Genomic DNA, 288,358 nt, shown 5'->3' with positions numbered 1-288,358 from the left:
CTCGGCTGACCCTTATGATCATTTGAAGGGAGCTCCCAAAAATGAGAAGGTATTTCACAGTGTCAAGCCTATTTAAAAATGAGCAAAACAAGGGTAAACAGATACGTATATTGCTATAATAACCTTGTTAGCATCTATCTATCACTTATCCATCATGTATTATCTTTGTCTACCAAGAGAGAAGGAGGGTGGGAGGGAGGGAGAGATCACTAGCAATTGATTAATTTTTGTCTTTTTCCTAGAAAAGCAGGTTTCTAAAACCTGAACAAAGAGAACTTTCTGCCCCGAGGAATAACCATTACCGCACTGGGTAAGGGACACCCGGGGACATAGTTTTCTTTGCCTTTGGCTACCTTTCCAGCCCCCTTGCCTCAGGCGCCTGTTTTGGGTTCTCTGTCTTAGAAGCCTGCTGATGCTCACTGAGGCCCACCCAGCTCCGGAGTGCTGTTTGCTGTCAAGGAGTCTCATTGACTCAATGAGCAGGGGTGACCATGGCCCCGGAGTCGGAACTCAGACTTTTATCAATGCTTCAGGACAGGTGGCTGCTTACACAGTTGTAGTCCAGGGCTGTCCAGAGGGGTGTAATCAAAGTCCCTCAATATGAGGCTGAAAACATCTGTAATGATAACAAATCTTAATAAGGGCATTACTTCAGGTTATCGAAAACATTCAGCATTCTAACGGCAGTTTAGGCCGTAACAGCGGGGTTGGAGATTTTAGAATCTATCGGAAATCGTTCTCCTCTGACAGGGCTCCCGTTATCTGTTACAGACAATCAGGAGCAGTAGTAGGGTTGGAACAGTTGACTTTTGGTGTATACATTTTGCATCAACCTTACCTCTGACAGTGGCCATGTTAAGAGTAAGGACTTTACTGTCTCATTAAAATAGTGCCATCTAGTGGTGAATATTTCAAACTGTAGCTAGGTGCCCAGAGCATGGTCACACACCCTCAAGGGGCCTGTGCCTAAAGACTAACATTTGCATATATAGATTTATGGCATTTATCACACACACATTTACTTATTCATCTATTCTTTCACCTAACTTATTTGCCAGTTACTCAAGGATGTGCCTCTTGAGGGGGGTTCTATTTAAGGAGTGAAGAAGGCGCTGCTCTGACCTCCAGGGACTTACAGCCCAGGTTTCCGTAATCTAGGGTAATGACTAGGACACAAGAACACAGGGGCCCAGGAGACTCCAGTGTTACAAGAGCTTTAGTGATGTCCTTAGAAGTCCTGCCCTGTACAGAGATGTGCCTTGTTTAGGGGTATGGAGGTCAGGAAGAGAGCATGGGTAGAGATGTCAAATACTCGGCCAGGCGGTGGTGGCACACGCCTTTAATCCCAGCACTCGGGTGGCAGAGGCAGAGGCAGGAGGATCTCTGTAAGTTCAAGGATCTCTGTGAGTTCGAGGCCAGCCTGGTCTACAGAGCAAGATCCAGGACAGGCACCAAAACTACACAGAGAAACCCTGTCTCGAAAAACCAAACAACAACAACAAAAAACAAACCACAAACAAACAAAAAAAGAGATGTCATATACTCAATATACTCAAGCTAGTGTAGGATTCCAGGATCTCCAAGATCTCTCTTGGTTCTTCTTATGTCTCTGTCCCTATGTCTAAATCAAGACCAGAACGAGCTGGAGATTTGCTGTGGATTTCTCTTTCTTTCATGGACTTGCCTCCTGGCCCTTCCAGGCTGCAGCTTGCTAGACGTGGTGATGCATCGAAAGCCTTCAATGTTTTTCAGGGAGACAGCAATGCATTTTATGTTCTTTATCTGCCTCTTGCTCACTTACGTTTTCCATTTCTGCCCTGGGGATTTTCTCAGGCGTCTTCCTCTCCTCTCCATACCTGTCTTTGTGCAGTCCAACCACACAGTTCTTTTCTGAAGACGTTCACACCGTGCAAGCCTGCTGAGGCCCCTCATCTTTCTTGCTCCAAGGGCTGTTTCCACCTAAAAACCAGGCCAATAATATTGACCTACCTACCTTAATTAGCGTTGGTAAAGTGTTTTAATTATGATTTCGTATGCTGTACCGTCTAAACACAAGCTTGTTATACCTTCTTTTCACTTGTTTTAAGTTACACTTTTGGGTAGAGTTTAACACTTACAAGATTTCCACTTCATTTGCTTTTTAACACCAAACTCCTAGAATAAGTCTTTTCACTTTCCTTCTAATTGGTCCTTATTAGTTTTCCCCTCTCCCCCTGTTTTCGCCATGGAGAGCTTTTCCACCCCCCACCCCCCCACCCCCGTGATGTAGTGTCTCCCCACTGTCCCGCTCTTGCCTTCCTTCATTCCCACGTGCTTATCCAGCGTCCGTTCTGCCCTTGACGCCTGTCACCGGAACACTCCTCTCACACGTCCCACGTGCCTGCTCCACTCTCTTCATCTGTTGGACTCTGTTTCTCAAATTGCCAGGGACCACTGCAAACGGTGTTTATCTTGTCCCAGCAGCCCCCGCCCCAACCCAGGGAAATGCTATTCTGTTGCAGAGAGAGAGGTAAAATACATGTCAGGAAGGAACAACGAATTATCCATCCATCCATCCATCCATCCTTCCATCCATCCAGCCATCCATCCATCCAGTATGCATGGGACACCTGTGTGGTACCAAGCGCTGTGCCAAGGGGCAGATGGGCACAGAGACTGAGAAGGAAGAGTTGTCTCTCGCTTATTAGGAGCTCAGAAACAGATCAGCAAGTTGCTATGATACAGTCATGATCTGGGCTGCACAGAGACAGGCAGAGGGAAACCTCGAACAATGAACTGGCCCTGGAAGACGCGGGCAACACTCACAACGAGAGTCCCTGGAGTAGGGCCTGCACAACTGGAGACCATACTTGGAAGTGGTTTGGACCACAGAAGGGCATTTTGGGTAACTGACAAAAGAATGAAGCTGTTGGTGAATGTGGTGGTCCAGACAACAGGGGATGCAGGCTGACGAGACGGAGGCGTGTGCTGTGTGCAGGGTAAGGAGACAAAGAAGAACGGTGGATCTGAGGGATATTCCAGCAATCAAATGGGCAGAAGTGGCGAGCGGCTGGATGTGGAGGGTGGAAGAGCAGTCGCTAGATTCCATTTGCTGTCACTGGTGCCCTGCCAAGAACGTCACATTCCCATGAACCGCTTTCCCTTTCTAGACTGCGGACTTTTTTTGGGTAAGGTCTTTTCATAAGAAATCTAATATTGCAAGTTTCTATGCAGCTACTTGGAGACAATGTCCTAAATTTGAACAATAATATTGTATTTTCTTACTTTGGCTGGGTTTGGTTATTTACTGTTGGGCTCTGGTGATTCTGATGTGAATCAATAGTTCCACTGCTCTGCTTCTGAGCGAGATGGATGATGGGTGTAGGGTGCTAACATGTCCACACTTGTGCTTGTGCGGTGGGATGTAGTAGTGTAGATAGAGGAATAAAGAGAATTCCAACTGCTGAGCTTACAGCCCAGGTACCCTGTTGTTGTTTGTAAGATGGAGTAAGTAACATTTCCAAATGGTGCATGAAATAAAGAGAATTTTTGTTATCCTTCTAGGGATCTTCAAGGGGAGACTGGAGGTCAGCAACTATTTTCTTGTTACACAAATATTCAAATTATTTTATATTTCCCCAACTCAAAACTAGGGTAAGGGCAGGATTCTCCACTGTGATTATGACCAAGTCATGATTCTCCTGTCTTAGAATTCACTAAAGGGTCACTATACTGACTTGCTGTAGGGTGTAACATCTTGGCTTGGGAAATGAGGCACATCACATGTGGATTCAGCAGCCCTTCACATTTCCCTCACTAGCCACCTCTAGTCTGCCAGCTTCAGTTGAAGATTTTCTGCTTCTGTTCTTTCAGGGAAGGGACATTGCATGCTTATTAACTCCCTGTGTCCTCCATTCTCTCTGCACATCTCTAACATCCTGGGTGTGTAGCACATGACAAAACCACACACAAGGTTTTGTCTCTGATACCTGGCCCTGAGTAGCTTCATGCTAGACTGATTGCAATAACTGTCTCAGTTCTATGTCTTTCCTGAATCCATGTGCTGATGATGTATTCCTTTGCAATTTTTCATCCTTTCACTCTGAGGTTAGATATTCTGACTTTGGACAGTGGAATTGGTATCAAAGAGCCTGACTGCAGTTTTGATGTTAGACCATTGATAAAATTTAGAGTTCTAAGCTTTCTTCCTGTGGTGTTTGAATGATAATGGCCCTCATAGACTCATACACTTGAATGTTTGATTCCCAGTTGGTGGATTGTTTAGGAAGGACTAGGGGGTGTGGCCTTAGAGGAGACATGCCACTGGTGTGGGCTGTGAGGTTTCAAAAGCCCTCACTGGGCCCGGGCTCTCTCTCTTTCTGCCGCGTGGTTGTAAATAAGATAAACTCTCAGCTACTGCCCCAGGGCCATGCCTACTTGCCTGCTGCCATGATTCCAGCCATGATGACCATGGAATAACCCTAGGAAACTGTAAACAAGCCCCCAGTTAAATGCTTTCTTTTATAATCTGCCTTGGCTGGGTGTCTGTTCACAGCAATGGAACAGTAACCAAGATATTTCCCTACCCCACATAATAAGCCCCTACCTACCCCTATCACTAGACAGGCTCAATCTATTTTTTTTTCTGTCTTGTCATTCCAGATTATCCTGATCCCTACTGTGTGTGCAATAAGCTTTGTGTATACAATATCGCCAGCCTTGATGTCTAGCCTATGAATTAGGGGCTGAGTGGGGCCTCACCATTACAGGATGACTAAACAAAAGCTGATGTATGCGATGCTTGGAAATAGTTGGAAAAATGCTCTCTAGGCCAGCTAGGCAGAGCACAGGGAATAGTGTCTATTGCCCAGTCCCTCCATCCACCCATCATGGACCCCAGATACGTGAGCAAGCTCAGCTCATATGGACAGTTTCCCAGTCAAGCCATAGCTAACCTCAGCAGCCTCAGTGAGACCAGGCAAGATTAGTCAGGCTGGCTAGAGATCAGCCAAATCCCCAAACTTGTGAGCTGAATGGTTATGGTCTATATTTTCGTGGTTCTGCGGTCTGATGAAGCACTGTAGCAGCAATGGGTAAGCGATAAACCAAGTGTGCAGACTTCTAGAGTGACCTTAGGGGAGACAGCACAGTCTTCAAACATTAGCAAGTCCTACGGTAGCCAGCAGGTTCGAAAGGGAAGCAAAGGGTTATAGCAAAACTCACGTTTAGTTCTTACCCCTCTATTTTTAAGAGTTTATTTTGTTTAATTTTTTTTTGTGTGCTAGGACTCTTAATAAGCAATTAAAAAAAAGCCTTAAGTAAGATTAGCAATTTGCACCTTTTTAAAAATTAACAGCACTCTGTTGTTTTGATATTGAGCTCCATTATCAATTTGCATCTTTAAAGAGGTGTAACCTTTCTCAGATATTTTGCTCTGTGTTCTTGTATTTAACTAGCAAGGCTCGATTTTTGCGTCGCTTATGTTGCATTTACTTCTGCACAATTAAAGCAAGGGAGGGAGGAAGCCAACCCCAGGCTCAGGAGTCAGGAACTCGGTGCGGCTTTCGGTAAAGTGGGCCATTCAAGACAGCTGCTCGAGCCCACCAAGAAAAGGCCCTGTGTGTCCACAAGAAAAGAATGGTCTAGAGTGTTAGGAGACATACTGTATGAGTTACTTTATTGTTGCTGTGATAAGACACTGCAGCAGGAATCTTAAAAGTCCTTATTAATAAAATCAAACCTGTGAGCCAGGTATTGGGGTGAATGCTGGAAGATCAGAGAGACAGAACAGGCCACAGCTTCCTCACCTGGCCAGTTCCTCAGCTGATCCTGTTTCCTCAGACTGAATGCCTCTCAGCTGAACTGTGCTGCTCAAAGTCTAAAAGCTTAACCAGCCAAATGCTTCTAGTTTCTGGTCTTCACGCCCTATATATCTTTCCTTTCTACCACCACTCCCTGGGATTAAAGGCTCGCTTTCTGGGATTAAAGGCATGAGTCACCATGCTTGGCTGTATCCTTGAACACATGGATTTCTGCCTCTGGAATGCTAGGATTAAAGGCGTGTGCTACCACTGCCTATCCTCTATGTTTAATATTGTGGCTGCTCTGTCTCTGATCCCAGATAAGCTCATTAGGGTGCACAATATTTTGGGGAACACAAGATACCATGAACTCTGTAAAAGCAACACAGAGGAGAAAAGGATTCTTTTTGGCTTAGGGTCAGAGTCTATCATGGCGGGGAGGGCATGGCCACAGGCAGCGAAAGCCTTTACCACACCTTCTGCATAATCCAGAACAGAGGGAAGTTCTGTTAGGATTATTCCTAACACAAACATTGTTTCTAGGAATGCCCTGTTTACAGTCCTTTTTTTAGGTGACCTTGTTTACTGCAATTAAAACATTTGACATTACTATTTTTCTGCAAACCTCTGGAAATCACCTCTCCTATCCAAGCATCATCATGGTCATGAGATTTAATATTTATTGTATCTCAGACCATTCCTCCAAGGGTGCTTATCTTGCCTTTAATGGTCTAATTACCTTTTGCATTGTGCATTAACATTTTCAAAAGCCAGAGATTCAATTATTATCTGCCTAGCTTCTGAATTTGGTATCATTGTATTTACTGCTTAAGTCAGTCTTTGTAAGAAATCGGTGGTTTCTTTTGAGCCCTGTATAACTTTTGTAAATGACTCAGTTTTCTTTCCTACTTTTTTAATTCTGTCCCAAGCATTCAAGGCTACCATTTAGCATAAACTTAGGGAGTGGTCATCATATAAAGATTGTCTTTGTATATCAGCATAATTGCCTTCTACAAGAAGTTGATCTTGGCAAATTTCAATACCTCTAGGCCTATTTCATTGTTCAATGGTCTTAGCCTCATCTTTCCACCAGGTCCTCCACTGTAATTGGGGACCAGCCTCTAAGATTGGCTGTTACCAAATCTCTCCAGTCTTGAGGGATAATTCTATTACAAGTTGACCACGAGTTTAACATTTGGTTCATGAAAGATGAGTGGATGCCATATGAGACTATTGCTTCTTGAATCTCCTCAGATCTAGCATTTGCACAGGAATCCAATCAGCTCTTACACAGCCTTGAGGATATTGTATATCACTGGATAGTTCCTGGTTACTGGATAAATTACTTGTAGTAAGGTTACTGGATAAATTAAAGTTGGATGTTTGGAAGCTGTAGGCTGTTTCTCTATAACTTTATAATGCAATGTTGAGATTGGTTCTTTAAATTCTGTCTGGGTCTGAATATCTCTATGATCTGTTTTAACAAGTTTTTCTAAAACTTTTATCTTGGCACTCATATTAACCAACTTTTTAAAGGATAAAAATTGTCTCAAACCCACGACCTGGAACAGAGCCAGACCATCAAAATTTCTTGATATTCTGTGCAGATGAATCCTTGTGACCTTAAAAGGGTGCAGGGGTTCTTGGTACTTTTTTATAATTCTGTATGAAACCCAAAAGCTTGCTTTTATCTTTAACTAATGTCATTTACCTCAAATTAATTGTTCTTTGGTACAGTAAGTAGAAGGATGATGTCAGTGATCAGGGAGGGGGAAAGGGGAAGCATTCCGGCGGGCTCTGCCTCGCCGCTGCGGTGCCGTCCAATCCATCCTTTGGTCTAGCGTTTGGTTGCTTGTGGAGGTGTGCTGTCCCCTGTGGCAATGTTTGTAGCTATTTGTCTGGAGTCTTCTTCGGAGAACCTCATTCTGGAAATGCCATGGGATATTTTAGTTTATCGTTATAGCACAGTGAAGTGGACCTTGGACTTTTAGTACTCTGTAATCCAAATAGGTCAAAGTGTGAAACATGAAAAAACAGCTTGTGTATGTTGATGAGGCAGATATGATTGACTTAACAAGAGTAATTTTTGTGGTGAGATTAGTTAATTTATTTTTCCAAAGATAATGCAGACATATATGAAGAATTCTTTTAAAATACTTAAATTATTATTATTATCTCTGTGTGTGCATGTGCACATGGTGTGTGTGTGTGTGTGTGTGTGTGTGTGTGTGTGTATGGGTGTGTATGTGTATATGTGTGCATGCGTGCTATGCCAGGCACCTGGAGGCCAGAGGACAGCTTTGTGGAGTGAATTCTCTGCATCTGTCTTTTCATACATTACTCAGGTCACCAGGCTTGTATAGAAAGTGCCTTTACCCACTGAACTATTTAACTGGCCCAAGGCGAAGAATTTGGAATGTTTAAGATGATAAAGATGTGTAGAAATTGTTACATAAAATGTACTGTATTTGAAAACTTAGGAAGAAAGAAAGCCTATGCCATCCATGAACAGCTCAGGCTACAGAATGTCCCCAGATAGCAGCCTTCGGGCTCAGCGTCTGGCTTACCTGCCAGCCACAGGCCCTGGAGGGGAGGGATGCACAGTGTCTCTGGTGAGCTGCTCTCTACAACAGCAGGACTGGGCTCCTAGCACCCACTGCTTAGGTTCTTGTTTTTTTTTTTTTTTTTTCTTTGCTGTTTTGTAAATCACGCAGTAATTCACAGTGGTTGTGAAACAAGATAAAGGCTGGGTGGGAACCCTGTCCTGCTCAGGCTCTGGAGGACTCCCGGTCAGCTGCTTGCCCACTCAGGCTCCATCCACACTTTCCATCCTTCTACATTCACTAAAAGTTATACTGTCATGCATAATTTAAAAATAGGTATCAAAATTGGACCAGGCTGTGCAAGTTAATTTTTACTTTGCATTTTACATTTGAGAGCGAGCATACCTTGTCAAATCCTGAAAGCAGACCCAGATCTAGCATCACCACTCTTCATTACTATTATTGTTTTTTGAGACAGAGCCTCACTCTGTAGCCAGGCTAGCTTAGACCAGAGAGCGCTCCTACCTCTGCCCGCCAGCTGCTGGGATTGAAGGTGTGGTTCCACACCCGGCCCTGTGTTCATTTCTGTGCAGAGTGGACACCCATGTGTCAGTGATACAAACTGTTCCCACACTTTTCTTGGTTTGCCGTCTTCTCTTCCCTTTCCTTCCCTTGTTCCTTTCTTTACTTTCCAAATATTGTGATCCATATTTACAGTTTGGTGCATATTGTCCACTTTTCTCTATTCTCGTGTAAGTCTTACTCATAGGAAGACACATGCAGGTACATTTCAGTTTATATTATGAACATACAAAATGCTCAGTTTAAATTGAGCTTGGGAAAAACCCCTCCCCTCCCCTCCCCTCTCCTCCCCTCCCTTCCCCCTTCCTCCTTCCCTCCCTTCCCCTCTTCTCTCTCTCTCTCTCTCTCTCTCTCTCTCTCTCTCTCTCTCTCTCTCTCTCTCTCTCTCTCTCTCTCTCCTTCTTTCCTTCTTTTTGAGACAAGGTCTCCCCATGTAGTCAAGGCTAGCTTGGAATTCACTGTGCAGCTGAGGCTGGCCTGAAGTTCTACACTATTAGCTTCCCATGTGCTGGGATTACAGGCACGTACTGCCATGTCCAGTGATCTTTCCTGAAGTCTTTTTTTATTTTGGGGGTTGACCTTTCTTTGATTTCATCCTAGAAATGTCTCAGATCCAGCCACTACTCTTGTCTTTCTACAGAATCCACTTAGGCAGTCTCACACAATCATTCCAGTGAGCGTGCTTTTGTTGTTGATATCAAAAGGTATATTCCCAGGTTAGACCTCTTTTGGCCCCCAACCTTCAGTTTGTGCTGGATATTTCCATCTAAGCTTTCCATAGGTATCTCAACTTTAATGTGCCCTAAGCCTCCTTTCCTGCATCCCTTTTCTCCCCTAGCATTTATTGAAAAATTGCAATAACCATTCTGATTCAATGCTAGAAGCCAACCACTTTAGTTAATCACATACGTCTGCCTCACTTAACTTCCCATTTAAACAGCCATGAATAGATGTGTCTTTTGTTTTTTTCACTAGTGTGCCAGTTGTTAAGGCTTATATGAATTACTGTAAGGTTTTCTATTTTTTCCCATTCAGTTCCATGGTATGTCAACCCTAAGAATGTGTACCTTTCAACCTACCAAAGAAAATGCTTTATTATTTGGAGCAAGGTTGGAAGTATGGTAGACTTATTTATATGAAGTTTCTATTTGTTCTTTTAGGGTGGAAAGTGCCAACTATACATTAAAATATAAAATAAAAACAAAGGAAAGCAATGAGTAGAAAGAGAAGTGGACAGAACTGACGTCAGAGCATGAGGTCACGTGTGTTGGTGCCCAGCAGCATGGGCACCTCCCCCTTCCCTTCCAAGCCCTGCCCTCGTCCACGCTGGGGCTGCCACCTTGGACTGTTTTGGGGTCATTCCCCTGCTAACTGCTTTTGAAGTATCCTCGTGGGGCCAGAGTGAGCTATGCAAACACAGAATAGGTCCCGTGTGACTTTACGGCATTAGAAGCATGGTGATGCTTGGATAAATGTGCATGGCTTTAAGGACTAGGTTTGGCTCCAATTTTACCAGACAGAAGGACAATAGAAGGACAGTCTTGAGCGATGGAAAAGCGTCCACAGAAAGATCGCCAGCACATCTGTGGGGGATGAAGAATAAGATGAGCAGACTGCAGCTTTCGTGAGGTGTCACACCCAAGAATACTCCATCTGCATCCTCCTTTAGCAACTAAAAGCTGGACCACACACGTGCATATCTCCCTGTGACTTTATTGTAGGTGAGAAGCTGTGATGGAATGGAGACACACATTTGAAAGAAGGTATGGATGGCAGCGATGTAGTAAAACTGGGCACTACAAGGAAGAAGAATGAAAACTTCTGACGCTGGGCACCATTTCACCAAAAAGCCTGATTTTGTCATTTTTTGAACTTGTTCGGGGCTCTGAAAATGTTTTGGAACTAGGAGGGAAACCGAGCTATAACTCTCATTTGTCTGGACACTCAGTTTCCTTAAAGACTGCTGGGTAGTCTGGGCAGCCTCTAGGTGAATCTTGCATCAGTAGGATCTTCCTGTTGGCATGTAGCAACTTGGCTAGGAGCACTGCAGGATTAGTGGGTACTGAAGTTTTTTTTGGGTTCCTCAGACAGCTCCTAGGTTGTTGTCATGCCTAATCAGTACAAATATGGCTTTCCATATTTGTGGTTTTCCAGCTTTACAATGATATAAAAGTGATAGCCATTTGTAGGAACTGCTTTCAATTCTGAATTTGGGCTTTTCCTCACAGTTGTGATACATTACATGATACTCTGGCAGTCCTGGGCGGCCACCGTGATCCCCACCTCCAGCCTGCCTGTGGTCATGAAGGGTGTGACTGTTACTCTACAGTGGACCCAAGACACAAGTATTTGGTTCTCAGTGTTTCCAAGGAGGGCCTGGCACCAAGAATGTCCCAGCATCCCTAAGAGAAGGCTATTGATTCGGAGTACCAGTAGGGTGCAGGTGACTTGGAAGTGAGAAAGCACACGGCATTAAATACTAGTCTTTTTGCAAAAGGAGAACCTAGGTTAATCTATACCTCGGGACCACAATGTCATTAGCCTCGGCAACAAGGATGGATGTGGAAGTCACGGCTCATGTCCGGAAGAATGCGCACTGTTGAGGGCCCCGGGAGGAGTGGGAGCCGTGAGGGTAGGACTGGTCTTCTGTCTTTGCAGGACTAGTGCACAGCACAGCGGCTGCAGGAGCCTGAGAGCATTGGGCTGGCCTCACGCTTCAAAGGTGATGGCCATGAACGACCAGGGGTTGTTACTCGAGGGACAAAGGCTGGGTGGGGGTTGATGTGGGTCCCACAGCAAAGTCCTCACTATTTTTGCTTCCTTGTCAGGGAGCAGCCGGCAGGAGGAGATCCACTTTGGAAGCCGGCCCAATTTAGTCTATGCTAGCGCATCCGAGAGAGGCGTGTGTTTGCTGTTGAATCCAGACAGGAGAGAAGAAAAAGCGAGGAATGGCTTAGACTCCAGAAGCCCCAGGACGGCCATCTCTGAGAACAGAGTGGGAAACAGTGGCCGAGATTCACAGAGCGCAGGTCTCCCACAGTTTCAACAGCATTATCAGCTGCGTACTGAACTTCAGGAGAATGGAGCGATTCGGCCGCTTTTCTTGGGGTGGACTCGGTGTTGCTTTCAGGAGGTTCTTCTGGAGGGCTCAGAATAAGTGTATTATTCTATGCTGATCTGCCAATGGCTTCAGAGCTTTTTAAATTTTATTTTATTTATTGGGGGCATGTGGGTGGGAAGACAAGGTAAGGTGAAGTAAGCTACATATATCCATATCAAGATCTTTTGGGAGAAACAATGGTCTCCATCATTTGAACCAATGTTTTCTGCAAGGATACCATGACTGAGGGGATTTTCTCTCAACTCCCCTTCCTCGAAGCCCCCTTGGGGCTCTTCTTGTTCAGGTATTCCATACTCCAGAGTGGCACCTGAGAGACAGTGCTACATACAGGACTCTGGAGATGAACCTCAAGTGTTGAGTCTTCTAGTGAATTTGAAATGTAGCCAAGCATCTTCTCCCATTCGTACTTTTTATTCCTTATAATTTCCCGAGAAACTTTCCTACCAGGAGATGTCTCAGACAGTGACAAACTGAATCCTCATTAAAACAAAGAAAGGTTAAGGGGAAAAAATAACCTATTTAAAACGAGGTGCCTCCCCAGTCTTTCAGCTATAAATTGACAATAGGATTTATAGAAATCCATAATTGTATCTTTTACCTGCAGTTAGACCAGTTAATGATGGAAAAAGCATACAGCTGATCGTGGGGCTTTAATGAGGATTCTTTTTTACAGAGATAAAAAAAAAAATCCACCAAATTAAATTCTGCCAATTTACTCCATTGCAAATTGAGTACCACCCTGTGAGCCAAAAGGAAAAAAAAAAGGTAGAAAGAAAAAAAAAAGAGAGGGGAAACGGGAAAAAAGTCATCAAGTAGCTTAAATCAGTCGCAGCTAAGAGTGTAAGTCAGCATGTGCTTTAGCCTTTGGTCGTGAAGAATATATTAGATTTTAAAAATAAATGGCTTTCTGCTGCGTCTTCATTGCGATGGCTTTCTGACTTTTAATTAAATTTTCAGTACTCATGGTTGCTTCCCGTGTTCCTCCGGCCACAGAGCTTGCGTCGCCTCCATCATTAAGTGGAGTGGAAAACCAAATTGGAGATTATTAAGCTTGTTCACTTCTTCGTCGCCAGTGGCTGGCGACTCTCCTCCCTTCACTCGTTAAGGAAGGAGGGGGCTTCTAGCAGGCGACTTCCCCAGAATGAGATAAGCTCTCACAAACAGAGCACGATTAGGCGAACGCAAGAGCTTGTTAAATGGTCCTCATTATACATTTCTGGTCTGTTTCATCAGTGTTAAATGAACTTAATGTAAATTAATAAAAACAGGTTTGCATTATTTGTAACAGCAGCGAGAGCAAGGAGGAAAGCTGCAAGCGACACCGCGCGCAGCGACTCGCCTCGGAGTTGGCGCTGCTCTGCGGCCGCCCTCCCGGTTCCGTGGAGCTGAAGGCAGGGCCGGGCGGGCGGGCCGGGCGGCTAATCTTCCAGAGCCAACACAGCAGTCCAGTCTTCCGTGCAGACTCTAATTGCTAATTTGGTACGGCTCTACAGAATTTTGTCTTTGCTCCCTTTGAACTTCCGAGAAACAAAGAGATTTATGAAAATCACATATTCTTGCACAGAACCATCTTCAACAAAGAAATTTGAATTTTCATGCCAACAGGGTCAAGAACAACATCATCCTGGCTATAGAACCTAATGGGTGTTTTTAAATTCATATTTGTTTTGATTTTATAAAAATAAGTTCATTGCAGATGCTTCAAGGCAAATGTGTTAGGTAAAATTCACATTGTTTTAAACAGTGGCAGTCTTAAAGCACAGGGCTGCTTCTCCTAATTAAAGAGAAACCAAACTGAAAAGACACTTGAACACGCACCGCGGGTCAAAAAGCTAAGGGCCACTAATCTGAATGATAAAACGGTTTAGCTTGGAGATGTGGAATTAGATGCCCATGAGCAAATACGAATAATTAGGATCCCAGGAATTAAAATTTCAGAACCTTCTTTAACTAAAATAGAATAGGCCTAAGTGATAAGCTCCTTCTGAATGTGTTATTAAAGATAAGGGGCTTCAGTGACTTGGACCTCGTGGGTGCTGGTGGACGTGGTGAGACGTCTATGGTCAGGTCATCCCCAAATCTACCTCTCTATCCTCTCTCTATGTTCACCTGTGCTTTTATCTGTGCATGTGCACATGTGTGCATGTGGGGGTCAGAGGTCAAATTTGCATGCTCTTTTCCAAGTTGCCCCCCACCTTCAGCTTCTGAGGCAGGAGCTCTCCCTGTTGACTGGGTGGCTGGGTGGACTCCAGGGACTCTCTGTCTCCTTCAGCAGCCCTGGGATTATAAGCACCAAGCATGTTTCACCATGTTTAAAAATACAAAACAAAAACATGGGTATTAAACTGGGGTTTGTCTCTTCACATGCTCACAAGGTGACTATTTTACTGACTGAGAAATCACCCCAGCCATCAATTATAGTTATTTTGGATAACTTATGTGTAGTCAAGTCAGGTAGTTCTCACTTAGTTTTATTTTATTACATGGTGCTGGGGATTGAACTTGTGTCTTCATGCTTTACCAGCAGAGCCGTTACCCCACTCTTTGTAAACATCTTAACACTCATGAAGGTCAAGGTAATGTGCAAAATCAAGAAAAAGTCCTTAGAAGGAGAAAACATTTACCATGTCACAGTGAATGCAGCCTGGTCTTCAGTAGGGTCTTCTGGAATTTCACTTTTTATTGTAAAATGTGTAGTTCCTCAGATTCTGCATGGAAGTGTAATTTGTTTAGCAGTAGTTGTAGCTTGGAAAGTAAAACCTTGATTTTTAGCTGGAATTCTTTAAAAATTTCTTGCTTTATTTTCATTTAATGTGTATTGGTGTTGCCTGCATGCATGTCTATGCACCACCTGTGTGCAGTGCCTGCCTGTGGAGGCCAGAAGAGGCATTGGATCCCACGGGACTGGTACTACAGATCCTTGCCAGGCCTCATGCCAACATTAGGAATCCAGCCCTGGTCCTCTAGAAGAGCAGCTAATGCTCTTAGCTGCTGAGCCATCTCTCCAGCCCCTTAATTAGAATTCTTAAAGAATGTCATGCTCATAGTTCAGGCTGGTGAAAACCTGGCTTGTATTCCACAAACACCAACCATGGCAGTATGCCTGGCTGCTCAGAGCATGAGTTCCCGCTGAACCCCACTGACTTCCTCCACACATGCGTACAGAGAGCTCAGCTCCTACCAACGGGCTGCCGTTGCTAAGAGGGTTGGAGCCTTTCCCTGCCATTCCTGTTGCCATTAGTGACGTTTTCGAATATTTTTCTTTTAGTCTAGTTAGGAAACCTTTCTGTTTTCAGCTCTTCTAGCCAAACCCTTCCTGTCTTTGCTGAGTCTAGTGAACACATTTTAATGTTTATGTCGTAATTCATTTCAGTCTTCATTTCCTGAAGATCTTGTTGTAATTCAGCATTATCACCACTATAAAATGAACTTTATTTTCGTAATGAACCGAAATTGGTGAGAAAAAAATTATGCCACCGAGGAGAAAGCTCCAGAACCAAGGAGAAGCTCCAGAACCGAGGAGAAGCTCCAGAACCGAGGAGAAGCTCCAGAACCGAGGAGAAGCTCCAGGACCGAGGAGAAGCTCCAGGACCGAGGAGAAGCTCCAGGACCGAGGAGAAGCTCCAGAACCGAGGAGAAGCTCCAGAACCGAGGAGAAGCTCCAGAACCGAGGAGAAGCTCCAGAACAGAGGAGAAGCTCCAGGACCGAGGAGAAGCTCCAGGACCGAGGAGATGCTCCAGGACCGAGGAGAAGCTCCAGGACCGAGGAGAAGCTCCAGGACCGAGGAGAAGCTCCAGGACCGAGGAGAAGCTCCAGGACCGAGGAGAAGCTCCAGGACCGAGGAGAAGCTCCAGGACCGAGGAGAAGCTCCAGAACAGAGGAGAAGCTCCAGAACAGAGGAGAAGCTCCAGGACCGAGGAGAAGCTCCAGGACCGAGGAGAAGCTCCAGAACCGAGGAGAAGCTCCAGAATCCAGCCCTGCCTCCTCCCATTTCCCTTTCTGTGTAACAGATCTTCAATCTTAGGGAGTCGGTTAAGAAAACAACAACAACGTAAGTTTTCCAAACCGCGGCTCAGCGGAAACACGGGCACAGGCTGTGACTGATCTTCAGCCTCGTTCTGCTTTGCAGCTCACTGGTTATCTTCCACGCCAGTTCAGCTTTGATCTTCTCCTCTGCTGTGCTCACACCCCCCTCTCCTTCCTGAGTAGTTTCTGTCCTGGGCCCTTGTACTGGCTTACAAAACACACAGCTCTCCCCTTCTGTTACTCCCCAAGTAAAACATTAAGATTAGGTTCTGTTTAACGGGCAACTTTTATTGACAGAGATCTGTTTGGCAGAATTTACTAATTGTATTAGCTACACAATCCAGCAAAAGGGACTCCATCCCTGTGGTGGATAGGCCTCCACTTATTCTTTGTGTGTGAATGTAAAGGTCCTAGGGGGAAATGGGGCATTTCAGGATAACACCAGACAAAATAATCATTACCTCAATACAAAAAAGGAAACGGAAGGATTTGATATGTGGTCTACTTAGGGGCAAATGTTATAACAACAAACAGCTCTAGGTTATCACAAAATAAGTTTAGTTGAAAATAGCCTTGAAAACGAAGAAGGAACGACCTATAAAATAATTAGAAGGGTTGAAAACACTGATGGACTACTTCCTGTGCTCTAAGTGTGTTCCAAGCGTTTGTGTCCATGATCTGTTTCCTGTAACACTCCAGCTGCTATGATTGTCCTCACTTGTGATCCAGACAGTCGGTTGTAAGGATGTGAAGTGTCGTTCAAATAACTGGTCGGTGTCAGAGCTGGACCTGACCCAGGGAGGCTGGCTGCAGAGTTGGTTTGCTCATAGTTTCTAAAGTGGAGTGCTTTGTTTTCCTCAGAGCATTCTTGAGTGGACTCTAAGAACGAAGTGATATCAGCATGGTCACTCGCCCACGTGATGCTAGAAGGTTACAAGAGAGGCTGTGGAGACTGACGATCACCTCAAGGTCTTTACATCCCTATTTCTAGGAAATCGGAAGGAAGCAGGGACCAGAAACCAATGAGCAAATCTCAGACCTTGGATAAAACCAGGTCCAAGAGCAGGATTTCCTTCGTACTAACTTTTCTTATTTCTTTTGTGATTGAGTTTTGAGGGAAGAAACGGAATCATTGGCTAGTTAATGCCAGATCGCTTGAAAATGCTGACAGACGTGAAAGTGGGCGAAGCTTGGCGTCCGCACAGATGAAGCCGAGGCTGGCACAAGACAAGGTGTAGCGCTAGCTCCCCTCATCCAGCCGAATGTGGGCAAGCATTGCAGGATGAAGGAGGTGAAGCTAGAAACCGCACCTCGCCATCTCAGGAAGCTGTCTGGAGGGAGTGGGGACGCTGTTGTCACGGGCAGAGACAGCCGTCGCTATGCCCTGACTCTCTGGCAAAGTGGATACTGGTGTGCTCTGAAATAACTCATTCTCAAGGGCGTTCATTGTGAGTTGGGTTGGCCTCTCAAAAGTTACATTCTACGACAAGAAAATCCAATATGCGCGAAGTCTGGTCAGGATTACAAGACAAAATGTTTATCACTCTAGTTGGTAGTGGAACCTGGGAGGATGAAGCCTAAAAATGAGGCAGACTAAGGTCTCAAGCTGAAGCCAGTTTTATTCAGAACATCAGACAATATACTTTGAGGATTAAGACAGGTCACACGAGTGAAGTTCTCATGAGTTCAAGCTGTATACAATCACAAGCCCAAGCTGCATGTGGCAAAAGCCTGTGTCTTTCAAAGAGGCATATAAACAAACCACAATAGCCAGTCGTAGTGAATAATCGAAAGTAAACTCACTCCTGTCTATCTGCTGCAGCCGGCAGGGGCACAAAAGCACACCCAAGAACAGTTCTGTGTGTGTGAGGAAGCTGAGGTCACAAGACTCTTGTCTTGGTTTCTTAGGGTTTTCTCACAGTCACTCACAATTCCCCTCCCATGACTCCATTCTTGGGCCATGTTCCCACACTGTTCTAGATGTTGGCTTTTTTTAATTTATGGAAAATTGTGTTTTCTTTTGACCCCACTCATCCATCTTTGTGTTAAAATTGTTGATGTAGTGGAGCTTCCTAGAGACCTGTCATGAGCCATCCATGTGATTATGGATGTTAACATTAACACTCTTTCTGTCACCTCCTAGGCTGGCACTGACAGGCTACTCGGTGCCACTTTGCAGTTAGAAGGCAATCCACAGATCACCTTCTGCCTGCTGTAGTAATTGTAGACATTAGGTTGGACCCTATCCGTAAGTAGGACATAAAAACTTGGGAAAGGTGGTGAATAAAATGAGAATTAGTAATGAGTAATGCTAACCTCAAAAGTAACTTCCCAGCTTGTTTTAGGAATAGATTTTAGCCATCGAATGTCCTGGAAATCTTAATGGGTGTTCGGGTTTCTGGTAGATGCTGTGTGACGCCACCACCTGAAAATGAACCCTGTGTTTGGCAGAAACATGGGTTGCTGTTGAGTCTTCTCCACCGGGCTTCCCTCAGACATTTTTAGAATAAGTTTGAGTGGTTTTCATTCATGTTTTCCAACTTCATAGATTTTTTTTTTCAAAATGAAATTCAAAAGGCCGAAGGAAACACCATGTCCATTTAAAAATGATATGCATTATTTTTTTTTAAAAAAAATTACTTATTTTTAAAAATGTCCATTAAAAAAAACATGTTTTCTTCACCGGGTTTCCAGAGAGGGTTCCTCGGATCACTGGGTTTGCGTCACTCATGTAAGGCCAGAGGCCCCAAGCACAACGGTGCGAGTCTCCACCCGGCCATTCTCTCCTTACCCCTGCAAGGCAGTCCAGGAGAGAGCCAGCCAGCAGAAACAGGGAGCTGCGTGATGATGTCACGACAGCTCCCCCTCATCGGGGGGTGCTCCGTGAGTGGAATGCCACTGGATGCCCCCAGTTTCTCAAGACTTCTCCACTGGAAGAGACGGACGAGACTCAGAAAAGCCATCCCCACACCATCTTGCATTTAGTCAGAGGTGGAGCCACAGTTTGCACTAATGTATGCCCGACGTAGTTTCAACACCACACCCCCTTATTTCCTAATACTATCTCCGTTAGAAAGTCCCACATCACCTAACTCATGGCTGAAACAAAAGGAAAAACACTGCCATTTTATAAATACTGCGGGAGCTCATCAACCCATCCAGCTATTTCTGATCACTGATAACTAATGCTTTGGACTCAAGCTTTCAAAAGAAGGCTTTCAGCCAGGCAGGTGTGTGTCTAGACGGGATGAGGATGCAGGGACTCCGCTGCACAAGGTGCTCCTTCCTGTCAGAACATATTTCCGCAGAGCCCTGCCGTCTGCAAGCTGGTGACACCTCCTGCTTCTGCCTCCTAGTGGGCTGTCTGAGGAGGCTATACATATGCATTAAGTTATTAAGCGGTGGTATGGGTTCTCACAAGTTCAAACACAAAGCATGCTGTGTCTCTGCTCCAGTATCTCCAGGAGGGCCTGGATTAATAGGAATGCAAATGGAGCATCTGCACAAGGCCATATGATTAGAGCCCCCCCTCACACCTCAGAGTCAGGAGCAGAGAAACGCCGCGTGCCAAACACAACAAAAAACGGTGATATGATATGCAAAGTCTGTTCCCCATCGCAACAGCAGTCAGCAAAACATTTCTACTCACACTGCTCAGAACAATTCTGCCCCGATTCTATTATGTAAGCTCCTGTTTCTCATCTCAGATAAAAGGGCTGTTGGGTGTTGGAGTCCCTGCTCATGCTTTGCTGCTCAGAACCCTCTGCTTACCACTGAAGAGTCCATTCCAGAAACATCCCGTCACATGGAAGAGTTGGGCTTTGATATGTTACCTCCGCTCCTTCTTTCTGGGGTAGAAATCTAAGCGTCCCCTGGGCTAGCCTCCCAGCCTCAGCCCCGCATCACCAGGCTGGTTTGGGCAACAATGCAAGTCACGGGCATCGCCTTTTGACGCAGACGGTCTTCTGTACATCAGCATGTAATGCTTTGACTTCTCAGGCCAGATCCCAGTGCCTCGCCACAGTAGTGTTCTGGATGTGATTTGGGGACGAGCAGATGAAAGAATAAGTTAAAAGAAAAATCCACTTGTCTCCCAGTGCGTGCTACAGGCAGGGGGTGGGCAGTGTGAGGGGCTGTGCAGGATTTAAAGTAGCTAGCCGTGCCCACTGCAAAGGAAGTCACGCACAACTACACCTTTTCCCGCTGCTTTGTCTCTCACGGAACTGCTGGTGTCTCCCGCCCGGACACAGCCCCTTCTTTACCGTAGATGGCTGACTTGGCTTATGTACATCTAAACGACTCTCAGAAAATAATCTTTTCCTAATGATGACCTTGTGAGGTTATCTAGCCAGGTGAGAGAAGCGGGTATTCTGTTGTCCCAGAGAATGACGGGCACCTTTGTGTGAGTCTGAATCGTGTCTAGGGAGGGACTCTGAAGTGGCTCTGACGTGTGTGTGTGTGTGTGTGTGTGTGTGTGTGTGTGTGTGTGTGTGTGTCTGTCTGTCTGTCTGTCTGTCTGTCCCAGGGTCTCCAGGTGAATGTGAGTAGGTAGAGACCAGGGGACAAACTCAGTTGTCATTCCTCAGGCACAAACTACAGTTGGCTTTTGAGACAAAGCCTGTCATTGGCATAGACTTTTCCAAGTAGGATAGATGGGCTGGCTGGCCAGGAAGCCCCAAGGGACTGTGTAGCTAGAGTTTTCCTGCCTTGCCCACAGTCAGGACAAATCTCTGTCACCCGCTGGTCCCACAGCCGCTCAGATCCAACCAAGTAAACACAGAGACTTATATTGCTTACAAACTGTATGGCCGTGGCAGGCTTCTTACTAACTGTTCTTATAGCTTAAATTAATCCATTTCCATAAATCTATATCTTGCCATGTGGCTCGGGGCTTATGGGGGTCTTCACGTGCTGCTTGTCCTGGCGGCAGCTGGCAGTGACTCCTTCTGCCTTCCTGTTCTTTCTTTTCTCCTCTCTGTTAGTCCTGCCTATACTTCCTGCCTAGCCACTGGCCAATCAGTGTTTTATTTATTGACCAATCAGAGCAACACATTTGCCATACAGAACACTCCACGGCAGGACTGCTTGTCTCTTCCTCCCTGAGCTGGGATTATAAGCTCACACCGTCTCAGGTGGGACTTGAACTCAGGTTCCCATGCTTGCAAGGTAAGCACTTCTCCACCAGCCGTCTCTTTGACAAAGGTTTGGTGTTTTCCATATTTATGTCGCTTCATGTTTTGAATGATAGCTGAGCTGACAGAGATGTAATGTACTCGCTAGGCTTACATCCACGGTGGACGGCGTTTCTAGGGAACACCATTTGCCGAGGGCTGTTGTTACAGTAGATTGTCTTGCTTTATTTGTGTAAAGAATCCCATCCTGACTCCCTCCCCCCAGCAGACTGTCACTGTCCCGCACACCCTTTCTCTCTCTTGGACTTCAGCTGTGTTCTTCTGGCTGGCTGCTGGGCATGTCCCCAGAATTTAATTATATGGGTGTGTACTCTTTGTACACCCGTCATTCCACAGTTGAGTTCTGCCTTTGTAACGCCTTAGCTTAACTCTTTCAGCAATTTTCCTTTCCCTAAGAAACAAAACACAAGCCTCTCTGGGCAGAGAGGTTCATGCCCATGTTACCAGCACTTGGGAGGTTCAGGGAGGAGGACTTCAGGGAGTGTGAAGCCAATCTGGGCTACACAGTGAGTTCCGGGTTAGCCTGGGCTACAGAGTGAGACTATACAGTGAGTTCCAGGTTATCCTGGGCTACAGAGTGAGACTATACAGTGAGTTCCAGGTTAGCCTGGGCTAGAGTGAGACTATACAGTGAGTTCCAGGTTAGCCTGGGCTACAGAGTGAGACTATACAGTGAGTCCCAGGTTAGCCTGGGCTACAGAGTGAGACTATACAGTGAGTTCCAGGTTAGCCTGGGCTACAGAGTGAGACTATACAGTGAGTCCAGGTTAGCCTGGGCTACAGAGTGAGACTATACAGTGAGTTCCAGGTTAACCTGGGCTACAGAGTGAGACTATACAGTGAGTCCCAGGTTAGTTGGGCTACAGAGTGAGACTATACAGTGAGTCCCAGGTTAGTTGGGCTACAAGAGTGAGACTTTATCTCAAAAAAAAAAAAAAAAAAAAAAAAAGGAAATAAACAAAACTCCAAGCTTCTTACCCTGACACTGAAAGGTCTCTCATCTCTATTTGTACCTTGCAACATTTCAAAATATATGCACTCAATTTATATGATGAGATTGTGTCTTTTCTTTTTAAACCGCAAACACTGTTCATTTCAGTGGATGTGAAGCTCCTCTTCTAACGCATTGCACTTGGGAAAGTATCGAACTGTCGTCCCTCAGGCCTCTCTGTACCTGCCCCCAGCGTTTGCCCTTTCTCTGGTTGACACCCCACTTTCCCTTAGATTCCAGGTCATGAGTGTCACTCACATGGTGTCCCACTCACATCACTTAACAGGGGTGTGTCGAGGCCAGTTTCAGTCGACAAATGGGGGAATGTTGAAGGAGTGTACATCTCCGGCTCACCTCTCCCCACGGAGTTCAGGCGGACCCTGAAGGGCTCCAAGGACCATGAGGAGCCTGGGCCTCTGGGTCAGAGACCTGTACTGGGATCTCTTGTGGCCCGCTGGTCTCTACAAGACCTTGGGACAAGCTACCTGCCTTCTGTATGTCTAGTCTTAATCAGTGTTTACAGAATGCAGGAATTTTCAGTGAGGGTTTGGTTGTTCTTACGCTCATCCCTTCATCCCTAGAAATGCTGAACAGGGAGGAATTGCTGTTTTACAGATAGGGATTGGTGTCTTCACATAAATCTTGGTACGAACTGACATTGTACACACCACAGACCTGGTGAGATTTCAGCTGAAAAATAATGAGTCAGGTGGGCATTCCGCGATCTCGCCGGCATCGACCCCTGTGGCAGCTGAGAACAATGGGAACCGGCTGATGACTCTTAAATGGTGCCCGTCCTGATAGCTTAACTAATCTGGAGGCCCAGCAAGAGAAGCCGCCCTGCTGCTGATCTGAGGGTCGACCACGAGGAGTTTCTCGGGATAAGAAACAATAGGAGAGAGAATTCTACGGTGATTTCTTCCATCTGCAATCCTAAATCTGATTTAGTATTAGTGTTGCTGACAGGAGAAGGAAATTCAGGGTAGTTACTCACACTTTTGAAGGTTTTATTTGGTTTAACCTCAGAAATAACTGCAGTGATGGAACCTAGTGCTCACTGATGTGGGTTTCCTTTCTGAAATAAAGGACCAGAGTCTCTCCCCATGTTGAAATGGGCTCTGAGATGCTGGGGGGCGGGGGGGAGGGCTTCCCAAAGATACCTTTAACTACTTGTTATGTTAAAACACCCCCCTCCCCCGCCCACTTAGTGGTTTTTCTTGAACTCAGACTGAGAAACCTCATTGGCCATGCAATGGATTTGAATGTGATGGACAATGTGACTCGAGGCTGACACATGTCCCCCTCCCAGGGTACACTCGCTGTCATCCAGGGCTGCACTTTGTGCCCTGGCCACTGAGTTATGGTGAGCGACCACCCGCTTTCCAGGCTCTCCCGGAATCGCTTCCGCGTTATTTACAGCACCACCTTGTTCTTCCTGGCATTTGTCCTTTTCTTTTGAAGTTTCCCCCTGGCCTCCTGTCAACTCCAGCAGCAGGCATAAAACAGGAGGCACACTCGGTTTTCTCTTGGGGATGAGATAAATAACCAAACAAGAAACCGTCAATCTTAGAGCAAACACTACAGGTGAAATACCCCGCTGTGCCGCAGCCCTGGTCAAAGAAACGACTGGTTTTAGTGTGGGTGCGCTTGAGTCGGAGGCTACGTGGCTGTGGTTTGTTTGTGTCCCTGCCTTGTCTGATACAATCAATCCTCTGAAGAAAGGAACCACCGGCCCTTGCACGTTTCCTGATATTTACAAAGTGCTTCTCACAAAGTTTTAATATCGAAGCAAGCACCCGTATTATTTTTATTTCCTAATGGTAAGAATGAAGCCAGGCTTTACTAGTTACGTCACAGACCCCCCTGGAGACACTCCATGCTGTCCACAGTCCTGCTAACAGTGGTCCTTGGAAATTCGAAGGTGGGGAGCTCCATCCTGAGACAGATGAGAACCCAAGAGTTTGGACACGGATGAAAAGCCCTGCTCAAGTTCAGGGAAGCTCATTCTGGGAAAACTGGATGAAGAGGAATACCCAGGAAGGAGTGGGTAGGTTAATCCTGTGCCTCAATACCAATGCTGCAATTCAGGGGTTCAAATAAAGGGGAAGAGTTGGGACACGGGGGACTCTCCAAGTCTCCGGGGAAGAGCTCCGGGACAGGGGCACTGTGCAGAATGAATATCTGTGGCTGTCATTTGGGCCAGAATGAGCAGGCTCAGATATTGGATTGCAAATTTGGAAATGCTGAGCCTTTGGGCTGACAATACCCAGGAGACACAGAAAATGAAATCAAGAAGTGTTTGAACAACAAGGGTAGAAAGTAAGACTACGGTTACTCTAGGAATTCCCTGCTCATTTCTTTCTTTCGTCTGTGAGGGTTGATGCTGGTTAGCTTGACAGGCTCTAACGTGATCAAAGAGACAAATCTGTGGGCATGTATTTTTAAAGATTTATTTTTAATTTTAGTTTTGTGTCTCTGGAGTGTGTGTGGGTATGAGCACACGTGATACAGGTGTTTGTGGAGTTCAGAGGAGGCCACTAGGTCCCCAATGGAGTAACAGCCAACTGGCTAAGGCACTGGGGACCAAGCTTGGGTCCTCTGCAAGGGTACTATTCATTTTTAACCTCTGAGCCATCTCTCCAGGCTTTGGGTGATATATTTTTACTACATTTTTTATGTTATTTCTTCCTGTGTGTATGGTATACATATGTGTTGGTGTGAGTGTGTGCATGTGTGCATGGAGGGGTATGAATGTGTGTGTATGTATGTGTGACTGTGTATTAGATGTATTATTTGATCTCTCCACCTTTTTTGGTGGCGGGGTGGGGTGTGGGGTGGGGACAAAGTCTTTCACTGTACCTGGAGCTTATCAATTCAGTTAAACTAACAGGCCAATGAGCTCCATGGAGGCATTTGTTCCTGTCCCCACCAACTCTGGGGTAACAGATCTGAAGTCAGATCCTCACGTTTTCTTGTTAGGCACTGTACTGGCTGAGCCAACCTCCCAGCCCCTTAGTCAATATTCTTAATCAATAAATGCTTCCTTTTAAAACTGCTTTACTGTGTGAAAACCTTCAGTGTTCGGGAAGACGGTAGAGGAATAGGGTGAGTAAAAGCTTAGCCCAGAGCACCTACTGCACTTGTTCCTTGCTTTGCAAAGGGTCCATGGTATTAACCATCAAAGGGAAAAAACAAGCCAAACTGAGAGCAGGTCAAGAAGTGTCACTGTTGTCACGGCTACTAAGCCTCACTCTCATCAGCAAGTCCGTGTCCAGCTCTTAAACACTGGCTAGATTCACACTGTGTCTGTGAACTTGTCATCAAGGCCCAAGTGCAGTTTATAGACCTGGAAAATACTAGTTAACATCCTAATTATGTATATCTAACTCAGTGGAACTCAGGAATTTGAAAAGCCCTTGTGCACTGTGTTTCCAAATGATGGCTCACGTTATACAGGCACAAAGTGATAGGATTTATAAAACGAGAACTTAGATTTGGGGTGAAGATCACATTTCATGCTAATCACTTACCTTAGGAGTCTGTTACAGGAAAACTGTCTAGAAGTAGATTTTCAATAGGTGTCTACCCGGCTTTGGGCTTGGCTGATTCTGCCACAAGAAGTGGAGAACAGTGGGGAATCCCAGAAGATCCTCATGCCACTGATATGGGGAAACAGTAATTCCTACACTTACTTGGGGTTCTCCATGGGAGGATTCATTGTTATTGTCCATTTGTTTTGAGACAGGGTCTCATGTAGCCCAAGCTGGACTCAAACTCCTTATCCACCTGCCTTGGTGTCCTGAGTGTTAGGACTTCGGGCATGTTCCACAGCTCTGGCTTATGAAAAGAGAAAGTGTCAACTAAGGGATATTTTCCCATCTTACAGGCAGGTCCTTGATAGTTACATGCTCTAAGTCACAGATTGGCACCTAAAATATAACCTCATTCGGACTTTATCCTAAGATGTAATTCATGTACTTATGTAATATATGTACTTATTATGGAAGCCACAAAATTGCTCAAGATAAAAGTGAAGACTAGCAGTAGTATGAAATGTACATTTGAAGAACCTCTTGATTTCCAAGAAAACATCTGGATAATAATTCCATCTTGACATTTTCTGTGGAGACACTTATTTCAGCTTGACCTGGGGAAAGGTTGTGGAGGAAACAGAAACTCAGGTATAAGAAGATGGACTGATGCTTTTAGGAACCGACAACAGCCAGTAAGGAGGTGAGACAGGAAAGCAGTGTCTTGAGGTACAGAATGACCATGATAGGTTACATGTGGGCTGAGGAAGCCCAAGGTTGCTTCTGGCAGAGAGTAGAGCCAGTTACCAGAGTAGGAACATGAAGACTCACAAGAGAGCTACTTAAAAGGGTTGCATTGTAGCTGAAAGTTTTCCTGTGTCCTGCCTGGCCCGAGGTCAGGACGTCTCTCACCCACTGGTCCGCAGCTGCTCAGACCCAAATAAACACACAGAGGCTTATATTAATTATAACTGCTTGACCATTTGCTCAGACTTATTACCGACTAGCTCTTACACTTAAATTAACCCGTAATTCTTATCTATGTGTTATTAAAACATTTTAAATGCCATATTCTGTAGATCTCTGAAGAGTTTGAAGATGACCTATCAAAATATATCTCTGCTTGACCTTGAAAACATACCTAATATAACTACAAGTTTGATTGTAATGTCTAATTACTAACTTTCATTTCTTTATATCCTAATAGTTGGTTGTGGTGGTATTGTGTTCCCCAAAATATTGTGTACTCTAATAAATTTATCTGGGGTCAGAGAACAGACAGCCACTAGATACAAAGGCTAGAAAATGGTGGCACTCACACCTTTAATCCTAGCATTCTAGAGATAGAAATCCCTCTGGATCTCTGTGAGTTCAAGGCCACATTGGAAACAGCCAAGCATGGTGACACATGCCTTTAATCCTAGAGAGTGGTGGTAGAAAGCAGAAAGATATATAAGGTGTGAGGACAAGAAACTAGAGGCATTTGGCTGGTTAAGCATTTGGCTGGTTAAGTTTTTGGCTGGTTAAGCATTTGGCCTGGTTAAGCTTCAGGCTTCTGAGCAGTAATTCAGCTGAGACCCATTCCGGATGAGGACTCAGAGGCCTCCAGTCTGAGGAAACAAGACCAGCTGAGGATCCGGCAAGGTGAGATAGCTGTGGCTTGTTCTGTCTCTCTGATCTACCAGCATTAACCCCAATACCTGGCTCCAGGTTTGATTTTATTAATAAGAACTTTTAAGATTCCTGCTACAGTTGGTAATAATAACATTCAAGGATTAGCACATTTTTAAAAACTTAGACTTTCTGGACAATGAGAAGCATCTGCTCCTGGCAGCACCAATTACTTCAAGGAAGATGATGGGCATTGAAGACACTCCATGTGGAGTTTACCTTCTTCTTGGCAAAATAGCCATTTGGACAAGAAACTGTTCTTGTCTGGACTGCTTGACAAAATATTATATTGACTAGACATGCAGGACCCATAGGAAGGTGACCACTGAACTTTGCAAGATGAGATGGTCCTTCAGGTTCCTGATTCACAGAGAAGACTGCCAGATATTCTACAAGATACACAGGGAAGTGATTAAAAAACTTAAGGCCTGTTGGCTGAAGATGGATGCCCCAATGTTGCAGAGGAACTTTGGATGACTGTCCAGGCAGCCAGCTGTCTCTGTCATTCTAGATTTTTGGAAGTTGCTTACAATGCATTTCCTGTTTACTCAGGTAATATTATATCCTTCTAGGATCTTTGATGTAATTGAAGACTAGACAGTTATAATTTTCCTTGGTTATGATAAAAGATAATTAGATATGAAACTTTAGACTCACAAATATAGGATGGATAGAATATTTTCTTTAATTTTGACAAATACAAATAGACTAGATATTAGAACTGTAGTTCTTGCTTGATAACTGTTCTATTATATGTAATTTTACTATGTTAAAGTTAAAACCTTCCTTTTTGTTTAGACAGAAAATGGGAGATGCTGTGGGATAATGCTTTTGTACACTGGTTTAATCAGATGCTGATTGTATATTTGCACTTGTGTACATATGTATGCAGAGACCAGAGGTCAATGTCAAGGTTCATTTCTTGGTCACTCCACTTTCCACCTTAGTTTTCTGTTTTGATGAGGTCTTTCTCTGAACCTGGTATTCACTGGTGAGGCTGACTGGCCAGCAAGCTCCAGAGAGTCGTTGACCACCCCCAAACCCCATCATTGGGATTTTATTATAGCGTATGTTGCCACACTCAGTGCTGTGGACCCAGGCTTAGGTCTTCATGCTCTTGTGGTGAGCACGTTACTGATCCAGCCAGCTTCTCAGTCACCTTGTTCTTGTAATGCTTTGAACTTACTGTCTTAGTCATCATTCCAGTATATCTACCCATTAAAACACCTGCCATTCCTTAATATTTTCTTGAGCCAGACTGAGGTTCTTTGCAATCCAATTAATCAAATACTAACCCTTCCACAAAGATAACCAACACTCCTTTTCTCAAGGGAGCAGCCAGCGACATTGGACACCTGTCCCAGAGCATGGGCTTGTCCTTAGAGGCGGGGAAGACATGGATGATTGGCAGAGCCACCTTATCTATCACTCTATTGACTTGTTGCTCAGCAGTGCCTTTTGGTAACTGGTATAGGTTAGTGCACCGGAACTCAGTCCTTCCCTGGCTTTTATTCCACTGAGAAATGAACATTAGCATGTGCCAAGCAAGAGTCTTGGTGATTTCTCATATTTCTGCACAGAAGTGGGAGAACTTCACTGTCTATCCACTGGGACCCACAGGAGGTCATAAAATCAGAATAAAGGAATGAGGAAGGAAAAGAGGGAGGACCACAGAGGATAATGGTACTGAACTTTAAAACACTGAGTAAAGTTCTTTGTTAGTCAATTGTCTTGGCTACTAGGCAGACTGAGCCAGGATCTCCAGCAGCCTTGCACAATGCCAGGGCATTGAAAACATCTGTTGCTTCCCATAGTCCTGTCAGCTCTTGTAAGAGCTCTCCAAAGTGATAGGAAAGAGAAGGGTCTGGAGCCGCTCGATTTCTAGAGAAAGTTGCAGGCTTGCTGTTAGGAGGAGGGGTTAAGGTGCCATGGGGCAGGGGCACAGGACATTCCAGGTAAGCAGATTGGGAAAAGAACACGTTTTCCACCATGAGTGTGCACACAGTGTACTCTCCTGCTGGGTCCCTGAAATCAGCGTCTGGTACGTGTGCTCTCATTGCTGGATGATGAATCCTGGGCATTTCAGGTAACAAGCTACCTGCTGTCTGAGTGGAAGTATTTAAATGCCTGCTGTTTCCCATCATTCAAGTTGGTTCCCTCTACGCTTCTTCTGCTAGCAAGCAGGGCTGCCATATGTACAGGGCCACCTGGCTGGGGAAAAAAAAAAAAAAAAAAAAAAAAAAAAAAAAAAAAAAAAAAAAAAAAAAAAAAAACACCAAACCCAAAACAAAACAAAAAACCAAAAAACAAACCAAACAAACCAGGAGGAGCATGCTTGGTGTTGGAATTATGAATGGCTGTGATATCCCAGGCTTTGAGGACATGCTTGCTTTGGCAGTTCTGGGAGAGGCATTATCATTGAGCCCTAGCTTATGGAACAGCCACCGGGTTCTGGTCTCAGCTGGAAGTCAGGGGTCTTAACAAACCCTTGGGATGTTAGCTTCAAAGCTCACACCTGTAGTTTCAGCCAAGCGCTCGGGTTCTGGAGCCTCAGGTTTAGAATCAAGCACTGATTAAGCAAATGATCTAACTTTTCTGAGTCTTAGTTTCTCTATTTATAAAACGAGGCTAAAACAGTATCTCTCTCACAAGGTTAACTGAGGATAAACGAGGCAGCATGCGCGAACCCCCTGGCCCTGTGTTAGCATTCGATAAATACTTACGCGCGTAGCTTGTGCCAGACGGGAGCGACTGGCCGCTTCTTCCCCTCCCCCCAGCTCCTTCACCTAGATTGCAATGTTCAAAGTGTTAGCTTGTAGGAAAGATGTAAGATTATTTTATACTTCTCTCCTTAAATATTTTAGGAAACCAGGCTTTGTAAGATTCATGCCAAATGCAAAACAGTTCAAAGGAGTGTAAATGCTGGTCTTCATTGGTGGCCCTGCTTTTCCTAGGACGCGGAAGCAGTGTGAGAGGTGAAGGTACCGTGATCCTAATTCCCCATGTCCTGAGCAGCTCATTTGCAGTTGTTTTTGGTTTTCTATTGGTGCTTTTCACTTTAACAAATTTATTTCATCTCCTTCTTTCTATTCCCGCTAGCCACAGCCCTGGTGCAAGGCATAGGTAGGTGTGCAAACAGAATCACAGGATCCTTTGTTGAAAGGAGCTTGAAAGGTCCATTTTTGTTGCATAGGTGACTCGCCCTGTCACATTGCAGATGGTAAGTGCTCATTGTCCACTGGAGTGGACTTAGTTATGTACCTCTGCGTATGTCTGCGGGGACCTTTCCCAAGAGGCTTAGCTGTGCAGGGAAGCCCAACCCTGGATAAGGGTGCCATCACCCTATGGCCTGGGGTGCACCCTGAATAAGAACGGGGAAGGGGGAATGTGGGTAACACTAACATTCTATCCCCTGATCTATCCCCTGAGTGTGGTTGGCAGTGGCTACAGGGTGATCAGTCACCCTGAATTCCTTCGCCGGCAGTTGGGGCTGTTTTTGCAGCCACGCCTTCTCTGACATGGTGGACTGAACCCTCACCTTGGACTTGTTTTTGCCATGTAAGTTTATCACAGCAAGGAGGTGAGCAGTGCGTCCTCCTGCTTCCAGAGAGCTCAGGTGGGAGAAATGTAAAGAAGGCACCAGGGAAGAGCAGAAGGTGGGTATGGATGTAACGGCTATGGACAGTCTTTGGACGCTGTTAGGAGTGAGATGAAGGGGAAGAGGGAAGGCATGGTAATGTGTTTGAGAGAAGTGAGGTTTATGGTTAAATAAGATCACCTCAGAAGTTTGCTGAGGATAGAGATATCACCTACATGTTATCTATATATCTATATATTAGGGATAGGGATATTATCCTATTACCAAGTTTCATGGAGCAGGTAGAGGAGAGCTGGGGCATCCTTTGCTTTTCAGAAGGCCCCCAGAGAAGCTGTGTGGTGTTTCTCTTCTAAGATGCATTTAAGGCTGTGGATGTGTTAGCCTTGAGCTATGCTTTGCAGACACTGGTGACCTTTAATCCCTGATCCTTCTGCCTTCACATCCCAAACATGGAGATGAAAGGTGGATGCCACCATAGCCAATCAGCTCTCTATTTTTGTCTTATTATTTTTCTAAGTAGGGAATTTGTCCACAGGTTATGAAAGTCATGGCATCAGTAACCATGCGACCACCAAGATACTGTTTTTCTGTGAAAAATCACAACAACGATTTGAAAGGAACCAGAAAAGAGAAAGGGGGAAAGGATGTTCAGGCTTGTTCTTTCAGAGCTGGACAGCTGAGAAGTTGGGTTATTCACGGTAAGGTCCTGGGGAAATGGGAAATGATGGTGAGTTTCTGTTAGTCTCCACAGTCGGCCATAACCGGAAGAAATACCGAATTAACAGACCACACAGGCAGCCATAAACAAGCTAATTATTTTATTTATTAGAGCCATAAAGCATGCATAAAACATTGGCCTTGTTATGTACAGAGGATCACATGGTGATAGCAAGATTGAGACTCTACTAGCGGAGGACATTTACATGACAGGAAAGCTATATGTGTAGAAGGAAGGCATTTCACCGCTAGAAAATTAAACGTTACCACCGAGAAAGCTGCTGGTCTGAGTCCATGGAGGTACTCTCCATGAAGTAATTACTGTAGATGCAGCAGGTAGCCTTACAACCAACCTAACTGTTCCACCCAGAAAACTTCCTAATTATAATTGTTTGGCGTAGTAGTTTATCAGAACACCCAAGGAAGAGAATGAAGCCATAACCAAGAGATCTTGACGGGAAAACTCCGTAAGAGGAGCCATTTGACAGTGAGAGCAGGTCACTGGCGGTGATAAGTTTTCACAAGTGCATATATTTTCAAACAAGGAGGAGGGTACAAATATGGGCATGTGTGTTAGTAACAGCCATATAACTAATTTAATTCTAAATGCCTCTTTAAAAGGCAGGTGAGCATTCAGGATTTAAATCACCTCAAGGGGAATATCGGTCTGAATTGCTACTATAAAGTGATGCTTCAGTGAGTCTTACATGGTGCAGGCATTAAGAGAATCCATGGCAAAGACTAGTCCTTGAGGAGAGTGAAGGAATGGATTGGGGAGGCAAACACACTCACTTCTTGGTCCCCTAGCCTTCCACTTAGGTATGGTAGCCACTTGGCTTTAGAAGTGCCTTAGAGCGGAGGTGATTCGCTGGACAGAGATATGGCAAAACAATAAGATTCAACCAAAAGACCCCCCAAAAACGTAAATGCAAATTGATGAAATCTTTCTGTTGGTATCCAGAGGCCCAAAGAGCTTCAACTTCTGGAAGTATGAGTACCGATCAGGGAGCATGGCTAACGGTGTATTCCAGGTTCTTCTGACCCCGAAAAAATGGCGAGAATTCCCGTTTCCAGCCACCAGCAGAGGCCAGATTTCTGTTTTAAATGTTGAGGTGCTGTTCCCCTTCTCATACAGAAGACACTGGGTTTTTTGGACCACAGGCAACTCAATTCTGTGACTGACCTCTCTCAGCTGGTTTATGAACTCTCTGTCTCTTCCTCTCTTGTAGATGAGGAAGCTAACTGAAGTTGCACACACTCAGTGGAAGCCTCAGCTCCGTTTGGAACCTGGATATTTTGGTCCTAAACCTGATAGTGTTACCTGTTCCATGAAGATGCTGCTGTCTCAGCCCTGTACAATGACCTTTTAAGGACATTTGCATTTTATGCTATAGGACGTAAGGTATGAATCGTAGTAAAAGAATGTCTTAGCATCATAGGGCAGATGAGCAGATGTATTTTGGGGTGCTAGATCCCCCAAGCTTTCCTAAAATTATGCACCTCATTCCCTGTGTAATTGATCATTCTTATTCCTCCCCCCAATTCTGAGCCTAGGGTCATGGTGTCCTTGCCAATTTGTGTGTGTATGTGTAGATGTAACATGCTCATTCATGGGTGTGTGGGGGTACATACATGCATGCCATGCATGGTGTACATGTGGAGGTCAGAAGGACAGCCTTGGGTATCAGTCCTCAGATGTTTTTCAGTGTCCTAGAGCTTCATTATGTAGGCCAGGCTAACCTGCCCCAAAGCTTCCTGGGATCTCCCTGTCTGACAACCCAGCGGCCGGGATTACAGGTATCTGCCACCTGCCTGGCTTTCTATATGGGCCATGGGGATCCAAACTCAGGTCCTCATGCTTACAAGGCTAGCGCCTTTGGAATGAGCCATGCCTCCAGCCTCTGTACGTATTTTTTTTTTTAAATGCAAGCAGATGAGGGGTAATAAAGGAATGAAAAGAACTAATTTCTTAGAAGAAGACACTAGAAATTGGGGAAATAACACTGAGAGCGTGGGCTGTATAAAGAGTAAACGTACAGGTTCAAGGTGTTGGCTTTACCAGCTGTGGTCTTTTCGTGGGACCCTGCAGCCACCATACACTATACATAAAACCAGAAAACTTCAACCACTTGTGTAGAAATCCTCATGCTCAGCCCAGCTCGCTGTGTGCTTAACAAGGAAAATTCCCCTAAAATGGCTTTTTCCCTTAGTGTTGCTGGCATCAAGTATGGTTATTTATATGTTTTCCATTTGCTGCTTGATTTATTTTAGAGACTGACACTTTTACAAGCTGACATCTCAGCATACAGACACTTTTTTTGCTTTGCTGAATGCGGCCGATGCTACTTACTTGACGCCATGCCGAGCAAAACCTAGTTAAAGGTTTCTCTTGGTGGCACAATCCATCACTCCTTTTACAGTTCTTCGTCTGGAAGAGTGTAAACTGCCTCCTAATTCTGGCATCTGTTACCTGCCTCCTGACTGCTCCCTGTTGCTTCCCGAGATGGCTCTGTCAGGTAGACACTTGAGGATTTCACTACCACCCACGAGTGTAGCAAATTCAAAATTATTTAATAGGATTTTTAAAGCTCCTATTGAGATAGTTATAATGGGCGAGTGACTAATAGCAGGCCAGATATTAAAATAGAAACCCAATCATTATTTCAAGTCGGCTACTCACTGGTTTGTTCCTTAGGACGTGTATATGGTATGTTTATGACACACCACCAGATTCAAAGCAAAATAAAATGTTCCCATCGAGAAGTTAAGCACTGTGAGCACCCATCCAGTAGTCTGTTCAGCTCGACGTGGATTCAGCTTCCCACCCTGGCCTGTCCTTTCTCTGCTCCTCCGTGTTTCTTTGAGAGGACAGCTCCACACATACACCAAGTCCCCCTGTTCCCGCATTTCTGTCTTCCTTCCTAGTACCCAGCATGCCTCTGCTGTACACCTCTTTCCTGCGTGGATAGCCAGATAACCCAGTGAGTAGAGACAGGAGTTGCTCTTTGTACTTGGAGACAGATGCTACTTTCAGGCTTAGAGTTTTTTAAAGGGCCATGGACTTCTTTCAGGGTATTTATTAGGTCGGGCTGCTCCCTCAGACACTGAAGCTTCAAATCAGGAAAAAAAATTATAAAATGACTCCTGTCTTGCTGGAAGTCTGAGCCGGCTGCTGCTCCAGGGATGTGGAGAAGCCTTGTGCCAGGAGGCAGTCCCCACGCATGGCTGCTTCCTCGAAGTCTTGCCACTGTTCTTTAGGGCATTGACCTAGCTCATCCCTGTGGAAGACCCACTGTCACGCTCTCCTCCCACAGACTGTGAGGACGATGGGAGGGTAAATCAGCAGCCTCCTTCAAGAGTACAGCCTGGCCGGGCGGCGGTGGCACGCGCCTTTAATCCCAGCACTCGGGAGGCAGAGCCAGGCGGATCTCACCAACCGTTTTCTCTTAAACGTTATTGGTCAGAATTATTTTAATGGAAGGCTGGGGAATGCAGTCCCTAACCCAACAATTAGACACCTATTTCTGGCTCTAGAGGAGATTTTTATTAATGAAAACACAGGAAATGGGGATATTTGGGGAAATTTGCTGCCCTGCATCATTTTCTGTCTAGAGTCTTTCATAAGGGAGGGGGCATATAGACCACGTCATCTTAGAGGTGATAAAAACAGAGAGGAACAACCTCCTTGTATGCAGTCTGTCACTGTCCGAGTAAGTGCTGGACACTGATATGCTTCAGTGGACTTTGGGCACATTCCTCGATTCCCATCCCTGATGTTTTCTGAGGAATATGTGAACTCTAAAGGTATCTACTCCAGCTGAAATCAGCACATTAACTCTTTAAGGACTTGGCTGCTGGTTTGTAAGGTACACCTAAAATTCCCTACTGCTCCCTCCACAGCTCTTGAGTTTATCTGTCTATGCCCAGCTGGCCACTTCTGGCCAGCTGATGGGAGCCACTTTCATTTCTAATAATAATTCCTTATGACCCTAGTATGGGTCCCATTTGGAACTTAGGTCTCTCTGGTCCAATTTGTCCAAAGTCCTTTCTGCAACTGTATCATGGGTGTCTACCATGAGTGGTACCAGGTGCTGATGCTGTGAAGGCAAGAAAAGGGAAAGGAAAAAAAAAAGATAAGTCTCTCTTTCCTAGTGTCTCACAAGGTAGGAGGTGAGATTGACAAATACATAAAAAGGTTTGGTGTTAAGTTCTGTGCTAGAACTATGAAATGCACCAGAAGCCTGGGCCAGAAGGCACTTCTGAACATGAGGGTTTGCACAATCTTCATAGGGGTGTTGGTTTTTACCTAGAAAATGGATAATTCCTCGTCTCTTTCATTTGGCATGTATGGAGCACGTGTCTTCCTGGCCGGCTTGAGGATTTGAATAGATACCAGATGCTGCTGGGCTTGGTGGGCAAATCTAGGTGAGGGAGGTTGAATGAGACAAGACCGGAAGTTCTCATGTTTGGAGTCAGATCCTCAAAGTCTTTGCAAACCAAAGAAAGAAGCTAAGAAAATTCAGAGGGAGGTCTGTGGTCTGTCCTGGACTTCTGTGTGACAGTGAAGGTGTGTGGAGTGGTATCCAGGGTGTGTGTGTGTGTGTGTGTGGGCGTGTGCATGTGTGTAATGTGTGTGTAATGTGTGTGTGTAGTGTGTGTGTATGTGTGTGTGTGTGCATGTGTATGTAGTGTGTGTATGTGTGTGTAGTGTATGTGTGTGTGTAGTGTGTGTAGTGTGTGTGTGTGTGTGTGTGTGTGTGTGTGTGTGCATGTGTGTGGCAGGATTGGGAAGGGAGAAGAATTAAGTGTGAGCTGGGGCTAGGCTACAGTTGTGGGGTAGAACCAAGACTGTAAAGGTTAGGTTGGTTGTGGTGGCTCACACTTGAGAGGCCCGGGCAAGAGAACTGTTCCAACTTTGAGGCCAGTTTGGGCTTCAGTTAAAGATCCTGAGTCAAAAATGAAAGATCATGAAGATTTGATAATAATTAACTTCTAGGGCAGGTGGAGAGATTGGCGGGGGTGGGGTGGGGGGGGGGCGGGGGAGAAGAAGAGGCAGAGGAAGGGAGGGGAGAGAGAAGACATTCTCAACTACTGAGAAACACAAGTTGGTGTGTGAATATAACTGGAGGTATTAAAACCTGCCCCATTCCAGCTCTACTGTGCAAAAGATTTTAAAGGGCCTTGGACAACCAAGTGCTAGATGAATTTCAAGGTGACGTTTTCATGTATTTTAGTGGGCTGTTTGGAATGTTATCCTCTACAGGGAATGTGGCTGTTTTATTTCCTACCTGTACTCTGTGTTTGACAGAACAATAAATATTAACCCAAAGTCTCCAAAACATCTTCAGTAAAGAAACATGCTATGCTCTGTTTAGCCCTGCCATTTCCCTGGGCTTTGACCCATTTTCATGAAGCTGTTTTGTGAAGGTCTCACAGAGTGGCTTTTACAATAGACTGAGAAACATTGCCTTGGGGTAGTATATGATTAAGGGTTAAAATGATAAAAGTGCTAAAGAAAGAAGGGCACCAGGGTGGCTGTCTGTCTGTCTGTCGTCTCTCTGTCTATAATAAACTAAAGTCTTTGGGAGGACTATCCCTAGGCAAAGACTGCCGTGAGGAGGAAAGCTTGGCTGACCTCTTCCCCCATACCTGATCACAGGTCTTAAAAGGCTCACCATCAATTTAAAAATGTGTGTTTAAAGCTGTAAATATGGCCCCAGGACTTCACTCTTTAGACTCTAGTTCAAGGTGATGGTCACAAGTATGTCCTGGAGGCATTCTCAGACCTTAAAAGCTTCATTTAGTTTTCAAATGTTTACCAGTGCTCCAGGCCCTGAAAGGCTACCAGACACTTTTAGAATTCAGAAATATAAGAAAGGCATAAGTTCCAGGATTGAATTATCATGATTTCTTTTTAGGACACTGCTTCTATTATAGGGAGAAATCACAACACACACATAGATGCACACCGCAGAAGTTATAGTTTATCCTATAAAAACTCTTTGAAGGATGGGTAACAGAGAACATTAATGTAATAAATATGTGTGATTTTTTCCCTCTGTATACAGCCATATTAAAAATTATTACATTAATATTTTAAAAGGCCCTACACAGGCATTAACAAACTTTCTGCATCACACACACACACACACACACACACACACACACACACACACCCCAGTTGTTATTCTAGTCCCTATATCCCATAGGCACTGTATTATCGTCGAGCTTGGGGTTGAAGCCTAACATGGTTCACAGTTATACTAAAACTCATGTTCTATTTCTACTCATTGGAGGAGCAGCAGCCATGCCTGCCTCTTGTCAAAAAGGACTGCTCTTTCACAAATGGTTAAAGTGCCAGAAACTGGAGATTTACAACTCTCTTGCTCACAATGCTCATATGGCTCTTGTCTGTTGAAAGGTGCCCATCGCCAGACAGATCTCATTTACAGTGTAATTCTTGGGTTACCAAGGTAACATTAGGTTAATCATCTGTACCACGCTTTGCCTAATTGAGGGAGAGCACTCAGGTTCCACTTCAGTCCCTGAAAGATAAAAACCTTTGCTTCCCTCCTCCCCCCGCCTGACGCGGACAGGTTGTTTCGGATGCACTTGACTCCAGAGGTATTTCCCTCACTAGTGCTGACACATGGCTGTCCGCCGAGGTATTACCCGTGCTTGAGCGACTGGGACTTTAGAAAGGCCGCCCTCTATTTGCTATGTGTAAATAGACTCACCATTATGTGGCATTCTTTGGAATTTTACTGAGATAGCTGAACTTATAATTTTGTCTGCTAACATCAGCATAATGTGTTTCCAAATTTACTATTCTTGATTTTTTGAGTGGATATAAATGAGGAATTTTATTTAAGCAAAAGGCTGTGGAGACTTGACTGAACTTCCTAAAATTTTATGTGCCACACTTTAAGCAAAATTTCCTAGTGCCACCTTAAGTTTTCCTTTGTTTTTCTCTCTTCTCCCTCTGCAGAAGAGCAAACCTGTCCCCCAGGAGTCACACCCCAGCCAGCGTTAACCAGAGTGAGCAGTGGAGAAAGGGTAAGTGGTCTGGCACCGTTGGAAAAAAGATAGAAAAGTCATGAGTGGTGGAGCATGTCTGCAATCCCAGTACTGGAAACTCCATCAGGCGAGGCGTGGCCACCCATCTCAATGTGTTAACTAAACAGACTAGGGATGGTGCAAAGCAGAGGAAGGAGGTTTGGGAAGAGGAGACAATACCCGAGGGCTCTGGCTTCTGTTTGTGTTTTCAGTGTCAGAGGACACCAAGATAGGTCCTAGAGCAGTAGTTCCCGACCTTCTTAATGCTGCGGCCCTTTAATACAGTCCCTCATGTTGGTGGTGACCCTCAACCATAAAATTATTTTTGTTGCAACTTCAAAACTGTAATTTTGCTACTGCTCTGAATCATAATGTAAATATCTGTGTTTTCCGATGGTCTTAGGTGACCTCTGTGAAAGAGTCATTTGACCCCCTCCAAAGGGGGGTTGAGAATCTCTAGAGAGACAATTGAGTGATGACATGTCTCCAGCGGAGGTAAGCGAGTGCTCCAAAGCAAGAGACAGATGGAGAAGGGAGCCAGAGATGGCAGTCTTTCTGTCCATTTTTAGCAATCTCAAAGACCCAAGGGAAAGCCAGTGCAAAGCAAAAATAAAGAGAACAAACATATAGGCTATTTAGCATTCAGTCTTGCTGGCCATCATCTTAGAGAGTCAACCTACAAGATCATGTAAAGCCAAGCCTTTAAAAATCTTCTCTGGGCCGGGCGGCGGCGGCGGCGGCGGCGGCAGCGCACGCCTTTAATCTCAGCACTCAAGAGGCAGAGCCAGGCAGATTTCTGTGAGTTCGAGGCCAGCCTGGGCTACAGAGTGAGATCCAGGAAAGGCACAAAGCTACACAGAGAAAGCCTGTCTCGAAAAACCAAAAAAAAAAACCAAAAAAAAAAAAAAAAAAAAAAAAAAAAAACTACCCCGGTTGTACATATCTGTAATCCCAGTACTTGAGAGTCAAAGGCAGGAGAATCCAGAGTTCAAAGCCAGCCTCAGCTACATATCAAGTGTGAGACTTCATGAGACTGTTACAAACAAACAACAACAATAGCAACAACAAAAGTACTCGATACCTTCCCAAGGTGTTGATATTTGATTAGGTGATTTGGGCCTTGACTAAACAGAAATACTTAGCAAAATTTGAACAGAAAAATCCTTAACTTAGCTTCGAATCTCTGAGCAGCAGGACTGTCTGTACAAAAGCCATACTCCAGGAGTAATTTGTTCCCTCTCCTACTCTTTATTTCAGACTTTGGAAACCAATGGTAGACAGTCTCCTAAAGTGTGAGTGTTTGGCAATAACAGACACGTAGAACAGGACCTTTGTTACTTTGCATAGGCCGCAGAAGTAAGCCAAGGATCTGTTTGGAATTGCCATCTGGAGCCATGTCAGCAAGCTACTGAGAAACTTGCAAATCCGAGCATGTCATGTGGACTCCACATTATCAGGATGTGTGTTATCAGTGTTGGCACCTTCTGGATACCTATACTGCATACAGTGGGTGAGTTTGAGCTGAAGGTAAATTACACCAGAACACAAATTCTCCTGTCGGTGTCCAAGAGGTTTCTCTTCTTGCTTGACTTCTATATCCTCAACTGAAAAATACTCTGGGGACATCTTCTGGATTCTCCTAAGCTGGTTATGCTAAGATCCCTGCCTCATCGTGTTCTAAAGAAAGTTCTTTCCTATGGATAAGCAGATTAGCCATTTTAATACGACACGTGCTGAAAATCTTCCTATTTTTTGTTGTCGTGTGTCTGTGTGTGTGTGTGTGTGTGTGTGTGTGTGTGTGTGTGTGTGGTGACTTCCTGTGTGTGCAGGTACATGTTGATGACCAGAGTTAGCCTCAGGTGTCTTCCTCAGGCCCTTACTTTGCTTGTTTTGGTGGGGTGAGCAGGGTGTCTTGCTGACCTGGAGCCCACCAGGTAGGCCCAAGGAGCCCCTGGTGTCTGCCTGCCTCCAGCTCCCCAGCTGGGATTGCAACCAGATTCCACTCCGCTCTTTTGTTTGTTTGTCTTTACACATGGCTTCTAGGGATGGAACTCAGGTTCCCATGTTTGCAAGGGAGGTATCTCCAGAGCCCTAAATTTTAATTCTTCTGAAAAACTTACATGTAGTGATTTCATTCACTGTTTTAAGCAGTGTGTGTGTGTGTGTGTGTGTGTGTGTGTGTGTGTGTTTATTAAACAACTCTGGTATTTCCTACTGTCTTCCTGCATTTGCTTTTGGAAACAACTGGCCCCCGTTTTCTTTGCCCAGGTGTTTGTGTTCTGGCATATGATGGCTGAAGTGGCTTCTTTTCCCAGTGGGCAGGGGCGCTGTGGGCTGCTTCAGTTCCCCTCCTCACTGGCTTCCTTTTCATCGTGTGTCATGTCTTTATGCACCATCTAGTCTGTTCATTTTGATGTATCAGTCCGTTCCTGTACCTTATGCCTATTCTAGGTTGTACTAGTAATCGGTATGAAGTGAATATTCAGTAAAGCCAGTATGCCAGGAAGGAGATGAGAATTCCTTTGTGCAGTAGCTAGGAGATATAACTTGTCATAACTTTGTTAATGGTGTCATGGGTTCATCTTGATTTAAGAACATCTGTAGACGTAAGAAGTGGTATAAAAATGTACCCATCATTTTAGACTAAGTTGCTTGCATATTTAAAGAACCCTTTCTGTTTGTTTGTTTGTTTTTCTGTTCATTTGTTTCAAAACTTCTCAAAAGGACAGTTGGTACATATTATCTCTGCGCCCTGAAACCCAATTTCAGAGAATTGAGTCTGCTCTAAAAGCAATCTGCCATTAAACATAGGCACAGAACACCCCTGAGAAAAGAAAAGATGAACAGGCTGCCCCCTCTACCCAAGTGTTAGGAACACACTTGGCAATAACTAGGCAATAACACTGTGCCTCTTTCTTGCCTTCTCCTCCTTGGTCCTCATTTCCTTAAAGATACATTTCCATTTAGTTAAGAATAAGATGGCTTGTTTGGTATAATCCTTTTCAGGCACTGAAGGGTTAAATTATGTATCTTCCTAGTTGTCGACACAATTCTAGCAATTATTATGAGTTCAAAATTATTAATCCCTTACTTGTCCACAGATCTGCATCCACATTTGAACTTATTACTGCCTTGTATATTTATTATGCTACAACCATGCAGAAGATTTACACTATCATCCCAAAGAATATGGTGCACTCTGGACTGATTCCTCTATTTCCCACAGTTTTGTTATTCCCCAATAAGACATTTCAGCCAGTCGTCATCTGTGCGTTTTTCACGTTCTGATAATCAGTATTAATCTCTGGTTAGCTGAAATTTAGTCGGCGACATGGAGGCCTCTGCATCGCAACACTGGGATTTCTCTGTGGGACACAGTTCCCTTCAATCAACTTAATATCCCACCCTAGTCTCTAAGGGATAATAATCGAGTTTAGGCTAGTTTTAAATAACGATAAGGACTGGGGACACAGATGGGTGTTTCACTGATTAACGCTCACCCTGGCCCGGGGCCCTGGTGTCACGCATTAGATTAGGCCATTATGAAGAGAACGACAGAGTTTTGGTACTTTATTCCTCTCAAAAACATTCTTTCACATATTAAGTTTATCCCCCCCCTAGGTAGCTACTTTATCATGCAGAAGGCCCTAATCCACGGATGGGACGGGACGATCCGGCTCACTTTGATGCCTTCTCTGTTTACCAGAGTAACGTGGCCCTTGTAAAAGGAGGTTGCTCAGGACAAGGACAACTGAACGCGGCTTTTCGATGGACAGTGATCCGCCCGAAAAACAAAAGCTAACCCGGAGTGCATACACACACACAGACACGCACACACACACACACACCCAGACACAAATCCACAGACATACATGCACACACAGACACCAGCAAAATGAGGCTGCTTTGAAATGAAGTTATGAGGCTTGTGTCCTGAAGAAGCAGACATCAGGATTTCATCAAGAAGGCCCCATGTTTCTGATCTCCTTGTTTGGCACTTTATCTTTTCTTCACCTTTGACCTTCCTTTCAGGCTCTCTTCAAGGCACAGTGAGCGTAAGCTCTTGTGGTGTTCTTTCAGAAGTAGGATTGCTGCCATCCCCTCGGGTGAGTTCAAACGGCTGCTGGAATCAGTGACAAGGTTGGGGACAGATTTGGTATCCTGGCTGGGAAAGAGATTATGGGTCAGTCCCCAGTGCTGGGGGACAATAGATTCAAGCAGTTCAGGATTTTTTGGATATCCGAAAAAGATTTCATGAAATTTGTAAAGATCTAACAATGTATTGCAGATTTCACGTGGTCTAAACAGCTTATACTAAATAGAACTTCGTTCGCGCAGCTCAGCAATTCCTCCAAGAAAGGCTTCTTCTAGGATAGTTTAATTCTGCCGTTTTGTGTTGCCTCATGAAGCAGGTGGTCGCTTGTATTTAGATGTGTATCTTTGAAGGGTATCCTAATTTTAGAAGGTGCCCTATCCTTCCCTATGAAGATTCATATGTTCACTCCAGTAAGTACAGATGACCACGAAATGCCTTTTCTAGCTTCCAGAGTCTGGAAGTCATATTGATTTATAGCTGAATACTATAAATGATATATACTACACTCTACTATACTATAAAAATATACTATAAACACACGATGCATATGATATTTTTTAACAAGTTACAAGGTTAGCTATTGTAGACTCTAGTCTGATATGTGTATATGTATAATAATATCATTTTCCCATAAGAGGAAAACTATACAAGGTCAGCTATTGTAGACTAGTCTGATATGTATACATGTATAATAATATCATTTTCCCATAAGAGGAAAACTATACAAGGTCAGCTATTGTAGACTAGTCTGATATGTATACATGTATAATAATAACATTTTCCTGTAAGAGGGAAACTATACAAGGTCAGCTATTGTAGACTAGTCTGATATGTATACATGTATAATAATAACATTTTCCCATAAGAGGAAAACTATACAAGGTCAGCTATTGTAGACTAGTCTGATATGTATACATGTATAATAATAACATTTTCCTGTAAGAGGGAAACTATACAAGGTCAGCTATTGTAGACTAGTCTGATATGTATATATGTATAATAATAACATTTTCCCGTAAGAGGGAAACTATACAAGGTCAGCTATTGTAGACTAGTCTGATATGTATACATGTATAATAATAACATTTTCCCGTAAGAGGGAAACTATACAAGGTCAGCTATTGTAGACTAGTCTGATATGTATACATGTATAATAATAACATTTTCCCGTAAGAGGGAAACTATACAAGGTCAGCTATTGTAGACTAGTCTGATATGTATACATGTAGAATAATAACATTTCCCCATAACCTTTGACCATTTCATCCCTATCTCAAAAGCAAATCTTCTTTGGGATTTATCTAGACTTGAGAATATTTTTAAAATGATAATATTCTTGTTTTTATTGCACTTGCAAAGAAAGGTATGATTGCAGGTCAAATCTGTAAACTTCTGAAATTCAAAACAGTTGCCAAAAATCTTCAGATTTTCCAAGGCTAAGGATCTGGCACAGTCCTCAGAGCCTTTGCCATTTTCCTCTGTCACCTACTTTTCCTCCAGTACCTTCAAGTCGGAATTTGCCGGAAAAGTGTATAGTGATTCCTGCTTGTACACAGGCAGGACCCAAAAGCAAGACTCACTCCTAAAAGACAGAGCATTTGCCATGCTCAGTGTGTGTCCTGCCCCAGACTGCCGGGGCGGGCAAAGAGCAGAGCCGGCAGCCTGGACTTAGAGCATTGCTTCAGAAGAGGCCCATGCTTTCACACAGGTCCATAGCTACTTCACTGCTGACTCAGGGGGGCTCATCAGTGACACTTCCTTCCGGAGAGAGGCATTTCTTAGCTCTTCGGAGGTGGTGGCATGTTTGAAGGCATACAGTAATGGTTCATGCTCCTCCTTCCAGAGTTAACCAGAGCCCTGCTAACTCATTTTGAATTAATTCACACAATTTTATTGAAAGCATTTCCAAACAGTACACGACGCTAACCACATACATCTCACCAAATCCTGGCTTCCTACCAAGACTCCCTTCTATCCAGGAGGGACAGAGGTCACACAGAACAGCTTGGAGGTCGAACAGACTTCACGGCTCCCAAACAGACATTGCTGACGGCCTTTTGTGTCCTTTTGTATCTGTGGGTCCTACCCTTCAAGAGATTTTGTCTAAGGGTTTGGCTTCCATTAGGTTAACAGTGGAAGAATGTGGTTCAGGAAAGGGCAGGCTGGGTGAGATCCCTAGACAATTCTGCCGCCTCAGTCTTGTAACCTTGGTCCATCAATACCTCAGCATGTCTGATCATTTCCTCCCAGGGCCATCCAGTCAGTTTGAATAGATTAGAAACCAGGGTTGGAGCCAAAACGAATTGTATTAAGTCTAGTCAAAATTTCCCAGAGAGCGAGCGGGAAGAGAGGTGGTTGGTGATGGCTCTTCGTCAGTGGGGTCCACCTGAAGTAAAGTGCGTTTTTACGTGTAACTGACCTTTTCTCTTACGTGTGGGGAAACACCTAATGATTAAATTCTCACACTAACAATTATGACCAAGAAAAGCATTTTGGGCGACTGCCTCTCCCTGACAGCGTTACAAGGCCTCTATCATTGTAAAGATTGCTTCTATGATATTCACAGGGGTTTTCACCTGTACCAACAAAAGCCAGAGACTTCGATTAGAGAATAAAATTCAGCCCTATGCCTAAGGTCTCCAAGTCTTCCTTATAGCTTCTGGGCAGCTAGGAACTTGGAGACAGAACATCTGTGATCCAACTCTTAAACAATACAGGTGGATGTTGAAGTTCGATTTAAAAAAATCCCTTTGGTGGCTTACACCAAATTACCACTCCGTTAGTGTGTTTATGCCTGTTATGCCTTGAATGGAAATTAATTAAAATGAGATAAAAATCTATGTGAAAAATGAAGCAGTTGAATTACTAGCAGAAAGGGTTTTTTTGGTTTGTTTTTGTTGTTTGTTTTGTTTTTTCGGTAAGGCAATAATTTGCTTATCTCGCTCTGGTGGGTTTGGTCTCTTGCATTCTCGGACAGTCAAAGTTTAGATCAAGTTTCACTCCCTCTGCCATTAACAGATGGCATGCAGCTCTAAGCATAAGCTGGGGCTCCCGGGCCACAGGCAAAGGGTGAGGGCCGCTCCCCTGTGGACACCCTCAGAAGGGCCTAAGCTTGAGCAGTACAAATGAAAAGGTCTAGTGCTGGTGTTAATTACACAGAAAGCACACAGAAAGTGCTGCCTGTTACTGAGTTGAGAGGTTGGGCATCTCTTCTTCCCCAGATAAAAGGCTTGATATGGGAACACTTTGCTGAGGACAATGCAGCAGTGATTAGCATAATCTCTGCCATATCCTCAGAAAGCCATCCAGGAGCTGCTGGCGACTCCTCTCGTTCCTTTGCCTCTAATATCTGGATTTAAGGAATGGTATTGTAAAGAGCGGGCTTTGTCCTCGGAGCCCGACAGTTGTGTTTTTCCCGCCTTCATCTGATCATCCTGCTGCTGGTCTCCTGCTCTCTGGTTAGGCCGACAATGGAAGGAAAAATGAAGTGTCAGGTCGTTGACAAAACCCCTCCGGGCTGTGTTATTCTTAATCCAGACTCTGGACTTTTTCATTTTCTTAGAAGACATCCTCTCATCTACACCCCCTGTTTGAATACAGGAAAGTCCCTTTAATATTATTCTAAGAAAATGTAGAGCAAGGGGTGCTAAACTTTGGCGGTTTTATGTGGCTTTAAATACACAAATTTTTAAAAAATACAAATAAACAGTGTTCAAATTGTTCTGTTTCTTCCATACTTTAACCAGACATTAAAGTACTGTTCTTATATTTTATATCAAAATGTGGGCCGTTGCTAACGTTGTGGTTATTCAGACATCTGTACCTAAAGCCTTTCGTGTTGAGGGTTTTTTTTTTTTTTTTCATGAAAAGAATTTAGCCACTTGCACAATGCAGCTTAATGCAGTCCTCTTGGGGGCTGGTCCCGTGGCTAATGCACGGGTTTGTTGGCCACTTTGATCCTCGATGCCCTGTTTTAAGTCTTGCTAGGACTGGTTAAGCTGGTGCTGTTACCCCGGGGATAACTGGAGGGTTCTGAAAGTCATGAGGCACGGTCCCCAAGATCAAAATATAAAAATAGGTCTGGGGTCAGGGAACTCAACAGGCCCCCGGAAGCTCATCCCTTTTACAGCTGGAGATGGTCTCTTATGTATTTAGAATTCGCCATTAGGATTCCGACAAAGACGAGCAGTATGGGACTGCTGCAGGGCAGGCTCTTTGAATCTTATTCCTGATTTAGAAAAAAAAATACACACAAAACAACCCAACTTCTGGCTGCTGACAGGAGACAGTAAAAGGAAGGCATTCGAGAGCAGCTTTGTGCATCGATGGCCGAAGAAGGGCAGGGGTGGCTGAGTCTGGAGTTTGGGTGAAAACCCAAGAGCTTCCTCTTTATACCCAATGAACGTTTAGAGTCACGGGTGGTTTCTAAAGGAGAAACTGCTGGTGTGGATGGAGACCTTGAAGGCCAGCATCTGTTTGCTGCCCTTCCCAAGGTTCCACCCTGGCCGACTGGAGCTGGATTTGGTTCTGGATCTAGACAAGCTGCTTGTACCCAGATTACATTAAAAAAAAAAAAAAAAAAAAAAAAGTTGGCATTCTGCCTCATCAGATTCCCTTAAGATTTTCCTTTCTGAGATGAATGGCTTGGATGTATTCTCCTTCACAAGTAGCTCACTCTGCTTCAGTCCACAACCTGAACCAACGTTAAGCATCAGAGGCACCATGAGCACCTGGGCTTACATGCATCTGAATCAAGTTGACCCCACAGTGTATCCAAGATGATTGAAGAGACTTTTCCAAGTCACCCGGGGATTATATTGTGATGCCACACTGCTAATTGGAGCCGCAGGCTGGGCCAAGCCACTTTGTCATGAGATGTGGTGTGCTGTGTGGCAGAGGGAAAGGGACACTTCATGTGGAACCCGACCCCCTCAACCAGTCCTGAATCTCCTTCAGGAGCTTGGTGGCTGACCTCTGACACTGTCCTGTCATCTGGGCAGTGGTCTTAGTGGTGACTCCATAGTTCTGTAAGAGGGTTAAGCCTTTTCTTTTAAGTTTAGGTCTGAAATTTTTTTTTCCTTTTTTTTTTCCCCGAGACAGGGTTTCTCTGTGTAGCTTTGCGCCTTTCCTGGAACTCACTTGGTAGCCCAGGCTGGCCTCGAACTCACAGAGATCCTCCTGGCTCTGCCTCCCGAGTGCTGGGATTAAAGGCGTGCGCCGCTGCTGCCGCCGCCGCCGCCGCCGCCGCCGCCGCCGCCGCCACCACCACTGCCCAGCTTTTTTTGTTTGTTTGTTTGTTTGTTTTTAGGTCTGAAAATTTAATGGCAAGGCATCATTGTGCTCCTTCTGGGAATATGCCAGTGAACATTTACACACTCGGGAGATACCTACTGAGCAATGATTTACAGACCAGATTGTCTGGACCAGTACTTAGGTCAGAGTTACAAGAATCTGCAAGATAGTTCTGATCCTCAAGGAGATCCATAGCAAGAAGGAAGGACAAAAAGCCCCCAGCAGAAACTGCTACAAAATCAAGGCACCAGAGACTGGGTAAAGGGCGTGCTTAATGTGCACAAACCCCTGGGTTCAGTTCCCAGTCACGTGTACACCAGGCATAGTGGCCCAGATCTGTAATCTTAGCACTCAGGAAGAGAAGGATCAGCAGCTCATGGGCATTCTTGGCTACACAGAAAGTTTGAGGCTAGGCTGGGATACAGGAGGCCTTGACTGAAAGCCAAAACAAACAAACAAACAAACAAACAAATTAAAGAACTCTAGCTCTCCTGGTAAGCATTGTTTGAAGACCTGCTACGTACACTGCACTCTATGGAGTATTTTGGCAGTGCTGGTGAATCACTGACTAGGACAATATATTTGGAAAGATGAGACATGTATGATGAACTCTTCTATGTAGTAATGCAAGACAGTAAAAACATAAATGCCAAGTGGCCAGGGTGCATGGCACTAGCCACCATTTAAAGATGAGATTGGGATGGTCTAAGTCTGAACACCCTTTGAAGTTTGAAAGCATCTCATTTTGTTTCCCTATGCTACCTAACTTTATCTAAAATTAATAGTGATAAATATCATCACTATGTGACTAATGCTGGTTCTTATTAATTTTATCATGAAGTAGAGAGTCAAATATTTGCTTGTAAGTTAGGAGCTGACTAGTGTGCTAGCAAGAGTGTTGGAGCTCTTCCATTCGTGTGCCTCAGATCACACCGGCTCCCTTCCGCCTCTCTCCACGGGCATGGTGGCTTTGAATTAACGCGCAGGTGTGTTTGAATGAGCACATCCGGTGCGTCTTTCTCTTCCCAGCCTGGTCAAATAATGCCTCACCCACATCAGCTTAAGCATCTTTTGGAATCCTACATCCTTGGTGAAGCACTTGTCTTGGGTTAGGACATGGCTTGTACTCCTCTTGCGCCCATCTTGGTCCCCACAGACAGCTCAAGGTCCATGTGTGTATCTCATACTGGTGCTTGTTCCGTGTTCCAGTTCTCACATTCTTCTAGGTTTAGTAGCTCTGACCTCACCTTTAAGAGTCCAGTTTCCTAGTGTCAGCTGCAAAGTTCTTTTCTAAAAATCCTTGAACTAACTGGGTGTTTCTGCAGCAGGCTAGTGTGTCCACTCCTGTCTCTGCAGAGTGCTGGCCTTGCTTGCGATCACTCGCATGCTTTCTGCGGCTGGGAGCTTAATAAACGTTGTTTTTTTAAAATGAAGTTGGTTCTGTCTTTCTTCTTGTAGGTGGGTCCTGAGGATCAAACTCAGGTTGCCTGACAGGCTTGCTCAGGAAGTGCCGGTGTGTACTGAGCCAGCTTGCTGGTCTAATCAATAATTTTTCAAATAATAAAATGAATAAATTCTTCCTGAGCATCTATAAAAGTATTAAACCAATGGCAGATGTTTCTGTAGCCTGAAGATGTTGATGTGTTGGTCTGGAGCCCTTCTTGCTTGAAACAGAGCATTTGTAGTCTGGACACTTGATAATACTGAAATTTCTCCCTAAATGCCTCATGTATGAGTGGAAATGAAACGCTTCTGGGTTACACAACGTATGGACAAAGTAGTATATTCAGCATTATGTTGGCATGTGATGGTTTGTTGTTCTTTTACTTCGTCCTTCAGGATGTTCACCATGACTAAGCTAAGACACAGCAGTACTCAGGGGAGTGGGCTTAGGGTGCGTCCGGCCTCAGGCTCTGCTTGTTCATTGTGATGTGGCAGAATCGTAACAGACTTGTCTGTCCACCATGATCTGCTACTTCAGATCCAGTTTGTGTTGAACGTGGTAATTTTGGCGTTGGGGCTGCAGTGGAGGTGGAGTCAGACCCGTCAAATTGGAATGTTGTTCTTAGTGATTACACGGCTTCAGGTGTTGGCAAAAGATCATGGGGGGGGGGTCTGTTGTAACAACTATTACAGTGTTTCCAGAGCGACCCAGCAGGAGGGGAAACATTCAGAAGAGAGATTGTAATGCAGAGACAGATAGCTGGACCCACCTGTGGGAAGTAGTAGACAGGAGCTGAATGCACCAATGGTGTGAGGGCCTGGGGCCCCTACGGAACTGTGGGTCTTAACATTGATGAGTCATCAGAATCGCACGGTCCGCGGGCCTGTGCCAGCAGCCAGCAGTGGCGGAGACAGGCTGAGCCTGACACAGAGGTGCTCCAGGCAGCGTCTTCTCTGCACCCATAAGAACTGTGAAAGTTCCCAAAGGTTGCTCCCAACTTCCACTACTACTGAAGACAGTAAAATGAAAAGCAGCCACTTCCTCTGTCCTGGATGACTTATGGTGGAACAGCGGAGTCACCTGAGTGTGTATTTATTAGGCATCTCTGCATCTGTGTGCTACACAGCACTGGGATGTCTCTCTACTCCGAAATTCAGGTGGTGTGACATCAAGGAAAGCAAGGGGCCAGGGGCCTGTGGAGTCCCAGCTCTCCGATCTCTAGCCTCAACTTCGTCATCTGTGAAATCAAGACATGTTGTATCTGCAGTGATGGACCACTACGGAGATAAAATGAGGTAGTGTATTAGAAAGTACTGACATGCCATGTAATTATAATGTTTATATTTGGAAGGCTGATGTACATGACACAAAATAAATACTTTTCTCACAAACACGGATAATTAAGTATTTAATCCAGCTGGGGACTATTATCAGTGCAGCGAATGTTCTGGGAGAAGGTGTGGATTGCCGTGGTCACAGGAATGTTTGCCTTATTGCAACATGCGATTCGTTCCCCGTCTTCCTGAATGTCTTCATACCCTTGAACAAAGCAGTCGGAGTTGGTTCTGGCTGCCTTTGTTCACTGACAGCACTTAAAGCTTCAATTAGGCTGGTTCCCATTGAAAGCTGACATACCCATTTCTTTTCCGTATTTGTACAGACACCGAAGCAAGTCTGTATTTGGGTTGTGTTTTGGCAGGGTTTGAAGTCATGTTCAAAGATCTAAAAAAACCCTGAATGACTGAGGACACAGACTAGAATTCTAACCTTCAGTTTATGTGTGAAATCAAAAACATGCAAAGTTTGTGGGAGCTGAGCTCCATCTGATCATTGCCACATGAAAGCATAAAAGGAAGGCCCAGAAACGGGAGTCTTGTCAGTTTGAATGTTAGTTAAATAAGTACATAAGATAAACAGTTCGCAGAAGGTTATGCAGCTGAATTCTCAATCAGCACGCATACAGGACTCGCCTGGCAGTCAGAGACTGCTGGATTTCTTACTCATCCTGCTTATGGAGACAAGGTGGTTTTTGCATGTGTGTATGTGTGTGTGTGTGTGTGTGTGGTGTGCGTGCATATGCATGTATGTTTGCATGTCTGGAGGTGCATGTGTGTGCGACATGTGTTGATGTTGGTATCTTCCTTAATCATCCTCTACCCTCTGTATGGAGCCATGGTCTCTCACTTGAATCCAGATTTCCCATTGGCTAGTTTAGCTCTCTGCCTTGCTCCAGGGACTCCCTGGCTCTGCCCCACAAGTGCTAGGATTACAAGAGGGCCGCTATGGCCGACCCAGCACTTACATGACTACAGGGGTCCAAATTCCACTCCTCTTTCTAGCTTGGCAAATGTTTTACAGGCTGAATCATCTCCCTGGCTCCAAGTTACTTTTAATGCTGCAGCTTGATTCTGCCCACATCCCTTTGCCTCTGAAATATTAAGTCTACCAATTCAAACCCCCTGTGCTCCCAACTTGCCGTTGCTTAAGGAGGAGTTGGCGGCACCACAGCCAGCGCTGTTTGGTCCCCGTGGCAAGGTCACTGCAGTGGCTTTTCCTCTTTGAAGGCTGGACTTCAGTGGACTTCTCATGAGAGAGAAGAGTTTTTAAGCATAAAATGGGGTTCTTAGTCACCATGGAGTAGGAAGGGGGGCTGGACCCTGGGGTGCCATGAAAGGAGGGTACGCTCGGAATTGCCCCGGATAGTTCTTGCTCCTTTCTCTCCATGATGAAAACAGGAATCAGCTCTCACCGTGTCCTTTAGTTCACTGATTTTTAGACAGCAGTTCATCTGCTAACATCTGTGCAGTTGGACAATATGTGCAGGAGGGGAAAGCGAGGGCCTGCGAGTCAGACCGTCTTCGACTTGAACCCTGCCTCCACCATTTGCTTTCTGCTCCCCTCTCTGAGTCAGTCATTTTCTTTCTGTGGAGGAAAAACCAGCTTAAGACCTAGGACTCAGGGCCACATGAGAGTTAAAGGCTAGGGCACAGAAGCACTCCAAAGCCAGGCTGCTTCTCAGAATAGGCACACAGTGACCGCCTTTACCGCCACAGGGTAGACGGAGGACCCTAGACTATCGAGACTCTCAACCTTGTTTGAGTTCCTTTCATCTACGCAGCCTAGGAACTTTGTTTACCCTGTGAGCTCCATTCCCTGAACCTCTGTTTGCTTATCCAATCCTTTTTTGATATCTTCTTGGTGGATATCTACCTAAGAGAGTTGTTGCGGACTATGGAAGATTTATGTTTAACCTGAGGACAGCTGTGCCAAGTCTTTTCCAGAATGGCCTGCTCTCTAATGCTTTGTAACATTTGGAAGTGGGTACTTCACGACAAGAGCCCCCCCCCCTTTTTTTTCCTGAGACAGGTTTCTCTGTGTAGCCCTGGCTGTCCTAGAACTCATTCTGTAGACCAGGGTGGCCTCAAACTCAGAAATCCACCTGCCTCTGCCTCTGTTGGGATTAAGGCATATACCACACTCCCAGTGTGACTACAGCCATTTCAAAGAATGTATAACGACAGCCGGGGGATAGCAAAGTTCCTAGGCTCACCAAATGTAAATCATTTTAGTTCGTCGTCGTCTGATGACTAATGATGTCGTACTCCAGGATCTTTTCATGTGAACATTGCATCCATGTATCTTCTTTGGTAAATTGTTCATTCGACTCTTTTATCCACTAAAACTTTTTGTCTTCTTATTGACTCATTAAAGTTCTTTATATATTCTGTGTGAAAGTCTTTTATGGTCAGTCTGTGGCTTGGCTTCTCATTTTATTATTAGCATTTTGGAGAACAAAAGATTTCAATTTTTTCTCCCTGAATGGATTTTCTTTTGATGTTATATTTATGAAAGCTTCGCCTGCTGCATGGTTTTGGAAGATTTACTCCTCTCTGTTCCTTATGAAGTTTTAATTTCAAATCCAATACTTAGATCTGCAATCCATTTTAAATTAGGGCTGTGTATATGTGTGTGTGTGTGTGTGTGTGTGTGAAAAATCTAGGTTTCTATTGCTGTTTCTACTTCTTTTTTTAACCTCCACCCCCCTCAAAAAAAGATCAGAGGTGGAGCTGGAAAGATGGCTCAGCAGTTAAGAGCACTGACTGCTTTTCCAGAGGACCTGGGTTTAATTCTCAGCACCCACATTACAGTTCACAACCATTGGTAATGGCCCCCCAGGAGATCCAACATTTTTTTGGCCTCCATAGACAGCAGACAAGAATGTGGTGCACAAATGTATATATTTATATATATGAAAAAATACTCGCTGCATAAAAATAAAATGAATACAATTTAAAAAAAAAGATAAAAGATTTTAAAAATCATATGACTGCTAATTGTTTCAGCCCTATTGGTTGGGAAACCTGTCCTTGACTTATTGAATGGAAGTTTATTTCTAGACTCTAGTCTATGTTAGCAGTTTGTCTTTCTGTCCTAATGCAATACCACCAGTATCTGCCCAGTGACCACAACTTTACATTGTTTTGAAATCAGGTAGTGTAACTTGTTTGGCAGACTTCTAGTCTTGGTTCTCTGTGTTTCTGTCTAAACTAAGATAAACCATTTTTACCAAGTTCTTAATGGAGTTTTGATTGTGCTTATGTTGATTTATAGATTAATTTGGAAAGAAGAATTGCCATCTTAGAAATATCAAACTTTATGATGTATAGAAAAAAAGCCTCTAAATAATAACAAATTCTAAATGATTTCTGAATTATACTGAAATCTTAAAATGTTTGAAGATTTTAGAAGCTCCACTCCTTTTTGCTATTTATGTTCCTCAATGGCTTTTCCCTTTCTTTCCTCCTCCTCCTTTCTTCCCCTCCTCTCCTCTTCTCTTTTCTTCCCCCTCCCCTCTCCTCCTCCCCCTCCCCTATCCTCCTTCCCCTTCTCCTCCTTCTTCCCTCTCCTCCTCCTCCCCCTTCTCTCCTCCTTCCCTCTCCTCCTCCTCCTCCTTCTCTCCTCTTTCCCTCTCCTCCTCCCCCCTTCTCCTCCTTCTTCCGTTTCCTCTTCCCCACCCCCTCTCTACTTCCCAAGTGCTGGGATTATAGGCATACTTTGCCACACTCAACTTGGACTTATCTTCTTAAGTTTATTTTTAAATTGCTAATTGCTATTAGATATTTTTGTATATTATTCATGTATCCTGTAGCCTTGTAAGACTCACTTGTTAGTTCCAGTCGGCTTTAAAAAAGATACTTTAGAAGATTAAGAAAACAGTAACATTGAACCATCTATGAAAAAGGACAATTTTAATTCTTCCATTTCAATGAGATCTTTGATTTCTTTTTCTTGCCCAATTGTACTGGCTTCAACCTCCAGTAATGATGTAAGAAAGAAACAGTGCACATAGACATTATTACTTAGTTCTTAATGGTAACAGCCAGCTTTTTGTTAACTTGTGTCTTTAGCATTATTTTCATGAATAATCTATACATGAAGGTTTATTAATTTTCTTGATTTTTTTCAAATAAACAAATACTGGTTTCATTAATTATCTCTTCTCTTTCACTTTTTATTTAATTTTTTGTGTGGTTTCACTTGCTGTTTAGTGGTATTCCTTTTCAGTGTTAAAATCTTTTTAGCATTTTTGCTGAGGTGTGTTGGCAATGAATCCTCTCAGTATGTGTTCACCTGGGAATATGTTTAACTTGCCACTGTTCTGAAGGGCAGTTTTGTTGACTACAGAATGCTAGATTGAAATATTTTCTCTTTCGGGGATTTGAGTATGTTTTCTAATCCTTCTTGGTCTACATTGTTTTGTTAATGAGAAGTTGGATATTCTGATGCTTTGTATACACTATTTCTCCCCAGTATTTCTAAGGTTTTCTCACTGTCTGTGACCCTCAGGAGATTGAATATGTTGTCTCTAAGTCTGTATCTCTGAGCTTTTTCCCCTTAGGAACTTGTTGAGATTCTTAAATATGTTAATTCATGTTTTCCTCAAATTTGGGGATTTTTCAATTATGATGTCTTCAGTTACACAGTCCTTCACTTTTTTTCTTTCTCTGGACTCCATTCCATATCGGCCAGTAAGGCTGACACTGTGACAGAGATCTGTGGACATCTGCTCATTTCCCCGAGTCTTCTCAGCAGGACAGAGTTCTGTGGATTAGATAATTTCTATTGTTCTGTCTTTGTTTCCTTTCCTTCTGTCATTTCAGATCTGCTGCTGAACTCATGCAATGAATTCTTTTTTTCAGCTATATTTTTCAAACTTGAAAATTTCTATGTGATACCTGTATATGAATAATATATGTATAATAAACATATATCAATATGTTCAGTGAGTACAGATTGAATTAAAATGTTAAATGCCTAAATAAAAAGAAGCTTGAAAAATACATAAAAAGTATATATATGTATATATGTGTGTGTGTATATGTATATATATATATATGTATATATACTTCTATTAGGATTCTCTGTTTGTTGAGTCATTACTATGCTTCGTTAAATTCTTTGGATATAGTTTCTTCTACTTCTTTGATTATATTTATTACTTATGTTTTCAAGTCTTTATAGTTAAAGACTTTATTTTCTATTTGCTATTCACTAATAATTAACTGTAGCCTCTTGCTCCTCTGTCCTAAATATAAATTAAAAGACTATTTTGCTAACATTATCATTTTCAAGATTCTTTTTATTTATTTATTTATTCTTTTTATTTATTTCTTTTTATAAATAAAAAGTGTGTGTGTTGGGGACCCAACACAGGGCCTTGCACATGCCGGGCAAGCAGGTGCTCAGCCGCTGAGTTAAATCCCCAGCCAGGTAGATCTAGCCTCACATTCAGCTCCATGTGACCTTTGCCCTTATCTTTAATGAAGCCGATTCACTGCTGTGAGCTGCATGTAGCTATGGTCTGTACCTACAAGGACTCCTCATGTTGCAAGGGACGTGCACCCCAACTTTTCATATCTTAATTCAGTTTAATTGGGTTAATTCCCATTTCTGGCTCAATCTGTGTTGTCGGGGAACTGGGAAATGGCCAGTGTAGCAGGTAGGAGCCCGAATTCGCTGACCTGTGACTAAGGGAAGGGATGGACTCCACAATTTGAAACAAGGATATTTTTGGTCTGAGAAAGACAGAGTGGAAGCCAAGAAGAAGCCTGTAAACCTCCTCTCATTCCCCCAGAGATGAGGGGCTCACTTTGGTGGTCTTATATTTTCTTGTTTATAGTCTCCAAGTTAATTCTTCTTGACACTATAAGATGGAATCATGTTGGTTTCTTCTAGGACTTACATCTTTCAAAGTATGGAGTATGTTTGTGGTTTTGTCAAATCTTTCTTCTTCTTTTTTCTTCCTGTCATGAACTATGGTTAGTTTATCACCCAGTTCTGGGGATTATGGTTCCACTTAGGTGAATTACTTAGCTTGTTGCCACGCTGTGTCTCAGGTGAGCACAGAAGTCCACAGAATCATTATCCAGCTGAGAGAACTCCGATGAGACTCCTTAGAGGTGTCATTGCTTTTCTCACCTCTTCATTTGGCGATCCTCCACAGAACAACTCCCCCATCTCCTCTGTATTGCATGTAGCTCACTGTGCTTCTCAAGCTAAGATCACTATTAAACACACTCTTCGCAGATGGTCAAGAGCAAGGCCATGTTCACAGACACTGGCACACGTGTGGACAGGACAGTGTGTGTGCATAGACCTCTACAAAGCTGGAGTGAGTGGTGGAGGCAGGGAGTTGGCTTTGCCCTGTCCATCCAAAGGAGAAGCACTTGGAGATGAGATGCCTACTGGTTACCTTGGATGTAGTGGTTAGAATAGGAACAGAGACACTGGCTGAACAGCAGAAATGGAGATGTATCAACGGTTACAAAAGGCACAAAAATAGGACACAGGATATGAATAGATGGCTGACAGTTAAGCTCAGAAATTAGCTACAGGACCTTGCCATTTATTGCAGACTATTGGAGCAGCAAGTGTTTATTAAGAATTTAATAATAGCTACTGTTGATTGAATTCTTACTTTGTGCCCTGTACTCTGTGGAACACTTTATTTAATCCCCTCAATAACTTGATTACCTCTATTATCATATGAGAAAATGAAAGCTTAGAGATCTTAGAGAAAATAAGTCTTCAAATTTCACAGCTTGTGGCCTAGATCAAGCGCATGCTGATTTCAGCACACATGGCCCTAGTCACTGCCTTACGTCACATCTCAGGCTGCGGGCTGTGGTGCTGAACATGGCAGACACAGCCTCCATCGCAGAGAGACTGCATACGTCCCCTAGGTCCTCGGTTTCTTTTTGTTATTAACTTTTACATTTTCTTGTTAATATGTGCAAGTAATGGACACGGTAATTGTATGAATTTACAGGCTACAGCATAATGATTTGTTAGGGAAAACTCGAATATCTATGTAATTTCCTTGTGTGAGGAACATGGAAGACCACGCCTGCTGCTTGGGCATCTGAGGTAGCTGTTGGCCACAGTTGTCCACCGTGCGAGAGGACTCGAGGAGTTTTTCCTTCCGCCACACTGTGCCCTTGCATCTATGAGACACTTTCCATTCCTTCTCTCTCTCTGTCTTCCTAGGCCAGGGCAACCACTGCTTTCCTTCCTATGTCCCTGAGATCAACTTAGGTCCACACATAAGTGTACTCCTGCTGTTCTTAGAGGCAGCCTGGTGCTGTTGCTGGGCTAGGAACAGCCCTTTCAGAGGAGCACCCCCCCCCCACCTCTCTGCCTCATTTCAAATGCCCACTGAAAATTCCCAGTGTTGATGTGAGTGTGGCAAAGCATACCTGTAGTCCTAGCACCTGGAGAGTAAGGCAGGAGAATCAGGAGTTCAAGGCCAGCCTGAGCTACAAGAGAAGCTGTACCAAACATGCAATTACCATATGATTCAGTTCAGTGGGTTTAGCATGAAGCATGGAGAAGTTTATCGGGTGCGTAAGAGGCAGGGTCTAGGTGCATCCTTTGAGTTAAAGTAACTTCGGAAGCGAACCTCTTCAGAATTCAGACTGAACAACGAAAAGACAATGGTAAGGGCCATAACTGAAAGCACTTGGCCATGCCTGAAGTTGGTGGGGGGAGGGGGGGTACATTTCCAATATTCCATTTGCTAGTCAAGCCACAGGTAAACAAAGTCATGTGCACTTTCAACTCGAATGCCTTTGAAAAGAGAATTATAAACACACCTTTCACTAGAGTAATTTTGATTTATGGCAAAAATACATTTTGTGAATTTTTTTTAGACTGTTAAACTAACAAAAATCATGTTATTGGTTTTTCTTTCCTCCTGTAACCTTAGTTAGTATAACCGACAACAGGGAAGGAAGCGGTGGGTCTTTGGAAGGATCCTTGTTGCTGGACTGTGTCGTGAGGCCTGGAGTGGAGCTGTGATGAGAAGGGTAGGGTAGAACAGGACACATTTGAGCTCCGCAGAGGACTCTTTCCTGGTTTGCCTCTGCAGACCCTGCAGTGCCGGAGTACTGCCTGACCTGTGGTTGATCCAGTGGTTTTCAGCCAACAGTCAGCCCAGGCACACGCCCGTGAAAATACGGAACAGAGAACAGCGGCCAAAGGGGTTTGAGCCCGGGTCCATCTTTGCCTCTCACAAACATGCTGCACTGGACATTCCAACGGGGACCCATCTGCTTGCTGCCCACATAGTTTTACAGGCATCAGACATTAGTTTTTCCTAGTGATGTTGCAGCAGTACCCAGCTGGGCTCACGTATCTTACTTGCGTTCCACTGACCTTTGAAGAGGAAAACATGGCTGTCCTCCTTCCACTGCCCACAGCAGAACACATTCAGCTATGTGAAAACCATGAAGGAAAGAAACCGTATTCCAAGACTTGTTTCCTGGGATTTGAAATTATCCTTTCTTCCATAGAGACTGCAAGTACTCACAGTGTCCCAGAGGGGGCTGTTTTCTGAGCTCCCTTCCTCTGAGTGTCCTGAGGACAGTGGGTGGTCCTGGCGCACTCATGAAAGGATGGGAGTTCCCATCAGATGTAACAAGTGGGTAGTGTGACCCCAGGGGGTGAGGTAGGATGACTTGCCTTTTAGGCTGGAGTGGGTAGTTGACAAACACTTCTTGTACAGCTACAGGGTAAGGGAGACCAAGGGGAAAGAGGAGGAGGGGGAGGGGAGAAGAGGGAGAAGGGAAGGGGTAAGAGGAGGAGGAAGAGAAGGAGGAGGAAGAGGAGGAGGAGAGGGGTTCCTGGATGTCTTGGTATTGGCTCTAGCTTGCTCTCAGTCCGTTCTATCCTTATGTTTCTTCCTGTTATTCTGTCTGCTTGGAAATCTCTTTCATCTCAGCTAACGACATTTGAATAGGTACCGTCTATTCCGAGGAAATTGCTGAGGTTGTGGTTGTGTGGGGACCAGTTACATTGTGTGAGGTGGCACCATGACCTGGGGGTTGTTTTCACTTGGAAATTCAACATAGCAAAAGGAGATGTGGTTGGGTGTCAGCTCACAGGGTGGACTCGTGATGGCTCACCCTGGTTATCAACTTGACTGGATCTGCAGTTAACTAAAAGGCACGTTTCTGGTTACTCCACAGAGGTATTTTCTTGACCAGTTCATTGGATGTGGGAAGACTCAGTCTGAAAGTGGACAGCACCTTTCCCTGGTCTGGGGCTCCAGACCATAGAGTAGACAAAGCTGAGTACTAAGCATGAATACTTTCATTTCTCTCTGCCTTGACTGTGGATGTGATATAACTGGCTGTTGAACTCTTGCTGCATTGACTTCCCTGCTGCAACGGATTGTAACTTGGAATTGTAAGCCAAGTAATTCGTTTTCCTCTATGTTGCTTTTTGTCAAGTTTTTTTTTTTTTTTTTTTAAATCACAGCAATAGAAATGAAACCAAAATGTTGTGGGTTTTTATTTTTCTAAGTTTTACTCTAAGAAGTATGTATGATCTAGGTGCTTGACTCCTTTCATAGTGTTAATTTCATATTTGAATAATTATCTATGTAATATCCTACAATGCCTTACTTTACTATCCGGATTACATTTTTCCTGAGGCTGCCAACATTTAACTATTCCAGCAGCTTGTGGCTGCTCACACCTCATGGGAACGAGGGCTGTTTCAGTCTGTTCAGGAGTGTGAGCATGCTGAGGACAGGGCTCATGCATGATTTGTGGTTTTACAGTGTTTGCAGCACAGTGTGGGACTCACAATAGATATTTAATAAACACTTCACAAATGACTGACTCACCTGTTTAATTATGTAAATGTCTTAGCTGAATGCATCAAGATTTTAAAGAACAAAGCATGCATAAACATAATCGAAGTCCAGATGTCACACTTTCTGAAGATTGTCATCTTGATTTCTAGCTTCTTAGGTATCTCGGATAATTGTAATATCCAAAACCTGCCCTCAAACATATTACAGGCAATGTAAATATAAATAAAGAACGTTCCTTTCCTGCAGTATGGCTTTTTGTCAGAGACAAGCCACATCCTTGTGAAGGTGCTACATGACAAAACAGAGTGAGCCTTACTGCACATTGAAGGAGGTCTAGAGAGAAAGTCTAGTGTGAGTGGCTTTTTAGCAATAAATTTTGCAAGTTTGACTCTAAGAAGTGTTTACAGTTTAATTACTTGTCCTTTCATGATGTTTAAAAGTCAGTTTCATATTTGAATTGGCGTGATAAATTCATATTCAAATAGGCAGGATTTTATGATAGTTCTCTAAACTAAACTTGGCTTTGAGTGCTAAAGTAGAAAGGTCCTAAGGTGAGGGGGTGTGTGAACACGTATGCACAGCTAGGAAGAAGAATAGGGGCTGTGCAGTTTTATCCTCAGAGAAATAGAATCACCATAGTGAGAACTGAGCATGAGACCTGAAAGGTGGCGTGGTTCTCTCGGGTGTATGCGTGGGGAGAGTGGATCTAGCATAAGAAAACAAAAGTGTGTTCTTTCATGACTCACAGCACATGGACAACCATCATGTCAACTCCTGGGTACTTTTAAAGGAGGCATCAATGAAGAGTCTCATAGACAGGATATTCAACTCAATAACTGGGCTTCAAGTTAATGGAAGCTTTCTTAATGAACATTATGAAACTCACTTTTTTTTTTTTTGCAATTATAACATATAGTTAAATCTCAGACACTCCATCTCTCAGTCTAGGAACCAAAAGTACTTGCATTAGGGCAAATGTGGTCAGCAAACACAATCATCTTCAACTTGTATGCTGTTCAGGAAGCATTCACAAAAACCAACTCCTGAAAGTTGATTTTTGGATCTTAATGGGAGACTAGTGCTATAAACATGTCCTCCTCAGTTTCTCCAAAGTTCATTAACCATTCCCCCATTTTATCCAGGGACTCCACCCCCAATTCTTGTTAGCTCTTGAGTCACTTAAGGCAGAAGTGTGCCAAGTGTTCTTCTGTGTTTTCCATACCATGTAGCTGCTTGGTAAACATGCTTTCTGAGGGATTACCACAGAGCCTGACCTCTTCCTCCCTTTCTCAGAGAGCTCCCAGCTTCAGACAGACACTTCCTGCTGTCTCCTGCTTTCAATTGGGAGGATGGAAAATGTTCCTGAAACTGTAAGTTGTATGGGCTCTGCTTTGTGTATGATGTATTAATACTTGAAATAAATAGCCACCGTACCTTTAAGAAGTATGTCAAGCTTTTAAATACAGAACGACTCAATGTATGTAAACTCAAATGAAGTTAATGCTGGCAGCGTGCTTGCTGGCATGACTTTACTAGGCCAGGCAGATGCACAGGCTCTAGTTTCTTACCACACAGTAAGACATCCCAAATCTCACTTCTCAAACGATCCGTGTAACTAAACAGAAATATGGATTACTATACAACTAGTCTGCTGTGCATTTGGGTCTTGAGACAGCTAGAGGGGATGAGCCGGAAGCAGCAGGAATTTTCCTGTCAGTATTTCCCTCTGACTCTGGTCATCCGCCCTGAGAAGATGGAGACTGGTCTGAGGGTGGCACTAGCAGCGTCTTTTGCTCACGGGAATTTTGTTTTTTCCTGACCCCTTCTAGACATGATTCTTCATTGTCTCTTAGTTAACCAGAACCATAAAAACGAGCTTGGCATTCTTTAGGTACAGCATGTTGTTAACTTGAAATACTCCAAAGGAAGATGTTGAATAATGCTTAAAATTAGGTTGGTTGCTCTAGCAACAAAGCCAAGCATCTGCAGATGGTTTGAATGACTGCAGCTTGGGCAGATTCCCGAACTTTGCCCAAGAACTTGGCTTTGAATAATGGCACCAGCAACATGCAGCAATCTTTAAAGACATTACCATAAAGCTTGGAAATTGATCATTTTAATTTCTGTATTCATAGACAAGACATTTTCTTCATACAATTCCTTTTAATAGGGAAAATTTTCATTGGTATTCAGCCCAAAAGCAAAAGTAACTGTGAATACTTGCTTACTGGGCGCCAAGTGAAATGGGCGTGAGGCTGGGTGGGTATGGGTTTGGGTATAGGAAATAATTATGTCCAGAATTAGAATTCTTATTTATGCCTGCTAGCAATTTGCTTATGTCCCTTTGAACAAAGAACAACTGATAATTACTGAGCTGAAAACAATGGTGACTTTGATCAACACACTCAAAATCTTGCAATAATGGGTGATATGAGAAGTGCTGGCTAGTATAAAATAAAGGAAGAAGATATTCTTGCAAATATATATTCATTGAAAACATTTTTTTCATACAGTACATTCTGATGACAGCTTTCTTTCCTCCCACTCCTCTCAGATCCTCCCCACCCCAAATTCTAATTAAAACACTTGCAAACCAAATGCAGGAACACATCAAAAAGATCATCCACCATGATCAAGTAGGTTGCATCCCAAAGATGCAGGGATGGTCCAACATGTGTAAATCAATACAGTAATCCCCCATATAAACAGACTGAAAGTCAGAAACCACATGATGATCTCATCAGGTGCAGAAAAAGACTTTGACAAAACCCAACACCCCTTCATTATGAAAGTCTTGGAGATTAGGAATACAAAGAACATACCTCAACATAATAATTTACAGCAAGCCCACAGCCAACATCAATCTAAACTCACAAAGAGCTCTCGAAATGTCTCAGAATCCTGGGAATATCCCGAGCCCTGACTAGGTCTGAAATGACATAGAATAGAGTTTGTATAGGAAGGCAGTGCTCAGGGAAAGTGACCCACCGATATGTGAGTTAATATCCAAAAGCAGAGCAGAAACAGGGAAACTAGACAGGCAGGGTGGGTACCAGATTCTAGGAAGAAAGAGCAAAGTGTAAAAGGCATCCAAGAGTGGGGATGGCGTCACAGGTCGGCGCGTGACAGAGGGCACACCTGGAGAATTGCAGCTGGGCAGAAGGAGTGTGAGTCAAGGCTGGGGAAGAAGTGGGAGGAAGATCAAGCAAGATTTTGTCAAGGGTTGTGGTATTTCAGAGCAGTGAGGGCGGCGCTTTGAAGAACTTCAGGCACAGACAAACGGGCATCTGTATTTTAGGATAGTGTGTTTCACCACACTGTTGGGAATGCCTGGCACTGCAGCACGAATCTGAAAAGTTCTTATTAGCAAAATCAAACCTTAGGTCAGGTATTGGGGTGAACGCTGAAAGATCAGAGAGACAGAACAAACCACAGATAACCTCTCCTCGCCAGTTCCTCAGCTGATCCTGTTTCCTCAGACTGGAAGCCTCTGAGTCCTCATCCAAATGGCTCTCAGATGAACTCTGCTGCTCAAAAGCCTAAAAGCTTAACCAGGCAAATGCTTCTAGTTTCTGGTCCTCATGCCTTATATACCTTTCTGCTTTCTGCCATCACTCCCTGGGATTAAAGGCTCACTTTCTGGGACTAAAGGTGTGAGTCACCATGCTTGGCTGTATCCTTGAACACATAGAGGTCCAGGTGGATCTCTGCCTCTGGAATGCTAGGATTAAAGGCATGTGCTACCACTGCCTATCCTCTATGTTTAATATTGTGGCTGTTCTGTTCTCTGACCCCAGATCAGTTTATTAGTATGCACAATATTTCGGGGAACACAATACCACCACATGGCACTGGGGAGAAAATGGGCAAGTCAGTTGTGATGCTGCTTCAGACACCCACTGAGAGACAGGCCTTAGGGGCAGAAGCCGCAGAAACAGTCAGGAGAGGGTTGTGACGAGAGCAAAAACCACAGGAGTGTGAGATAGACTGGGGAAGACTGCGGTGTCAAAGCCACCGGCTCGAGTCTTCCGGCTGTCCGCGTGGAAGGGTGGCAGTGGTGGTCCTGGGATAGGGAGCTGGGAGAGGGTCCTAGATGTCATAGATGGGGAGAGGTGTTTGTGTATCACTGTCAAAGGTGAAAGGAGCGATCTGCACTCCACGGATACACACTCAGGACTCAGGCGCTGAAACTGGAACTTGGTAAGGTTAGTGAGCAAAACAGACCAGAGGCGTTCAGGACTAACTCTTGGAGAGCCCCAGCATGTCACGGGTTTTAAATGAGGACAGCCTGGAGAGAGAGAAGGGCGAGGAAGGGAGAGTTCTAGAAGGAGGGGCGGCTTCTCTGAATCTGTGAAAGGAGGTAGAGTACGCAGTATTGTTCTCAAGTGCATACATACAAACGGAGCCACTGCTGTTGTGAATGCGAGGCCAACACAATGCCAAGGCCATCTCCCTGTCCATTTTCCTACACAAATTCAGTCTGTAATCCTATGTAGCAATGACCAATATTTATCTGAAGAAAAATTTCTGTACTTCTTTTACATTAATAGTGTCATTGTAGTAACAAGGAAAATCTATTTGTTAATATATTTTTGAGAAATATGTGTGGTTGGGGAGGATATTAAAATTGAGTTATTTTGTTATTAAAGAAAAAGTATAAGTTGGAAAATTTCCATTATTTCTATAGCTTGTAAATGAATATGAACAGTGGCTTTTATATAAAGAATTCAATTGCTCAGTAAGGTATTTTAGAGTACAAACATGTATATTACAATCAATGCTGTAAAAAAAAAAAAACTATGTTAAAGCTATGTCCCAGAGAGACAGAAGAGGTCTCTGGGAGATTTTGTGATATGTTTTCTTGGCCCACTGGATAGCTGCATGACATCTGGGTGTGCAAAGCATGTTTTCCATTTCCTTTGTCATTTAAAACTTTTGTCTTTTCTTACAGAAACATACGTGGAGTGATCATTGCTCCTGTCTATCCGCCTCAGTATGTAATTTTTACAGCTGTTTCTCAGCTGTTAATATATTTCTGTGGAATATGTGTAAATAGACACCAGCAAACTGTCTAAAAGTTATTCAGCTAGCCAGTGAACCATGTAATCTGTTGGTTCTGAGACAGCAGATAATAGAGTGAGATATTTGCTTTGCCCATCTCTACACTCCAAGTAGCATCTAGACTCCAAAAGCCAGTTTGTGTTCTGTTGGGGCATGTCTTATCTCACTATATTATCACATCCGGGAGACAGAATTTTGATAATGACTGTCTGATTTAGAAAAATAGACAGTATTTAGCGAACCGAATATTGGCAAGGTGGGAATTTTGAACTGGAATTGGTTTCTGCCCTTGGTTAATTTCATACTCTATATTTCATGGCTGTTTCCTCTCTTTTAACAACGTAAGTTAGAAATAACCTTGTTAATTAGCATCTATTTTTAGGTTGATGACACGACACGGCCAAGACGGAGTGAGAACATTCCAGAGCCACCAGCACGCGGGCAATGACTCTCTCCTCTGCAGGGAAGGCGGGCGAAGGCAAGGACGTTTAAAGGCAGCACTTTGTAGGTGTGCTGGGAGCACACGCCTACTCTGAGTAGTCCAATTAAGGAAGGCGCCAGCTTGCAGACACTCTTCTTAGGTCTTATTTGCCGTAAACAGCCAGGGTACCTCTCTGAGAGGCTTCCACCGGGTGACTGTTACCCTGGCCATGAGTTAGTTCCCTCGACACCACGACTCACTTTGTGCTCTTCTACCATACTCAGACACGCTGACTCTTCCACGTGTGTATGCACACGCTCTCAGCTCTTCTCTGAGACTCTGTCTCCCCTCGTTCTCAAGTCCCATCCCTATCTACTCTGGCAGTCCAGCTCTCATTCTTTCCTGCTGACCTCTCCTGGCTAGAAGTGATGGGAGGTACTCCATCCGCATCTCTTAAGGCAGTTAGCACCTTCTTCTGATAATTTGCACGCGCGTTTTACTTCCCTTCTAGTCTGAAAACTCCCATTTACGGAATTGATGGGCAGGTTAGCCCCGTCAGTGAAAACAAGAACAGGAATAAATCCTGGAATAAAATGGAGGGGGTCCAAGTCCACACATAATGACCTGAGGCTTACCCACTCTTCTTCCAGGCATGTCCCCTAAGTTTAGTAGCCTCAAAGTGGAACTTGAGTAGGACCTGTTAGACTGGGTGAGGTGGCATGGAGGAAGGCTGGAGTTGAGAGAATATTCCTCCTGGTCATCTCCTCTCTAAATTTGTTTCCGTTACATCAACAAGAGACAAGTTAGCACTTACATGGCTTAGGTACAATAGCTTTGTCTTCCTGTTGAACATTTCCAGGAAGCACAAGTATCTTTTTGTACATGTGTGTATGTATGCATAAATGTCTGTTACATGCGTATGTATGCATGTATCTGTAGTACACATATATGTATACACATGTTTGTATTAAGAGAAGGCCTACCATAGTTTTTGGCACATATGAACACTCAAAAACCAGTTGAGGGACTGGAGAAATGGCTCAGTGGTTAAGACAACCTGCTGCTCTTTCAGAGGACCCACATGACATTTCACAACCATCTGTAACTCCAGTTCTAGGGGGTCTGGTGCCCTCTTCCAGCCTCTACAGAAATGAGGCATGCACATGGTGCACAGGCATACAAGCCGGCAAAACGCCCATCTACATAAAAAGTAATGATTAAAAAAAACAGTTGGTTTATGGTTTACCCATTGACTTATTATTTGGTGGATCACTTACATTAAGTCCAGCAGTTGTTTATTGAGTGCCTCCGACATTGCAGACATTGCGTCACCCACCCCCAGCAAATACAGAGATGGCTCAGTGGTGGATTGCAGCTCTACAAATGCATAAGAATGTTCTAGAATGAGCTGTGCAAGAAAATGTCTGCGTGGATGGAGGGTGATGAAGAGGTGATTCAGTGGGTAAGAGCACTTGCTTTGTGAGCCTTAGGACATGGGTTTGGATGTTAGCATCATGGACCCCATTAGCTCCAGACTAAAGAGGAAAAACAGGAGCCTCTCTGGGAACTGCTGGCTACCAGCCTAGCCCCAGGTTCAGAGAGAGACTCTGTCTCTGCTGGGGATGTCTTTCTGTATGCTGTGAATGTGTGTTGCTCTGATTTGATTGATAAATAAAACACTGATTGGCCAGTAGCCAGACAGGAAGTATAGGTGGGATAAGCAGAGAGGAGAATTCTGGGAAGTGGAAGGCTGAATCAGGAGATGCCAGCCTGCCATCCAGGGAGCAGCATGTAATGGCACACAGGTAAAGCCATGGAATATGTGGCAACATATAGATTAACAGAAATGGGCTGAGTTTGAATGTAAGAGCTAGTCACTGGTAAACCTGAGCTAATGGCGGAGCAGTTTTAATTAATATAAGCTTCTGAGTGATTATTTTAAAAGTGGCTGTGGGTCTGTGGGGCTGGGCAGGACCAGAGAAAACTTCAGCTACATATCTCAGATAAATAAGATGGGAAGTAATAGACAGGATTCTGGCCTCCATAAACACATGATACATGCTTGCATCCACATGCACTACACTCAGAACATACACACAGGCACATAAACACACAGGAGAAAAAGCTGGGATATGGCTCATGAAACTGTAATTTACTTCAAACAGTCAGGATCTTGAGGACTTCTTCATGGGAGGGATGGGTGAGACTTGAATTAAAATGTGAAAACATTGCTGGGACTTAAATCAAGAGGAGAACTCGGGAGGGAGGTGAGCAAGAAGACAGACTTTATTCTTCATGAGCATGGCTTAATTATGAGGCACTGAGAAACATTCTTGTGAGAGTGAAACCTGATGGTCTCTTATTATTTTTCCAAACTGGGGATTAATAAACAACAAACTTTACCACTCTTGTTCAAACACCTACTTAACTGAAATAGATTACTCAGTGATTCCTAAAGAGAGGGGAGGGGTGGGGGAAGGTAAATATTCTGTCATCAAGACCTGCTTTCAAGTCTCATGACTACAAAATTTTCAGTGCCAAAGGTTACTGACCTCTGGACATCCCTACCTTATAATCTATCTTTATTTTCCCTTGGGCCATCACAGGACCGGCTTTTCTCTGGGCTGTCCACGGGTTGAGCCTCACATTAACCAATGGCTTCTCAAATGCTTTGCAGCCCTTGCTCATTCAACCTCTCAGCTCCAGAGGTGGTGGGGGGGCAGGTAGCTTTGTCTTGGTGGAATGAATAGGAAGCACAAGGGTGGAGAGGTTAAGTGAGCTGTATGGGATCGCATGAGGGGTCAGGGGCTGAGTGTGAATAGGACTTCCAAGCTCTTACTCTGAGACTGTCTGCTTCTTCTGCTTTGCAGGGCTGGCAACCCTGAATGTCAGAGGGAAAGGGAAGCCACGCCTCAGCATTCTGATGGGTAAATTAAACAGAGAGATGATGGATGGAAAAGTTCATTCCCACTAAATGTTGCAGGACAGCTTCCCTTCTGTTATTGCTTTTTTATATATATATAAAATGAGATATCTATATGATGCCTTTTATTTTTTATAGAATGAGATATTCAAGTTCCCCACATGCGAAGTGATGTGGGGAGTGGGGCGTTTGGATGTTTGAAAGGCTCCCCTTTGCCACCCTACTTCTCTAGGACCCTAGATGTCCCCAGGGCCACGCACCTTAGAAGCTGTGTCCTCTCCCCATAGTCCTGGTACCTTTGCTCCTTTTAGTATGTTGATACTTCGTGACGCGCTGGCAATTTTCTGAGCGCCACAAACTACAGAAACTACCAAGTTTCAAGTCTGGCCCCAGGCGGGCTGTTGCTCAGTTTTCCTTGGTGCCGGATGCAGTCGGTGCCGCCTCGGTCCCGCTTCTTCCGTCCACCCGGACTCCCGCAGCCTGTACAGCCAAAACCTCCGCCCACAAGTCAGTCTTAGAATCCCATCTTGGCTTCAAGTTTCCCCGGCACAGTAAGTTTCCCAGGAAGTCGCACAAGCCTGAAAGGCAGTTTCAAAAGAACAGCGCGTGATCCGTGGCAATTATTCTGGAGTTGTACCACTCTACAGTTGGGTTCCCGCGTTTCTGTCCTGACCCCGAATTTTCTTCAAATCTTGACCCTACAGGGGAGTTCTAATGAAACAGTAGCTTGCTTTCTGCCCCACTAGAGAGAGACAATTGAATATAAGGTCCATTAAATTCAGAGAACCAAAGACCTATCCTGTGCGGGTTTCTAGATAAATCTGCCTCTCCCATATACATTTTTTAATGACAATGTGGTCTCAAACACAGTGTTATTCAATGCTAAATCAAAGCTGACTCATGGAGAACTACTGTTTGATTCTATTTAGTCCGCATTTCCCTCCCCACTTTAGGGTGTCTGCCTGTGCACACAGGGGTTGTATAATGCGGTCTGAATACATTCTTATAAGTATTGAAACACAGAGCCCTCCGTGACCCCCGGAGCCCTCCGCTGATCACTGGTGTCTGTTGTAGGAGGAAGGCAAACACCAGCATAGAAGTCTGATTGAACAGCGGCTTCAAAATGTCCCCGGGCTTTTGTTCCTGGACGGAACAGCAGCAGGGGCTCCTGTCCTCAGAAAGCATACTTATGCAAGTGTTAAGAACTGGCTGGGATGAGAAGCTTAGGAGACCTTCATCATTAGCTGCTAGTGGTGGAGATTAGTGATCTACTGCAGGATTACAGAGGGAAAGGGTGCCAGTGTTGGCTAATTGTTCATTAATGCTTGTAAAATACGCCAGCTGGAGGAACGCAGACCATTGTCCCTTCTCTCCAAGCGAAACTAAATTGGACGGCCCCTCAAATGGCAGTATTGATGCCAGGAGAGAAAATACACATGTACACCGCCTCCCCGAGACTTACTCTCAACTTAAAATATTTAATTAAAAACTGTCATCCTAATGAGCAATGCTTAAGATGTCATTGCATCTTCTGCCTGGGGTTGACCTTGGTCTCAAAGATACCTTCCTTTACACGTGTTAGCCTTTTCAAATTTACAACTGACTTTAAAAAAAAAAAAAAAAAAAAAAAAAAAAAAAAAAAAAAAAAAGCTCTACATGCCTCAGAGTTGGTATTTTGAGGTATAATAGGCATATTATTTGCAAACTCCGAAGAGTTTGGGCCCATCTTTCTTCGCTGGCTATCACATGTGTCCTGTATGGTGATATGTCCCCTCCACCCCTGGGTACAAACAGATAATAATGGTAAACAATGTGCCTAAAGTCACTGCTACCCCGGTGAGGAAGAGAGCTCGCCTCATTTACCTTATTCTAGAAAATAACATCAAAACACCAACGTTGAGGCCCGAGAATGTGCACGGCTCCGGAACGCAAAGCCGGCAAAGCTGAAGCGTCCTTCCTCTGGCCCTCCGAGGTTGGAGTTACTTATCCAGGAAACCGTTACGTTTCTGCTGTGTGCAGAGGTGACGGACCAACAGAAGGTGGAGGGTTCGTGCCCTCTGTACACGTTACTGTTGGGGCAAATGCAAGCTGGGACGAGGAAGGAAAGCTGCGGCATCGGGAGCGGTGGCGCAGGGAGCGGCGCAGGAGGGCGAGGTCTAGGTTGGGGGTTAAGGCCCAGGGGTGAGGAGTGAGATTGGCCAGCATGCTGGCCGTAAAGCACTGCAGCCAGAGGCAGGTCCAGGCAGGGGAAGGAGCTTGCACAGAGCTCCGGAGTGCAGAGGCATCTCAGCGCGCTCAAGTCACTCTACAGAGGAGAGAGCTCCGTGTAGCCATGTGCGGAGGTGGCCTCCTGAGGAGACGATAAATGACGGTTCGGAATTTTTATACTGCGCCTGGGTTAGAGACTGTCAGATGAGCTGTGCTGCCCCACGGCAGGTGAGCGAGGCACGTGGCTGATGAGCTTGGGAGGGCAGTGTAAGGAGAAACACTGTCTAGCCCCTGCTTCCCTCGCCTCCCTTCCCTCCTCCCCGTCTGTTACTAGGCTGAAGTCACACCGGTCTCACGGTGTTTCTCTAACACCCCCTTCATTGTCACTGCATTTATCAGCTCCTCGTCTCTGCTGTGCGTGCGTGCATGCATGCGCGTGCACGTGTGTCTGTCTGTCTGTCTGCATGCGCAGGCCAGGGCTTTTGATTGTCTGCCTTCCCTAATAGTTCCCACCTAATTTCTTTGAGGCAGGGTCTCTCACCAAAGCTGGAGCTCACCAGTTCAGCTAGTCAGTCTGGACAGTGAACCCTGGGGATCCTCCTGTCTTGGCCTTTTTAGCACTGGGATTACAGGTGCACGCACTGTACGGAATTTCGTGTTTAAACTGTGGGTTCTGGGGGTCAAACCGAGGTTTGTACAGCAAGTGCTTTATCCATGGCACACCCCCAGACACTCTCACGCACAGTCTGATATCTGTGGATGCTTCTCTCTGATCTTTTATCTACTCATTTAACAACTGCACATTCAGTGTTTAGCAGTCACCAGTTCAAGGCACCACTGGAGTAGTGGCAAAGACAGTGAGAGCTTCCACCGTCCCTTGTCAGTCCTAAGGTCCTCCCTTCAGACTGGATCTGCTTCCTACCGTGGTTCACAGCAAGCGTCTGTCACCGACAAAGGCTGTTATGTGCTTCCCCCAAACACAGGCGTCTGAGGAGGACTGAGCTCCTCTCATTCATTCATTCCTCACCACCAGGAGAACAGCACCCTGCACACAGTAGCAGGCACTTTGATAACACCAGAAGACCAATATGTAGAAAAAAAGAAAGCCAGACCCGATTAACGATCAGACAGCGGTGGACAGAAAGTGCAGGGAGGGAGCTGGTTTTAGCCAACGGCGCCAACTGTTCATTAGGGCTCGTTCCCTGGATGTCAGGGAGACATAATAACATCGCCAGGCTCTGCAGCCACACTGTGGTGCTGGCTTTCAAAGCTCTGCTTTCATTTTGCTTAGAGGGTCAGTACATTAAAGTGACTGATTTTGTTGAATCCTTTGTGCATCACTTTATAAAAATTCACTTAGGTGACCAATAGTCAAGATATTGTCAGACCCCTCAATATCCTTTAGTCCCCCAATAAAGAGCTATCCTGCAGAACTGAAGGTCATAGCCACAGGAAATGCCGTGGGTTTCCGGTTGCTGTTTTATCTAAGGCTAGAGTGAGAAGAGCGGAGTCGGCTCTGAGCACCACGTAAGATTCTAATCTAGTCGTCTTCATAACACACTGCTCAGGGAGCAGAGTAGGATTCTTATAATGACTCACTGTCTAAATTAATTGGGAAATTGTGAGAGAGATGACCAATGGCCCATCCCTGCCAGGCTGTTTCAGAAGAGACTGACTGTGACCCGTCCAGGTTCTGCGTCAAGCCTGAGTTCGGGTTGTTACATGAGCTGTGCTCTCCCTCAGAGGCTGTACGCAGCTGTTGGTCCTGGTTATCAAGCAAGAGGCTTGGACCAAGCTAAAGTAGAAGGGTTCATCCTGGTGTGTAGGACGCTGTTGTCCCGTGGCTCTTCTGGCCTCAGTTGTGATCCCTGCTAATTCCTGACTCTTTTTTGCCTGGATTCTTTCTTGAAACCAGGCAGATGCCTGATGAGAAATAAAGCAAGAGACAAAAAACCAGGAACAGCTCTCACTCTGGCCTCTTAGGTCGCCCTGCTTCTCATGGGATGTAGATAAAACATTACAAGTAATAGGACAAGCTGCAGCCCCTGCAAACAGCTGACTCTGTTTCGAATCACAGGGACCACCGCTGTAGTTGAACATCCAAGGGCGGCTGTGAAAGCAGCGTGGTCTCCAGAGATGCTGTGCCTGCACCACCACAGTTGGTGACTTCTGAAATGTGCCATTTAGAACAATTACATTTTAGTTTATATGTCGTTCAGAAAGACTCTCTTTTTTGGCGTTGGTATTGCAATATGAAAAGAGGAGATTCTTCAGTTTGACCAAAAGAGAATAGTGGAAAAAAAATAAAAGAAGACAGAAGGGGGAAAGGAGACTGGGAGGAAAGAGAAGGGAGGAAGTGGGAGAGAGAAAAGGATGTGGGAGGAGAACAGAATGGGAGGGGAGGGGGGCACCAGGAGCCGGCCCTAATCAATCAGACCTACATGGCTGTTGATTGGTTTGGAGAGAGAGGCTTAGGAATGATGGTCCTCAAAGGCTTGTGAAGAGCTGGTCAACAGGTTGGAAGAAACTTTCTTAGTCCTGACCCAGCTCTAGAGCCAGGGAGAGTCTGGTTGCATAAGAGTTGGACGGATTGAAAGTGGCAGTGTGTATTGTTAGAATCAGCCTTAGCAAGTTATAGGGATGATCTTGACTTCCTACACCTCGCATCTCAAAAACAGTTTTTAAAAAAGCCTTTCCTCACCTCTCTGTAGCAGTGATGAGCAAAGTTCAGCTTGTGACCATCTAAATATATCAGATTCCCGATTGCATTGTCTGAGCCTTATTTTTACATCTTCATAATACAGATGAACAGGATGGGTCCATCTGCTGTTATCTGCATTACCCTCCTGCGCATGGGAGGCCCCCACAGTGGGGCCCAGGGGCCCTGGCACAAAGGCAGGAGCTCTGTAGGTAATCTGTGGATTCACCTGGTTTTTGACGATGAGTGTCAGCTAAACCCTTCTCTCCAGAGACACTTTCAAGTACAAAGTACTTCCAGGATGCACATGCCAATGATTAGAAGAGACACTAATGTCTGAAAGGCAGGATTTCCACATCTTAAAACAGATATGCTCATGAGCCCATTAGAGGTCAATAGGCAGGTTTAATGTGGATTCTTTTTCTTGGTATTTGTGATGGTTTAATGAAGACTATTCACCCTACTCTGCTTTGGGGATTAGTCTGAAGGGAGAAAGATATAGACTATTTACAAAGTCACCCCACTTTCACCATGCGGAGACATGCCATGACACCAAGAGAGCACCAGTAGAAGGAGTTGGCATTATTTCATGTACATTCACAGTCAAGAGGGTGGCTCTTTAGAGCACAGTCCATAGGATTTTCTTCCCTCAGAAACCATCTCTTGACCACCCATCAAAAGCAGAAACAGACAAACACAAAACCCTACTGATCACTGATAGGCTCCGTTGCCGATTAAATGGACTTAAACCCCTGGGAACAGCTTTTTCCCTCCTGCCATTGACGCCATCCTTGATGTTCTGGGCAAAGCCAATTGTCATCCACTGCTTGGGGGCATTAGAGACACCTCTCTGTTAGTACAATAGTGTAAGTCCAATATAAATGAAGACTTCTTTTAATTCAGAGCAGCTCTCCTCTGGTTAGCTGAGGACTGGGACCATAATGGAGAGGAGAAAGGGCCACAGTCTTTTATTGCCTTTGGTCCAAAATATTATCTTTCCATTTTGGATATCTCAAGTTTCAGATAGAGAGAAAAGGAGAAAGGAGAGAGGGAAGAGAAGAGAGGGAGGGAGAGAAGGAGGGAGAGGGAGATTGTGGCTCTTTAGAAACTGTGTTCCTCTGTCACGTAAACATTCCATGCCTACTCCATCTTTACAGATACAATTATTACCTATCTGGGAGATAACCCTTCTGCCTTGCATGTTCCATGAATTAGGAGAGGGTACTTATCTGTCACTGTGTTCTCATGACAGATCTCTATTTCATCTGGGCTCTTCTCTCCCTAGAAGGGAGTCCTTGTTGAACAGAGTCCATAGGAGATAACCAGAGTCAGGCTACATTATTTGCCATCTCCATAGTCTATGGGAAACTTATCCATCTTGTCCTATCACTGGGATTATGCTAGGTTGGCCATCTGCTGCTCTTAATTATCTATCTAGGCCAGCAACAGTGGTGAACTCCTATGCACTCTGAATACAATTTTACAGGAATATATAGCACTCCATTTTAAAGTGAGGCACATTTATAACCTATAATTGTTAGAATTTTACCTGAAAGCTGGGGATGATAGAAAAACTTCCATCTTACTTTCAACCCACTGGCATTTACAACCCTTAGCATTTGTGTCTCCCCATCTTTCTCATGTTGCATCTGAACTCACCTCTCCTGCAATCCTGGTATGATTTACTAGGACATTGTCCTCTTCATGTTTCTCTCCCTCTCCCAAATGCAAATCCTGTACATACGTACATATATGTGCACACATATACACCTATATGTACATGTTTCCAGTTTCAATACCTGTGTACTATTTTTGCTTGTTGAACACTTGCTCATCCTTACAGGTATTGCTTGATTGTCAATTGTAGCTAGAGTTTTCTCTCCAGGTCCCACCAAGCCCCGGCAGTCCGACAGCCCACTTATAAAATAAACACACAGATACTTATATTATTTACACTGTTTGGCCCAATGACTCAGGCTTCTTGCTAGCTGTTCTTATATCTTAAATTAACCTATTTCTATTAGTCTATAAGTACTCGTGGCTTACCGGTACCTTACATCTCGCTTGTCATGGCAGTGGCCGGCAGCGTCTCTCTGCCTCAGCATTCTTGTTCCCAGAATTCTCTTCTCTCCTTGTCCCACCTATACTTCCTGCCGGGCTACTGGCTAATCAGTATTTTATTTATTAGCCAGTCAGAGTAACACATTTAACATACAGAACATCTCACAGCAGTCAATTTCTCCATGGAAACTTCTCAGGTCTGTCTCATCCAACTAAACCTCCTTAGACCAGGGCTCACCCACTCAAGGTTTTTGTTTCTGTTAGAGAGTGCAGTGGGGTTCTTTCTTAACCCAGTAGAGACATTGGGATATCTTCTTCATAATTTGTTGTCTGCCTATCATACACAACCATGAGTTTCACTTCTTTCATCCACTCACCCAAAGCTGTTCACTAATCTCCTCAGTGTTGGAAGAGGAAGTTAAATACGTCACAATCCCTGACAAGAGAGGTATTCTGGGAGGGCAGATAGAGTATGGATGTGTGACTTTTAATGTTAGTTCAGAGAAACACACACTGAGAGTTAGCTGAAAGATAAAAGCAGCAGGATCCTTCCCTTGTCTGGGTAGACTCCGTCTCATGAAAGAAGGCAACAGTCAACACAGAAAACACTCTTTTCTTCATTTCACCAACATTCATTACATGTCTTCTCTCGATCAGCTCAAGATGAAGGAGACTAAGGCAGCCAAGCAAATCTGCACTCACGGAGAGGTGAGTGGTGGGTTTAGTGAAGTGGAGAGGAGGCTGTAACAAACGCCCCAATCTACTTCAGGGAGTGGGGGAACACCTGGAAATGCTGTTCAGCTCCTATTTATTCACTGTCAGAATTCTAGGACACAGAGGTTGGAGAGAGGGCCCAGATGCAGATGGAGAGCTTCTCTCCAGCTCCCGCCAAGCCCGGCAGTCCCGCAGCCCGTTTATAACATAAACACACAGACTCTTATATTATTTAAACTGTTTGGCCTAGTGGCTTAAGCTTCTTGCTATCTAGTTCTTACATCTTAAATTAACCCATTTCTATAAATCTGTACCTTGCCACATGGCTCGTGGCTTACCAGTATCTTACATGTTGGTACACATGGCGGTGGCTGGCAGCGTCTCCTGACTCAGACTTCCTGTTCCCAAAATTCTCTTCTCTGCTTGTCCCGCCTATACTTCCTGCCTGGCTAATGGCCAATCAGCATTTTATTTATACAGAGCAATATCCACAGCACTCAGAAATTAAGAGCAGAGGATCTGGGTTCATTTCCCAGCATCCACATGGTAGCTCACAACTGTCTGTAGCTCCAGTTCCAGGGAAACTGACACCCTCTTCCAACTGCTGTGGACACATGGCACACACACGGGGCACAGCACATACGTACATGCAGGCAAATAATCATATATATCAAATTAAAAAATATTTAAAAGATAATTCTAGAAAATAGTTGCAGAATTAGATAACTGTGTAACACAGAGCAGTTAGTGTACATGCACACGCACTTCCTAACCCACAATTTTGAGTGTAACACAGAGCAGTTGATACACATGCACACTCACCTCCTAACCCACAAGCTTGAGTGTAACACAGAGCAGTTAATGCACATGCACACTTACCTCCTAACCCACAAGCTTGAGTGTAACACAGAGCAGTTGATACACATGCACACTTACCTCCTAACCCATAAGCTTGAGTGTAACACAGAGCAGTTAATGCACATGCACACTCACCTCCTAACCCACAAGCTTGAGTGTAACACAGAGCAGTTAATGCACATGCCCACACTCACCTCCTAACCCACAAGCTTGAGTGTAACACAGAGCAGTTAATGCACATGCACACTCTCCTCCTAACCCACAAGCTTGAGTGTAACACAGAGCAGTTAATGCACATGCCCACACTCACCTCCTAACCCACAAGCTTGAGTGTAACACAGAGCAGTTAATGCACATGCACACTCACCTCCTAACCCACAAGCTTGAGTGTAACACAGAGCAGTTAATGCACATGCCCACATTCACCTCCTAACCCACAAGCTTGAGTGTAACACAGAGCAGTTAATGCACATGCACACACTCACCTCCTAACCCACAGGTTTGCCTGATGGCCCTGAGAGTCTCCCCCATTCCGCTCCTTCTGAAGCAGGACTTGTAACTAGTGCTCATGAAGCTGTGATGCAGCTGTCTTTAGCTTAGACAGGGACTGCTGATTAGCACAGCTATCACCCAGTCACCACACTTAACAGCCAGTCAAAGCCAGTGCACACTAACTAGACAGAATGCCGCCAGGCTCAACACATCATTTTCCACCTGTGGAAGAATACACTTCATGACCAGAGACCTTTCAGTTATCTTTATAAATATTTAAAATTTCAAAATATAAAATTGTGTCCACAAATAGGAGAACTTTATGGATATATATGCACATACACACATTCTCCAAATTAAATTTCATTTTGTTACTTTTGTTTGTTAAATTTCAAATCTGTGTTCTTTGAATTATTTTGAATAATTTTAATATAAAAATTATAGGGTAATTATACAGCAGCAACTACAATACTTAATCATGTTGAAATGCCCCTCTTCACTGATAGTATGAATATAATGGCTTTGACACACAATTCTCTGATTTGATTAAGAACTAAGGAGTCTCAGCCAAGTACTGTGGCACATGCCTGTAATACCAGCACTTAGAAGACAGAGGCAGGGGGATCACTTCAAGTTTGGGGCTAGCTAGGGATAGATAGTGAGTTCCAGACTAACCAAGAGTACATAGTAAAACCATATCTCAAATAAAAGTCTCTATAGAATAATTAAGCCAAAGTAGTACCTAATTCTCAAGGATATTGATTATATACAAATATATTAATATGTATTGTTAGAGCCCACTAGGTTTCCTAGTGGCTGTACCCAGCAGGACTGAATAAGAGGTTAATTGGACCACGGGCCTGGGTACCAGGTGTTTGTAAGGTCTACACTTGACTGTAACTAGCAAGGGGGAGGTCTTTCACTCCACCCCTTGGCATTGTTATAAACAGACCTTTGCAATAAAGTTCTGGGCTAGTGGATAAGGATCCAGGCCTACCCGAGTCTGTCCTGTGTTTTCTCTCTGTTTCTCTCCCCTCTTTATTTCTAACTAAGTCTCTTATCCCTCATTCCTCAAGAGTCCCTGGGATAAATGATTGTGGGGGCTGGTCCCTCGCAATATACGTAATTGGGTTATGTTATATATAATATATAATTCTGAAAGATTGTCTTAGTTAGGGTTTCTATTGCTGTGAAGAGACACCATGATCGTGGCAACTCTAATAAGGAAAACATTTAATTTGGGTGGCTCCCTTACAGTTTCAGAGGTTCAATCCATTATCATCATGGTGGGGAGTATGGTGGCATGCAGGCAGACCATCTCCCAGGCAAGAGGGAATGGTCTGTGACACTGGATGGTATCTTGAGCCTAGGAGAACTCAAAGCCCGTCCCCACAGTGACACACTTCCTCCAACAAGGCCACACCTCCCAACAGTGCCGCTCCCTTTGGGAGCCATTTTCTTTCCAACCACCAGATTTCACTCCTTGGCTTCCAAAGGCTTGTAGCCATAACATAATGCAAAAATGCATTCAGTCCAACTTCAAAAGTCCCTATAGTCTATCACAGTCTCAAACTTGTTTCAAAGTCTAAAGTCCGAAGTCTGTTCTGAGATGCAAGGCAATCTCTTAACTGAAATCCCCTGTAAAATTAAAATAAAAAAATCAGATAACATACTTCGAACATATAGTGACACAGGATATATGTTATCATTCCAAAATATAGGGAAGGGAGCATAGTGAAGAAACACTGGATCAAAGCAAGACTGAAAACCAGCTGGGCAAACTCCAAACTCTGCATCTTCATGTCTGATGTCAAAATGCTCTTTGGATCTCCAACTCCTTTCAGCTTTGTTGACTGCAACACACTTCTTTCTCTTTGACTGGTTCCACTACCTGTTAGCAGCTCTCCTAGGTGGGTATCCCACGGCTCTGACATCTTGGGGTCTCCAAGGTAATTCAGGCTTCAACTTCACAGCTTCACACATGACCTCTCTAGGCCTCCATTCAGGGACACCCTGGCACATGCCTGGCTTCAGTGGGGGCAAATTCCATAACTCCTTTCTTCTGTCCTTAACTCTAAAGCCAGAACCACGCAGCTGAAGCTGCCAAGTTCTGTTGCTTACTGGGGCCCCTTGTTCAATCACATCTTCACTAGCTTTCTGTTTTTCATAGTTTTCTTCATTGCCTAACCTTGGCTGTCCTTGAACTGGCTCTGTAGATCAGGCTGGCCTCAAACTCAGAGATCCACCAGCCTCTGCCTTCTGAGTGCTGGGGTTAAAGCTGGTTAAAGCCACCATGCCTGGCTCTAAACTTTTCTTTAGCTCCTTTTCACAAGTGGAAGCTTAGCTGGGCATGATCTTGCCCTGAGGTTACCACTTATCTCCTTGAACACAGGATTTAGCTCCTGTAAGGAACACATGTAAGGCCTAGGGTGAACAACCCTGGTCAGGAGTGATAAGCAGTAGAATGATGTAAGTAAACCACAAATGGAGTAGTGATAAGCTATAAGCTATGTGTGGAAGTAGGGATAAGACTAGAAATCCAGCCAGGAAAGAATATAAAAGATGAAGCCTCAGACCTGACCAACAGAGCTCGTCAGGTCCTCGCACGAGATGACTCTCCTCTGCCAGAGACGTGAGATCCTGTCCCCAGTGCAGATGTGGCTGACCTGAGGAAGGCTGACCCAAGATCCAGAGGAACAGACGTGGCAAGTCCGGACCTGTACACCTGGAGAGGTACTCCTGCTTCCATTTGGAAGACAGGATGAATATTGCTTGCAATCTTACTGTGTGAATAAATGAGTGTTATACCAAGTCTGAATCAAGAGTGATTATTCCTCCCCTGTAACCAGGGTATGTGCTCACTACAGCTCCATTCCACTTCCTGGTGCTTTTTCTTCTCAAAATGTACATTTTGTAATTTACCCTGCTGAGCTTGTTCCTTTTCATTATAAATCTTCATTAGAGTTACCACGAATATCCACACGACAGATCCTATACCAGGCTGCTTTGAGATTTTCTCTGCCAACAGGATTAATCCAAAACTCTTTAGCCTCAGGCAGACTCTTTGGACAAGGGCAAGAGGCAGCCACTTTCTTTACCAAAATATCACAAGAACAATCTCTAGGCAACACATTACAATTCTTCTTCCCTGAAACCTATTGAGTGAGCACCCCACAGCTCATCAAATCACACCCAGCACCACTACTGTCTTCCATGCTCCTACTAGTATGGCCCATTAAGCCCCACTTAAAATGTTCATGTTAAAAGGTCCATGTTACTGTAAACAAAAACATGGTCAGGACTATCACAGCAATACCCCACTCCTGGTTTTTTGAGAGCTGAGGTTACATTTTAAGTTTTTATTACTATGCCTAAGAGATCTATGAAACAAAAATGCCTCTGATCTGCAAGCATCTTGCTCAAGAACAGAGACAGTTCCTGAAATGCTGGAGGCTACTGTTTATGGGAGATAACAAGCCACACATTTTTTTCACTCCCCTAAACAAGTTTGTTTGACCTATCTGCACCCATTTGACTCATCTGCACCGTATGTGGTTGATCACATGTGGGTGGGAGGTTCGCAGGCTGGAGGTTTGTCAGGATGTATGCTTGCCCCTGATTGGACCGGATAAGAAATGCAATGAATTATGGGGTTTCCTTCTTAAGCCCCTACAAACTGTGATTCTGGGCCATTTCCCAGGAACCTGGGTATGGACCCGGCCAGAGCCCATCCATTTGGCCAGTATTTAATTAAAGCTTGCTTCAAATTTGATTTTAAACTGTGGCAGTGGTTTTATTCTTGATCAGTGGGATTAACATTTTCATTACATTAACATTAGGGTTTCTTTTGCTGTGAAGAGACACTGTGACCATGGCAACTCTTATAAAAGAAAACATTTAATTTGGGTGACTTCTTTACAGTTTCAGAGGTTCAGTCCTTTATCATCATGACGGGGAGCATGGCAGTGTGTAGGCAGATGTGGTGCTAACTACAACTCGCAGGCAACAGGATATGGACTGTGACACTAGGTGGTATCTTGAGCAGAGGAGAACACAAAGCCCACCCCAACAGTGACACACTTCCTCCAACAAGGCCACACCTCCTAACAGTGCCACTCCCTTTGGGGGCCGTTTTCTTTCAAACCACCACAAGGATGTTAATCATATGCTACATTTGGCTTCATATGGTTACACAGCACATTGCTATATGTGTTACTGGCAAACAAAATGAAATACTCTGTTCTCCTTGTGATGTCATACAGAATCTTGTCAATAGTAGGTCATCTGTAAATGTGTTAATGGTAACTTATTCTTGGTTCTAGTATCTCCGTGTGTTACAAAATGGAAAACTTCTCTCTTTCATGGAAAAGGCTCTACTACAGAGAGCACTGTATACCAAGGATAGTTTCAGCAGAAGATGCTCACTTGAAATAAAAGCAGCAACAATGTGGTCGGAAATGTCAAGTTCAACGCTCACAGGTGTGTGTTTTAATGCTGAGAGTTATCATCTCATTAACATAAGCATGTATTTGCATATGTTCCTATTCATCCTTCAGGGTCCCCAGGCAGAATACGTCACACAGAACATGGTTTTATGAAGATTCCAGACAACTTTGGTGGGGGCATGCCTGCAACAACAGTGCTCTCACCACTGGAATGTTTTGGGATGTCTTATGAATAGTAAGTGTTGTGCTTGGTAAGAACACAGTTATTTGGAGGGCTGGAGAGGGCGCAGTTGGTAAATGCCATGCAACATGAAGGTCTGAGTTCAGATCTCCTGCACTCCTGCGATCATAGTCATAACCGCAGTCATAAGAAGCCGAGGTCAGTGGGGTAGTCTGGCATCTCAGTGCTGGGGAGCTGAAGGCAGGTGGGCCTCTGGGACTCACTGGCCAGCTCGCCACAGTGGATTTGTGAGATCCAGGGTAAGAGAAAGCCTGTGTCTCAGGATGTGACAGGGAAAGTGATACATGATACCCACCACTGGCTTTCACATACATGCATGCATGCATGTGTGTGCACACCCAAACACCACATGCATGTACAAGAATGTGGACATACAATACCCGTTTACACACAACCACAAGCATACACACATACACAAGAATACAGTTATTTTCCAGTTAGGGATGTAAGTTAATTATATAGTACTTTCCTAGTTTGTGTGATACTCCTGGCTCAATCTCCACTACTGGGGGGAAAAAAAAGGATTATAGTCTCTTCCACGGTCTTTACTCAATGTTTCCTTTTCTGAGTTTGAACTTGTTATCTTTAGAGTAACTTATTTTTGTATGCCCATAACCAAATCTATAAGTCTGTTTCAGAAACAATCTTCATGAAAAATAATCAGTGAAATGAATAACAGGACTCAAACGGTCTTTCCCAAAGGATCTACTGACTTTCCAGCAAGCAGAGGAATGGCTGTATTGGGTGACTGACAGATAACCCAGGGTCTCTCACAATGCTCTCTGAGACCGCTGTCCAGGGGCAAGCAATGCCCTTCCATGCCCACAATAAGGATTCACTGGCCAAATTAATTTAGAAACACTAATTAGCGTTTCTAAATTAAAGTAAAACAAATTAATGCACTAGTTGACTTCCCAGAATATTTTAAATCCAGTCACTTTGTGGAGCTCTCTGTGTGTGTTTACCTGGGATGAGGCTTTTCTAAACACACAGGGACATGGCATCCCTGTGATCATATCCGTGAATACATGTTCTGTAGAGCATGCTTTGGAAAAGGTGAATGTCTTCTTTCCCATCAGGCCTTTCTCCATGCCTTGTATGGAGGACAACTTCTCATTCATCTAAATTTCTCTAGTTGGGAATTGAAAGGACATGCTACCAAAATTCAGGGAGGCCAGACACCAGTTCTTATCATACTTAGGATATGCAGTTGCTGTGGATGTTCCTCCAGTTCCCTGGCGGGGTACAAACTGTGGGTGTTTTTCCAGTTCCTGGGGGTTGGGGGGACAAACTGTGGGTGTTCCTCCAGTTCACTGGGGGGTGGGACAAACTGTGGGTGTTCCTCCAGTTCACTGGGGGGTGGGACAAACTGTGGGTGTTCCTCCAGTTCACTGGGGGGTGGGGGGACAAACTGTGGGTGTTCCTCCAGTTCACTGGGGGTTGGGGGGACAAACTGTGGGTGTTCCTCCAGTTCACTGGGGGGTGGGGGGAGACAAACTGTGGGTGTTCCTCCAGTTCACTGGGGGGTGAGGGGCAAACAAGATGCTTTCTCAGAAGCAGAGACAGTGGTCTACTTGGGAGGGAGATGCATAACCTGATCGTTTCAATATAACAGTGACTGCCAGGCAAGAGGCAGAGAGAATGGACAGAAGCTGAGAGAAGGACCACGGCCACAGGCAGACACTCTTAAGGAAGGGGTTGGGATTAAGTGCTTGGGATGTGGGAAAGAAGTGGCTTCCAGGCAGAGTGTTAGGACCCCAAAGCTCAGGTAAGTTTGGCGAGGGAACTACCTGCATTTGACTTTTGATGTTATCAAGGGAACTGTGAAAGGTGCTTCCTTGGAGGCTGTGATGTTTGGAAAGGGAAGTCTGTTAAAAACCTCAGAACCACCCCTGCACTTCACCCACACCCACGGATGGCTTTTAAACACTGACCACCCCCCCCCTCAGATGACTTAATGTGGGTCTGTGGCAAAGGGAAAAGGACAGCTAAGCAGTCCAAGAGCAAGGAGGGGCTTCCTGGGGCCCCACACAATCCACCCTCTGCTTTGTGCCTTAGCTGGCAGCCTGTTTCTCTGGGAGGTGGCTCATTAGCCAAAGGAGAACTCTGACATTAGTTAAAATGTTCGTAGCTGTGACAGGTGATGTAAAGACATACGGTGTTGTCAAATTGGCGTGGGAGCCCTGCAGCCCGTGTCTGGATTTGTAGCCTTTAAAATTTTTTTTTTTTTTTAAATGCAGCATATTTCAAATTGCTAAAAAGAGACTCTGTTGAGTAAAACACACTGGGAAAGAACAGCTAACGCTCTGAGGTCTGAGCCAGGCTGTGACGTGCTTCACGGAGCATTTCCTTACACTTAGAGTTTATGCATACCCAAATCTAGTGTTTGCCTTCTTCGCAGGCCTTCCTGATTCTGTGTGGCTGTGTTACTTATGTTCAAATTCTCTATTGAATCTGTTTCCTCTGCCTAAAAGTGTGCTGAAGGCCCCTCTGTGGGAAAAGCGGGACAAAAGGAGAACAGAACAGAAGCAACAGGGAAATCTTTCCTCCATCCCGGAGCCCTCTGGGGCACTCCCGGAAGCTCCTCCTCTTCACAGCACCACCTGGCTGGTTCTAAAATGCTTTCTTGGGGCCTGGGAGATGGCTCAGAGGCTAAGCGTGCTTGCCTGTGAGACTGAGGGCCTGAGTTTGAATCCCTGACAACCATTTAAAAGCCGGACATGGCAGAGTGCAGGGGTGGGGATAGATCCTGGGGCTCATGGACCAGCCAGTCTAGTGAAGGAGGAAGCTGCAGGCTCAGAGAGGCCCTGCCTCAAAGGAATAAAGTGTCTGCACACACACCACACACACACACACACACACACACACACACACACACACACACGCACGCGCGCGCGCTCTAACTTACAAATGTTTGCTGGGTTGTGAAGACTAGAATTATTTAAAATATACCTCATAGACCCCTACTCCTTTAAAACTGATTGCTGCTGTGATCTGAGGTTGGATGAAGAATTGGGTCCACGTTGAACTCAGCGCCGTCACCAGCATGCTGCGCCGCACAGCGGACAATGTTTTGGGAGCGAAACTTTCTCCAGTTCATGGAATTGCATTATGGCACAGGCTCCCCAATTGCTTTAGAAAACTACTAGTCTATATTAGTTGTACAAAAGAATGTGTATATGTGGCATTTTCACACACGGATATAACGTCTTTTGATCATGTTCACCCCTCTATGACCCCCCCCTTACCACCCTCCCCTTCCCTAACCAGGCCCCTCCAGCTTCATGTCTTCACTTCCCCTACATTTTCTGTTAGAGAAACACACGGTGCTTGTCTTTCCGAGTCTGAGGGCCTCTTGTCTTATTGCATACTAGCATTTAAAGGAGCACTGTAAAAGAAATCTGTCGTTATCTAGAACTTCTGACCAAAGTTAGACAATGAGTAGGAAATGGTATTGAAGAACCTACATTAGCTATATTAACTTACTTTGGACTCCGCACAATACCATGTGTATTTTTTTAAAAAACTTTTTTTTTTTGAGACAGGGTTTCTCTATACAGTGTGGGCAGGCCTTAATCTTGGTATGTAGTCCAGGCTGACCCCAAACTCACAGAGATCCACCTGTCTCTGCCTCCTGAGTGCTGGAATGAAAGGTGTGTGCCGCCATGGCCAGCCACAGCATAGTGGATTTTGTTTGTTTGTTTGTTTTGGTTGTTGCCACTTTTGTTTTCAAGACTCACAGAGAATGAGATAAAAAGCCAGCAGAGTGTTGGAGAGGTGGGCCGGCCGTGAAGAGCACTCGCTGTCCTCGCAGAGGACCGGGGTTCAGTCCCCAGCTCTCAGAACCCACGTGGCAGCTCACAACCGTCTGACTCCAGTTTCCAAGGATCCAATGCCTTCCTCTAGGCTTTATGGGCAAAATCATCATACACATAAAAACATCTTTTCAAAAAGCCAAAGGAACTTCTGTGTATTGAGTTCAAGATCACTTGTTGAGGCCGGTGATTATATATTAATTAAAATGAACCATTATTTTTTTATAGACCCTACAAAACATTGCCAGCTGTCATGAGGTAGATCCTCATCAGGAGGTAGTGGAATAAAACCTGTTGTTTTTTAAACTGAATCTTTCTGTGTCTTTTAAAAAGAAATGTAAACGATTACAGTTTTTGCTCCAAGAATGCCAATGGGCATGTAGAGACTGGAATCCCTGTGTGTACCCTTGTACCCAATGGTCAGGAGGCCTTACAGGAGGCCTTGTGCCCTTTGAGGGAGGCATCCTGGGTCCTCTCACTCTCTCTCTTATCATCCTTCTGTGAATAGAGGAGTTTTCTTACAGAAAACTTGTCTGTTTTCTTTTTCTAACATTCAACCTTCAGCAGGAATCACAGGTCCTCTTTGCCTCGTGTTTTACATGTGGCATAGTGATTTTTAAAACTTAAAGTCAACATGCTTGAGATTCTGAAAGTTCTGTTAAAAATATACCTCTTAGTCAAATAAAAAGGGAAAGGATGGAGAAAGTAGAATTATCAATTACAAGTTAGCAAACCTCTATAGATTATTAATTCAACTGTATAAACTGCAGTTAAATAACTTTTATCAGGCAGACTAGGTTAGGGGATGGAAAGCAAGAAAAAAAGTACTAAAAACATACAGTGGGTAGCAGTTTATGTGTCAAGAAAAACTGAGAGAATTTTTGAATCTCTGATGTCTAGCAGATAACACTTAAATCATTTTTCTCCAAACTTCAGTCATAAAACTTCAAAGAACTATAGCCATAATACAAATTTTTAGACTAAGAAGTGGCGTTTGAAGTTATTTTATGGGATTTTGCTGTAAGGGCTCCAATTGATTTGTAGGAAGATAAAAGAAGGAAACTTATTTTCGAGGCTTTGTGGGAGAAGCAGCTCCCCTTCCATTGGTCGCTGTGCCGACGCCTGCAGGGCAGGGTGCTGGAGATGCTGGTATCGTGTGCCTATATGAACTGAGCCACTCGCCGCCGCCTGCTGTTTGTGTTGTGGTTAAAATCTGTCATACACTGGTGGTGATTTATTAAATGTTTAATGAGGGAAGACAAAAACTTCAATAACTACAAACAGAAAAGTAGACCATCGCATTAAAATATAATAACACATATTACATTTCTATTTTTCTTCCCGGTTTTCCTTTTCTGAAAATGATGAGGGCACACTGGAAACTCAGACAGCACAAAAGGAACACGGACGACTTGTCTTAACAGAGGCTGTGTTTCCCTTCATGCTTGGCTCCTTTTACCAAAGGGGGAAAATAATCTCTGTCCTGGAAAAACAGTCAATAAGCAAGCTTTGCTTATGAGCAGCCTACACAGCCGTCTGTTAGTAGTCCAAATCCCCCACCAACCACACAGAGGTGGATGACAGCTTTGAAGTGATGTACCTACTGTGTGCTATTCTACACAGCCATCTGTTAGTAGTCCAAATCCCCCACCAACCATGCAGGGGTGGATGACAGCTTTGAAGTGATGTACCTACTGTGTGCTATTCTACACAGCCATCTGTTAGTAGTCCAAATCCCCCACCAACCATGCAGGGGTGGATGACAGCTTTGAAGTGATGTACCTACTGTGTGTTATTCAGTGTGCTATTCTACACAGCCATCTGTTAGTAGTCCAAATCGCCCGCCAACCATGCAGGGGTGGATGACAGCTTTGAAGTGATGTACCTACTGTGTGCTATTCTGTTTAAACAATGTTCTGATGACCTTCCCTCCATCCATAAACGTGAAATAATAAGATAATAAGTGGCCACAGTCATGTCTGAAATACTGTTTTAAAAATAAATCTACCCTTCTATTTGAATCTAAGAGGCCATTTTACTTTACACGTAAAATGGGGGTTTCATGTTCATGTCACTCACCTAGCTTCCTTGTGTCCCAAGCTAAGGTCTTTCTGTGTGGGGGAGGGAGGAGAGGTTGGATTATAGTTTCTATTTTCACTGCATGGTTGTGTGTAGAAGACTGCATGCTAACACATTATTTCTCTCTCCTCAAATCTATCTGACAACTTTGTGGTATCAACTTGCAGTCTTCACAACTGCTCATGTTTATCAATTGTTTTCTATTTAATCCCTATAATGAGGGTTTGGATATTAATTAATATGGAATTTTGAAGATACAGAAGTATTGATTTTGTCACATGCATAAAATTCTAATATGACTATGTGACCATCTGGCTTGTATTAAAATTGTATTAAAAGGCCTTTCCAGTTACAGTCACAGAAATAGCGACACAGTTGTTATGTAATCGGATTATTAGCTTCCTCCATAGATTTGATGGGCATAGGCTCAAGATCATAATTCAGTAACATGAAGTGACTTATCTGGGAGATAGATGGCACACCAATGGACTGATGGGCTCGCTCAGTGTTCACTCTTTAACTGCTGTCTTTCACACTTAGCAGACAGAGATCACACAATGCATCTAAGTGGAAGTTTAAGCTTCTGAACTTTTGGTTCGTTAATTCACACATTCATTCATTCCCTCGTTATTTCAACACAGGATACTTATTGGATACTAACTGTGCACGTCCTTTGGAACATACTCAGAAATAACTATGAGGACACAGTAAGGTCTCTTCCGTCTAGGGTTTTATAGACTAAGTCCAGAGCTAGCCAAAGATAAAGTCTATATGAGGTGAGACATTCTGCAGAAGAAAAGGAAGTGCTGTTGTAATAGAGCTGAATTGTTCCGGACCAGTCAAGACCAGGCTCCCCTATATGGCAAGGGCTGCAGGAATTTGCCTTATCATAGTTTTATTTGACCAAATAATTCAATTGTAAGTGTGATCACTTCCCTCATATTAGCATATTAAATAAAATTAATCATAAAGCAATGTCACCCATTCATCAGTTACTGATCTAAGAACTAACAGCTTGTTAAAAACATTTAAGTCAAGTTTTATGACTGTTTTTTGCTTGAATCAATATTTCTTGATGTATTTTTTGCTTCAGCACCTAAAGAACAATTTCCTTTTAAATAAAGTTATTTTTCCTTAGACATTAGAACTTGGACTACTTGTGATTTGACAATGAAACTTAACTAATGTAATAAAGGACTACCTCGTTTGCGTGAGTTTGTTCTCTGTTACTATAACACAATGCCCGAGGCTGGGTACTTCTTGAATGAAAGAACTTTAATTAGTCACAGTTCTGAGGCACAGTACAGCATCAGGTTGTCTCTGGAAGCTTCATGGCAGACGGCATCACAACAGTAACATACGTAGAAGGGACAGAGATCACACAGAAAGACAAGGAGCCAGAAAATGACCCAGGCGTCAGACTCAAGCTCCTATAACAAGTCCACTGAGAGCTAACTTAGGGATCCGAGGGCTGCCCTTCCTGTGGCCCACAGGCCTTCCATTGTTCCCAATACACAAACCTCATCTGAATTGTAGAAACATTTAATCTGTCAATACTGTCCCCAGGTAGAGTTGCTGACATCGACTGCACAGGTTGTTCAGACTTAATCTGAGCATTTAAAGACTGATTTAAACCAAGTGCCTCCATCATGACACCACTGGAGAGATGGAGTGACAGAGTGGACCCAGGGCATGACAGGGAGTCACACTGGCCTTGCTACAAACATATGTGGAATCATTAAGAACCGTAAATTCATTCAGCTTGACAAATACTCAGCCTCAACTGGACGTTTCTTGGTAGAAGCCATTTGAATCTTCGTGAAAAGGGTCCCGTCCTGAAGGACACTGTCTTATATTGACGAGGGAAAACAATTCCATTAGAACTATGCAACAGGATAGAACTAGTTTTGAGGAAACAGCTAAGAACTGGCATTGTTGTTCAAATGACATATTAAAAAACATAAAGATTGGGGCTGGAGAGACGGATCAGCAAGCGAGGGCCTTTGTGCTCAGCCAAGGGGACCAAGGTTTGACCTCAGCACCCACACCAGGGGGCTTAGAACTGCCTGTAACCCCAGCTCCATGGGATACTCTTCTGACCTTTGAGACAGTTGTACTCACGTGCGCGCACACGCACACACACACACACACACACATGCATGCATGCACACATGCACTCGCGTGCAACAGCAAAGTAAAATCTTTAAAGTGAATAAATAAACAAATGGAAAATAAAACCAGAAAGCATTAAAACTGAGTAAATCTAAAAGAGCTCTGTGCAAGAGCTTTGGAGCAAAATAGCCCTAGAAAGTCAGTGGGGTTTCGGTGTGCAAAGACGGATACACATTCCCGCGAACAAGCTCACTATAAAAGTGTGGGTGAACTTTAGTGTCTCAGACCTGAACTCGTAACAGAACATGTCCTACCAGCTGCTCTGAAAGACCTGAACAGTGACACCAGCTGACATGCCAACATGGACAGGGGAACTCTCACAGGGCTCCATCTCTAGACGAAGAGCTGTCGGCAATTCATCACTGCTGAGACGGAGAATCCGTCTTCCCTAGGGTGAGCACCTAACAGTTTTCCAATACCAAGTTGTCAACCCTGAAAACATGTCCATATGAGCAACACTAAATGGACTCAGCAGGTCATGTTATATGTTTATCGGGATATATACATGTAACAATGATTAAAGCAAGCAAAGAGGAGATTTTTCCCCCTAACCTTTCTTCTCCCACGGTCAACATCCCACCTTCTTCCTTGTACCATCACATCAAAGCTGCTCTTTGATTTCTTCCCTGACGAGTTTCCTGCAGCAGTGTCGGAACAGAAAAATGGAAACAGCTTTCAGACAATGCCAATATTTAGATCCTCAGACATTTGTCCCACTAGTGAATAAATGAATGAATCCATGTCCCAACCTCCTTTCCCTTCCAACCTCTTTCTTTGGCTATGAGAAGATAGTAACCTGGGTCTCCGAATCTAGAGAGTGATTCAGAAGTCAGTTAAAAGCATGGCCTCTCAGATCCTGGTCCCCAGGAAAGGGCCCAGTTTGTCTTTTCTTGGGTTCTGGTAAGAGAGGATTACCCTTGCGTTCCTGAGATACTTTGCTTTGAAGATGAAGAAGTTGGGGGTTCATCACACTTCCTTTTCTTGTCACTGCCTGTGGCTGTAAGTTAAGGGTGAGATAGCTGGAGCAAGCCAAAGGGAAGACAAAGAAGTTGTCCTAGGAAAGTTCCACTCACTCAGTTGATAGGAAGCAGACTTCTTGTTTCCTGGGACTGCAGGGGTTTGTCTCGCCTGGAAGGTCATTCGGCTTGGTATTATGTCCTCCATGGTTTGACAAAATAAACCTGTCACACTGTCCTAGCAGAGCAGACACATGTGCCAGGCAAGGGAGCCTACGCTGGGTGTGTGTGCGCATGTGAACATGGGTGTGTGTGTGTGTGTGTGTGTGTGTGTGCGCATGTGTGAACATGGGTGTGTGTGTGCGTGTGTGTGTGTGTGTGCGCGTGTGTGTGTGTGTGTGTGTGTGTGTGCATGTGTGAACATGGGTGTGTGTGTGGGTGTGTGTGTGCATGTGTGAACATGGGTGTGTGTGTGTGGGTGTGTGTGTGCATGTGTGAACAGTGTGAACATGGGTGTGTGTGTGCATGTGTGAACATGGGTGTGTGTGTGTGTGTGCATGTGTGAACAGTGTGAACATGGGTGTGTGTGTGTGCATGTGTGAACAGTGTGAACATGGGTGTGTGTGTGTGCATGTGTGAACATGGATGTGTGTGGGGGGGTGTGAGCTTGACAGGAGCCGCAGTCATCTGGGAAGAGGGAGCCTCAGTTGAGGAACTGCCTCTGTCAGGCTGGCCTGTGGGTGTGTCTGTGTGTCTTCTTGACTGATTATTGATGGGGGAGTGTTGTATTTCATTTTGTACTCTTTTTTTTGGGGGGGGGCGCCACCCAGCTCCCAAATAAATCACACACGGAGTCTTATTATTACTCATGAATGCCCGGCCTTAGCATGGCCTAGTTTCTAGCCAGCTTTCCTTATCTTAACTTATCCCTCTAGCGTTTGCCTCTGGGGTTTCCTGTTCTCTTACTTCCGTAACTCTTACTCCATGGCTTACTGGTTGTGTGGCTGGGTGGCTGGGTGGTTGGCCCCTGGAGTCCTCCTTCTTCTTCTTTGGCTCCTTCTCTTTTCATTCTTCCATCTCTTTCTCTCTCTCCTCCCAGATTTCTCCCTCTATATATTCTCTCTGTCTGCCAGTCACATCTATGCTTTCTCCTGCCTTGCTATTGGCCAGTTCTTTATTAGACCAGCAGGTGTTTTACACAGGCACACTAACACAGCTTCACAGAGTTAAACAAATGCAACAGAAACAAAAGTTACACACCTTAAAACAACAATCGACTTCAGGGGAGGACCCCCTCCCTGCGGGCACCCCTGTGCACCTGATCTCGGGTTCCCTAAGAAGGAAAACTGAGCAGAGCATGGACAGCAAGCTAATAAGCATTGTTCCTCCGTGCTCGGCATCAATTCCTGCCTCTAGGTTCCTGCCTTGGGTTCCTGCTCCCTCACTCCCCTCAGTGATGGACTGTGACATGGAAGTGAAGCCAAACAAACCTTTTCCTCCTCAGGTCGCTTTTGCTCACAGTGTTTGCCACAGCAATCGAAAGCAAACTAAGGCAGAGCCCAGAGGCACTTATAAGCTATTGTTTAGTTAGATAGCGGAGGCAATATTTTTACACTTAATTTTTCCATTTGTTTTTATTTCTCCACTACGATGTTGCTGTTGTCTTAACCACATCCAATCAGATCCCGCGCAGAATGAGTCTGGGGAATGTAAACCTTGGTGAGGGATGTCCCTAGCCTTACACTTAGGTTACAGTCCCTATTCTGCCTATGTGGTGCCCAAGGCTCGCAATGTGCCAGGGAAGGCATTTGTGTTTGCCCCCCCTGCCTGAGGGGTTCTTATTATGCACCAGCAGGGCTGGCTCTTTCCAGCATCCCCTTTGCTGACTACTCTGGGGAATCCAAGCGGATGCTGCATAAGATTTCCCTGGTTTGAGGGCCATTCTGGAACAATTGGAGCAAAAGACACCCTCACACATTATCCCTTGGCACACATTGTTGGTATCTGAGGGACTTTTACGCCTTGTTAGGAGGCGGAATTTCAGAAGGGCACCACAGCGCTCTAAGTCATCATAATAATCACCCAAACTGACAAGACAGTCAAGTTTCAGCTTCAATTTGGTTAGCAGTCAAAGGAAATAACATGGTGTGAACGACTCCTCTGAATAAAGCTGTAATTGTTTTGTTATAGCCACACATTACCCTTCTTGCTAAGAAAGTAATCTATAACAAGACAGCCTGTTGAGCTTGCTCATCGAGAAAACAAAGCTTCATTAAAAGAACCATCTTCGCAAGAAGGAAATTACGTGTGTGTGTAAGTGTGTGTGTGTGTGTGTGTGTGTGTGTGTGTGTGTGTAGGGGGTATGTTTGTGGTGTGTGTGTGGTGTGGTGTGGTGTGTGTGTGGTGAGTGTGTGTGTGAGTGTGTGTGTGTGTGTGGTGTGTGTGTGTGTGTGTGTGTGTGTGTGTGTGTTCTTTCCTCACTCTAATGGTTCTGGGATAAATGCTTCAAGCATATTTTTGTAATTATTTACAAACCTCAAAACAAGCATGCTGAGCTTCCTTACCCATCCCACATCACTGCATTTAACTGCTTATATCAGTAGGAAACACAGCAGAAAATGGTCGAACAGATATTTTGGAAACCTAGAGCCTAAAATCAGAACCATTGCCAGGGAAAGAATGCAAATCCATGCCCCAGATTTCCTCCTGTTTAGTCTACAGGACATCTAGTGGTGAGCGGAGCACTAGCAGCAGCCAGCTCTCTCATGTGAGCCCTTCTATCCCCAGTTCCTTCAATGCCAATTTTTTTTTTTTAATTGCATGCTGGGAAAACAGAAAACTGACCATCTGTTCCAACTGCAAAATGTTTTGGGAAAAACAAACATAAGCTGATATTTGGATGTAAGCACTGAAAAGGCGTGGCCATAAACTAAGTGGAGAGATTTCAAAAGACATGTGAGCATAAACTATACATTATCAGAAACTCAACAAGGGTTGAGGTTCAGCGACTCTGTGTCCCTCAGAGATAGACGATCTTCCCTGGACATGTTGAAGGTTCACATGTCATTCTCTTCTAAAAGTCGTTCTCTTGCCGGGCGGTGGTGGCGCATGCCTTTAATCCCAGCACTCGGGAGGCAGAGCCAGGCAGATCTCTGTGAGTTCGAGGCCAGCCTGGTCTACAGAGTGAGTTCCAGGAAAGGCGCAAAGCTACACAGAGAAACCCTGTCTCGGAAAAAAAAAAAAAAAAAAAAAAAAAAAAAACAAACAAAAAAAAAAGTCGTTCTCTGAGTTCTGTTTGCAAAACTTCCTATTTCTACCTGGACAGGATTATTAGTATAAACTGATAAATGTACTTTATGTAACAATTATCAGTTATTTAAACTTTGCCCTCAATTATCCATGGGTAGGCACTTCCAATTTGAAATAGGTAGACAAGTGTAGAAATTCCACAAAATAGGTAACATGCTGCTCCCACAATATCTGAAGGGTAGAAATATTCCTCTACATAAGTTTTAAGAGTTTGAGTTCCCAAATCAATTTCAAAGATCAATATGATTGTATACTTTTAAATAGCTTTTCAAACTTATATTTAAAATAATTATGAACACAAACTCATTTGATGTGGCTATTAGTAGTTTAATTAGGTAATAATGAGCCAAATGCCATGGGTTAGCATGGAGCCAGCACAACAGGACGTGCTTCAGCATGAAGCACCGTTGAGTGTTAAAAATTTCATCTTTATGTGCGAATATGCGCGGGCATACTGTGTTAATTATTGTGGAAGGATTCTTTCTACTTTGGAACACTAACAAGTGGGTGATTCTGAAATAGACGATGTTTTTGCAGCTGTCTGTGGACTACTTTGATGACTCCTATAAACCATGAAAATTACACAGTACTGTTAGTATGTGTATTTACTACATACAGAAAATGCATTGTTAGATGCCATAATGTGGGACATGCATGTCTCAAATAAGCAAGGTGGAGAGAATTTTTTGGTCACTCAATTTCAGTTTAAGGCAAAAATCTCACATCTCTGTGTTAAAGTATCTACCCGTTAGTTACCAGTGTTGGCTTTTCGATTTCTATTTCTTCACCGTTGGAGAAGAGAGACACTTGCTTTGGTTTCAGCCCTTATGGTTAAATCATGACACTGGGTGACAACAGGAGGGTCAGTTTGTGAGCTGCTGATTTAGAATGCGAAGACAATCGGTTGCAGGTGAGCAGATGTGAAGTGCAGAGATGGGCCGGCCCGGCTTCTCTCACTCAGCTGCTCTCAGAGTCCGGCCAGCCTTCTTCCTCCAGGGCGGGGGCTATTCCGTGAGTTACCCTGCCCTGACTCCACTGGGTTGGGTGCTTTCCTGTAGCTGTGCTAAAACACCAAGGCAACTGACAGAAAGGCTTTTATTTGGCTCATGGTTCCAGAGGGACCAGAGTTCCTCATGATGGGAGGTATGGCAGCAGGCAGCCTGGCAACAGAACCGGGAAGCTGAGAGCTCATGCCTTCCGTGGCAAGCAGGAACCAGAGAGACCTGACTCCCACTGATGTGCCTCCTCCAGCAAGGCCGCACTGCCTGAACCTCCCCAAACATGGCTGCCAACTGGGGACCAAGTGCTCCAATCCCAAGATCAGGGGGACATTTCTCATTCAAACTAGTACACCTACCTTCCAGATTCACATGATGATACTTTAAGCCCCAAATGAGACCATATTTGGAGATAGGCCTTAAAAGAGCTTAACTAAGGTTAAATGAGACCTTAAAGATGAGGCCCTGATCCTACAAGATTGGTGTTCTTGTAAAGAGAGAAAGAAAGCAGAGGTGCTTATACATAGAAGGATGGCCACAGGAGACACAGGAGAAGGCTGATGTCTGCAAGACAAGGGGAAAGGCCTCAGGAGAAGCTCTCGGCTGGAACCTCCATCTTCCAATTGCAGACTCCAGAACTCTAAGAAAAATGCACCTGTTTTGCTGTTGAAGGCACTGTTAGTCACCTGTGGAATTCTGTGATGACAGCAGTCTGCTGAAGAGCTGACTACCACCAGCCTGAAATACAGTGCTGACCCAGAAGAAAACCAGAGGGTGAGTGGACACAGTCTCATCCCTAACCAGGACGCCATTTGCAATTGACAGCTGTGGGGAGGGGCAATCAGTGTTTTCAGTGGAGTGACATTGGGTGTACCAGCCTCGCCCCAGGCAGGCAAGATGCTCTGGAGTAGTTGGCTAGCACAAAACAGACTCCATGTTTTCTTTTAATGTGGTTTTGTTTTGTTTTTTAAGAGAAAGAACATGATGTTGGGTGGGTAGGGATGGAAGGATCTGAGAGGAGTTGGGGAAGGGAAAGAATATTATCAACATATGTTGTATGAAAAATGTAAAATCCAAGATTTCTATTTTTTTTCATTCAAGAAAAGGAAGAAAAAGAAAACCCAGAGAGCAAACACATTTCATAAATAAATGGGCAATATCCCTCCTCACAACTTCTCATTTTTTCTCCATGTTCGATTGTGATTTTGGAGCATTTTTATCCACAAAAGCACAATGAAGTCAATAAACTTGACATCTCATAGTCCAACTTGTCCTACTTCATTGGCCTTGAATTTTATTTTCTTCCTTAATACACGTGCCCTCCTCTCGTTCCAGGCATATGGAACTTAACATTCCAGATTCCCCACACTTTCGTGCCTCTGGACCTACTGTCTCTATGTAACCTAGAATGCCTCTCTTTCAAGTGCTCATAAATGATTAATTTCCACCTCATTTTTTTCCTCAAGGCACTTTCCCTTAGCCCACAGAGTCATGTCAGTGAAGTTTATTTCCTTTTGTAGATGTTCTGGAAGCAGTGGAATTGAATATAGCTATCATTAAGTGTTATATTATCCAGCATATGACTGAGTCTCATTGCATATTGAGAACTCCAAAAATCGATGGCTTCTCTCATTTTTTCTTTTTCTTTACTTTTTTTAAAGGAAATTTTAATTCCTTTGATATTTTTTATCAGGAGTGACTGAAATAAAAATGTAATTGAGTCCCATTGTGGTCATTATCATGGAAATGGGTTTAGTAGAAAACTGCTCGGATAACTACTATTACCTCCTGCTTTCCAACAGGGAGCAGTTCCCATTAATAAGACAAGCCCAGAGAATATCTTCAGAATGTTCAAAATATGCTATGTAACACAACATGCCCATGCACAGGGTTCTGGGACACTGAGGCAATACTACGTGAACCTCTTGATTTCATCATACAAGATAGGCATGAAGTCCCACCCACACCCATGAGAGCACTGGACCATTCGCCCTGGAGACACCATCCGTGAGCAGTCTTCCTCCAGAAGTCAAGCGCACCTGTATGCATATCAAGTGACGGTGAACTTTGTCAAATGGGAAGTCATGACAGCAGTATCAGGGACAGACTGTGCAGTCATCCAACTGATGAAGATATTTTGGAATCTGGAAACATTCCCTCTGTGGTATCATAGATACCAAAGTAGGCAGCTCTGAGGATGATAATTCCCTGCTCAGACACTTTAAAGCCACGTAGAGGCCTTGATCCCATCCGATTTGTAGACCTCAGTCAGGCAGTCAATGGGGCCTTTGAATTCCCTTTCAGCTTCAACATTGCCCACATCAGCTGTTAGGCACATATGGGCAAAGCACAGGGATGTGGCCCCATCCTGATGCGAGGTCCCCTGCCAAGTAGTGCCCAAACTGGGTCCTGTGCTCCACACCACCCAGGAAGATCTGCTTGCGTTTATCTCTGAAGGCTAAGTTGATAGCATGGGTGTGGAAGTATCTAGTGACATTGGCCTCGTGACCACACCAGGACAGGGCTGCCCGTAGTCTGTGGACCACAGTCTAAAAGGCCCTTGTGTTGGCTGCCTACTGTGATGTGTTTGCTAGCATGCTGCACGTGCAGCAGCAGCGTGACCTGCTGGACGGGGCCACTACAGCTTTGAAGATGGCTGCAGCCTCTCCACTTGGCATCGAGTCCTTGGGAATGACACAACATCTGTCACTGAAAGAAAAGAAAAGGGAGAGAGTATGGGGCAGGGTAATGCTGACTGCTGGCTCTGGGCTGATTGTTTTCCCTTTGAAATGATTCAGGATCAGAGCAGATATATTACTGTATTTAATACTTCAACCTGAGCATAGGGAGAAGCAGGCTGATAAATACATGCACTTTACTTTGTAAAATAACTGTGTCTTGAAAATGTTCTGTAACTACAAACTTAAACATTCTTGAGTGTAAAGGAGCATTATTCTGTTTAGTAAAACAAAGATTTTCCCTTTTTCAAACACCCATCAATAGAGGTGAGCTTACCGCATGAGAATTAATGCCCGGGGTTCTTATAATGAGCTCTCCCAAACTGAAAATACTCTTTGAAATATTTCTAGAAGTAAAAACTTATAATGTAGAATAAGCCTCATGAGACTGATCAATAGGATTTTAAAAACACTGGGATAATTGTGAAAGTTAAATTTTAAACAATCTTTAATTAGAGACAATTTAAGATTTAATATGCATCCTTGGATACTGGAGACCCACACACAGTTTCTACTTCAGGAAAATATTTCACTCTTGATTAGTTGATGTGTTTATCAAAAGTAATCATCTTGGAGCTGGGGGGATGGCTCAGTGGGCAAAGTGTTTGTCTTGCAAGTGTGAAGACCTGAGTCTGGATCTGGATCTCCAGAATGCAGGCGAAAAAGCCCGGCATAGATGCACACACCCATTACCTCAGCATTGGGAGGCAGAGACAGGCGGATCCCTGTGGCTCACTGGCCAGCTAGTCTAGTTAAATCAGTGAGTTCCAGGCTCAGTGAAGGATCCAGTCTCAGAAAGTGAAGTGGAGAGCGACTGAGGAAGAGATCTGATGTTGACGTCTTGCTTATACACACACACACACACACACACACACACACACACACACACAAACACAAACACACACTCATATCCCCCACAATAACACATATATTCTCACAAAAATTAATAACATTTGTTTCCTAGTTTTAATAAAGAAATAAAAGTATGGCACAAGATTTTGTCAGCCTTGCACACAGCACATAAATACAATATGAAGATATCTGAAATATTTCCTATCAGTTACCCAACATTTACTTCATATACTATTACTCTTTTATTGCCATGTGCTACTGAAATTATATAATTTTTTTTCAAATGAGTAAGTCTTATTGGTTAGCTTATGGAAAACATTGAACTATGTAAAACTTACAGGGAAACATCATGGCCATATTTAAAAACAGCTATATGGATCAAAATAGAGCACAGAATCGTCCTGCACAAAGTCAGAGGGCCCACTAGGTGTCACAGGGTACACTAGGTGGGTGCCTGTTGTCAGTGTCTGTCACAGGGTAGGCTACAGAAGTACATGTCATCAGTGTCACAGGGTGCGCTAGAGAGATGCATGTTGTCGGTCTCACTGGAACGCACCGGGTCAGTTCTTAAGTGTTGATTTATGGCTCATGTTGTGTAAGCTGGCAGATCTCCTCACTCTGCAAAGCACAGGGAACTTCTGACTCAGTCTTGCATCTCAGAATTGAGAACTCTTGGGTCATGGTGCATCAATAATTCTGAATTGTCTAAAGATTTTTTTGGTGATGAGCTTGTGTTTGGTTATAAGGTTTCATTACAGAGGTGTTACCTCAGTGACAGGACCTTACTCACTTAAGCTTGGGAAACTTTTCTTTGCAGTTTGGTTGAAAAAACAACTAAACTATCCTCTTTAATGTCGTGCACAGATTTGTTTCCACAACCAGGGAACTCTGACAGCTCCTCTCTAATATCTTGACACAGATGCAGTTTTGAACCTAATGGATGCAAATGGTGGGTTCATACGTGAGGAAAGCAATCTCTTTAGTCTGCCTTGTTGTAGAACAGTAAGTTTGCACTGTTCGTGTTGAAGTCACAGTCCATGCTTACTACTACATTGGGCTGGTGATGTATTTTAAATCAGTAATTCACAAATGATTCTTTCCTGAAGATGGGACTTCTGAATTCTTTTCCAGGGCACCTTGGAGTGAATATTACAGCAATGAATGCCAAACAAGAACTATAAGAACCAAGGAAGAGATAAACAGAAGCACAGGGACACACTATGTATTTAGATACTTCACAAGGCATATGTTTCATTCCTGTATATATACATCTTCATTAATGTACTCATTCACAAAATGTGTGTGTGTGTGTGTGTGTGTGTGTGTGTGTGTGTGTGTACATATGTGCATGTAAGTGAGGTCAACTAGCCTAGAATCTTGGAAGTGATGAGTTGACACTACATACTTGAGTTCCAGTATCCCATTTTCCATTTATAAACTAGGTCACTCTATGTAAATGACCTCAAGTTCTGAACTCCAGTTTAGTGCTTTGTGAACAAGACACATTTACATAAGCTTTCCCATTCAAGCAGTGGGTTAGTTGCCTTAGGGAGAGCATTTTCTGGAGTGAAGTAGAAAATGAAACAGCAGTGTGCTGAATGTAAATTCAAACGATGGTACCGGACCATAGCTTTGGTTTTATGCATTTAGCTGGGAAGAAGAAAGGGAGATTTGTGGTGACTGTGGATCTCTTGAGGGCTATACTTTTCCCAAGAGGTAAAAACTTTAAACTTGTTTGGGGATTAAAACTTAAGGCACACCGTAGGATAAAATGAGGAATGCCAACAATTACGAGATTAATAGGAAGTGTTAGCAAAACGAAAGCCCACAAATGACACTGAATTTGGAGTAAGAAGAGAGGCACATCTCTGGAGCCCAGAAAGAAGAAAACAAGGACACATGCATCATTATTGTATGTAAACTTGTACTTAGGTGCTCTGAAAGCTGACCAAAGATCCAAATTCAGTAATGAAAATGGGGTTTGACTGTCTAAGCATGTGAGAATGATGGAAGTCATATCAAGAGGAATAATAATTATTTCTAGGAATAGAAGCCTAGAAGGTGAATATAAGTATATTGTTAAATTTATTGTTGCTACAACAAAATGCCTAAGGATGCTTTGATTCTTAGTAAAGAAAAGACGGTCATGATTCTTGTGGCAGAAGGATCCAAACAACATTCACTGGCCCTTGGATTGGCTGGGGTACAACTTGTCATAAAATCAGAAGGGGAAACAGCCATATGCAGAAAGGGCCGGGTACATGGGGTGCTCTTGCTTTATAGCAACTTCCTCGCAGGAGAACAGCATTAATTCCTTCTGAGAATAATGCCCCATGACAGTCACCTTGCATTTGGCCCTTTCTCTTGAGCATTCCAGTGCCTCCCCATGCTACCATTATAAGGATCAAGCCTCCAGCATGTGAACTTTGAGTGACAGATTATTTGGAAATTCTAGCAAACATTGGTATGTGTTGGGCTTTTCGATATGGATGTGATTGCATGTACTGGAGCAGGAAAGCGGCCCAAGGTGATCATGTTCATGAAACAGTTCCTTAGATGGCTAACCATGGGATTCCGGGGGTGGGACAAATAACACAGTCCACTTTGATTATGTATTTATTGGAAGTAGGAACCTGGAGAATTTGCTAAAGATATTAATATGGGACAAGCTGTTTAACATGGGGACTGGCACCTAGAAGATACTCAATGAATGTTTTTTTCTTCTCCTTTTGGAAGTAGAAGGTAGAGAGGCCAATGCTAACCTTATACAAGCAAGGTCTTAGTCCCTCTATCTGTAAAATGGGCACAGCAACAGCCCTAATCTCGAGATGTAATGGTACATTGTTGTACAACGGACACTATGAAATTTAAGGCACGGTTGCAATACGTATTAAAAGGCAGCCATGCGAATTTCATGCTCTTAACTATAAGACAGCTTAGTAAGATTTCATAGTGACAGCATAGTGATCCAGCCAGTGTTTGTTTACTGAGTGTGTAGGTAGGTGATTGTGCAGGTGGAGGTCTAAAGTTGAGACCAATCACATTTGCACCTTATTCACTCAGGCAGGGTCTCTTGATCCGCCTCAGAGCTCAGCTACATGGCAGCTTGCTCGGAGATCTACCTTCCAAGGCTGGAGGCACAGGTGGGCCACCATGCCCACGCAGCATTTGTGGGCGTTTCTGGGATCCGAATGCTGGTCCTTCAGATTGCACAGCAAAGGCTTAAATGCTGAGCCATCTCCTCAACTCGCCCATGACACTCCTGAAACCGAGAGATGATCTCAGGATGGAGATGACAGAAGTAATGCGTCTACTCTGACTGTTCAAGGTTCAGCCAATTGTTTACTGTCTGGGACCCCTCACCAACTTAGAGCTACATGCAGGAGTCAAGGACAGAGCCTGGGCCACTGAGCCAGCTCCCACAGTCAGTATGTGCTAGGCCAGCCAGCCTCCCTGGCAGCTCAAGAACAAAGCCTGGGACTTGTCCAGGCCTGCCCAAAAATGGATAACTGTGACCCCCTGTAGATGTAACCAACCGTCTTATTAAATAAGAAACACAGAAACAATGTAAAAGAGAAAGTCGAGAGGTCAGAGCTCAGAGCTAAATCTCACCCTTCCTTCTGCTGTCCCAGCTTCGCGAAAAGAGACCTACTTCCTGTCGGTTTGTTTTTTTTATAGTATGTCGTTCTGCCTTCTCATTGGTTGTAAACCCAAACACATGACTGCCTCGTCACTGTCTGAATGTACAGCCCCCTAGGTCTTAAAGGTATATGTCTCCAATGCTGACTGTATCCCTGAACACACAGAGATCTTATGGGATTAAAGGCGTGTGCCACCACCGCCACACTCTTGCTATGGCTCTAATAGCTCTGACCCTGAACACACAGAGATCTTATGGGATTAAAGGCGTGTGCCACCACCGCCACACTCTTGCTATGGCTCTAATAGCTCTGACCCCCAGACAACTTTATTTATTAACATACAATCAAAATAATATTTCAGTACAATTAGATTACCACCACATTTCCCCTTTTCTATTTTAATAAAAAGAAAAAAAAGCAAAAGGTTATAACTAACAAAAGAAAAACTATATACAAAAGTACAATAACTATATACAATATATACAAGTAATAAATACCTAAACAGGTATTTGACAAATCAGAGAAAATAATTCCATTATCTATCCTATTTTGGTAAATCCAAGATGTATCTAATGCACTTTCTATCCTAATTAATTTTCAACTATAACTAACTAATCTTCAACCATAACTAACTAATCTTCAACTCCCTCAGAGACCCAAGAAGGGAATAATATTAGCTAACAAAAATAAAAACAGGAAGTGCATGCAAGCAACTTCCAAAAAATTTTGTGAGTTGACAGAAACAGCCAGCTGCCTGGGCAGTCACCTGAGGTTTCTCCGCAGTGTTGGGGCATCATCTTCAGCCTATAGGCTTAGTGTATCTGACAGACTCATTTGTGAAGTAGGATGTACACAAGGTCAACAGTTCAACCTCACATTGGGTGAGAGCAGTCCACGTACCAGAAACACCTGAATTCCACTAGTGTCCTGTCATGATTCAGGATTTTAAATTCTGGAAATTGTTGACAGTTTTTTAATTCAGCTGTCCATTCTTCTTGGCTGTGTATATATGGCTTCATCTCAGCATCCCCTTCTTCTCCACATCCCTCTATTAAATGCCAGTCTACTTTCGAGAGGCATGAGCTTTCAGCTGCTGTTCCATTGTACAACAGAATCCATTGGCCCTCTGCCTGTTAAGCTGCTTTGAAGAAAAGGGCACCGTACCTTTTCCGGATGCGAAGGCCATTTCAGGGATGGGGCCGTATTGTCCTGGCCTCAGAAGATGCCTTTTGATAAAGCCATAACCACACTTGTTTTGGCAAGAATCAGTAGTCCCTTATTTCGTGTTCTGTCTGTCCATTTTGTCCTGTTGATTCGAGGATACTTTGTTGTCCAGTGGCTAACTTTTGCCACAAGGAAAGTTGACTCCTTATGCAGTTTCTTCAATGCCCATATTTTCTCTGAAGTAGATTAGTACTGCCAGGAGCTGACATGTCTCAAAAAAGAAAAATTTTCTAAGTTATTAAAACATTTTAAATGCCATATTCTGTAGATCTCTGAAGGGTTTGAAGATGACCTGTCTAAAACATCTCTGCTTAATTTTTTAAAACATATCTAATCTGACTACAAGTTCTATGATAATGTCTAACTACTAGCTTTCATTTCTTTATATCCTAATAGTTGATAATAATAACATTCAAGGATCAGAAATTTGCATTACATTGTTAAATGGATGGAATAAATACAATTAGAAATATACATATAGCATTTTCTAACAATATCAATTTCAAATTTGTATACAATATAAAACAATCCAATCCAATGTAAAGTATTTAAAATTAGTAATTGTCTTTTTCTTTTCTTTCTTTTTCTTTCTTTCTTTTTTTTTTTTTTTTTTTTTTTAAACAAGAACCTTAAATCTAATCTCCTTTGCTTAGCCTTTTTCCTAACCCTTGACAATAACTTGTAACCAACCCCCCTAAATACTGAAAATTATCCCAGACCCAAAACCCATTAAAAAGACCAAAAAAACCACCCGCCCCACACCACCTCTTTGGGAATGTGGGCGTCGTATTCTTAAAATTGCTTCCTGCTGGGTATGGGCGAAGTTTTCTTTATCCTGAAAGAAAGATTTTAGGTTAATTGTCAAATTCTAGGAGAGGTAACTATATCCTTCATTATCCAGTCTGTGTATAATGCCAAAGTTCAGGGTTTATCTCAAGTCCTTATTCAAGTAGTCTTTGAGACTGGATCATCTCAGCTAGTCATCTCAAATTTGCTCTGAGCACCTTGTAGTTCAAAGCTGATCTGTGGATGATGTTTGTCAGCTTAATGATATTATTATTGTCCACGTGGAATTGTTGTTGTTGTGGGGCCCCATCTTCTTTCTGGAGACTTCAGTTGATGTTAGGCCTGGCCGTGATTTCCTGCAGAAAACTGATAAGAGACTCGAACACAAAAACATATATATGCAGCTAGCCTTTTTTCTAGAATTAGTTAGTACTCTATGTGACCATTCATATCTTAACAAGTTTAAAATGTATATATATATTAATCTTGTAAATTTTGATATAAAATTTATACTTTGAGAAAAGTTTAAAGAATCAGAATAGAATCAAAGAGTTGAGATTAGTAATAGAATAGTCCCTTAATTAATTTTGCTTTTGTCCTGTACCATAGCAGAAGATGGCTCTTATTCTGGCATGATACAGGGAGTTTGCATTTACCTTTTAACAACATGCTTGATTTTAAAGAAGGAGAGAGCCATTCTCCAACTCCAAAGTCAGCTTTAAATTTTAATTGAACTGGGACTGTTAGAAGACCAATAGTGTTAAATCTTTAGAGAAAAGCAGAAACAAACATTTAGGAAGACATAAAATTTTTTTAGATAATATATACCCATACACCGTTTCATTCTGTTTCTTGGGATAGATGATTTGTCACTTTTCTTCAGTTGTCTCATTTGTCCAGTGTTCTTCAGATTCCTTAACCTTCATTTTCCTAAAAGACAAAAACAAAAACCTTTCCCCAAGACTAATTTTGGGGATGTTCCTTTTTGGCAAGTTATTATCTGATTAAATGAAAAGGCATGTTTTATTGATACAAGTTAGTTTAAATTGGATGTTCATGCTGGTTGATGAACTATCACCTCCTCTAATTAAGAGGTCTCTCTTGTTCAAATCGAACCTTTATCAATTTTGATGGTACCCACAGCTTATCTTCTCCTGTAGAAACAAAAGCAAAACCACGTCCCCAATGTAATACATACCCTGGTTTCCATTCTGAGGTCAGCACATCCTTAAAGTATATAGGCTGATTTAATTCTGTAGTTTTTTCTATTATCCAATGTCTCTCTGCAGCTGTTGTTCCTTTCTCATTGGCATTCAGAAAATTCAAAGTTAGAAGAGCATTATGCAGTCTATTTCTGGGGGTTTTTGTTACCCATTTCTGTTTATTTAGCATATCCTTTAGAGTTCTGTTTGATCTTTCTATAACTGCTTGACCTGTAGGATTATGTGGTATGCCTGTAATATGCTTTATATTGTAATAAGCAAAAAACTGTTTCATTTTAACAGAGACATATGATGGAGCATTGTCAGTTTTGATTTGTGCAGGTATACCCATGATGGCCATAACTTCTAGCAAATGAGTGATTGCAGAATCAGCTTTTTCAGAACTCAAAGCAGTTGCCCATTGAAATCCTGAATAAGTATCGATAGTGTGGTGTACATATTTCAATTTTCCAAATTCTGCAAAGTGAAACACGTCCATCTGCCAGATTTCATTTCTCTGAGTACCCTTTGGGTTACATCCTGCTGGTAATGGCGTTTGATTGTAGACAGAACAAGTAGGACATTTCTTTACTATTTCTTTGGCTTGTTGCCAGGTTATGGAAAAATCCTTTTTTAAACCTTTACTATTGACGTGATGTTTTTTATGAAATTCTGAGGCTTCCAGCACATTTCCTATCAATAATTTATCAATCTCATCATTGCCTTGTGCTAGAGGGCCTGGCAGACCAGTATGGGATCGAATGTGAGTTATATATAAAGGATGATCCCTTTTCCTGATTGTATCTTGTAATTGAATAAATAGTGAAGTTAATTCTGAAGCATCAGGGATAAATTCTGCAGTCTCAATATGTAACACCACTCTTTCAGCATACTGAGAGTCAGTTACTATGTTGAGAGGTTCTGAAAAATCCATTAATACCAACAGAATAGCATACAATTCTGATTTTTGAACTGAATTATACGGACTTTGAACCACTTTACTTAAATTTTCTGATTTGTAACCAGCCTTTCCTTCTTTGTTGGCATCTGTATAAAATGTACGAACTCCAGATATGGGTTTTTGCCGTACAATTTGAGGCAAGATCCATTCAGCTCTCTTTATAAGATCAATTCTATTGCTTTTGGGATATTTGCTGTTAATTTCTCCCAAAAAATTACTGCAAGCTCTTTGCCAAGGTTCACTTTCTGTCCATAATTTTTCAATGTCCTCCTTAGTTAATGGTACGACAATTTCTGCTGGGTCTATGCCTGCTAATTGACGAAGTCTCAATTTTCCTTTGTAAATCAAGTCAGAGATTTTTTCCACGTAAGTTTTTAATTTTTTATTTGGTTTATTTGGTAAAAATATCCATTCCAATATAATATCTTCCCTCTGCATTAATATTCCAGTAGGAGAACGCCTAGAAGGTAAAATAACCAAAATGCAATCCAGCTTTGGATCAATACGATCCACGTGTCCTTCATGCACTTTCTTTTCTACCAAGGCCAATTCTTTCTCAGCTTCAGGTGATAATTCTCTTGGACTATTTAAGTCCTTGTCACCTTCTAAGGTTCTGAACAAATTAGTCAGTTCATCATTTTTTACCCCAACAATAGTTCGTAGATGAGAAATGTCTCCAAATAATCTTTGAAAGTCATTAAGAGTCTGTAGTCTATCTCTCCGAATTTGCACCTTTTGGGGTCTAATTTTTTGTAGCTCTATTTTATATCCTAAATAATTAATAGAATCTCCTCTTTGTATCTTTTCAGGAGCAATTTGTAATCCCCAGCAAGGCAAAATTTTCTTTACTTCTTCAAATATTATTTCTAAAGTATCTGCATTTGAGTCAGCTAGTAAAATATCGTCCATATAATGATAAATTATAGATTTAGAAAATTTTTTACGTATCACTTCCAATGGCTGTTGCACAAAATATTGGCACAGAGTTGGGCTATTCAACATTCCCTGTGGGAGGACCCTCCATTGAAATCTTTTAACCGGTTGAGAATTATTATAAGTAGGCACTGTAAAAGCAAATCTTTCTTTGTCTTTTTCTTGTAAGGGTATTGAAAAGAAACAGTCTTTTAAATCAATAACTATGAGAGGCCATCCTTTTGGTAACAGAGTAGGCAAAGGCATCCCAGATTGTAGAGAGCCCATTGGCTGAATTACTTTGTTAATTGCTCTAAGGTCTGTTACCATTCTCCATTTACCAGATTTCTTTTTAATAACAAATACAGGAGAATTCCAAGGGCTGGTTGATTCTTCAATATGCTGAGCATTTAACTGTTCTTCTACCAGCTCTTCTAAAGCCTGGAGTTTCTCTGTTGTTAAAGGCCATTGCTGGACCCATACAGGCTTGTCTGTTAACCATTTTAAAGGTAGAGCTGTTGGTGTCTTTGGAAGATCATCAGTTATTGTGCCCTGTTCTTGTATAATATGGATGGCTGGTGACCACTCATTAGAACAATATCTTCTAATATTTCTCTCAGTAACATGTGCTAATTTATGATTTGTTTCTGAGATTGGAGGGATGTTAATCTGAGTATTCCATTGTTGCAACAAGTCTCGACCCCACAGGTTCATAGTTATGTTAGCCACATATGGTTTTAATTTTCCTCTCTGTCCTTCTGGACCTATACATTCGAGCCATCTTGCACTCTGTTTCACCTGAGATAATGTCCCAATTCCTAACAGTTGAACGTTTACCTCCTGAAGAGGCCAAGTTGGATGCCAAAATTCTGGTGCAATTATGGTAACGTCCGCACCTGTGTCTACCAGACCAGACAACAAAACACCATTTATTTTTATTGTTAATTTTGGTCTTTGTTCATTAATAGAAGTTTGCCAAAAAATTTTCTTTATGTTTTCTCCTGAATTTTCTATTCTCTCTGTTTCATCATCCTGACCAGCATGATTTATTCCAATAGGCATTTGGTTATTTAATCGCTCTCCAGAGCAGGCATTTCCTCTATGGCTGCAGGAAAGGTTTGAACTGGATTTGCACTGGGGGCCTGCGCGAGGCCCCTCTGGGAGTTTCCCGAAGACTGAGGCAAAGGATTACCCTGTCTGTCCTTTGTTGATCTACATTCGTTGGTCCAGTGTTTTCCCTTACCACACCTTCTGCATACTCCAGAAGGAAGGGGCCTTCTGTTGCCATTGTTCCTTGAAGAAACATTGTTTCTGGGAATGACCTGTCTACAGTCCCTTTTCAAATGTCCTTGCTTTCCACATCCAAAACATCTAACACTCCTCAAACCTTTTGAAATTACTTCTCCTACCCATGTATCATCATGCTCATCAGCTTCAACATTAATTGTTTCTCTAATCCAATCTTCCATAGGTGCAGATCTTGCCCTTAATGGCCTGATTATTGTTTTGCATGCTGCATTCGCATTCTCAAAGGCCAAAGATTCAATTATTGCCTTACTAGCTTCTGAATCCGAGACCATTCTCTTTACTGCTGAAGCCAGTCTTTGTAAAAAATCTGTAAAAGACTCTTTGGGCCTTGCTTCACCTTTGTAAATGACTCAGATTTTTTTTCCTGGTTCCTCAACTTTGTCCCATGCATTCAAGGCTGCCGTTCGACATAAAATTAGGGTTTGGACATCATATAAACATTGTGTTTGTGCTGAAGCATATTGGCCTTCGCCCATAAGCTGATCCTGGCAAACTTGTATTCCTTTATCCCTCCATTGTTTTTCTATGTTTTTAGCCTCCTCCTTAAACCAAGTCAGAAATTGAAGTCTCTGGCTGGGTTCCAGAACACCTTGTGCAAGGTCCCGCCAATCCTGTGGTACTATCCTATTATATGTTGACCAAGAGTTTAACATTTGTTTTACATATGGGGAATGCATGCCATAAGATACTATTGCCTCCTTAAACCTTTTTAAATCCAACATTTCAATTGGAGCCCAAGTATTTTGTGTAGCCATTTGATCAGGCATCTGCTGTACGGTTACAGGATAAATTAAGGGTGACTGTGTGAAAACAGGCTTTCTTTCTGCAACCTTATGATCCCGACTTGAAACAACTTCACTGTTAATTTCTTCTGTCTGAATTTTTACAGGTTTAACAAGTTCTTCTAAAGCTGTTATCCTGGCACTTAAATTGACTATCTTTTTAAATATTAAAATGTGGATTATTATAGTGATAAGGTGCATAATTCCACAAATACTAATATTATATAGTTGCTCCATTGCCAGACTGCCTAAAATTTCGAACAAAAACCAATTTTCTTCCAATGTACACATAAAACCCATTTTTTTTAAACGTGGAAAAAAATTCTCTTTTAGATAGTTTCCTTTAAAATATCTGATATATTATGACTTACCAAATCTGCGTAGAACAGTAGAAATCCGAGGGGATTTTCAAAACAGCCACCTAGTGTCCCAGGTGTAAATCCAAAGAGAGAGAGAGAGAGAGAGAGAGAGAGAGAGAGAGAGAGAGAGAGAGCGCAAGAAAGCGTAGCTGGCTAAAGTTTAAATGCAGCCACGTGTTCCCTCTTGTGCTGAATCAAGGCTTGGGTCTGGCTTCCTTAAGCTCCGACCACGTGCGTTGGCTTTACAGGCAGGGCCCTGTTCGGCAGGGCAACTCTGAGTTGTTTGTAGCACTGGCTTTAAGCAAGCAGGATTTAAGCAAGCAGCTCACCGATAGTCCAGCCTGAGGTCAAGCAGAACTAGACCCAGGTTCGGACTAAGAAGCCGATCGCCACCGGCTGCCGCGTGCCACCGCCGCCACCGCGGGCCGCCTGCCGCCCTTGCGGGAAAGCGGACCTACCGCCAAGCCAAGCAGTTTTTAATGGATTCTTGTCACGTTGGGCGCCAGATGTAGATGTAACCAACCGTCTTATTAAATAAGAAACACAGAAACAATGTAAAAGAGAAAGTCGAGAGGTCAGAGCTCAGAGCTAAATCTCACCCTTCCTTCTGCTGTCCCAGCTTCGCGAAAAGAGACCTACTTCCTGTCGGTTTGTTTTTTTTATAGTATGTCGTTCTGCCTTCTCATTGGTTGTAAACCCAAACACATGACTGCCTCGTCACTGTCTGAATGTACAGCCCCCTAGGTCTTAAAGGTATATGTCTCCAATGCTGACTGTATCCCTGAACACACAGAGATCTTATGGGATTAAAGGCGTGTGCCACCACCGCCACACTCTTGCTATGGCTCTAATAGCTCTGACCCTGAACACACAGAGATCTTATGGGATTAAAGGCGTGTGCCACCACCGCCACACTCTTGCTATGGCTCTAATAGCTCTGACCCCCAGACAACTTTATTTATTAACATACAATCAAAATAATATTTCAGTACAATTAGATTACCACCACAACCCCCAACTAACTCTAGCCAATTAAAAGTTACTAACATGATTGCCACTGGCATAAACCCATCCTGAGTCTGTTCCTATGCAGTCTGTAGACCCCAAGCCCCCTTTGCTTTAAAAACCCTGCTCCATTGCTACTCAGGGTCTCTCCTGCTCTGCTGCTGCATCAGACAGACAGAGTCCCAAGTTAACTTGTAACATTACAAAGACTCTTTGGTTTTGCATAAAAGAAGAAGAAGAAGAAGAAGAAGAAGAAGAAGAAGAAGAAGAAGAAGAAGAAGAAGAAGGAGAAGGAGAAGGAGAAGGAGAAGGAGAAGGAGAAGGAGAAGGAGAAGGAGAAGGAGAAGGAGAAGGAGAAGGAGAAGGAGAAGGAGAAGGAGAAGAAGAAGAAGAAGAAGAAGAAGAAGAAGAAGAAGAAGAAGAAGAAGAAGAAACTTATCTCAAAGTGATGGAAAATACGATTACATCAAAAGAGCATCAGGGTAACCATGATGTATGCCTGAAAGTGAAAGCTGTTCCTTGGGCAACAGACGGGAGGCTAACAGTGGGGCCTGGGGAAAGGCCACCTCAAGCAGACCCAGTCAAGAAAATTGGGCCCTAGAATTTTCTGTTTCTGCTGAGGAAGGTCACCAGACCATGTTTCATTCTTCATGGAGGACACTGTCATCTAAAGAACAGAACGGGGAAACCACAGACCATGCCTCTGGCTGGTCCTTATTCATCACCTATATTACTTAAATGTAGCCAGTCACCCTCACATTCTTCACCTGGCCTTGTATAGGTGATCTCAGGAGTCTGGAGACGTCTTTTCATTTGCTGGATGGTGCAGACATTCTCAAAAAGCCACTTCAAATGGGAGGGTCTGTGTAGCAAGAATCTTAAAAGGTCTTATTAATAAAAACAAACCCGGAGCATGTATTGGGGTGAATGCTTGCCAACTTCTCAGCCGATGCTGTTTCCTCAAACTGGAAGCCTCTGAGTCCTCACCCAAGTGGATCTCAGCTGAACTGCTGCTAAAAGACTAAAAGCTAAAAAGGACTCTAGTTTCTGGTCTTCACGCCTTGTATACCTTTCTGCTTCCTGCCATCACTTTCTGGGATTAAGGGCGTGTGTCTTTCCCAAGCAAAGACACGAGATATCAAGTGCTGAGATTAAAGGTGTGTGCCACCACACCTGGCTCTGTTCCTAGTGTGGCCTTGAACTCACAGAGATCCACATGGATCTCTGCCTCCCAAGTGATAGGATTAAAGGCGTGTGCACCACCATTTTCTGGCCTCTATGTCTGTTTAGCGGCTGTTCTGTTCTCTGACCCCAGATAAGTTTATTAGGGTGCACAATACATTGGGAAACACAATACCACCACAGGTCTGCCTCAGTTAACAGACTGAACCTCACCCACACTGTAGAAGTGGACAGGTAACTCCACTCTGGCAGAGGGAAGACGTTAGTGAAACCCAGAACATTTGAAAGAGCGGCAAGAAGCCACAGTGAGAGGGAAGGGCCACAGGGGCGAAGACAGGGAAAGCCAACGACAAGCTAACAAGACGGCACGGTTGGCTTTTTGATTTCCACAGGTACAGTCATCACTCGGCTCCAATCACACCCTTGACATCTGTGTTTCTTAGAAAGTTTCAGTCCATGAACTGAGGTAATTTCTGCATTCTACCCCCAGAGAGCAGTAGGTAATTCTACTAGAGAATAATTTTTAAAACATCTTTAAAATTTATTGTTAATTGGGGTAACTGTCAGTTGACAATGAACCTCTTCTGTGATAAAAGTATTTACTGACTGTTGAAAATGTGTGTGTGTGTATGTGTAAGTCACACAATCTTTCTGAGTTTCCTCCGTGATTGAAGTCCCAGGTGAGCTGCCTCTCTGATCTCTTCTGGCATTGGATTTCTTCTTGTAGAACATAGACGATGACAAGGTCCCGTTCATTCAATAGTTGCTAACAAAAACATAGAGTGGTGAATATTGACCAAACCAGCGCCAGCCTACAAGATCATTGCTGACAGAGGGTGTGGGGATGATATTGGAAAAAGATAGTCCAAAGCATTTCGTCAATAGTGGGAAGATAAAAATAAACAATAAAAATTATTTTCTTCCTGATTAAAGGTCTGTCCTGGGGAGTTTCTGTTAGCCCTTCTTACAAGTAAAACTAAAGCTTTGGCTCCTCACAATCTAAGATGTTACCACAAGGAAGGTTAGGAAGCTGGGTCCACACAGCTCTACAGAATTTTCAAAGCACTACCTACTGAGAGTCTCAGGGTTGCGTGTTCAGGTTTTCCTGTTTTTCATAATCTGGTGGTGATCGACCTGTCTAATTGTCAAAGAATACCTCTATATAGAACTGGTTTAAAAAGTATCTTTAACTCTCTGAGTCTGTGGAGGACTCGTTCATTGTCCTGTCTACTTAATATATCAACTTGAGTGTCAGCCTCTCTTCACTACCCACAGACACAATCGTGTTCACCTCAGTGCACTAACTACCCACAGACACAATTGTGTTCACCTCAGTACACTAACTACCCACAGACACAATGGTGTTCACCTCAGTGCACTAACTACTCACAGACACAATCATGTTCACCTCAGTGCACTAACTACCCACAGACACAATCATGTTCACCTCAGTGCACTAACTACCCACAGATACAATGGTTTTCACCTCAGTGCACTAACTACTCACAGACACAATCATGTTCACCTCAGTGCACTAACTACCCACAGACACAATCATGTTCACCTCAGTGCACTAACTACCCACAGATACAATGGTTTTCACCTCAGTGCACTAACTACTCACAGACACAATCATGTTCACCTCAGTGCACTAACTACCCACAGACACAATTGTGTTCACCTCAGTACAGTAACTACCCACAGACACAATCATTTTCACCTCAGTGCACTAACTACCCACAGACACAATCATGTTCACCTCAGTGCACTAACTACCTACAGACACAATCGTATTCACCTCAGTACACTAACTACCCACAGACACAATTGTGTTTACCTCAGTACACTAACTACCCTAACTACCCACAGACACAATCGTGTTCACCTCAGTACACTAACTACCCACAGACACAATTGTGTTTACCTCAGTGCACTAACTACCCACAGACACAATTGTGTTCACATCAGTGCACTAACTACCCACAGACACAATGGTGTTCAGATAAGTCCAAGCACCTCTGATTACTTTTCTTTTGAGTCCTCTAAAATGTGTATTCCCAATTATTTCATGGGTCTCAGAAAAGTTACTTTCTTTGCTTGGGTCTCCACAGAAGCATGGAAGTCATTTTCATTCCCACGTACAATAAATCAATCAACATTTATAGAACACCTATTTTGTTGTGGGCCTTAGGCTAGGCAATGTGGTGGATACAATGATGAATAAGATATGATCTCTGCCCTCAAGGCAAGCCAGGCTCTTAGACAAAAGGCACCAAACAGACGATTCAGGGCAGCATATGATAAGTGGTAAATGAGTGACACGGGAAACCTTTCAGAGGAGGGAAGAGATCGTTTTGGCCTGGGGTGGTTCTCCAGGGCCTCTGGGACAGTGTAGAAAATGACCTGGCCCTGTGGGAAGGCTGGTTAGAGATAACTAGAGAGGAGGAGATCAACAGAGGGAACGGAGAGAAGCAGGATAGGACTGTGCTGTTTATCACCAGAGAGAACGCAGCAGCTCTGCTCTCCATGCCAAGCAGGGCACAAGGCAAGGCTCTGGCCTATTCCTCCATAAAGACGGACAGATGGACAGACAGATGACAGTAGCAGTGACACCCAGAAGGAAAAATGCAGGGCTTGTTCGCACCCTAGATGTCGCACTGTGGGCCTAGCCTTATGGCTTTGGAGAGACACAGCGGCCCAGAGGTAGCTCCCAGGAAGCCACACTTCAACACAAAGGCAGAATCGTGGGTGGAAAGGGCCTCCAGATTCCACCATGTTCTTTCATATCGAACGAGATATTCGAACTGGTTAATCTCTGAAATTCCTTCATTTTTAACTTTTTTATTTTTGATGTGTCTGTAAAGGAGCCCCATTTTAATCTCTGCTGTGCCTTTGAAAGCTGAAACTAACTTGAAATTCTGGTTCATCCCATTTTGTTATTCTAAATAGCAATATAAATAAAATACAGTATCTTTACATATGGTATGTATTAAATGCCATGAAGTTTAACGGTTAATCTCAGAATTTGGGTTCAAATTGTAGTCTGCCTACTTAGTTTATTGATTGATTGATTGATTGATTGATTGATAGCTGTCTTGTAGACCAGTTTTGTCTCCTTGAGGATGAGACCTATGTAGCTGAGGGTGACCGTGAACTCCCCCTGGGATGAGTCCCACCACACCCAACTAGGCAAATTTATTTTTTTAAACCTTAGCTCTCTTTATATGTAAAAAGCAGGTAGAAACAGCAGCTACCGATCATGATTTACTCTAAGATCACGTGTGAATATGCTTAATGTGGTGCCTGGGCCACGGGAAGTGCTCAGTTAATGTTATCCATTTCTTTGTGCCTCAAACTGATTTTGGAGAATTAAGAATTCCGGGTCATTATAAACCTACAAGTGTGGGTGTGCATTCCAGGTGGACCAGGAGACAAAACCTGGGACGTGTGTAAATTTACGGGAGAAAATAAGTCAGGGTTAAGGCAGGAAGGAGTGACGAGCCTGGAGATAAATGATTGGAAACAGATGCCCACGCAAAGCAGAAGGTCTCCAGAGCCCCAGAGTCAGAGTAAACAGCACCTGGAAGGCAAGCCTGCAAAGTGATAAAATGATACCGTTCTGGACACCTGATTACTAGAAAGGTGTTAACCAATAAGGCAGGACGAGGAGAACAAGAGGGCTCGAGGGACAGAAATTTGATGGAAGATTTTTGAAAACTAGACGTCGGCATCACCGAGATCTGTCAGATGATGTGCTCGCCAGGCAGGCCTTTGGAAAGGGAGAATGACTGGGTGAGGGTGGGGTGGGGTGAACGAGGAGGGTGGCCAGTGCCCCTCAGTGCCTGAAGTGGGATCAATTCCAGTGACGGAAAACGTTAATAATGGGCTGACTCCCTGGGGATGAGATAGAAGCCATTTACATCCCAACAGGACAAAGCCCGAGTGCACACCCCGGGGTACCCCCGCCAGCTGGAGGGGGGCAGATGAGGCTGGTTCCTGTTTGCAGCAAAGACACTGGCAAATGCCGCAGTCTCCGTGTGCGGCTGTCACTGTCACTCAGAAGCAACAGCATGTTGGATGAAATCAGTAACATTTGGGTAGCGCTGAGAACAGCGCTTGGCATAAATGGAGTGTGATATCAATGTTTGCTAAATAAATGAATTTAGAAGATCCAAAGATATCTGGCAACCAAATCAGAAATCATTAGTTTTGTTTCAGGAGAAAGAAACCCCACTTGCCAGCTGACAAGACAATCGGTTATAAAATCAAGCCAAAACAATTCTTCTGGAGGTGGTGAGGGCTGTCTTGAGACTGGAGGTCAGTTTGAAGAACCCCACCATTAGATAGCAAGGCACAGTGAGAGGTTTTAGGAAGAAAGCGATATGGAATTGTGGCCGGAGCCTATGGGCTGCCAGGCCCCTTCCATCTCCAGTAAGCCTCCAGTCTGCTGAGAGTGCACAGGTGACCATGACCTTCTCCGCACCTGCTCAGTAGCTATCCTTGCCTGGCTATTCCTGGAGAGGTCTGAGAAGGACTCTTCTCCTCCACAGGAGCTTCGCCATGGTCTCCCTCCTGCTCACTACCTGGTGGGGTTCCACCTTAGAGGAAAGCTGGGTTTTTAAAAAATGGTCTCTCATGCCTCCCAAGGTTCTTTGTCAAGCAAAACAGAGGCAGCTTTGTTCAGGATTCTTTATCTTCACCTTACGAATCACATACGGAAGTTCCAATGTCCTGTGGGTGATTACGTAGATCTGAGCTTATGGTTCTGAATCTTTATCCCCAGACAGTCAGTCTAAAGCTTCAGAATGTTTAGCTGGCTGTATTTTAAGTTCGAGGTCCTTAGGAAATCAGTGTGTAGACACCTGGTTGGCAGGGGGCTGAATGACCGTACCCGGGGCTCAGCTCACCAAAGAGACCCTTTTGTGCTGTCTCCTAGAATTCTCAGGCTTGCGCTGAGGAGGGGGTTCGGAGCATCACCCTTATTCTTCTTGCATACATAGGTTACTTGATGTTTCTGATCCTGCACTGTGTTTAGTGACAGAGGAACACCCCAACCCAGGACTTTGAAAGTCGTGAGCACTCCGCTTCCCACTGACTTCCATCTATATGACCGGCAGTTTACATTTCCCACTAGACTGAGTGTGTTCTTGGTTTTTTGAGTTTTTTTTCTTTTTCCTCTTATTTTGTGTGAGTTCTCCATATGTGTTACATAGTTCATGAATATTTTCTCCTGATCCAGGGACAGTCATTTCACATTGTTGACCATTTCCTTTGTTGTGTGGAAGTTTCTTTCAAGGTGATAAACCCACCCACATGTGCTGGCTAGTTTCATGTCAACTTGATACAAGCTAGAATCATCTGAGAGAAGGGAGCCTCAATTAAGAAAATACCTCCATAAGACTGGGCCGTAGGCAAGCCTGGAGAGCATTTTCTTAATTAGTGGTTGAGCAGGGAGGACCCAGCCCAATGTGGGTAGGGCTACCCCTGGGATGGTGGTTCTGGGTTCTATAAGAAAGCAGGCTGAGCAAGCCACAGGGAGCAAGTCAGTAAGAGCACCCCTCCATGGCATCTGCATCAGCTCCTGCCTCCAGGTTCCTGCCCTGTGTGAGTCCCTGTCCTGTCTGCTTTTGATGATGAACAGTTATAGGAAACTGTGAGCAAAATAAACCCTTTCCCACCCATGTTGCTTTGGTCCCTGACTAAGACACCACACTTACTTAATTTTGCTGCTGTCACATGCACATTTGAGAAAATATCCAAAAACTCTTGCCAAGGACAACACCGAGATGGTTTTCTTCTACATGTTTCCCTAGAAGGTCTGTGGCTTAAGGTCTTATGTTTGGGTCTTCAGCCAGTTTGTGTTTTTTTTTTTTTTAATTTGATTTTTATATATGACGTAAGAGACATATCCTGAGTAGGCATTTCTCTAAAGGAAACATACAGCCATATGAAAAGGTGCTTACCACCATCAAGGAAATGCAAATTAAAGTTAAATGAGCTGCCAGTTCACACCTGGTCACATGACTGTTATCAGAAGGACAGGAGGTAGCAAGTATTGATCAGAATGTGGGGAAGGGGGCCTGAGTGCACTATTGACAGAAGCACAGGTTGGTGCCGCTACTCGGGAGAACAACACATTGACTGCTAAAGAAGTTAATAAAGTGTCACCGTATGACTGGGCAGTCTTCTTCCTGGACCCACACTCGAGGGCAGAAGGTCTGCACCTTCCGTGGCACTGGTGCCCTGTGGTCAAGGCAGCTTCCGCCAAAGCAAGGATATGGAAACAATGGAGATATCCGGTGATGGGAAAAACTTTTTGATAGTCAACAGACTATCCGTTAGCTTTATAAAGGGAGATCATGTCATTTGGGGTGACATGAATGAACCTACGAGCATAAAGTCAGGCACAGAAAAATATTGCTTGAGCTCATTTCCTCATGGGATCTAAAAAAGAAAAGCTATCTGGACAACAAAGACATCGGGAGTAAAGTGAGCATCGCCAGAGTCAGGGGTTGTGTGCACAAAGGGGAGGTGGAGGCACAAGTTCAAGGCTCTAGCTATGAGGGTCTAGAGATCTAACTAGCGTGATAACTATAGCTAATAATATCACAGCAAAATGAAAAGAGTAGATTTTTAGATAGCTAAAAAAAAAACAGTAATTGTATGTAAGTTGATAACTATGGTGCTGTGATTACTGTAGTAATCACTATATGTGGTGGTTTGAAAGAAAATGTCCCCCATAGGGAGTGGCACCATTAGGAGGTATAGCTTGTTGGAGTAGTGTGGCCTTGTTGGAGGGAGTGTGTTACTGTGGCGGTAGGCTTTGAGGTCTCCTATGCTCAGGCTACACTCAGTGTGGTATATAGTTCACTTCCTGCTGCCCACAGATCAAGATGTAGAACTCTCAGCTCCTTTTTCTGCACCATGTCTACCTGCGTGCCACCACATCCCATCATGACAATAATGGACTAAACCTCTGAACTATAAGCCAGCCCCAATGAAATGTTTTCCTTTATAAGAGTTGCCATGGTCATGGTGTCTCTTCATAGCAACAGAAACCCTAAGATATTACACTAGGCATATGTATATCAAAACATGACACTGTGCAGCTTAAATCTTATTAAATGAAACCAAAACAATGTTTCTACTCGATTAACCAACTTTGATGACCTGTGTGTGAGTACAGGTATACAAGCATGTGCTTATATGTGTGCATGGGATGTTGGCTGTCTTCCTGAGTCATTTCCCATGGGGTCTCTCATCAGCAAGCTGCAGGGATATGCCTGCCTCTGACCCTCTGGTGCTATGATCACAGACAGAATGTTGTGGAATAATCTTTTTGTACACTGTGAAGATGTGTCACTCTGATTAGTTGAATAAAAAGCTGAACAGCCAATAGCTAGGCAAGATTTTGGGGGCAGAGAGAATGCTGGGAAGAAGAAGGAGGAGTCACCAACCAGATGCAGAGGAGGCATGATACACAGGAGATGAGGTAACAAGCCATGAGCCACGTGGCAGCACCTAAGTTAACAATAATGGGTTAATTTAAGTTACAAGAGCTAGTTAGAAACAAGCCCAAGCTACTGGCCAGGCTTTTATAATTAATAAGAAGTCTCTATGTCATTTATGTGGGAGCTGGCTAGTGGGACAGAGAAAGACTTGCTACATATGGTGCCCAACATCCGGGCACGTATTTCTACATAAGACCTGAGAAAGTTTAAAAAAGGTTCCAAACACACAAAAGCGAAGCTAAAGCAGCTCCTGGGTCCCCCAGTTTGGCCGCAGTACAGAGATGAATCTCCTGGCTGACATCTGCAGACTTGAGCTGCCAGCATGCCATAAGCCAAGTGTGCAGCAGTTTGAGTTTTGCAGACAGAAAAGGTTGCAGATGCACAGTTAATGGTGTGTTCAGACAGAAAAACTCTAAAGAGGTCACAGAGTGTCTAAAAATGTGCATAGGCTTAAGAAAGAAAAAAATGGATATAGAAAGTCATAGAAAAGTAGAAATCATTTATAAATATTAAAAAAGAAAAAGCCATGTAAAGATTAAAAATACACAGGGGGTCTGGATCCCATATGCTATTCCAAGACATTGGAATTTTTTGATTACTGATAAGCAAATGACAGCTTCTGAGAGACATGGGATTGAAAGAGGGAATGCTGAAATAAACCAATCTAGGTATTTTTAAAACATCTTAACTTCAAAATGGAAGTGAAAAAAATGTGTACATTGTGGAAGAAGTTATGCTTTTGTTTTCACATAAAACAAAAGGCTATGGGTTCATTCAAAGTTGAAAGAGATCAAATTTGATTGGGAGAGACCCCTTGAAAATCCTGGCTATAGACATAAAGAAATAAACCTAAAAAATCCTACATGACAGATGATGTATATTTTACCTGTTTAAACATAAAACAAACAAAAAAAATCATCTTTTGGCTGGCTTAAATGGTCTATACTTACGTTAATGCTGATATGTGTGTTACCTTTGAAAGTGTGTGTGTTTTCAGAGCAAGGAGACCAAACACCTATGAAAATGGGTGACCCAGGAGATCCAGCCTCTCAGACACCTATGTTGCCATTTCCTAGGAGTTCTGCATCCAGAACAGCTTCAAGGATGCTGGTTGAGATGGTCCAACCTCACAGACTATTCTAGCCAGGACTTGACCATTATCCTAATTTTCTTAGGGTCCTCCAAATATGCCAGAGCCCCCAGACAATAGGATGCAGTCTAGAGAACACAATGCCCACATTCCCAAGAGATGGGGTGGGTGGTTTGGGGTCATTTGGTGGGCTATAAATGTTTGTCATTGTTGTTTACAAATTGATATTGGTCTTGGTCAGAAAAAATGGACAAAGGAGATTAGATTCAGGGATCTCATTCTGAAGAGAAAAAGGGGGGATATAGTATAGAAATGATGAGATAAAAAGGTAGATTGTTGAGTCTATTTCTGAATAACCACTAGTCTCAAATATTTTACATTGGCATGGATTTTTGTATATTGATGCAAATTTAAGATCATTTTTGTTAGAACATACTGTGCATATACTTCTACTCTTGTTTAAGCTATTGCACATGTGCAGCTCATTTAACAATATAATGTAAAATTCTAGTCCTGGAAAGTTATTGTTATAAACTAATTAGCATAATAAAGAAATGCAGATTAGTAGTTAATCATCTATAACAATCAAACTTGTAGTAGTCACATTCAGTGTGTTTTCAAGATCAAACATATAATTTAGATAGATATATGGTCTTTAAACACTTCAAAGACCTACAGAATATGGCATTTAAAATGCTTTGTTAACATAGGCTTTTCATGACAACAAGATATGTCTGCTCCTGGCAGCACCAACCTACTTCAGATAAGATGACGGGCATCGAAGAAACTCCATATGGAGTTTGTTTTCAATGTGGCAAAAAATAGCCATTTGGGCAAAAACGTGTTCTTGTCTGGACTGTTGACGGTGTGCTATACAAACTGGACAAGCTGGACACAAAGGACAAAGACTGCTGAACTTTGCCAAGATAAGGCAGGACAGTCCTTCAAAATTCCTGCTTCATAGAAAAGTCTGTCAGATATTCTAGACCTGTAGGCTGAACATGGGTGCCCCAACATTGCAGAGGAACCTTGGGGTGACAGTCCAGGCAGCCAGATATCTCTGTCATTTCATAGTTTTGAAAGTGGCTTGCACTGCACTTCCTGCTTACTCAGGTAATATAATATCCTTCTGGGGTCTTCGATGGAATTGAAGACTAGATAGTTACAGTTATAGTTTTCCTTAAGTTATTATAAGAGATAAATTAGATACAAAACTTTGGACTCATTAAGGGAGGATAGATAATGGGAGTATTTTCTCTAAATTTACCAAATACAAATGGACTGGACATTGTGAATGTGATTCTTACTTGATAATTGTCCCTATTGTATATAGTTTCATTTGTTAATGTTAATACATTTCCTTTCTATTTAAATAATACCTGATAATTGTTCTTAGTTTTACTATGTTATAGTTTTACTATGACATAGTCTTACTATGTTAGAGTTAAAACCTTTCCTTTTTATTTAGACAAAAAGGGGAAAATGTGGAATAATCTTTTTGTATACTGTGAGGATGTGTCACTTGGATTGGTTTAATTAAAAAAGGCTGAACAGTCAATAGCTAAGCAGGATTGTTGCAGCAGAGAGAATGCTAGAAGAGGAAGGATAAGTCACCAAGCACATGCAGAGGAAGCATGACATGTAGGAGATGAGGTAACAAGCCATGAGCCATGTGGCAGCATGTAAATTAACAGAAACAGGTTAATTTAAGTTATAAGAGCTGGTTAGAAACAAGCCTAAACTACTGGCCAAGCTTTTATAATTAATAAGTCTTTGTGTCGTTTATTTGGGATCAGGCTGGTGGGACTTGCTACAACAGAGACCATGCCAAGCTCTGAAATGAACACTGGGGATCCAAACTCAGATCTTCGTGCTCACAGCAGGGCCCTGCCCCAACTCTGATGAACTTCTGATTGTCTCTTTATGACCAGTTTCTCCACAATGAGAGTGCAGTTTCATCTGCAGCCTCTAGTGCTTTGGTCAGGCCTGTTTTTTAACCTCCCATAACACGGAAAATCTAATAACTTACTCATTTTTCCTTCTCCTGGCCTTTGCTCATAAACACAAGTCTTGAACACAATTGTGAGCACTTTGTGATTTCATTTTGTAGTCCACTTGCCCTCTTAGCAGGAATGCATGCCCATAGGACCGTACATTCACAGCATGCTCTGTGCCATGGTCCCAGCATTTCCACACTTTGGATATCTGGTGGTCTCTTAATTCTTAGCCATTTAAATGACACCAGACATATTATTGCATTGCTTAACCATTATCAATAGTGGAAGCCTGTATTTTTTCTTTTTTCCTTCTGAACATGTCTGAGCTCCTTATAAAAGATCAGGGTCTATTTTCACATTTCCAGGTTTCTTCCTCAAACTAGCATCTAACTTTTTACTGCAAGTGCAAAGGTCACACCTTCTACCCCTCCCGCCAGTGTTTGGAATTAGTCTTTTATTTTCTGATACCAACTGGAGAAAGCAACCAAAGACACAGAGGTTTTAAATTTGTGTCCTGATTGCCACCAAGGCTGAGCACTTTCTTCTCCTGTTGTCCTTAGCAACAGTCCCTCCTATATATTTTTTTGCATCAGTTCCAAATGCTGAAGATGGCCTGTGTGAACCTCCAGCAGCCAGTTCTCCTGGAAGCCCCAGCAGCCCTGGGGTGTGGACTGGCTCTTAAAATGTGTGTTCTCATTCCCATCAGAGGTTTCTCTGGGTTGCAGATATTCGAGTGGCACCATGTTCATAGGCCAGGGATGTCTCACGTCTTGAGCCTGTGCTTGTGTGCCTAGGACGGCAGGAATTTTTGCTGTCATAAAATATGTTCCCTAAGTATTTCCTACATCCAGAAGCTAATGTGGCCTTGGTCATAGTGGATAATGACTATTAACAGTTTGAAGTTTTCTACCTAAACTTGTTTTTTTAAAAAAAAAAAAGAAAGAAAGAAAGAAAGACATTCTGGAAAATTCTATTTTTTATCCTCGTGTTCAAATAGGGAGAGCCTTTGATAATGTTGGCTTCACCCAATAATGCTAGAAATATAATGTCTTTATGAATACACTTTAAAGAGAATGGTCATTATGTAGAAACACATGGCATTGATTCTGGGCTGTGTGACACTAATTAGCAACGCCTCTCATGCATGTCATGATGCTTTCTCATATTTTAATGACTCGGTAAATGTTCTTTTTCCTCAGAGAGCATTTCCCTCTTGAACTGCCAAGCAGTTTTCTGCTCTGACTTTCAGAATCTCCCAGTTAGTGTCTAAATGTAATTATAGAAATCATGTTACCTCATTTAGGTAAAAAGATTTTGACTGACATACACACCTAGACAGTCACTACCACAATCAAGATGCACATTTTCAGAGCCTGAGACATGGCTCAGTGGGTAAGGTACTGGTAACCTGAGTTTGATCCCTGGTATCCGAATGCTAGGAGCAGACGTGATTCATGCAAGTTGTCCTCTGACCTCCACACACACACATAAACAAATAAATGTGAAATACACATTTTCATTACCTCACAACATCCCCTTGTGCTCTCTGCCATGCACCCCATGTGAGAACCCCACATGAGCAGCCCTAGACAACAGATAGACTCTGTCTCTATGAATTGGGTTTTCTTTTCTGAAGATTCATATGTATATAAACATATGGTGTAAACTCATGAAACTTCAATCAGAGTGCTTTTTGTTTTGTTTTGTTTGTTTTGACTGGTGAGACAGCATCTCACTGCACAGCTCTGGCTTGCTTTGGACTCACTATGTAGAGCAGACCAGACTGGCCTTGAACTCACAGAGGTCCATCTACCTCTCCTCCCCATTGCTGCCTGTAGTGGAAAGCTGGCTGTCCACATGGAAGCTGCGGACTGTCGTCCTGTATAGTATATACTTCACAGCCTATGCAATACACAGGATATTGACACGACGTGGGTCATAGGCATAAACATAAACATCAACCATGTAAAATTTCTGGAAAAATCACTGGTGAGATCATCATTGCCTTGTAGGAGATGATCACGCTATAAACCATCAGTCTCGTTTTGTGATGGAGCCATCCGTCATTATAGTTTGAGATTTACCCGTGCTGTGTGTGTCAGCCTCCTCCTGTAGGGACAGTCCACAATGCATCTGCCCATTCCATTCCGCTCATGCTCAGGGAAGCAGACCTTTTGGAGAAGGCGGCCTTCTAAGGCAGTGGCTCTCAACCTTCCTAGTGCTGTGACCCTTTACAATTCCTCATGGTGTGCTGACCCCAAAACATAAAATTATTTTTGTGGCTGCTTCATAACTGTAATTTTGCTACTGTTAGGAACAATAATGTAAACATCTGTATTTTCCTATAGCCTTAGGTGACCCCTGTAAAAGGGTCATTCCACCCCAGAGGGGTTGCAACCCATGGGTTGAGAACCACTGTTTCAATGGAATTGAAAACCTGAAGTCATTCTAGAGAGAATAGTTATTACGTAAAAAGGTGTATTTCCTATGGTTCTGGGATCTGTACCATTAATTAGAAATGTGTCCCATGAAGTTTCTTAGGCATGAGGGCGCTGTAAACTAGAGATACTGCTACACTGATAGATCATTGCAGAACTCACCCTTCATCAGAGAAGCGTCTTCTTGCAGTGGATGGAATCAACACCGACATGCCCCACAACTGGACAATGTGCAGGTACTGAGAGACTTGGCAGCACTTAGTCCTAAATAGGGTGTAGCAGGAATTTTAAAAGTTCTTATTAATAAAATCAAACCTGAGGCGAGTTATTGGGGTCCATGCTGGTAGATCAGAGAAACAGAATAAGCCACAGCTATCTCACCTCGCAGGATCCTCAGCTGGTCTTGTCTCCTCAGACTGGAGGCTTCTGAGTCCTCATCCCAATGGCTTTCAGCTGAATTGCTGCTCCAAAGCTTGAATGCTTAACCAGCCAAAATCTTAACCAGCCAAATGCCTAACCAGCCAAATGCTCCTAGTTTCTGGTCCTCACGCCTTATATAGCTTTCTATTTTCTACCACCACTCCCTGGGATTAAAGGCTGGCTTTCTGGGATTAAAGGCGTGTCACCATGCTTGGCTGTTTCCAATGTGGCCTTGAACTCACAGAGATCCAGAGGGATTTCTATCTCTGGAATGCTAGGATTAAAGGTGTGAGTGCCACCATTTTCTAGCCTTTGTATCTAGTGGCTGTCTGTTCTCTGACCCCAGGTAAATTTATTAAGGTACACAATATTTTGGAGAACACAATACCACCACATCTCCTCTCTTTTTGTCTAAAATTAAAAAAGCTTATAACTAATACAAGAAAAACTATCCAATAAGTATATACAATATATACAGCCAAAAATTACATTAATGATATCTAGTCCATTAACATTTGACAGATTCAGATAAAAAACTCCATTATATATATTAACAATGTCCAGTCCAGTAACATCTGATAAACTCAGACCAAAAAATTTTCATTACTTATCTTATTTAAAACAAGTAGTTCCTTTCTAAAAGTAAATTCCATAATCTCCCTTTTTATCTTATCATATCCATAGTCTCTTTTTTCTTTTCATAATAGATTCAGTAGTCTACCTTTTGTCATTTTTATATCTTCCCCTTTTTCTTCACTGTAGATTCAATGATCTACCTATTTATCCTATTATTTCTTTATCTTTTTTCTCAGAGTAGATTCGATGATCTATCTCATATCTATATTCTCTTTTTCTTTTTCCTTTCTAGGGGTGAAGATATCTTTAGGGAATCTTGAAAAGAAAATTTTTGGGTTAATCATCAAGTCCTGTATCATTTATCCAGTCTCTGGATAATAGGAAAGTTCAGGGCTTGTTTCAAGTCCTTGTTTGAGTAGTCTGTCAGGCTGGATCATCTCAACTAGTCCTCTCGAAATTGTTCTGACCAGTTTGTAGTCCAAAGTTGATTTTTCCACAGTGTTAATCGGCTTAATGGCTTTATCATAGTCCATGTGGAATCATCGTTGTAGAATCCTGTCATCTTTTTGAAGATTTCAAAGTCAAAGTCACTGTTAGGCATGGTCATGGTTTCCTGCAGACTTTTTTTTTTTTTTTTTTTTTTTTTTTTTTTTTTTTTTTTTTTTGCCTCCTCTGTGGTTTGGAGCAATCACAGTCTGATAAATGTCTGTCTCTAGGAACCATGAACATTCTACCCTAGAACAGAAAATCTTCACAGCAGTTTCTCCCCACCATTTTTCTTGCCAAACTTTTTCAAACTGACCTTTGCCGATGCTTTCTTGTAACACGATGGTCCTGACAATTCTTCTCTGAACCAGCAGCAGTAAACCCTTCGTCCCAGGTAGCAGCATCACCGCAGTCACCAACATGATGAGAAGGAGCTGGCAACGTGGAGCAGTAGCCACTGCTTCCATGGTCCCACCACTGTTTGGGGCTCAGTCTGGGCCAAAGCTTCTCCCCAAACCTCCTAGGCCGGCCTCAGACTCGGGATCCTCCTGCCTCTGCCTCCTTCAGCAAATCCTACCGGCGTGCGCCACCACAACCGGCTGAGTGTAGCTTGGGCCTGCGCTGGGGCTCACAAGGCCACAGGCAAACAGCTTTTTCATGAATTCGTAACACGAACGTTGGGCGCCAGATGTAGCAGGAATTTTAAAAGTTCTTATTAATAAAATCAAACCTGAGGCGAGTTATTGGGGTCCATGCTGGTAGATCAGAGAAACAGAATAAGCCACAGCTATCTCACCTCGCAGGATCCTCAGCTGGTCTTGTCTCCTCAGACTGGAGGCCTCTGAGTCCTCATCCCAATGGCTTTCAGCTGAATTGCTGCTCCAAAGCTTGAATGCTTAACCAGCCAAAACCTTAACCAGCCAAATGCCTAACCAGCCAAATGCTCCTAGTTTCTGGTCCTCACGCCTTATATAGCTTTCTATTTTCTACCACCACTCCCCTGGGATTAAAGGCTGGCTTTCTGGGATTAAAGGCGTGTCACCATGCTTGGCTGTTTCCAATGTGGCCTTGAACTCACAGAGATCCAGAGGGATTTCTATCTCTGGAATGCTAGGATTAAAGGTGTGAGTGCCACCATTTTCTAGCCTTTGTATTTAGTGGCTGTCTGTTCTCTGACCCCAGATAAATTTATTAGAGTACACAATATTTTGGGGAACACAATACCACCACAATAGGGTGTCTTCATCAAACACCTCCCCTCAAAGCTCAAGGTTCTATGTAGAAGAGGAGAAAGATTGTAAGAGCCAGAGGGGATGAACAACTCCAAGGAAACAGTGTCTTTTAGACACAACAGACTCACAGAGACTGGAGGCATAGCCTGAACAGGTTCAAGCCAGGTGAGATTCCAGCATTGAGAGGGTCCCAGTCTTAACCGAGAAGTAATTAGCAATTGATCCCCACTGGCGAAGGGAAAATCCGTTTTTCCCCAATAGAGCATCGCTGGGTGTATCAACCACACTCCAGGGGCAGCCCCCATGCCCAGGAGTAGCTGGCCAATACAAACAAACTGCATGTTCTTTTTTGTGGGTTTTGGTTTCATTTTTGTTTTGTCTTGATTTGATTTGAGAAGGGCGGGGGTGGCACCAGCTGTGCATAGCACCTCAGACCGGGCTGCGGGCTGCTGAGCTCCTCCAGATGCCGGACGAGAATGCTGACTGCCTGGATCACGGGTGGGTGCCACACCCGCTGAGGACGTCACACGAGTGCAGCAGTCCCGACACACACACGGAAGACACTCTTTGCCCTGGTCCTCCCTGACCCCTGGCTCTCACAATCAATTTGTGTGTCCTTTGTGATGGTCCCAGAGCCTGGAGGGTGGGTGTGATATAGATGTCCCATTAGTCAACTTTACACAGTAAATTTTACAAGTTTACGTTGAGGTCTATGTCCCAGTTCATATCTGCACTGTGTATTCTGTACACAGTGCAGATGGAAATATGTATTTTGCAGATAGACACCCAGGTTTCCATTCCAATGCTTTTGCTGAAAAGCATCAAATGGTCTCAGGGTCCGTGTTGGAAGTGACCCTGGACAGGTGTGTCTGTCCCCAGGCCCCTACAGCAGAGCCCTGCTCTCAGCGGGGGTGGAAGCTCTGAGCCCAGGCACGTGGTTCCCTTCTGTTTCCATTTCCCAAAGAAATTTGCTATGGCAATTTCCTTTCCTTTAAGATTTTCAGAACAAATGTGTTTGTTTAAAAAGGTTGCTGCTGTTGTAATTCAGACGGCATTGAATATGTGGTTACATTTGGGGAGAATTGGTCTAAAAAATATTGAGTCTTTCAGTTCACACATACAATCTAACTATTTAACAATTTTTCAACAACTGTCAACAATTGACTGAGGTTTTTGTTGTGTTTTTATTGCGTGTTTTAAACTCTTGATGCCATTAAAATAGCATTTTAAGAACTTCATATCCCAATTGATGCTCAAATACAAAATAAAAATTTTTATTAAATATTTAAAAATAATTTTTGTTCTTGCAGGTTGAATTCTCATGACTTTGCTGATTCATTCTGTCTTGGCAGCCTATTGTATATCTTATTACTTTTGGATTATCTAGGCTTTTCTGTGCAGCATTTAAAGTTATCTGTGAATAGAAGTTGTACCTCTTTCCAGTGCATGTTGTTCTTGGCTTATGGATCTGGTGAGATCAGGATAATTAGGATCACGGTAATTAAAAACTTTCATTGTAGGTTTCTTATAGATAATGACTAGATGTTCATCAATTTTCTTGATTATTTTCAAAGGAAAAGCTTTTGATTTTATTGGTTTTCTATAATTTGTTTTCTGTTTCACTGAGTTCATCTATTATTTGAATCCCTCTTCTCTGCCTCGCCTGTCAATCTTATACAGCTTGTGCTGGTTCTAAAATGCAATGCCCTGGTCTTGGTCTCTTAAAAATAGTATATTTTTTTTATTATTTTTAAGTTCCATACATTTGTACAATGCACATTGATCATATTCATTCACCACTGCCTCCTTCCAACTCTCCCTAGTCTCTCCTCCCTCCCTCCCTCCCTCCCAGCTACGTGTCTTCTTCTTTTTTGATATTAATAACCCGCTGAGTCCAATTAGTGCTGTCCATATGCACATGGATGTGACACTATCCAAAGGGTCATAATCTAACTAATACAGCCACATCCCTAAAGGAGAGTAACTGTCCTTCCCTTGGCAGCCATCACCCCCAATAGCTCCTCATGTAGAGTAGGGTCTCCAAGGGTTCCCCTCATCCATGTTGGGATTTTTGACTGGTGCGATCTTGTACAAGTTTATATCAGTGACGACTGCTGTGACTTGACCAGTTCAGAAGCCAGGTCATATCCAGAAGTCAACATCTTACAGCTCTCCTCCCCATTTGCCAGCCCTTACATTATTTACATCTGCCATTCTGAAAAATTCCCAAGCCTTGGGTGGTGGAGGTTAATGCAGATGATGGGCCACAGCTGAGCATCAGGTTATTTATTCTCACCACCAGACCGTGAATCTCTGCACTGGTCACTCACGGCACGGTGATCTTCCTGGCCAAAGCTGGGAGCAGCACACTCCCCTTGGGTCTGCACCTTCTGCTGCCCTGTACTCCTCAGCCTCCTGAAGGTTCAGATCACGGTCTATCTTGAACCATTCTCTCTATTACTTGTATTTAATGTGTGCCTCTTTTCCCATCTTAAGATGGAAGCTCAGTGGGCGAATTAGAATTCAGACAAGTTTGAAGCTATAAAAGTCTCACCATGTGTTGTTTTTGCTATCTCACAAAATATTGAAACACTGTATCTTATCTTCAGTAAAAATATCTTAATTTCCCTCATAATTTCTTCTTTGATGTGTAGGGCGCTTAAACATGAGACTTAGTTTCCCAACGTTTGTGATTCTGGATTTTTTTTAAGCTTTCTTGTGTCATACTATGCGATTTGATTAATTATGATTTATTGTTGTGGGGACTAGAGATCCAGCTCAGTTGGGAGAGTGCTTAGGTGCAGTTCCCAGCACCACGTATACTGTGCATAATGATGCATGCCAGTGATGCCTGAGGATCAGGAGCTGAAGGTATTCCTGAGCTGTGTAGAGTGGGCCACATAAGACCTTGGTCCAAAAACAGAATTAGTGGGAGTTGTCTTCCAGCCCAGGATACGGCCTAACTTGATCGCACCATATGCATGTGAGAAATGTGTTGATATGGTGGATAGCCTGTTGAATATATGCTAATTAGGCCCAATATGCTAAATAGGGTAACAGTGTTGTTCAGTCTCCATACTTTTACTGTTTTTTTTTTTTTTGGTTTATTACTGAGAGAATAGCATTGAAACTTTCAGTCGTAATTGTCTGTTTTATATAATTTTATAGAAGTTTTCTCTGTGTATTATGCAGTTCTGTTATTATGCACCAATATGTGCAGAGTTGTCTTTCTGGCGAATTCTCTCTATTGTTACTCTGCAGTGCCCCTTTGATCTCTCGCTGGCACACTCTGCTGCTATTTCCAGCCCAGCTTCCTTATGGTTATTGCTCTTGCTTCTGTGGAAGACCTTTCATCTTTTCCGTGCCTTTATATCGAAGGCAAATTTCTTGTGGAAGGCATGTAGTTGGATGCTGCCTTTTTATTTAATCCAGATGGACTCAGAGAGTGTAGGGTATTGGTACTGACCGTCACTAGGATACGATTGTTTCCTTGGTGCTGTTTGGCTGTTTTCTTTTGCTCCCATCTAGTCTTCTCTTTTTTTCTTGACTAATTGAGCATTTTCAGTATCAGATATTGTCATAGCTAGTGACTGGTGTTGCTGTATTTTAGTTAATCAGTTAAGCCTTTGCTTCTGTATATACCTTGAAGTTACCGGGTTTTCTCTGAATAGTTGTATATCACGTGACATATAATGGAACACTCTTGTGAATTCCCTTCTTTACTCTGCACTTTTATTCATATTTTCACTTTCTCTGTGTCATAAGCCTTCTGTTATTTTATTCTTATCTTTGCTTAAACTGTTATTTAAAGCCTCAAGTCCATTATAGGGCCCTTCTCCGCCCATTCTTAAAATCTTTCCTCTGACATTCACAAATTTATTATTTGCCTTCCGTTGTTGGTGTGGGTTCAACTTCTTCAAATTTGGGTTTTGTAAGTTCGAATCACAATTGGAACAAAATTTAGAAAGTCTATCAAACACCTTTCTCACTCCTTTTCTAACAACGTGTGTGTTAAACAACTTCGTATTGTCTCACAGGTCACTGAAGGAGACGGCTGTGTCCTTCTGTTTATAGACACACTTCATTTGTATCTGTCATGGGTCATCTTTTCTGCTGTGTGGAGGCCATGATGTTTTACTTCTAGCATTAGTATTTTTCATACCTAGAGGTATTCTTTGGTTCTCATGAATCCTCCTTTTCGGTCCTTGTGTTCATGTTTTCCTTTAAATATTTGAGAGTGGTCTGTGTGTTCTACAGACATCTATCATTTTGTGGGTGATTCAGTTTCTATTTCTTGATGTCTTCCTCCTCATTAGTTCTGATTTCCCTACTTTTTAGAATGTACTATTAACTGTATATTTGCATTGGTGGATGTCGTAAATGCCACATTGTTGAGTCTGATTTGGCTGTGGTCTGACTTTCACAGTGTTGTACTGTCTCAGCAGACAAGGTCACTTGCAGAGAGCAGCCCATCTGTTTCAGGCTCATTGTTAAGCTTGGCTAGTATACATATAGGATATTTTTGCTTGAACGATAGATAGTTCATTCCCATCACCAAGCTGTGACTCCAGTGGAATCTCCTACATCATAGGTGGTCATCATCCCTAACCACGCTTTTTTGAATTTTAAGCCTTTCCCACACCTTGTGTGGATCTGGGGAGTTTTGCAGCTTGCAGCTCCTTGCTGGTGCCTTGGCCATCTTGTAAAGTTTCACTACCCCTGCATGACCTTCACGTGAGTGAAGGTTTTACTACATCCCACATGAAAGCAGTTGTCAAACTCTATGGGACCATTTTGCTGATTTCTGACGCTGTTTGTCTTCATGTAGTTTCTAACCTTCTAGAATCTTCCCTGAAACTTCCAGTCACTACAGTGTCATTGAATTCATAGGTCAATCTCCTTAAGTCAGTGAAGACATACAGCTAGAGTGGGGTCTCCCCTCCTGTTCCCTGTGTCCTGAAACTGCTCCACACACAGTGTACATGGCCCGGCTTCCTTGGCTCCTCCTTGAGGATGACATCTTTGAACTGCTGCTGTGCAGGGTTTGGTAGCTACACTGTTTGGGAACTTGGTGTGAGGTCAACTTAGGACACTCCTTTTTCCTCCACAGAAACAAGCAAAAGTCTGGATCTGAGCATTTAATAATGCCAGCTAAGCATGTTTTGGAGACTCGTGGCTAGTTGAAGTTGCAGAGAAAAGCAACTTCAGAAAACATAATTAATTACTCCAAGAAAGCTCTTGTCTGAGCACTTATGCCCATATGGCCTGCCTTAAGGTAACACCAAATACTCATTCTGAACATTAGTGGCATTCAGATTTTTATTCCCATTTGAAGGTCTTCTAAATAGCATTTTAATATACATCTTTCTAATGTCAGTCAGAGCTGTGGCATTTATGAACGGTTCAACCAGAGCACGTTTCTGTTTTACTAATGTGTTTACTGTGGAAATGTGTGTCATGTGTTTTTCTCACTAAATTAAAACAGGAGGACGCCAGGCAGGCAGGTGTAGACTTGGGATCAAATAGAATCCATTTTACACTGAAGGCTTTTGTCCTGGAAACAGAACTCGTCTAGATCGGCTCTGAGGTACCAAGGGACCCAGGCCTTCCAGATACTGCAAGATTCTTTTCTGGTGCTAATCTGCTGGTCTGGGCTCTAAGTGGGTATTGCTTGCATGGTTTATTCAATTTGTCCTGCTATTAACTGTGAAATGTTAAAAAAAAAAGTCAACTAAACTTATCTTCCCACCTACAATTGTTCATTCCATGTTTCCTAAAAGGAATTTTTAAAGATCTTATTTGAGCATGTAGCATATTTTAAATCATGTTTTTGTCCCCATGAGTATGCAAAGTAGAAAATATAAGTGAAAACAAATTGACGAGTGTATTATTACTCCCCACCACCACATGTATGAATACATATGTGTGTTTGTGTGTGCTGTTCCTTTGTACACAAACACACTTGTGTATGCAGGTGCATAACACACATGGATGTCAGAGGACAACTTTACAAGTCTCTCTTCAGATGCTGTCCACCTTCGTTTTTCTTGTTGCTGTTTTAAGACAGGGTCTCTAATGACCTGGAACTCACTAGTAAGCTAAAAGGCGGGTTGACCAGTAAGCTCCCATGACCTACCTCCCCGGTGCTGGGATTGCAAGTGTGCACAACCACACCTGGCCTTTAAAAAATGCAGCTTTTGGGGAATTGAACTCAGGTCCTCATGGCAGCAAAGCAGAAGCTTTACTGACTGAGCTTTCTTCGGACGGTTTAAACTCTCCCACCCTCACAACTGAGTCTAGGTTTCAGTTCTCTGAGAAGGACAAATAGGTGTCTGTCCCAACAAAGGGCCATCAATCTCCAAGGCCCTCACATTCAGGGTCGAGGGCGAGAACAAACACAGAGGGTCTAAGTCAGCCTCACAGTGTCTCAAGGACAAAGCCAGCAGCGCCGCCTTCTGAGTCACGTCTGGACTTGCCCAAGCTTGTGCAAGTGTGTCCAAACATGATAAGACTAAACCTCAGCCAATTAAAAGTATACTAATGTAACTGTGGCTTGTGTAACCAATCATATTTGTGATGACCTAACTGCCCCTGAAACTCCCCTTAGCTGTGCTTAAAAGGAGCCTGCAGGTTTCTCTCAGGGTCGTCGCCATTTTGTAAAGGTGAACAACCCCACATGCATGCTGGTATAATAAACACTCTTTGCTCTTACATACTATCTGAACCTGGGGTCTTCCTTTAGTGTTTCCTCAGACCCTATACTTCCTAGTCCTCATTGTTTACATATTTCTATATGAAGATATTTCAGACAAGATACAGTCATCAAACTCCTCTTTTAACTTAAACTATCAATATTAGTGTTAAATGCATCTGATAGTCTATCAAGAATATCAGTGGCATGGTATTTCCATAAAAATGCACAACTGTTGTCTCTGAAGTTTTATTCCAAGTTTCTGATGCAAATTCTGCAATACCTGAGCACAAACTGTAGTCTTCCTCAGGTGACAACAGATGTTTCCTTATAAGATGGCAAGGGAAGGAGTCTAAAGGGATACAAATAGGGAGAGAAAGCTAAATTACCACTTACATTATACATTAGAGACCCCCAAAACCTACCAGAAAAAGTCTAGAAATGATAAACAAATTCAGCAATGTGGCAAGATACAGAATCAACTTGCAGAATCAGTAACTTGTCTATCCACCAAAAACAAACATACAAAGAATGAGATTGTATACACATTCCCATTCACAATATCTAGGAATAAATTTAAGGAAGTGAATGGCCTATATATGAAATCTTTAAAACTTGGAAGAAAGAGATAGAAAAAGACACTAGAAAACTGAAAGATATTCCATGCTTGTAGATTGGTAGAACTAACATTGTGAAAATGACCATTCTAGCAAAACCTATTTACAGATTCAATGCAACCCAATCAAATCCCCTATCTCATTCTACAGAAACAGGAAAAAAAACTATCCTAAAATTCATACGAATGCACAAAACACCCCTGGTAGTCGGAACAACCCTGAGCAAAAGAAGCAATACGGGAGGATTCCAATTCCAGGTCTTAAGATACGTTCCAGAGCCATAGTAATAAAAACAATATGGTGTTTGCCCAGAAACAAGCCTACAGACTGGTGGGACAAATCAAAGACCCCAAAATAAGTACATGTGCCTCTAGCCACTTAATATTTAACAAAGATGCCCAAAACATAATATGTAGGAAAGAAAGCATCTTCAACAGATGACACTGGGAAAATTGGACATCCATATGCAGAAGAAAGACATTAGACCCATGTCTACCACCTTGCACAAAAACTAATTCCAAATGGATCAAAGACTTAAAAGTGGAACCTGAAACTGCTAGAAGAAACATAGGCAGTGCCTACATGATATAGGTGTAGGAAGGACTTCCTGAATAGGACCCCATTTTCCAGGGACCACGGACAACAACTGACAAGTGGGGCCTCATAAACTATGCAGCTTCTGCACAGCTGAAGAAACAATCAACCAGGTGAAGAGGAAGCCACAGAGTGGGAGGGGATCTTTGCCAGCTACACATCTGACAGAGGGTTAATATCCAGAACATGCAAAGAACAAACAAACAAATGAAAAACAAAGTCAAAACAAACAAACAAATGGCCCATTTGAAAAACTGGACTGGAACTTGAACAGAGAGTTCCCAAAAGAAGACAAAAAGTAGCTAAGAAAAAATGTTCATTTTCCCTAACAATTAGGTAAATACACATCAAAACGACTTTGAGATTTCCTGTTACTCCAGTCAGGATAGCAAATATCAGTGGAACAAGAGACAACAAATGCTGGAGGGGATGAAGGGAAAAGGGGACCCCATTCACTTTGGTGGGACTGCAAACTGGTGCAGTTGCTGTGGAAATCAGTGTGGAGAATGCTCAGAAAGCTACACATAAATCCACCATAGGACTCAGCTACACCACTCCTTGGCATGTGCCCACAGGACTCGGCATCCTGCTCCACAGACACTTGCTCTGCCATGCTTGCTGCTCCTCTATTCACAATAGCTGGGAAAGAAAAACAACCCAACTGTCCTTCAACTGACAAAAGGATAATGAAAACATCACACACACACACACACACACACACACACACACACACACACACACTTTATGGAATACTATTCAGCTGTAAAGAAAAATGAAATCATGAACTTGACAGTAAATGGATGGAACTAGGAAAGGTCATACTGAGTGAGGTAACCCAGACCCAGAAAGACAGAGGCTGCATGTTCTCTCTTTCGGGGGCTCCTAGCTCTAAATCTTGAGGTGTGAGTGCACAGCCTGGAGAAAATGACAGAAACAAGGAAATTAAAAGGGGACCACTGACAGGTGCCGGGGAGTGATAGCGAGGGGAAGAGCAGGGCTCGTGTGATGATCAGGGAAGGGGGCGTTCTTTAGGGGGACAGAAGCATGTGGGAGGAGGGTGAAGGGAAGCGGCATGATCCACGCAATCTGACGGGGCATAGAAAACAGGAGGGGGAGAGTTCCACACAAGACGGAGGGAAGAGGGTAAAATAACAAGAAGAATGTCTAAAAAGCCACAGAAATCATATCATTTATCAAAAATACCCTACAATACTGTAATTCTGTGTATAAATGAACACGTTCTCATCTAGGCTAATGGAGCTCCCTCCAAGAGCCAAAGACCATCTAACAACAACGAGAAGCTCTCTTTGGAGCGGTTGGTCAGGACTGTCGAAGGATCTCTCCAAACACACAGCCTATTGCTGGTTGCCTTTGGTTGCCCTCAAGAGGTGAAAGTAAGTCTTTATTGCTGAAGGCACCATGCGCTTTAGAAACAGGGCTGAGAGGTCCCTGAGCTGGGACCTGAATGCTCCTTCCCAGGGCCTAGCTTTCATGATACCAGAAGGCACCAAGCAGCTTCCAATGGATGGAGACAACCAACAGTCCTACCAAGCTATGACACCTGTGAACCACATCAAATGACCGACATGGCATGAAAACTTTCAGGGTGCAGTGGGGGCACACATACCTGGGCAGTCACCAAACGTCCTCTAATTGGACTTAAGACCTGCTCAACAAGAGGAAAACCATGCCTGGTACTGGAAACCTACATAACTACTCAGTGCTAGTGAAGTCATAGTCACTGGAGAAGAATCAACCACTAGTTTATTAAACTAGCACAATCCCTAACAATCTATAAACATTTCCCCTTATACCCATAGAGAGGTGTGGTCTTCACTCCTCATCAGGGAAACTTCTCTTTGCAAAAGATGGAGACCACCACAGAAAACCACAGCCAATCAAAATACAGATCTGTAGAGCCCCCATCCCAATGGACTCATCTACAACACAGCTCCTGTAACTGAGGCTTGGGGGACATTTCAGAAGAGGGAGCAGAAGGAGTGTAAGATCCAAAGGATCTGTGAGTTTGCTGTGAAGTAGTGTCTCTTAGTAATGTCTAAAACAATACCCATAAAATCTCACCAACATGGCTGCCGAAACATGAGCTGAACAAGGACGGCACCAATGGACCCGTCAGGGAGGATGGGGAGGGCCCCAAAGCCCACACAAAGACCTATAGGCAACTGAGGAAAGCTAAGAGCAGGAGAAGTGGTCTTCCCAGGGAAGAGCACACCAGTTGGCTGTCCAGTGCCAAATGGCCAGCCCTGATGACATACATATACGAAGCGTTTATACTGAGCAGGTCATATTTAGGAGCATACATGTATATGCATATGCATATATGCATGAAATAACAGTTTAAAAAGAGGCCATGAATTTGAAGGAGAACAGGGAGGAGTATATGGGAGAGTTTGGAGGGAGGAAAGGGAAGGGGAAATGCTATAATTGTATTATAATTTCAAAAATAAAAATAAGTATAAAAACTATAAACAAACAAACAGATGAACAACAGAACAGATGGGCATCGAGTGCACTTCCATCGCTAGGGAGTGGGAATGAAAAGAGAAAGCACAGCAGTGGCCACGTGGTGCCTGCTGCCTAGATCCCAACGACAAGGAGAAAGCACTAGAAGGTGCAGTCTTACACCAGCGATACGGAAATGTGACGAGTCCTCATTTTTACCGGAACAAAATGTAGAATTCTCCTTTTCTTACTTATAAGCCCCTGGCTGCCTCTTTCTCTTGCCCTTCTCTGAATTGCAACAAATAGGCTGAAGTTGTTCACAAATTGGGGGAAACACCCAAAATGTACATGACAACAGCTTCCACAGCAAGGGGGAGGGGTCACTCAACACAGTCTGTGGATGGACCAGACCTGAAACAACATCAAAGGTTTGCTTGAAAGCAGTGTGAGGCGATTGAATTCCAGAAGTCCAGATAGGGCTGGCTAAGTGACAGGACACCACATAAGAGAAATGCACAACCCAGAGTGTGCACACATACACAGGAATATAGCCAGAAGGTTTCTCAGGTCCTACCCGGCCCCTTGGTCTGCATTCCTCTAGTCCCACCAGGCCCCGCGGTCCCTCAGCCACTTATAAAATAATCATTCAGAGCCTTAATATTAATTATCAACTGAATGGCCTATGGCAGACTTCTTGCTAGCTAGCTATAAGAGCTAGTTTAACTCAACCAATAACTATTAATCTATGTATCACCCCATATCCCATTACATGTTGCTCCGAGGATGGCAGTATGGCATCTCCCTCACTCCGCCTTTTTCTTTCCTGTCTCTTTCCTTGGATTTCCTGCCTACCTCTAAACTGCCTTGACATAGTCCAAAGATGCTTATTTTTTAACCAATGGGAACAACATATATTCACAGCATATAGAAAGACATCCCCTGCACAGGAATATTTCTCTGTAGTTTTCATTCTCTAATGGATCAAGTTTTCTGACCTGCCAGACTGTTGTGTTGAATGTCTTAATAGTCACATATGATATAAGTGCCTCATTCTTTTGACTTCACACTTCAGGTAATTAAAAATATTAGTTAGGAAGAACACAAGACATAGTGTGGGCTGAATGATACACAATTCAGCACATGGCAAGTGAATGCGCATGGCTAGACACATAGATTCAGGTACTGATCTATAGAATGCTCACACTCACTTGCCTCTGTTCTCAGGCTCTCCCTGGGGACACAGTGCAAGCTGAATCCAGAGTTAACATGGGACGCATCTCCGTCCTCACCACAGCTGCAAGTATGTTCTTCCCTCTCTGTCTTGGGCCATCCTCTTCCTACAGGTGGGTCTGCTGATCCATGGAACTAGTCTCAGATCAGCTGCCTGTGTTACAGCTAATACATGGACCACAGAGAAATTATGATTCTTTTTATGACCCGCATTTACACTTATGGTTAACAGCCTTATCAGACTTGCCTCTCTGAAGCATTACTTCTACTTTTAGGTGTTATTACACAACTCCATGCTGTTCCTTTGTGGATACACTGTACAAAACAACTGTATTGCAGTAGCTAGAGAATCACATCCCACTAACGTCTAGGGGGAAGTAAGGCGAGGTGGGGAAGGTAGAAGATCCATGCTTCGTGTTTGCTTCTGTCTTGTGATTACCGAATGTGTCTGGCCAGCTTTGCAGGCCACACTTGCAATGACTTCATTTGGGGAGATCGTGGTATCTTAAAGGCGTGGACCTGCCGAGTAAGATACTTAACAGAGCACGGTGGTATATACAGAGTACAGCGGCAGCTCTGGGAAGGCTGAGGGACAGTGGACAAGGAAGTCAGTACTGAAGACTTACATCAGCAGCTGTATCTTGTGTACTTCAATTTTCACTTTAAAAAAATTCAAAGCAGCATTCTTAACTTGGAGAGCCATTTTTTTTTTTGATTAACCAAAAGAGGAGAAACAACCAAATAACTGTAGATAACACTCAACATAATGGCTGAACCAAATCCAACCACACCAATTACTGTTCTAAATATAAAGGACTTAAACATTCCAAATAAAAGAATAACATTGTCAGATTCAATAAAAAGAAAAATAAAAACAAGACACCAATACACAATGCCTATAAGAGATATGCCACAAATAAAAAGATGGAAATAAGGAAAATAACAGAATTATTTACCAAACAATAAAAATATTAGGAAAATGTATCTCAAGGCAGAGAGCGGCACTAAGGATAAGGAGGAAAATTTTATGGTAGTAAAAAATTCAATATAGTAAGAAGACAGAGTGATTGTAAATGTGGATTACTTAATAACAGAGCTTCAAGATATATAAAGCAGAAACCAGAGGAGCTTAGTGGAGCAGCAGATGGGTCTTCTACCCCAGCTGAAATATAATCCACTCCCAATAGCAGAGGAGATGAGTGGACAAAAGCACCTATGTAGACAGAGAAATGAACACACTATCAATCAACCTGCATGAACAGTATCAACAGAATGTGACACCCATTGACTGTATGACATGCTTTCTTACCAAAGGCATGTTTAATATTTACCAACAGAGATCATATGCTGGGCTATACAAGTGATGAATGCATTGCATGTTTTTCAATAATTTCAAAACTGCAGCTGAATTAAATTAGTATAAATAAATAAGTTAGCATAGTAGACCTCAAGTACTGCTGGCTGCAGAGCAGATGAACTTTCCCTGCTCCTCAGTCCTGGTCCTTCTGAACACAGCCCAAAACCGTGGACGGGATGCCCAGAGTGGACGGCTCAGGACTCTGAAAAGTGAACAGTGGATGTGGACTGAGGAAGAAGACCCGAGTCTGAAATAGAACTCAACTTGTGGCGAGTCTTGGTTTTTTTTTTTTTTTTCACCTTTTGAAATCTCCTTCTCTGAAGTGAATACAGGCTAGAATTCAGGTCACCAGTGAGTGGGACTGAGCTTCAGGGGACACACTCTGGTCGTCCTCACAGGAGGAACAGGCTCATTGCCTTTTATAGTTCAGACATGCCCTCTCTCCCCTCTCTCTCCTGTCTTCCTCTCCTTGGCAATGTCCTCGGGCAACCTCTTGTCATGGATGGCAGAAGCTGTACGAGAGCCCACGGGGCACCACTGAAGGCCAAGGATATTCCTCTGTCATAAGGCTTGCTGTGCCTTACTGTGCCTCGGGCTCCACTTGCCGAGATGCACAGCCTAATGGGGTGACTAACTAAAACCCCTCATTTCTGTCTGGAGGACTAGAGGGGATAACCTGATGAAGAATATATTCTCTTTCATCTTTACATAGGACAGTTTCCATGTTAGGTTTGTCTGGTGTCTTACTATGAATGGATTCTCAACAGGACAGTGTAGCTGCTGTGGCCCCATTCCTGGGGCACCCTGGCAGGAGGCACATCTGGATCTCATGCTGATGTGAACTTTGATCATACTGACAAGGTGTTCTGGATTTTCTATTATTACTACTGATTTCCTATCTTGCAACCTAGAAGCAGTCTTTGAGTAGATACTTCAAGGCATGCAAACATCTTGCATTCCCGTCAAATAAGATCCCTTGATTTGGTATCAACCATTAATTGTGTCCTGATACAATCTTTACTATCATGGGTGCAGGATGGTGGCACTGGCTGGCACTCATCCCACATTTACTGGTTAACATTTTGCTTTCTGCCTTAGGCAAGAATCTTATATTCCCCAAATTTATCTTCCTCCCCATCCCTCTTCCCCCATCCTTCCTCCACCCTCTGGTCTTCTTACTCTCTGACCTAACAAGATGTCCCAGGTTCCTCTTCTATGCATCCTGTTCAGCTCTGGAATCAGTCATTTATCTGAAGATGCCTAATTCCAAGGCCTGGCTGTTAGGCATGCTTGTGGCAACTGGGATGTTTTGATTCTAGGCAATCAATTCAATAAGCAGAACCTAAAATGAACATATTTACAGGGGGAAAACCCACACAAACATGCCAAGAACTCGCTTATGCTTATGCACTGTGCAGACACACAGACACATGTTATTAGTGTGTACGCACTGCGCAGACACAGACACACAGACACACGTTATTAGTGCATACACACTGTACAGACACAGACACATATGTTATTAGTGCATACGCACTGTGCAGACAGACACACAGACACGTATGTTATTAGTGTGTACACACTGTGCAGACAGATACACAGACACATATGTTATTAGTGCGTACACACTGTGCAGACAGACACACAGACACGTATGTTATTAGTGCATACGCACTGTGCATACTCAGACACACAGATATGTATGTTATCAGTCTTGAGACTCCCAGCTCAGATCTCACCCCACTTTTGAATCTTTCTCACTCCACAGTGGGACTCTGGCTTCCAAGCACACCTTTCCTTCACTTTTTAACCCTACAACATATGTGAAATAGTTTTGGAATAGCCACCTAAGCTATTATTGCTAAACAAAACAAACCAAGTATTAAAAAGTGTTCATTATTTCTTTGCAACTTGCCCCCACCCAAAAAAAAAAAAACACATGAAGGTCTATAAAAAAGTCTGTGTCCATAAATCAGGTAATTTGGGGTGAGTTTCTCTCCCGTCTCCTGCATCTCTCCGCCCTCCACCCCCCTCTGCATTTTTTGGTACAGTTAAACCATGTGCTGGAGCTTCCTTACAGAGCAGGGTCTCACCCCAGTTCTTATTGATTTCCCTTTAGTGAATATATAGAACAAACTAGTTAAAAAAAAAAGTCCACAAGGGAAAAGCCACTCATTCCTGGGTATTTTTTTTAACCTCATTGCAACTCTGTATTCCAACGGAGTATATGACCAATTTCATTGTTTTCTGTTTTATCCTCTACTGTGTCTTATTGTAAAGAAAAGTAGGTTTACATTTCCCACATCGTTTTTCTTATACAAATAACAAAGGCCACTTTATCATTTGCTTTCTTCCTTTTTCTTCCATCTAAAAGTATCTCCAGGAAGCCACTCTGTAATAGTTCATAGAGCCTTCCCTTACTCTTTTTCATGGGCACATAGCGGTCCATTAGAATAACCTTTTGGGTTTGTATTTTTGTATTATTGAAGATATGCCATAAGCACAACTGTTGGATCTAACCTGAAAGCCTCTTTCTTGTGTCTATCTTCCAAGGTTTCAGAAAACACTACGCAAGCTACCAAGGTGGGTGAAGCAGTTAGATATTCCTACCAGCTGCAATGCATAAGACAGTCCTGCATAAAGATGCAAATAAGTGGCACTCACACATCAGGGCCAACCAACAGATTATAACTGGACTTGAGGCCCATTCAACAAAAAGGAAACCATGCCTGGTACTAGAAACATAGCCAGCTTCCCAGGGCGAGTGAAGTCATGGACCGTAGAAGAGAATCTACTACCACCACTTTGCTAGACCAGCATAATTCCTGACTACATTCCAAACCTTATCCTCATACCCAAGAGAAGTGTAGCTATCACCCCTCATCAAAGAAGGTTCTCTTTACAGCAGATGGAGAGACCATCGCAGAAAACCACAACTGGACACATCGGGAGATCAATGGATTGGTGGGAGTCTAGCCCCAGTGGGTACACCTACTCACAACTCCTACATCTATGGCTCAAGGAACATCAAAGAAGGGGGCCTAAAAGATTGTAAGAGACAGAACACCAGGAGTCTACACCACCACAGACTCTCCTGGAAATGGCTGCATATACAGGACATATAGTGGACACGGGTATGTGAACGGAGTAAATTTCAAAGGGCCACACCCTTAGAGTGTCTGCTTGGGGAAGGAGAATGAACTCCTTCCAGGGATGAGCCCCCGTATGTGATTGTCTAGTGCATAGCGGTCAGCCTTAAAACCGTCTACACCTCCACCCACAATGTGCACTCCACAGGTTTTATTTATAAATGTTTGTGCACACCCACACAGTCACACACAAGTATGTAACGAATACAATCAAATAAAAAGAGAGTGTGGAGGGCATGTGAGGGGGTTTGAGGGAGGTAGTGGTGGGAGCTGGAGGAAGATAAGGGAAAGTGATCCAATTCTATCTTAATCAAAAACATTTTCTAAACAACTACAAGGGCAACTTGGTGACCAAGAAAATGAAGAAATAATTACTTATTCTATAGTGTCAAACTTTAAAAATTGGCAATTAAAATGTTAATAATAAAATTCTAATTCTAATTAATTTGAAATATAGAAGATTATGTATTCTCATATTCCAAAATTCATGTAATCTCAGATTTAGCAGAATTTTGATTTTATTCAATATTGAAGATCAAAGACTTAGTCAAAATAATAATTTGGCATATCTCTAATCCTAATTATTTCATGAGTTAAAAAGAGAAAACCCTTCAGGATTAATAGCTGCCATCGAAGTTCACAAAGTTTCACCATGTGACTATCCATAGTTCCTGTGGGGAGGCTCTAAGGGGAGATTAAAAAGCTTGTGAATTAGAAGAAAACAGAGAAGACAAAGATGTGGGCAGGGAGAAGAATTGGGCCGGGAGAAAGGCAGATAAACAGACAGACAGACAGACAAAGGAGATGGAAGAAGACAATAATCAATGATAAAGAGGAAAAATGCATCCATCAAGTCAGCCAAGAGCTCAGACGTTTCCCAAGTACAGGTCTGGTCGAGCGCAGCCCAGCCAGTCCCAGTGTCTCTCTGGAGAAAGCATTTCTTTGTTTTTCAGTGGGACACACAGCCCGAGTGTGTGCACCCTCACACACACACACACACACACACACACACACACACACACACACATTCAGTGGGACACACAGCCCGAGTGTGTGCACCCCGACACACACACACACACACACACACACACATTCAGTGGGGACACACAGCCCGAGTGTGTGCACCCCGACACACAACACACACACACACACACACACACACACACACACACACACACACATTCAGTGGGAACACACAGCCCGAGTATGTGCACCCCCCCCACATTCAGTGGGGACACACGGCCCGAGTGTGTGCACCCCCCCACATTCAGTGGGGACACACAGCCTGAGTGTGTGCACCCTCACACACACACACACATACACATCCAGTGGGGACACACAGCCCGAGTGTGTGCACCCCGCCCCCCCATACACACACACACACACACACACATACACATTCAGTGGGGAAACACAGACTGAGTGTGTGCACCCCGCCCCCCACACATGCATTCAGTGGGGACACACAGTCTGAGTGTGTGCACCCTCCCCCCCCACACACACATACACATTCAGTGGGGACACACAGCCCGAGTATGTGCACCCCCCAAGACACACATACACATTCACAAGCATACACACAAAACTGTTGACTTCTCTTAGAGCAACAGAGATAATAAACAACAGCCATTGTGACACCTTTCTTCCCTAAATCTGGACTAAAAGAAAACTGTAGAATATTACAGCCGGAAGGAGCTTCCGACATGATCTTGTCCATTCTCATGTCACACAGGACTCAGCCAAGGCCAAGCTGATGCATGAGGCAGAGTCAGGCCTAAAAGCCGGGTTGCTTTTCGAAGACGGTTGCTTCTTCCAAGACCAAGGAGCCTTGGAACTGACTTAAAGAAGCGCAGTCTCGCTGTCTCCTCTCAACTGCCCCTCAAGTGCATAATTATGATTTCTTTTAAAGGATGAGCAAACTTCAAGATTTTATTTACTGCACTTTCTTAAAGTTCTGAGGTGAATGGAGATTTTTGAAAACATCTGTTTACCAATTTCCCACTGGTAACAGAACCTTGGTGGTAATAACTACATCACCTCCGTACCCTTCTCTGTGAAGCCATTAAGCCTGGAAGCACGCTGGTTTTGGCAATACAGAAATCAAAGTGGGAATGCAGCAGAGCAGATCTGTGTTAAGGAACAAAAACCCACGGGCTGCTTCAAATATCAACAAGGAACCCTGAAATTTTCTATCAATTTCTTTTCATGGCCTTGTGACATTTTCAACTTAAAACTACATTGCTCGCCATCAAGGCACTTTGAGAGAGCTTCAGTTGGAAAAGGTAATTTTTGAGTGAGATTCAGCAGAAAAAGGTAATTTTTCAGAGAGGTTCACTGGAAAAAGGTAATTTTCAGAACCAATTGCTGTGTTCTTTTGCTGTTATTTTGTCCCTTTTTTTCCCTCTTTCCTAAGTAGTCCTAATGTCATTCATGGGCACTCTATGTCAATACATCTGCACTGGCTAAGACGTTTGTGCAAAGTAAGTCTGTAGAAACTGTGGCTCCCGGCAATGTTATTCCAGGGCTGTGAAGATCAAACAATACAATCCCACTTGGCGGTTTCATCAATTCTGCATCAATGTTGATGCTCGAGCTGGAGGCCTGGACCCGGAATCATAATTTCAGCCACACACAAATTTTGTTTTGTTTTGTTTTTGATGGGGAATCTAATTTCATATGATGAGCAATGCGGGGTTGCATTGTGGTTCCGCAGCACAACTCCATAAGCCTCCAGGACCAACTCTGCGACTGAGGGGCCAAGCTGCAGAGGGGCTTAATGTCTAATCTAGACTGCATCAATTCATAGTGTTTTGAGATACTAAAGGAAAAATGACTAGTTTTAGAATGCATGTTATTATATGTCATTTGTATAAGTGGCTGGGCAAGCATCCTTGAGAGCTGAGACCTTTCATCTATTCATTTTCTGGAGAGTTCCAATCTTTAGAAAGGAAATTATGCAATACGGCTTTAATGGTCTGAAATGAAGACTCTAAAATTATCAGGCTTCTCATATATTTCTCCTTTGATTATAGCATCATAGAGAAAATGAAAAAAGATCTCCCTCCAGGCAAGATGTGAAAGTTGGGGGGCATGAAAAGAAGCGCCCTCAAAAACCTCTGTTAAAGGTAAAACAGCAAGTCCTAGCTGGTCACCATTTTATTCTCTCCTTTATACATGTTTTGATTTCCCATGAGTATTAATGGCCTCACGTTTGCTAATCTCCATGAGAAACTGTCCAGTGACCAAGTCCACACTTTCTGACTATGTGAGCTCCCAGTCAGCACAAGACAGCTTCAGTGTACTCTCTTAATTGTCTTTTCCCTCTGATCATGTTGCTGGCCACCCTCAGGCCTTCCACACACTATAGATAGAATAAAGTTAAATTCTGATGCTATTTCGATGTAAAATGACTATTTTATCTGTGTGAGTATGTGTGTGCATGTGTATGTGGGTATGTGTGTGCATGTGTATGTGGGTATGTGTGTGCATGTGTATGTGGGTACGTGTGTGTGTGTGTGTGTATGCGTGAGTATGTGTGTGCGTGTATGCGTGAGTATGTGTGTGCATGCGTGCGTGCATGTGTGTGTGTGTGTGTGTGTGTATGTGGGTACGTGTGTGTGCATGTGCGTGTGCGCACACGTGCGTGTGTGTATGTGTGTGCGTGTGTGTGTGTGTGTGTGTGTGTGTGTGTGTGTGTGTGTGTGTGTAAGCCAGAGGTCAGCCACAGTTGACATTTCTCCAGACATCGTTTTGTAGGACACCATCTCTTACAACCTGGAGCTCAGAGACTTGGCTAGGCCTGTCTCCATCTTCACCACGCCAGGACTACAAGCATGTGCCATGACACCATCCCTTTTTAAATGGATTATCGGGACTGAATTTAAGTCCTCAGCAAGCACGTTATTAAATGAACTCTCTCCACAGCCCTTTAGAAACTGTTTTTCTTATAAGAGAAAATGTCAAATTGCTTTACTATTTACATCCAGAAAGAAAAACCACAGTGGTCAACCGTGATCAAGCTGTTGATTTTCAGTCCTGTGGGAGCTTTTCGCTCTCTTAGAGTTGGCTTTGATACCATTGAGTTGTTCCTCTTTGAGGTTGGAGTTAACAGTCAGCTGAACCATAACCAAATGTGCCCCATGAGATGTTAAAGCAATTGTCATCAAACACCTAACCATGTGACACTAGTGTCAACCTGGCAGAATCTAGAAGCTTCTGGGAGATGGGTCTCTGTATGCCTGTGTGATGCGATCTTGATTACTGAGGTGGGAAGTCTCACCCACTATGAGTGACATCACTTCCTGCCTGGGGTCCTGGACTGTATGAGTGCAGAAAGGGAGCTGAGCAGCAATATGCAAATATTATTCTCTGCTTCCTGACTGTAGATGCACTGGGACCCACTGCTTCCTGCTGCCTTCACATCCCTGCTCTGATGTACTGGACCCTGGATCCATGTCTGTCTGTCTCTGTCTCTGTTTCTCTCTACATCTGCCTCGCTGACTCTGTCTCTATCTCTGTCTCTGTCTCTGTCTGTCTCTCTGTCTGTCTCTCTCTCTCTCTCTCTCTGTGTGTGTGTGTGTGTGTGTGTGTGTCTCATTGGTTTTGTCAGAGTATTTTAATCACAGCAACAGGAAAGAAAGGAAGACAGCCCACTGCTCTGGTGTGAGAAGTTCCTGGTTCCATTCCTAATGCTCTGCCTTCTTGATGAAGATCTTCAGTCAGTCAAGACATAAACATTCTTTTAAGTAGAAAATCTGTTTCCTCTTGTCAAGAGATGGCTTTTAATAATTCTAAACATTATTAAATCCAAGAACTGTTTAGATTTGGTGCCAAGTGTTGCTTTCAGAAAATATGGGGTAGGGAGTCCTCAGGTAAGTTTTGGAGGTATTGGTGTATTACCTTGATCTGTAGTGAGAGTCTCCTAGATACAGAATTAACCATGTCCTAAGTACTCAACTGTAGCTAGAATTTTCCTGCCTTGCCCACAATCAGGACAAATCTCTGTCACCCGCCAGTCCCACAGCCACTCAGACCCAACCAAGTAAACACAGAGACTTATATTGTTTACAAACTGTATGGCCGTGGCAGGCTTCTTGCTAACTGTTCTTATAGCTTAAATTAATCCATTTCTATAAATCTATACCTTGCCACGTTGCTTGTGGCTTACCAGCGTCTTCACATGCTTCTTGTCCTGGCGGCACCTGGCAGTGACTCCTTCTGCCTTCCTGTTCTTTCTTTTCTCCTCTCTGTTAGTCCCGCCTATACTTCCTGCCTAGCCACTGGCCAATCAGTGTTTTATTTGTTGACCAGAGCAACACATTTGCCATACAGAACATCCCACAGCACTCCCCCCCACTTTTTTTTAAAAAGGAAGGTTTTTAACCTTAACAAAGTAAAATTTCATATAATTTGGGAGTTAGGGTGTAGTTTTTTTTTTTTTTTTTTTTTTTTTTTTTTTTTTTTTTTACTACTTCATGCTGGAGGGGGGCGCTGTATCTTAAGTGGACACAAAGAAAATTTTAGGATTATGGAATAGTCCGTGAGATTGTATTGTCTGAACCAGTTGCCTTGAATCCGATCTGGATGTTGGATCATCTGGGCCATGGTGTCATCGGAGACCTTTCAGGGGGTCTTGGCTGGTCAAACCTGATGTACCTTATTCTGGAACAAATCCATAGCCTCTGGCTTTCTGTGGGAACAAAAGCAGAGTCTGTTTTCCAAAGCAACACATCCTTACATCCAAATTTTGAAGCCAGGAACCCACATCAAACCAATAGCTGCTGCTCATTTGAGAGAGACAATTAGGAAGCTGTTTTTAGCTCCATTTTAGAATCTTTTTTAAGGTTTTAGGTGGAAACTCTTGCCAACTTGTTGGGTGCCAGTCAACTGTATACAGTGAATACATTTTTATATATTAAAAACCTATAAATATAATATATAGACAGTATCTTTTATACTATTAATAATATAAATTAATTTTTATATAAGTATTCATAAATTGATTCTGAGTTTTATCTCAATAAAGATGCTAATTTTTTTTTTTTTGGTTTTTCAAGACAGGGTTTCTCTGTGTAGCTTTGCACCTTTCCTGGAACTCGCTTTGTAGACCAGGCTGGCCTTGAACTCACAGAGATCCCATAAACTTTTGGGGGAGTTTAATCTAAGATTCAATAAAAATGTCACATGCTACTTAATGTTTATGGATTGCATCTTAATCATAACTTAATGTAAATGACTTCTTCAGAAATTTTGTCTGCATTTCCAACTTATGAAACAAGCTGCTCTCCTCACACACCCCAGCACAGGGACTCTGAGTGCCGCCTCAGACAGCTAGTGATTTGTGGCTTTTCTTGCTAACAGCTCCTATTGGGCGCTGCACACACCCAGATCTTTTGGAAACAGAGTCAAGACAAGGCTTGTAGCTCCAATACACAGTGTAAAGACTGAGTTTCCAGCTGTCCACACTAGTGTCCAACTCCCAGACCTGTCACTCCCTGGTGAAGTGTCTTTTGACACATGACTTCTCTGCTCACAGTCACACTGGAGATTTGTTTCATCAAGGGTGCTGGCTGGACCACAGCATCCCAAAGTGAAGCACATCCTTCCATCTGGAGCCTTCATTTCTTCATTGAAATGACTTTTGACAAAGATGAGGTATGTTCCCTTTTTAATGTGTTTCACATCGTAGGAGAAAGATGTACTTGGGTCCTGAGTTGTCTTAGTCACTGTTCTATTCCTGTGAAGAGACAGCATGACCAAGGCAACTCACAAAAGGAAGCATTTAACTGGGGGCTGGCTTACAGTTTTAGAAGGTTAGTCCATGATTGCCACGACCAGAAGGAAAGAGGCATGATGCCAGAGCAGTAGCTGAGAGCTTTACATCCTGATCCACAGGCAGCAGGCAGAGAGAGAGAGAGAGAGAGAGAGAGAGAGAGAGAGAGAGAGAGAGAGAGAGAGAGAAGCCCACCCCCAGTGTTGCGCCTTCTCCCATGAGGCCACACCTCCTCCAAATCCTTCCCCAACAGTTCCACTAACTGCAACCAAGCATTCAAGCATATGAGCCTATGTAGGCCATTCTTACTCAAACCACCAAATGAACTATGGAAGCTCCAGATGGAAGAATGTGCTTCATTTTGGGAAATGCAAAGACTGCATTTCAGTGAGTTTAAATGACCTCAGATAGCACAGCTTCACTATACACATCGTACATCTTCATGTTCCCAAAGGTTAGAAAGCTCTCACTGCATAGCAGTCAGTCTGTCTGTGCTCACTGGAACAGAATTGACTATGATGAAATGGAATAGGGTGTTGTAGTCCAGCCAGCACCCTTGGTGAAGGTTGACCTAACCACACACTCTCTTTGGTACCTCAATAACCATGCCCATGGTTTATGTAGAAACCATACCATGAGAGCTGGCAGAGCAGCTGTTTCTACAGCACGCTGAATTACAGACTGCCACTCAAGGTGCTGCCATGGTGAAGAAATGTTTTCTGCTTCAAATTTTAGGTGCTCAAAGTTTTAAAATGATCTATTTTATTTAAGCTATGCCTTTAAATGAATGCTTATGTTCTAACTCAAGGTGCTGCCATGGTGAAGAAATGTTTTCTGCTTCAAATTTCAGGTTCTCAAAATTTTTAAACAATCTATTTTATTGAAGCTATGCCTTTAAATGCATGCATATGTTCAAATGTGAATGGTAAGAAATGCTTCTGCTTCCTGAGTTGCAGAGTTGAGACCAGTGATGAGAACATTCCAGCCACTACCCCTGGACTGGTGCGATACACTGGCACAGCCATAGATCTCACAGTGCAGACAACGTATAGAGATGAGTTTATGTATTATAGACAGACTCCTCTATAAGCAGGAATACATGATTATCCATATAGAGAGTGTCCTCCTCTGAGACAGGCTCTCACATGGCCCAGAATGGCTGTCTTCTCTACGCAGGGCTGCTGGTTGAACCCAGCACTTCATGCAGCCTTGGCAAGCATTCCACCAGCCGAGCTCCATCCCCAGCCAGTTTTGATTTCTTCTTATGTTCAAAGCTCCACCTTCCAGCCTACGGGCACTCTAGATGAACTCTTCAGAGGCTGATATCCTAGGTGAGCGTTTCCTTTTAAAAGACTGTCCACTCAGCCTGACTACGATGAACAAGGAGAGGCTGTCAGCACACAGTCCAGGTAGCACCAACGTACAGGGGCGAGTAGACCAAGGAGGGATGCTTCTGCGGGAGCTTGGCATACTTTTAGAGAGAGATTTTAAGGTTTAGTCAAGTTTAATTCTTTTCAGGCTTGTGAACAGGCGGAGGCAGAGGTTATTTCTTTATATAATTTATTGGAGGATGATAGTTTCAAAGTTTTTCAAGCTATACCAACCTGAATCCCTGGGATCTCTCAGCGTATACTCTGCTTCTTTGTTTTTGTGGGTAATGTGGCACTTTGCTTTTCCTTTTTCAGTTGGGATCCAGAGGGTTTGGGTTTTCCTCTAAAGTGTGTTTTGACTTAATAAACTTGACTGCTGCCAGCCTGTGTTATTATTTGTAACCAAGTTCAGGTTGAGAAGGGGCAGAGCCAGGGACAATTCAGTTAAGACAAAGGGGAGGGAGAGGAACAACGCCTGTCCTGTCTCTTGGACCTGCACTTTGGGGCATATACGGTGTGGGGTTTTATCAATTGCACCTGAGTTAGCAGGAAAGCCAGTCCTTGCAGTGATAGAACTCGCCTCCTTGCTTCTGCGGTTCAGTTTAGAGCCACAGGGACACCATCCATCAAAAGAACCTTTCCTGAAGAGGAGAATCTTGTTAAGGCTGGCTGTCAACCTGAGAAAACTAATCATGGTATTGAACAACAACATGATTTTAGTCTGCTTTCCTCATCTCTTCTACTGAGCAGGCCATTAAGGAGGAAGGCCGACAGATGTGCACCAACCAACTAAAAATAGCAGTGCTGCTTTAAATATGAAGTGTGCCTGTTTGATGCAGGGAAGAAGGAAAGGCTAAGCCTCTGCATCTACACATAATGCAATTTAGATGTGAAGCTGGAGTCCTATCTGATTCTGCAGCTGAGATGGGGGTGGGTGGGCAGTTCCTTTAGCCAAAGGACTTAATGGCTTCTTCAGAGTGACGAGTTTTTTTCATGGCCAGATTATGCCAGAAATGCACACACTATGACTGATCTGGGTGTGTGTTATGTCCTGTTCAACCTGGAGTCAGAAAGATCGATTCGCGTGTTTGAGTCTGCAAAACAGACTCAAGGCATTTTTATTTTCTCTTCAGTGTGTTCTTTTTATCTTCTCTTCAATGTGGCTTTCCTTTCTGCTTTATCTACAGTACCAGCTGAATGCTGATGACCTGGGAGTACAACAGGCAGGTTACATTTAATGGTAATCTGTGGCCACAGCTGCCCGAGTGCCCACTGATACTGAACTGTGACCCTGGGACAAAGAGTTTTTATTCTTGTTTATTTCTGAGCACAAAATCCTGGAAACATTGGTCCTTCCAATTCCTGATCTCTTTCTTAACCCTGCCTCTACCCTAAAGACCCCATGATGCCCCTTCTGTCCCCTAGCAATTAATACCCCCAACTCCTCTCACTATGCAGGGTTTTGTACTACAGCTTGACTGGTACTAAATGCTGGCCAAGGCACACATTAAGTAGGTATTTCTTGATTGATTAGATGCTGTGGGATGATTTTCTGTATGCTGTGAATATATGTGTTGCTCCCATTGGCTAATAAATAAAGCAGCTTTGGCCTATGGTAAGGCAGCTCAGAGGCAGGTGGGAAATCTAAGCAGAAATACAGAGATAAAAAGGGTGGAGTTGGGAAAGACGCTAGCCCGCTGTCCAAGGAGCAACATGTAATGGGAAACAGGTAATGCCATGAAGCCATGTGGCAAAACATAGATTAATAGGAAAGGGGTGAATTAAGTTATAAGATCTAGCTAGCAAGAAGCTTGAGCTGTAGGCCATGAAGTTTGTAATTAATATAAGCCTCTGAGTGATTATTTTATAAGCAGTCGCAAGAGCTTGGTTGGGAGAGATTTCATCAGGACCGACCTCGGGGCCAGGCAGGACAGGAAAGCTTCCGGCTACAATTAGATGACTGTGTTGCAGGACAGCGGCCATAAAGTAGATTTTGTGGTTAGTTGAGTCTTCACTTTCTTGTAAGTAGGGGCATTTTCAGGAACATATAAATCGCAAATCTTTGTACCAAAAGTGTTGTTGATACATAAACATCCTTGTCATATAGATACTTGTAGATGAACTTCTAAACAGTCTTATTAAATAAGAAACACAGAGCCAAACACAGGGGTAATTGCCGAAGAGATCAGAGAATTAGCGAATAGCCACGACTACCCTTAGCTTACCACCTCGCAGTAGCTTCCCCAGAGAGAGCTTCTTCCTGTCTAACCTGCACTTTTATTGCCTTCCTGTTCTGCCTTGTCATTGGCTCTAAGCCCAGCCACATAACTTCCTTGTCACTGCCTGGCTATACAGACCTCCAGGTCTCTATGGTTGGTACTGGGATTAAGGGCATGTGTCACCACACTTGGCTCTGTCCTTGACCACAGGAGACTCTGCCTGCCATGTGATCGGGCATGTGCTACCACCGCCTGACTTCTGTTTATGGCTCACTATAACCTCTGATCTCCAGGCAAACTTTATTTATTAACATACAAACAAAATATCACATTTCAGCACAAATAAGTATCACCACATTTCCCCTTTCTATTCTAATAAAAAGAAAATAAAGTTATAACTAATGTAAGAAAAACTATATACAATAAGTACAATAACTATACACAATAGTCCTATAGTCCTAGTGCTAAGACAAGGACAGGGCATTCTTGGGGCTTGATGGTCAGACAGCTTGGCCTAATGGGCAGGTGACAGAAAAGTGAAAGACTGTCTCACAGAAGAAAAGAGTGGGCAAGGACTGAGGAACATCAGACATTGTTCTGTGTCCTACACACACCCGCAATTACACTGATCATACCCAATGCTATTCAAAAGTATACTTCCTCCATAGATGGGGAGTTAAGGAACATTCAAGTCCAGGAATGCCTCTTCAGAGGCCACAGACTGTAGCTAGAGTTTTCCTGCCTTGCCCACAATCAGGACAAATCTCTGTCACCCACCAGTCCCGCAGCCGCTCAGACCCAACCAAGTAAACACAGAGACTTATATTGCTTACAAACTGTATGGCCGTGGCAGGCTTCTTGCTAACTGTTCTTATAGCTTAAATTAATCCATTTCCATAAACCCATACCTTGCCACACGGCTCGTGGCTTACCGGCGTCTTCACATGCTTCTTGTCATGGCGGCGGCTGGCATTGTCTCCTTCTGCCTTCCTGTTCTCTCCATTCTCCTCTCTGTTAGTCCCGCCTATACTTCCTGCCTAGCCACTGGCCAATCAGTATTTTATTTATTGACCAATCAGAGCAACAGATTTGACATATAGACCATCCCATAGCAACAGACCATGATCTCTTTGACAATAACTGCTGTTGGTAACTTACTGTTACAGTAACAACTGTTTTTCCAGATACCTTACTGCAAAGGTTCATCGGACCTGCTCATAGTGTTGATGTCCATTGTGTGTGTGTGTGTTGTACAGTAAGGATGTAGGAATTACACCAGTCATTTCATTGCAATTTTTCTCTTTCCTCTTCATAGTTTTCTGGGAGATCTTTCCATGTCCCTGTGGATAATTTAATTGCAAAGATGTATCACACTACAATTTCTTTTTCCAGTCTCTTTTGTGGAGTTATAATTGACCTGTTTTACTCTATGGCGTTTTGTGAGGTCTTTTTTCCCCTCTGTTTTTTTATTATAACCATCAAGGCTGCTATGATATGACTTACCTAATGTTTTGGACATATTCATAATGTTGTCTAGTGTAGATTCCTAGAAGTTGACTGACAGATGAAAGGCATTTCTCTTTTAAAATTTGACCAGAACTACCAAATTTCCTCCTAGAAATGCTATTATGATCTATCTCTCTGAAACACTATACGAAAGCTTTCTTTGCCCCTCATCCACTAGTGCTTTAAAGATCATTCTATTCTCTTTAAAAGCCCAGTAGATAAAAGTGGTGCCTTGCTATTGTTTTTATTATTCTATCGGCTGTCAGTGAGACTGTCATTCATACCAGGGACTGGCCATTTGCTCTTTTGGTGACTTTTCCTTTGTCATTTTTCCTCTTGAGGTATTCTTTTATTGTTAATTTGTAGATGCTCTTAGTATATTGTGGAATTTAACCCTTTGATTATTATTCATGATGCAAGTATTATTTCTTCATTTGTCCCTTGTCTTACAACTTGGAATTCCTAGCAGTCTTAAGTTTTTATATAACTCATTCACCTTTGATTTTATAAGTTATACATTCATTTCTTGCTTAGGAAGAACGAGCCCAGTAAATTTGCCAAAGTATTCTGTGTTTCCTAGTAGCTTGCAATGCTTTAAATGTGAGATGGATAAAATGTCATCAGAAGTCAAAAATCAGTATTGCCGGGCGCCACCACCGCCCTATCTATAAAATGACATTAACCATTGTACCAGCATTATATAATCATGAGAATTGAATAGTTAATTGATGGTGAGCACTGTCAACAGTACTGGACACACACATGTCAGGCAAAAATGTATACTGCTAGTGTGAAACCTGAGTCTGAAAAAGGGGAAACAGAAACACAGCCGTTGGCTTTGAAGACTCAAAATACCATCACACAGACTTGGGTGCTGGTGTTCAAACACTTAGACATTCCCACTGCACCTCAGAGAGTCTCAGTCCCTTCCATCACACAAGCAGAGATTGGTTATGCCAGGGCAGCTCAGTCTCCTCAAGTGGCCCAGGGACAGACTTGTGTTCAGAGACATGGTGTGGAGACTACCTTCCTGTCAGAAAAGTCCACCTTTGGGTTTGTAGCTTTGAAGGATCATGAAACCTGAAGATTATTTCTAGAATTTTATTAATGTAACTGAATATCTGGGAAAAACAAATATAAATTCAGGAAGCCATTTGACTATGATGGCTTATATCTACTGTCTGTCTGCCCCTGTCAAAAACATATGAGGGAACCCATGTTTGTTTCTGTTGACCATTATATGTCAAATATATGTGTATATACATAATATGTATGTATATACACACACACATAAACATAATTACAGTGTTAATATGTTGCTAAAATTCAGTGATGAGTTAACAAATTTCATACTAAACACCTTTCTTTTTTTGAGGGGTGTGTGTGTGTGTGTGTGTGTGTGTGTGTGTGTGTGTGTGTGCATGTCTGTGTTTCTGTGTGTGTTATTTTGATCATCTAGACATTATTTTGGGTGGGGTATAAAGAGACAGGAATCATGACTTTCTTGTGATAAGTACAGAAGTTGCCATGCATTCATGCTTATGAAAGGCAGTATAGCATTATGACTGACACTTCAGATTGAGGAGCCCAACCATATAGGCTTGGTCAGCATATCTAACCTCTTGTTAGTGAACTGAAGACATCCCCATCTCTGCTCCCCATTGGCTCTTTCCCAACTCCATTAGCAACTGGAGTCACTCAAGGAAGAGAAGCCACAGTAGGAAGAAAAATAGGGGCATCTACACAGTCTCCACATCTCAAAAACATACTCTGCAGTAGTGGTAGATTAACAGCATTGACAAATTTTAAAAAAATGGCCAGGTTGTGGTGGCACATGCCTTTAATCCCAGCACTTGAGAGGCAGAGACAGGCAGATCTCTGAGTTCAAGGCTAGCCTGGGCTACACAGAGAAATCCTGTCTAGAAAAAAAAAAAAAAACCAACAATGACAACAACAATAAAAAAAAAACCTAAAATTATTTGAGTTTCGATAGCCTACAATTTAGTTTAGTCTTCAAAAATAAAAAGCCAAGTTGTCACAGAAGTGGAATGACGGAATTAGAAAGTTTGCTTGTGTAGAAAAGGAGACAGGAGAGAAGGAAGCTCAGACTCTGGGGACTGAGTGAAGGGACCTGTGTTCTGGTGGGAGAGACAGACGCTCACAGAGGACCTGTGCTTTGCTGAGGAGTGTCTGGTCATTGCTAGACTCTGGCATCATGTGTGCACAGGTACAGAGCCTATCCACATAATACTGGGTCAGGGAGTGAGTGCCATGGACTGTCATGTGTCTCCAGTCACCATCTCAGGTTTCTTGGCAGTTTTGAACATGCAGCAGAGCAATTTCACTTTCCACTTGGCTCCAGAAATGACCTAGCTGATCCTGTCTACAGGAAAGAGCCTCACATGGTTCTGAATCCCCAGAACACAGTGGGAACAATACCATGATGTTCCCATCCACCAAGAGGGAGAGAAGTGTGCTTGGCAGACAGCAGACAGATGTGAGCTCACTCTGTAGAGGTGGAGGACACCAGAGTGTCAAATGTGGACTGATGACCAAAGCCCAGATGGGACCACAGACCTGCAAGTGGGTGCCGGGCTGGAAAATACCCAGTACCATGGGCCAGATGCTCTTGTCTGATGTTTTTAATATCTCATTAAGTGTCCTGGGGTTCCTGATGTCTCCAGGAAATGCAAGAAAGGAACTGAAATCACCTAAGATTTGTGTACACAGTGTACATGGGAACTCAAAATGAATTTAATCAAAATACTTTAAAAACAGGGCATTTCTTTCATGTCTTAATTTATAAACAGTAGATTTTTTTACCTGCTGTTTTACAGGTACAAGAGTGCCCCATTTTATAAATTGGTTGCATTTATTTGCTTACACATTGCTATGTATATGTATCTGGCATATGGCACTTGTACTTAAGGCTAATAATTATGTTGCTTCAACTAAGTCTAGCAGAGTTTCCCCTATTGGCATCAGCTTTGAAAGTGTAGGTTTTCAGCCGGGCGGTGGTGGTGCATGCCTTTAATCCCAGCACTCGGGAGGCAGAGCCAGGCGGATCTCTGTGAGTTTGAGGCCAGCCTGGGCTACCAAGTGAGTCCCAGGAAAGGCGCAAAGCTACACAGAGAAACCCTGTCTCGGAAAAAAAAAAAAAAAAAAGTGTAGGTTTTCAAATACCTTCAACTGAGAAATTCTCAGGTGACCTAGACTAATTTCTTGGCTTTGTAAATTTCAACCTCTTAATTTTCAGCCTTCTTTTGTTCAGGGCTGTCCTGGGAAGGCAACATGAATTCATTAATTTTTGAATTATGGAAGGCAGGCAGCCATCTGGAACTGGAAAAGCACAGGTTTCAGAAGAGCTCTTCACGGAGGTGAAGCACCATTCACACGCTCTCACATCTGCCTTGCGTGACAGAGGACAAAGCCGGCAGCAGCTACCTTGGGTCTCCTTCGGCACAAGGCACTCAAGATGGTGCTGTGTGTAAATGGGATGTGTGTCTTCAAAGGAAGGCCAAGTCTGAAGAACAGCAAACCATGTGTAATATGGTAAGAGCTTCTCTGCCATGTGAGTGAAATATTTTTAAATATTTTAGAATCTTGAATGGAAATTGAAGTCAATGCAAAAAACAAAACAAGACCAAAAAAAAAAAAAAAAAAAGGAAAAAGAAAAGAAAGAAAAAGCTGTTAAAGTCAGCTTCATTAGAGACTGCATTTCCAAGTATGGAGAGCCTGCAGAGCCGTTATTCCATGTACTGAGAGGCCATCTTTTCTCCGTCCTTGAGAACATCCCATCCATCTTTAATAGTGTCTGTGTGCCTCAATAGCATCCACAGCAGTGTGAGCATGATAACTAAAGAGCAGGTGTCAAGCAGACATCAGCAAAGCAAGGGATAAACAGAGAAAATAAGATTGGATGGGGCTTGGGGGTGGGAAGAGAAAAACGATATAGCTCCGAGTTTACCGGATAGGGCTTATCTGAAAAAGCTTTGTAGTCCAGTTTTAAAATGATAAACACACAGAGCTGAAAGGGCCCCTGAGAAGTCATCTGATCCATCCTCCAACCTCTAGGGAGGTTTTATCTAAACCATTTTTACCAAGAGGTGTCTGTCGTATTCTTAAAATTCTGTGGGGAAGCAGCTACGACAGCTTCTCTAGTATCCCATTATAATGCTTTATAACCACAAGTGTCAGGAAACCCCTCCTTGAACATATATATTCCTCCTGCTCTAGCTGGAGCCCATTGTTTCCTGCTCTATCCTCAGTAGGGAAGTGTTCCTACATCTGGATATGCCTTCTGAATAATAATGCGTTCTGCGTTTAAGGAGACTTCAAGTAGCCCCTTCTCTCCTCAAGACTAAAAATCCCCAAGGGCCTTATCCCTTTTGACTTTGCCCATCTCCCGTGTCCCTCTGAAGGTTTTGCCGTCCCCTGCTGGGCTTCTTTCCTTGGCAGGAATTTTGACATGGGAACTTCCCCTAGCACCACTTATCGACACAGTTGACTTCACACACTGGACACGTGGGGATGTGCCCGCTCGGTTCTGTGGAGAGCAACAGGGCATTTCTATGATGCCCCTTTCCTCCTCAATTTGAGGGTCCCTGGTGCAGCTCTCAGAGAGGAAACTGGCACCATGAGGCTCGCTGAAGGGAGTAGGAACTGGCTTCAGCTCACAAAGAAGGAAAGGAAGGAAATATAATGTCTTGATGTCACATTCTAAGAGCCCTTTGACCCCGGCTTAAATGCCCCCTGGACAGTCGTTTGCAAACCCTACAGTCACTCTGTGCCCCTGGCCAAATGCAGGCCTGAAGACCTAATTCTCTTCCCGTCCTAAAAGGTGAGGTGAGCCTTCTCAGGGGTGATCCGGTGATTGTCCCCATCTACTCTTCGCAGACATTCTGAAGGCGGGCTGGGGGATCAGCAATAACAGGCGGGAAATGCTGCTTCCAACCTTTCCCCAGCCAGCCAGTCAGGACCCAGAATCCCCGCCTTTCAAAAGTCCTGTTTTATGGAAATCCCTCGTCAATTCTACCTTCAAAATTGAGCAATGCCAACCTAATGAAGCAGAGAAGTTGGGATTGCTTTAGGTAAATCATAGAAAGCTCTCTTTTGAGGTAATAATGCTTAAATTCATTAACTTTGGTCTTAACTGCAACTAGGTCCTCATTACTGCCTGGCGAGTGGTTACTGGATAAACTATTTCCTCAACCCTGACTTTCTGAAATAGCTCAGTCAGGAAAGTGCTAGCCATGCAATCACCAAAGACCCAAGCTTGACCCCAAGCAACCATGTAAAAAGTTGCACATAGTGATGTGCCTATAATTCTGGCACTGGGAAGTGGAGACAGAAAAATCCTAGGGCCCACTGACCAGTGAGCCTAGTAAGAGACCATGCATCAAAAAACAAGGTGAGGAATGACAGCATTTGGTTTGACCTCTGGGCACCATATACACAGGAACACCTGTGCATGCATACTCATAAACATGCATGCACTCTACACACACACACACACACACACACACACACACACACACACACACACACACAGTACTCAGTTATTTATATTTTAAGTAAATAAAATGATGTGTACAACTATATTTTATAAAACAAAGGAACTCAACAAAAAGAAAATAACCATTCTCATGAAAAACTGTCCCAGATTAATAGAAATTTTGCTGAAGAAGACGCAGAATTAGTCATTAAGGATATGAAACAACATACAACATCATGTAGCGTCAGGGAACTGCAGGTCAAAAAGCAAAGGAATACCTCTCATAGACCTAGGAAAATGGTCAAAGCCCGGAATACCAACTCCACCAAATCTGGCAAGAGTGTAAAGAAACTGGTCTCTCACTCATTGCTGGTGAAAATCCACAGTGGCACAGACATGTTGAAAGACCATTCGGCAGTTTCTGACAACTCCAAACCTTTCCTTGGACCGTATAGCAGTCATATACCTTGGTATTTGTATAAAGGAACTGAAAACCTGTGTCCAACTAAAAGCCAGTACGCAGATCTTAGTAGAAGCTTTATTCACAACTGTCAAAATTTGGAAGCAAATTCCAAGCAACCAAGATCTCCTTCAGTAGTGAACAGATACACAAGGCACAGCACATTCAGTCAACAGAATATATTCAGTGCGAGGAAGAAATCAGTTTTTCTCCATGAAGAAGACTGATTTGGCTTATTGCTAAGTGAATGAAGCTTGTCTCACCAGGCTGCACAGTAAGTTATTCCAATGACATGGTAGTCTAGAAAAGGCAAAAAAAAGAGTGGTGTTTTTTAGGAGCTGATTTTGGGAGGGGACAAATGGATAGAACGTGGAGGATTGTCCAGGCTGTGGGCTTCAGGCCATTACAAATTTTCCTGAGCCCATAGAATGTGTAACCAAGAGTGAACCCTAATGTTAACTGTGGATTTTTTGTAACAGTTACGTATCAGTGTAGGTCCATAAATATAACAGTCTTCTGGGATCGTGTGAAGACAGGATATATGATATACCTAAAAATGTCCTCAAAACAGTTTATTAGAATGAGATTTTTGAGAGTAAAGAGGAGCACAAATGTTCATTCTTACAATTGTTCGAGTCTGATAGCTTTCCCTGAACACCGAATCCTGCGGGAGGCACTTTACATGAAATATATTTTCTATTAACATTTGTGTTTATAATTATCATTAAGTTTTATTTAGTCTCGCATGGATAGGGGCCAAATATGGCAGCTTTCTCACGGATCCTTGCAGCTGATGGGCAGAGGTTAATTTGTCTGTACATGGACACATTAGCTTGTCACATCGGCTATGGATTGCAAACAGATATATTACTCTAATTAAACACTGCAAGGAACTGACCCAAATTGTTCACTGCTTGTTGCTGTATCGCTCTGCGATTAGCACACTTCAGACTGCATGTTTATCCTTGCTGTCCTGATACGAAGTAGCAACTCCCCAGCTAGCAACCTTCTCTCTGTTACTGAGGTGGGTATGTCAACTACGCTTGAAATAGAAAAACAAAGCGGGTGTGACATAATCACGTGGATTCGCTATTTCTACCCTGTTACCTTGACCAAGGAGCATTCTCACATGCTTATTTTCTGTGGCAGCTGTCTAAGTGAGTTGTTCCCATTCTAATTTTGGAGCTTGTTACTGGGACAAACAATTGTAGTACATCAATAGTCCATCACGGTTAATTAAATAGGGAACAACCAAACGCTCACTGCGTTACTTGAGGCAATCAGGGCAAAGGCCACATCTCCCTCTCAGATTTGAGTCTCTTTGCTTCATCCCTTATACTTGGGACGTGTTTAGGATGACCAAATAGAAAATGTTTTTATGAGGTAAGGACAAAGGTAATAGAATCCCAGTGACTAGATGCAGTCTGTGAATTCATCACCAACGGGTACTGCTTTTCTTTTCTTTTCCTTTTCTTTTTTTTAGATTTATTTATTATGTATACAGTGTTCTGTCTGCACGTATCCCTGCAGGCCAGAAGAGGGCACCAGATCTCATTACAGATGGTTGTGAGCTACCATGTGGTTGCTGGGAATTGAACTCTGGAACAGCCTGTTATCTTAACCGCTGAGCCATCTCTCCAGCCCTGGTACTGCTTTTCTTAAATCTTAAATCAATATTAAAATTTCCACCATAACTGGCACGAGAATGTCTTCCCCCACCCCACCCTTACCAAGAACCATAAATTCCATGGTGTGTCTACAAAGTGCTCAGTACTTGGAGACTTAGTAAACACTGACTATCAGGGGGATGAACACACCGGTTTCATCTTACCTAAGACAGGAATGATGCATTCAGACAGAGAATTTTCAGTAATTATATAAAGTACTGTCCCCAAATACTAAGAGCAAACTTTCCAAATTGGGAAGGATAACTCCAGTTTTTCAAACCAAACACTTCATAGAGCCAACATCTGAAGCAAGGGCATGTTTCTATCAGTCCTTCTACATATTGAGGGGAGGGCATTCCTTACGGTCTTGCCAGATCTGAGTACCCCTGGGAAAAGAACACTGAGGAGGCACCTGGCCAAAAAGGCTTTGCCGCCACACACACTGAAGAGCCTAGCGGATGGAAGGCAGTGGGGGTGTCTTTTTCCACTCTTTGCTGTTCAGTGTGGGAGCTTGAGTGCTCTGCGTTCCCTGATGGGAAACTTGACCAGGACATAACAGTGTTTGGTCAGGAGAGAACAGCTGAAGTGCTGACAGAATGATGCAATTAACGCCCTGTCCTGGAGACTGAGGGGCTATCTGGGGACCAGTCCGCTGGTGCAGTCTGGGGACCAGTCCGCTGGTGCAGTCTGGGGACCAGTCCGTTGGCTTCTCTTTGACTGAGCACCCCACCCCCCAGGCCCGCGGTCTCTTGGCAGCATCAGGTCTCTTCCAGCCAACTCTAAGCTCGCTAACTTCAGTTTTCACGTCCTGGCAATGGCCGTTCCCCTTGTTCTTCGTGGAAGGCTGGCACTTAGGGCTGTGGATTCAGGAGTGGAAGTCCTTCAGCAATCTGATACACTTTCAACACTAGTCTCAGCCACAGCTCTGGAATCTGAAAGACCCTTTTGTGGTATGCGTATATGGTTTCAGTGTGTGTGTGTGTGTGTTAGAAAAACGCACTTTTTTCATCCAGCAAATACAGAGAGGAGTGGCAAAGAGATGAAATAGCAATGGCCCTTGATGCTGAGGAGCTCATCACATATAGAGGAGCTGAGACAAACATCCCAACTAATGAATAATGGGACAAAAGAATACATAAAATACCAAGGAAGTACAGTGGAGGGGTGCAGCCATCCCTCTGGGGTCGGAAGATCTATAAGGATAACTTCACACAGAAGGCAACATAGGCGTCACATCCTAAGAAGCTTCTAGACTTTAATTAAAAAAAAAAACTGGAAGAGCTGTGGAATACAAGCATCAAAGTACATTTATTCATTTCATCACTCAATAAATATTTGCTGATGCCTACTGTATACCTGCCACTTCCTAGCAGAGAAGAGAATGATGAGTCTCTTGTTTGTGGGCCTTAATACCCAGCTGGAGAGACAGACAGTTATCTGAAGTAAAAGGCAAGGATTCTTTCTCTGAGAAGCCCCTGCCCGAATACTGCCAAGTTTAAAAACCCCACTTCTCCATGAATTACCCAGTTAAAGAAAGAACTCAAAATTCAGGGAGCCCAAACCCTGCTCTTTCTAGTCTTATCACTTCATATCCAGTAAATAAGATAATAAATATAAATAGTATGTTAAGTTTGTATTTGTATCCTGTATCCTGCTATAAAGTTTGCATGGAGCTCATTCCATTTAAACTTCACCATAATCTCATGAGGCAGACACTCACCCTCCCGATGGGCAGAGTCAAGCAACAGAATAAGGGAGGAGCCAGGACTCCAAGGGAGACAGGCTGCAGAAGCATACCACTTGCACATGACATACTGTTCTCCTGGAAAACTGTCCTGTCCCATTCACTCTTTGCATGAATAAAGTCAATCCCTTCTTTGTTTCAGCTGTACCTCCAACTACCCATTGGCTGCGAGTATGTTGGCTGAGACAGCCTTGGAATCTCTATGATATATTTATAAATCCGAGTTATTAGGATCAGGAGTGCTGGAGGGAGGTGGGGAAAGTCCTCATCAAATCTCAATATGATGGATGGGTTTCTAGCTGGCCGTTACATTGTTCAGAATATTACATTGTTCAGATGGCTAACATCAAGCTAGGAATCAAACCCAAAGGTTTTATTCTGGTCTGCAGGGCTCTACATGAACATCCCTCATATTTGTGCCTCCCCTCCCCAACTAGGAAATAAATATCATAACTTCTATATCTAAATATTTAAAGTCATAAAGCGAACCAATAAAGAGTTAAATAATAGTCTCTCCTCTTATTTTGGGGAACTTCCTTTTGTAGCCCAAGCTGGCCCAGAATTCATCATCCTTCTGACTCCACTATCTAGTGGAAAAAAAACTAAAAATAAATAATGTGAGGCTATGGTATTAGATCTTTATGTAACTGAAGGAATAAAAGAAATCAAATAACTCAATTTAATTTATACTAAACAAAACCAAATGCTTAGTAATATTAAAATAGTTTTTCTATTATTTCAAAATTTAGTCTTTTTCCCAAAATTGTCTGCTAAGATTAAAATATAGTTCATGACAAAGTTTTAAATGAAATTGGAGAAAAGAAAATTGCATTCAAATTTGTTGAAATTTTAATTTGTTGTTGGTAATTTTATATAAATTAAGCACAGTTATAGAGTTTAAGGTTTGTCTTCTTGTCTCAGGATCACATTTGATGACTGTTACATCCAGACCCACATGAATACATATTAGGAAAGAGACCATACTGTGTAATAAGACAAATGTCCTTTCCTTTCCATACCCAGTGATTGCAAAGATGATCCTAACTCATGATCTCTACTTGGGCCGGGAAATGGAATAGGAGGTGTTGCGAGATGAACAATCTGAGGAACAATCTACATTGGGTGAGAATCAGTTATACCCATGCTTCCTGAGAGAGGGGATTTGACACATGAATTATTCTCTTATTTAATCCAGGGTGCTCCCATGATAAGACCCTGGGTCAGCTGTATTCAGAAGCTGTGTGTCAGGTTCAGCAAACCTCAGAGCTCAGCATTTCGACCCAGCTGCCTTTGGTTTTGAGTACATTACGGAAAGAGATATGGATACAAAGTCCTAGTTCTCTGGGGCATGGGGAAGAAGGGGATGGGGCTCCTTTTTATAGGTTGCATTGTACCCAGAGAAGATGGCCAGCTTCCCTGAGTAGGGAAAACACAAATACCATGTGTATATACACCCATTGCACTTACTCATTATGTTCAAGTCTGTGTAAGAGACTGGGGGATGAGGCCCTCTGTGATGCATTTATCAATGCTAGAGATTAGAATTGAGAGGACTGAAGGGTGGGGCAGGAGAAGTCTTGATCCAAATTCAATGCAACAGGCTTCTAGTGAGCAATGTAGCTCAAAATCATCTAATGGCTACCATCTAGTGTCCAAGCAATGTCCTCTGACCTTCCATACTTTTGGACACACCCAGGCAGACCATGTTCTTGGGTCTGTGTACTTCTGACCTCATTGTGAAATCTCTGCCCCACAATATCACATTAGTCCCTTTTCATTGAATTCAGGTCTCTGTTCAAACACCATCTCTTACAGAGGCCACCATGGTTGGCCACGTCATCTAAAGTAGCCCTCTTTTCCAGTCACTATCAATTTCCTTGCTCTGCACTTCTCAGTAGCTCTTATTTGTGGTGGTAATCTAATTGTACTGAAATATTATTTTGATTGTATGTTAATAAATAAAGTTGTCTGGGGGTCAGAGCTATTAGAGCCATAGCAAGAGTGTGGCGGTGGTGGCACACGCCTTTAATCCCATAAGATCTCTGTGTGTTCAGGGATACAGTCAGCATTGGAGACATATACCTTTAAGACCTAGGGGGCTGTACATTCAGACAGTGACGAGGCAGTCATGTGTTTGGGTTTACAACCAATGAGAAGGCAGAACGACATACTATAAAAAAACAAACCGACAGGAAGTAGGTCTCTTTTCGAGAAGCTGGGACAGCAGAAGGAAGGGTGAGATTTAGCTCTGAGCTCTGACCTCTTGGCTTTCTCTTTTACATTGTTTCTGTGTTTCTTATTTAATAAGACGGTTGGTTACATCAACATCTGGCGCCCAACGTGGGGCACGAACCCACGAACCTGAGATTAAGAGTCTCATGCTCTACCGACTGAGTACTTGCATATCTATCTCCTAAATGGTGTCTATTATTGGGAGAGCAGAGTCTTGTCTCTCCTGGCCATGACACTAGTATCTGGAAAGGTGCCTGTCACATGTTGCTTGCTCAATAATATTTTTAATGTGTCAATCAGTGAATATTGGCTTTGAGATAAGTGCTTATCACAAGGGAGAAGAGATTACATTTAACTATAAAAACTTTGACTAAAGAAAGCACTGTCTTCTGTCCACTGGGTTGCTTGGGCTCCCGGGTAATAGTGAGAATCAGGCACACTTCTGTCACACCCCTTTCTCCCTACAGGACACCGGCCATCACTGTCTTCTCCCCTTGGTCTAATGAAGAGCAAAGCAGGTGCAACACTGAGAAAATTCACAGTGCTTTTCTCTTCCCTACCTGGGAGCTGTGGAGCTGCCTTTCAATTAGAACACTGCTTTCTCTCTGGCAAAAAAAGAACAGGAACATCGCATTAACAAAGGCCAGGGCGGCCTGCCTTTAGCTAATGCCAATTAACACTTTCCATGGTTTTCACACGCTAAGGTTTCAATGTGTCTTTCTGAAAGAGACACATCAACTAGATGCCATGCTATGGTTGGTTGTTTTTTACTCTTTTGGGGGGCAGCCACAAAGCTCCCAAATAAATCACATGGGGAGGCTTATTCTTAATTACAAATGTCTGGCCTTAGCTTGGCTTGTTGCTAGCCAGCTTTACTTAAATTATCCCATCTAGTTTTTGCCTCTGGGCTTTTCCCTTTCTCTATTTCTGTATACTTTTGTTATTTCTTACTCTGTGGCTTGCTGTGTAGCTGGGTGGCTGGGTGGCTGGTCCCTGATGTCCTCCTCCTTCTCTCTTCCTTCTTCCTCTCCTCCCAGATTTCTCCTTCTGTTTATTCTCTCTGCCTGCCAGCTCTGCCTGTCTTTTCTCCTGCCTAGACATTGACCATTCAGCTCTTTATTAGACCATCAGGTGTTTTAGACAGGCAAAGTAACACAAGCTTCACAGAATTAAACAAATGCAACACAAACAAAAGTAACACACCTTAAAATAATATTCCCCAACACATACAGGCTAAGACTTGGCAGAGGGGTCTTTGCTCAGAACACAAACACTCTTCCTGATCACTTCATGAAAGTCATAGAAATTACAAAAAAGAGGAATGAGTTAGAACTTTTCCTTGGAGAAGTGAGGAGAGGCAAAATATTTATATAGAATACTTGTTAAAAACTATACTCTATATCTATTCATTTGACTTCTTTGTGGTACAGTTGTCTCTAAATTATCCTGTTTGTAGTGGGTAGCCATTTCAGCGATGGTTTGGAAGTTCCAAGCCCCATTGAGGATTCTGTAACTATCACGCCTACAAGGCGGGGCCAAGGGAGGGCCCTGAAGATCAGGATGTGCCACACTCTCTTCCTGCTTGGACCCTGGATGCTAGAGGTAGACCAAGGAGAGTTCTCCAGAGAATACCTCTGGACTACGCTGCATCCTTCCCAGAACCCACAACCTACCTATCCCTTCATTTGTAAGTTACGCCACTAAATAAATCTCCCTTTTAACTATGTGGAGTGGCCTTAATAATTTCACCAATACCTGTTTATTAGAAAGCTGGTATTCTTTTTATTGGAAATTTTATCCATTTATTTAGCACACATGTGGATATCAGAGGATAACCTGTGGGAGTCAGTTTCTCCTTCTACGAGGTGGGTCCTGAGACTTGAACTCAGGTCACCAGACATGGTGACAGGCGCCCGTGCCTACAGAGTCATCTTACCGGACCTCTGGGCAGTATTTTTATATCCCACTTACATGGGACCCAGAGGCACTGCCTGAAGTTGAATACAACATGAAGCATCTATAGATGGGTGTCTGTTTTATTGATCGTGCCTGTAAGCAATTTCCATGTTTGCTTCTGGTTCTACTGTTTTTAATGTAATTTTTCAGTCTGAGTGTGGGTGGAAATATACTATATAAAACAACCACTGGTGATCTTTCCAGAAACTTCATTCCACATAACCATCTCAGTAAATGTTAATGCAAAAGATGACCAACACGCATAGCCAAGCTGATAACTGAACAGACAGAAATGAGCAAATGAAGCTCCGAGGATTCGTGAGTACCTAGTACATTTCAGCCATGAAGCAGGGCTCAGGCACCGTCCCATCACATGGACACTTGGGGGGTTTTATCACCAGGTGACAGCCATTTCTTCTTCCTAACAGAGCCTGAACTTTTCCAAAGCTAAATGTAATTTGATTAATATCTCAAGTAATATAAGGAGATGATATCTTCTCCAAATCTTTTCACTGAGTAAGACAGAAAACCATGACTCCACAATCAAAATGTAAGAAGTATCAAAGGTAGAAGAGGTAGGACAATAGAATCCTGTGGCCTGAGGGCAGCATCATGGCAAATTCCCTGGTTTTCAAGCCGTGTAGATCCAGAGAACAAAACAAACCAAAACAAACAAAACAAAACAAACAAACAAACAAACAAAAAAAAACCCATTGGCTCAGAAGTGCCAACACGAGCCCACTCTCTGCAAACCTGACCAGGAAAGGAAGTTTCTCAAGACAGAAAGTGTCCAAATAGCAACTAATAATAACTCTGAATTAGTCTGGGTTCCCCAGAGAAGCAGAGCCTATTCCACAGATACACTCAGTGCAGGACACTGCTCATCCAAGGCTGATAATTTGCAGTTGACAAGCTAAAGCACTCACCAACACAAATGGAAGCCAGTAGAGACAATGCTTGACCAAATGCCCGGAACCCTACATTTGGAGATGAATAACGTTTGGATAAGTGATGTTAGCATTATTTGCTTCTCATCTAGAAGAAAGAGAAAATCTGCTCTCACTCCTTCTCACATGTAAAAAAGGAATCCCATGAGCATCAGGGTTTGAAGTATGACGTATAGAGCTTAAAAATATTGGAAGAAAAACTAGAAGAGAATGGGTAAGTGTGGGTGCTAGAGATCCTAAAAGGGTGAGATGTGACTACAGAGAGTACATTATAAACCCGGTTCAGAATGCTATAAAAAGCAAAAATTATAATTAGATAGAGTGAAAAAAAAGTTTAGCACACAAAAGCCAGGAAAAAAAGAATATTATGGTGTTGAAAGTGTGTCTATTTCCTTTGTAGCTCACGTGCATCCACAGAAGTGTGGTTGTGTTGAACTTTTCACTAATTTGACAAACCAGGACTATCTATGGTTTTTAAATTCGCATTTCTTTAGACAATCAGGAGACCCTTTTATTGTTTGGATTTGGTTTCCAATAAATTGTTCCTTATCATGGATCAAAAAAATATGCAGTTTTAAATTTTCAGAATTTCATTAATATCATGTACTGATGATAAAATGACAGTATTACAACCCTAGGACCTCATGACCTGGAATGTCATGTATGTACAATAATTTTAGGATAGACACACAGTAAGATCAGTCCACTTCATGGAGAACTCCATGATAAATGAATTTGCCAATTTGAAAAAGAACCTTATACTCATCATGGCATGTGGAGTGTTTGTAAATGCTCCGAATATTCATCAATAGCAGCTTGCTTGGGTAAATGGTGATACGTTTATACCACGATGCAGCAACTGGCAAACAACATGTGGTTATCGGTTAACTAGTAAGCTCTTTCTTAGGAGCTAGAGAGAAGCAGCCAATATTGTGTGGTCTAACTTTCATAATGTAAGTGAACACAAAGCCAAATACATGTCCTTAAATATCCACACACGACAATGAAGCAGGGAATCAAACATGAAAGGCTATGTTCCGAAATGTTAACATTTCCCCCTGGGTCCAGGGTCACATAAAGGACAGGATGAAGGGAAGGAGAAGAGGACAAAAGTAAACAGAAAGTTTGAAGATCAGGGGAAAGTTGCGTCTAATATTTAAAAGGTATGTACAATAAAAATCTATTTATATAAAATGTGGGATACAGATGTGGATGTGCCTAAAGACATGTGAAAGTTCAGTCACATAAATATTAATAATGGCTGTTGAATGGTGGCAGGACTTAAGTTATTTTATCCTCTACTTTCTTACTTCTAATTTTACAAGTTGCATGACTTTCTAATAAATGAGAATGCATTATTTATGTGTCCAACTTACATATTCAGAAAAGGCCACAAGGCTTTATTTTAATGTGGGGGGTCAATAACTTTTTGCATATGTTTGAGTGCCATTAAAGAGAATTTGCCTGTAAGACAACAGGGGAGAAATGTCTATGCTTTGAAGGGGGAAGCCCAGCAGATGAGAAGGCTGGAGTGTGGGCAAAAGGCCTGACCTCCTGGAGGGTGAGCAGCCGTACCCTGAAATGGCTTACTTATGATTAGGGAGTGTTAGAGGGGTTGAATTTGGGAGGTGGTGGTGAAGACCATGATGATACAATGATGGTGGTGATGATGTTGATGATGGTGGTGTTGACAATGGTGGTGGTGATGATGTTGATGATGGTGGTATTGACAATGGTGGTGGTGATGATGTTGATGATGGTGGTATTGACAATGGTGGTGGTGATGTTGATGGTGGTGGTGTTGACAATGGTGGTGGTGATGTTGATGGTGGTGGTGTTGACAATGGTGGTGGTGATGATGTTGATGATGGTGGTATTGACAATGGTGGTGGTGATGATGTTGATGATGGTGGTATTGACAATGTTGATGGTGGTGGTGATGATATTGATGATGGTGGTATTGACAATGGTGGTGGTGATGATGTTGATGATGGTGGTATTGACAATGGTGGTGGTGATGATGTTGATGGTGGTGATGATGTTGATGATGGTGGTATTGACAATGGTGATGTTGATGGTTCAATCTCCTGGGCTGACCACTCGAGCAGAAGACTCAGAGTTGGTGGGAGACAAATGCCTGGTTGAATAAGTTTTAGGCACAGTTATTCACCATTCTCCACCAGCATCCTCCAGAGCTGCTTCCTTTACTCTGTGCCTTGGAAGTTGACCACTGTAGACCTCAACACTTCCACTCCCCTGGTCTTAGCTTCTGGCCAGGCCAGTGGAAGCCAGCTGGAAGAACAGCAAGCGGGAAGAGCAGCAAGCGGAAAGAGAGGTTACTCTGCCTCTGCTGAGATGTGGTTCATCAGTGGCACCAATGTAGTGCTTTAGTTGAAGACACAAGGATGCTTAGAGGCCTCACTATTGCTGTGGCTCTGGACAGGTGCTGATGGGAACTCCTGGCAGCCTATAGGCAGCTGTACAAAAAAACTTCAACAGAAGTTCAAGGCCACAGTGTTAGCATGGCTGGGTTCTCATTATGGCACTATAGGACTGAAGTTTCCAGGCCTCTTTGGATCACTGATGGATTTCCCACTGGGTCTGCAGGTCCTCTTCCCTCTGAAGAACTTCATCTTCCAAGGACATTGGGCATATTTACCCAGGACCCACCATGACTGACCTAATTCTTTCTTTAATGGTTTCATTCCCAATTTTGTCAAATTTGGTTCTGGGGGAAAGGAAGGCACATTCCACCAGTAACACCCCTACCCGCAGAGGAAGCACAGACTCCTTTCTTGTTCTGCTACATCATCTTGTTTTGCTAGTCCCACCCTGCCCCCCAGCCCAGCCCAGTCCTGCATGGAGCCCTTCATTTGAGCTCTCTTCAGCTCCCATTTAGAAGGATGGTGTTAAACTTGATTGCTGTAAAATCTAAGTGGTAATGTGGAACAGACATGAAGATATTTGGAGCCACAATTCAGAGGGGGGCAAACCAAGGACTCAAGCCTCTTTGTGCAGAGGCTAGAATGGGAGGAAGAGGGGTGCTGATTTAAAGGGATTCTATAACTGGGTTAGTAGCCCGGGAGCCTAAAAAATGAACCAGAGTAGGAACAATAGAGATAGAAAACATGAATCAATTTAAAGATACTAAATGAAAGGCTCTCTCTCTCTCTCTCTCTCTCTCTCTCTCTCTCTCAGGTGGTACTGGGAATTGAACATAGGGCCTCAAACATGCTAGACAAGTGCTCACCTTCTACAAGAAGGTCTTTTGAATTTTTTGAGACAGGGTTTCTATGTGTAGCTCTGGCTGTCTTGGAACTCTCTGTAGACCAGGATGGCTTCAAACTCAGAGATTTGCCAATTTCTTCCTCTCAAATGCTGGGATTAAAGGTGTGTACTACCAGGCCTAGCCCCTGAGAAGGACTTTTAATAGAGGTTGCATGCAGTAAGACCAAGCAAACTGTTCATCACGCAGAGAAGAATTCCCTCTACCCTGACTCTTGTCCCCCCCTCTCTCTCTCTCTCTCTCTCTCTGTGTGTGTGTGTGTGTGTGTGTGTGTGTGTGTGTGTATGTGTAGAAGAGGAGGAGGAAGAGCCAGAGGGAAGGAAAACTTACAGATATATGACAGTAAAAGAGCAATAACTCAGGTTCCAGGCATTTATTGATCTTGAAGGAAGACAATGAGAATACAGAGGATGAAACTGACTTAGACTCCACCTCCATGAAACTATCAGGATGAGTATGTGCTTCATGAGACAACAGAACCAAGTGGAAATGAATTAAAATTGCCATTCCCCGCCAAAATGTTTACATTCATTATTTGTTTCCTATGTTAATATCTGAAAATTCCAAGTAATGGATGACTTATTTCTACACATGGAGTTTGCTGGCAATGCTGTGCATGGGTCATGCACATATGTTATTACCAGCTCTACACACATTAGCATAGTTCTTTTTCTTTATGCAACAATAAATGTTAAAAACATTCCCTTGTTGCTTGTAAATGCCATTTACAGTTCTTATCTTATTTGTTTAGATATACACACATTTGTGGCCATTTCAACTATAGATGAACAGGGACTTTTGTTTTATCCTATAATCATTTGGAAAATTAATCTAGAAAAAGATTTGCCAGCTAAAATGCCCTTTAATTTAGCATCCACAGCGGAATCATTAGAATATATTAGTAATTCAAGAACAATCATAAGTGATGGAATTGATGCATTAAATACAAGGATTCCATTATTTTTATGCCATGAGGAAAGTTAGAGAGCTTCTGGACCAATTGCCTCACTTTATAGCTGGAAACACTAAGGCCCAAAGTGCTAAGTGGTCTACCTGACTCCCCACAAGAAGCCGATGGGCTGGAATCCAAGACACCAGCCAGGGCTTCGTGTTCTGGCTGGCCTTCAACAGTCTGAAACCAAAATTGTGTTGCAAACATTTGTCATGGTACACAGCTCCATAAGGCCATTTCATTCAAGTCTATGATGCACTTTGAACATGTGCTCTCCCTCACCATCTCCCTCTCTCTGCACATTAGTCCCTTTTTTCCTAAGCAACCTGGCTTCTATGTCATGACACCTATACACATACAATTTTATCTGTAAAGACTGGGACCCACAAATGAGAGAAAGCATGGGTTACTTGTTTCTCTGAGACTTACTCAGTTCTCTGGTTATGACTATCTCCAGTTGTGTCCATTTTCCTGTGAAAGACAGAACTTCCTTCTTCACGGATGAAAACTTTATTTTTGTATAAACAAAATTTTCTCTTTCCTTTCCTGTGTTTCTGAACATATAGACTGATCTCACAAGTTAACTATTGTGAATTGTGTCACAGTGCATACCTCTGTGACATGTTGACTTAGAGGGTTTTACATAAATTCCCAAGACTGCTATAGCTGGGCTGTATGGTCATATTGTTGGCCTATTTTTAGGTTTTTCAGGAACCTTTATGTTGATTTTTTTTAAGTAGCTGGTCTACTTTACATTCCCAGCAGCAGGTATGCATGTTTCTATGTACTTTATGTATACACTTATTACATGTGTATATATACATGTATACCTCCTTCCTATCATTTAAAACAACCATGTTTTAAAAGCCTTTGCTTTATGCTGGCTTTACCTGCCATGATGAAACAGTAGAAGGGGGGAGGGGATCACTGAGTTAACTTGGAGAGACGAGCAGAGTCGAAGGCTGTGACCCTGGCCTCCAAACTCTGGGCGGGTCAGAAGAGTGATGCTAATCCTGCTCTCAGGAGGAAATGCCTGCAGACCCAGAAGGGCAGGGTGTGGAGGGAAGAGACTGCTACCTGCCTTTTGGAATGCTTCCCAGCAACCACTGCTCCAAAGACAGTCATTGATTACTCTTTGTGAGTTTTATTACAGACTCTTTTCCCCCGTTGGTGAGAGGAAGAGAGAAAACCCAAATGCCCTTTCTCTGTGCACATCAACAAGATGGCTGCCCCCTTTGTCCGTCACTCCACACTGTCTTCTGCAGTAGTCATTCACTTCTTGAACCACGGTCTCATTGTTTAGTTTTCTCTTTCAGCCGAGGGACAGTGAAAGGGACTGGATCCAATGCTGCAGAGGAGGAGAAGTGTGCCCTCACTGGAGCCGTAAACAAGGTAAAATTCATTCTTACTGAAATACCTTTCTGACCATCAAGGGATGAGCAGGGAATTTCCTAATGATGGCAGATGAAGAGAAGAAAGGCAGATGGCTACTGGCTGGGACCAAACGTCCTTTAGTTCTGAGCTAAAAGAGCATGCTTGACATAAACTTCCTTTATCCCTGGCACTGGGCATGGATTTGGAGGTTGCAGATGGGAATAGAGTGCTCTGGCCAAGTGCAAGACTGAGGAGTTGGATGACTCCTGCCCCATATATCAATCATCTGATGTATGAAGCCAACCCAGCTGTGATCAAAGTTAGACACCAGGACAAATTTCAGATAACCAGTGTTTATCCATTCAACAAGATTCTTCTTGCCATGATCCTGAAAAAAAAAAATTAATGTTTTGTTTTTATATAAATATCTCTTATCTACATTAAACCTGGAAACCTCATAAATGACCTCATCACCACTGCTATTAACATGTGTAAATATTCACTGTGTGTGTGCTATACACATGTGATGTATGTGCCCATGCACAGTTAATGACCTGTAGCATGAATCTTAAAAGTTCTTATTAATAAAAACAAACCTGGTACCAGTTATTGGGGTGAATGCTGGAAGATCAGAGAAGCAGAACATACCCCAGCTACCTCACCTCGCCAGTTCCTCAGCTGATCCTGTTTCCTCAGACTGGAAGTCTCTGTGTCCTCATCCAAAATGAATCTCAGCTGAACTGCTGCTAAAAGCCTAAAAGCTTAACCAGGCTCTATCAATTTCCTGGTTTTCATGCCTTATATACCTTTCTGCTTTCTGACATCACTTCCTGGGATTAAAGGCTCACTTCCTGGGATTAAAGGCGTGAGTCACCATGCCTGGCTGTTTCCAGTGTGGCTTTGAACTCACAGAGATCTAAGTGGATCTCTGCCTCCCAAGTGATAGGATTAAAGGTGTGAGTGCCACCATTTTCTGGCCTCTATGTCTGACTAGTGGATGTTCTGTTCTCTGACCCCAGATAAGTTTATTAGGGTGCACAATATTTTGGGGAACACGATATCACCACAATTAACATTACTATTAACATTGTATCAATATTCACTGTGTGTTATACATGTGATATATGTGTATGTATGTGCCCATGCACAGTTAATGACCTCATTACATTGCTATTAACATTGTATCAGTATTCACTGTGTGTGGTACATCTGTGATGTATGTATATGTATGTGCCCATGTTAATGACCTCATTACCATTGATATTATCATTATATAAATATTGTGTGTGTGTGTGTGTGTGTGTGTGTGTGTTGTATGCATGTGATGTATGTGTAAGTATGTGCCCACGCACATGAGTTGGCCAGGGAAGTGCAGTGGGTGTTCTTCTCTGGTATTCTCTGTTTATTGTCTTGGTGCAGGGTCTCTCACTGAACACAGAACTAGGCTGGTGGCCAGCAACCCCAGCAACCCACCAGATGCCCCTGTCCACAGTGCTGGGGTGATAGGCATACTCAGTCAGGCCAAGCTTCTTATGTGGGTCCTGGGATCTGAACTGTAGTCCTCATGCTTCTGCAGCAAGCGCCCTGATACCTGCAGAGCCATTTCCTCAGCCCTGCCATTCGCTTTTAAGTGTCTTCTTCTGTTAGGATTTTGTGTGTTTGGGTTAGTTATGGTGATTTTTTAAATAATGTTGAGAAAGGATACATATATATATGTGTGTGTATATATATATATATATATATATATATATATATATATATATATTTACTTCATAAGGTATTCTTTACATCATGTGTTTGCAGAGTCAGATGCCTTGTGCATTTTACCACAAAGAAATCTGTTCCCATTTTACAGAGGAAGCAAGTTACAGAAATTAAGTACCTGAGAAATTTGTCTAGACCATTAGAAGGATTTTGGTATCAGACTCAGGACCTTTGGCTCAAAGGGCTTTTTCTTCTGTACTGAGACACCTGGCAACCTAGGACACCTTCCTGGAGGCCTCCCTGGGGACGCAGCACTGGCTGAAGTCTAAGAACTACCCACTGATGTCTCAAGTGAGGCACCATGGCATGTGGATCCCCATGTCCACCTGAAAGCTGTGCACTTGGTTTTATTGAAGCAGGGTCTTGCTTTGAGGCCAGGCTGACTTCAAACTAATAATCCTTCTGCCTCAACTTACCAACTGCTAGGATTAGAGGTGTATGCCACCTTATCTTCCTGCCTTTGCCAACGCAGAAGTTGTATGCTATTTATCCCAGGCTGGCCTGGAATTGCTGCCATCTTGTTTTGCTAGGGACCATTTGACGTTTCATTAATTTAATTAATGATAAAAATAGTAGTGATTGCTGGGCAGTGATGGCACACCCTTAATCCCAGCACTTGGGAGGCAGAGCCAAGCAGATCTCTGTGAGTTCGAGGCCAGCCTGGTCTACAGAGCAAGATCCAGAACAGGCACCAAAACTACACTCTGTCTTGAAACAACAACAACAAAAAGTAGTAGTGATTATTACTTACTATATGCAAGAACAGAACCAAACACTTTACTCAAAATAAAGTGTTGTATATGTGTGTGTGTGGGGGGGGTGTGGGTGCCTATATCCTGTACAACTCAACCATGTCAGAAACATGAACTTTATGAATTGAATTTTAGCTATAAACCTAATGGGGTAGGTTTAAACATTTAGAATTCACTGGCTGAAACCATTGGGCCTCAATTTATGAGAGAGCCAGTGCTTGTAAAAATGACTCATCACCCTAGTTAGACTTTCTGGGATCAGGCAATGGGGATGATTAAATAGATAAAATACAACTCGGACTCTCACTTGTCATCCGATTCTGCAGACAGCAAGGAGATAAGCCCTGATATGGAAAGAAGTTGGCAGAATTAGAGGGGGAAAGCTAGCCTCAAGGCATAGGAAGTAACCAAATTAAACGGGCTGCTTGCAGGCACAAGTCTACTGTGGGCTAATTTGTTTCCTGCGAAAAGGAAAAAAAAAAAAAAAGAACCTCAACTCATTTTTGTGCTCTTAAATTTTAAACAGGCACGGGTGTAATTGCATTTCCCTCCTCTTAAGATTGTTGCTTGGGCAGAGGGGCTTCTGGGAGAGAAAAGGAGGAAGGGAAGGAGAGAGAGAGAGAGAGAGAGAGAGAGAGAGAGAGAGAGAGAGAGAGAGAGAGAGAGAGAGAGAGAGAGAATTGTAGCTCATTGTTTTTCAGGGCTGTTAAGAGCTTCCCACTGACCAGTACGGGCAGGGGATGGATATGTTTCATCTGCAAGTCTCCTGTTTGAAGTGCCAATGTTGGCTTTTTTCCGAGGAAATCCCAACTTCCATTCCCTTTCATCTCGGGCTCCATATGAGAAGCTGTAGTTTAAAGGCACTTTGGACCGATTGATTAAACACTGACCTCATTTGCAGGCTCAACCCAGACAGGGCGTAGAAAAAGCATGAAGCATGTTTGTCCAGGCCACATGCTCATGTTCTCCCTTTCCTTGCAAGACCTTTATTTGTTCACCAGACGTTTTCAGAAGGCCCAGCACATGCCAGGCTCTGTGTCAGACGCTGGGGAAACAAGGCAGATGAGCTCATGATCTATTGAAAAAGATCAGCAGCCGAGAGATGCTGAGGTGGTGGTGACCTTGGAGTTCCATAGGCAGATGTAAGCGGAGGTGAGACCAGGGCTGGGAGTGTCAGGACATGCCTCTGCAGGCAGGGCTGACGACGAGGCAGGGACCTGAAAACTAAGCAGAACTGAGCTCACTGAACCTCGAGCAACCGCAAGCGAAGGCTCCAGGTGATGAACACAGCAGGCACAGGTCTTAAAGCAGAGAGGCTCCTGGGGGCCAGGGCCTTAGGGAGCTGGGAAGGTGGGCACTGGGAATGGGAGAAAAGGTAAGTGAAGAAAGGTTTCAAACAGCAGACCCTATCCAAGCCCGAGGAGTTTGGCTTTTAATCTGATTAAAATACCAGTTATTGGTAAATTTTGAACAAGGAGATCAAATAATTAGATTCACATTATAGACTTTTATTTCTCCATAACAGAAAGAGTAAAATTGTGACATTTGCAGGAAAATGGGGGGGGGGGGGTGGCGACTGGAGGTCGCCATGTGAGGAGAGCCAGACCCAAACAAACGTGCTGAATTTTTCTCACCTCTAGAACTAAACTGTATGCGTGCATGAACATGTGGCCAAAGTCAAAAGGTGGACCACGGGGAGAGCAGAGGAGCCTTTAACGGAGGCGAGGAAGAGGAGGAAGAGAGCGTAAGGGGAAAACTGAGCTCTGTGGTCCATGCACTGCTTGGGTATGCATACAGAAATGTCCATCCAGGGTTTAAAATCCAGAACATTGACATCTCACCCACCAGGGGTTGGCATTACTGTGTGTCTTTCCCTCCCTCCCATGAACATCTGTGCGTCGGGTACCTGGGAAGAAAGACACAGTGGTTTGGTATCTCTTGCTGAGTCTCACCTCATATCACGCGCATACACACATGGTATAATTTGCCTTTTCTTCAGTCACATTTGTTTTCAGCTTTCATCACTGTTGTCCTCACTATCCTCTCTGGAGTTTTTACAGGTCCCCCTGAGTGGAGGGGGGCTTCATCCCTCGAGGCTACCTTCTCCTTCTCTCCTTCCTCCGGCCTCCTCCCCAGAGTGACAAGCGCCCAGCCACGGAACCCTTATCCCTGGTGCTGGCTGAGAATGGAGAACGGAGACACGCCACCAGCCTTCACGGAGAACACGCCCCTCACAGCCTACAAATGTTGGTCTGTGGTTTGCGTCTGGTGAGCTGGGGCTGAGGGCTGCGGCACAGCTCTGGTCAAGCTCTGCTAACTGGCAGCTGGACGAGAAAGGAATGATCTTGTGGCCTCACCTCGTAACAGCTACAGAGACTAGTGTTCTGCCAGAGGAGAGGAAGACCGAGAAACTCCACGAATGTGAAGCTTCAAGAATGTGTTTACGTCCAAGCATTTTCCATATTGCTGCAGTTCAAAAAGAGGCTGGGCTCCAGCTGAGCCACACAAGGGCTGGCCAGCAACTTTGGACATGAGACATGGGGGAGCCCCACATCCTGAGGTCCCTGTGTCTCTTAAGACTAACATAGTCACCTACCTGACCAGGTGGCTGGAGGTCCACACCCTGAAGGGCCCCTTCACTTAGTCATTCTGGTCTTTGGTACTTGTACAATTCTATAGGTATTTTAGTGGGTTGTTGATTTTAGATTTTTGGAGTTGGAGAGAGAATCTTATCAGTGCATATATCAGGTGGCATTTCTGAATACATGACTTAAACCCTGTGCAGAAATCATTGCTCTCCCTACAAGTGCAGACATAGGCAGGCAGTTCCTGACATCCGTTGTCCTCTTTGAAACAGGTTAACAGTGAGCAATAATGGCCACAGCCATCTCCGAAGGAGACGTTTTGTGTTTGTTCACTTCATGCTTAGGTGGTGTTTCACAGAGAAATCTATTTGCTGTTTAAAAATATGTTTAAGGGTAGAGCGCATAATGAAGAAATAAGTGAGTGCAAAGTGATGGGTTTTGTGGCTAGCCAGTCTACCGGGCTCTTCCCCCTGGATTCTTGCACACAAAGAAGGCATTGTTATTGCTGCCATCACGGAGCTCCTCTGCTCTGCCCGCTCTGTGGGGCTCAAGGGAAATGGCTATAGATTGCAGCCGAAAAGTCCATCAGGCAGATCACGTGTGACCCCACTGTTCCTAGGAAAGAATGCGCTGGGACACTTTAGCTGAATAGACAGATTTTCCAAATGTTTTAAATCAGTTTTGAGACAAAAAGAGGAAGATGTATAAAATGGGTTTGGCCTATTCGCTCTACCACGCTGCGCCCATTTCTCTGGAATGCATGGATCAGGAGCTTTCATGTGGATGGGGGACCCGAAGAGGCAGGAGGAGGCAGGCGCAGCCCACCACAACAATTAAGCAGCAATTGAAGAAAAGCAAGCAAGAAATATGGCTCCATGCTAGTACAATAGCTCAGGGGCTTTTCATTTTGGGGCCTAAAGACAGAACAGAGAATGTTGTTTTCTTTTTAAAGCCCTTTTAAAAATGGTAACTGCGCCCCACTCTTGTAGATGTATTACTTATGACATCCCAGTTTTCATCCGTTCATGATTTTACATTAGACTTAAATCTCGGCAGCTCGCATCTCACGGCTGAGTTAGCCAGAGCCCATAAAATATTGAAACCTTTAGAGCAGCAGCCAGCCAGGTTGAGAGAAGTTCATGTCCAAAGCTGAGCTTTAGATTCTGAGACATCCCAATTGGAGTGTAGTACAGAAAAAAGTGCTGATAAAATTTTCATAAAAATGAGCTGAGGATATTGCTAGCATGCTTCTCAGCATCTATATGAAAACTTAATCTGAGCTAATGGAAAGGATATGAAAGCCTTTCTCAATTCAAACACAGTCGATGCATGATTCATAAATTATTGTCAGAGAAGCGATTCAGCTCCCAGATTTATTCTCTTTTGGGTAGAAACAAGCAGAGGAAAACTGGGTCTTTTTGACCTTTAGTGCCAGGAAATTTTACAGTAGAGCTGTCAGTCTAGCCAAGTAAACTGGTCATTTCTCTGAACAGCAACAAAACACCCACATAAACCCCACACAAGCGAATATTAACTTGGCCTGCTAGGTTACCCATGGCACATCCAGAGAAGCAAGCAGAAAACATCTGAGTTTATCTTGCCACAGAGAACTGAGGGAAGCCTCTCTGCATCCATGCCTACGTCGTCATCCCCGGAGTGGAGGTGACACGGACACCATGTAGCCTTATTTTCACACCCTTGGAGTGGTAACAATACAGCCATGCATTACTCTATAAACCAAGAACCACTCGTTGATAGGAGACTGACATACTGTCTGCTATAAACATCGTTATTGGCAGCTCATTTTTAGAAATTAAAAAAAAAAAGAGTTGGTTTGTGTAGCGGATTGTAAAAGCAAAAGTGCAGAAGGGAAATTACGGACACAGTTCAGATCAATATAACAGAATATAACTACACCGTAGTGTGGAAGCTTAGCCAGGCTGGCATATCAGAAGCACGTGAGACATGTCCTTTGAGTCCCATATTTCTTTACCCAGTAGACATCTTTGACCCCATACAAAAGGCTGAACAGTATAGAGAATTTGAAGATGGAAATGAAAATGGCGTGTGTTGATAGCTTATGCAACACAGCCATTGAATTTCAAACTGAAAACACTCTTGATGGTGATTTGGATCTTACAGGCCTGAGTCCCACCCACAGTGCTCAGCTAACCTGGATAGCACAGGCGTGGTGGGGATCTTCATTCCCCGTTAGAGTGGCCTGTGCTGAGCCAACACCAACCCAGAACCCACATGAGTGTTGGTTCCTCCTCTCACTAACCCCTGCACTGCAAGTTACCACGTGATGCACATTTGCTAAGAAATGACTGGTGTTTCCTCAGGGAAGTTCTTGTTCCTTGACTGAACAAGATCTAGCATCTTCTCTCACGAGGACTACTTCAAATACTATCCAAGTCTCATTGCCTGTGGCCTTTTCTTCCTCCAGCACATCTTCCACTCTGTCACCATAGTTTCTAAGAGACCAGATCATATCACCTATGTGCTTTAAAAGTCTTTTGTGGACCCTCATTTTTCACAGAATTAAACTCAAACTCATCAGAGTCTCTGCGTAGACCTCTCCATCTTGCCCCAGTAGGTGTTCTCCAGGCCAGTCTCTCATCAGCTGTGTTCTAGTTTAGAGCATGTGTGTCCACCCCTGGGTGTACATTAAACTGAACTGTGGGTAAAGTTTGATCAAATACCAAAACTTGGGCCCAATCCAAGATTAGCTGATTGAGCATGTGGGATATTACACAGTCATGGAGACACTTTTGAAGGTCACTGAGGTGATTCTAACACAGAGGCAGGCCTGGAATGATTATCTAAGGATCCCTAAGTCCTTCCTCTTCTTTGAATGTTCACAAGCCACAATGTGGCTTGAAATCCCAATCCCTTCACCTGAGTCTAGAACAAAGGCAGGTATTGCTATTTAGAGTGCTGTTTTCAGGTCAATCAGAAACCTGGGGGGATTACAAGGTTGATCCAAAGGAGAGGGAGTAAGTTGTAAATATGGCCCTAGGGAGAGAAGGGACTTCCATGGGTTGGAGGGAGAGATGATATTTGGTGGGCCTTAAGACATAGGCTCCACTAATGCAGAAATCTTACCTGTTTTGATTCATGACGTGTCAGCCCAATAGGGCATCTCTTCTGAGGGCTACTGCAGATACAATTCCGCTGTACGGGTTTAACTCCAGCCCTTATGCTACAAGAAGGAAGCAGGACTCTCCTACCGAGATCCCCTCCCCATGCGGACACATGATCGTATTGACAGCACTTGCCAAACTTCTTAACAGAGGTACTTACTAAGGTTGTTTTTTAAGAAAGTAGCTGAAATCAGCCTCTTACCTCAAGAAAATTAATACAGAAGTAAAATCCCTGGGAAGCAGGGTCATTTTCCTGCTTTCAGGTTCCTTCCGTGGTGGCGGCATCTCGGGCTATTTGGTCTTGGGTGTCCGTCACCTATAGACTTAGGTTTGATGACAGGTACCTCATTTGTTTCCTTTGTTCTTAATTGCCTGTGCAGCGGTGAAAAAGAGGAGCAAGGAATACCGTTACAGAGGCCAGGTTGGCACACACAAAGGGCATGGTTATACGGGAGGCTGTAAGAAGCCGCGCGTGACGGACGGGAGCCCAGGCAGCCCAGCGTGGAAAGGGAGCAATTTTCTGCCCTGAAAACAGCATTTCAGGTGCTGTCGTCCGTCTCCCTGCGAGCTGCTCTGTCAGAATCTGCCCACAGCACAGGTGTTCAGGGACCCACCGGGCTCTAAGTGTCCAGCTGAAAACCTACGAGACATCCCCAGGCCCTAGGAGTTCACTCTTTCCGTTGCTCTGATTTACTCCAGAACGCTCCTTCAGGGAATTTCTCCTTCCCGTGCTTTGTGCTCCCATTTCCTCCATGTCATCTTTAAAAATCCATTAAAGATCACGCAGGCGCTTTTCTGCAGGCTCAAATTCTGAGTTTCTGCTGCTTAATAAAACGCACGCTCTCAGCACACTCTGCTCTCCTTTGTGCTTTCAAGGCTTGGTAACCATGAAGACTTCTAATCAGAGGTGCTGACCACAGGTCAAGACAGCACACAATGTCTAGAATTCCCTGGGAAGCCAACGTCTTCCTTTCTGGGGATCTAAAATGGCCACTCGGCTCACAGTCCAGGTAGAAATGCTCTCTGTGGCTTATCAGAATGTTGAAGCTGAATTAAAATACGCTTTCCTACCTCCATTTTCCCCTAATTACTGGTTTCAAAGTCTTCCCACCACCAAGGTTAAGCGTTTATTGTCAACACCCACTAAAGGCTTCAGGAAAAGAACTCAGATTTTAATTTGTTTACAAATCCAATTTCCAAGGGTGCTCCTTCCACAGCCAAGCAGTCTCTCCTGAAACCTTGCCTGTAATTTGTCTTTCTTCCCACTGAGTCCTCTGTCTATACCCTTCCTTCTCCCAGCTCATTCCTGGTATAATATGCATGCAGCCTTCTCCACAATACAGGAAGATTATATCCAAATGCCACCTCACCGATCAGATCAAATTAATTCAGATTTGTCTATCCTTTCGTGGGGTTGCTGCCTTGCCTTAGGTATTATCATAACAATACCTCACCTGTCATATCCACTGGCACTTCTTCACCTGGAAAATTGCTCTAATACCGCCTAGGTCCTCACAGACTTTTGCTATCTATCTATCTATCTATCTATCTATCTATCTATCTATCTATCTATCTATCTATTTGCAGGCTTGCCTATTACAGTACAATAAATTGAACTTTTATTGGCAGCCTCCACATATATTTTTATTACAATTTATGTCTGGTTGAGCCATTGTCACGCGCTGGATGTATGGCAGACCAAATCACTCAAAGCCACCTTCTTCTTATTTCCCTCATCTGTAAAACATCATGTTCTCTTTCCCATCTACCGTCAGTCTCTATTTGGGTCGCGCTAATAAGTAACATTTTGAGACAGTCTTACTTACATGGGGATTTTAATATCAGACAATACCATGTGGGTCTGTGAAATAATGCCTAGATGTCGTGGGCTGGGAATGTGAGCTTAGTATTTCATTTTTGGTGACAAGAATGTGAATGTTCATATTCAAAACAAAACACAATTTCCTCAAAACACTTTTGTTCTCCCAGAGAAATCCAAAGTGTGGCACATGCCAAATAGAAATTTTGGCTTTTCCAATAATATAGATGGATTTCTATATTTGTCCAATTCTTTTTCTCACTTAAAAGCTGCTTGAATAGTTCTCAAGTATCCATGCCACACGTCGCTTGGTCTCAGGGTTTAGCGGTCTTGCTTTAGGAGGGCATGCTGAATTATAGAAGGAGGCTACCTTTAAGTGCTAGGTAACGAGAATACATGATACACTGAAATAAAGCCTGCCACTGCCCTGTCATGCAGGCCATGGTCCCCGGGGAAGAGGAAGTTACAGAGAACAAATACCATCTTATTGGCTCGGAAGCTGTCACCAACGTCTTCGCATAATTAAACTGGACATGTTTTAGAAAAATGAAAAGACAAAGCTACATTGTTCAGCCGCAGACAGTGCTCGATGGCATTGTCGATCACAGGGATCCAAGCTCTGCATATTAATTGCGGGAGGTGCTAATTTGAGTTCTTTAAGCTCTACTCACAAGCCTGTTTACATGCTTTGTTCCACCTGGACCTGTTTGGAGGTTTGTCAAAAACCTAACAAGCAGAAAAATATTGCATTTGAAAACACACATGCATGTTTAATTAAGCTGGAGCCACTGAAGACCCCTCAGTATATTTAGCTGTTGAGGTTTAGGCACCATCGGAGTATCAAGCATTATCACCTTTTGAAGTATTGCCGAATCTTTAATATTTAAAGCATGAAGCAGACTGCAATAAAAAATTCCAGCAGACCCTAGAAGATTAAAGACGCATTATAAATGTGACAGTTTGTAAATGAACACCAGTATTAAAGGGTCCTCCTGATATTTCACAGCATATTTTTCAGGTGTACACTAAATTATGAATACAATTAAATAGCTGTAATTATTCTCCAAGAGTGGACAGCACATTTAAATGCCTGTGATATTTGCGGCTGGCTACAGAATAGAATGTTTGAGCAGTGCAGCCTGAATGGGCTGAACTTCTGAGCAGGTGTCAACCAAAGCTCGCTTTTAAAATTTTTGAGGCAGGGTTTCATGTAGCCCAGATTGGCCTCAGCATCACTATGTAGCCAAGGATGACTTTGACCTCCCTGATCCTCCTACTTCTGCCTCCTTGGTACTGAGATTACAGATGTGCACCACTGTGCCCAGTTTATCAACTGAAGCTCTTTGACGTCTATGGAAACTTCACTCACTCCATCTGGAGGTGTCCTTTAGGAGCCCAGAATGACTCTGTCCTAGTTAGCTCTGCACTAGTTAATTGAAAACAAGTGTGCTGCAAAAGGATTAACCAGGCTTGGGACTGGTGCCCAGGTCCTGTGTCCTAGGTGCCTCGTTTGTAATCATAGCTCAACAAAGAGCCCTGTGATTTGCAGAGTTTGGGGATATTAATCTGAACAAATACTTGCAATGCCTGGTGCAGAGTAAGTTCGAAGAAAATACTTCTGACATGAAAAGGCTAACGCGTGAATTATAAATACACAACCATATACCTATTCTAGTACTTAGATATTTTTATTGAGTTTTTCTGCAAACTAAATTTAGCATGGTAGTGTCAAATCTATAAAATACAGGGAGAAATAGGCTGGTTTTGCATCTGAGCAAGAATGTGCATCATGCTGTGGTTTGGGTTGCTTTTGTTGTTTGTTTATTTTCTTACTTTGCATATTACTGTTAATAAAACACCTGGCCAGATGACATTAAGGGTTTGTTCCAGCTTACAGTTCCAAGTAGGTTTCACACCTACTAAATGGGACAAAATTCTTTTTTGTTAGATTTAAATGAAAGAGTGAATGGCAGGTCTTTGCTTATAGAAAACACGAGGAATTGCTCAACACAGGGTACCCTTCCACCAGAGAAGACAGTGTCGACTACAGCAGATTCTGGTCCAGACTACCCGGTTTTATGCTCTGTCTGCCTCCAACCAGTTGGCCTGGAGTATGTTATCTGACCCATCCAGACCTCAGTTTCCCTATCTATAAAATGAAGGTAATAATAGAACCTGGCCTACAGAGCTCATGTGAGGACTGATAGCATGTTACCTTTAAAATACTAGAAAGTGCTCAACACCAGCATGCCTGTGAGAGAAGACTTCTTGGCGGTGGACCTTGTAATGGCTGCAGCTTTGTGAGTCAGACAGACAGACATCTTCAGAACTCTGGAGAGTATGTGCTGTTGCATTACTAATTTCCCAGAAGTCAATGGGCTATGACCTCCCCCAACAGCCACCCACAGGACTTGTGCTCCAGTAGCCCCAGTGAGCATCTGCAATCTTGGGTAGCCCTCAGCCCTGTGCAGGCCAGTCTCAAAGACCACTGTACAAGATGAGCCTGTGACTTCCTGGGGCTGTGTCTAGTTGAGGCCTCCAGGCTCACGAGGAATTCTCCAGAATCTTAAGTACCAAGACAGCTTCAGGGAAACCTGTCTAGTTGTCTAGACAACCAAGTTTCTCAGCCAATGACCCGGTAGAAGCTGGTAGCATTTCTTCACTGCTCTGGCGAGGCCATTAGATAAGTTGCTGACTGCAAACCTGTCTGTTGTAAGGACTCACAAACCTTTTGTCCTATCTCCTTATTCTCCTTAAAATCCTGTAGTAACTATGGAAACCAGGAAACCAAATGGTACCATTGCCAGTAGAGAGGAGCTGGGGAGCAGCAGAGAGGGGATTCGCAGGGTACACGTGATCTGATCAGGGAAATGGGAAAGGGAAAACTCTTTAGGGAGGGACAGGGAGGTAAATACAGAAGAATGTGGAAGAGGGTAAAATAGCAATAAGGACATCTGAAAAAGCCACAAAGAAGCATATTATTAACTATTTACCTTAAAAAAACACACATGATTCAGTATATGAATATATATGACCTTTTCTCATCTGGGCTGAAGTGCTCCCTCCAAGAGCCAAAGACAACTTAACAGAAAAGCCCAATACCAGACATGAGAATCCCTCTTTTGAGGGGTTGGCTAAGGCTGTCCAAGAGACTTCCAAAGCACACAGCCTATTTCTGCTGCCCTTGGTTGCCCTGCAGAGGTGGAAGGTAAGTCTCTATTGCTGAAGACATCATGCATCTCAGCTGAGGGGGCTCAGAGACCTCTGAGCAGTAACTGATGTGAATGTCCCCCTAACACCGAGAACTTCCAAAGGAGGAAAGCAACCAACAGTCCTCCAGCTAGGACACCTGTGAAGCACATCAATGACCAGCATGTCACAATAGCGCTAAGGCTGTAGTGGGGGCACACATACTTTGGTGGTGATCAACAGCTCTCTAGTTGGACTTAAGACCCAATCAACAAGAGGTAAACCATTTCTGGTATTGGCAACATGGCTAACTAGTCAGTGCTAGTGAAATCATAGTCATTGGAGGATAACCCACAACCACTAATTTACTAAGCCAGCATGCTCCCTAACAACACCCAAACATCCGTCCTTACACCCACGGACAAGTGCAGTCTTCACCCTTCACCAAGGAAGCTTCTCTTCATAACAGATACGGCTGCAGAAAACCACAACCAATCAAAATGCAGATTTGTGGAGCCCAGTCCCATTTACATTTACAAAACACTCCCGTGTCTAGGGCCTAGGAAACACTCAGAAGAGGGGACAGAAAGATTGTAAGAGCCAGAAGACCAGGGAATTTCCTGTGCAAGTGTGACTCCCAGTAACATTGGAAACTATACTCAAAGTTTAGGGAACATGACCACCCAAACATGAGCTGAACAAGGATGACACCAATGGACATGGCCAAGTGGACGGGGAAAAGTCCAGGAAACCTCAACCCTACCCAAAGAACTATTGACAACTGAGAAACGCTGGGAGCAGGAGAGGTGGTCTTCCCTAGGCAAGAGCACACCAATTGGCTGCCCAGTAACAAACTGTCAACCCTGAAAAGACACAAGTAACACTACATGGACTGAAGAATATATATATATATATATATATTAGGGAACATGACCACCCAAACATGAGCTGAACAAGGATGACACCAATGGACATGGCCAAGTGGACGGGGAAAAGTCCAGGAAACCTATTTGGAATATATATATATATATATATATATATATATATATATATATATATATTCCAAATAGGCATGCAATAACAATTAATGATAGAAGAGTGTGGTGGTATTGTGTTCCCCAAAATATTGTGCACCCTAATAAACTTATCTGGAGAACAGAACAGCCACTAGATACAGAGACTAGAAAATGGTGGCACACACAGCTTTAATCCTAGCATTCCAGAGGCAGAAATCCATCTGGATCTCTGTGAGTTCAAGGCCACATTGGAAACAGCCAGGCATGGTGACACACGCCTTTAATCCCAAGAAGTGATGGCAGGAAGCAGAAAGGTATATAAGGTGTGAAAACCAGGAACTAGAGCTGGTTAAGCTTTTAGGCTTTTGAGCAGCACAGTTCAGCTGAGATCCATTTGGATGAGGACTCAGAAGCTTCCAGTCTGAGGAAACAGAATCAGTTGAGGAATTGGCAAGGTAAGGTGGCTGTGGCTTGTTCTGCTTCTCTGATCTTCCAGCATTCACCCCAATAACTGGCCCTGGGTTTGATTTTATTAATAAGAACTTTTAAGATTCCTGCTACAAAAGAGACCATGAATTTGAAGGAGACTGGAGAGGGGTATATGGAAAGGTTTGAAGGGAGAAAAGGGAAGGGGAAAATGTTATAATTGTAGTTTTAAAATTAAATTTAAAAAGTGATGGATTATTGCTAGCACCATTTTACTCCTAAGGAAACTAAGGCATGAAACAGTTATTTAAATTTCCCAGGTCTCAGAGCCAGTTGAGGAAGAGTATGGATCTCCACTCAGACAGTCTAAACATACAGTTCAGAGTTCATAGTGAGGCAGAATTTTGCTTTCCTGTGTGTGTGTGTGTGTGTGTGTGTGTGTGTGTGTGTGTGTGTGTTTACTTCAAAGATACCTTATAAAACAGAATGTAAGGAGATCCTTGTCCCAGAAGTAGTTGAGAGTGAAAAACCCAAATGGCAGGGTGGGAAAATTTATGTAGAGAAAACATCTTCATTTGGAGAAGAAAGACATTAAAATCTAGATCTTTATTTTTTGAGGTTCATTGTTCCTAAAATTATTCTGATAGACTCAGATTCTACATACTAAAGCTTTATGTTGAAAAAAAAATCATGAAACGAGAAATTTCAATACTAAGTTTGAGATGCTTATTACATGCCCCAAACTAACTGGTTCCAAGAAATAAGAAGCCTGTGTAACAAATACCACAAAATAATTAGTGTTAGTTTTTAATTGAGAAACAGGTAGAATAGCTGAGAAAATGCCAAGGAAGTTTCTATAGTAAGCTGGAAAAATATGTTCCAAAATAGCATAATAACTGGTTGGTATGTTTTTGAGGTGGTTTGTTATGCAGTCATAGCTTATGGATACATCAAGTGAATTTTGTTAAATAGCCAAGTGTGAGTGAGATATTGGATGAAATAGTGCAGTTAACCTTGAAGAACTACTAAGGCCTCTCTAGGGATCTCGATACAAATTTAGGTACCATGTGATGACCATGACTAAAACTAATGAGGGTGGTATGTTTGCTGCCGTACCTCGCAACTCCTGCTAAAACCAGCATGACAGTGAGTAAGGGTTAATTCCCCAATTATTTAGTCACTTATTAACTCCACATACTTTTATTGTCTCTTGAGCATTGTTTCTAGGAAACTATTTTTATTATACACAAAGAAATTCTCTACGTTGACCCTCAAAATCATTCATTTCAACAAGCCTTTATCAAGTGTCAATTACAAGCCAGACACGAACTCATTACTATGTTGTGGCTGAACAGGAGTAAAGGGACAAGCAAGGTGACAGAAAGGGCTCCAGTCAGACAGAGCAGGCACTCCAGTGACAAGTTCCGGGGGAAAGTGTTCATGGCGTTGGGAAAGCTTCTGAAGGAAGAGTCAGCATCATCTGAGCCTGACTCTTAGTTCTCCGCCTGGTGTGCTCCATGACTACCAACAATAACTGGTAACCTTGTATGTTCTTCTAACATGCCAAGTAGCATGTTAACTATTGGCAGATGTACTGCCTCATTCAAATTTTACAGCTTACCCACATACCATAATCATTGCAATTACAGAAAGGGGCGTGTGGAGGCTCTAAGGAGAAATGTTAATTGCCCAACATCTCAGCTAATCAGTGGCAAAGCCATGATTAAGATCCAATCCTGTCTCACTCTTAAGCCGGATCTTTTATCGACCGATAACTAAGTGACTTGGAACAAATCGTTATGTCTAGGGTTTAGTTTATTTAAGATTAAAACAAGAGATTCAAATGAGGTAACCTTTATATTCCTTCCATACCTGGTATTTTATGATTCAAACATTGTACATCGCCTGTAATATCTACTTAGTAAATAGCCTGAAAGAACTTGGCTAAACACTGCAGTGGTTTAAGCCACTTGCATTGGATAGGAGCTTCCCATGTAGAAATCTCCAATACCTTCTAAGAAGCCTGTGACTTGTTCTTGCCTTGAGGATTCAGGCCCAGCATTCTCCTTTGTCTTATTTCCCTCTATGCTTCTGTTTTCTGCTCTTAAGAAGAAGGAAACACATATCTGCTGTGGGATGTCTTTCTGTATGCTGTGAATGTGTGTGACTCCCATTGGATAATAGATGAATCTGTTTTGGCTGGTGGCGAGAGAGCTTGCAGCCAGGCATGTAGCATGAATGTTAGAAGGTCTTATTAATAAAAACAAACCTGGTGCCAGTTATTGGGGTGAATGCTGGAAGATCAGAGAAGAAGAACAAGCCACAGCCACCTCACCTTGCCAATTCCTCAGCTGATCCTGTTTCCTCAGACTGGAAGCCTCTGTGTCCTCATCCAGAATGAATCTCAGCTGAACTGCTGCTAAAAGCCTAAAAGCTTAACCAGGCTCTATCAATTTCCTGGTTTTCATGCCTTATATACCTTTCTGCTTTCTGCCATCACTTCATGGGATTAAAGACGTGAGTCACTATGCCTGGCTGTTCCCAGTGTGGCTTTGAACTCAGAGAGATCTGGATCTCTACCTTCAGAATACTAGGATTAAAGGTGTGTGTGTCACCATTTTCTGGCCTCTGTATCTAGTGGCTGTTCTGTCTCTGACCCCAGATAAGTTTATTAGGGTGCACAATATTTTGAGGAACACCATATCACCACACAGAAAGGAAATCCAAGCAGAGAAATTCAGGGAGAGAAGGCGGCCCACCACCAAAGGAGCAACAAGATGCCAGCAGACAGGTAATGCCACAGCTATGTGGCAACGTATAAATTAATAGGAATGGGGTAATTTAAGATGAAAGAGTTAATGAGCCAGAAGCTGAAACCATAGGCTGTACAGTTTGTAATTGATGCCAGCCTCTGAGTAATTATTTTGTGAGTGGCTACAGGACTGGTGGTGGGAGAGACTCATCTGGACCTCGGGGCCTGGCGGGATCAGTGAAACATCCAGCTACACATATCTTTTGGGGGATAGAAGAGGGAACTTGAAAATACACTACTTTCAATTTGATTGCAGGAGTTTCTAAACTTAAATGTTTAGTGGACAATATTTTCAAATAGATGAACGAGGGCACCCATAAGAGAACACCATCTTGCTAAGCAGTTTGTATAATATCTACCTAGTTCTACAGTTACATTGCTTCACAAAACAGCATATTAAGGACTTCCAAGTAATGTGGAATATCAGCTATGACTAGTTTTCTCTCTTCTCTTCTGATATGCAATAATGACAACATAAGCACATATAAACTACAAGGGCAGGGGGAATGAAAAAGAAAATACAAGACAATGAGAGATTTAAGTGCATTTTAAAATAATGAAAACAGATATGGTGTGCTGTTGTGGTAGAATAAAAGAAGGTACAACCCAAAGCTGGACAACGGGAAACCAGGAGAAGTAAGCTGGCTGTCCCTGCAGACCTCAGAACTACTCAGACCTCTCCTATCAAAAGGTGTGTGTCCCAGGTGTGGCGTGGGAGGGCAGGGCAGAGTGTCTCTAAAGTGCTGACATTAGGTGACTAGTTTAAAGTCCTTATCTTGTGTCAAGAGATCCACGGATTGTCTCCTTGCCTCATGTCAGACAACATCCTTTCATGGATGAGATCAAAGGCATATTTTCTGGATAAATTGTAGAAAGAAGCTGAGTTTGGAGATGAAAACAAAAGATCACAATGAAGACTGGGCAGGTTGTGCAGGCCTGGAAAGTCGAGAGGTGGGTGCTTCTCTGGGGATGGCTCTATTTCACCAGAATCAGAAAACAGCAGAGCAGTAGGAAATGGTAAAAAAAAAAAAAAAAAAAAGAAAAGAAAAAAGAAAAAGAAAAGAAAAACAAACCAAAAAAAACTTCTATTCAAAGATATAAGGAGCTGCCAAATCACTAAAGACACACAGTGCACTAAGATCCCCGAGAGGAGGAAACAGCAGAGCAGAGGACATACATGTCATCGCTTTTCCCTTCAGTTTCTAAGAGGCTTCAGTCTAGGTCAGGAGACTGACAAGATGCAAGGTTTCACATCCCAGTCCAGTCTCTCAAGTCTTCTTTCCTGGGAACGAAGGTAAACTCAAACACATGTCAACCCCAGATTCAAGGTGAAGGAGATCTTCAGACCAGAATGTCTCCTCGAAGCAAGTACATGTGAATTCTAGGGAAAATGGCTTTGCCAAGAACTCACAATAGGGTATTGTCATACATTACATTGAGGAATTCCTGAAAGCAACAAACAGAAACAAATATAAAGACAAAACCAAATGACTGAAAACATACAGGAAAAATCATACTGGGAACCCAGATACTGTAGTTATTAGAGAGAGAGATTCTGAAATAACGATTGGCATATTGTAGAAAAGTTAAAATGTCATTAGGAGAAATGAAATCAATATAAACACATGGGTATTTTAGCTGAAAAATAAGAGAAGTGAAATCATGTTAGCAATGTATGGGAGACTAAACATTGCAGAAGGACTGGGGAACTAGGAAAATTCATGATGAAAAATATGGGAACATTCATGGTTGGAAACATGGAGAAAATCAGGGTGACAGCCATAGGAAAAACAGCGTCCCCATGGGAAGATGGAGAGACCTATCAGACACGCTGGTGCCCACCAGGAGAAGACAGATAATATAGATGGGATGAAAACAGCATCAAAGCAGCAGTTGCCATAGTTCAGAAGAGCCAAGGAAAGATGTCAAGACACAGACTTAAGATATGTAAATTCCAGAGCAGGGCGGTGGTGGCGCACGCCTTTAATCCCAGCACTTGGGAGGCAGAGGCAGGTGGATCTCTGTGAGTTGGAGGCCAGGCTGGAATACCAAGTGAGTTCCAGCAAAGGCGCAAAGCTACACAGAGAAACCCTGTCTCGGAAAAAAAAAAAAAAAAAAAAAAAAAAAAAGATTTGTAAATTCCAAATAATATCACATTTGTACACCCCATAACAAAACTTCTAAAGACACCAACAAAACACAGAGAGAACATATTCATAAAGATTTCTCTCCTTCAAAGGAGCAACAAAAAGTTTTCAAATGTCTCAGTGGAAAAACCCAAGCCACTTTTGTGTGGGGGAACATATCTATAATGCTGCATTCGGAAGGCGAGACAAGAAACCCCCGACAAAGAACAGTGTTGGCTTATTTAAATGTTCAGACACCCAGATAAAGACAACTACAGCATGGAATGGAGACAAGGGCAGTATTGATGCAACAGAGGCCAGGAGAATAAAAGTCCACCAACAGGCTGGCACATAAATGGACATGAGGCTCATGGCAAAGGTGGCGGTGTATAGCCCACAGGCAGCTGTCTCCCTTCATGATTCCAACCCAAATAAGTAGCATAGTTCCAGTGTAGTCTCAAACTCCACCTGAAGAGTGAAAGCCAGAGCATGGGTGTGAGTGAAGATGTAGTCTCTGGCTAGCTTGAAAATGACTAACCACTCTTCCCTGGGGGCATGATCTGTACTTCTTCTTCCCTGGGTAGCCAGATCTTAGTAATGGTTAAGCAACCGCAGCATTTTTGTGGTTACGGGTGCAGCATTTTCATGTGTATGTGGAAGTAAAGCTTTGCCTTGCTTTTTACGTGCATGTTTAAATGTGAGAAACATAATATGTTCAATTAAGTGTGGGTTGCTTGGCATGAGTCTTGGAATATTGGTTCAGCCATCTCAAAATATAACACTTTACTCTCACACACAAAATTCTGTACATGCTTCAGTGGTGAGTTGGGTCTATAAGGGCTGCCAGATACCAGGTCTCTCTTGGCTTGACTCTGTCACTCAAAGGGCATGTATCTGAGTCCTTAATGTGCATGAGATTTGCCGAGCATTGTTTCTCAGAAGCAAATTCAGACTCCGTAGATCTGAAAGTACTTCCTGGCCCTTCTGCATCCCGACAGTATCTCTGGTGGCACTGATGGTGCTGTTTTAGGGACAGTATCCAGGTAATGTATAATGTACATGTACCACATAATAAGAAAGTCCACAAATCAAAACTACACATTAGAACCCTTCCAAGTGGGTAATACATTTGTTTCCCATGGCTGCTGTAACAAACAGGGACTTCAAATAACAGAAGTGTATCTTACTGTGGTTCCAAAGGCCAGGAGTCCAAAATTGGATATCATGGCTGGAAAGTCAGTGTCGGGAATCCCTCTAGACCAGTGGTTCTCTGCAGGAAGATAAGGCTCAGACCAGTTACCAAGGCATACACATAACATACTTCCTTATGAGCCAACCTGGAGTCTGCCTGAGGGCCTAGTAATGGGCACTGTCAGAGGTCTTGATCATGCCTAGCCAATGAGGGATGACCATGCAATGCCACCAGATTGGGACACAACCTGGGTGCTGGGAGGAGGGCATATAAGGCTCTCCCTGTTACTGAATAAACAAGTCTGCTGTTTGCCTTTCACCTGACTCCCCATGTCTGTGTTGTTGATGCTGTGCCTTTTCACCCTCTCCCCAGAGGGAGTCGTTAGGACCGAGCAATACCTGGCACCTGCATGTGAGACTCCTGGCATGGGTTTTGAGCTCATCTGGGTCAGGGTCCTTTTTATTGTTGTTGCATCTGTAAGTTTTGGGTTTTGATTTTTTTGTCTGTTTTTGCCATCACTGTTTATGGCACAAATAGTTATTTTCACTTTCTCAGTGCTGGTTCTGATCATCTTCCCCCCCCCCCACACACACACACTTTACTACAGCACTGGATAGCACCTCCAAGTTTTGGTGAGAAGGCCCCTCAACATCGTGTGCTTTCAGTCCCCTTAGCAGGTAAGCATTAGGACCTCTCTTTCTTTTCTTCTTTTGTATTGTCTGTCATGTCTGTCTGTCTATCTAGTTATGAAGACACACTTTTTTCTGTTTTGGTTCACCCAGCACCTCCACATAAGGGCTGACCCCCCCTCAGGAGGAGGAACCAAGGCTCTGCTCCTGAACACTATCCCTCATTCAGAGACACCATGTGGGCATATGGCCGTGGCCTAAAACACCACAGAAGTCCCCCACTAAGCATAAAACATGAAAGTCCGACACAACTTTCCACATGTCTTGACTGCCATCTTCTCTCTGACTGTTGCTTGCCTGACGTCTCCCTCTATAAAATGGGTGACCTCCCCATCACCTCCATCCCTTCCATGTCTGATCTCTCGATGGCATCCGAGGAGGAGGAGGCAGGCAGTTCAAGCCCCGCAAAACCTGATGAGGAGGGCATGGCCACAGTTAAGATCACACGTGTCAGCTCTACTCCTGCCATGGGAGGCTTTACCTCCACTGCTGTACCCTTGGAGTGGAGTTCCTTAACGTCTACCTGCTCCTGAAGGAGGAAGTTCCCGTGTGCTGCAATATTCCTCCCAGCTACCACAGCTAGTGGAAGCCTTTCCAGTCAGCCTGGGACAAAATGTTGCTAACCAGCCCTGGATTCCCACCCTCATAGCCGAACTCTCCCTTATCTAGAAGGCAGCTAATGAGTCAGGCCCCGATTCACCTTACTTCAAACAGGTCCTCACTCAATGGACAGTGCAACTCCAGACTTACTTTGACTGGTATAGTCTGCTCAAAGCTGTGCTGGGTCCGGCTGCCTTTATTAACTGGAAATCAGCTCACGATGATCAAGCAGAAGCTCAAGCACCAATGACCCTCTTAATTAACATTCCAGTGACCCTTGATATGCTCACTAGACAAGGTAAGTCTGTCCATCCCATCTGTCAGGCACAGATTGGCCATCAAGCCTACTACCAACAGGTTTCTTACCTGGTCTTCAAGGCTCTTAAGGCATGCACCCCATGGGACACTTTAGCTTACTTCTGCAATCTTATTCAACAGCTAGAGGAACTTTTTACTAATTTTCTCACACATATCAATGAGGCAGTAGAGCGGAAAGTCAATGCAGTTCCCACTAGGGAAATGTTAGTCAAACAATGGGTTTTGGAAGGGCTTAGCATCCCCACCCACAATGCAGGTCCACAACGAGGACAGTCACAAGTGTGTCCTGGCCACAAGAGATTCTGACCCCAGTAATGGTCCCATCGCTGTCCTCAGCGCTTCCCTGGATGCCCCCCTTGCAGACAGGCAGCATGACAACGACACACCCAAGGGCCCCAAGGAGGCAGATCTTGCTGGGGATGTGGCAAACCAGGCCATCTGTGGTGGGACTGCCCCTAGGCACACTTTTACCCCTAGTAAGATGGAAAAGATTCTATCTCTGTAACACAGCCACCAGCCCCCCTGCTGACCAGTGGAAGAGGGTATGCCTGTGTTTTTCCTCAGAGTGCCACTATGCCACTATGGGTCCCAACAAGAGATGTGTATCCCACCATGGACCAGCCTGCCTCCACTAAAGAAGAACTGGCCATGGATGAGTAATGCACATACTCACCACCATTTTATTCCCTCAAAAGCAGAGGATCTAAGGACTCTGGTTCCCTTGTCTCCCATTCTGTTGCCAGTGGCAACTAACCCCCCGGATTTCCCTGTGATGTTTACCACCAACTCTTCTCTAGAACTGCCCTTTATGAACCTGGTATTGACCAACAAAAAATTGGAGGGCACCTGGTTTATGGAGGCAGCCCTTTACTTTACTCCCCTTTTTCCCTTTCTCTTGCCCAACACCTAAGAAACAGAATTAGTAAGAGTAACAGTAAGAGACCTGTCTCTACTGGCCTGTGATCCACACTTCCAGGCAATTTGCCTCATCCCCTTAATTACTCCAGTCTACTCTGGGAACAAATATCCTATCTCAATATGACCAGGGTCCCAGTGATGTCATTAGAGACAGATTTTTTTAACTAGAACAACTTTAAAAGGCTATTTGGTCCCTCCTGGATGCTCATATATGCTTTGATTGGTATGGTGATACTGTTAATCTTTATTCTCTCTCTCTCTCTCTCTCTCTCTCTCTCTCTCTCTCTCTCTCTCTCTCTCTTTTGGTTTTTCGAGACAGGGTTTCTCTGTGTAGCTTTGCGCCTTTCCTGGAGCTCACTTGGTAGCCCAGGCTGGCCTCGAACTCACAGAGATCCGCCTGCCTCTGCCTCCCGAGTGCTGGGATTAAAGGCGTGTGCCACCACCGCCCAGCTTCTCTTTACATGCCTTTTACAACACACCCAACAGCAGTGTACAGCAACTAAGGTGACACTTCAGGTTTTAGTGGCTCTTAGATATCCTGCTCATAGCCCTCCACAGGAGATTATATATGCCTGGTTCTCTGCCTAATCCTCTCCACCCAGGCAGCTCTCCAGGAATGGATGGTCTTTGAGGGCTGGTAGTCAATGACGGGTAAGAGCTTGTTAGGAAAGCCAACCTAAAGCAGGCACAGCACAGTTGCTGAGCCCTCCTGAGGTGAGGTCAACAAAAGTCAGAGCAAATAACTCTGACTCCTACTGAGTGCCCATGTAAATAATAAATAAAAAAGGGTGGATATAAAGGAAGATAAGGCTCAAACCAGTTGCCAAATCATGCACATAATGTACTTCATTATGAGCCAACCTGGAGTCTGCCTGAGGGCCTAGCAACAGGCGCTGTCAGAGGTCCTGATTGTGCCCAGCCAATGAGGGGCAACCACATAACATCAACAGATCAAGCACTGTCAGAGGTCCTGATCATGCCTAGCCAATGAGGGGCAATCACACGATGTCACCAGATTGGGACACAGCCTGGGTGCTGGGAGAAGGGTATATAAGGCTCTCCCTGTTATTGAATACATGAGTTTGCTGTTTGCCTTTCACCTGACTCCCAGTGTCTGTGTCATTGATGCCACGCCTTCTCATCCCCTTCCCCAAGGGAGCCATTAGGACCCAGCAACAGTTCCCCACCTTCCTAAGGCTTCAACCCTTTAATACAGTTAATGTTGTACTGACCCCCAGCCATAAAACTATTTTTGTTGCTACTTCATAACTGTAATTTTGCTATTGTTATGAATTGTAATGTAAATATTTTTTGGAGATAAAGGCTTGCCAAAGGGGTCATGACCCACAGATTGAGAATCACTGCTCTAGAGGCTCAAGGAGCTATCTACTCCCTGCCCCATGGCCATAGTTTTGGTGGATGCCTATTTTTGTTTCCACACAAAGAACCGGTCTTCTGACTCCTCAAATAAAGACATTATTCTGGTTTGCCTTCCTATTTTTGTGATAAACACCGTGACCCAAAGCAAGTTGGGGGTAAAAGGGTTTATTTCAGCTCACAGGTTAAAGTCCACATTGAGGGAAGTCAGGGCAAGAACTTAGAGGCAGAAACTGAAGCAGAGGCCATGGAGACATGTTGCTCGGTGGCTCATTCCTCTAGCTTTTTTCTGTATAGTCCAGGCCTACTCATTTGGAAATGGTACTGCCCAAAGTGTGCTAGGCCCTCCTAGCTCAATGGTCAAGAAAACGCCCCACAGACATGCCCACTGCCCAATCATATGGAAGCAAGTCATCAACTGAGGTGCCCTCTTACCAGATGCCTCAAGGTGGCAACCAGGATTAGCCACCATGGATGCTGAAGACTCATTGTAGACTTCGGGCATCCATGTCAGTAAGAGGATTAAACTTGCACAGTTTTACATCATTAAGTGTGTGGTCATTTATTAAAGCAGCAATTGAAATGATACGGTGGCAAATCTTGGCTGTTAACTTGAGGTTAACAGGCAGGAGCTATACAGGAACTCAAGGTAAACCCTCCATTCATTATGTCCATGAACAGGGCACACACAAGCCCCACACATAGAGAAAGATCAGAAAGCCAACAGCATTGGGTGGCTTACATCTGTCCTGAAGCAGGTGCCCTGTGTGATCAGGTAGAGCAGGAGTGAGGCAAATCTAAAGGGAACAGCCAAGCCTGGGGTGGGGAGGGGCTGAGGACTGATAAGCACAGAATGATGTCAGTGTTAAAGACTTAAGAACTTCTTCAGTAGCCTCTCCAAGCTCCCTGGAATGCAAGGCAAGGTGAAACACAGGAGACTACTCATAGTTCTAGCTAACCAGGAGAGCCTGCAGGACAGTACCTGCAGGCCACCGTAGCAATTTTGGGAGGCCACTGTGGAAATTTTGTAAGTTAAGAAGGGGTCTATAGAGATGGTTCAGTCAGTAAGATGACTGTCATACAAACCTGGGAACCGGAGTTCAGAGCCACCTACGTAAAATCCATCTCGAGTGGCATGTTTCTGTAACTCCAGAGTGAGGGCAGACGCAGACACAGAGACCTGGCCAACCAGCGTAGCAACAGGGAGCTCTAGGTTCGGTGAGACGCTCTGTCTCAAACAATAGGGGAAGAATGAGGAGACCCCAAGGTTGACCTTTGTCCCCACCCCATGCTTGCACACCTGTGCACATAGGCACAGGCACATATGCTATACTTACACATGCATAATAAATACATTAAAATTTAAAAAGTTAAAATATACCATTGTCCAAAAGTCCTCGAGGTTAGTGCTTATATGTAACCTAACAAGATTATTTTTATTAACCTGAAGGCACCATGTTTTTCCTTCTTGATTCTGAATAAGGAGCTTAGAAAATATATTATGCTTAGAAAATGTACTAAGCCACCTATGTGATAGTATTTTGTTACAGTGGGATGGTGACAAGTCACACTCTTGAGAAGGACATGCTTCTCATCATGATGTCATTATGAGATCTGCGTCCTTGCTGTAGTCTCGGTTTGGAACTGTAACAGCTTGACAGCCTTATTCTCGTTCCCTGTCTGCAGGCTCCTTTGAGTCACGCTGGATAGTCTGGTGAAGCCACATCACCTGTCTCTACCTCTAGAGTACTGGAGCCAAATTAACAGTGATAGCTTGAACCTAGTGACGTACACCAAGCAATAACACCAGATCAGAAGTCTGGGGGCCTGGGTTTCCAGACTCACCGCACTGTTGATCACTTTGACGATACTGGTTTTAAAGCCACGCTTTCCTCATCAGTGGGTTGGATGACATTGTACCTGACCCACTTCCCGGGGTTCTGGTAGAGCTCCAAAGTAATGCATTACGAAATAGCTGCAGCTTCCCTGAGGGGGCTTGCTTTGTCGCTCTGAGTACGCGTCAGGGCTGCTGCTGTGCCGTGGTGAGTCTAACGTCCTCTTCACACTCAGGTGAAGGGGCTTGCTCTATGGTCTGTCGTTTGTGAGTTGTCCAGACTGTCAATGCCTACTCCTCCCTCCATGTGTTTGCGCTTGCCTCGTGAGACTATAGATTGTCCGCTCAATGCTACAGAGTAAGGAACTTGTCTACTGTTTTGTCCCTGTCTCCAGTAACTCCATGAGGTATGAGCTTATGAATATGGCTATTTAATCACATTTCCATGCCCAGTTTATTGCCTATAGTGGGTTCCTTACAGAGACCTTTAATGGGAGTTTATGAAGCACCAAACACAAGTAAAGAGAATCACAGGGAAAACCCACCTGCCCTCTCGTTGCTGTAGAGACCTCACTGTCCTGGCTTATAAAGAAACTTCGGTGACGATTATTATGCAGCATGGTCATATAGATTTGCCGTGTAAAAAGTCACTTCTATCTGGGGACTGGAACAATGGCTTAGCATTTAAGAAAGAGTGATTGTTGCTCTTCCATGGGGCCCAAATTCAGTTCCCAGTGCCCACAACAAGAACTCCAGATCCAGAAGACTCTGATGCCACTGACCTCCTTGGGCACCTGTACAAGTGTGCAGATGAGCATGCATGCACACACTCTTGAACACACACTGGAACACACACACACACACACACACACACACACACACACACAGTTTAAATAATTTTCATTTTTATGAAAAAATTACCTCCTTGGGCATCTGTACTTACATGTGCACATGAGTGCATGCACACACTCACATGCACACACAGTATTATAAATAATTTTAATTTTCATAAAAAATACCAATATCACCGGGCAATGATGGCACATTCCTTTAATCCCAGCACTCAGGAGGCAGAAGCAGGTGGATCTCTATGAGTTCAATGCCAGCCTGGTCTACAGAGTGAGTTCCAGGATAGCCAGAGAAACCCTGTCTCAAAAAACCAAAATAAATAATAATAAAAATAATAATGATAAGAACAATAATAAAACCAAACCAAAACAAAGCGAAACAAAAAAAACCTCACCTACATCAAAATTGACTCTTACTTGAAATGGCTTTTCTTTGACTTTCCATTTGGGATTGGTGATTACTATCTCATCATGGCATCTTAACTGATAAAGATTGTGTCTTTACACTGGGAAGTCTGTCTTCCAGTGTACCTGTTTAGACTTCCCCAAAAGAACTTTAAACACAGCACGTCATACACAGCAGTGCAGGCGGAGCTGAGAGAGGAGGGAGGTGGGGAGGCTCGCGTGGCTGGCCTCAGATTCACCCTGAGACAAATGTGAGCTTCTGAGCCTGCTGCCTCTGCTTCCAGGGTGCTGAGAGCACCGATGGTTGCCAGCATGTCCTTTGTGCAGAGCTAGGGGTTGAACCCTGGTTTCTGTGCATGCCAGACCAGCACTCTGCCTGCTGAGCTGCATACCCAGCCCTAAGCCCACGCTCTAAACCAGGCTAGTCCATGTTTGAAATTATATTCAGTTGTTTTTATTGCATGGAACTTTCCCTTAAATGATGGTAAATCTGGACTCCGCTAGCGCTGACTCCTAGCACAGTTTGTTTCTGTTGGGGAGGGTGGGGGTGCCTCCGTTCTGAAAAACTGCCCTGTCTTTCTTCCTCTTGACGGCACAGCGGGGAGAGCAGAGCACACTGGTTACTGAGCGGCTTAACGCAGACACAAATCTTGATCCATATGCCGTGCATGTGACCCAGGAAAATAGCACTCATTGGTCCAAACTATACATTTATGAACATGATGACTTAGGTCTGGAGGTATTTTCATTATAAATTCATGCAAATTTAATCTACCCCGTAGAAATCAACATTAGAAGCCTGAAATGAACTAATACATTCTGATATGCTTGTTGGCAAGAACTCTTTATGTCATGCAAAATAGCTCTCCAAAGCTTTCTTCTCTCATACCAGGCTTTCTTTCCTCGTTAGCTGGAGTTATAGTATTTAAATCCTCCATTAGGCTTCTGCTGATTATGAGGTGGCTGCTTCCACTTCTGTACTGTATTTTAAGTTCTGTTTTGCTATGCAGATACATTTGTGCAGCTAAAGAAAATAATGTTTAGGAGTTTCCTGTGCAGTTAAATATAGATAAGATATTTAGGCAGACAGTAAGTGAATTTTATTAAATCAGGAAAGCATTTTAAGCAAAAGGCATGCTGTGGCATGTGGTGATGAAGAGGAGGGTGGCATGTCAAATTCCATTGTGGAATTCAGCTTGACATCAACCGAAAGAAATTGTCATCAATACCCACTTTCAGAGATTGATAATGAAGCTGCTTGTAATGTTCTGCTTCTGAGATTCTGTATACATCATTTATTAATAGACTATTTAGATTTTCTCAAGCTTTAGAAAGTATAAAGAAGGAGATTGTGTTATTACTGGATTCATGTCTATCTAGTTCTACAGCATTTTCCATGAGTAATAATTAAGTTAAGCTGGATATTGTATTTGAGATGATAAAATTTAGTAGGTCTCTTCCCCAGGCAGTGATTCCTATGTGAAGGCTGAAATCATCTCTGGACTGTTAAAGTTCTGAGATCAGAAATAGTTCAAATGTAAGTCACCTGGGGTTGGGTCTTTTGTACCTGACATTAAGTGGTTGAGAGGTACAAGTGTTTCTCTGGGTGTGACCTCTGTTCAAGGGTTATGTTAAATGTTTCTTGGAAAGAGAATTACATGGTCACCTACACTGAAGCTGCACCACATTCTCATCTAACTCGTCACAGGTGGTCAAGTTCACTTTCTGCTTTAGAAGCCTTTGCTTCAAAAATTTTAGGTGGATAAAGACCCAAGATCAAACCAAACTCTTGATGGGTTGTCCATCTTTATGGCAATCATGTCATCTTCATCCCTGATAATATTTTAACCTGTGGAATCCACTTCATTTGATAATCAGGAGGAACTTCAGTTTCCAGTTACTATTGTTATATTTATTTCTTTACCCTTAATATGTTTGTTTACTTGTATGTGTATATAAACATTCTGTAGATAGGATGCAATTGACACTTGCTTTTTTTAAAAAAAAATTCAACATGGTAATCTCTGTAAATTAAGAGATGTGTTCATATCATGCATATTTAATATGGTTGCTGATACTGCCAGATTGGAAACTATCATCTTGTTATTAGTTTTCCACATGTTTGTCAGTGTGGTTTTTGTTTTTGTTTCTGTTTTGTCCCCCACTTTTTCTTTTCTTTGGATTTGTTATATATCCAGTCTACTCTTTTTCTTGGGAAATCAAATATGATGCTCTGTTGGATTATCATATTGGATGCTGTCACATTTATAACACAAGTCTTTAGCTTTTTTTGAAGCTCATTTTCAACTGCTATTGTACTAATGATTTACAGTCAAGAATCATACAACATACTTCCATTTCTCCTCAAGACTGGCTGTAAGACAAATTGCTAAACAGTCTGATTAATAAAAACCCAGAGCCAGATATTGCGGTGAAAAACTGAGAGATCAGAGGAATAGGACAACCACAGACAACCTTACCTCACAGACACCTCAGTCTCCAAAGAGACCTACTTCCTGTATACCCACCCCTATATGCCTTTCTGTTCTGCCATCTCATTTCCTCTCTGCCCGGCTACATCACTTCCTCCTCCTGCCCAGCTCTGTCACTTCCTGTCTGTCTGTACAGACCTCCAGACCTCTATGGTTAGTGCTGGGATTAAAGATATGTACCACCATGCCTGGCTCTGTTCCCAGTATGGCCTTGAACTCACAGAGATCCAGACAGATCTCTGCCTCCTGAGCGATAGGATTAAAGGCATGTGCTACCATTGCCTGACCTTTATGTTTACTATAATGGCTGGCTTTTTCCTTTAACCCTCAGATAAACTTTATTATGGTGCACAATATTTGGGGGGACACAATACATCATCATAACTGGCATGCTATTTTGTCATACATTTTCTTTTTCTGTATGTAGCTCAGCTTATTTCAGCTGTTATAAGAATGTGCCTGAGACTGGGTAATCTGCAGTGTATGTTGATGCATTGGTTGTTGACAGGGAACTGGGAAATCCTGGGAAATCCAACATCAGTGCTGGATTTGGGTTTGCTCTGGCTCACAGTTCAAGGTACACTTCTTATGATATGGGGGTGGGGGTTGTCAAAGCAGCTGGCGCTTGAAGCTGCTGGTTACACCACAGCCATAATGGAGCACCAGAGGAAGGAATTCATGCTTGTTCATTTCTCCATTTTATAGTCTCCTCTCCTGCTTTTTGCATGCCTGGTAATTTTTGACTGTGTGCCAGACTTTGTAAACATGACCTTCCTGGGTGCTGGCCATTTTCATTTCCCTATAACCTTGAGCGACTTGGGAGCAGTATGGCTTAACTAATCTTACCATATCTTGCTTTTGAGCTTTGTCAAGTGGGACAAACTAGGGTTAACATTTTCCCCCTTCTGTTGTAGCAAAAAAAAAAAAAAATCTTTCTGATGACTCTCTCCTGAAGTTTTCATTTCAGACTGTTAGTAACTGTTGGGACTGTTACTACCCCTCTGTGAGCTGTAGATATTTTCATGATAGGTCCTTCCCTGTGCCTCAAAGTTTCCTGACATGTGTGCACAGACCATCCCTTAGCAGATACTGAAGATGCTATACTGACCTCAGCATTCTTCCTGGGCAGCCACCTCCCTCTCCTACTGCTCTGTCAGACCCAGCTCTGTGGCATCTCTGGGTCCCCCAGCTACCTTCTTCCAACTCAGACTCTGCCTCAGATTCCCTCTTTCTCTGAACCATAGCCAGGACCAATTGCAGGGCTCAGCTCCTCTCTTTTTCCATCTCTGTGGCTCATTCTCCTGCACTGTGGATGACCAATGTCTTGTTTGACTTGTTTCTTTGCATTCCCCTCCCCCCACCCGATTCCTTTTTATTTTTTTCTTAGTTTGGGTTTGGCTTGGTTTGGGTTAATTGTTTCAGGCAAGATACTGGATGTTGAGAAATACCTTTCCAGCCTGTCCAAGTCTCTTTATATGCCAGACACATGGTCACACACTGGGCACAGACTATCAGTTAGGTTATAAAACATGCTTTCAACCTATAGATTCTGTAGGAAAACCATCAAAGATGAATAATGTGCAGCTTTTCCCGTGATCCCATAAGCATTCAAGCCCTCCCTGGTTCAATGCAGACTTACTTGCCTGTGACATATCAGAGTAAATTTTAGCTCTGAAACATGGGCAAAACGGATTTTTCCAAGCTGGGTAATGCTTTACCCATGTACCCCTGGATTTCCTGTAATGCTCTGCCCATGTACCCCTAGATTTCCTAGGTCCTATTTTCTACCTGCAGCAGATATCTGTAGGTGAAAAGAGTGAACGTTCTGAGCCTTTTGCTGTACTAAGCCACAAAAGAAATACATTCTACATTCAACTAGAGCAGATGGCGATGAAAAATGTAAAAAGCTTGGCTCCGCCAGCATCCCCCACAAAGTCAGAAAAGAAAAACCCACAATTAAAAAGCAATCCGAGTTTGGGAGAAGCTATGCTATTGGACCACTTTTAGGTCTAGCAATATGTAACCAGGGATGATGTTATTTGGCTTTTTAAACTTCCTTTTAGTTTAAATAATACATCCAGAGATGTATCCAAGCAGTTGCAGACTTTCTCTTCCTTCTCTCCTCGGTCTCTACCCCTGATACATTCCTGAGTAAGCCTGTGCTTGGATCCCTCAAGCATAGTGATCATTTTTTTCCTGACCAGCGGAGCCAGTCATTATTTATTATATTTTCTTCTCACCCCTTCAAATGCTCCTGGTGGGAACAGCGCCATGGCTGCTGGCTAGAAAATTAGCCTAGGGAGCGTCTTCTGTTGGTCTCTTTCCTCATTATACTAGTAAAAAAAATTTAACTGTGGTGTTCTCTATCCCTGTGCATGTGTGTGTGTGTGTGTGTGTGTGTGTGTGTGTGTGTGTGCACGAGGGTGTGTATCTGCACACAGGTTGGAAGCACACTGTAGGGGCTAATGGTGCGTAATTCTGTGATGGCTTTCTCACACATTTTACTCTTCCTCTCCAGAGCGGCTGGGGAAGGACCGTGTACTGGCACACTGCAGCAGCTCTGCATTATGAGCTCTGCTCCTGGCTTGATGTGCCATCTCACTGTCTCTGCCTGCTTGTTTTCTGGCTGGATGTGCTATTGTTTCATACATCGTCAGGGGGCTGCCCCGATACCTGGGATGCTCAGGAGATGCGACACTTACTTGCCATGTGATAGCAAAGACTTCTGCTTATTTCTGTGGCCGCTTTTCCTGCCAGTCTCTGTGGGAGCCCCAGATATCCAAGCTGATAGGGAAACTGAAAACCACACAACCTCACCAAGGCTTTTAAGAATTTTTGCTTATGAATGTTTTTAAGTGAGCAGAGACAACTGTGAACTACAATCTGCATGCGCTCTTTTATTTGTTTAAGTGCCCTTATTACTTTAAGACTGTTGTGGGCCACAGTTCCGTCATTCCAGGAGCTTTTAGCTGGTGGCATTGTTAGTCCCATGCAGTTAGTTCAAGAGGGGTGACTAATAGTTTCTCAATAGGACTGGAGGCAGGGGCTGGATCTCAGACCATTCTTGGCGACGCTGCTCAGTTGGCTCACTGCTCTCATTTGCAGACAGCACCTCCCGACTGAGTGTTTGATAAAGACGAAAGAACCGTTTATTTGGGGGATGAGTTTTTGACCCAAGCCCAAAGTGGAGCCTTTTTCTTTTGTCCTGGTCCAGCTGATTTCAGAGTTGAGGAGTTTAAATGTGATAGAAACAACAGCAACAACAACAACAACAACAACAACAACACACACATACACACACACACACACACACACACACACAAAACCATTGAGGCAAAAGATTCAATGTCTAAAAATGCTAATCCTATTATTTTTATCCAAAAAGAAAATACTCATCCAAAGTTGGAGAAAAAAAAACGATGATTGGATAAACACAGAAAATACTACTTTAAAGGTTTGGTTTGGTGTTTCATGTTGGAGAACACCACTCTCTATAATCTGCCACTGGATTAAGAAAAACATAAGGGGCATACACTTATCTTTTCAGTTTGTGGGTGTTCTTTTCTTTTCTTTCTTCTCCATCTTCTTCTCCTTCTTCTTCTTCTTCTTCTTCTTCTTCTTCTTCTTCTTCTTCTTCTTCTTCTTTTTTTGAGATAGGGCACTATTAGGTAACCCTGGCTGGCTTTGAACTCATAGTGATCCTCCTGCCTCAGGGCCCTCTGAGTACCAGGATAACCATACCTGACCATAGTCTGGTTTTTGGAAGAGTTGTTGCAATAGTGACTGGAGACTCGGAATGTAGGGTTAATTCAACTTTGGTAGAAAAAATGCATTACATTTTTCACTGAGCCTTGCAGTATCTACTTAACTGACTAAATCTGAATATTTAGCTTTATTATGTTTTCAAGTTGTTTAAATAAGACTCTGTAATTAGGACCAAGTGAGTAAGACAGTTACTAGAAGAGACACTAGAGTTACTGTGTATTTGTATCTCATTAATGAGCCTTCAGATTAACATCACTGATTCGTTTCAGGGGGATGTCACCATAGACAGCAAAAGCCTTATTTTCAGCTCCTGGGCAAAGTATGTGCAACCCTTAACTTAATGGAAAGCAATGTCTTCCACTGGAGACATGTGTGAACACTGGTCCTGTCTTAGGCTGGCCCTGTGACTGCATGTGGGAAGTTAACCTTAGTCTGGACTGTTCCAGGGCATGTGGTGGCATATCTCAAGGAGTGGGGGGACACAGGACTGAGCAAGAGACATTTGCGGAGCGCATCTCCCATATCCCAGCTACGCTGGGGGAGGCCATGTCACCCTGTGGTGTGTGATGCCGCTCCAAACCATTTGCAAGAGATAATCTAAATGTCAAGTTGTGGGTGTCATGGGGCACTGCACATGTTGAGACAAACCAGAGTGTGAGAAAACTTAGAGTGAAGTTGGTTTTGAAGGTTCTGCAAAAAGTCAGCCCTAGTTACTAGGCACCCAGGAAATCGCACAATCCATTTCATAAGGAGCTCAGCCTCAACCGCAGGAGAATAATAGGTGTTTATACATTTCTCCAAAACAGGTCTTTATTCAATGAGCATTTTCTTGAAGGTCTTCTTGGAGGCATACCCTAGACTTTCTAGACGGAACAGTGAACTAAGTAAGTCCTGGGCGTGGGTTCCTAGCACCTGGCCAGAGCCTCGTCAGGAAGGACAGCTTCATTCCGCTCACTGTTCGAGATCACAGTAGCTGGTAACTTTGCATCTGCAGTCAGGAAGCCAAGGAGGTCCCCGCCCCAGCAGAACAGGCTGCCTGCCCTGAGGGTCTTTCCACTCCAATTATCATAATCTAGAAACTTTCTCACAAACACATCCAGAGGTTTATTTACAGGAAGGCTAGAATTTCAGCAAGTTTACAACCAAGATTAGCTATCACTCCCTGCTCTCAGAGAACCCTGCCTCTCCGGGGGACAGGGACCTCTGAGAGGGTAACATCAAAGAGAAGCAGTCCTTTCTAGTCCACTTCCCATCCTTCCTGATCACCCTAGTCTCTCCCTCCTTTGTCACTCTTACCCTTGGAAGCACCATCAAAGCTGTATTAGTCTGGACAACTCTGTCAGAGTCCTCATTGACACACGGCTAAGGCTCATCACAAGATCTGAACCGGAGGCTCACCAAGTGGCGGCCTCTCCTTTCTTCACTTTGCTCCCTAAGCCACGGAGCCCGGGGCTAACGTTTACCCAGGTGAACCCGGAACCAAGAAAGCAATGTCGGAATATTGCAGGAAGTAATTTGTATCGTTGGTGGTTTGCTTGCTTGTTTTGGAACCAGGGTTTTAACATGGACCGATCTATAAGTCACTGTGCAGGCTATGCTGACCTCTAAATTAATGCAATCCTCCTGCCTCATCATGCTGGGTGCTGGGATTACAAGCACATGCCATCATACCTGGCTCAAGACGTCATTTTTAAGGAAAGACTAGGAGGAGGAGCATGGGAGCCAGTCTTTTTTTTTCTACTTATCAGCTGGAGGACTGCGAATACTTAACCTCCTTGTTCTTCCACGTCCTCTGCTGCAGAGAACAGCATTTGCCTCAGTGGGCTCTGCTAAGAGGAAAAGGAAATCTGTAGGTAACGCTTGGAGAATTGCCTGTAGTTTGTGACACTCCAATTCCTCGCATGTCAGAAACACACTAAGAATCCTGCACCTTTCTAGATTGCCAGGCATCGGGGCGCGTGATCTTAAGTGGTTACTTCCCTACAAGACAGAACCCTAAGGAAGCAGGCCCAGAGAACAATAGATAGTCACCATTTCTGTGATGGCGGAGCCAGAATTCTGAGAAGTGAGCTTAAAAGCTGAGCACGGCCTAGGGGTGACCTACTCCTGGAGGGGGAAGTGGTCCCCCTCAGTCAGGAAGTCCTTGCTTCCACCCCACCTCCAGCCAGCCACTCACCCTCCACTGACTGGAGCACACCAGCCCTCGGAGGTTCAATACCAAGAGGCGACAGCACCATTTCTTGGTCCTCTCCCTCTCAGGACAGGGCTGAAAAGCAGGTTTTCCACGGCAGGGGCCATGCTATTTACCTCTCATACCATGCTGCCTACGAAAATATGAACGTCTCCTTGGGGCCTTCAGGGGCGGACGACTCAGACGCCAACCAGCCCTTCCAGGTCCTGTCTCTGCTGTCCCGGTCTCTGTGAGTAGCTGGCACCGGGGTGGCTAAATGGTCACGATAACAATGCATACCTTGCAACCTAGATGTCAGATACCGCAGCTGCCCACGGGGGAGGAGGCTGGGTACACAGAGCTCTGCCCTCCTCCATCTTGGGCCTCTCTCTGTTTGAATCACAGTGGCAGCGCTCTGAGCAAAGAAAGAAGCCGCTCCCTGCAGCAGCCATTGGCCCGCTCCCCCACCTTTCTGATGACCACTGGGATAATTCAAAGAGAAAGAGTAAAAACGCACCCCAAGGTATGGAGAGGGAAGGCGTTTCATCCTGCGTGCGGGCTGTGCGTGCTCTGCAACAAACTCCCCTCTCACTCCCTCAGCTGCTCGCCTGCACCTCGCTCACATGACCCAAAAGGACCAGCCCCGCTCACGGGGCATCGCCCAGGAGCTCGCGCAAGACTCTCTTCTTTTATCATGTCACAGGATGGCACACTGCGGTTGGTCCCCACTGTATTTTGCAAGATGCTGATATTCCAATGATGTTATTAAAAAGTGGCACCTTTCGCCACACTGTGAGAAAAATCCCTCCGATGGGGGCAAGGAGACCGCGATACATTTTCCCCAAGGAGCTCACTTCAGCCACAGCATTTGATGTATGGTGACATCTACCCCCACACGGTGATGCATGCCGCACACACATGTGCGCACACATACACGCGCACACATCCCACGAAACACATTTCCTAGTGAGAGAGGTAAGAGAAGGTAAGGGACTTGTTCAAGGTCACACAGAGGGACAACAAGTCGAGTCATTAACACAGGGCAGGAGGCAGACGGCCTGCGCTTTTTGGTGCTTTGTCCGTCCTGACCTCTGACCGCCTACCACCTCACCTCCTTTTCAGCTGGATAAATGTGCAAGGTACGCTAGAAATGCCGCTGCTCCGGGGCAGTGCATCACTTACGGAACACAGCTTTTAGCTAACGGGAATGCTGCTAAATCTTACTCCCTGTGGGTATCCTCAGTCCAGACTCGGTGCTTTTCATGTTGGCTTTGGGAGCTGGGGCGGGATCAGCTCACCACCATATCTGGATCTGTGTGCTCAGGAAAGCCTGGCATGAAGAGTATCAAGGGTTTCCTTCCACTTCCAGCTCCACTCTTCCGACCAGGGCCTCAAGTCATCCTCTCTCTCTGTCTCTCTCTCTGTCTCTGTCTCTCTGTCTCTGTCTCTGTCTCTCTCTGTCTCTCTGTCTCTCTGTCTCTCTGTCTCTCTCTCTCTCTCACACACACACACACACACACACACACACACACACACACACACACACACACACCCCTAGCTTCATCAGTAGACTGTAAATTACATGAAGAGGAAGCCAGTGGGCCGAGGAGCCAGGCAGTATTGGGTTCAAATCCTGACTCTGGCTGTGTTCTGCTCTACTGGACAAGTTACTGAATTTCCCTGACTCTTTCTAAGATGGGAAAGTAAGACTCATTTACCTGGCTTATGGGGAAGGTGAAATGAGACCCTACTTAAAGATTCTAGAGAGCAGCTGGCCTGAGGGAGGAGACTCGGATGTTAATCTCTCCCTCTTTGGCATTCCATGCCCCACACTCCAACGGGGGAAGGAGCTTGATGACCAAGACAGTTCTTGCATATCCTATACCTGAAACTATGTCTACTGAATTACAGGAACTCAACACATATTAGGGCTATAATGACCCAATTATAATGACCCAAACTAGATTAGGAAAGTGAAAGTTAATTTGCTTAGTTTCCAGAACTAAGATGAGGTACCACTCACAGACCCAGCTTCCTAAAGAGGAACAACGGAGCACTTTACTGGTTGTTCATTTTGGAACAATTAAGTGATAATTTGTACATTTAACTCATAGCTTGGCTTGAGATGATTCAAACCTAAGAGCAATTCTCTTCTCTCGAAACGAATCTGAATTATCATTTGGCCCGAGTCCACACTGCAGCCATCGGCGCCACAGTGGGAATTCTCACGGAGAAGTAAATACGCGAGGACATTCCCTAGCGCTGGAACTACAGGCTGAGCGAACTGTCTCATTGTTGAAGGCCAACCTTGAAAGAACTGTCAAATTAAGCTGTCCAATTGTTCTGGTCTCCAGCTAGCCTGTCTTGGGTAGAAAAGGGAAACTGATCTCAAAGGTTAAGGAAGGTGCCAACCAGAGAACCCACCCATGCCCTGGCTGGAAGTGCACTGGGTCACACGCGTAGCAGTACGTTGTTACCAAGTCCTCATTTTTATGTGACTTTCCTGGCATTTTTGGAAAGTTGTTCTCCTTGGGTTTGTTTTTAATGGATTTGACTACGTATGTGCCATTTTTCAAAAGTCGGTTTCATTTCCTAAAGTTATCAAACAGAATTCTTTCTATTAAGTTGATCTCTAATTAGTTTCATGTATCCTTAAAATATTAAAACACACACACACATACCTCATACACACCACATCCCCTCACACCACACCCCCCTATACACACCCACACACCCACACCCACACACCATCCTAGGTCAAACTGAAGCCACAGGGCCAGAGGCAGAACACAGAATAGCGAAGGGAAATGTTCTACAGCTTCAAGAACTACGTTCGAATATTTTCTTTCTCCTGCTCCCTGAAAAATTAATAAACAGACAATCCCCGAACTTCAAACCGTGATACCCTGCCCTGGGAATTGCACCATCTTGGTTGCTTAAAAATGAGCAGACTGGGGAATGCTGCATCAGCACATCTTTAAAGTATATTTTTCTGCTGAAAATTAACCAACAACCCTCCAGTCATGTATGGCCTGGTAAATGAATGAGAATTAAGAAGTTAAATCTGTCTTTAAAAGTATGGGTTGGGGGTGCACTTAAATGTAGGTACCTAAGGAGCCCAGAAGAGAGTGTGGGATCCCCTGCAGCTGGAATTATTGGTAGGTGGTTGTGGACCACTCATTGGGGGTGCTGGGAGTTGAAGTTGGGTCTTCTGTAGGAGCACTAACCATTCTTAACCACTGAGTCATCTCTTGAGACAGGGCCATGGCGAAAAGGTATAACTTAGCAGAAAACTGTAAGATGAAAAGCCTTCTCCATCTTCACAAGCTGCATCTGCCTGGCACAGGTGTTTTCCTCCTGTCTAGACACCATGGAACTGGGTATGGAGATCCCTCAAAAAACTACAGTTAAACCTACCAGCTGAGCCAGCTGTAACACTCCAGGGCAAATGCCAGGGAGTTCAGCTCAGCACACCCAGACACCGGCACACAAATGTTTACTGCAGCACTGTTCACTATAGTCTCAGAATCATTCTAAATCAGCAAGGGATGGACAAAGAAAATGTAGCCCATCCACAGTGGAGAAGAATGAAGCCACCGTTTGCCAGAAAATGGACACAACTGGAGGTGATCACGTTCAGCAAACTAAGCCAATGAGAGGAATGCAAATATATTTTTCTTTCTGTTTCTTTGATTTTATATAGACAAAAAATTATATATATGATACACACTTAATATACATTTTATTTATATAGTATGTATGCTAAGCTAGAAACAACACTGTTCAGGAGGCTAAGGGTACTAATGGGAGGGGTGGGGTGATCAGAGGCAGGGTAGGAGGGTGTGAGAAGGACTGTGCAAATATTCCCAAGGTATAAGATACACTTGTATGATGCAGTACTGTGTATGAGTCTATACAACAAAAAATGAAAATATAAAAACTAAAAGGAAAACAGAAATACTTATATTAAAAATGTGACTTCAGAGGGTTGGTGGCAGAATGTGGAAAAGACATGCGTTTTGTTCTTCTGTCCAGAGAACGGCCACAAATATAAACACACATGCCGGGCCCCCCCCCCCCCCCCGCCTCCTTTCATTCAGGAATGTAATCAGATGTGAGTGTCTGGGCCAGGTTGTCCCCAGTCTCCCCCCCCCAATACGTGTGAGTGCGTGTGTGTCTTAGACCCTGAGTGAGATGGTTATGAGAGCAATTGTTGAAGTCACAAGCTCTGTGACTCTTAGCCACCTGCCTTAACTGCTGTACCTACACAGTAGCCATTGCCACCTCAGGCTTGTGGGAGGTTATGTTCACATATCAAAGTGTGCAGACAGGGCCTGAATGAGGGAACCGACGGCTCCATAGAGGGAGGAATCATCACAGCGAGGTCTGCCTGCTCCGAAGTGTCGTGGTTTCCTTTATTTTGAGAGCGGAGAGTCTCCCCTGGGCATCTCCTCCAGTCCCACATATACATATGGTTTAATGTGGCAGAGAAAATGAGACTATACTTTTTTTTTCCCAAGCTGCTCTTTCCCCTAAAGCACTAGTGTTTCATAGGTATAAGCACCTTTCCCAAAGCTTTCAAAACTTGTGGGTCGGCCAGTAGTTAGTTCTCTCTCGTGCTGAGGGGCCGGTGGAGGGGTGGGTGATGGGAGGGGGACGTGGCCTGCTTCCAACTGAAGAGTTTAAATCTGGGTTGCACTGTATTTTCAGAATCTTCCAACACAAAAAGAAAGACTTGGCTTCAGAAGGGATCATGACTGGCCAGCTGATCTGTTAAATAATATGCCAAATGCTGGGGAAATAACGAGGAGGAGAAAATTACATTCACACTTCCTTATTGGTGCCATTAACAGCGTTTTGTCGTCCAAATGATGAAGCCAGTGCCATCTCCCCAAAAGCATCACGCCACAAGACCACCTGGAGCCTTGTCTAACCCTTCACCCCATGTCTCAGCATCTCCCTCTGCTCCTGGGCTGGGGGAGGCAAAGGGACAGAGAGGTGGGGCCCTGACACAGAAGCCAAAGGAAGGAGCCACTTTCCACAAGAGGCCCTCATTTGCATAGCGGTGTTGCCAGCTCCACGAGCTGCCCCCCCCCCCCTCCGGAAGCCGGGAGACCCTTCTAGGGACTGGAAAGCAGCCCCACCCACCCCCTCGGTCTCCAGCCCTCTATTGTGTGTGCTGCTTTGCTGCTGAGACCGGAAGGGCAGTCTTCGCCTCCCTCCTGCTTTTTCCTGACACAAGGGCCTCTTCCCTGTGTCGGGGGAGTGGCCAGCACTCGGCCTTCTCAACCCTCGGCCCCTGAGGCTCAGTATCAATCTTTCTCCTTCCTGCTCTCCAGTTGAAGCTAGGGTTTCCTTTTGTTTCAACAGTGCATGGAGACCTTACTTCTAAGAACAGGACAAAGGCTTTGGTAAAATAGAAACTGAACTGCTGCACCCTATTGACCTAGAGTCCTGTTATCCACAGGAGAGCCCGGCCTACACATCTATCAGCCCACTGATGCCCCTTCACAGTTCCTGGTCCCTGTCTTATAATGTATTACCATAAGTTATTTGTCATTTTTGGTGTATTTATGTTACATGCACTAAAATGTGGGTGGCCATTTCTTCTTATCCGTCCTTTCTCTTTTGGGGTGGGGCAATGATATTTTAAACTACCACCAATGACATCTATTCTATTTGCAGGACTTGACTGTGGCGAGAAAATATGTTCTGAGGAAAAACAATGCTGGTCTGGATTGCTCCTTTAGCCCAGGCCCAAAACTGAATGGCCAGGACAAAAGCAGTCGATGCAATGTGAGCGGTGGCGGCCCTTCACGGCAGGGTCTGGGGGTCGTTTGTCAGTGCGGTGTAACTTAGCAGAGACTGATCCCGGTCCTGGGTGTGTTTGGCGCTGAGCTCCACCAGACTGCGCACGTCATAAAGTCAGGACGGCATCTGTTTCATCTCTTGCTCTTGACTCAGCGTCTAGCAAACGACTTGGAGGACTGAACCACTCAACAAATATTTATTGAATCAATATGTCTTGAAAGGGGCAGGAGCTGGTATTTGAAGGCTACCTGTTCATCATGCTGAGTGATTAACCTTCTGGAAAGCCATTCCACTCTCCCTCCCCATCCCACAACAGACTCCTGCATGTACTTCTCTTCTCTCCCAGGGGACGCATAAGTTTGTCACTCCTTTTAATATCTACTCAGTAACTGTGTAAGGTTTAGTTCCTAGTAGAAAATTCCCTTTATAATTATTTAGTTTCCATGGCAGGGCGGCAGGGGCGGGGGGTGGGGGGGGGGAGGGGATGCCACAAAGAATTCTCTTAAAATAAAGAGTTCTTTAAAATGTCTTCTTTCTAATAATGGATAGCTTGTCCTCAGATGTCTAAGGAACTTAAAAGATCCTATTGCATCTGTGAGTGTGTCTCTTCCCAGAAGCTGGAATCAAGCACATACATTGAAGGAAGGTGTGACTGGATACATCTTGAAAACATAATGCACCAGTTTTCTCTGATACAGAAGTTTGTGGGGTTTTCTCCCCCTGCATATTCATTCCTAACCTTCTCCACTTTGGTGAAAGATTCTGAATCACAGAGGTGTAAGGGATGCATGGACAGAATGACCTGTCCCTTCCCTCCTCGAGGCTCCTGGTTGGACCTTGTCTTTGGGAAGGGGAGCACAGACAATATCCTAATTCTCTTAGTGTCCCCAGCTCATACTCCAGTCAGGGGCTCACCAAATAAAGCTTGAATGGTTCTATAGAAATGAATGAGACTGTGGGGTTATAAGGACCATGTGGGGTGCCTTCTTTGCATATTTCAGAGAATTCTAAATGAAATAGAGAGTGGGTTGAGCACCAGCACACAGCCCACACTCCCTCCTTAGGCCTCGCCCACAGTCAGAGCTTCCTCCCAACTTCCTCTTCCCAAAAGCTTGCATCCTGCTGAGCAAGAAGCTGATAGGGTAGGCAGAGAGATAGAAAGGAGCACATTCCAGGGTTGGCTCTTCAGTGTTCCAGTGATTCTGCATAAGGACCTTTCCCACCCTGAACCACCTTTTGTTTGATTGATGAACTGGTAGTCTCAAATGCCCCTGAGACCTTTTCTTACTGATATCCCATGACCTTTCTTTGAAATGGCCCAGATCTGGAAAGACTTTGTTTCTCCGCCCAACTTCCTGCCCAGTCTTTAGAGTTATATGTGAGTCATATGCACACTAGACCAATTAGCTGTGTAATTGTTCCTGAATAAAAGATAATATCTAATTAGAGAACGTCTGGGTTCACACCAGGGCAATTATCCCCCAAATGGAATATCTGCTCCAAGGTGAACACAGCATAAATGTTTTGAGCTCCCCCTCCTCCCTTGGACCCCCTCTGCCCACATCAGGAGAAGCCTGCTGTAGGATTAGCCCTCCTCTTTCTCCTGGACCTTAGTGTCTTTGCCATGTGGTTTACAGTCATCTCCACCGCTGGCTCCTAAGCCACAGTGTCACTGTGTCCTGCCGCCAGCCACTCCCCAGACCTCGCCACGCAGCGTTTATACATTTGGTGGTAATCTCCTTGACACAGGGCTGGACCTATACCATGAATAAAATCATCACCCCAGGGCTGGGGGTCAGCTCGGTTGGTGTAGTGCTTATCATGAATGCATGAGGGCTTGGGTTTGATCCCCAGAATCCACATAACAAAACAAAACACTGTGGTGTGGTGGTACCCACGTGAAATCCTAGCACAGGGAGGTGGAGACAGGACGATCCCCGGGGCTCACTGGCCAGCCAGTCTATTCTAATCAGTGGATGCTGGGGTGTGCAAGATACTAGCGATCTCAATAAAACAAGGTGGACAGCATCTGAAAAACAACACCTAAGGTTGACCTCAGGCCTGTACACGCTGAAAAAATAAAAAGAAGTGAAAAGTCATGAACTACCTAAAAATGCATCTAGGAAATTAGGCAGCTTGCTTTCTATCACCGTTAGATAGCAGCATTTGTTTTCCACAGACTTGGCAACTTTTCTTTCTCTCTGGAATCTAGAGATGGATAAGTAAGAGGGGACTGCTAATACCAAAATCTGCATACTTAGATGACTTCCAGTGCCCCCAGCACCCCCAAATGAGCTGCATTTAACAGAGCATGAACAGGCCGAGTGGTGAGAAGTGTCTCCCTTCACGTTCGTTAAGTGACTCCTGCATATTTAAACTTGAGCATAGTTTTACAGTTTGAGGTAATTGGCCTGTTTTAAATAACGGGCAGCACAGAGACACCACGACGACGATGATCTGTCTTCTCTCCTTCTGCCACTGCTCCGTGTTTCTTGACATGCTCTCAGCCCCATGACACCCAGCCACAGGGCACTGTACAATAATATATCACCTTTGGCCTCCTCGCAGCCTGAGCCAGAGATTTAACACTTGGGCTAGCAGCGGGGGAAGGGGCTGTGTTCTGCAGGAGGCCCAGTTCAGGGATGAGGGAGAGCAGGAAAGGTGCCAGGCAGCAGTCCATCAGAGTGGACCAGGATCCCATCGCTCAGCAGCAGGCTCATTATGTGCAGAGCCCGGCTCGGCCAGCACTCCCCAGCTGTGTGTCCAGTTCCTGTTAGCCACAGTCATTTCAGCTGTAAAATGGTAGCATACCTATCTCACACTGTGTGGGAAAACACAGACCGACGAGCACGAGGTGAAGGATTGGACCATGTTCCCAGTACACAGAAACACACAGTAAATGCTGGCCATGATTAGCAGAAGGATTATGAACAGCCTGGAGTATGAATTCCATTCACCTTGCTACCATCTAAACGTGTGAATTTGGAAAATGTCCTCACTGCTTAAGACACTGCAGCCAGCACAGGGGAGAAAAAAAAAAAAAAAAGCCATGATCAACATACAAATCTACAATGACAATCCACCCCGAGGGCACCTCCCTGGGGACAGACGTGCACAGGTGCGCAGTCCACAGAGCGGAAGCGACCACCTTGAACAGGTATTTTGCAATTGCTGTGCCCCAGCTCAAAGCCCCAGACATTGAGGGTCTAGGAAGTCAGGCTTTATTTAGCTTTGTTTGTTTGTAACTCTCTCAGTGGCGCCCTGGGGGGTCTCTTGGCAGATAAGTCCAATACAACTACCCCATTTCCTCCACTCATTCTTGGCAATTATGTCAGCTCATTCGACAATTAGAGAAAGGTTATTCATTCTATTAGCCACTTTTCAGGCCTGGGAGAAATCTTCTAGGTAAAATGTGTGGCTGCCGGACATGTGTGTTGACAGCAGGCTGGTCTTGGGTGAGGGACAAAGAAAACTAGAATGAAACAAATTAAAGCCACTCTTTCAGGTCCTCAAATCCACCACACCCCCAGCATCGTAATTATGTGAAACTGAAATTACATGAAATTCAACTAAAGTGAAGATCGTGGGCAACTTTGATGGAGAGTGTAATCCCAGAAGGCACCATGAAGCCCAGCATTGGCATGGCATGGGAATGGGAAAGATCCCCTGCTTTCCAGGGCATGGCCACACAGCCTGAGTCAGGACAGAACCATGGAGAAAGTCCTTCGCTCTACCTGAGAAGCATCTCCATGCATATCTGGCCTGTGCTTGTCCCTCAAGGGCTCAAGGCCTAAAGCCAACAGCAAGCAGGAAGATGGCCACGGCTGCCTTCTGCTGCAGAAGTCTTGGGGTGGCTGTGAGACATGGCACACTGCTCAGTGCCATCCTGGCTTTATGGTATTTGTGTTGGGTCCCCAACGTGTGAAGGAGGACCGGTGGGGATGCTGCAGACTTGAGGACATTGTGCTGTGGAGCTCTGACCCTGAGCAAACCAGCCTACCGCCTGTGGACGGGCATGAGGTTCCAGACATTTGGGCCAGGCACTTCATGGGGAGGTTGCTACGTCTGCAATCGGAGTGAGAGGTCTTGGGATTTGCTTCTGTTCCATCACAGAGAGAACTCTGACCTCCTCTTAGCATTTGGGCAAGGGCCACATGACCAGCTCTGGACACTGGTCTCAAAGCAAAAGAAACACGTCTCCTCTGGGCTAAAACACCTTATTGTTGATGTGATGCCTTCTCCCCCTCCCCCCCCCCCACCGACATGTCCTCCACAGAGGCTCTTGGTCCTAGATGGTATCATTTCAAGGTGACTTTTATGTTAGCCTGGCTTGCTGAGTCACTTAGATCTACAATGGATTTCTTTTTATGAGATGTATTTCTCTATTGTGTTAATCTTTAAAAAGTCTGCCTTCCCTTCTTTGTCTTCACATGGCCATATTCATATAACCTGCCCCATAGGAAACTTGTAAGGATTAAATGATGTGTATATAAAAGTCTTGTAATAAAGGTACTCAGCATTAAGCCATCGCTATCACTCTCCTTTGGCTCTATGATGCTGTTATATCATGCTTACTTACATCCTCAACCACACCACTCTGCAGTCATACTGAACTGGAACTGCTGTGTGCCATGCACTACATCCCTCCACACCCCAACCCCCCACTCACTGCTGAACTGGAACTGCTGTGTGCCATGCACTACATCCCTCCACACCCCAACCCCCCACTCACTGCTGAACTGGAACTGCTGTGTGCCATGCACTGCATCCCTCCACACCCCAACCCCCCACTCACTGCTGAACTGGAACTGCTGTGTGCCATGCACTACATCCTACCACACCCCAACCCCCCACTCACTGAAGCTATAATCCCCAATGTAATGGTAATTGAAGATCAGAATCTTTGTATATAATTAGATTAAAATGACCTTATATGGGTACGGCCCTTGCGGTAGACTTAGTCCTTTTATCAGGAGAGAATCTTTACCTCCCATCTTCCCTTCCTCCTTCCTCCCTTCCTTCTCAGACACAGTGAGAAAGGTAGTCATCTGCCAGTGCGGAATACAATTCTCAATAGTCGGCACCTTGGTCATGGACTTCCTAGTATCCAGAATCACGTGGAATACGTTCCATCCTTTCAGCTACTCATGTGCTATTTGTGGTTCTGGAAGAGACACACACCAGTCCTTCCTCAGCCTTCACAGCATAAACACGGTCCTTAGCTAGTAATAATCATAATCTGTTTGAATTCACAGCATAAACACTGTCCTTAGCTAGTAATAATCATATTCTGTTTGAAATGTGTGGTTATTTGCTAATATTTTATACCAATTTTTGAACCACTTAAGGGGTAAGGAGTGGCTAAACATGTTCTCTCTGAGCACGCTCATATTTATGTAAGAGTGGACACTCAATAATCAAGGAAGAGCTAAAAAACAAACCATGGATCACTCTAAAGAAGAGCAGACCAGAAAGAAGTGGGGGGGGGGGGGCTCAAATACCATGAACCATGGAATCAATTATTGCTAGCCTCACAGAGAAGAAAATTGCAGAGACCAAAGACAAAGACAAAACAGCCTCATTTGCATACTGATCTGAAATGTGATTTCCTTTGGAGATAAAGGTTCAGGAAGAGCCAGAGGAGGTTGGGAAAATACCTAAGGGCTCTTGCATTTCCCATCACACACCAGCAGGAACTGTTAGAAATGTGCCTCACTCCAGTGGCTCCACGAAGTTGATCTTTAAAACAGCCACAGAAGCCATCTCAGGTGTTATAGGAAGAGGATCAATAGTTGTTTATCACCAACAATAGAAATGGGGTTAAAATGGCAGGTGAAGCAGAGAAATCCCTAAGGAAGTCAGAGCTGTGAAAGAATAGGACATCAAAGGAATTGGACAGGGAAGGTACCACATTAAGTAGTTACTGTTGGAATTAATGACTTAGTAATTAATGACTTAGTATAAAAGCGCTGCTGCAGTACCTGGCATGTGGCTGCTGGGTACACATTTTTCAATAAGCTTGAGGTTTGCATTTAATCTTTCTGGGTCCTATCTCCTGAGGCACAAGACCAGCCTTGCTGGCCGCCGTTTCTCAAGATCGCCTTGAGGTTTAGATGAGGCCACTGTGTTGTGGGACCCTGTATATGGAATTCTGCATAGAGCAGACATTCTACTTAACCTTCCAACCTCATTGAGAAAACATGGGAACCAGTTTAAACCCATCCCCCACTGAGTTTCTCTATTTCAGCGGCTTGGTCTCCCTCTCCCTTTCTCTCTCCCCCCATCATCCTACAAGCTCCAAAGCCAAGGTCCACATTGAATGGCTCACTGTTGCTGTATGCAGACCCATGGTACATACCAATGGGCACATGATATACGCTCAGTAACAATTTCTAAAGAATTGACTGATTTTTCTCGGCCCTTCACGTCAGTGTACCAAGTAGATTCTTAGATCCTCCAAGAGAGATCCAGAAACATGGACACTGCATGAGGCTGACAATTTTTCTCTTTCTGCATAAAAATTCTATGTATAAAAAAATCACTGAGCAGGGCCACTGCCGGCTGTCACTTCATGTCGACATGTGCGAGCACAGAGAGCTGTGTGATGGGCAGAGTTCTTGAGCTGTGCCATGTTGCAATCTGTCACATGGAACATGTAAGGAGGGGAGGCATTAGCCCACGACTTGAAAGTTACAGGTAGGTATTTTTCTGAGAGAAAACTAAGGGATTTCAGAGGTATGTGGCTTAAAAAAAAAAACAAAAACAAAAACAGATAAACAATTCTTTGCTTTCAGAGTCTTAACTCAAGTTGAGACTGATGGTAACAGGAAAAACTTCGGGTTATTCCATCATTTCCTCTGCCATTATTTCTATTGTCCTGGGCAATAAATTCCAGTGTTTGATCAAATAATGACAGATGCCATGCTGTCCCATTCAGGTGTCCCCAGCTTATCTGTAATGATTTTCCTCTAGTCAGCTCATTTCTTAAAGCTTGGCTGCATCTGGTTCCAACGGTGCTATAAACAATCATCATTGCATTGTAAAACTGGAAGCTCTCCACTAAAATAGTGTTTTGATCTGGGTTGCCATAGTAATAAGTGTATGCTCCCCTCTTTGGAGGCCTTGTTATATGAAGTATCTGTGATTTGCTCAGAATGGCCCCAGTTCATCTGTCAAAATGGGTTTTTCCTTTTTTAAAATAATGATCTAGAAAAATCCCTCTGCGGCCACAAATATTTTACAGCTGTAACGAGAAGCATTGGCGTCGTCAAGCTTTATAAATCTATGCCATTATTACATTAGAATAAATCATGTTGCTTAGGTCTATCAACAGAACCTTGTAAGCTTAATTTTAGGTCCACGGTTGAGCCTGGGTGTGGCAGTTTAAAATGGGAAGAGCATTATTGAGTGTGACTTCAGAAAGGAATCCTGTATCAGTATGCTGTAGAGAGACCCTAGAGCAAAAAACTATGGAAATTACTTCTGATTTCTATCAAAATGCTGCAAAAAGCTATTCAGGTTCGAACTTAGTTACAATTAGAAGGCCGTAAGCCACGGTGTGCTGGGACATGAAATTAGTCATTCCTCTCATATTTGGGTTCCAGTCATTCACTTTAGGAGGAGGAGAAAGTAAGAAATCCTGCAAGTTTTTCAGCATCACCAGGAAAAAGAAATAATGATGGCATATTATTTAGAATAAAATGTTCCAGTCAGTTCCAGTAAATGGTACAAGAGCTAGGACTGTTTTTTCCCTATGGGTACAAGAATAAACAGATATTATATCAACAAACCAGCAATAGAATCCACAAAAAGGTGTGAGATCATTTTTCATCTGAGACTAACGGCTAAGGTAGTGACTTCCGTGAGTCACGACCAGCTACAGGCTTGTCTTGTACAATTCACTGCTGGCTGCTGCCTCCTAATATCTGATGTGGGAATATTAACGGCATCAGCGGGTAAAAGAACAGGAAGGATCCATCTGTATCCGATGAATTCTAATTAAAACATAATTACCGAGCAAGGAGTGAGCTGCCAACTTCCTTCCCTCTTCCCAACCACAAACCACACAAAGGGAGCCTGGGTCTTCTGCTATTTCTACCCAGCTGAACAGCCCGGCTGGCAGGCAGCAGCCACACACACATTTCTCTGCATTTTTCAGGTGACTTAGTCTTAAACAACTGCAGCCCCAGAAGACATTCAGGGGCAAGAGGTTGTACACATCTTCTGTTATAATTGACCTGGGCTTTGAGATTTCTCTGTCATGATGTATCCCAGAATGGTGCATGATGGGAAGACCCTTGTTATTCCTCCACCAGCCGAGCCAAGCGGACAAGATCAAGTAGGCCTGGGACTTGGGAAAAAAGGGAAGAAATATTGACAGATAAGTAACCACTCCAGGAAATGACAGACAGCTAGAGCAGTGTTGGTCCCCTCAGGACTCAGTGGTAATCCTTTAACCTCGTGCGCAAATTCTGTACTCTTTCCAAGAGATGGAAGAGAAGAAGGAAAAAGCAAATTGCTTAATCAAAGCCCTTAATATGTGACCAGGATTAGTAACTAGACTGGCAGTATAAAAGCCTTCATAAAAAGTCCTTGGCAGCAATGAAGCCATATCTGCGGGCCTGCAAAAGAGCATCTCAGTTGGCAAAGACATTTCCTATGGGAGAAATCCAGGCATTCCAAACTATTTTCCTAACCACCAGGAATTTCTCCTCTGCTGCCAAAAGGTAGGGCTACAGCCTGACTGCCTCCTGGCTGGCCCAGCTCCTGTTCCACCATCTTAAATACAATTGTCTTCCTCTAGGAGGCGACATAACAGGTGTCAGTTGAGGCTCCATCCAGAGAAGAGGAATCGGCTCTGGCGTGAGTCATTTGCTGCTGAGGGCACTGGAAGATGCCGGGTTCTTCTTCAGAGAGGAAGTGCTAACAGACTCAAGTGGCTCTGTCAGTTCACATTAAAGAAGGAAAATGACAGCGCACTCGATCCATGTGGCGTCCTTGGAGGTAACAGCACATGCTCCACTCTGAGTTTTGTTATTGTTACCTTGAGAAGTCGTGGGAAGTGCACAGTAGTTGCCCGATTCTAACACAGGGTATTCTGAGGTCCCGATGAAGGATTTGTTATTATGGTTACAGTCGTTGTAGGGAGAGCAGTGAAAGCATTATTGTTCAAACATTTTTGTAATCTCCTCCCATCCCATCCCCACCTCCAAGATATTACCAATAAGCAATGAATGCTTGACCATATTTGCAACAGGCTGGCCCTTGTTGAGCCTGTAGAAAAATAGGTGTATGGTGTCTAAAATTATCCCTCACTTGCATCCTCTAGTTCTGCATCAGTGATCTATTGCCATGAAATAATTTAGCACCTTGAAGCCATCCCATTTATGGCTTTGTTTCTAGTGACATAAATCTGAGTGTAGCTTTCCTGGCTTGGGCTCAGGGTCTTTTCATTTTTTTTTTTCAATAAAGAGTTTCTCTATGTAGTTTTGGTGCTTGTCCTGGATCTCGCTCTGTAGACCAGGCTGGCCTCGAACTCACAGAGATCTGCCTGGCTCTGCCTCTCGAGTGCTGAGATTAAAGGTGTGCACCACCATCACCTGGCTTGGGCTCAGGGTCTTTTCAAGGATGAGTTATGTGAGATCTTGATTGGGACTGGATGATCTTCCAATAAGTCACTCACATGGTTGTTGACCAGAATCCAAGTTCCTCACTGGTTTGTTTGCTGGAAGCTTTATTTCCTCATAATATGGGCTTCTCCACCCAAACTTGGGGCACGGCAACTAGTTTGTGCCAGATGAATGAGTGACCTTGGACTCCCAACCCTCTGTTTCTCCTTTAAAAATGCTGAGACTATAGGTATTCATGATTTCTTTCTAATTTCTCCTTTTACCTAAAGGCTAAACATAGTCACAGTTTTCCAGTTTGGGGCACCTTCTGCTCCACAGTGATTTCAAGGTAAAATGCAGCAGCATATGACAGTGAGTGTACAGCTAGGATGCTAACAGACACCACAGGACACATGCAGGGTTGACTTTCCCTCCCAGATCAACTCCTTTTCTTGTCTTCTGAAAACAACACTGTCTACCCAGCTACTTGGACCAGAAGCACAGGCGCTGCCCCTGACTCCTCTCCCTCCTTCTTCAGAACTAACCTGTTGCTGTTCTTGCCAGGTGTGGTTGTTTGGATGAGAGTGAGTCTTATAGACTCATATGTTTGAATGCTTCATCATCAGGGAGTGGCACTGCTTGAGGAGGATTGGGAGGTGTGGCCTTGCTGGAGGAGGTGTGTCACTGGGGATGGGCTTTGGGGTTACAGAAGCCCAGGACAGGCCCAGTGCCATTGTCTTCTTGCTTGGAATTCTTTGGAAATCTGGATCCAGGACTCTCAGCTCCTTCTCCAGCACCACGTCTGCCTGCATGCTGCCATGCTTCCCACCATGACGACAATGGACTCACCCTCTGAAACTGTAAGCCAGGCCCAGTGAAAAGATTTCAAGAGCTGCTATGGTCACAATGTGTCTTCGCAGCAGTCGGACACTAACGAAGACAACAGGTAACCAGCACTCTGGGCTGGGAGGCTCCATCAGTCCCCTGCTTCTGCCCTTGTCCTGTTCTTAACAATGTGCCCAGAGTGACATAAGTCACTTCACAATGCTTACTTCCCCCTGCTGTCCCCATCCATCACACTCAGCAGACACTCCAAACTCCTCGCCCTGTCTCTAACACACTTGCTGCTGTGCCTCTCATGGCCTCGTCTTCAGACTCCCCACTAACTTCTCGTATCGAGGCCTGGGTCTGGTCCTCACAACACCACACTGGTGGGAGTCTCTGCTCTGTGGGATCATTCTGGAACACCATCCACAGTCATCTCTGCACATCCTTCAGTTCCAGAGTCCAGCTTTAGGAGAGACATCTGACACAGTTAACCATCAGATCTCACTTTGTGTAGCCTTTTGGTCCAACACCTCTCTCTCCTGTCTTCCCCCAACAGAATGCCATATCTCTTTGCTAACTGGTAAGTCTCCAGCACCTCAGAAGAAGCCCAATAAATTGAGAAATGAGAGCAAGTTGGAAGGAGACACCAGGACCTAAAAATTCCCCATTTGTGCTCAGGACCATTAGCTCTGAAGGAGGCAGCTAGAGCCAGAGAACTTGGGTTTCACATTTAAATTTTTTACACTGTGAGTGCCTGGTGTTGTTGTGGCTGTAAATTAACTAGTAATTTGGGCCAAATTTAATGGCACTAATTTAGAGGAATGACTTAGTCCCCCCACCACTTTAAAAATTGGTATCCTTAATAACTCCAAAATAATTCCCCTGGAATCAACTGTCTATCAATCAGTAGCAAAGTGCCTATCATGTTAATGCTATTTTGAGAAAACTTTACAAAAAATATCATTTAATTTTCTCCTCCTGTATCACTTGGATGGATCGTTGGGCACACAGACATCAAATCAGTCCTCAAGGTGATAGGCAGAGTTGGGATTCGAACCTCGGCTTTCCACACCTGAGCATAAGTGACTGATGAGTGCTCATCCTTAAAGAGGCTCTGTATCACCACTTCCGAGAACCAGGGGACCTCACAGAAGAGAGCCCAGAAGGCTGGAGAGGAATGCTGCTGTCTTCTGATGCGTCGCGGCCCTGAACGCGATCACGAACACCCAGCACCCGTGGCTACTGCACGAGCCCTGCACGGGAACAAGACGTGAAAGGAGGATGGGAATGAGTTGGGAAGGAAGGGGTCAGCAGCGGTGGAGGGAAGAGAAGAGGATGATGGGAGGGACATGATCCCAATACATTGTATACATATATAAAAATAACAAAAATTTAAAAAAATTATCAATATAAACTTCTCATTTTGCTTCCTGATGTGGACACCAACCTCTGAGGTTATCTGGTCACTAGAGTGCGAACACAGGAAACACCTCCAAGGAGAATTGACAATTAGAAACTTCTCAACACACGGAGTTGAGGATCAGCCTTCTGTGAAAAATCTTCCCCTGGTTCCCTGTCCCAGTGGCCGGGCAGCCTCCTGAGGTGACATTTCTATACTCAAAATACATTATTAGGACACCCACACCTCTAACCCTTAGAGATCAGTGATGGTCTGCTTGTATGGAAAAACATCTGTTTATCTTTCCTTCTTAAATGAGCCTCGCAGCTAAGAGAAATAATCTTGAGAGCAGAAAAAGTGTGACCCTATAAATATTTTAGGGTGCGCTGAGACAGTGGGGGCATACGGACATATTGAAGCCATGTCAGAGAAAGAAAGTAGGCTCAAGAATTTACTAGTCACACCAAGGGGGAAAAAGGTATAACTCATTCATCTGAACCTATCTATTACAGAGTGGACATCTAGAGACAGCTTTTGTTTGCTGTGAAAGCAAACAAATCTACTTTAAAAAAGGAACTACTTGTTTTAAATAAGATAAGTAATGAAAATTTTTTGATCTGAGTTTATCAGATGTTACTGGACTAGACATTGTTTATATAATGGAGTTTTTATCTGAATCTGTCAAATGTTAATGGACTAGACATTATTAATGTAATTTTTGGCTGTATATATTGTATATACTTATTGGATAGTTTTTCTTGTATTAGTTATAAGCTTTCTTTAATTGTAGACAAAAAGAGAGGAAATGTGGTGGTATTGTGTTCCCCAAAATATTGTGTACCTTAATAAACTTATCTTTATTTAGGGTCACACTTTTTCTGCTCTAATAATGTATTTTGAGTATAGAAATGTCACCTCAGGAGGCTGCTCGGCCACTGGGACAGGGAACCAGGGTTCAAATACCCAACATCTACACAAAAGTCATTCATGGCCATGAATGCCTGCAGCCCCAACATTGATGGATCCGAGGAGCTCACTAACCAGCCAGCCCAGGAGAAACAGGCTTTGGGTTCACTGAGAGACACTCAAAAAAAATAAGGAAAAAGAAAAGAAAGATGGAAAACTATAGAGGAAGCAGCCTTACATATGCCCCTGGCTCCCACATGTGCCTGCTGAGTGCATGACGCTCCTACACACACGTGCATTCTCCCCCTCCCCCTCCACTACACAACACAAAATAAATAATAAAATGAAATTTTGTTTGTTTCTAAAGAGGTAGACAGATACCGATACCCAGCACTACCACAGTGTTAGGTTCCTGCTACTGATGTGTTATAATAAAGAATAGAACCCACCCCTAGGTGGGGACACCCTCAGTAAAGTGGGTTCATCTCAAGCCATGCTGGAGAGATAGGCAGAACAGTAATCTTTTTTCATTAAACTATGAAGTTAGTGTTATATACATAGATTTTTGATAAGGATGCCCTTCCTAAACAGGCCATGTATATTTGCATATTTTAATGATATATTTTAATATCTCATTGTAATATAGAATATATAAATATATAATAATAAAAGCATATCTTAATGCTCTTTTCCTTCCAAGATTTTCTTCCTGAAACATAGACTTTTACACAGCATAGCTGTATCGCTTGCAAGTCTGCCTGCTTCCCAGGCATAATTGGTTTTTTCTCTCTCTTTCCTAAGCATGTTTTCCCTAACATTTTGGACTTCCATTCTCTCTCTAAAGTCTTCCTCCCTGCCATGTGGTTGCCCTCTCTGTTTGCTTAATTCCAGGGGCATAGCTTTCCCTCCGCTTCTCCAGGCTGCTGCAGAGATGTACAGCTGTCCTGTCCTGACGTCTTTCTTTGTGACTCCAATAAAGTCATCTCTGCGACTCTGCTTCAGTCTGCTCAGAAATTCTTTGATTAACAGGACTAAGAATCCCAAGAGGGGATCCTGGTTTCCCCTATTCAACTGTTGTTTGGCTATCCTCCGCTTCTCCACCTGACTTCCGTCCATCCATCTACACCTGACCTTTCACCTCTGCACTGGGGCCTTCTTCCCCTTCACTCTAAAACCTGTGACTCTTGCAGCCATTGCTGAGACTTCACCTTCTTCCCTGCACCTTGGCTTGGTTCATTGTCTTATCAATACAAATCTATTGACACCTCTATTAGCCTACTTCTTTTTTTTAATTAGAAATAGATGTTTTTTCATACAATATATTCTGGTTACGGTTTCCCCTCCCTCCACACCTCTAAGTTCCTCCCCACCTCTCCCTCCCTCCCATCCAGATCCATCTGCTTTCTGACTCTTGTTATTAAAAAAAAAAAAAAAAACAGGCCCCTAAGGGATAATAATAAACTAAAATATAAAGATAAATAAAAAAAACCAAACAAATCAGAACAGGAGAAAACAAAGAAAGGGAAGAGCCTGAGAAAAGGCAGAAGAAACAGAGACGCAGGAGCACACAGGCTCACACATTCAGGAATCCCACAAAAACAAACCAGGCACTATAATACATACACAAAACTTGTATGGTAAAATAGAATAAAAAAGCGCTGACATGACAGTATGAGACAAGGAACCTCCAGAGATGCTGTTGAGTTTATCTTGTGCTGGCCGTCTGCTGCTGGGCCTGCAGCCTGCCCTAAGGAGCAGTGTGTTTCTCCAGTGAGTCTCCCTGGAGAAAACTAGTTTTTCCTTGGCTGTGGTTGTCAATTGGAGATAGCTTCCGGGTTGGGGCCTGGGGGATGTGTCGCTTTCCCTTTCAGCTCTAGGCCTGGTGCAGACCTGTGCAGGCCTGTGCGTGCTGCCTCAGCCTCTGAGTTCATGTGTGTGCGTGTCCTGCTGTGTTCAGAAGGCCTTGTCTCCTTGATGTCCTCCATCCCCTCTGGCTCTTACTCTCTTTCTTCCTCCTCTTCTCCAAGGGTTTGATGGGGACATCCCTTTTAGGGCTGAGTGTTCCAAGGTCTCTCGTTATCTGCTTATTGTCTGGCTGGGGGTCTCTGTATTTGTTCCCATCTGGTAAAGGAGGAAGCTTCTCTGAGATGGCCGGGCAAGGCGCTGATCTATGGGTATAGCAGAATGTCATTTTATCTGACATTCCTCCTATAGGAGGGTAGCAGTGACTTCCCCTAGGCTATCTACTCTCAGGTTCTTGGCCACCCAAGAAGTGTTGGGTATGGGTTTCATCTCATGGAGTGGGCCTTGAGACAAATCAGACATTGGCTGGTGACTCCCATGAGCTTTGTGCCACTACAGCATTAGTGTCTCTTGCAAGCGGTACACCATTGTAGATAGAAGGGTTTGTCGCCTGCTTCTAAAAAGCTCTTCAACTCTGCTGTGGCCTTGGAACCCTCTACAGCCGTTCTGTACTGAGACGTACAGAGAGGGCTACTTACTTTGTGATGTGTAATCTGAGAATTAATATTAGTGATTAAGACCAGAATGGAAAAAGAACCTGTTTTTTGCCTCACAGTCCACATTATCAAGGAGAGCAGAAATACCTGGCTAATGAAACTCCCATACCATGTGAATTTATTGTTACTCAATAAATCCTGATGTTGTGGGAAGACACTGAAGTGCTTGTCAGTTCTGACATAGTGCGCTCACGACATTACATTCTTCAAGAAGTTAACATCTGAACAGGGTTCATTTCCTTATTTCTAACAGTACCTCTAGAGTAAGCATGCAGACCGTGGATTCTGCCAGCCCTAGAAGAGGATGACACTTGACTGATAGCCCTACGTAAAAGAGCAGGCCACAGAAGGAGCTCAGTTACGTTTCTTTGAAAACATTCCCATCAGCTATCTTTATTATGGAATCATCTGGAATTTAATTGCTCATTGATTTCCCCATGCCAGTGTTTCTTAGAGCATTCAGACAGCATCCCCACAGAACACAGGGAGAGGATCCCAGGAAAGCTGAAGGCTTCCCCTTGCTTGGGTCTAAGGTTGGGTCCTTCTGATGTTCTCTAAGCCACAGTTACAAATCTAAATAGTTGCTCCAAACGATGCAGCTCAGACAGGAACTGATCGGCTCCTGACTGAATTCAACAGGAATGAACAATGCAAAATGGCCTCAAAGCCAGAGGAGAGCAAGCCTTGGGCAGGGTGTTTCTGTTGCAGACAAACTAGCTTAAACGTGTTAGCGTGTAAATGCTCACACCTTGGCTCTGAACTTAACACTCCATTAAGCAGCTGAGGGAACTGGCACCTCTCGCTCTTGTTGAAGCCCAAGGAAGGGATGGGGAGGAGGAAGAACGGGAGAGGAATGTGGTCATGGCAAAGGTGAAGGAAGCATCCAGCTCCGCCTACCCCTCTCCTGCAGATATTAAAAACATCAGCTGTCACTCCACAGCCTGTTCAGATTTGGATAGTAGATGGCATGGCCTCCTAAGTCAGCTGTGGAATGATGGAAACAGAGACAAGGAAACTGCCATTTTGTAAATAAAAATGGAAATAACATTCCTTGGAAGTTATGCTTCAGTTCAAGAATCTATCACTTCATACGCTAAGGCTATGTGTTCAAGACATAAATGTAAAATTATGAATTAAAGTATCTTGGGTAGCAGAATTAGGAAGTTGAGATTCTCTGCTCTGAGCTGTTACTTCTTCACACTGGTGGTGATGATGTTATGCTCATGATGTACATGAGCTGATGAGTTCTCTCCTGGCATATAATAATTCTCAGTGAGTAGTAGTCATCTATTCTGAGATCTGTGCCTTCTGGAACATGATGGAACACACACTTCATGGATCTCCTGGCCCTTTTAGCTACCTCTCTCCTTGGGTTTCAGCTCCTGGATTAGCCTCTGGTCCACCTGTAGCTTTCATAGCAGACTAGTTGGTGAGGTAACAGTCTCTTCCTCCCAAGACCTTGAAGGTCCTTTCCTTTACCTTGACTCTACATTTTTATCAACTGTATCAGTTAAGTCTCAGAAGTTATGCATGTTATTTGAAGCCAACAATGAAGACAAAAATTCAAAGAAAGAATCTAGACCAAAATTAAACCTTCACAGGTTTTCAAACTGAGTAGACTCAAACATGTTAGAATGTGATAGAGACATATAAGGGCCATTGTTTGAAGCCACTCAGACCCTAGAGACCCACACACGGCACCATGATAGTCTACTCATTGATGTTGCTTGGTTGGGCAAACCAGAAGACCTAGCAGGAAGTGACAGATTTTAGCCTTTTTCTTTCAGAGAGAAAGGTAATACTGGGTGTCTTAGTTGGGGTTTCTATTGCTTCAATAAAACACCATGACCAAAAAGCAAGTTGGGGAGGAAAGGGTCTTTTTGGTTTATACTTCCACATTGCTGTTCACCACTGAAGTGGTCAGACAGAAACTCAAACAGGGCAGGGCCCTGGAGGCAGAACTGCTTACTGGCTTGCTCCCCCTGGCTTGCTCCCCATGGCCTGCTCAGCCTGCTTTCCTGTAGAACCCAGGACCACCAGCCCAGGGATGCATTCCCACAATGGGTGTGGGCCCTCCCCCACTGATCACTAATTGAGAACATGCCTTATAGCTGGATCTCATTGAGGCATTTCCTCAACTGAGGCTCCTCCCTCTCTGAAGACTCTAGCTTGTGTCAGGTTGACACACAACCAGCCAGGACAACCGACCCCCTGTCAATTTGACACACAAACACATCACCACTAAAGCCACAACCCTTTCTTATTTATCCCCAAGATGTCACATTAAAAACATAATTTTAAAAGTCCTAGTCTTTACAAATTCAAACACATTAACAAACTCAGTCCTCTTAAAATAGTCAATTTCTTTTCTTTTTTTTTTTTTTTTTCTTTTTTGGTTTTTCGAGACAGGGTTTCTCTATGTAGCTTTGTGCCTTTCCTGGAACTCACTCTGTAGACCAGGTTGGCCTTGAACCGCCTGCCTCTGCCTCCCGAGTGCTGGGATTAAAGGCGTGCGCCACCACCGCCCGACTGTCAATTTCTTTTAAAATCCAAAGTTTTTTAAAACTCAAAGTTTCTCAATTGTAGGCTCCAATAAAATAAATAAACCAAATAATTTCTTATTTCAAGAGGGAAAAACTAGGGCACAGTTACAACCAAATCAAAGCAAAATCAAATCCCAACACTGCCCCCCCACCCCCCAGTGTCTGGGATTTACTCAGGACCATCTGGGCTCCTCCAAAGGGCTTGGGTCACTTCTCTGGCTCCACCCTCTGCAGCACACACAGCTTGTCTTCTAGGTTCTGGCAAGCTCTACTCCTCTACTGCTGCTGTTCCTGGTGGTCTTCCCATGGTACTGCCAACTCCAAAATGCCGGAGTCCCTTGATGCAACTGGACTGCATTTCACCAATAGCCTCTCATAGGCTCTCTTCATGGTGCCACAGCCCAGCTTCTCTGCATGACCCTTCAGCCCTGGGACTTCAACTGCCACTGAGGCTACACCTTCACCAATGACCTCTCTTTGCCTTTCCCAAGGCCAAGCCTCAGCTGCTCTCCATGACCCCTTCATGCCTTTAAAGCCAGTACTGGGTGACCCTTACAAACAACCAAGCGTAGCTGCCAGTATGAGGTACTGCATTTTCAGTCTCTGGAAGTGGAGTCTCATGAAACACTCCCCAGAATATTTCACTTCAATGATGCTGGTCTCATCTTAATCACCAATAATATCTCAGCTCCAGCTGACCAGCATCAATCTTTTCAGTAACACAAAGGTTTCACTTCACTGGAGCCGGTCTCTTGTTAATCATGGTTGATTCTTCAGCACCAGCTGATCAGAATGACAGACTCTTAATTCAAAATAGCAAACGGCCCTGGCAGAGTCTTTTAACTTCCCTCGGAAACTTCACAAGCCAGGCCTCCGTCCTCTGCACTGCTCTCAACATTCTTATCTTCCAAGCTCCTCAAGAACATCCCACTGAACTCTCAACAGTCAATGGCTTTTCTAGCCCCAAGTTCTAAAGTCCTTCCACATCCTCCCCACACCAACACGGTCAGGTCTGTCACAGCAATGCCCCACTACACTGGAACCAACTTGTCTTAGGGCTTCTATTGCTGCGATGAAACACCCTGACAAAAGGGCAAGTTGGGGAGGAAGGGGTCTACTGGACTTACACTCCCACATTGCTGTTCTTCACTGAAGAAAACCAGGACAGGAACTCAACCCTGGAGGGAGGAGCTGATGCCACGGAGGACTGGCTTGCTCATCATAGCTTGCTCAGCCTGCCTTCTTATAGAACCCAGAACCACCAGCCCCGGATGGAACCACCCAGCATGGGCTGGGCCCTTTCACATCAATCACCAATTAAGAAAATACCTCCCAGCTGGATCTCATGGGGGCATCACTTCAGCTGAGACTCCTTCCTCTCTGATGACTCTGGCTTGTGTCAAGTTGACATACACCAGCCAGCACACTGGACATAGGCTTCTGCTGAATAAATCCATGGTTGGAACATATCATTTGCTACAGAGATCCAAGTACAGAGGGATGTTCGGACCAGACGCCATTGAAGTCACTTTCAAACCAGAGAGCACCCATCGAGTGGCTTGTACCATCTCACAGCACTGAGAATCTTAACAGAGCAGACTTCTAATCCCCTTGTAGTCTCTAAAGACAATGAACAAATAGAAGGTCACAGACGTGGTCAGGTGTCTTTGTCACTCTGAGTCCTGAGCTCTGGATCCCACTATCCTCACGACCCTGAGTTCTTTTCTTTCTCAAATAAAACTGCGTCCCCAGAGAAGGGGCTGAGCTTCTCCCCCACACACAGCTCCGTCTTTCCTCCTCCAGGTGGTGTGCAGCCGTTCTGCCCTGTGATTACACCACTCTCGTCTGTACCAAACCACCTTCTTCAAAGCCTGGCTCCATGCTGGCCTCCTCTGCAAAGACGAGATACCCTGGCTCCTCACATTGCTCTGACCTCCCCCAGGACCCAGAGCGGGCACACCTGCACTCACTGGCACCCTGCCTCTGAGCCATTTGCCTGTCCTTTCATGTTGCCGGGACCTTCCAACTGAACTCAAAACTCTGAAAGGGCAGAGAACCTCCATCGACGGTGCGGAGAGAGCTCCAGGTTGTGCTAATGATCACACAACACCGGCCACAAAGCAATCACTGGGGGCCTAAGACCCATCACACAGCCCTGGAATTCTGTGAGGATCAGGGTTGGAGCAGGTCATCCAAATTCCAGAAGATCAGAGGCATTCACATTCCCTCTTAGTACTTCAGCCGTCCTTCCAAATCACCAGGGCTGCAGACATAAAAGTTTTTCTGTAGCCACCAGCTCTAGCTGAACACATCACAGGTTACTTAAAGTGCAATTTATTTTTAATAGAAAAATTGATCCTGGAATGAAACATGAAGTAGCCTTATTTTTCCCCCCTTTTTGGGTAGCAGACTAACCTTTTAAAGAATAGCATTTTTTTGCCCTAGAGAGGAGCATAAAAGTTTAAAAGGTTATTTTCCACATTACATGTAACCCACACGCTCACCTTTCCTATCTCTTTGCTGGGTCCTTGCTCAGGGTGCCTGTGGCGCTAACTCCCTGAAAATACCGGTTCTATTAATGTATGATTTACTTCTCTTTACTTGGCAAAGTACAGACTCCATATTTCAAAAGAAGATTCGAGGTTTTGTAATCCATTACTTATTCCATGAGACAGGATGGCTTCAAAACTCAAAAGAGCAAAGGGGGGTGGGGTGGTTGGAGAGCGTATCTCTCCTGACCCCCACCCCCAGAGGAGTTGGTTGCTCCCTGATGTGAGTTCCCAGGGCACCTCCCACCTCGTGCTCTCCTGAAACTGAACATCCCCAAGGCGAGTATGTGTGTGCATGTCTGTCTCTCTCTTCCTACCGCCAGCTCTAACAAGCACCAAGTCCAGCCCTCCTGGTCTCTCCAGAGGCTCATGCTGTCACGGTGCCACCTAGCCCCCTCAGAGCAAGGCTGCCCCTTCTCTCAGGTGCTGGGATTGTCAACTACAATCAGCTCACAGCTGAGTCTCTTTCCTCAGGTATCACACAGCTGGCTGGAACTGTTCTGTCCAACAGTAGCTCTCGTATAAGGTGGGTACTAAGGTCCCCTTGCCTCCATCCAGGAGGGCTCTGACTGACCATCCCAGCTCCACATCTCTGTGCTATCCACTGGGTCCTCATCGGCAGCTCTATCACATATTAATGTCTCTTCCCCCACCCTCTCTCCAACCCCCCAGCTTCTCCCTCTCAGACCATCGTCCTTCCTAACAAAACTTCCTGATACAAGTTTCCATTTCAAAGTGTTTCCAAAGGAAACCACATTAAGACATTACAGACCCAACCACAGGAATTGGCATGTATTAATATTTGATGAAAAAAATGAGTGAATAAAGCATGCAACAATAAATAATAACATTTTTTTTCAGGTGTATCTTCCTAGGGCTGTAACTCCTGGCCTCAATGTGGGCAATATTTAGTTTGATGAGCCATGTGCTAAACACTAGGGAGCTAGAAGACTGGGGCCATGAGAGGAAGGTGAACCCCACATGCAGTACAGCCAAGCTCTGCATTCTGTGCAGATGAAGACACCACCTGACCAACTCTGATTATATCAGGCATGTGGAATTGCAACCCTAAAACTGTTCCTAGGCAGCGTCTTCTGGCTATTTCAAGATCTTCTGAGTGGAATGCCTGTAATACTTCACCCTAGAACTAGATAACTGACTGTAATTCTTATTTCAGGAAATACAGGGGGTCAGCAGAGCATCCAGAGGAAGAAAATGATGCTTAGTAAACAGAGTGAGCAATTCCATAGCTTCCAGGAATAATGTGTCCCTATTAGTGAAGAACTTGGAAAATCTTAAAACATAGAACAGCCAGGCCACCTCTGTGAAGAAGACAGAATGTTTGGGGGTTAAGTAGTCAGACGTAGGTCCTTAAACTAAACATGAAGGAAAAGCTTTCCTGCCCAACCAAAGTTGTTGGCATCTGTGATTTTAAAATATGGACACAGGAAGAAAAAAGCCTTCATTGAGAGAAAATAAAAAGTGGGATCACAGGAAAACAGCCCTGATGATCCAGTGAAGATCCAGGACCCTTTCATCCATCCCTCTAGTCACAGCAAGAAACACCCACTCCAAGCCTCCAGCCAATGCTAGGGAAATGAGAAGTCTGGACCTCAGCCCTTACTACAGTAATAAGCTTCTGTGCTTGCTTGAAAACAAGCTTTACATTTCCACTACTCTCAGTTACACACTAGGTGTGTCTTAGGTTGTAACTAGAGTTTTCCTGCCTGGCCCACAGTCAGGACAAATCTCTGTCACCTGCTAGTCCCACAGTTGCTCAGATCCAACCAAGTAAACACAGAGACTTATATTGCTTACAAACTGTATGGCCGTGGCAGGCTTCTTGCTAACACTTCTTATAGCTTAAATTGATCCATTTCCATAAATCTATACCTTGCCACGTGGCTTGTGGCTTACCAGCATCTTCACATGCTGCTTGTCCTGGTGGCAGCTGGCAGTGACTCCTTCTTCCTTCCTGTTCTGTCTTTTCTCCTCTCTGTTAGTCCTGCCTATACTTCCTGCCTAGCCACTGGCCAATCAGTGTTTTATTTATTGACCAATCAGAGCAACACATTTGCCATACAGAACATCCCACAGCAAACCCCAAACTTATAAATATACTTTCAGCAAGTAAAAAAAAATTAGTCTCATTAAGAAAATAAAAGATAAACCAATGGTGGTGGTGCACATCTTTAATCCCAGCACTCAGGAGGCAGGGACAGGCAGATCTCTGTGAGTTTGAGGTCAGCCTGGGCTATAGAGTGAGTTCCAGGACAGCCAAGGCTACACAGAGGTATCCTGTCTATAAATAAATAAATAAATAAATAAATAAATAAATAAATAAATAAATAAATAAATAGAGGGGTCCAAGGAGATGGTTCAGTGGGTAAAGAACTTGCCATGCAAGTATAAAGACTTGTGTTTAGCCGGGCAGTGGTGGTGCATGCCTTTAATCCCAGCATTTGGGAAGCAGAGGCCTCTGTGAGTTCAAGGCCAGCCTGGTCTACAGAGTGAGTTTCAGGAAAGGCACAAAGCTACACAGAGAAATCCTGTCTCGAAAAACCAAAAAAAAAAAAAAAAAAAAAAAAAAAAAAAAAAAAAAAATTTAAAAAAAGATAATGATTGACCATGGATTCAAAACTATGTGCTATCAATAAGAAATAGAGTAAAGGCAGATTTTTAAGTCAAAAGTTGAGAAAAGATATAGTATACCATTGTCAGTGGAGAAAACAGGAACAGCTACACTCACATGAGATATGACAGAACTTAGAGCAGGTAAAATTGCCAGAGATGGAGGTGTGGTCACCCTCATGGATTCCTGAGAGTTTCTAACTCCCCTCCTTAGCAGCCACTGTGATGTAACACAGGAGCCGGTGAAGATGGGTTTCCTAGCACCATGGGCATTTGAACTCTTCCTGCCAGAATCAGGTGCTCAGCAGACTCCCAGCCTGGGGACCCATTCACAGACTGAAGCCTACTGGGCTCTTAGACTTTTGCTACTCACGAAGTAGGATCAACACCACCATCATGAATTATTCAGCACCGTCCTGGGCTATTCCTTAGTGAACAATGAAATAATGAAGCTGACAACATTGATTTGTGGTGGATTTATAGTGAAGCCAAGTTCAAGGCCAGGAGGCAAAGGCTGGCCAGTCCTGGGGGAGCTTGCCCACAAGTGCACAGGTCCCCAGGGAACATCTCCACCCGGACAACAGTGCAACCAGGCCAGACGCCCTTCCGAATGCTCCTTTTCCTCCCAAGGTTTGATGGACACAAACTCTGTTCCCCTCTGGTGGGGGTGGGGGTGAAGTAACTTAGGTCCCATCAAGCCAGGTCCCCAGCCAAACGGATAGATGAAATTCTTCAAGCATTTCACAAAACATCTGAATTGCTGGATAATTAACAGTTCAATGATCAAATCTCTGAACATAATTTCAACTGCTTAGCAAAGAGGGAAGAAAGAAAGGCTTTGATACAGCTTATTTTGAATTTTGTATTAGGTTTTGACTAATTAAAAGGGAAAAAAAAGTATTGGCATCATATATAATCCTTCCATTGATCCCCTCCACCATTTATTCTGGTGTCCGTTATTGTGTAATCATTAGATGTAAAATATTAAACTGGACATTTGACTTTATTGATCACTTTATGGACTAAAGATATGGTGAGTAATTATCTGCCAAGACAGATTCATCGACTGGGCTGTCTTTGAGAGAGCTCAAACTGGCATGCACTTGATTATTATTCCAGGGTGCTGTTTGCATTAATCATTTTGTCTTAATCCCTTCTTCCTCAAAATTGCACATTTATAGTTACCTTTTACTTCTGGACTCTCCAGCCTGCAGACAGGTGGCTTCCTACAGAGATTGGCTATATGACAGTGAACAGACTGAGTCGCTGGTCTTGAGTATTCGATTGTTCTCATCCCTAGTGGCCTTTTAATAGCTGGCCCTTCATCTCTCTAAGTCTTAGTTTCTCCACTTGAAAAATACTATTATTTCTTTTGGGTTTTCCCCTGAGTCTTTCTCTTCCTGTTCTCTCAACGTTTAGAGTTCCATTCAGTTTTCTGCAGAGGTGTGTGTGGTACCTTGTCAACATTTCAGGGGTCCTGAAAGGTGCCAGGGATATCTTGATGGGTGAGCCCCAGTTCCTGTCCAGTTTCTGAAACTAAAGCTGTGGGTGGGGACCCCGATGAGGAGTTGAATAACTGAATGTGGAAGGCTGTGAAGAATTTGGCAATAATGGAAGGTTTCTGATAAGCCAAAAATTCATTCAAAATCAAATGTGTGGTGAGTCTGGCACCACTCAGGTGTGCTGAATTGCCTGACCTCACTGAAGCCTTGGGTCAGAACATGCATGGCTCAACCCACCATGTGGGGCTTGTGCCCCCCAATAAATACGGTGTAATAAAAATTCATAATAACTCCACACACTTATAGAGTGGGGGCTCTCATTTTTGTCTTTCTCTTCAGTTTATACTTTTTAAAGATTTAGTTTGAGGGCTGGAGAAGTGATTCAGTGGCTAAGAGTACTGGTTGCTCTAGCAGAGGACCTGGGTTCAACTCCCAACACCCATGCAGAGGCTCACAACTGCCTGTAACTCTAGTCCCAGGTGATCCAACACCTTCTTCTGGCCTCTATAGGTACCAGGCACACATGTGGTAGTACGCAGAGACACATTAAAAATAATAAAGTAAAAACCCTAAAGATTGGTTTCTTTTTTATCTTTCTGTGTGTATGTGTGTACATGCCATTCCCATGGAGACCAGAAGAGGGTGTTGGATTCCCTGGAGCTGGGGTTACAGGTGGTTATAAGCCATCCAACATGAGTGTTGGGAACCCAACTCAGATCCTCTGGAAGAGCAGCAACTCTTAACCACTATGGCATTTCTTCAGACATCTCTTTCAGTATAGTTTTAAAAAGCTAAAACTCAAGCCCTCACCCAGGACAGTGGTATAATTCATAACCATAACACATTATCCACAATCTGGGGATAGTGGACGAGAGCATGAGGCCCTCTCCGGGAGAAGGGTTGCTCTCTGGGTTTATAGGGCCAAGTCTTGCTCTGATGTGAACACTTTTGTTATTTAATCTTCTCAGTTCAACTGCTTGCTAGATGTGTGACAATAAGCAAATCACTGAATCTTTCTGATAGAGGGACAAGACCTCTTTGCTACTGGCTGGCAGTGTTAGTACTGTGAAGAGTTAGTTTAAGTGAAGTACCTGGAGCTGTGCCTGCCACACAGCCACGGGCACTCAGTTCTTGGTGACACCAGTATACCTCTTCCTGGCCGGGCTGGAGGCCTGGGTCCTTCTGCATCAGCCGCATCCCTCTTCCCTACTAATTTATGACTGGTGTTTTTCGGTCTGAAAGTGGGTACATAGATTTCTTTTGTTTAAAAACATCTACTGTGCTCCCTCTGTCAAAATGGGTTTACTCTCAACTCTGAAGTTTGCTACTTCTAAGTTCGGCCTCAGCCACATTAGCATGGCCTAGAATTTCTTTCCCATTTTAAATCTTTCCTGGGGCAGAAAATTAATCTTTCCTTAGGCAGTACCTAAAGGGTATATGTATTGAGTGATCCAAAGATCAATTAAACACAGATTGAGCCTCAGCAAATAAACTCTCTCTCTCCACAAAATGAGGTTATAGTCAAGACTGGAGAATCCTGGAAGATGGAGTTTGGCTGATTCAGGTACCCAAAGGAAGATAGGGATAACTCGGGAAGCTACTAGAATCTGATCTGAAAATGTGGGGGTGGAGAGGGCCGTGGAGAGACAGAGAGAGGGAGAGAGACAGACGCAGAAAGATGGGGCAGGATGGGAAGACACAAACCCTGGATCTAATCTCTTCGATGCAGACGGTGCTGGCTCTCTATGATAGGGGAATCTATGCAGATGTTTGAGCCCACCCAAAAGGAGGCAGTGAGGACCGCACCTGAACTGTTTACCTAGTGTGTCCCTGAAGAAGTCATCCACCTGGACAAACCGCTCCCAGACGTTTGCTGGTGTCTGGAAGACAGTTCTTGTTGTCACAAATGAGGGTCAGGCATCTGGTAGACTCAGACCAAAGATCCTGCATTCTGTAACTTGCGGGAAAATCTGCCTTAAAAGAGGGAATCATCTGGCTCCGGGGCTGGAGAAATGGCTCAGCCAGTAAAGTGCTTGCCTCACAACCCCGAAGACCTGAGTTCAGACGAACAGAACTCACACCCAAAGGCGAGCGGGGCAGAACCGCCGATATTCCCCGCATTGCCTGATGGGAGCAGAGACAGGAGGATCTCTGGGCGCTCACAGGCCAGCAGGGGTCAAGTTCCAGGCCAACAAGAGATCCTGTCTCAGACAAAAAGTGGAAGACACCTGAGAAGAGACGCACCCAAGGCGATCCTCTGACCTTCACGTGTGTGTTGGGCACGGGCGAACCCATGCGCACAGGTGTGCATGAGCACACGCAGACACACAGGAAAGTAAGAAAGGGAGGGAGCGAGGGAGGGAGGGAGTAAAGAAATTATCTGCTTCCAGATGTGAAAACATCAGCAGAGTGTCAGCCCACCTCACACCATTCTTAGACTTGGTGCTTTGGAAGCACAGCATTCCAGCTCCCGCTGGAGCCCTGTCCAAGGTCACCCAGGGCAGCACTGGAGCGACCTTGAGCTCCGTAGAGTTCCTTTTCATTGAGTTCTTTTCCTCATTCTGGGAGATTCAGTTAATGTTTTAGGACATTGGACACAGACAAAAAAATAAATTGTACTACCAACATTAAACATGTAAACAGTATTTAAACAATAGTGTTTGATTTGAAATGAGACTAAGAAACAAAACGGACACTAGAACATAGATGAAATAACAAAATGGTTGTAGTTTTATGTAGCACGAATCTTAAAAGGTCTTATTAATAAAATCAAACCTGCAGCCAAGTATTGGGGTGAAAGCTGGAAGATCAGAGAAGCAGAAAAAGCCACAGCTACCTCACCTCGCCAGTTCCTCAGCTGATCCTGTTTCCTCAAACTGGAAGCCTCTGAGTCCTCATCCAGAATGGATCTCAGCTAAGCTGCTGCTAAAAGCCTAAAAGCTTAACAGTATTAGTTTCTGGTCCTCATGCCTTATATATGTTTCTGCTTCCTGCCATCACTTCCTGGGGTTAAAAGCATGTGTCACCATGCCTGGCTGTTTCCAGTGTGGCTTTGAACTCACAGAGATCCAGAAGGATCTCTGCCTCCTGAATGCTAGGATTAAAGGTGTGTGTACCACCATTTTTTTGGCCTCTGTATCTAGTGACTGTTCTGTTCTCTGACCCCAGATAAGTTTATTAGAGTGTATAGTATATTGGGGAACACAATATCATCACAGTTTTAAAATTCTTTAACTCATTTGGGAAAGATAAAACTATTGGCTGAAAATATAACTTGTAAAGATAGAAAAGTGTTAATATATCAAGATATCAGAATAATAAATCAAAAAATGTGTAAGTTTCAAGCTACTGAATGGAAAAACTGAGAAGACTATCTCAATTAATCCAAAGGAAGAAATTTTTAAAACTTAAACCAAGCCAAAACAAAGCATTAAAATGACTGCAAAGAGACAAGTGACAGTGATAAATTAAGTACACTAGAATTGCCACTAAAGTTACAGCAATAGACTACACAAAAAGCCACATAGTCCGTGTGCTGCATGCAGGACACATACAACATAAAGAAACCATAAAAAACAAAAAAGATGAAAAAGATAACAGACGGAAAGTTGCTGTAGCTCCATTAATATCAGATGTAACAAAGTTTAAGAATAAGCAGGCTAACAGAGCACTAGAGAGGCCTCCATTGCTAAAAGTTTTCATTTACAGCAAAGCATGGCAGTGGGTGATGGGAAGAAGGGAGAGACGCAGCCATTTTTGTGTGAGAGGAATAAGTAAAAAGCCGTGCTTACAAACAACACGATCGTGAAGCTGATGTAAAAGGAACAGTATAAAAATAATAATGGACTACCTGAGGCCAAGAAGAACTACCAAGTCTAAGACCAATATATCAAAAGTCCGTTTATGTTAGTAATAAATATTCAGGAACCGGACTTGAAACACAGCATTTAAAATACCATACACTTATGCCGGGCGGTGGTGGCGCACGCCTTTAATCCCAGCACTCGGGAGGCAGAGGCAGGAGGATCTCTGTGAGTTAGAGGCCAGCATGGTCTACAGAGTGAGTTCCAGGAAAGGCACAAAGCTACACAGAGAAACCCTGTCTCAAAAAAACCAAAAAAAAAAAAAACAAAAAAAACCCAAAAAAAACAACAACATACACTTATGAAAATAGACCTTCTCAAGGATGTAAAAAAAATATGTACACTGAAGACTATAAAACATTGAGAGAAAATTAGATTAAGCCCTTGTTTGGGGCTAAAGAGAATTATTGTCTATTTTTCAAATTTCTCCAAAAATGATCCAGACTCACTACAATCTCAGTCAAAATATTAGCAAGACTTTTTTTTTTTAGAAATTTATAAATTTATTCTAATTTTCATATAAAAAGAACAGAACAGCCCAGGGCTGACTTCAAACCGCATTATAAGGCTGTGGTAACAACCACAGGGGGGTTGTCCGGTTTGACTCCAAGAGCCCAGTGTGGCCATAAGCACATGATAAGGGTCTGGAGGATCAGAGAGGAGCAGGACAAGTGGGCACAGAAGAGATTGCGAGCAACTAGGGAGGAATCATGAGGCCAAGAACACAGGAGGCACTCTGGAAAAGGCAGGGGGACAGGTCCCTGCTACAGCCGCTAAAACAAATCAGCCTCATTGGTGCCTTGCATTCGCCCACCAGAACGGGGTTTGGACTCCCAGTCTTCAGAACTATAACACAATCCACTTGTGTTGCTTAAGCCACTGAACTTAGAATAATTTACTTTGGCAATGAGATAGCGGTCAAAGGGATTGCAAAGAGGCATCAGAGGTTGGAGGTGGCGGGCGTTAGAGTTGCCAGGACTCTGACGACAGATAGCCCCATGGGTGTACACACACGTCAGAAATGCACTTATTAAGTCTGTCTTATTGGTTGGTACATCCCAACTTACACCTCAACAAATTGTCTTAAGACAATGTATATATTTATACATAATAGATAGAGGATAGGCAGACAGATAGGCAAAAGTACATATGTGCTCCTACATTTTCTTCTGAAATTTTATGATAATTTTAAGTCTTTACCTGAAATTAATGATTGTGAAGGATATAATGTAAAAAGTTGTTTCTATATTCCCCATAAGAATAATTAATTTGCCTAGTGCCATTTATTGAATATTTACATCAATAAATCTGTTCATTTATTATAGCAACAAAAGTATACAATGCCTAGCAATAAATCTATACAGCTAAATGTGTAAGATTTTTATGGGAAATTTATGCATTTTTATTTAAAGCTATTAAATAAGACAAATGAATGTAGAAATACAATAACAGAAAGAAATATCATTCCCCAAAAGTTTACTTATAAATTTAAGTATGCTGTCAATGAAAATCTTACCAGGTGAAGAGGAGACTCACCACTTGCAGAGACTGCATGCACATTCAGAAAATCACCTATTGGTGAAATTATTAAGGCCACTCCATGGAGTTAAAAGGGAGGCTTATTTTGTGGGGTAACTTACAAGTGAAGGGATAGTTTACAGGGTCCGGGAAAGGCAGTCCGGCAGTGTTCTCTGGAGAACTCTGCTCGGTCTACCTCCAGTGTCCAGGGTCCAGGAACCAAGAGAGCTGGCGCATCTGGATTTCGGGTCTTCAGGGTCCTCCCTTGAAGGTGTGACAGTTACCGAAGCCTCAATGGGGGTTGGGACTTCCAGATCACTGGAATGGCTGCCCACTACAGTCACCCAGGAAAGAGGTGGAAATACAGTGTTTGATGTACTAGCCAATAAAAAAATAAGAGCAATTTGTTATTTTTAGGGGGAAATAAAAACATCTTTGCAGTACCACCGTTTATTGAAGTGTGTGTTGTGTGTGTGGTCTCTCTGTGTATATTGTGTATCTGTATCTCTGCATATGTGGTATGTGTCTGTGTGTTGTGCATATTTTGTGTGTGTGTTATGTATGTATGACTGTGTGCTGTTTGTGTGTGTGTATTTCTACATATGTGGGGTGTATGGTCTCTCTGTGTCTGTGTTGTGTGTATGTGTATGCCTATATCTCTGCATGTGAGAAGTATGTATCTCTGTGTGCGTTTTGAGTGTTATGTGCATTGTCTTTGTGTGTGTGTGTGTGTGTGTGTGTGTGTGTGTGTATGCCTCTGTGTATATGTGTTTTTGTATCTCTGCATGTATGGGATGTGTGTCTCTCTGTATGCCTTGTGTGTGTGTGTTGTGTTGTATGTGCATGTCTGTGTGTGTGCCTCTGTCTGTGTGCATGCAGAAACGAATCCTATTTACACACACACACACACACACACACACACACACACACGTGCAAGCTTGGCCTTTTGCTAGGTGCTGTGGATCCAGAAATAAGTAACAGTGAAACAGCTCAATTCAGTGAGTAAAAGTATTTTCAGCACAAGCCTTATGATCTGAGTTTCATCCCCATGACCCACCATGGAAGGAGAAAACCAACTCACCAAAATTGTTCTCTGACCTCCACATACCTGTACTCACACACACACACACACATATCATGCATGTACAAACACATCCACACTAATAATAATATAATAATAACTAATAATAATAATAACTAATAAATAGTTTAAAGTCATTTCCACAAAAGGCATCCAGATTGGGGAGCTATGAACAGTGGGAGGTCTGAGAAGAACTGACTCGCATAGGCTCACAGATTTGCTTTGTCATGGGGGGTTGACAGGGATTAAGAGGTGTGGCCCCGTTGCCGTAGATGTGGCCTTGTTGGGGGACGTATGTCGCTGGGGATGGCTTTGGAGTTTCAGGTGCTCAGTCCAGCCAGGCCCAATGTCTCTCTCCTTCCTGCTGCCTGTGGATCCAGATGTAGAACTCTTCCTCCAGAACCACATCTGCCTGTGTGCCACCATGCTTTTCACCATGATGACAATGGACTAAACCTCTGAACTGTAAGCCAGCTCCAATTAAAAGCTTTCTTTTCTTATTTATTTATTTATTTATTTATTTATTTATTTATTTATTTATTTATTTTTTGGTTTTTCAAGACAGGGTTTCTCTGTGTAGCTTTGCGCCTTTCCTGGAACTCACTTGGTAGCCCAGGCTGGCCTCGAACTCACAGAGATCCTCCTGTCTCTGCCTCCCGAGTGCTGGGATTAAAGGCATGCGCCACCACCGCCCGGCTTTTTTTTTTTTTTAAAAGATTTATTTATTATGCACAGTGTTCTGCCTGCATGTATCTCTGCTGCAGGCCATAAGAGGGCACAGATGGTTTTGAACTACCATGTGGTTTCTGGGAATTGAACTCAGGACCTCTGGAAGAACAGCCCGTGCTCTTAACCTCTGAGCCATCTCTCCAGCCCCCAAGCCTTCTTTTCTAAGAATTGCCTTGGCCGTGAGCCTAGCCTTTAACGGCTGAGCCATCTCTCCATCCCAGCTGGATCAAGAACAGAGAGGGAGAACAAGGAATAGGAGACCATGGCAAATGAAGACCACATGAGAAAAGGAAGAAACAAAGTGCTAAAGAGGCCCACAGAAATCCACAAAGATAACCCCTTTGTCCTTACTTATATTGCTGACTTAATTCACAACTTTATGAGGCCCATTTATGAAACTCAAGCCTGTTCTAGTATTTACCAATAGGGTTAACTGTCTTGTTAGAAAACCAAAATTATTTCTTGGTAAAAATAAGTTTAATAATGAAGGATTTTAATGCTACTAGAGTAGATATAAATTGATTATCCTAAGATGTGGAAAGGAAAATTGGCCAGTAACCAAGAAACATTTCTCCATTTTAATGCTGTATGCATTTTTACAAACATTTAGCACATTTTTATCCCAGACATGGCATTTTGAAATTCATGAAGACTAGCTGAGGAGTTGTGGTGCACACCTTTAATCCCAGCACTCTGAAGACAGAGGCAGGTGGATCTCTGAGTTTGAGGCCAGCCTGGTCTACAGAGCGAGTTCTAGGACAGCCTGGGCTACACAGAGAAACCCTGTCTTGGGGGGAAAAAAGAAAGAAAAAGGAAAAACTCCAAAGACCAATTTTAGCTCCCTTCCCTTCTCATCCCCTTTCTTCCTCTTCTCTCCTCCCCTCCCCTCTTTCTTCCCCCTTCTTTCCCCTCTCTTCTCCTCCCCTCTCCTCTCCTTTCTCCTCTTCTCTCCTATGTCTCTCTCTGTACCAGAACAATTTCATCTGTTGCAATGCATAAAATGGTCAAAATAAACTGAACATCGTCAGCATCTTTGAATCCTGTCACTTGTGTATTCATTGTTGCACATCACAGGGAAATATTTGAAGAAATATGACGTATCATAAAGAATAGCTATTTACAACTGACCACAGGTGTTAAATTTCCCTTTAACTGGTGTTTTTCCCCTTTGTTTAAACATTCACAAACCTAGAGAAGCTTCAATAGTTTCTGTATTTTTAATGCCAAATCCATGAATGTGTTGCTTGCATTAGACTGAAGTTCGAATTTTAACTACTTTGAAAAAGACTTGCTACGTTGTTTTATAGTTCAAACTAGATTGCCATACACAAGCAAGCATGGATTTTTAAACAAGTACAGCAACGGCACTAATCATACTGATATCAATAGTTAATGCGAGTATTATAATCGAGGCTTATAGACACAGAAATGTTTACATAAATTCATTCATCCATCGAGTTACCGATTATTTTCATTTGTTCACCAGAAATGCATCTGATAAATGTCTAGTTAGATCTTCATTGCCAGCTTAGACTCACTGAGTCTTTTTCGCAGTGATTTTCATGGCACCTGAACAAGTATTACAGCAAGAGTAGTAATTTTGCTCTTGACTGTGAACCTCAACCAATTCCTGTTGAAATGCAGATTCCTGGGCTACCTCCTACCTGTCTTTGTTATAACTGCTCTGCATGTGGTGCATAGAAAGTCCAGGTGTTTCTCTGGATGGTTCTCCAAGATCTCAAGTTTGAGCCTCGCTGTTATGGTTCCTCACTCTTAAGACTATCTCTTCTGGTCCTCGTGGCCTCCATTTCTATTTCATTCTTCTCCATCACCTCAGTATTTTGAATAGTCAACCTACAACCAAGAAGGAGGCATAATAGCAGTCTACCGATTTGACATTGGCTGTGACCAGACCTTACTCCTCACCTGTTCTTCTCTATTTCTTATTGTTGAAAGGTAACTCTTTCAACACTGTACCTCTGAAACTACCAAAATGTGTGACTGCCCATGGTGCCATATGTCTGAGTCACCTGACTTCACCTGTTCACCAAGCTAGAAGACTGGTGAACATCTTATGTATGTGATGAAGGAGAGGCAGAGGAGAGGGAAGAGAAGGGAGAAGGGGGAGTGAAGAAAAAAGGAAAGAAAGAAAGAGAGAGAGAGAAAGAAAGAAAGAAAGAAAGAAAGAAAGAAAGAAAGAAAGAAAGAGAGAGAGAGAAGGGAAGAAAGAAAGAAAGAGAGAGAGAAAGGAAGAAAGAAAAAAGAAAGAAAGAGAGAGAGAAAGGAAGGAAGAAAGAAAGAGAGAGAGAGAAAGGAAGAAAGAAAGAGAGAAAGGAAGAAAGAAAGAGAGAGAGAAAGGAAGAAAGAAAGAAAGAAAGAAAGGAAGGAAGGAAGGAAGGAAGGAAGGAAGGAAGAAAGAAAGAGAAACAAAGGGATGGAGGAGAGGGGGGGAGGAAGGGAAGAGGGGAGGAGAGGAGAGGGGAGGAGAGGGAGAAAGCAACTGCAGATATAAGGGGAAGCGAGAGGACTGGGGAGCAGAGGAGAGCCAAAACTGGTCTTCAGGAATTGAAAATTCCAGATCTGTGATAAAACTACATTTGATGTACATAACAACAAAGAATTAAGGAAAGAATGCAATACCCAAAACACACGCTACATAAAAACAAACACACGTGTATTTTATAATCAGAATGCACGCTTCTCTTCCTCAGAAAAACCTTTTAACAGAAAAAAAAAGAGAGAAACTAAATAAATGGGCAAAAGAGTCAAACACAAAAACTCCAATTATTCACGGTCAATAAATGAATGCATGAAAAGAGGGTTGGCATCATTAGTGGCCAGGAAGTTAAAATGTAAAACCACACCTATTGGAATGGGGAAAATGGAAGGATGAATCACACCCATTATTAATAAGGGACATGGAGAATCTGACACCCTCAGCCGTTGCTAGTGACAGTAAAATAGCACAACCTCTTTGGAAAATAGTGTCTTAAAATATGCATAAACACAATGACCCAGACACTCTGCTCTAAGATAAATAAAAATCACACGAAAACTTGTGTACAAATATCCACAATAACTCCAAGCTGGCTACAACTCAAAGGCTTAAGAACAGGTGAAAAGACCAATTAATCAAATGAATGATAAATGCATGTATCTTAATACCCCCCACCAACAAAAGGCAACCAACTGTCGATTGGTACAGAATGCATGTTTTTCTCAAAACTGCCTTCAGTGAAAGAAGCCAGCTTATAAAAGGCTCATCACAGACACTCCTGTGCATATAGAAATCTACAAAGCACAGATTGATCTGCAGTGACAGAAAGCAGGTCAGCTGTAGCCTGGGGACCAGAGGTGGAGGGAAGAGGACACCCGGGAGACAGCGGGAAGGGGCACGCAGAAGCATTTGAGAGTGATAACCGTGTTCATTATCTTCATTCTGATGATGGAGTTATCAAGTGGGTGCAGATGTCAAAAGTTAGCAAATTATGCACTTCACACATATACCACTAATCATACATCAATTAGAATGTAACGAGGTTGGCCAAAATTAAATGGCGGGCAGAGCACAGCAACCTATGAAGAGATCTGAAGCGGCAGGAGAAAACTCCGTTCCAGCCGCCATGCCTTCCCTGCTCTTACGCACCGTGCCCTATGAAATTGTGAAGCAAGACACATTTCCCCCAAGTTGCTGAAGTTGCTTCTGTCAGCACCTGTGGCAATGGGAACAGTGACTGTATGCTCACCTGAGGCCCTTATTTAATCTCTCAGTTCCCTCAGGTTAAGGGACAGGTTTCACTGGTCTCCGTGGTTGGGGGGGGGGGTCCCTTAATTACTACTGTGCCTTGGCCGGGCAGGTTATATACTGATTAAAAGTGGACAAAATGGATCATAAAATGTACCCCCAAATGACTTCAAATCCATATTCACATTTCTGCCTCGCCCCAAATCGAGTCTAATTGCTGTGGGCTGTACTGCTTTGTCTGCCTTCTTCCCAGTTTCTGACGAACACATAGCATGTAGAGAAGCATCTTGGGTAAAAATGCTGCAGCTCAAAAAGCAGAGGCTGAGACCTGCTGCAAAGGAGCCCACTGGGCGCGGGGGAGCTTTGGGGCCTGCGTTATCCTGCAGAAAACCTGCCTGTTTCTTCTCATGGTTAGACAGTGAAAACCCACCTGCTCAGCCTGAGCAACTGTTTTGATCAATAATTAAGTAACTTTAAGGTCCCGATCTATACAAACTTATCAATATTTTCACTGAAAAGGAATCGATACAGAAAGAGGGAAGCATCTAACTAAACCCTTTTAATGGCCATGTTTTGGCTGTGAGAAGTAAATGAATTGATTATGTGAGTAGCCAATATCGGCCTGCCAATGTGATCCTTTTCTCACTTTTACAAACATTCCCACCAACCCAGTCTAACATTCTCCCTTGGCATCACATTACCTTGATAAAGTTCTGTTCTCCATGCTCTCTACTCAAGAGGGGCATTCTCTTCTATCAAGTGAAAGAAAGCTGCAGTGTTAATTATTGGTAACTATTTCCAGACATCACATTAGTTCTTGAGCCACTTAATGCTAACACAACTTCATAAGAGAGGTATCGCCATTCATTTCCATCATACACAAAAGAAAAAGACTTTGAAAATGTTAAATACTCATCCCCGAATCACAATAGCTAGCAAGAGTTAGAGCCGTGACATTAACCTCGTTCAAATTTCTGTGCCAGATTCAACTTACCATAATACACATGCTAATTAATATCACCCAGTGCGCCCTTCAGGCCACCGTGAGCCCTGTTGCCAATGCCTAGACAGTGCTCAAAGCACAATGGTGGACTTTGGGCTCAATAAGAGAGCCTATCTTGCTGTCCACGGAATCAGTGTAGAGGCTACTTTGTCAAATGTCATCATTGCTCAGAAAAGTTGCAGAGATTTTTCCTGAGTATCCAGAGAAGACACCAGCTGTATAACAGAACTGGGCTCACACTGAAACTTCAGCTCAACTGTTTCCTGGCTATATACTTTGGGGTGGGTTATTTATTCTCTGTGGGTTTCTGTATGGTTTCATATTGAAAATAATAAATGTGTGTTTTGTCAGGTATGACGGTGCATACCTTTGATCCTATAGGTAAGGAAGCAGAGACAGGAGGATCTCTGTGAGTTCAAGGCCAGCCTGGTCTACAGAGAGTTCCAGGACAGCCAAGGTGACATAGAGAAACCCTGTCTTGAAATTCTTTTTTAAAAAATGTATGTTTTGTGAAGGTTAAATGACATTATTCTGTAGTACTCTGTGATGTGCGTTAGTCATTATTTGGAGGAGCACATTCTGCTCTGCAAGCGACTTACAAATGAGCCAGGTAAAGAAGAGTGCCTGAGTGCGTGTGCGTGTGCTGCTGAGATGAAGAGAATCCACAACTGTGAGAATCCTCTTTCTCACCGTTGCTGGGCAGACAAGAGCAAAGAAAACATGGGCAGCTTCAGTGTCTGAGGAAGACCTGACCTTGGTTGGTTGGGTTGGTCAGGGATGCTACAGGTTGAACCCAAGGACCTTGAGCATTGCTAAGTAATTTTTCCATCACGGAGCTATATCCCCAACAACCACAGGCATCTGCTTCCAAGATGGCACTGTGAACACTTTATTCTGACATAGTAAAAGAGACGAATACTCTCCATTAAGCCCCCTTATAAAGGAACCAGATCTCAATGAGAATAGAACCCCAAGACTCAAGCATGTTCTCATGGCCAGTCCTCACAACACTGTATGCCTCACACTGAATAATGGAGGCTAAGTTTCAACATTAATTCTGAAAAGAATAACAACATTCAAATAATAGAAAGAAACTTAGGGTAAATTTAAGAATTAAGCATGCCTCTAGAACACTCCTCTACAGCATATACAGCTGTTTTGCCCATTATCTATAAAGAAGATTGTAGGGTGTGTTTCAGAACAAGCCGAAGTAGGTACAGCCTCTCAAGGTGACCATTTCAAGATATTCAAGGTTGTCGTTTCTGGGACTCTTATTTCTTTTTCAGTCACACCTCATACCCAATAAACCAACGGATCTTATAGATACAATGTTGAATGAGAAAATTCAGGAAAACAGAGTATATGTTATCTATTACCTAATCCCACATCTATGAAACTGAACAAGTTGCATTAACCTATGAATATCAAAAAAGTGATATCTCAAGGAAAGAGATATCAGGCGAGGAAGATTCAGAGGGAGTCTTTTGGGGTGCTTGGGCTATTCTCTATCTTGTGTTTGGTAGGGCTCATGTACATATACACATATGTAAAACTCTTTGATGCTGACACTCAAGATCGGCCATTTCAGGTGATGGGAGGAAGCTCGGTCAGTGAAGCCCTCGCCGTGCAGGTATGAGGAGCTCAGTCGGATCGCCAGAAACTGCTGTTGGTCGTTTTTCTTCCACTCTAGCCCTGCGTTGGGTGTCAAAAGGTAGTTGTTTGTTTTTTACTCTTTGGCTCTTTGGGAGCCTGCCACCCAGCTCCCAAATAAACCAAACACCGAGGCTTATTCTCAATTATAAATGCCCAGCCTTAGCTTGACTTGTTTCTTACCAGCTTTTCTTAACTTAAACTATCCCATCTACCTTTTGCCTCTGGGCTTTTTCCTTTTCTTACTTCTATATATTTTACTTTCAATCTTACTCCATGGCTAGCTGTGTGGCTGTGTGGCTGTGTGGCTGTGTGGCTGTGTGGCTGTGTGGCTGTGTGGCTGGGTGGCTGTGTGGCTGGGTGGCTGTGTGGCTGGGTGGCTGTGTGGCTGGGTGGCTGGCCCCTGGAGTCCTCCTCCTTTTCTGGTTACTTCCTCCTTTCACTCCTTCATCTCTTTTCTTCTCCTCCTCCCAGATTTCTCCTTCCGTATATTCTCTCTGCCTGCCAGCCCTGCCTATCCTTTCTCCTGCCTTGCTATTGGCTGTTCAATTTGTTATTAGACCAAGCAGGTGTCTTAGACAGGCACAGTAACACAGCTTCACAGAGTTAAACATGTAACATAAAAGAATGCAACATGGCTTTGCATTATCAAACAAATACTCCACAGCATAAACAAATGTAACACACTCCAAAATAACATTCCACAATAAGAACCCACATAATTTTAGAAAAATGACAGGTCGCCGGGCAGTGGTGGTGCACGCCTTTAATCCCAGCACTCGGGAGGCAGAGCCAGGTGGATCTCTGTGAGTTCAAGGCCAGCCTGGGCTACCAAGTGAGTTCCAGGAAAGGCACAAAGCTACACAGAGAAACCCTGTCTTAAAAAACCAAAAGGGAAAAAAAAAAAAAAAAGGAAAATGACAGGTCATGGCACATGCTCATATTCTCAGAACTGGGGTTTGGAGCCTCAGTGACTGTTGACTGGCCAGCCTAGTCTATTGGGGAGAGATCTAAGTTAGGAGAGAATCTGTCTCACAAAAACAGATCCTCGGGAATGATACCTTAGGCTGGCTCTGGCCTCCTCATGCACACACAGACATGCCCAACACCCCTACACACACACACACATACACACATACACACACACACACACACACACACACGCACCTAGTCACTTCAATTGTATTCACATTATACCTCATTAGAAATGCTAGGACCTTCTTTGTGTTTATCATCTCGATAGTGGCTTTTCTCTTACCTCACTGTTGACACTGAGCTGGGCTTCTCCTGAGACAACAGTGAGGAGGGGGATGGTTCATCCAAGACAACAAACTGACTGTGAGTCCTTCTGTGGAAGATGTAGTGTGTGAGCTTTGCCAATGGTGCCAACTTTCACACTCAGCATTTACTTGTAGACTAGATTTAGTTTGCAGATTGGCAGTGGGTTTTTTTCCAGTCAACCCCAACTTCAAGGTCTTAAATGTGTATGTCGGCCCCTCCTAGTGCCTATGGACTCACAAACTAGACTTGTGTAGTTTGAAAGACTCTCTTCCAAAATGTGCATGTCATCAGCATTTATCAATTAAACCATAAATACGGCAGGATAGTTCTGCAGCTTTGACATTTAAGTAACAAAAAATCCAGAACCACCGTGTGGGAAAAGACTTTTGCTATAGAGGTCACCTGCTAATCGCCTGCCTGTCAGAAGTCCTTCCTATGGCAACCCTGACTGAGGGCAGTCACAGTAAAGTTTAATTAAGATACTCAGAGGGCTTCCATCTTGTGTGCCACTGGGTCGTCTGAGTGTGTGAAAGGCATGGGTGGTTGTGGGTCGAAAACAAGAGAGGACCTGACAAACAGCTTTTATGTATAATCAATACAGAACCATTCAACAGCAGTAAGAATCACGACATCTTCCCGTGGGCCCTGAGCCTTGTCTTCTAAAGCAGGCTGAATTGCGTTCAGAGCAATCTGGTGTTTACATTGTGAGAAATAGGCGCATGGGGCAATGCAGAAGTTGCACTGGCATTTCGGGTCCACTCTGCCCTTCAGCAATGGAAATTGTGCCTCCCATTACTGCTGCCTGGGTCACGGGGGTGGGGGTGGCTTCCCAGTGCCCTCAGCTGTGGGGAGCCACAGAACACACTTTCTCTCTCTGTAAATATTTTTTCAAAGGTTTGCTTTTTTTGAAATAATAAATCCACATTCTCATCTGTAAAGGTTGAAGCTCCCCTTTTCCATCTCTCCCTCTGCCCTTCGTGGAATTGTCTCTCCCCTGTGGAGCACAGTCGAAAAGTGTTCGCTTATGCTCCGAAAAAAAGGATTTCCATGTGGCAGAAGGGGGGGGGGGAACCTCAAACTACAAAAGTGACCTGAAAATTGCACAAAGCACTTATGAGCTGCTGGTGGGTCCCAGTCATGAATAATTATTGATCTTCAGGTTCTGGAAGTTAGGTAATTAATGCCTGGAAGGGGGCAAAAGACTGCTTAGAAGAGGGTTGATTATCCCTACCTCTCTAACCTATGTGGCCACAATTTAAGGGCTTCTACCACACATCCTTTATAAACTGGAAACAGCCTGCTTAATATTTATGTGGCCAACGACAACAATTGATAATGCATGTCAGTTTTAGGCAAACCTCATTGTTTTTTTCTCACTACAAAACCAGCTAGAGCAGTCACAAGAAAACAAGAAAGCTAAATCGTTAGAGGCAAAGCAGAATTGAGATGTATATTAAGGTAGGGAAGTTCTTCTCTCCTCAAATTATATATGAAAGACTTGTGTGGAGCTCTTTATCACACCCACAGGCACACACGCACACACATGCACAGGTACACACACACACACACACACACACACACACACACACACACACACAGTCAATGTCTAATAGGATATTCAGTGCCCCAGGCATTGAAAACAGATCAGTATTTTTCTGTATGATGTTATGAATACAATGAAGAAAAATCTTGCACAACCAACCAGCATAGAAGAAAACCCTTCCTTCTGCTCCCACACCCTCTGTAAATGAGATGTTGTGCTGAGTGGGAACCATTCAGCCTCTCATGATGTCCTGAGAACTAAGTTTAACAATGGGATAAAGAGCACAGAGCACCACCCGGCAGTTACCAGAACTGTGTATGTCAGGTGATATTTGTTCAAGTTAAATGTGGAGATTTTTCTTTTCATTTAAAAGACTAGAGCTTTGCTTTTTAACCTTCAAATATTTTTTAACATGTTTTTATTAGCCCAAATATCAAATATTGGGACAACAACCTTGTAAAACACCTATCATCAATGTTTTGTCAAAAATTCTTCAGTGGGGCTGGTGAAACACCTCGGTGGACAAAAGCCACCAACCCCAACAACCTGAGTGCAGTCCCTGGGCCGAAAGTGATGGAAAGAGAGAAGAGCTCCCCAAAGTTGTCCTCCGACCTCCACATGCACTGGGGCTGTGTGTGCCTCCCCTGCCATGCATGCACAAGATAAATGAATGTGAAGAAGAAATGTGTGGTGGTGGTGGTGGTGTTTCACCTTCCGGAGGCTGGAGAGAGGAATCAGCAGCTCGGAGCTCTCGGAGCTCTGCAGAAGGCTGGAATTCGGCTCCCAGCACCCATGTCAGGCAGTTCCCAACCGCTTATCACTCCAGGTTCAGGGCATCCAACACCTTCACCTGTCTTTCACAGGCATCCGTGCACACACGTACACACACACATACACACAAGTACACGTAAACAAAAATAAAGCTTTACAAAAATCTTCAATGCACACAAATTCACTTAAATGACATCATACTGTTGGGACATTTTTTTTCGATCTGTCCCTTGCATTCAACAACATGTTGTCGTGTCTACAAGGAAAAAATTATTATTTGTGTTTGAGGGGTATTGAGAAATTCAGTGCTCAGGGGGCAGGGCTTACCCCTTCTCCAAAGGTCAGTCATCTTGCTACAAAGAGAGCAGAGTCAAAATCTGAATCTTAACCTCATCCAAACTCATGCTTCACAAAAAAATAAACGGGTCATGATTAGTAATCACGAATTTCCCTTATGGAAAATTCAATTGTACACAAATTTACCTCTGTGAACCACTAACCTCTTATTTTTAGTACATTGAATAACAAACCAATCTTTTGGGGAATCATTTTTTAAAAAGAGAGAAACTACTAAAGTGTCCAAGACTCCGAGACTAGCTAGGCCATGGGCCTACAGGAAAACCAAACACTTGTCCTGCTAAAGGAACCTCACAATAAATGGCTCTTAATGATGTGCTGCCATGCCAGCCTGCCTCCATCATCGCAAGAGATGGGAACTGACACAGAGACCCACAACTGGACAATGGTCAGCCTGCCTCCATCATCGAAATAGATGGGAACTAACACAGAGGCCCACAACTGGACAATGGTCAGCCTGCCTCCATCATCGCAAGAGATGGGAACTAACACAGAGGCCCACAACTGGACAATGGTCAGCCTGCCTCCATCATCGCAAGAGATGGGAACTGGCACAGAGGCCCACGACTGGACTACATGCAGAGAGTGAGAAACTTTGGAGCACTCAGTCCTAAATGAGATGTCTTCATCAAACCCTTCTATCAAGACTCACAGATCCATGCAGAGCTGGAGGAGATGGACAACACCGAGGACACATGTCCTCCAGACACAACAGGACTGAGGCACATGCACTCCCAAGGACTGCAGCAGCATGTGCAGGGCCTGTGCAAGTTCAAGCCAGAGGGAGTCCCAGCACTGAGAAGGTGGAGTGGACACAGGTCCCTGCCCCTAGCCAAGAAGCTACCTGCAATTGATAACCACTGGCAAAGGGAAACTTAGTTTTCTCCAATGGAATCTCACTGGGTATATTAACCATTCTTCAGGGCAGGCCCTATGCCCAGGCGTAGTTGGTCAACACAAAACAAACTCAAGAGTATTGATGTGGAGTTTAGTCTCATTTTGCCTGGTTTGATTTTTTTTTTTTGTCTTATTCATCTGTTGCTTTTTTATTTTGATTTTTGTTTTTGTATTTTGGGAGTAGTTAATATTTGTGGTTTTTTGTTTGTCTGGTTTTTGGTTGTCTTGTTTTTTCAAAACAGGGTTTCTTTGTGTAGCCATGGCTGTCCTGGAACTTGCTTTGTAGACCAGGCTGGCCTGGAACTCATAGAGATCCTGCCTGTCCTTGACTTCCAAGTGCTGGGATTAAAAGTGTGCGCCGCCGCCACCACCACCACCACCACCAGGCTGGTGTTTGTGTTTCTTGTTTGTTTTATTGATTATTGGGTGGGGGGCAAAATATGGGTAGAAGGTGAGGAAGGTCTGGGAAGAATTGGGAGAAGTGAAAAACATGATCAAAATACATTCTATGAAAAACTTTTTCAATTAAAAAAGAGAGGAACTGGGTTTGGGAATAGAAAGGAGAGGTAAGAGATGGAAGAGAAGAAAGAAGAGATCTTGCATCGCAGCCTTGGGGAGGAAAAGGCCCCTTGAAGCAAGATTGTCTCAGCCTTGGAACTCCGCCTCTTTCTGCTCTTAGTGGGAACCCAGACACAGAAGCAGCCTAGGTTGGAAGTTAACAGGTGCAGATGAAAGCAAGCTCATCCCAGGGTAATCCAGGGACAAGGGCACATCCCACCTCCCTGTAGAGCACAAGGCAGGCCCGTGAACCCCCGTCTTCCCAGCTAGCCCCATTACCACGGCTCTGACTCTAACTACAGGGACTAGAGATTCTATCAAAGAGGCCACTCCGCTGTGAAACCAAATAAGCACTGGACATTTGGTTTGAGGTAGGATTGACCCACAAAATGCTCGCGTATGTCCATACTTCTGATGTGGATATCTGTTCTACCTATGACCTTGAAGTACCAGCCCCTGGGGCGTGGCCTCGGGGCTACCCTTAAGACCAGAGAGGCATGTAGAGTGCTCTCTTCTCTCCCTCGTGGGTTTGGATAGTGGGATATAAATCAGAAGATTTAAGTAAAATGGTCCAAAGCCCTTACAATTCTGTACAAAAGTCAGAACTGTATGTCATTCTTATGGCACGAACAGATTTCACAGACTCTCAATATGCAGAGAGAGTTGTTTTACATATTGAAACTGCTGAATTTATTCCTGATAATACAGAATTAACTTCACTATTTATAAAATTATAGGAAATCGTGAGAAATAGGGAACATTATGTGTGTGTGTGTGTGTGTGTGTGTGTGTGTGTGTGTGTGTGTGTGTGTGTATGTATATACATAAAACACATCAGATCCCATACGGGTCTGTCAGGTCCTCTAGCACAAGGTAATGATGAGATTGATCAATTATTAATAGGTAACGTGCTGGAGGCCTCAGAATTTCATAAGAAACACCATGTAAATAGCAAAGGTTTGAAAAAGGACTTTTTTTTATCACTTGACAACAAGCCAAGGAAATTGTTTTTTAAAAAAAGTCCTACTTGTTCCTTCTATAACCAAACTCCATTGCCTGTAGGAAACAATCCTAAAGATATACAAAGAAGTAAAATTTGGCAGATGGATGTGTTTCATTTTGCAGAATTTGGAAAATTAAAATATGTACACCATTCTATTGTTACCTATTTTCAATGGGCAACTCCTGTGAGTTCTAAAAAGGCTGATTCTGTGATTACACTCCTATTAGAAGTTATGGCCATCATGGGTATACCTGTACAAATTAAGACTGACAATGCTCCAGCATATGTCTCTAGTAAAATGAAACAGTTTTTTGCTTATTACGATATAAAGCATATTACAGGTATACCACACAATCCCACAGGCCAAGCAGTCATAGAAAGATCCAATCGAACTTTAAAGGATACGCTACATAAACAGAAAGAGGTAACAATGACTCCTAGAAATAGATTATATAATGCTTTATTAATCTTGAGTTTTCTCAATGCTGATGAGAAAGGGACAACAGTTGCAGAGAGACACTGGACGACAGAAAAAATTCCTGAGCTAAACCAATCGGTTTACTTCAAAGATGTGTTGACCTTGGAATGGAAGCCAGGATATACCCTATGTTGGGGAAGAGGTTTTTCTTTTGTTTCTGCAGGAGAAGAAAAGCTACAGATACCAACAAAATTAATAAAAATTCAATTCAAACAGAATAAATCCCCGATGAGGAGAATGATAGCTCATTCACTGATGTGACAATTCTTCAAATTTGTAAGGAAAACTCAACAAACAAGGGTCAGGGCAGGATTCTGTTTTTCTGTCTTTACAGGATAATAGGAACATTCATCTTCAAGAAATCATAAGGCTTTGGACACCTAGACATTTAAAGCAGAAGGGAAGAACTTACTGGTACCAATATACACTAGAGGGTAATATCTCACTGCCTAATATCAATATCTCTTTAACTCTAAAATGGTTGTGGTTCTGATTCAATTATAAATCAAGCTGGCTTTGGAGTTGGAATGTGGCTCTCTCCTTCTCTAAACCCAAGCATGTTGCTAAAGGAAAAAATTAGGAATTCTGTCTCATATCAGAAGAGCCAAGTGATGTGAGACAGAAGAAAACCAATAATCTAGAGAACATTGATTTCAAGACTCTGTTTCTCTCCATGCTTGTTCTTGATTCCTGGGAATTCTTTCTCACATGTCACATCATCCTAAAATTTAACTCTCTGTTTTAATATTAATAATGTTCAAGTTTCCCATAATGAAAAATAAATCTTTCCATTAGCAATCTCTGAAGTCTGCAGAAGGAAGATGGGAACCCACAACAATGACTCTACTGTGCCCATAACGATGCCTTTGAACCAAAAACCACCACTCAGTGATCAGCTTTGGACTACAAACTCTTCAGGACAGTTCTAAGATGAGATGGGCCATCATATTACACTTCTAGCAATAACTTCAGATAACCTTACCCATTACTCTGAGACTAGCTACAAACTTTGCAGCTAATCATTTTGAGACTTAACCATTTAGCTTTCTTACAGGATCCGACAGAGATACCATTGTTCCCTAGACAGCAGGAAACAATTTTAAGAAATTAATGTCCCCTCTCCCGAATAGCTTTTATTTTCTCAGGGTTATGGATAAGTTGTAACGGGGCTGGGGATGGAACAATAAAATTTAAACTCAGGATTCTCTTTTGGAAAAGAAAAAAGGGATAATAGATAGCATAGGATTTTAACGTATAGGATATTAAGGTAGATTATTATATCTACTAGTAAACTAATTCTAGCAAACTATCAGCCTTAGATAATTTGCACTGATATGGATTCTTGTATATTGATACAATGCTGTGGGATGGTCTGTATGTCAAATTGCTCTGATTGGTCAATAAATAAAACATTTATTGGCCAGTGGCCAGGCAGGAAGTATAGGTGGGACTAACAGAGAGGAGAATTGAGAGAACAGGAAGGCAGAAGGAGTGACTACCAGCCGCCGCCATGACAAGCAGCATGTGAAGATGCCGGTAAGCCACAAGCCACATGGCAAGGTATAGATTTATGGAAGTGGATCAATTTAAGCTGTAAGAACAGTTAGCAAGAAGCCTGCCATGGCCATACAGTTTGTAAGCAATATAAGTCTCTGTGTTTACTTGGTTGGGTCTGAGCGGCTGTGGGACTGGTGAATGATAGAGATTTGTCCTGACTGTGGGCCAGGCAGGAAAACTCTAGCTACAATACAAATATAAACTATTTTTCTATTCCTATTTAAGGTAATTTGTATATTGATACAAATTCAAAACTATAATTGTCATATTGCATACATGTTCCTATTTGAAATATTTTGTATATTGATATAAATGCAAAATTATAATTGCCATGCTGTCTGTATGTTCTACCTCTGTTTAGGGTATTTTATGTATTAAGGATATTGTTTTCACATTGCACTATACATTTCTGCCTCCATTTAAGATATTTTGTGTATTGTCACAATTTTGAGGTCATTGTCCTTATACAGTACATCTGCTTACAGACTGTTTACCTTGTTAATGGGAAGGCTTAATCCTTAGGTTATTTAGGTAGATAAGACTTACAAATTAATAGTCACCCATACTTGTCATATCTGTAGTTATGTCAGTTAGGTTTTTCAGATTTACAGAAACATATGTCAGATGGATAGGTAATCTTCAAACACTTCATAGACCTAGAGAATATGGCATTTAAATGTTTTTATAACTTAAAATTCTGTTGCCATGAGACACGATTGCTCCTGGCAGCACAGATCTACTCCTGAGACAATGTTGGGCTTCAAGACACTCTGTACGGAAGTTTGTCTTCTTCTTGGCACAAAATGACCTGCTGGGCAAAGAACTGCCCTTGCCTCGACTGCTGACAGTATGCACATTGTCCTTTCCAGATGAGCAGAACACAAGGTAAAGCAACTGCTGAACCTTGCCAAGACAAAGATGGTCTTTCAAAATTCCTGCTTCTAAAAATGGTCTGTCAGATATTCTAGGCCTGTGGCCAAAAATGGATGCCACAACAGTGCTGAGAAACTCTAGGTGACTGTCCAGGCTGCCAGCTGTCTCTGTGTATACTCACAATTTTTCAGAAACTGCTTGCTTGTACTTCCTGTTTTCTCAGGTAATATTATTTTCCTTCTCAGGTTTTTGATGGGGTTGAAGACTAGATAGTTACAGTTATAACCCTCTCATATCTTAGCTAAGAGCATTTCAGATACTAAAGTTAGATTCTTTAGGATAGGACAGCTATTAGAGTAATCTCTGAAACATGCCATTTATCTATGGTCTGGACATTTCTGAACATTTAGTGTGTGTTTCTTGCTTGATGTTGTTCTTGTTGGTTGTATTTCTATTTTGTTTATGTTATTTCCTGGACAATACTTGGTAATTATTCCTATTGTATATAATTTTGTATTAGGTTAGAAATTTCTTATTTAGACAAAAGGGGGAGATATAATGGATATCTGTTCTACCTACCTATGAAGTACCTGCCCCCGGGGGCATGGCCTGGGGACTACCCTTAAGACCTGAAATGCACATAAGATGGTCTCTTCTCTTCATCTGGGCTTGGATGGGGTGGACTGACTCAGGTAGCAGAACGGGATGGGACAGTACCTCAGCATTCCAGGACCCTGTGGTGATTCTCCTATTCTGCTTAGTGAGTTTCCTTTCCTAATAAATTCCTTTTACCCTTTAAGCAGATTCCCATGGATTTCTCATTATATACTTCCTTTAATATTTACTTTTACATTGAAATTTCTTATTAGCATGTATATAAGCAAAATAATTCCAAAGCTGGTCATCTGAAGTAACTGGACCCTCAAGGCAGGGAATAGGGGGACTAAAAATTAAGGGTAATCTGGAAAAATATTGACTGACTATATTCAGTGTTTGTTTCCTTTGGTAGAATGCATTTATAGACCTAAGTGAATATTTCTTTTTTAATAATTTATTTATTTTTATTTTATGTGCATTGGTGTTTTCACCTGCATATATGTCTGTGCGAAGGTGTCTGATCCCCTGGAACTGGAGTTATAGATAGTTGTGAGCTGCCATGTGGGTGCTGGTAATTGAATCCAGATCCCCTGGAAGAGCAGCCAGTGCTCTTAACCACTGAGCCATCTCTCCAGGCCCCCTAAATGAATATTTCTGACCTTTGTCTTAATAATTGTATTTCACCCTTAAGGTCTTTATTTCCTCAAAAGTGAATATCTTAGTAGAGATGTTTCCTAAATCTAAAGGTCCATAGCATCCATCCAGCCTTAACAGGATGGGAATCTGTAATAACTATACAGGAATTGTTTAAGGTTTACTTTTGTATTAACTATATAATAAAGTGTAAGTAAATGTATATCATAAAGCAGAATTCCCATTACAAGTAACCAATAAACACTTACAGGTTGAACATTGTTACTTAAGCAATCTTATTTCTGGAAATTTTGGCTTCCAATTGGAATAAGCTTTTCTTATATATTATATCAAAATGGGCTGGCTCAGACCTCTACCCCAACACTGGCCAATAGCTCCACTCACTTCATGCAGACCTGTCTCCATGAATGTGCAGTCTGCTTTTTTGAGTGCCATTCATGACTGAGAAGGGGTCACTGATAGCCTACAGATACTGAGCATTGAGTGCAAACCTAAGACAATAGCATTCCAAAAAATACAAATGACCAGGAAGTCCAGCATAGTCCTTTGTATGTGTGGTGTTAGCCAGTCACTGATAATGACATGGAGAGAAAATGAAAGCTCCTTTCTCTCCCTCTTTCTTCTTTTAGTTCTTCCTTCCCCATTGGGAAGCTAGAAAGGGCAAGTGCAACTAGAAGAGACTCACAGCCAGTGAAGAGAAGGAGCCAGGAGACGGCTCAGAGGTTAGGGGCACTGGCTTGATTCCCAGCATCCACATGGCAGCTTACAGCCACCTGCAGCTCCCAGTTCCAGAGGCTCTGCCACCCTCATCTGGCCTCTACGGGCACCCGCATGTATGTGATGCATAGACCTGCATGCAGGCAAAAGTTCCTGTACACAAAGAATTAAAATAAGTTTGTCTTTGGTATTTGTGTTGTTGTTGTTTATTTGTTTGGTTTTTGAAACAGTGTTTCTCTGTGTAGCCCTGGCTGTCCTGGAACTCCTCTGTAGACCAGGCTGGCCTTGAACTCAGAGATCCGCCTGCCCCTGCTTCCCCAGCGCTGGAATTAAAGGCGTGCGCCACCACTGCCTGGCAAGTTTTAAAATATTTTAAAGACGTGAAGACTAAACAAAGCAGGTAGGTCATTTAGCTCAGTTTTCACTACACCATCAAAAATAAAATACTTAAACCACAGCTAGAATGTGTGTTTGGGAATCTCCAAAATCGGAGGAGGTTGTTTTTCTGTTGTGACTGTTCGTGAACCTTAGTTTCATCTTCGTGGTAGTGAGAAAGCCTTATCATTGTTATGTCCCAACATCACCCACTGGGGCAACTTTATCATCACACAAAGCAGCGGTGGCGTGGGGTACGGGACCTGGAGTGAGAAGGCACCGGGAGAGGGAGGGCAGCCGGCTCTGGGGGCCATCCTCGCCTCTGACTAAATCCGAGCCCGATTCGTACCCGTCTGACAGCGCTGTCTGAACACTGGGACACTCTGTTCTTGCTCTTACTGAGTTTACATCAGGACTGCACTCATTAGAGAGCCGCACGGCTCTGGCAGCCCGCTCAGCACCAGCATCTGTGTGTTCCAAGTGTCCGCATCTGTCATCTCCCACAAAGACACCAAGACCCAGCTTCCAAAGAGAGTGTGTGGTCCCCAGAACTGCAATGGGGAGCTTGGAGGAAGGTAGCCAGACCTTGGAGAGACACACCGTTCTCACCACTATGGATAGCAGCTCTCTCAGACCAAATTAGGCTTTTATTCCCAAGGCCAGGGTCTCCCCGAGAGGAAGCAGGCTGATCCCAGATGAGCACCTTCGGGTCTGACAACCTGTAGGGTTGCATAGACCCACATATACACTGGCTTCTCACTGCAGTTGTCCAGTGTATGGCTGGCCTCTGTTCACAGGCCCTGGAGACACATCCCTGCGACATGTCCCCCCTTGAAGCAGGTACAGATCATAAGGAGACACCCTTTCATTCTGTATTCAGGCTGTCAATGCCAGGCGTCTTTCTCACCCACAGGGAAAGTGGGGCTGAAGTAAGTGTGATCTGGCATCAAAATGAGAAGAAAAAGATCAACAACATAGACTCAGAGTCCCTGCCAATCAGCCGTGTACCCACAGCAAGTCACTTAGCTTCGTGGCCTTCTCCTCCTCTGTTAAAATGAGAGTAGAGAGAGCAACTGTTTCCTGTGTCAACAAAATCTCAGTCGGGTTTTTTTTTTTTTTTTTTTTTTTTTTCCAGGCATCACTTCCTTTCTGTCCGATTGATTCCTTCCAAGACCTGTTCAGAGGTGGGAGACTTCGTCTCTGTTGTTCTTGAATCCTAACTACATTGCCTGGTACCCAGTAGGTGCTCAAGCAATAGTTAACGCCCAAATGTTTCCTTGGAAAGTCTCTGTGAATGGATATTGCTTCCTATGACATCTTTCTGGAGTAAAAAGGCAGAGGTCTGTGGTGGCCTAACAAGAGAAGGAGAGCACTCTAATAGCCCATGACACAGAATACATTAAAGCAATGCTCGGTCTCCATACATTAAGTCTTTTTAATATAGCTTCTAAACAGCTTTTCTTATTAGCCAAATGAATTACAGTAATCCTTTAACTCTCCTGTGTCAGATTATCAGCTATTTCAAGGAAGTGTTAACATTTCCATCACCAGCAAAAGTGAATTCTGTTTTCCTCCCCAAGCTTGCATCAACATGCCCAACAAGCAGGCCACACACGCCTCTCTAATGGGACAGCGTGAGGTGCCACCTCCTAGGGATTGCCAAGCAGCCTGACATCTGGGGGTGGGGCACATCTGTCCCACCCTGCAGCCCGAGCAAGGCCAGACAGCTTCTGCAGGAGGAGTGAATGAATGAATGCAGATACCATCTGGATGAACTGTGGGGCACCTACAGCCGCTCTGGCTTTGTTCTATAAATAACTGCACAGAAAATTCTAGATGTTGTTATCCCTTGTGATGTCTGTGTCAGGCAGGCTGACAACACAAAAGATACCAATTACTTTACCCAGCCTCCATTGTTCAGAAGCCTGGACTATGTCTCTTCCGGGAAAATTCAGTCCTGTGACACAAAGTTCTTATTTGACACAGAAATTCACCATGATGTAGGGAGGAGGGGAAAGAGATACATAAAAGAAAAAAAATAGTTTTCTGATATGTGGAAGTGACCAGTCTGGAGCCCCCTTCCTTTTCTAGTGGCGGGCCTGACCCCATGCTGAGCCAGAGCTGGCGTTTTTTATTGTCCTTCGCTCTGCCCAGAAGGACTCTCTCATCTTGATGGGAGAACTACTCTACACTAGGAACAAAACTCTGGCTGGAGCTTTGGAGCTGGATCACCTTGGGAAGAGAGGCATGGGAGTCGGAGCTGGAAGACCATCTCCCAACACAACCACTGAGCCATCTAGGATCGTGAACCTCTGGGCTCGGTTTCCTCATCTTTAAAAGATACCTTTCCCCAGAACCCTCCTGACTGTTCTGTGAGGCCACACTGGAGTTCAAACCTGGCTTGTTGGCTGCCAGGGATCACGTTTCTCTGCCTTCACTGGACACCCAGGTAAGAGCAAGGCAGTTCTGAGGCCAGATCCACGCCTCCCTCTCCTTTTAGCATCAGAAGTTACTAGAATTCTACATGTCTCACTGTTCTTTTCACGCCATGTGTGCTTTGTGTGTGTATCACAAGGCATACAAGGCTTTTTCAAGTATCTGTCTTATCTTTTGGGTCTTCTCCTTGCATTAACCTCTGTTTAAAAATCCTGGGAGCTAAATATAAATGGAAAAATTCAAAGTTTGCCAGGCTTGAACACACACGGGTCAATGTCTAGGAACCAAATCTTGCTTTATTGATAACTTACAGAAAATTCCTTCGATATTCGCTGCTGCTCTCCGGTGCTTTCTACATCACAAGGCTGCTGGTGACCCTCTGACCTTTTGATCAATTGCTAGTCTAGAATCTTCTGCTAAGCAAAGAGCAAGGCGTCCCTAAGAGTAGTCACTAAATTTTAATGTGAATTAATAATACATCTCAGTACTCTTTCACCGGAACACTGGCTTTTGGATATAGTCAAGTTTTATAAACTGTTATTGATTTGAGTAGGGTAATTTGAATAGGCATTCTATTTTTCAAGAAATCATTGGAACCTGGATCAGGGTACCCCACATTCCCTCTGGGTGGCTGCTCAGGGGAGACCTGTCTTGAATGGAGATTGAATATTTCTAGTCATTGCAATGCTATTTTATCTTTTTTATCTAGAAAAAAGCTCTGTTTTTTTTTTTCTAGAAGATCTACTTGGGTTGAGTCAGTGTGCATCCATTAAGAGAATTTTTGTTTCTCACAGTTGAGTGTGTGCCTCAGACTGAACTCATCTCTTGGCAGCGTTCATTAGGGCTAGGGACAGGCACAGGACACAACCGTAGCTAACCAGAGCAGACGCCAAGACTCTTCCCCTTTAAGTGTTCGCCTTCTTTCTCTTACTCTTACATGGCTTAGAGGGGCTCATGTTAATATTATGTTAGTAGGGTTGAACAGGGTGCGGGTAAGCAGCGTGACTCATACCATAAACCCTGCAGAGCTAGAGCGTGCGGAGATAGTTCGGTGGATGCAGTTGTTGTTGACCAACACTGAAGACCTGAGTTTGGGAATGCTGTGCAGGTGTGGTAGCTGCTTGCCCTCCAGGACTCCGGAGACAGAGATGAGGCATCCCCAGGGAAAGCTGACTAATCTGACTAGCTGAATCTACAAACTCCAGTTCAGGGAGAGACCCTACTTCAACAAATAAAATGGAAAGCAAATGGGAAGATGCCTGAGGCAAACTTTAGGCCACCACAGGTGTGGGTACATATGTGCATTGCATACATACACACACAGGCAAACACACATGTGAACAAAGAAACTGAAAAATTATTTTGAGAAAGACCATTGCTACCATTTATTTAAAAACTTCAAAATGTGGTAGGCAGCTAGGCTAATTGCTTCCCAGGAATCACTGTCTTTAATTCTCACAGCAAGCAGCTGCATGGGGTAAGCTGTACTATCATTAACCACATTTCATATAATCAGTGGCTTGTCCAGAGGAGCCCAGCTTGTGCGTAAGGGAGGCAGGGGCTCAACCTAGTCTGCCCTCTCCAGCTCCCGACTTCCACACTGACTACACCACTTCCTCATCAGTCTTCTGAAGAGGTTACAAAAGATTCATAAATGTCCCATAGCAGAGATTCATCAAGCCTGCTTGACTTATGCCATATGAAAACATATTTGTTATTTCATTTTCCACTGAAATATTTTGATCATCATCATTTTTTATGACAAGGTATTTTGGTTGTGTGTGTGTGTGTGTGTGTGTGTGTGTGTGTGTGTGTGTGTGAACAGGATCTCAAGTAGCCTGATTCCCCTTCCTCAGTCTCTCAAGAGCTGGAATTACAGGTTTGGGTCACCATACCCAGGCTATATTTTTGAAGACACAAATAAGTGGATTAAGGCCTGTATTCATATTCTCAGCCAAACTGGTTTAACGCCTCGTGAAATTTAAGGTACGGTGGGTGACCTCTGGCTGTCCAGTAGAGGAAATGTCACATGTTAGAGGTTTTACATTCTTTCACTAATTAAACAACAGCAGTGACAAACCTTTGGAGTTAGAAAATAACTAGAAATTACCTTCAGATATATTTTAAGTTAAAAACACAAACTTGAATAAAGAGATGGATGATTTCTCATGGCGTGAGCAGACCTATGAAATATGCATTTCTCTTCTCCCATCTTGCACCAAGTCATTCGGTATTTCAGTTGGTATAATAGTTAAAACTCCTGGCAGAGGAGAGGCAGTAATTGCAAACAGCTGTAAAGTATTACTCATCTTGCTGATCAAAATGACTTCCCGCTAAATAAACCATGAAAAAAGCTTTTCCACCCACAGAGAAGTGAAGTGTAAATGATATATAGACTCCATCATGAAGAGATCAACAGATTGCACTTTCTTAAAAGTATGATTTTATATAGCCATAGTTACTTTCAAAAACAAACCCAGCTCTGCTCAGGAAGACAAACTTGGGTAAGGGCATCCCCATGGCAGTGGGATGCTGGGAAGTATTTGAAGCCGGGAGGAGAGCTGTCTTGCCTCCCTGGGGCTTCAGATGTGCCAACCTGCAGCCCATGGGCCACATGCCCCCTAGGAGAGCTATGAAGACAGCTTAACACAACATTGCGAACTTACTTAAAATGCCAGGTTCACGTGTGCATGCATGGGCTTTTGTGGGTCTGTTTGTAACTCTGCTGCGGTTTTTGAGCATGAACTTCGTAGGTGAGATCTGTCTCCACGTCCAAAGGTTGGACACACCAGACGAAAACCCCTTGTGCTGTGCCCGCACCCCCGCTCACTTTGAGCAGCGCCATCTGCTTTTCGGAGTCACTGCATTGAAGGGACATGAGCTGGACGTCAATGTTTTGGTCTTCCTGTTGTGGTTCTCAGGGCACAGGAAACATGGTGACACGGTGGTGGTGACATTGAGGATGTCAACATTGCCATGGTGAAGGACAGACACTCAGAGTTCCAGTTCTATGGTGCGAAAGTGTCCAAGTACTGGAGTCACTGAGTGAGTCTCAGGTGTCACTCACATGGTCCAGACTCCTCCGCCAAGCTCTCCGGGGTCTCTTATTAAATTTGTGAACATTTGGGCTTTGTTCCCCAAGTTATAACACCTGTGACGCTGTCCCCCACTTGCCGACATCATCACTGTCCCTTGCCTCCCTCTCGCTAGGAGACACAGATGCTATCAAAGCTGTCTTTCTGGTCCTTCTGTTTTTGAGACAGTATCTCATTATGTCGTCCAGGCTAGTCTCAACTCTCAGTAGTTCTCCTGTCTCAGCCTCCTGAGTGCCGAGAGCACAGGTGTGAACCATCAATCACACTTGCCTCCCAATCTTATTTTTAAAGCCTCACCAGGCATGACCTCAAAACATGCGTTGATCTCCACAGTTGATCCAATGCCATCCCCAAGGTTGCTCCCCATTCTGCCCCAGATCTCTGTGCCACGTCTGACGCCACACACCAGCCAGAGGCTTTTCTGGGCTGCTACTCCTTTGTGTTTGGCTTTGGTATTTTCCTGTGAGGATTTCTTGACATAGATGAGATATATTATTTTATCAGGAAATCACCCCAGAGTTCATAATTCCAAAATAATACTGTTTTTTTTTTTTTTTTTTTTTTTTTTGTTTTTTTCCTGCTACTAGAATTTGGGGAAATAAAGGCTTCAAAAAAAAAAAAAAAAAAAAGGCCATCATTTCCAAAGATCCCTGAGGGGTGGTTCTCTGACTTGGTCAGGGATTTAGAGTCTGGGTGATGTGTTAGCTACTTGTCTCGCTGCTATGACAATGTGACAGCTTCAGGAAGGAAATGCTCTCCTTGGCTCACAGTTTGAAGGTCCACCCAGCCTATCACTGCAGGAAGGGCCGGCAGGTAGAGCGTGAAGCGGATGGTTGCATTGCATCTGTAGTCAGAAAGCAGAGAGAGAGAGAGAGAGAGAGAGAGAGAGAGAGAGAGAGAGAGAGAAGGCTGCTGAGTGACTTCCCTCTTCCTGGGTATAGGAGCCCAGCTCACAGAATGGTGTGCCTACCTTCAGGATGGATCTTCCCACATATGCTAAATACCCTCACAGATGTGGCCAGAGATTTGTCTCCTCCATGACTGTGAACCCCATCACAGTGACAATCAATGTTACCCATCACAGATAGCATGCACATCCCCCTGCATAGGAGCCGGGCACAGCTGTCTACTCTGACACCAGCTGTCACACTGCCTTCCCCCCCAGGACGGCAAGCACCTATTAGCACAGCTGGAATCTCAGGGGTCAAGGCTGGGTTCTCCATGTCCCCATCGCCTTCTCTATCCAGACCCCAGGACTGCGAAGGAGATCCTGAGGAAAATCTTATGGAATTAGCTTTCTACTCCATCTACCTCCAGGGATAAATTACGATTTACCTCAGCTGGTCTAGATATGAGAGCTGTCTCATCCCTCTGGACACACACCACTACCCCCTCTCCAATCGCTGTGAGCAACAAACTGCCCCCACAGGCACTTACATCTTTACTGAGAACACTGTGGGCCCTTTTCTGGTGAATGCTATGGCACAGTTATATGGCTTAGACATGGGATGGAGGACACTGCTGGTGGACTTCTGAAAATGTTCCCTTCTTGAAAAGCAAAGGCACCCAGGAAGAAATGGCCCTTTCTTTCACTGGACCTAGCCTTGCCAGACACAGAGCCTGGAAGGATGTAGACATCTTGTCTACAGCATCCTGGAGTCAGAGACACAACTGAAGCCAGCCGGAGAAGGTGGGAAGAACCTAGTAATGGATGACACCAACCCTGGGACTGACCCTTCTCAGAATTTCTGATAAAACAAACAAAAAAGCCGAAAGTCCATAACATCGAATCCAGCCAAATGGACAGTTCTCTGACACGCAATCAGTTATCACTGATCTAGAGCCTCGCTGTGGCTTCTGTGGATGAGCAAGGCTGGGGGAGCTCTCGAACGCTCTAACATGGAGGGAAAGAACGGGGTGGCTCGGCAGCCTAAAGCCCTTGGAGAGCATGAGTCGGAACATGGGGAGCATCCAGCACATCAGTCCAGCACCAGCCACAGAGGGGGCTCCCATTGACAGTCCAAAACCTTTCTGGTCTGCCTGAGAAAACTAGAGTAAAAGAAATCACAGAAACAACAAGCGTGGCGGCCCGTGAAGCCTTGATAAATCCCATTATACCTCTTCTGAAGATTCCTTTGCTATCTCTTTTGACATTTTCAAGATGAAATTTCCTGCTTTGAAACTGCTTTTATTTTGTTTTGGTTTGGGGCTTTCTTCCCAATAACAAGCCTCAGCCAAGAACAAATGCCGTTTATAAACGCTGTTTCCGGAGCATCTGCGAGCTGACCTACAGAAGGGAGGCGCGACGGGCACTTCCTCTTCCTCCTCCCTTCAGCGTGGGCAGCACGGCAACTCTAAAGGCTCCGAGGAGCTACCGACTTCTTCCTAGCTTGACAAACTTAAAAATGATTCAAAGTAGCTTCAAGTGAATCCAGGCGTGGCAGAGAGCAAAATCTACGACTGTGGAGCAAAAGGAAAGGGTGTACTTGGCAAAGGGGCTGCAATGCCATCTCTAGCAGGTCGCTTGGCAAATTTCTTAATATTCTTCCATCATTGTGTAGAGGAACATGTCTAAGACCTGAAGGAATCCTTGTGAATATGCAAAAAACAAAAACAAACAAACAAATAAAAAAAACAGACATGTAGAGAGGGATACCATAGTAGATTTCTTTGAAGAAGGAGAAAAAAACTAGAAATAGCCTAACTGGGGGGAGAAGGTTGATAAAAAAAGAGCATCATTCTTTTGATTGGTTGGCCCACAGTGATTGAATGGACTAGAGTTGTGTGCATCAGCTTGAGTCTGTTTCAAAAAAGGTTGCATGGAAAAAACACATCTACCTGTATAGTGTTCTCTTTATGAGTTTAAACTCACAACATATATTTTTTACAAATACATATATTTATGTGCAAAGTTTAAAAATGGTCCCTAAAACTTACGACAAACTCCTCTTAGCAACTGTCCTCAGAACCCAAGAAGAAGGGAAAGGGGTGGTGACTGGGGGGCATCAGCTGAATAATGCTTTATTTCTTTCAAAATAATTACTGAAAACCAATTCCATTTTGAAAATACCTAACATGCTAATTATGAGAATTAGGAAAATGAATACTTATTATATTCTTCTTTGTCTATATATTTTTTTGGATTTCTTAAAAGGAAAAACCAGTAACAAGACAAAAGCACCATGAAAACACAGATAAAGGAATGATGGCAAACACAGTGACTCTCGTAAGCACCCATGTCCTGACCACACTTGCACGGAGTGAGCTCCCCAGTCCTGCGTCCTCAGCCCTCAGCAACCCAAGTCATCAACGAAGGGAAGACAATGCGTCAGCAGCTACAGCGGTCCACTGCGCCACCATCAGGAGAGGGAAGCAAACCTTACTGTGGCCTCAGTTTAGAATTTAGTAGATGGCACTTCATAAAGACCATAGTACAAGGCCATTGATAGCAATGTTACCCAAAGCTCAAAGACGTTTTCCTAGTGGTATAGATGTCTTGAACCAGTTCTTGGCAAGTAATCTGGACCTATCATCAAACAACTGTTCTACAATCTGAGGCAAGGGGCAGAGTGATACAAACCCATGGAGGTGGATGACTTTGTCCTCATCTGGCCTACCTATATTTATTGGGGAATCTAGAGATCTAAGCACCTAATGTACCTTCAGCTTTCAACCACTATTCTTCACACAGCAGATGATCTCATATGTGGGACACCCTTCCAAGGGTATACTCAATATTATATATGGTACCTATGCCAGAAAGCACATCATATTCCCAAGAGTGAGAAATATGCTCACACAAAGCCAATCATACTCATGTGCACAGTTGTTCAAGGATGATTATCATCCATAAACATCAGCAGTGTATAATTAGTGGTGGTCTGTTTGTGGCATACCTTCTCATTATTAAGGCAAAATTTTATATAGACACCATGGTTGCAATGCTAGTCTAAGGTCAATGCTCTTCACTATTTGCTGTTCTGGCCAAGTATTTAAAAGGTGACTTATGTGGGCAGTTCAGTAACACCAAGAGACAGTAGTTTCCCAGTTCTCTGTTGTGGAAACTAACTCCATAACAGGAACAAGAAGGAACTGATCCTCTTGGCTCATGGTTTGAAGACCTAGCCAATCATGGCAGGAACCTAATTCCATAGCAAGTTCTGGAAGTTCCATATGGACATATGGACAGTTCTCTTCCTGTCCCTACAGCCGAAGTCAAGGAGAAACTAAGATATCTGAGAGAGATTTCACAGCTGCTGGGTACAGCCTGTCGAGTAGCAGAAAATTACCCAAGTTGACCTGTAGCATGAATCTTAAAAGTTCTTATTAATAAAATCAAACCCGAGGCCAGTTATTGGGGTCAATGCTGGAAGATCAGAGAGACAGAACAAGCCACAGCTAACCTCACCTGGCCAACTTCTCAGCTGGTCTTGTTTCCTCAGACTGGAAGCTTCTGTGTCTTCATCCCAATGGCTCTCAGCTGAACTGCTGCTCGAAAGCCTGAAGCTTAACCAGCTAAAAGCTTCTAGTTTCTGGTCCTCACACCTTATATACCTTTCTGCTTTCTACCACCACTCCCTGGAATTAAAGACTCGATTTCTGGGATTAAAGGCGTGATGAGTCACCATGCTTGGCTGTATCCTTGAACACATGGATTTCTGCCTCTGGAATGCTAGGATTAAAGGCGTGAGCTACCACTGCCTATCCTCTATGTTTAATATTGTGGCTGCTCTGTCTCTGACCCCAGATAAGTTTATTAGCATGCACAATATTTGGGGGAACACAATACCAAAGTGACCCTTGGGGGTTGGTGGCAGGCAAGACCGCAGTGGAGTTCCTCTACAGCCACGCCCTGAGACTTGGCTACTCAAGGACGTTCACTGGTGCTTAGGGATGATGTGAGCATTTCTCGTCAAGGCCATGAGCGCTGCAGTGTCCCCACATTCCAAGGCCTGGGCCACTGTGTTGACCCCAGGGAGCTACAACTTCAGTAAGAGCTTAACATTGTTCACATGCCTTCTTGGCTCTTATCAGTGGAGCTGGCTACTGGGCTCCTTGGTTGTTGCCGGCAGCCTAGCCAAATCTACAAAATGTTTCCCATAACAAGGTTTTTCTGTCGGGTGCATTAAGGAAGAAGAGTATTGAAGAAATTCCTTCCCCCAGGCCGAGGATGTAGCATTCAGATGATTCATTTAAAGGAAAACCAGAGAGGCTTAGTGAGAGAGAATGCGGGGCTGAGGACAAGGGGACCAAAGTCCAGGCCTCAGTTCCCATCTGCAGGCCATAACACCAACCAAAAGTCACTGAGCCTGTTGGGGTTTTCTTTTCCACTGAGAAAACGGCCGTAAAATATTTGCTTCCTGGAGACACCACTGGCAGGAAATCAGGTAACAGATTTAACACACATTAAGAAAGAAAATCACTTTGCAACTATTGAGACTAACCCCATAAGCTTCATGTTCCAATAAAACAGGGAATTAGTAACAACAACAATCATCATCATCATCATCTTTAGTGCCAGTAACCAAGGCAGAATCCAAGGCAGGTTATTCCAGCCACTTCCAAGTCCCTTGATAAACCTTAAGTTTATCTGTAAAATCTAGAAAGGGACACATACTCAAATTAGCAAAGTCACATCAGCATTTAGAGATGGGGGTAGGGAGAGGAAAGGTTTGAGAGATTTACTCCACTGATTCCTGAGTAATTTTCGTGCTCATTATCAGTAAGCTGTGTTTTTCTTCAAAAAGAGCCACTTGGGCGTGCACTGACTTGAGATAATTAAGAATGCATTTACATTTTATATGGTCACCAGAGCCCCCTGAGCATTCCAGGACCTTGGATTAAATTTGTTCATAGTACTTTCCCTCAATCAGAGAATATTAAAACACTTAACCTGTAGCCAGGCAACAACTTGGAAAGATGCCAGGACTCAATTCTGGGGCATCAAAAGGTCAAAGGGCATTTTGTCAACAGAGAACTATAGGAACCCACCAAACCCTCATCCTGGGGCATTTTTCCTCCTTTCTCAATAGCTATGGGGTCTCATTAAATCCCCATGTTAAAACAGGAATTGGAAAGACTACGCCATCACACAGTGGTGGATTTTTTTTTTTAACATTGCTCTGAAATGATAACACACAAAAATGGACACCAATTATTGGCCCTCTGAAAAATCCAGTATTCCAAGAAGTTAGGGGATTTGACCAGACCATCTTCTAAGGTCATTTCCATCCTTCAATCCTCCAAACACAGGGTCCAGGGTTTAGGATGAGAGAGTACCCCACATCCCAACTGGAGAGCAAAGATCCAACTCTGCTGTGTCATGAAATTATGCCTGCCAGGTAGCTCCCAAGTCAGGTTTCTTTCAGCAGCAGATCGTGTGCCCCATGTCCGAGTCCAGCTGGCCTGCACACTGACATCAGAACCGGGGGGGTGGGGGGTGGGGTGGCCTGGCCTAGACATGCACACCTGCATCGCTGCCTCTCTAGTTTGGTCAAGTACACATAAATAATGAGCAGAAGAGATCCCAGCCCAGCACAGTCTATGGGGGTTCAGGTAGGCGAAACCATCTGGGACAAAATATATGAGGAAAGGGAATAAAAATAAGAGTGTTTAGGCGCCTGAGCTGTTGGTAGTTCTGACTTTCAAATCCAGTGCTACAGGTCCCCAGGGGAGACTGGACCCTACTTAGAAAGACATTTGGGTTAGGCAATAAAATAATATGAAAACACCAAAATAAATAAATAAATAAAAAATAAAGAAGAGAAATAGATATGTAACCTCATCACAGGACTCCCGTGGTCTCTTGCAACACCATGCTTCATGAACCCCAAAGAAAGCAGAAAAATCCAGCCAGCGTTATAAATCCTGGTCAGCTGAGTTATTCCACATGTTGCAGCCTGACTTAAGTTATTCATCGCAGAGGCTAGCAGCTCCCTGATGCATCCTTCCGTGTCACTGGACAGGGTAAAAATAATAAATTGGCCATTGTGAGACACTCTGAGTTTCGTGGGTTTGAGCAGAGCATGTTTTATATTCTTCTCCTGGAACTACCTCTTGTTGGTAGTAAATGCTTGCCACAGCTGCTGGGTCTCAACAGGCAGGTCCTCGAAGTAAGGATAATTCAATTTTCATCTGCTCCCGGGTCTCCTGCTACCTATGTTCTTCCTTGACACAGACAAGGCTGTGCCTGTCTTCCTGGCCTGGGGCCTGAAGAACACTTGCTTGGTTTGCTCCTTGGCAGGAAACGTCATGCGCCACTCTAAAAAAGGAGAAAAAAAAAAAAAACCCTCTCACCCAGCAGAGGCTACTCTGGTGAGCACAAATTATGTGGTGGTTTTTCAGCGGGCTTCTCCTCTGCTCATTGCTCTCCAAGGAATAAAGATACCCAAGTGTCCTTCCTGGAGACAATTTCATTCTGATTAATCTTTAAAGGCTCCAATTGCGGGGAAAATATAGACACAACAAGGCAGCACTTTCTGAAACATTGTAATTAATTACTATTTTATTGGTGGCCTGCAGTTGTCATGCCTGTTGTTATGGAGAGGTTTTAAAGGTCACTACAGTGGTCATATTTGTGGGGGAGGGAGGTACCTATAACCTCACATATGGAAGAACTTTTGAAAGAAAATAAAAGTGATGTATGCATGCCTATTCTGTCCTGTAAAAATGAGATGGTTGTGGGGAGCATCATCTGATACGGGTGTCTGTGAAGTGTGATAAAACCGTAAAGAAGAGAACATATTCTAACTGCAGCTATGAAGGAAAGCATACCCCTGCCCCAGGACAAAGTGATAAATACACAAAGTTGGCATTAAATGTAGTAGACTATGTATATTTTGTGCAGTCAAATATGTCTTCAATATAACTTTTATAACTTCTCCCCCAAAACAAAACTCTAAAGGTACAAATAGGCCTCTATTACTGTTGACCATTTCTCCTGAAATTGTCTCTCTCTATTCCTACTTTGGTTTCTTATACAAGCCAGGAAGGTTATCCTTTTAGTTCATTTTTAATGGCAGCCATAGGTCCTTACTCACTCTGTTGGCCTCTTTGTTTTAGATGCATTGCTTTCAATCATTTTCATGATATTCACATGATTTACATAAGCCAAGAGCTGTGTCTTGGTATATCTGCATCCCAACTACCATATCATGGGATCTGAAGCACATTTTTATTTTAGATCTGTCATCCTCCATCTTCAAGGATAGAATGGGACTTCGGCAAACATCAGCCCAGCACCCACACACAGACAGCATACTATGAAATACTCAACTACAATCCTTCCATCAAATGCTATCGCTGGACAAAAATCAAGTGTAAAGCACATGCTCTAAAATAGAAGTATCGTGGGTGGTAGTGACATCAATATTCAGAAAGACGAATAAATGCAATTAAGAAACCAGGCAAAGACGTAAACATGCCATGTAGCCTACAAAAGGCCAGCCACATTGTGTTTATTTTAATATTGTTTAACGGTAACACCTAATAAAGAGAGCATCATGATTGTGTGAACTAAATTTTCAGTCATAATGAATGCTACAAACTTAACCTCCCAAGTTTAAATAGGCTACAACGTCTTGGGAAAAATGCAAGAAAAATTATTTGATAAAGGTGACGGTTTTTCACACCTGAAAATAATGTTTTTCTTGCAGCCTATCTTGATCAACAGCCAGCAGCAACACATTGCAGATATAATCTTGAGACCTTGTGACATGTACTTGCCACTACATGCATAACTTACTACGGACAGAGGATCACGGAGATTTTGAACATAATTTCCCACACGACAGGAGATTAAATAGACCACACTGGAGGAAGGCAAGAAGAAGCTCGGTCTCTGGAGTACCAAAAAGTAAACTTCAGTCAGTTCTGGAAGCAGGAAGCAGCAGGGAACAGACTGTCGGGCTGGCTGCTTTCTCCAAGTTCCTGCCTCAAGAACTCTGGGGAAAGTCTGAGTGACAGGCTACGACTCTGACAGAAAGGACTCATCCTGTGGAAGGTCGGCAATGGCAAGAAACCATTGTCTCCCTGTTAATTGTCCTTCCTCCTCCCCCTTTTGATGATACCAGTTTAGGGGTGTCCTCTCCTCACACAGAACATCTTGTCCCTTCAGAACCTACCCTGCAGATTACATTCCTAAGCCCCATAAAGAGATGCCAATTCAACCCCTCTCCTCTGAGTGTGTGGGCTGTTTCCTCTCTAGGCTGTTCTGTCTAACTCAGACAAATGAAGAGACACCCGGGCACAGAACTTTCCCAAATGCCCCCAGAAACCACACCATCCTCCAGCATGGCCTTGGATGTGCTGTCCATGGTGTCCTTCCTTGTGAGACTAGGAAAGCTAACTACCCCACTGGAGGATCCTGAGGACAAAGCAGGCTTATTCATGGAAAGCTCTAGAACAGTGCCTGGCGTTCTGTAATACACATGTGGTTTACTATTATCATTATTATTATTTGGTATCAAAACCTTTCAGAAACAAAGTCCCATGAGAACGTGAACAGCTACCAAATATCCATGCATGAAAGCATATCTGGACTGTCTTAACATGCTGAGTAGGATAAAGGTGGAAGACACTAGTTTAAAGGCAAACCATAGGCACTCAAAATCTGCTGTCACACAGACCCTATCTAACTTAAAAAACAGGGACACAACCACTGCCACACTGAATTGCTCTGAGGGGTAAACGAGCTTTACAAAAACTGTTAAATACTGATCGGTTTCTGGCATAAAATTAACACCTAATAAATAGCAGAAGAAAACAAAATGTTCTTCAGTCAAAATGTCACCTTCAGAAACTGGTTAAAAAGGAACGAATGTTTGGGGAGACTCATTGCTCTGACAAAATACTTAATGAAAAGCAACAGGGAGGGAGGGAAGGAGGGAGAGACGGGGAAGGAGTGGAGTGAGGGAGGAAGGGACGGATGGAGGGAATGAAGAAAGGAGATTGGTTTATTTGGGGCTCAGCATTTGAGGGGGCATAGTCCACCTTGATGTGGAAGACATGGCTATAGAAGCCTGCGGTGGCTGGTCACATCACATCCTCAGTCAGAAGGCAGAGAGAGAAGAATGCTCATCAAGCTTTTTCCTCTCTTCCCATCCTATCCCATCCCATAGGATGGTGCCTTTCAAATCCTTCCCTCCTCAGATAAGTCTCTCTGGAAACACTCATAGACACATCTGGAAGTGAGTCTCCTAGATGACTCTAAATCCTTTCAGTGACAATGGAAATTAGTTATCACAGAGGCTGCAAACAATTCCCAGCATGTGAGCCAATTGAGAAATTTGATAAAAGAATGATCCAGTCTCTATGACATGTCATTCCTGGGGGACCCCAAGAGACTTCCCAATAATCCATTCCTGAATTAGGGATCCATGCCCTTTAGTCTTTGACCCAAACTGCCGTTCCCTCCTTAGGGCATAGTGAACTAGAGCTTCCCAAAGGACCACTCTGAGAGAAGCCAGCAGACATTGTTACCTACTCAACTACTTCTTCCAAGTTTACTCTGAATATTGGTCACTTGCCTTCTCAAGAACAAGACTGAATGAGTTCATGTGCCATACTTTTCTTTCTTATTTCCTCTTGAGAAGAAGGGGAAATGCCATTCCTGTGTGGGACCCTACAGCTACAGAAGTTTCCCCAACTCTTGGCCTTCACTGCCAAATCTAGATGTTTCTATATCCATGTTTCTATACCCACATGTTTCTATATCCACATGTTTCCATATCCACATGTTGTATTTAACCAGTGAGAAGATTCTCTAAAGTGTTGGGCTAGACATGGAAGTATGATGTTTACTGTTCTTGTGAGAGTTTGTCTCAAGAAGCCCACCATTGAGTTTTACTCTCCCTATACAAACACATTTTCCCTTCATCCAGAGACAAACTTGGTCTCTTAACACTACTGAATCAGAGTGAGCCTGTGACTACCCTGTCTGGCTGGATACTGCAGAAGTGATGTTGCGCATGCTCGAAGGCTGGCTCCCTTAGGACATCTTAATGTCTCACAGCCTTCAGACACACTATTATGCAATGTGGGAGGTATCAACACTTGTTTGGAAACCAATTGCCTTGAAACCTCAATGCTTTGAGGTAACCAAAACTAGCCATGGATAGAGAGGAGAGAGACAGACAGAGCGGGGAGAGAAGAGAGAGAATCCATTGCAGCCATCTCAAGCAAGAAAGCAGACCTGGCCAGAAGGAATTCATCCCAGACTCCAACTCAGTCCCCTCCTCAGATAACTCCTGCCCAGCAGCAAACATAGAACTTCGAAGTTAAAACCGCCCACTGAGCCTGCCAATCGACAGACCCATGAGAAAGATTTATAAACAGTGACCAAGTTTGGCAGTATTATTTAAGGAGAAGTATATACAAAAAAAAAAATCTCTTTAATGGACTCTGTCATTTTTTAAATGAATGTGCTGGGGATGTTTGTCTTTGTTGTTGCTGATGTAGCATGTCAATGCTTGAACAATTGAAGCTAATTTCTCATCAGAGGGCATTAAGGTTAAAGACGGCAATGTTTGCATTTGTTTTGGTGTTATCTGATTAAAACAGCAATATTCTTCTGCAATCTTCATAAAGAATTGGTGCTTAATCCTCAATTAAAATGCTTTATAAAAGCAAGTGAAATTGGGTTTATTCCAGCAGGTTAAATGTCGCTTCTCTAATGCAAATAATAGGTTTGATCACCGAGAGAATGAATATTTACCATGAAACTAATTTCCTATCATTTGATGGCAATTAAGATGTAATTGGGTCCTCAGCATCACCAGCTCACTCCAGTTGCAGGAAGTACAAGCACATTTGGTTACATTTGTTTAATTTGGGGAAGCTCTTCTGAGATTGATTATTTCTAGAAGAAAATGGAACTTGAAATTGGGAATTCTTGTCTAATTTTCTGTGGAGGTAGACCTTGAAACTAGACGAAGGCTGGAATGCAAATTGAGTCCCTGCCCACAAGCTTGTGGCCCAGATGAACTCAGATGGATAAGCAGTTACATCCAACATGGAGTTTATTGAATCCTCTTTGCCTACACAAGCCCGTTTTGACATTAGATAGGACTTTCTTTTAGTGAAGCATGTTGTCTTAACATGTGGTTATGATGCCGCTGGAAGAACAGGCCTTTAATTGGGGTGCGAGGTAGGGACCGATGAGGAAGACGGTCACTTCCGACAGCTGGCGACCTTTTCTAACGGCAGAGATACTCTGGCTCTACGTTCATTTCCCTCACCTAGGAAGCCAGGGTACCTGCCGCCTGCAACCCTTCAAGTTTTGTGCATTCACTTTCACTCACCTTACTTCTCTGAGCTTCTGTGTTTCTTCTTGGGAGGAAGAAAGATTTATGAATTATGTCCATGAACTTGGTCAAGTGAGAGCTGACTTCTAACCTTAATAGCACATGATATTCAGGTAGGAACACAGGAAAAGGAGAGGTCTTCAATTACCGAGAGACCTGCTCACACTACTGAGCCCTTCAAACGACACCAGAAGATGCTTGTGTTAATTTTATGCACAAGAGCATCATGCTGGGACCAAGGCTGGTGTTAGTGTTTCTAATCCAGAGCCATTTCTGTTATTTTAAGCAAACTATACAAACTATGTGTCCAACTATCCCAGATCATCTCAATGCACCATCCAACCAAACATGAAGGTCGGAGCAGCCCCGTCTCCATTCACAGTGGATGATATTGTGGTCTGGGGCAGACAAGCATACAGCAGGCTTTTTCTTTTGGGCCACCAAACAGCTCCCAAATTGTGACATGGAGAATTCTTACTAGTTATGAATGCTCAGCCTTAGCTTAGCTCTTATTTTAATCTGTTTCTCTTTATCTCCATTTCACCATGGGGCTTTCCCCCTTTTTTCCTGTGTATCCTACTCCGTGGCGGCTGGCAGCTGCCTGGCCAGCCCAGGGTGTTGCCCTCTCTTTCTCCATGATTCCCCTCTCCTTTTCTCTTCTCTCATTCTTCTAGATTTCTCCTATTTAGTCTCCCTGTCTGCAAGTCCCGCCTGTCCCTCTCCTACCTAGCTATTGGCCATTCAGCTTTTTATTAGACCAGTCAGGTGCCGGCAAGGTGAGACAGCAGCACATCCTTATGTTTTCAAGAATTATGAAGAATTTTTTAATGTTGATATTTGCTAAAATAACAGACTGACATCATTAACTGTTAAATTACAAAAGGAAAAGCAGAGGTTTCTATGTCAGTCCTGAGGAGGCAGTGTTTACTTCATGGCTCTTTCTCTCCAGAAGGTTCTGCCTGCTTCCCCAGCTCTGGGTACAGGGCTCTCAACCATGCCACCATGATGGATCACAGTCCAGTGCTCGCAGCAACACATCTTTACATAATTAAACAAATACAACATAAACAATGTAACATACCCTTACATCATTAATCAAATGCAGCATAAACAAATGTAACACACCTTCACACAGTTAAAGTAATATGCCACAGTGTAAACAAATATAAACATCTTTGCCTAGTTAAAATAATATTCCACAACACAAGCATCTTCCGACCCAGCAGAGTCAAGAAGAATCTTCTCCTTGTTACCTACTCTGCAAATGTGCTGAATTTTGAAACAATAAATTCTGAACATGGATGTTGCAAGTGCAATGTTAGGGTTGGGTCAGGGCTCTGCAGTCACCGTCTGGTTCTGAAGCATGACGGTTGGTTGGTTTGCCTAGCCCAGAATCACTTAGGATTCATTTCAGACCTCTCCTAGGAATTCAGAATCATGTGAAGACACAGGAGACAGGAATAGAAAAGGGAAGAAGCCAACAGAAATATAGAGCTGTGGAAAATGTTGCCTCTGAGAGACCTCTCTCCAGGGACACAGAAAGAGACCTTAGTGTGACATAATTTTGCATCATCACTGTTCCTGGAAAGTAAAGTCTGCCAATCACAGACTGAAACAACTGAATTAATAGTTTAAAAAAAAACACTGTGTTGCAAATAATTGCAAGTTTACCAAATAATGACAGAAACACATATGTTCTTGCAGGGAA

At 43.6% G+C, this 288,358-nt stretch overlaps 1 pseudogene; it reads right to left on the bottom strand.

Annotated features, from left to right (window-relative positions):
* Positions 1-98,161: 98,161 nt before the first annotated feature.
* On the bottom strand, positions 98,162-98,927 carry LOC114691878 (annotated as a pseudogene).
* Between the last annotated feature and the right edge of the window lie 189,431 nt (positions 98,928-288,358).

The sequence above is a fragment of the Peromyscus leucopus genome, chromosome 10, assembly GCF_004664715.2.
Source record: "Peromyscus leucopus breed LL Stock chromosome 10, UCI_PerLeu_2.1, whole genome shotgun sequence".
In the NCBI taxonomy this organism is placed as follows: domain Eukaryota; kingdom Metazoa; phylum Chordata; class Mammalia; order Rodentia; family Cricetidae; genus Peromyscus; species Peromyscus leucopus.
Note: the sequence above shows the minus strand (reverse complement) of the source record. Positions and strands in the feature narration are given on the sequence as shown.